This window comes from Aotus nancymaae, unplaced genomic scaffold (assembly GCF_030222135.1).
Source record: "Aotus nancymaae isolate 86718 unplaced genomic scaffold, 86718_ANA_hifiasm-v0.15.2.pri h1tg000089l, whole genome shotgun sequence".
Lineage (NCBI taxonomy): Eukaryota > Metazoa > Chordata > Mammalia > Primates > Aotidae > Aotus > Aotus nancymaae.
Genome location: NW_026988504.1, coordinates 18,184,275 through 18,462,798, shown reverse-complemented (window position 1 = coordinate 18,462,798; position 278,524 = coordinate 18,184,275). Strand labels below are relative to the sequence as shown.

General features: G+C 49.8%; 14 protein-coding genes and 1 pseudogene across 29 annotated transcripts in view; 1 reads left to right on the top strand and 14 right to left on the bottom strand.

The window, feature by feature from the left end:
- The window catches only part of LOC135271704 (somatotropin-like), a 2,288-nt gene extending 97 nt beyond the window's left edge, over nt 1–2,191 (bottom strand). Inside the window, exons 1-5 of one of the 2 annotated variants that reach the window (XM_064369616.1) lie at nt 2,140–2,191; nt 986–1,146; nt 658–777; nt 401–565; nt 1–148 (exon numbers count right to left, since the gene is read on the bottom strand). The exon at nt 1–148 is cut by the window's left edge and continues 97 nt beyond it. In XM_064369616.1, coding sequence (XP_064225686.1) covers nt 1–148; nt 401–565; nt 658–777; nt 986–1,146; nt 2,140–2,191 — 646 coding nt within the window. Of the gene's footprint in view, nt 149–400; nt 566–657; nt 778–985; nt 1,147–1,398; nt 1,409–2,139 lie in introns of those variants that run through there. The other variant, XM_064369618.1, reaches the window with a different exon arrangement.
- A 2,693-nt stretch (nt 2,192–4,884) lies between these two features.
- On the bottom strand, nt 4,885–6,346 carry LOC135271674 (somatotropin-like). Its single transcript, XM_064369420.1, has 5 exons — nt 6,337–6,346; nt 5,926–6,086; nt 5,597–5,716; nt 5,341–5,505; nt 4,885–5,079 (listed from the first exon to the last, which is right to left on the bottom strand). Exons 1-5 carry the CDS (start codon nt 6,344–6,346, stop codon nt 4,885–4,887), a joined length of 651 nt encoding a protein of 216 aa, XP_064225490.1.
- Nucleotides 6,347–13,785: 7,439 nt separating this feature from the next.
- Nucleotides 13,786–16,073, bottom strand: LOC135271707 (somatotropin-like). Of its 2 annotated transcripts, none has more exons than XM_064369622.1 (5): nt 16,022–16,073; nt 14,868–15,028; nt 14,540–14,659; nt 14,283–14,447; nt 13,786–14,030 (listed from the first exon to the last, which is right to left on the bottom strand). In XM_064369622.1, exons 1-5 carry the CDS (start codon nt 16,071–16,073, stop codon nt 13,833–13,835), a joined length of 696 nt encoding a protein of 231 aa, XP_064225692.1. In that variant the 3' UTR covers nt 13,786–13,832. The 2 variants fall into 2 exon arrangements, with proteins under 2 accessions (XP_064225692.1, XP_064225693.1); XM_064369623.1 differs by lacking the exon at nt 16,022–16,073 and adding an exon at nt 15,281–15,290.
- Nucleotides 16,074–18,766: 2,693 nt separating this feature from the next.
- On the bottom strand, nt 18,767–20,228 carry LOC135271673 (somatotropin-like). Its single transcript, XM_064369419.1, has 5 exons — nt 20,219–20,228; nt 19,808–19,968; nt 19,479–19,598; nt 19,223–19,387; nt 18,767–18,961 (listed from the first exon to the last, which is right to left on the bottom strand). Exons 1-5 carry the CDS (start codon nt 20,226–20,228, stop codon nt 18,767–18,769), a joined length of 651 nt encoding a protein of 216 aa, XP_064225489.1.
- Nucleotides 20,229–27,665: 7,437 nt separating this feature from the next.
- LOC135271709 (somatotropin-like) lies at nt 27,666–29,953 on the bottom strand. Of its 2 annotated transcripts, none has more exons than XM_064369627.1 (5): nt 29,902–29,953; nt 28,748–28,908; nt 28,420–28,539; nt 28,163–28,327; nt 27,666–27,910 (listed from the first exon to the last, which is right to left on the bottom strand). In XM_064369627.1, the coding sequence occupies exons 1-5, from the start codon at nt 29,951–29,953 to the stop codon at nt 27,713–27,715; spliced, it is 696 nt and encodes a 231-aa protein (XP_064225697.1). In that variant the 3' UTR covers nt 27,666–27,712. The 2 variants fall into 2 exon arrangements, with proteins under 2 accessions (XP_064225697.1, XP_064225698.1); XM_064369628.1 differs by lacking the exon at nt 29,902–29,953 and adding an exon at nt 29,161–29,170.
- Nucleotides 29,954–32,646: 2,693 nt separating this feature from the next.
- LOC135271672 (somatotropin-like) lies at nt 32,647–34,108 on the bottom strand. The gene is made up of 5 exons (XM_064369418.1): nt 34,099–34,108; nt 33,688–33,848; nt 33,359–33,478; nt 33,103–33,267; nt 32,647–32,841 (listed from the first exon to the last, which is right to left on the bottom strand). Exons 1-5 carry the CDS (start codon nt 34,106–34,108, stop codon nt 32,647–32,649), a joined length of 651 nt encoding a protein of 216 aa, XP_064225488.1.
- A 7,439-nt stretch (nt 34,109–41,547) lies between these two features.
- On the bottom strand, nt 41,548–43,835 carry LOC135271708 (somatotropin-like). 2 transcript variants are annotated; one of them, XM_064369625.1, is made up of 5 exons: nt 43,784–43,835; nt 42,630–42,790; nt 42,302–42,421; nt 42,045–42,209; nt 41,548–41,792 (listed from the first exon to the last, which is right to left on the bottom strand). In XM_064369625.1, exons 1-5 carry the CDS (start codon nt 43,833–43,835, stop codon nt 41,595–41,597), a joined length of 696 nt encoding a protein of 231 aa, XP_064225695.1. In that variant the 3' UTR covers nt 41,548–41,594. The 2 variants fall into 2 exon arrangements, with proteins under 2 accessions (XP_064225695.1, XP_064225696.1); XM_064369626.1 differs by lacking the exon at nt 43,784–43,835 and adding an exon at nt 43,043–43,052.
- A 2,693-nt stretch (nt 43,836–46,528) lies between these two features.
- On the bottom strand, nt 46,529–47,990 carry LOC135271671 (somatotropin-like). Its single transcript, XM_064369417.1, has 5 exons — nt 47,981–47,990; nt 47,570–47,730; nt 47,241–47,360; nt 46,985–47,149; nt 46,529–46,723 (listed from the first exon to the last, which is right to left on the bottom strand). The coding sequence occupies exons 1-5, from the start codon at nt 47,988–47,990 to the stop codon at nt 46,529–46,531; spliced, it is 651 nt and encodes a 216-aa protein (XP_064225487.1).
- A 3,577-nt stretch (nt 47,991–51,567) lies between these two features.
- Nucleotides 51,568–56,790, bottom strand: LOC135271715 (somatotropin-like; annotated as a pseudogene).
- A 3,507-nt stretch (nt 56,791–60,297) lies between these two features.
- On the bottom strand, nt 60,298–62,071 carry GH1 (growth hormone 1). 2 transcript variants are annotated; one of them, XM_064369581.1, is made up of 5 exons: nt 61,839–62,071; nt 61,448–61,608; nt 61,120–61,239; nt 60,863–61,027; nt 60,298–60,601 (listed from the first exon to the last, which is right to left on the bottom strand). In XM_064369581.1, exons 1-5 carry the CDS (start codon nt 61,846–61,848, stop codon nt 60,404–60,406), a joined length of 654 nt encoding a protein of 217 aa, XP_064225651.1. In that variant the 5' UTR covers nt 61,849–62,071; the 3' UTR covers nt 60,298–60,403. The 2 variants fall into 2 exon arrangements, with proteins under 2 accessions (XP_064225651.1, XP_064225652.1); XM_064369582.1 differs by having other exon boundaries at nt 60,299–60,601; nt 61,120–61,194.
- Nucleotides 62,072–71,950: 9,879 nt separating this feature from the next.
- Nucleotides 71,951–75,540, bottom strand: CD79B (CD79b molecule). 3 transcript variants are annotated; one of them, XM_012453897.2, is made up of 6 exons: nt 75,375–75,540; nt 74,472–74,525; nt 73,238–73,549; nt 72,932–73,050; nt 72,627–72,668; nt 71,951–72,518 (listed from the first exon to the last, which is right to left on the bottom strand). In XM_012453897.2, exons 1-6 carry the CDS (start codon nt 75,439–75,441, stop codon nt 72,420–72,422), a joined length of 693 nt encoding a protein of 230 aa, XP_012309320.1. In that variant the 5' UTR covers nt 75,442–75,540; the 3' UTR covers nt 71,951–72,419. The 3 variants fall into 3 exon arrangements, with proteins under 3 accessions (XP_012309320.1, XP_012309321.1, XP_064225790.1); XM_012453898.2 differs by having other exon boundaries at nt 74,472–74,522; XM_064369720.1 differs by lacking the exon at nt 74,472–74,525.
- A 5,107-nt stretch (nt 75,541–80,647) lies between these two features.
- On the bottom strand, nt 80,648–132,965 carry SCN4A (sodium voltage-gated channel alpha subunit 4). The gene is made up of 25 exons (XM_064369669.1): nt 131,959–132,965; nt 114,863–115,529; nt 114,659–114,776; nt 114,442–114,532; nt 114,043–114,171; nt 113,488–113,579; nt 110,516–110,848; nt 109,023–109,086; nt 108,641–108,782; nt 107,136–107,345; nt 106,395–106,548; nt 103,623–103,861; nt 101,695–101,868; nt 99,602–99,958; nt 93,392–93,868; nt 91,395–91,527; nt 90,606–90,760; nt 89,855–90,028; nt 88,714–88,836; nt 87,042–87,320; nt 86,684–86,737; nt 86,441–86,578; nt 85,820–85,924; nt 84,875–85,145; nt 80,648–84,037 (listed from the first exon to the last, which is right to left on the bottom strand). Exons 2-25 carry the CDS (start codon nt 115,133–115,135, stop codon nt 82,815–82,817), a joined length of 5,508 nt encoding a protein of 1,835 aa, XP_064225739.1. The 5' UTR covers nt 115,136–115,529; nt 131,959–132,965; the 3' UTR covers nt 80,648–82,814.
- A 4,523-nt stretch (nt 132,966–137,488) lies between these two features.
- ICAM2 (intercellular adhesion molecule 2) lies at nt 137,489–167,385 on the bottom strand. Of its 7 annotated transcripts, none has more exons than XM_064369340.1 (9): nt 167,303–167,385; nt 164,734–166,765; nt 151,857–152,018; nt 149,367–149,483; nt 146,595–146,861; nt 145,141–145,461; nt 139,761–144,420; nt 139,391–139,553; nt 137,489–137,923 (listed from the first exon to the last, which is right to left on the bottom strand). In XM_064369340.1, the coding sequence occupies exons 4-7, from the start codon at nt 149,437–149,439 to the stop codon at nt 144,242–144,244; spliced, it is 840 nt and encodes a 279-aa protein (XP_064225410.1). In that variant the 5' UTR covers nt 149,440–149,483; nt 151,857–152,018; nt 164,734–166,765; nt 167,303–167,385; the 3' UTR covers nt 137,489–137,923; nt 139,391–139,553; nt 139,761–144,241. The 7 variants fall into 7 exon arrangements, with proteins under 7 accessions (XP_064225410.1, XP_064225413.1, XP_064225414.1 ...); XM_064369343.1 differs by having other exon boundaries at nt 139,913–144,420; XM_064369344.1 differs by having other exon boundaries at nt 139,391–139,945; nt 140,053–144,420.
- PRR29 (proline rich 29) lies at nt 140,692–143,176 on the top strand. The gene is made up of 5 exons (XM_012453895.3): nt 140,692–140,751; nt 141,058–141,133; nt 141,328–141,434; nt 142,666–142,892; nt 143,044–143,176. The coding sequence occupies exons 1-5, from the start codon at nt 140,692–140,694 to the stop codon at nt 143,156–143,158; spliced, it is 585 nt and encodes a 194-aa protein (XP_012309318.2). The 3' UTR covers nt 143,159–143,176.
- A 6,346-nt stretch (nt 167,386–173,731) lies between the features above and the next one.
- Nucleotides 173,732–267,648, bottom strand: ERN1 (endoplasmic reticulum to nucleus signaling 1). 3 transcript variants are annotated; one of them, XR_001107717.2, is made up of 23 exons: nt 267,579–267,648; nt 233,752–233,872; nt 214,591–214,624; nt 213,449–213,521; nt 209,182–209,254; nt 206,471–206,593; nt 202,576–202,677; nt 201,012–201,273; nt 200,200–200,278; nt 198,384–198,549; nt 194,544–194,662; nt 191,947–192,138; nt 190,156–190,423; nt 188,927–189,017; nt 188,439–188,628; nt 187,465–187,564; nt 186,972–187,171; nt 183,317–183,464; nt 182,146–182,273; nt 179,611–179,734; nt 179,114–179,181; nt 177,803–178,475; nt 173,732–177,211 (listed from the first exon to the last, which is right to left on the bottom strand). XR_001107717.2 is itself a non-coding variant. In XM_012453891.2 (22 exons), the coding sequence occupies exons 1-22, from the start codon at nt 267,639–267,641 to the stop codon at nt 178,263–178,265; spliced, it is 2,937 nt and encodes a 978-aa protein (XP_012309314.2). In that variant the 5' UTR covers nt 267,642–267,648; the 3' UTR covers nt 173,732–178,262. The 3 variants fall into 3 exon arrangements, 2 of the variants coding, with proteins under 2 accessions (XP_012309314.2, XP_012309315.2); XM_012453891.2 differs by having other exon boundaries at nt 173,732–178,475; XM_012453892.2 differs by lacking the exons at nt 213,449–213,521; nt 214,591–214,624; nt 267,579–267,648 and having other exon boundaries at nt 173,732–178,475; nt 233,752–233,796.
- Between the last annotated feature and the right edge of the window lie 10,876 nt (nt 267,649–278,524).

Here is a 278,524-nt window from a genome sequence, read left to right as displayed (position 1 = left end):
ACGTCTCGACCTTGTCCATGTCCTTCCGGAAGCAGAAGAGCAGCCAGTAGTTCTTGAGCAGTGCGTCATCGTTGTGCGAGTTTCTGTCAAACTTGCTGTAGGTCTGCCCGAAGAGCTCCCCAGTTTGGGGGCTGCCATCCTCCAGCCTCTGCAAAGTGAAGGAAGAGAAGGAGAGGCCAAGTGCTTGGACACTGTTCCCTCCCTCTCTCATTCATTCTTTCTCCTCCCTCCCTCTAAGGTGAAGAGAAAGGGCTGGTGGATTCACGAGTGGAAATGAAGAATAAGCTGAGTTCTCCTGGGTCAGGGCCTGACTGCTAAAAAGAGAGCAGCAGTGTTTCTTTCCCCCAGCTCTGGAAGCCAGTGGGGCCCCAGGATTGGAGACAGCTGGCGCCATCCTCACCCCCATCAGAGTTTGGATGCCTTCCTCTAGGTCCTTCAGGTACTCATAGACATCGGTGTGCAAGATGTTATGCAGCCGGCTGTTGGCAAAGACACTGCCGAGGAGCTGCACGGGCTCGAGCCAGGACTGGATGAGCAGCAGGGAGATGTGGAGCAGCTCTAGGTTCTGCAGGGGAAGGACTGGCAGTGGGTGTGCTGCCCGGGGGCTCTGACCACAGGCCTCCCCCATCCCTGCCTGGGGAGAGGGCGACCACTCACGGATTTTGTCAGCACTTCCTCCTTGTTGGCAGGTGTCGGGATAGACTCTGAGAAGCAGAGGAAGGTATTGGGGTTACGCAGGAAGAAATACTTCTGTTCCTTCGGGATATAATTTCCTTCCTAGCAGAAAGATCACACATCAAGGTCTATGCTGGTGACCAGCTCCCATTCTTACTTTTCTGGGACCTCATTCAGCATGTGCTCATCTGCCTGCATTTTCACTTCAGAAAACAACCATGAGCTCCTTCATCTCTCCCCATTACTTCCTAGCAGGGGAAAGTCACCCCTTCCTGCCACCCTGATGGGCACCTATTCCCCAAGAACTTACAAACTCCTGGTAGGTGTCAAAGGCCAGCTGATGCAGCTGATGGGCAAGGAGCATAGCGTCATCAAAAAGCCTGGATAAGGGAATTCTTGGAATGGCACCAGTCTCTTGAAGCCAGGGCAGGCAGAGCAGGGCAAGAGCCAGGAGCAGGGACATCCGGGAGCCTGGGGAGATGCCGTAGGGGAAGGGAGGGAGCCAGAGAGCAAGTGGCCAGCGCTCTTGCTCAAGGGCAGATTTTTTTTGGTCTCCCTTCAGGGACCAGGAACATTCTGAGATTGGCCGAATATCTGGGCTTAGATGGTGATGCTCACATCCAGAAGCCCCAAGCCTGAGGGTTAGAGCCCCCGTCCCATCTACAGGGCGCCGCCTCTGCTGTCCAGACACATCCTGCTCATAGGGGTTTTAGGGGCGCTTACTTGCAGTCATTGCAGCTAGCTGAGCTGTCCACAGGACTCTCCGTGGTTTGGGGAGTTTGGCCTTGGGATCCTGGAGCTGGTCTCTTGTGGGCCCTTTTATACCCTCGCCCCTTCTCTCTGCCTGCTGGCCCCCACCTGTTTCTATGCACGTTCATGCAAGGGGGGCCACTGACGTGCCTGTGCTAATGGATAATTTAGAAGCTTCTCCCACACATGCTGGTATCATGCCCCCTGGCTTGTCATCTTTCCCTTCCCACCGTCACCAGCGCTGTGAGGGTTGTGCACAGAGTGTCAGCCAGAGGCACCACCCATCCTGGCCTCTTTAAGGGGCAGGTGGGTGCCCTCTGGCAGCATGCCCTGGTGGCCAACCTGAAGGCAGGAAAGGATGTCAGGATAGCCAGTCCTTGAGACCCACACGGACCCCATCCCACTCTCTATCCTATCCCTTTCCTCCTCCCCGCATGGTTTCCGTCCTCCCACCAGAGAGAGAGTGTGTGCTGGGAAAAGGGGCCAACCACAGCCAATAGATTCTGGGGGTTTAGGGCATGATTCAGTCCTGAATTGCAGAGTCCTGGGCCCGCCTGAGGGAGCTGGATGCAGTGCTAACACTGACCACTAGAGGGAACCAACCCCATTCTTGGCCCTCCCCTCTCCCTGAGCTTTGGGGCTCCTCCAGGTCCCTGGGACAAACAGACTCAGGCTATTACCCCAGCTCCTTGGACCTGCAGCAGAGATAAAAACCAAGAAACAGAAATGCCGGCAACAGACATGAACCACAAGCGCTTCCTCCCATAGCCCTGAAACCATCAGAGAATCTCAAAGTTGGAAGAGCTCTTGAAGGTTTGAGTCTCCTCCCCAGCTTTGGAACTCAGAACGCATCCTGCTGAAATATGCCCTATGCAGCCATGGAAGCCCCTCCTCCTTTTTCTCCTCCTCCTTTCCAGATCTGTATGAAGCTTATCCAGTTGCAAAGGGCCTGCCTGTGCATTCTCACATCTGACCTGCCACTTGTCTTGTGAAGGACCTATTATGATCATCCCATTTCACAGATCATGAGACTGAGGCTCAGAGAGACTGACTTGCATGAGCTACCTCAGCCAGGGCAGCAGCTCTCCACAACCTTGTTCTTCCCACATTGTGTCATTCAAAGCCCTTTCTCCAGGCCGGGCATGGTGGTTAACACCTGTAATCCCAGCACTTTGGGAGGCTGAGGTGGGTGAATCATTTGAGATCAGTGATTCAAGAACTGCCTGGTCAACATGGCAAAACTCCATCTCTATTAAAAACAGCAAAATTAGCTATGCATGGTGGCACATGCCTATAATTCCAGTTACTTCTTGGGGGCAGGGGGGTGGGTGAGGTGGGAGAATCCCTTGAACACAGGAGGCAGAGGTTGCAGTGAGCCAAGATCCCACCTCTACACTCAGGCCTTGGTGACATAGCAGAACTCCAGCTTAAAGAAAAAAAAAAAGAAGAAGACAGAGCAGGTAGTGTGGTGCTACTAGTTACTTAGTTATTCTGGCTTCTTTTTTTTTTTTTTCCAGATGGAGTCTCATCCTGTCACACTGGAGTGCAGTGGCATGATCTTGGCTCACTGCAACCTCTGCCTCCTGGGTTCAAGTGATTCTCCCACCTCAGCCTCCTGAGTAGCTGGGATTACGGGCACCAACCACTATGCGGGGCTAGTTTTTGTACTTTTTTAGTAGAGACGGGGTTTCACCGTGTTGGCCAGGCTGGTCTCAAACTCCTGACTTCAGGTGATCCACATGCCTTGGCCTCCTAAGTACTGAGATTACAGGTGTGAGTCACCACTCCCAATACAGTTATTTCAGCTTCTAAATTTCTGTGAGTTCAGGGATTCTGCCCCCAACACAAGCGGCCCTTTGCCTCATTTTGTCCTTCCATAAGGGGCAGATTGTTCTCCCTCAATTCCCAGATGAGAATGGCCCAGTGGCATAGGGTGCCTTTTAGAAACCTCACGGCAGGACAAGGTGAAGGCAGAGAAGGCCAGGACTGAGCCTCCTGTCTCCTGGTGCCCAGGGCTGAGGCTATTTCAGTATAATCTGAAGGTCACAAGCATCAGATGCCCCCTAGAGATGAGAGCAGGAAAGAACACCCTCTCCTGCCCTGAAATCTTCCACCCCTGAGTTTAAGGGCATTGAGCACTCGACGCTGTAGAAACACAAGCAAGCAAACAAGCAAACGCTTCTAGAAGTGGTTGGCAGTGGTGTCGCCAACCAACATTGAAAACCCACACCCCTGTGGTCGAGGATGTGAATGCTGGGCCCTGCCACCTCCCCCTTTTCAGAGCAGAAGACAGAGCTCATTTTCTGCCGTCATTCCTGAAGCATAACCCGACCAGCACCCCAGGCTCATCATCTGCTGGGAGGGCACTGGGCTGTGGGCTGTTCTCCAGGCACGCCTGTGGGAGGATCCGACAGGGATGTCATCAACGATACCAGCTCTGAGAAACATGGGGTCACTGGGAGGGCGGAGACACCACTTACCCCTGCTCCTTCCAGCACCACCAAAGAGGAGGAGCCAGGTGGGAATGGAGGAGGGTCCCTGAGCTCCACGTAGCTTTCTGCGTCCCCCACCATCCTTCCTCCAGTGTCAACTGGGACATGGAGCCCCCATGACAGGGCCTTTTAGCCAGTGCAGGGGACTTAGATGTGGACTGTGAGTTCTGCAGGTGGTGCTGGTTCCCACCCCTCTCCATTGCATCTTCCTAAGGGAAGCGAGTATCAGCTGGGATTTATCCCTTCCCATCCAGTCCTCATTGTTTACGTTGTTATCTATCTGGCACCTGTCGGCACTTCATTTGCAACCCTAATGAAAATGTGTCTTCCACTTCCCTTGCCCTAATTTAGATCCTAAAAGCTCTGGTTCTCTATGTTTTAAACTCATTTTTGCATTGTTCTCATTTCCCAAGGGTCATTGGGCTTAAGGAATATTCATCTTAAAAGTCTTCTGTACACACGTTGTTCTGTGACATTGTTTTCTCACTTTTTGGGGACGTTTTGCCTCTGCCGTTAATAGCCTGTCTTGTTTCCATTTCTTCTCACTCCTGGTGGGCTAGGTTTGGTGTTTCTGGTGATGGTTGGAGAGGAAAAAATGCTTTCAAGTCATCACTGGGATGACTGATGAGCTGTGACCAGCGAGCTGGGAGCACTGACCTGGTGGAGTGGCCTCAGGAAGTAATAGACAGCAGTCATGTGCCAGCTTCCTTCTGGCCCAGGAAGGGGCAAGCCCTTTATGTTTCAGGGGCCTGGTTCCCAATAGACCCCACAGGCCCTGCAGGTTGTCTTCCCAACCTACCCCTTGCTCCATACCCCCACCCCCACCCCATAATATTAGAGAAGGACACCTAATCAGACAAAATGATGCAACGTAATTTTATTAGGATAGGGCTGGTGGACACTGGAGTGCCACTTTTCGGGGCCAGGAGAGGCACTGGGGAGGGGTCTCAGGGATGCCACCCGGCAGCTAGAAGCCACAGCTGCCCTCCACTGAGCGGCACTTCACAACGCGCAGGAATGTTGCAACCTTGTTCATGTCTCTCCGGAAGCAATAGAGCAGCCCGTAGTTCTTGAGCAGTGTGTCACCGTTTTCCAAGTTGATGTCAAAGTTGCTGTAGGTCTGCCCGATCTCCTCAGTCTGGGGGCTGCCATCTTCCAGCCTCTGCAAAGTGAAGGAAGAGAAGGAGAGGCCAAGCGCTTGGACACTGTTCCCTCCCTCTCTCAGTCATTCTTTTCCCTCCCTCCCCTCCAAGGCTCCAGGGTATAGAGAAAGGCCTGGAGGATTCACGAGTGGAAATGAAGAATAAGCTGAGTTCTCCTGGGTCAGGGCCTGACTGCTAAAAAGAGAGCAGCAGTGTTTCTTTCCCCCAGCTCTGGAAGCCAGTGGGGCCCCAGGATTGGGGACCCCTGGTGCCACCCTCACCGCAATCAGAGTTTGGATGACTTCCTCTAGGTCCTTCAGGTACTCATAGATGAAGCTGTTTGAGACACTAGGCAGTTGGCTGTTGGCAGAGACACTGCTGAGGTACTGCACGGGCTTGAGCCACATCTGGACGAGCAGCAGGGAGATGCGGAGCAGCTCTAGGTTCTGCAGGGGAAGGACCAGCAGTGGGTGTGCTGCCCGGGGGCTCTGACCACAGGCCTCCCCATCCCTGCCTGGGGAGTGGGTGGGCACTCACAGATTTCTCCAGAGTTTCATTTCTGTTAGTGGGTGTTGGGATAGACCCTGAGAAACAAAAGGGGGTCCTGGCGTTCTGTCGGAAGAAATCGCTCTGTTCCTTCAGGGTACGAGCTTCTTCCTAGGAGAAGGACCGCCCATCAATACCTATGCTGGTGACCAGCTCCCATTGTTCCTTTTCCGGGACCTCACTCAGTGTATGCTCATCTGCCTGCATCTTCGATTCAGAAAACAATCCTGAGCTCCTTCATCTCCTCCCATTACTTCCCAGCAAGGCAAAGTCACCCCTTCCTGCCAACCTTGACATGCATCCATTTGTCAAGAGCTTACAAACTTCTGGTAGATGTCAAAGGCCAGCTGGTTCAGGCGAGAGGCGCGGATCATAGCATAGTCATAAAGCGAGGATAAGGGAAATGCTGGGAAGGCACCAGCCTCTCGAAGCCAGGGCAGGCAGAGCAGGGTGAAAGTCAGGAGCAGGGATGCCTGGGAGACTAGGGAGAAACCAGAGGGCGTGGGAGGGAGTCGGAGAGCAAGAGGGCAGTGCTCTTGCTCAGGGGCTGTTTCTTTTCTGTCTCTCCCTCCAGGGACCAGGAACATTCTGGTCCAAATATCTGGGCTTAGATGGCGATACCCACATTCAGAAGCCCGAAACCTGAGGGTTAGTGTTCCCCGTCCCATCTACAGGGCGCCACCTCTCCCCTCAGGACATATAATGCAGAAAGTGATTTTAGGGGCACTTACCTACAGCCATTGCAGCTAGGTGAGCGGTCCACAGGACTCTCCGTGGTTTGGGGAGTTGGGCCTTGGGATCCTGGAGCTGGTCTCTTGTGTGCCCTTTTATACCCTGTCCCCTTCTCTCACCCTGCTGGTCCCTACCTGTTTCTATGTATGTATGGGCAAGGGAGGGTCACGGACATGCCTGTGTAGTGGATAATTTAGAAGCTTCTCCCACACATGCTGGTATCATGCCCCCTGGCTTGTCATTTTTCCCTTTCCACCGTCACCAGCGCTGTGAGGGTTGTACACAGAGTGTCAGCCAGAGGCACCACCCATCCTGTCCTCTCTTTTAGGGGCAGGTGGGTGCCCTCTGGCAGCATGCCCTGGTGGCCAACCTGAAGGCAGGAAAGGATGTCAGGATAGCCAGTCCTTGAGACCCACACGGACCCCATCCCACTCTCTATCCTATCCCTTTCCTCCTCCCCGCATGGTTCCTGTCCTCCCACCAGAGAGAGAGTGTGTGCTGGGAAAAGGGGCCAACCACAGCCAATAGATTTTGGGGGTTCTGGGCAAGATTCAGTCCTGAATTCCACTTTGGCTGAGTCCTCCTGGGCCCGCCTGAGGGAGCTGGATGCAGTGCTAACACTGACCACTAGAGGGAATCAATCACATACTTTGCCCTCCACTTTCCCTGCGCCTTGGGGCTCCCACAGTTCTGCGGGGATGAAGAATCCAGACTCAAGCAGAGATAAAAACCAAGAAACAGAAATCCCGGCAACAGACATAAACCGCAAGCACTTCCTCCCATTGCCCTGAATCCATCAGAGAATCTGAAAGTTGGAAGAGCTCTTGAAGGTTTGAGTCTCCTCCCCAGCTTTGGGACTCAGAACACATCACACTGAAATATGCCCTATGCAGCCATGGAAGCCCATCCTCCTTTCCAGCTCTGTGTAGAGCTTATCCAGTTGCAAAGGGCCTGCCTGTGCATTCTCACATCTGACCTGTCCCTTGTCTTGTGAAGGAGCTATTATGATCATCCCATTTCACAGATCAAGAGACTGAGGCTCAGAGAGACTGACTTGCATGAGCTACCACAGCCAGGGCAGCAGATCTCCACAAGCTTGCTCTTCCCACAATGCATCATTCAAAGTCCTTTCTCCAGGCCAGGCATGGTGGTTAACACCTGTAATCCCAGCATTTTGGGAGCCTGAGGTGGGTGGATCATTTGAGGTCAGGAGTTCAAGACCAGACTGGTCAACAGGCAAAACTCCATCTCTACTAAAAATACAAAAATTGGCTGTGCATGGTGGCCCATGCCTGTAATCCCAGCTACTCCGAAGGGTGAAATGGGAGAATCCCTTGAACCTATGAGGCAGAGTTTGCAGTGAACCAAGATTGTGCCACCGCACTCCAGCCTGGTGCCAGAGCAGAACTCCATCTCAAAAAAAAAAAGAAAAAAGAAAAAAGAAAGAAAGATAGAAAGATAAACGTTCTTTCTCGAGTGCAGTAGCATGGTGCTATTCCTTTAGTTATTTCTGCTGGCTCTTCTTCTTCCTCCTCTTCCTCCTCTTTCTCTTCTTCTCCTTCTCTTTCTTCTTCCTTCCCCTCATCCACCTTCTCCTTCTCTCCTTCTTCTTCAAAATGGAGTCTCATTCTGTCACCCAGGCTAGAGTGCAGTGGCATGATCTTGACTCACTGCAACCTCTGCCTCCTGGGTTCAAGGCATTCTCCCACCTCGGCCTCCTGAGTAGCTGGGATTACAAGTGCCCCCCACTATGCCAGGTGAATTTTTGTACTTTTTTAGTAAAGATGGGGTTTCACCATGTTGACCAGTCTGGTCTTGAACTCCTGACTTCAGGTGATCTGCCCGCCTTGGCCTCCCAAGGTACTGAGATCCAACCCAGTTATTTCAGCTTCTAAATTTCTCTGAGTTCAGGGATCCTGCCCCCAACACGAGCAGCCCTTTGCCTCATTTTGTCCTTCTATAAGGGGCAGATTGTTCTCCCTCAATTCCCAGGTGAGAATGGCCCAGTGGCACGGGTGCCTTGTGGAAACCTCACAGCAGGACAAGGTGAAGGCAGAGAAGACCAGGACTGAGCCTCCTGTCTCCTGGTGCCCAGGGTTGGGGTTATTTCAATATCACCTGAAGGTCACAAGCATCAGATGCCCCCAGAGATGAGAACAGGAAAGAACACCCTCTCCTGCCTGAAATCTTCCACCCCTGAGTTTAAGGGCATCGAGCACTCGATGCTGTAGAAACACAAGCAAGCAAACAAGCAAACGCTTCCGGAAGTGGTTGGCAGTGGTGTTGCCAACCAACATTGAAAACCCACACCCCTGTGGTCTAGGATGTGAATTCTGGGCTCTGCCACCTCCTCCTTTTCAGAGCAGAAGACAGAGCTCATTTTCTGCCGTCATTCCTGAAGCATAACCCGACCAGCACCCCAGACTCATCATCTGCTGGGAGGGCACTGTGCTGTGGGCTGTTCTCCAGGCACGCCTGTGGGAGGACCCGAGAGGGATGTCATCAACGATACCAGCTCTGAGAAACATGGGGTCACTGGGAGGCTGGAGACACCACTTACCCCTGCTCCTTCCAGCACCACCAAAGAGGAGGAGCCAGGTGGGAATGGAGGAGGGTCCCTGAGCTCCACGTAGCTTTCTGTGTCTCCTACCATCCTTCCTCCAATTGTCACCTGGGACATGGAGCCCCCATGACACGGCCTTTTAGCCAGTGCAGGGGACGTAGATGTGGACTGTGATTTCTGCAGGTGGTGCTGGTTCCCAGCCCTCTGTGTTGCATCCCCCTAAGGGAAGCGAGTATCAGCTGGGATTTATCCCTTCCCATCCAGTCCCCATTGTCTCCATTGTTATCTGAGTTTCCTTTTTGCTGGCAGGTGTCGGGATGGACTGTGAGAAGGAGAGGGAGGTCTGGGGGTTGTGGCACCTGCTGGCACTGCGTTTAGAAATCCAAATAAAATATCTCATCCACTTTCTTGCCCTAATTCAGACCCCAAATGCTCTGGTTCTGTACATCTCAAATTCATTTTTGCATTGCTCTCATTTCCCAAGGGTAGTTGGGCTTAAGGAATATTTATCTTAAAATTCTTCTGCACACAAGTAATTCCAAGACATTGTTTTCTCACTTTTTGGGGAACTTTTGCTTCTGCACTTAATAGCCTGTCTTGTTTTCATTTATTCCCACTCCTGGGGGACTAGGTTTGGTGTTGCTGGTGATGGTTGGGGAGGAAGAAGTGCCTTCAAATAATCACTGGGATGTTCAGTGAGCTGTGACCAGCGAGCTGGGAGCGCTGACCTGGTGGAGTGGCCTCAGGAAGTAATAGACAGCAGTGCTGTGCCTGCTTCCTTCTGGCCCAGGAAGAGGCAAGTCCTTTAGGTTTCAGGGGCCTGGTTCCCGATAGACCCCACAGGTCCTGCAGGTTGTCTTCCCAACCTGCCCCTTGCTCCATACCCCCACCCCCACCCCATAATATTAGAGAAGGACACTTAGTCAGACAAAATGATGCAACTTAATATTATTAGGCAGGGCTGGTGGACACTGGAGTGCGACCTTCCGGGGCCAGGAGAGGCAATAGGGAGGGGTCACAGGTATGCCACCCGGTAGCTAGAAGCCACAACTGCCCTCCACAGAGCGGCACTGCACAATGCACAGGAATGTCTGGACCTTATCCGTGTCCTTCCGGAAGCAGTAGAGCAGCCCGTAGTTCTTGAGCAGTGCGTCATTGTTCTGCGAGTTGATGTCAAACTTCCTGTAGGTCTGCCTGAAGATCTCCCCAGTCTGGGGGCTGCCATCTTCCAGCCTCTGCAAAGGTCTCCCTCAGGGACCAGGAATATTCTGAGATTGGCCGAATATCTGGGCTTAGATGGTGATGCTCACATCCAGAAGCCCCAAGCCTGAGGGTTAGAGCCCCCGTCCCATCTACAGGGCGCCGCCTCTGCTGTCCAGACACATCCTGCTCATAGGGGTTTTAGGGGCGCTTACTTGCAGTCATTGCAGCTAGCTGAGCTGTCCACAGGACTCTCCGTGGTTTGGGGAGTTTGGCCTTGGGATCCTGGAGCTGGTCTCTTGTGGGCCCTTTTATACCCTCGCCCCTTCTCTCTGCCTGCTGGCCCCCACCTGTTTCTATGCACGTTCATGCAAGGGGGGCCACTGACGTGCCTGTGCTAATGGATAATTTAGAAGCTTCTCCCACACATGCTGGTATCATGCCCCCTGGCTTGTCATCTTTCCCTTCCCACCGTCACCAGCGCTGTGAGGGTTGTGCACAGAGTGTCAGCCAGAGGCACCACCCATCCTGGCCTCTTTAAGGGGCAGGTGGGTGCCCTCTGGCAGCATGCCATGGTGGCCAACCTGAAGGCAGGAAAGGATGTCAGGATAGCCAGTCTTTGAGACCCACACGGACCCCATCCCACTCTCTATCCTATCCCTTTCCTCCTCCCCGCATGGTTCCCGTCCTCCCACCAGAGAGAGAGTGTGTGCTGGGAAAAGGGGCCAACCACAGCCAATAGATTTTGGGGGTTCTGGGCAAGATTCAGTCCTGAATTCCACTTTGGCTGAGTCCTCCTGGGCCCGCCTGAGGGAGCTGGATGCAGTGCTAACACTGACCACTAGAGGGAACCAACCCCATTCTTGGCCCTCCCCTCTCCCTGAGCTTTGGGGCTCCTCCAGGTCCCTGGGACAAACAGACTCAGGCTATTACCCCAGCTCCTTGGACCTGCAGCAGAGATAAAAACCAAGAAACAGAAATCCCGGCAACAGACATGAACCACAAGCGCTTCCTCCCATAGCCCTGAAACCATCAGAGAATCTCAAAGTTGGAAGAGCTCTTGAAGGTTTGAGTCTCCTCCCCAGCTTTGGAACTCAGAACGCATCCTGCTGAAAGATGCCCTATGCAGCCATGGAAGCCCCTCCTCCTTTTTCACCTCCTCCTTTCCAGCTCTGTATGGAGCTTATCCAGTTGCAAAGGGCCTCCCTGTACATTCTCACATCTGACCTGTCACTTGTCTTGTGAAGGAGCTATTATGCCATCCCATTTCACAGATCAAGAGACTGAGGCTCAGAGAGACTGACTTGCATGTGCTACCTCAGCCAGGGCAGCAGAACTCCACAAGCTTGCTCTTCCCACATTGTGTCATTCAAAGTCCTTTCTCCAGGCCGGGCATGGTGGTTAACACATATAATTCCAGCATTTTGGGAGGCTGAGGTGGGTGGATCATTTGAGATCAGCAGTGCAAGACCAGCCCAGTCAACATGGCCAAACCCCATCTCTATTCAAAATACAAAAATTAGCTGGGCATGCTGGCGAATGCCTATAATCCCAGCTACTCGGGAGGGTGATGTGGGAGAATCGCTTGAACACAGGAGGCAGAGGTTGATGAAAGCCAACATCACACCTCTGCACTCCAGCCTTGGTGATATAGCAGAAGGCCCACTCAAAAAAAAAAAAAAAAAAAAAAAAAAAAAAAAGTCCTTTCTCCAGAACAGGTAGTGTGGTGCTACTCAGTTATATAGTTATTCTACCTGCTGCTGCTGCTGCTGCTTTTTTTTTTTTTTCAGACGGAGTCTCATTCTGTCACCCAGGCTGGAGTGCAATGGCATGATCCTGGCTCACTGCAACCTCTGCCTCCTGGGTTCAAGTGATTCTCCCGCTTCAGCCTCCTGAGTAGCTGGGATTACAGGCATCCACCACTATGCCGGGCTAATTTTTGTACTTTTTAAGTAGAGACGAGGCTTCACCACGTTGGCCAGGCTGGTCTGAAACTCCTCCTGACTTCAGGTGATCTGCCTGCCTTGGCCTCCCAAATTACTGAGATTACAGGGATGAGTCACTGCTCCCAACCCAGTTATATCAGCTTCTAAATTTCTCTGAGTTTAGGGATCCTGCCCCCAACGCAAGCGGTCCTTTGCCTCATTTTGTCCTTCCACAAGGGGCAGATATTCTCCCTCAATTCCCAGGTGAGAATGGCCCGGTGGCACGGGGTGCCTTTTAGAAACCTCACAGCAGGACAAGGCGAAGGCAGAGAAGGCCAGGACTGAGCCTACTGTCTCCTGGTGCCCAGGGTTGGGGCTGTTGCAATATCATCTGGAGGTCACAAGCAACAGATGCCCCCCAAAGATGAGAGCAGGAATGAACACCCACTCCTGCCCTGAAATCTTCCACCCCTGAGTTTAAGGGCCTCGAGCACTCGATGCTGTAGAAACACAAGCAAGCAAACAAGCAAACGCTTCCAGAAGTGGTTGGCAGTGGTGTTGCCAATCAACATTGAAAACCCACAACCCTGTGGTCGAGGATGTGAATGCTGGGCCCTGCCACCTCCCCCTTTTCAGAGCAGAAGACAGAGCTCATCTGCCACCACTCCTGAAGCATTACCCAACTAGCACCCCAGACTTCTCATCTGCTGGGAGGGCACTGGGCTGTGGGCTGTTCTCCAGGAGGGCTATGGGAAGATTCCAGGGAAATGTCATCAACGATACCAGCTCTGAGAAACATGGGATCCCTGGGAGGGTGGAGACACCACTTACCCCTGCTCCTTCCAGCACCACCAAAGAGGAGGAGCCAGGTGGGAATGGAGGAGGGTCCCTGAGCTCCACGTAGCTTTCTGCGTCCCCCACCATCCTTCCTCCAGTGTCAACTGGGACATGGAGCCCCCATGACAGGGCCTTTTAGCCAGTGCAGGGGACTTAGATGTGGACTGTGAGTTCTGCAGGTGGTGCTGGTTCCCACCCCTCTCCATTGCATCTTCCTAAGGGAAGCGAGTATCAGCTGGGATTTATCCCTTCCCATCCAGTCCTCATTGCTTACGTTGTTATCTATCTGGCACCTGTCGGCACTTCATTTGCAATCCCAATGAAAATGTGTCTTCCACTTCCCTTGCCCTAATTCAAATGCCAAATGGTCTGGTTCTGTACATCTCAAATTTATTTCTGCATTGTTCTCATTTCCCAAGGGTCATTGGGCTTAAGGAATATTCATCTTAAAATTCTTCTGCACACAAGTAATTCCATGACATTGTTTTCTCACCTGTTGGGGAAGTTTTGCCTTTGCACTTAATAGCTGGTCTTGTTTTCATTTATTCCCACTTCTAGGGGGTAGGTTTGGTGTTTCTGGTGACGGTCGTGGAGGAAGAAATGCCTTCAAATCATCTCTGGGTTGACCAGTGAGCTGTGACCAGCAAGCTGGGAGCACTGACCTGGTGGAGTGGCCTCAGTGAGTAATAGACAGCAGTGCTGTGCCGGCTTCCTTCTGGCCCAGGAAGAGCCAAGTCCATTATGTTTCAGGAGCCTGGTTCCCAACAAACCCCTCTGGCTCTGTGGGTTGTCTTCCCAACCTGCCCCTTGCTCCATACCGCCACCCTCCACCCCATAATATTAGAGGACACCTAGTCAGACAAAATAATGCGACTTAGTTTTATTAGGACAGAGCTGGTGGGCACTGGAGTGCCACCTTCCAGGCCCAGGAGAGGCACTCAGGAAGGGCCACAGGAATGCCACCCGGCAGCTAGAAGCCACAGCTGCCCGGCACAGAGTGGCACTGCACAATGCGCAGGAACGTCTCGACCTTGTCCATGTCCTTCCGGAAGCAGAAGAGCAGCCAGTAGTTCTTGAGCAGTGCGTCATCGTTGTGCGAGTTTCTGTCAAACTTGCTGTAGGTCTGCCCGAAGAGCTCCCCAGTTTGGGGGCTGCCATCCTCCAGCCTCTGCAAAGTGAAGGAAGAGAAGGAGAGGCCAAGTGCTTGGACACTGTTCCCTCCCTCTCTCATTCATTCTTTCTCCTCCCTCCCTCTAAGGTGAAGAGAAAGGGCTGGTGGATTCACGAGTGGAAATGAAGAATAAGCTGAGTTCTCCTGGGTCAGGGCCTGACTGCTAAAAAGAGAGCAGCAGTGTTTCTTTCCCCCAGCTCTGGAAGCCAGTGGGGCCCCAGGATTGGAGACAGCTGGCGCCATCCTCACCCCCATCAGAGTTTGGATGCCTTCCTCTAGGTCCTTCAGGTACTCATAGACATCGGTGTGCAAGATGTTATGCAGTCGGCTGTTGGCAAAGACACTGCCGAGGAGCTGCACGGGCTCGAGCCAGGACTGGATGAGCAGCAGGGAGATGTGGAGCAGCTCTAGGTTCTGCAGGGGAAGGACTGGCAGTGGGTGTGCTGCCCGGGGGCTCTGACCACAGGCCTCCCCCATCCCTGCCTGGGGAGAGGGCGACCACTCACGGATTTTGTCAGCACTTCCTCCTTGTTGGCAGGTGTCGGGATAGACTCTGAGAAGCAGAGGAAGGTATTGGGGTTACGCAGGAAGAAATACTTCTGTTCCTTCGGGATATAATTTCCTTCCTAGCAGAAAGATCACACATCAAGGTCTATGCTGGTGACCAGCTCCCATTCTTACTTTTCTGGGACCTCATTCAGCATGTGCTCATCTGCCTGCATTTTCACTTCAGAAAACAACCATGAGCTCCTTCATCTCTCCCCATTACTTCCTAGCAGGGGAAAGTCACCCCTTCCTGCCACCCTGATGGGCACCTATTCCCCAAGAACTTACAAACTCCTGGTAGGTGTCAAAGGCCAGCTGATGCAGCTGATGGGCAAGGAGCATAGCGTCATCAAAAAGCCTGGATAAGGGAATTCTTGGAATGGCACCAGTCTCTTGAAGCCAGGGCAGGCAGAGCAGGGCAAGAGCCAGGAGCAGGGACATCCGGGAGCCTGGGGAGATGCCGTAGGGGAAGGGAGGGAGCCAGAGAGCAAGTGGCCAGCGCTCTTGCTCAAGGGCAGATTTTTTTTGGTCTCCCTTCAGGGACCAGGAACATTCTGAGATTGGCCGAATATCTGGGCTTAGATGGTGATGCTCACATCCAGAAGCCCCAAGCCTGAGGGTTAGAGCCCCCGTCCCATCTACAGGGCGCCGCCTCTGCTGTCCAGACACATCCTGCTCATAGGGGTTTTAGGGGCGCTTACTTGCAGTCATTGCAGCTAGCTGAGCTGTCCACAGGACTCTCCGTGGTTTGGGGAGTTTGGCCTTGGGATCCTGGAGCTGGTCTCTTGTGGGCCCTTTTATACCCTCGCCCCTTCTCTCTGCCTGCTGGCCCCCACCTGTTTCTATGCACGTTCATGCAAGGGGGGCCACTGACGTGCCTGTGCTAATGGATAATTTAGAAGCTTCTCCTACACATGCTGGTATCATGCCCCATGGCTTGTCATCTTTCCCTTCCCACCGTCACCAGTGCTGTGAGGGTTGTGCACAGAGTGTCAGCCAGAGGCACCACCCATCCTGGCCTCTTTAAGGGGCAGGTGGGTGCCCTCTGGCAGCATGCCATGGTGGCCAACCTGAAGGCAGGAAAGGATGTCAGGATAGCCAGTCCTTGAGACCCACACGGACCCCATCCCACTCTCTCTCCTATCCTTTTCCTCCTCCCCGCATGGTTTCCGTCCTCCCACCAGAGGGAGAGTGTGTGCTGGGAAAAGGGGCCAACCACAGCCAATAGATTCTGGGGGTTTAGGGCATGATTCAGTCCTGAATTGCAGAGTCCTGGGCCCGCCTGAGGGAGCTGGATGCAGTGCTAACACTGACCACTAGAGGGAACCAACCCCATTCTTGGCCCTCCCCTCTCCCTGAGCTTTGGGGCTCCTCCAGGTCCCTGGGACAAACAGACTCAGGCTATTACCCCAGCTCCTTGGACCTGCAGCAGAGGTAAAAACCAAGAAACAGAAATCCAGGCAACAGACATGAACCACAAGCGCTTCCTCCCATAGTCCTGAAACCATCAGAGAATCTCAAAGTTGGAAGAGCTCTTGAAGGTTTGAGTCTCCTCCCCAGCTTTGGAACTCAGAAGGCATCCTGCTGAAATATGCCCTATGCAGCCATGGAAGCCCCTCCTCCTTTTTCTCCTCCTCCTTTCCAGATCTGTATGGAGCTTATCCAGTTGCAAAGGGCCTGCCTGTGCATTCTCACATCTGACCTGCCACTTGTCTTGTGAAGGACCTATTATGATCATCCCATTTCACAGATCATGAGACTGAGGCTCAGAGAGACTGACTTGCATGAGCTACCTCAGCCAGGGCAGCAGCTCTCCACAACCTTGTTCTTCCCACATTGTGTCATTCAAAGCCCTTTCTCCAGGCCGGGCATGGTGGTTAACACCTGTAATCCCAGCACTTTGGGAGGCTGAGGTGGGTGAATCATTTGAGATCAGTGATTCAAGAACTGCCTGGTCAACATGGCAAAACTCCATCTCTATTAAAAACAGCAAAATTAGCTATGCATGGTGGCACATGCCTATAATTCCAGTTACTTCTTGGGGGCAGGGGGGTGGGTGAGGTGGGAGAATCCCTTGAACACAGGAGGCAGAGGTTGCAGTGAGCCAAGATCCCACCTCTACACTCAGGCCTTGGTGACATAGCAGAACTCCAGCTTAAAGAAAAAAAAAAAGAAGAAGACAGAGCAGGTAGTGTGGTGCTACTAGTTACTTAGTTATTCTGGCTTCTTTTTTTTTTTTTTCCAGATGGAGTCTCATCCTGTCACACTGGAGTGCAGTGGCATGATCTTGGCTCACTGCAACCTCTGCCTCCTGGGTTCAAGTGATTCTCCCACCTCAGCCTCCTGAGTAGCTGGGATTACGGGCACCAACCACTATGCGGGGCTAGTTTTTGTACTTTTTTAGTAGAGACGGGGTTTCACCGTGTTGGCCAGGCTGGTCTCAAACTCCTGACTTCAGGTGATCCACATGCCTTGGCCTCCTAAGTACTGAGATTACAGGTGTGAGTCACCACTCCCAATACAGTTATTTCAGCTTCTAAATTTCTGTGAGTTCAGGGATTCTGCCCCCAACACAAGCGGCCCTTTGCCTCATTTTGTCCTTCCATAAGGGGCAGATTGTTCTCCCTCAATTCCCAGATGAGAATGGCCCAGTGGCATAGGGTGCCTTTTAGAAACCTCACGGCAGGACAAGGTGAAGGCAGAGAAGGCCAGGACTGAGCCTCCTGTCTCCTGGTGCCCAGGGCTGAGGCTATTTCAGTATAATCTGAAGGTCACAAGCATCAGATGCCCCCTAGAGATGAGAGCAGGAAAGAACACCCTCTCCTGCCCTGAAATCTTCCACCCCTGAGTTTAAGGGCATTGAGCACTCGACGCTGTAGAAACACAAGCAAGCAAACAAGCAAACGCTTCTAGAAGTGGTTGGCAGTGGTGTCGCCAACCAACATTGAAAACCCACACCCCTGTGGTCGAGGATGTGAATGCTGGGCCCTGCCACCTCCCCCTTTTCAGAGCAGAAGACAGAGCTCATTTTCTGCCGTCATTCCTGAAGCATAACCCGACCAGCACCCCAGGCTCATCATCTGCTGGGAGGGCACTGGGCTGTGGGCTGTTCTCCAGGCACGCCTGTGGGAGGATCCGACAGGGATGTCATCAACGATACCAGCTCTGAGAAACATGGGGTCACTGGGAGGGCGGAGACACCACTTACCCCTGCTCCTTCCAGCACCACCAAAGAGGAGGAGCCAGGTGGGAATGGAGGAGGGTCCCTGAGCTCCACGTAGCTTTCTGCGTCCCCCACCATCCTTCCTCCAGTGTCAACTGGGACATGGAGCCCCCATGACAGGGCCTTTTAGCCAGTGCAGGGGACTTAGATGTGGACTGTGAGTTCTGCAGGTGGTGCTGGTTCCCACCCCTCTCCATTGCATCTTCCTAAGGGAAGCGAGTATCAGCTGGGATTTATCCCTTCCCATCCAGTCCTCATTGTTTACGTTGTTATCTATCTGGCACCTGTCGGCACTTCATTTGCAACCCTAATGAAAATGTGTCTTCCACTTCCCTTGCCCTAATTTAGATCCTAAAAGCTCTGGTTCTCTATGTTTTAAACTCATTTTTGCATTGTTCTCATTTCCCAAGGGTCATTGGGCTTAAGGAATATTCATCTTAAAAGTCTTCTGTACACACGTTGTTCTGTGACATTGTTTTCTCACTTTTTGGGGACGTTTTGCCTCTGCCGTTAATAGCCTGTCTTGTTTCCATTTCTTCTCACTCCTGGTGGGCTAGGTTTGGTGTTTCTGGTGATGGTTGGAGAGGAAAAAATGCTTTCAAGTCATCACTGGGATGACTGATGAGCTGTGACCAGCGAGCTGGGAGCACTGACCTGGTGGAGTGGCCTCAGGAAGTAATAGACAGCAGTCATGTGCCAGCTTCCTTCTGGCCCAGGAAGGGGCAAGCCCTTTATGTTTCAGGGGCCTGGTTCCCAATAGACCCCACAGGCCCTGCAGGTTGTCTTCCCAACCTACCCCTTGCTCCATACCCCCACCCCCACCCCATAATATTAGAGAAGGACACCTAATCAGACAAAATGATGCAACGTAATTTTATTAGGATAGGGCTGGTGGACACTGGAGTGCCACTTTTCGGGGCCAGGAGAGGCACTGGGGAGGGGTCTCAGGGATGCCACCCGGCAGCTAGAAGCCACAGCTGCCCTCCACTGAGCGGCACTTCACAACGCGCAGGAATGTTGCAACCTTGTTCATGTCTCTCCGGAAGCAATAGAGCAGCCCGTAGTTCTTGAGCAGTGTGTCACCGTTTTCCAAGTTGATGTCAAAGTTGCTGTAGGTCTGCCCGATCTCCTCAGTCTGGGGGCTGCCATCTTCCAGCCTCTGCAAAGTGAAGGAAGAGAAGGAGAGGCCAAGCGCTTGGACACTGTTCCCTCCCTCTCTCAGTCATTCTTTTCCCTCCCTCCCCTCCAAGGCTCCAGGGTATAGAGAAAGGCCTGGAGGATTCACGAGTGGAAATGAAGAATAAGCTGAGTTCTCCTGGGTCAGGGCCTGACTGCTAAAAAGAGAGCAGCAGTGTTTCTTTCCCCCAGCTCTGGAAGCCAGTGGGGCCCCAGGATTGGGGACCCCTGGTGCCACCCTCACCGCAATCAGAGTTTGGATGACTTCCTCTAGGTCCTTCAGGTACTCATAGATGAAGCTGTTTGAGACACTAGGCAGTTGGCTGTTGGCAGAGACACTGCTGAGGTACTGCACGGGCTTGAGCCACATCTGGACGAGCAGCAGGGAGATGCGGAGCAGCTCTAGGTTCTGCAGGGGAAGGACCAGCAGTGGGTGTGCTGCCCGGGGGCTCTGACCACAGGCCTCCCCATCCCTGCCTGGGGAGTGGGTGGGCACTCACAGATTTCTCCAGAGTTTCATTTCTGTTAGTGGGTGTTGGGATAGACCCTGAGAAACAAAAGGGGGTCCTGGCGTTCTGTCGGAAGAAATCGCTCTGTTCCTTCAGGGTACGAGCTTCTTCCTAGGAGAAGGACCGCCCATCAATACCTATGCTGGTGACCAGCTCCCATTGTTCCTTTTCCGGGACCTCACTCAGTGTATGCTCATCTGCCTGCATCTTCGATTCAGAAAACAATCCTGAGCTCCTTCATCTCCTCCCATTACTTCCCAGCAAGGCAAAGTCACCCCTTCCTGCCAACCTTGACATGCATCCATTTGTCAAGAGCTTACAAACTTCTGGTAGATGTCAAAGGCCAGCTGGTTCAGGCGAGAGGCGCGGATCATAGCATAGTCATAAAGCGAGGATAAGGGAAATGCTGGGAAGGCACCAGCCTCTCGAAGCCAGGGCAGGCAGAGCAGGGTGAAAGTCAGGAGCAGGGATGCCTGGGAGACTAGGGAGAAACCAGAGGGCGTGGGAGGGAGTCGGAGAGCAAGAGGGCAGTGCTCTTGCTCAGGGGCTGTTTCTTTTCTGTCTCTCCCTCCAGGGACCAGGAACATTCTGGTCCAAATATCTGGGCTTAGATGGCGATACCCACATTCAGAAGCCCGAAACCTGAGGGTTAGTGTTCCCCGTCCCATCTACAGGGCGCCACCTCTCCCCTCAGGACATATAATGCAGAAAGTGATTTTAGGGGCACTTACCTACAGCCATTGCAGCTAGGTGAGCGGTCCACAGGACTCTCCGTGGTTTGGGGAGTTGGGCCTTGGGATCCTGGAGCTGGTCTCTTGTGTGCCCTTTTATACCCTGTCCCCTTCTCTCACCCTGCTGGTCCCTACCTGTTTCTATGTATGTATGGGCAAGGGAGGGTCACGGACATGCCTGTGTAGTGGATAATTTAGAAGCTTCTCCCACACATGCTGGTATCATGCCCCCTGGCTTGTCATTTTTCCCTTTCCACCGTCACCAGCGCTGTGAGGGTTGTACACAGAGTGTCAGCCAGAGGCACCACCCATCCTGTCCTCTCTTTTAGGGGCAGGTGGGTGCCCTCTGGCAGCATGCCCTGGTGGCCAACCTGAAGGCAGGAAAGGATGTCAGGATAGCCAGTCCTTGAGACCCACACGGACCCCATCCCACTCTCTATCCTATCCCTTTCCTCCTCCCCGCATGGTTCCTGTCCTCCCACCAGAGAGAGAGTGTGTGCTGGGAAAAGGGGCCAACCACAGCCAATAGATTTTGGGGGTTCTGGGCAAGATTCAGTCCTGAATTCCACTTTGGCTGAGTCCTCCTGGGCCCGCCTGAGGGAGCTGGATGCAGTGCTAACACTGACCACTAGAGGGAATCAATCACATACTTTGCCCTCCACTTTCCCTGCCTTGGGGCTCCCACAGTTCTGCGGGGATGAAGAATCCAGACTCAAGCAGAGATAAAAACCAAGAAACAGAAATCCCGGCAACAGACATAAACCGCAAGCACTTCCTCCCATTGCCCTGAATCCATCAGAGAATCTGAAAGTTGGAAGAGCTCTTGAAGGTTTGAGTCTCCTCCCCAGCTTTGGGACTCAGAACACATCACACTGAAATATGCCCTATGCAGCCATGGAAGCCCATCCTCCTTTCCAGCTCTGTGTAGAGCTTATCCAGTTGCAAAGGGCCTGCCTGTGCATTCTCACATCTGACCTGTCCCTTGTCTTGTGAAGGAGCTATTATGATCATCCCATTTCACAGATCAAGAGACTGAGGCTCAGAGAGACTGACTTGCATGAGCTACCACAGCCAGGGCAGCAGATCTCCACAAGCTTGCTCTTCCCACAATGCATCATTCAAAGTCCTTTCTCCAGGCCAGGCATGGTGGTTAACACCTGTAATCCCAGCATTTTGGGAGCCTGAGGTGGGTGGATCATTTGAGGTCAGGAGTTCAAGACCAGACTGGTCAACAGGCAAAACTCCATCTCTACTAAAAATACAAAAATTGGCTGTGCATGGTGGCCCATGCCTGTAATCCCAGCTACTCCGAAGGGTGAAATGGGAGAATCCCTTGAACCTATGAGGCAGAGTTTGCAGTGAACCAAGATTGTGCCACCGCACTCCAGCCTGGTGCCAGAGCAGAACTCCATCTCAAAAAAAAAAAGAAAAAAGAAAAAAGAAAGAAAGATAGAAAGATAAACGTTCTTTCTCGAGTGCAGTAGCATGGTGCTATTCCTTTAGTTATTTCTGCTGGCTCTTCTTCTTCCTCCTCTTCCTCCTCTTTCTCTTCTTCTCCTTCTCTTTCTTCTTCCTTCCCCTCATCCACCTTCTCCTTCTCTCCTTCTTCTTCAAAATGGAGTCTCATTCTGTCACCCAGGCTAGAGTGCAGTGGCATGATCTTGACTCACTGCAACCTCTGCCTCCTGGGTTCAAGGCATTCTCCCACCTCGGCCTCCTGAGTAGCTGGGATTACAAGTGCCCCCCACTATGCCAGGTGAATTTTTGTACTTTTTTAGTAAAGATGGGGTTTCACCATGTTGACCAGTCTGGTCTTGAACTCCTGACTTCAGGTGATCTGCCCGCCTTGGCCTCCCAAGGTACTGAGATCCAACCCAGTTATTTCAGCTTCTAAATTTCTCTGAGTTCAGGGATCCTGCCCCCAACACGAGCAGCCCTTTGCCTCATTTTGTCCTTCTATAAGGGGCAGATTGTTCTCCCTCAATTCCCAGGTGAGAATGGCCCAGTGGCACGGGTGCCTTGTGGAAACCTCACAGCAGGACAAGGTGAAGGCAGAGAAGACCAGGACTGAGCCTCCTGTCTCCTGGTGCCCAGGGTTGGGGTTATTTCAATATCACCTGAAGGTCACAAGCATCAGATGCCCCCAGAGATGAGAACAGGAAAGAACACCCTCTCCTGCCTGAAATCTTCCACCCCTGAGTTTAAGGGCATCGAGCACTCGATGCTGTAGAAACACAAGCAAGCAAACAAGCAAACGCTTCCGGAAGTGGTTGGCAGTGGTGTTGCCAACCAACATTGAAAACCCACACCCCTGTGGTCTAGGATGTGAATTCTGGGCTCTGCCACCTCCTCCTTTTCAGAGCAGAAGACAGAGCTCATTTTCTGCCGTCATTCCTGAAGCATAACCCGACCAGCACCCCAGACTCATCATCTGCTGGGAGGGCACTGTGCTGTGGGCTGTTCTCCAGGCACGCCTGTGGGAGGACCCGAGAGGGATGTCATCAACGATACCAGCTCTGAGAAACATGGGGTCACTGGGAGGCTGGAGACACCACTTACCCCTGCTCCTTCCAGCACCACCAAAGAGGAGGAGCCAGGTGGGAATGGAGGAGGGTCCCTGAGCTCCACGTAGCTTTCTGTGTCTCCTACCATCCTTCCTCCAATTGTCACCTGGGACATGGAGCCCCCATGACACGGCCTTTTAGCCAGTGCAGGGGACGTAGATGTGGACTGTGATTTCTGCAGGTGGTGCTGGTTCCCAGCCCTCTGTGTTGCATCCCCCTAAGGGAAGCGAGTATCAGCTGGGATTTATCCCTTCCCATCCAGTCCCCATTGTCTCCATTGTTATCTGAGTTTCCTTTTTGCTGGCAGGTGTCGGGATGGACTGTGAGAAGGAGAGGGAGGTCTGGGGGTTGTGGCACCTGCTGGCACTGCGTTTAGAAATCCAAATAAAATATCTCATCCACTTTCTTGCCCTAATTCAGACCCCAAATGCTCTGGTTCTGTACATCTCAAATTCATTTTTGCATTGCTCTCATTTCCCAAGGGTAGTTGGGCTTAAGGAATATTTATCTTAAAATTCTTCTGCACACAAGTAATTCCAAGACATTGTTTTCTCACTTTTTGGGGAACTTTTGCTTCTGCACTTAATAGCCTGTCTTGTTTTCATTTATTCCCACTCCTGGGGGACTAGGTTTGGTGTTGCTGGTGATGGTTGGGGAGGAAGAAGTGCCTTCAAATAATCACTGGGATGTTCAGTGAGCTGTGACCAGCGAGCTGGGAGCGCTGACCTGGTGGAGTGGCCTCAGGAAGTAATAGACAGCAGTGCTGTGCCTGCTTCCTTCTGGCCCAGGAAGAGGCAAGTCCTTTAGGTTTCAGGGGCCTGGTTCCCGATAGACCCCACAGGTCCTGCAGGTTGTCTTCCCAACCTGCCCCTTGCTCCATACCCCCACCCCCACCCCATAATATTAGAGAAGGACACTTAGTCAGACAAAATGATGCAACTTAATATTATTAGGCAGGGCTGGTGGACACTGGAGTGCGACCTTCCGGGGCCAGGAGAGGCAATAGGGAGGGGTCACAGGTATGCCACCCGGTAGCTAGAAGCCACAACTGCCCTCCACAGAGCGGCACTGCACAATGCACAGGAATGTCTGGACCTTATCCGTGTCCTTCCGGAAGCAGTAGAGCAGCCCGTAGTTCTTGAGCAGTGCGTCATTGTTCTGCGAGTTGATGTCAAACTTCCTGTAGGTCTGCCTGAAGATCTCCCCAGTCTGGGGGCTGCCATCTTCCAGCCTCTGCAAAGGTCTCCCTCAGGGACCAGGAATATTCTGAGATTGGCCGAATATCTGGGCTTAGATGGTGATGCTCACATCCAGAAGCCCCAAGCCTGAGGGTTAGAGCCCCCGTCCCATCTACAGGGCGCCGCCTCTGCTGTCCAGACACATCCTGCTCATAGGGGTTTTAGGGGCGCTTACTTGCAGTCATTGCAGCTAGCTGAGCTGTCCACAGGACTCTCCGTGGTTTGGGGAGTTTGGCCTTGGGATCCTGGAGCTGGTCTCTTGTGGGCCCTTTTATACCCTCGCCCCTTCTCTCTGCCTGCTGGCCCCCACCTGTTTCTATGCACGTTCATGCAAGGGGGGCCACTGACGTGCCTGTGCTAATGGATAATTTAGAAGCTTCTCCCACACATGCTGGTATCATGCCCCCTGGCTTGTCATCTTTCCCTTCCCACCGTCACCAGCGCTGTGAGGGTTGTGCACAGAGTGTCAGCCAGAGGCACCACCCATCCTGGCCTCTTTAAGGGGCAGGTGGGTGCCCTCTGGCAGCATGCCATGGTGGCCAACCTGAAGGCAGGAAAGGATGTCAGGATAGCCAGTCTTTGAGACCCACACGGACCCCATCCCACTCTCTATCCTATCCCTTTCCTCCTCCCCGCATGGTTCCCGTCCTCCCACCAGAGAGAGAGTGTGTGCTGGGAAAAGGGGCCAACCACAGCCAATAGATTTTGGGGGTTCTGGGCAAGATTCAGTCCTGAATTCCACTTTGGCTGAGTCCTCCTGGGCCCGCCTGAGGGAGCTGGATGCAGTGCTAACACTGACCACTAGAGGGAACCAACCCCATTCTTGGCCCTCCCCTCTCCCTGAGCTTTGGGGCTCCTCCAGGTCCCTGGGACAAACAGACTCAGGCTATTACCCCAGCTCCTTGGACCTGCAGCAGAGATAAAAACCAAGAAACAGAAATCCCGGCAACAGACATGAACCACAAGCGCTTCCTCCCATAGCCCTGAAACCATCAGAGAATCTCAAAGTTGGAAGAGCTCTTGAAGGTTTGAGTCTCCTCCCCAGCTTTGGAACTCAGAACGCATCCTGCTGAAAGATGCCCTATGCAGCCATGGAAGCCCCTCCTCCTTTTTCACCTCCTCCTTTCCAGCTCTGTATGGAGCTTATCCAGTTGCAAAGGGCCTCCCTGTACATTCTCACATCTGACCTGTCACTTGTCTTGTGAAGGAGCTATTATGCCATCCCATTTCACAGATCAAGAGACTGAGGCTCAGAGAGACTGACTTGCATGTGCTACCTCAGCCAGGGCAGCAGAACTCCACAAGCTTGCTCTTCCCACATTGTGTCATTCAAAGTCCTTTCTCCAGGCCGGGCATGGTGGTTAACACATATAATTCCAGCATTTTGGGAGGCTGAGGTGGGTGGATCATTTGAGATCAGCAGTGCAAGACCAGCCCAGTCAACATGGCCAAACCCCATCTCTATTCAAAATACAAAAATTAGCTGGGCATGCTGGCGAATGCCTATAATCCCAGCTACTCGGGAGGGTGATGTGGGAGAATCGCTTGAACACAGGAGGCAGAGGTTGATGAAAGCCAACATCACACCTCTGCACTCCAGCCTTGGTGATATAGCAGAAGGCCCACTCAAAAAAAAAAAAAAAAAAAAAAAAAAAAAAAAGTCCTTTCTCCAGAACAGGTAGTGTGGTGCTACTCAGTTATATAGTTATTCTACCTGCTGCTGCTGCTGCTGCTTTTTTTTTTTTTTCAGACGGAGTCTCATTCTGTCACCCAGGCTGGAGTGCAATGGCATGATCCTGGCTCACTGCAACCTCTGCCTCCTGGGTTCAAGTGATTCTCCCGCTTCAGCCTCCTGAGTAGCTGGGATTACAGGCATCCACCACTATGCCGGGCTAATTTTTGTACTTTTTAAGTAGAGACGAGGCTTCACCACGTTGGCCAGGCTGGTCTGAAACTCCTCCTGACTTCAGGTGATCTGCCTGCCTTGGCCTCCCAAATTACTGAGATTACAGGGATGAGTCACTGCTCCCAACCCAGTTATATCAGCTTCTAAATTTCTCTGAGTTTAGGGATCCTGCCCCCAACGCAAGCGGTCCTTTGCCTCATTTTGTCCTTCCACAAGGGGCAGATATTCTCCCTCAATTCCCAGGTGAGAATGGCCCGGTGGCACGGGGTGCCTTTTAGAAACCTCACAGCAGGACAAGGCGAAGGCAGAGAAGGCCAGGACTGAGCCTACTGTCTCCTGGTGCCCAGGGTTGGGGCTGTTGCAATATCATCTGGAGGTCACAAGCAACAGATGCCCCCCAAAGATGAGAGCAGGAATGAACACCCACTCCTGCCCTGAAATCTTCCACCCCTGAGTTTAAGGGCCTCGAGCACTCGATGCTGTAGAAACACAAGCAAGCAAACAAGCAAACGCTTCCAGAAGTGGTTGGCAGTGGTGTTGCCAATCAACATTGAAAACCCACAACCCTGTGGTCGAGGATGTGAATGCTGGGCCCTGCCACCTCCCCCTTTTCAGAGCAGAAGACAGAGCTCATCTGCCACCACTCCTGAAGCATTACCCAACTAGCACCCCAGACTTCTCATCTGCTGGGAGGGCACTGGGCTGTGGGCTGTTCTCCAGGAGGGCTATGGGAAGATTCCAGGGAAATGTCATCAACGATACCAGCTCTGAGAAACATGGGATCCCTGGGAGGGTGGAGACACCACTTACCCCTGCTCCTTCCAGCACCACCAAAGAGGAGGAGCCAGGTGGGAATGGAGGAGGGTCCCTGAGCTCCACGTAGCTTTCTGCGTCCCCCACCATCCTTCCTCCAGTGTCAACTGGGACATGGAGCCCCCATGACAGGGCCTTTTAGCCAGTGCAGGGGACTTAGATGTGGACTGTGAGTTCTGCAGGTGGTGCTGGTTCCCACCCCTCTCCATTGCATCTTCCTAAGGGAAGCGAGTATCAGCTGGGATTTATCCCTTCCCATCCAGTCCTCATTGCTTACGTTGTTATCTATCTGGCACCTGTCGGCACTTCATTTGCAATCCCAATGAAAATGTGTCTTCCACTTCCCTTGCCCTAATTCAAATGCCAAATGGTCTGGTTCTGTACATCTCAAATTTATTTCTGCATTGTTCTCATTTCCCAAGGGTCATTGGGCTTAAGGAATATTCATCTTAAAATTCTTCTGCACACAAGTAATTCCATGACATTGTTTTCTCACCTGTTGGGGAAGTTTTGCCTTTGCACTTAATAGCTGGTCTTGTTTTCATTTATTCCCACTTCTAGGGGGTAGGTTTGGTGTTTCTGGTGACGGTCGTGGAGGAAGAAATGCCTTCAAATCATCTCTGGGTTGACCAGTGAGCTGTGACCAGCAAGCTGGGAGCACTGACCTGGTGGAGTGGCCTCAGTGAGTAATAGACAGCAGTGCTGTGCCGGCTTCCTTCTGGCCCAGGAAGAGCCAAGTCCATTATGTTTCAGGAGCCTGGTTCCCAACAAACCCCTCTGGCTCTGTGGGTTGTCTTCCCAACCTGCCCCTTGCTCCATACCGCCACCCTCCACCCCATAATATTAGAGGACACCTAGTCAGACAAAATAATGCGACTTAGTTTTATTAGGACAGAGCTGGTGGGCACTGGAGTGCCACCTTCCAGGCCCAGGAGAGGCACTCAGGAAGGGCCACAGGAATGCCACCCGGCAGCTAGAAGCCACAGCTGCCCGGCACAGAGTGGCACTGCACAATGCGCAGGAACGTCTCGACCTTGTCCATGTCCTTCCGGAAGCAGAAGAGCAGCCAGTAGTTCTTGAGCAGTGCGTCATCGTTGTGCGAGTTTCTGTCAAACTTGCTGTAGGTCTGCCCGAAGAGCTCCCCAGTTTGGGGGCTGCCATCCTCCAGCCTCTGCAAAGTGAAGGAAGAGAAGGAGAGGCCAAGTGCTTGGACACTGTTCCCTCCCTCTCTCATTCATTCTTTCTCCTCCCTCCCTCTAAGGTGAAGAGAAAGGGCTGGTGGATTCACGAGTGGAAATGAAGAATAAGCTGAGTTCTCCTGGGTCAGGGCCTGACTGCTAAAAAGAGAGCAGCAGTGTTTCTTTCCCCCAGCTCTGGAAGCCAGTGGGGCCCCAGGATTGGAGACAGCTGGCGCCATCCTCACCCCCATCAGAGTTTGGATGCCTTCCTCTAGGTCCTTCAGGTACTCATAGACATCGGTGTGCAAGATGTTATGCAGTCGGCTGTTGGCAAAGACACTGCCGAGGAGCTGCACGGGCTCGAGCCAGGACTGGATGAGCAGCAGGGAGATGTGGAGCAGCTCTAGGTTCTGCAGGGGAAGGACTGGCAGTGGGTGTGCTGCCCGGGGGCTCTGACCACAGGCCTCCCCCATCCCTGCCTGGGGAGAGGGCGACCACTCACGGATTTTGTCAGCACTTCCTCCTTGTTGGCAGGTGTCGGGATAGACTCTGAGAAGCAGAGGAAGGTATTGGGGTTACGCAGGAAGAAATACTTCTGTTCCTTCGGGATATAATTTCCTTCCTAGCAGAAAGATCACACATCAAGGTCTATGCTGGTGACCAGCTCCCATTCTTACTTTTCTGGGACCTCATTCAGCATGTGCTCATCTGCCTGCATTTTCACTTCAGAAAACAACCATGAGCTCCTTCATCTCTCCCCATTACTTCCTAGCAGGGGAAAGTCACCCCTTCCTGCCACCCTGATGGGCACCTATTCCCCAAGAACTTACAAACTCCTGGTAGGTGTCAAAGGCCAGCTGATGCAGCTGATGGGCAAGGAGCATAGCGTCATCAAAAAGCCTGGATAAGGGAATTCTTGGAATGGCACCAGTCTCTTGAAGCCAGGGCAGGCAGAGCAGGGCAAGAGCCAGGAGCAGGGACATCCGGGAGCCTGGGGAGATGCCGTAGGGGAAGGGAGGGAGCCAGAGAGCAAGTGGCCAGCGCTCTTGCTCAAGGGCAGATTTTTTTTGGTCTCCCTTCAGGGACCAGGAACATTCTGAGATTGGCCGAATATCTGGGCTTAGATGGTGATGCTCACATCCAGAAGCCCCAAGCCTGAGGGTTAGAGCCCCCGTCCCATCTACAGGGCGCCGCCTCTGCTGTCCAGACACATCCTGCTCATAGGGGTTTTAGGGGCGCTTACTTGCAGTCATTGCAGCTAGCTGAGCTGTCCACAGGACTCTCCGTGGTTTGGGGAGTTTGGCCTTGGGATCCTGGAGCTGGTCTCTTGTGGGCCCTTTTATACCCTCGCCCCTTCTCTCTGCCTGCTGGCCCCCACCTGTTTCTATGCACGTTCATGCAAGGGGGGCCACTGACGTGCCTGTGCTAATGGATAATTTAGAAGCTTCTCCCACACATGCTGGTATCATGCCCCCTGGCTTGTCATCTTTCCCTTCCCACCGTCACCAGCGCTGTGAGGGTTGTGCACAGAGTGTCAGCCAGAGGCACCACCCATCCTGGCCTCTTTAAGGGGCAGGTGGGTGCCCTCTGGCAGCATGCCATGGTGGCCAACCTGAAGGCAGGAAAGGATGTCAGGATAGCCAGTCCTTGAGACCCACACGGACCCCATCCCACTCTCTATCCTATCCCTTTCCTCCTCCCCGCATGGTTTCCGTCCTCCCACCAGAGAGAGAGTGTGTGCTGGGAAAAGGGGCCAACCACAGCCAATAGATTCTGGGGGTTTAGGGCATGATTCAGTCCTGAATTGCAGAGTCCTGGGCCCGCCTGAGGGAGCTGGATGCAGTGCTAACACTGACCACTAGAGGGAACCAACCCCATTCTTGGCCCTCCCCTCTCCCTGAGCTTTGGGGCTCCTCCAGGTCCCTGGGACAAACAGACTCAGGCTATTACCCCAGCTCCTTGGACCTGCAGCAGAGATAAAAACCAAGAAACAGAAATGCCGGCAACAGACATGAACCACAAGCGCTTCCTCCCATAGCCCTGAAACCATCAGAGAATCTCAAAGTTGGAAGAGCTCTTGAAGGTTTGAGTCTCCTCCCCAGCTTTGGAACTCAGAACGCATCCTGCTGAAATATGCCCTATGCAGCCATGGAAGCCCCTCCTCCTTTTTCTCCTCCTCCTTTCCAGATCTGTATGAAGCTTATCCAGTTGCAAAGGGCCTGCCTGTGCATTCTCACATCTGACCTGCCACTTGTCTTGTGAAGGACCTATTATGATCATCCCATTTCACAGATCATGAGACTGAGGCTCAGAGAGACTGACTTGCATGAGCTACCTCAGCCAGGGCAGCAGCTCTCCACAACCTCGTTCTTCCCACATTGTGTCATTCAAAGCCCTTTCTCCAGGCCGGGCATGGTGGTTAACACCTGTAATCCCAGCACTTTGGGAGGCTGAGGTGGGTGAATCATTTGAGATCAGTGATTCAAGAACTGCCTGGTCAACATGGCAAAACTCCATCTCTATTAAAAACAGCAAAATTAGCTATGCATGGTGGCACATGCCTATAATTCCAGTTACTTCTTGGGGGCAGGGGGGTGGGTGAGGTGGGAGAATCCCTTGAACACAGGAGGCAGAGGTTGCAGTGAGCCAAGATCCCACCTCTACACTCAGGCCTTGGTGACATAGCAGAACTCCAGCTTAAAGAAAAAAAAAAAGAAGAAGACAGAGCAGGTAGTGTGGTGCTACTAGTTACTTAGTTATTCTGGCTTCTTTTTTTTTTTTTTCCAGATGGAGTCTCATCCTGTCACACTGGAGTGCAGTGGCATGATCTTGGCTCACTGCAACCTCTGCCTCCTGGGTTCAAGTGATTCTCCCACCTCAGCCTCCTGAGTAGCTGGGATTACGGGCACCAACCACTATGCGGGGCTAGTTTTTGTACTTTTTTAGTAGAGACGGGGTTTCACCGTGTTGGCCAGGCTGGTCTCAAACTCCTGACTTCAGGTGATCCACATGCCTTGGCCTCCTAAGTACTGAGATTACAGGTGTGAGTCACCACTCCCAATACAGTTATTTCAGCTTCTAAATTTCTGTGAGTTCAGGGATTCTGCCCCCAACACAAGCGGCCCTTTGCCTCATTTTGTCCTTCCATAAGGGGCAGATTGTTCTCCCTCAATTCCCAGATGAGAATGGCCCAGTGGCATAGGGTGCCTTTTAGAAACCTCACGGCAGGACAAGGTGAAGGCAGAGAAGGCCAGGACTGAGCCTCCTGTCTCCTGGTGCCCAGGGCTGAGGCTATTTCAGTATAATCTGAAGGTCACAAGCATCAGATGCCCCCTAGAGATGAGAGCAGGAAAGAACACCCTCTCCTGCCCTGAAATCTTCCACCCCTGAGTTTAAGGGCATTGAGCACTCGACGCTGTAGAAACACAAGCAAGCAAACAAGCAAACGCTTCTAGAAGTGGTTGGCAGTGGTGTCGCCAACCAACATTGAAAACCCACACCCCTGTGGTCGAGGATGTGAATGCTGGGCCCTGCCACCTCCCCCTTTTCAGAGCAGAAGACAGAGCTCATTTTCTGCCGTCATTCCTGAAGCATAACCCGACCAGCACCCCAGGCTCATCATCTGCTGGGAGGGCACTGGGCTGTGGGCTGTTCTCCAGGCACGCCTGTGGGAGGATCCGACAGGGATGTCATCAACGATACCAGCTCTGAGAAACATGGGGTCACTGGGAGGGTGGAGACACCACTTACCCCTGCTCCTTCCAGCACCACCAAAGAGGAGGAGCCAGGTGGGAATGGAGGAGGGTCCCTGAGCTCCACGTAGCTTTCTGCGTCCCCCACCATCCTTCCTCCAGTGTCAACTGGGACATGGAGCCCCCATGACAGGGCCTTTTAGCCAGTGCAGGGGACTTAGATGTGGACTGTGAGTTCTGCAGGTGGTGCTGGTTCCCACCCCTCTCCATTGCATCTTCCTAAGGGAAGCGAGTATCAGCTGGGATTTATCCCTTCCCATCCAGTCCTCATTGTTTACGTTGTTATCTATCTGGCACCTGTCGGCACTTCATTTGCAACCCTAATGAAAATGTGTCTTCCACTTCCCTTGCCCTAATTTAGATCCTAAAAGCTCTGGTTCTCTATGTTTTAAACTCATTTTTGCATTGTTCTCATTTCCCAAGGGTCATTGGGCTTAAGGAATATTCATCTTAAAAGTCTTCTGTACACACGTTGTTCTGTGACATTGTTTTCTCACTTTTTGGGGACGTTTTGCCTCTGCCGTTAATAGCCTGTCTTGTTTCCATTTCTTCTCACTCCTGGTGGGCTAGGTTTGGTGTTTCTGGTGATGGTTGGAGAGGAAAAAATGCTTTCAAGTCATCACTGGGATGACTGATGAGCTGTGACCAGCGAGCTGGGAGCACTGACCTGGTGGAGTGGCCTCAGGAAGTAATAGACAGCAGTCATGTGCCAGCTTCCTTCTGGCCCAGGAAGGGGCAAGTCCTTTATGTTTCAGGGGCCTGGTTCCCAATAGACCCCACAGGCCCTGCAGGTTGTCTTCCCAACCTACCCCTTGCTCCATACCCCCACCCCCACCCCATAATATTAGAGAAGGACACCTAATCAGACAAAATGATGCAACGTAATTTTATTAGGATAGGGCTGGTGGACACTGGAGTGCCACTTTTCGGGGCCAGGAGAGGCACTGGGGAGGGGTCTCAGGGATGCCACCCGGCAGCTAGAAGCCACAGCTGCCCTCCACTGAGCGGCACTTCACAACGCGCAGGAATGTTGCAACCTTGTTCATGTCTCTCCGGAAGCAATAGAGCAGCCCGTAGTTCTTGAGCAGTGTGTCACCGTTTTCCAAGTTGATGTCAAAGTTGCTGTAGGTCTGCCCGATCTCCTCAGTCTGGGGGCTGCCATCTTCCAGCCTCTGCAAAGTGAAGGAAGAGAAGGAGAGGCCAAGCGCTTGGACACTGTTCCCTCCCTCTCTCAGTCATTCTTTTCCCTCCCTCCCCTCCAAGGCTCCAGGGTATAGAGAAAGGCCTGGAGGATTCACGAGTGGAAATGAAGAATAAGCTGAGTTCTCCTGGGTCAGGGCCTGACTGCTAAAAAGAGAGCAGCAGTGTTTCTTTCCCCCAGCTCTGGAAGCCAGTGGGGCCCCAGGATTGGGGACCCCTGGTGCCACCCTCACCGCAATCAGAGTTTGGATGACTTCCTCTAGGTCCTTCAGGTACTCATAGATGAAGCTGTTTGAGACACTAGGCAGTTGGCTGTTGGCAGAGACACTGCTGAGGTACTGCACGGGCTTGAGCCACATCTGGACGAGCAGCAGGGAGATGCGGAGCAGCTCTAGGTTCTGCAGGGGAAGGACCAGCAGTGGGTGTGCTGCCCGGGGGCTCTGACCACAGGCCTCCCCATCCCTGCCTGGGGAGTGGGTGGGCACTCACAGATTTCTCCAGAGTTTCATTTCTGTTAGTGGGTGTTGGGATAGACCCTGAGAAACAAAAGGGGGTCCTGGCGTTCTGTCGGAAGAAATCGCTCTGTTCCTTCAGGGTACGAGCTTCTTCCTAGGAGAAGGACCGCCCATCAATACCTATGCTGGTGACCAGCTCCCATTGTTCCTTTTCCGGGACCTCACTCAGTGTATGCTCATCTGCCTGCATCTTCGATTCAGAAAACAATCCTGAGCTCCTTCATCTCCTCCCATTACTTCCCAGCAAGGCAAAGTCACCCCTTCCTGCCAACCTTGACATGCATCCATTTGTCAAGAGCTTACAAACTTCTGGTAGATGTCAAAGGCCAGCTGGTTCAGGCGAGAGGCGCGGATCATAGCATAGTCATAAAGCGAGGATAAGGGAAATGCTGGGAAGGCACCAGCCTCTCGAAGCCAGGGCAGGCAGAGCAGGGTGAAAGTCAGGAGCAGGGATGCCTGGGAGACTAGGGAGAAACCAGAGGGCGTGGGAGGGAGTCGGAGAGCAAGAGGGCAGTGCTCTTGCTCAGGGGCTGTTTCTTTTCTGTCTCTCCCTCCAGGGACCAGGAACATTCTGGTCCAAATATCTGGGCTTAGATGGCGATACCCACATTCAGAAGCCCGAAACCTGAGGGTTAGTGTTCCCCGTCCCATCTACAGGGCGCCACCTCTCCCCTCAGGACATATAATGCAGAAAGTGATTTTAGGGGCACTTACCTACAGCCATTGCAGCTAGGTGAGCGGTCCACAGGACTCTCCGTGGTTTGGGGAGTTGGGCCTTGGGATCCTGGAGCTGGTCTCTTGTGTGCCCTTTTATACCCTGTCCCCTTCTCTCACCCTGCTGGTCCCTACCTGTTTCTATGTATGTATGGGCAAGGGAGGGTCACGGACATGCCTGTGTAGTGGATAATTTAGAAGCTTCTCCCACACATGCTGGTATCATGCCCCCTGGCTTGTCATTTTTCCCTTTCCACCGTCACCAGCGCTGTGAGGGTTGTACACAGAGTGTCAGCCAGAGGCACCACCCATCCTGTCCTCTCTTTTAGGGGCAGGTGGGTGCCCTCTGGCAGCATGCCCTGGTGGCCAACCTGAAGGCAGGAAAGGATGTCAGGATAGCCAGTCCTTGAGACCCACACGGACCCCATCCCACTCTCTATCCTATCCCTTTCCTCCTCCCCGCATGGTTCCTGTCCTCCCACCAGAGAGAGAGTGTGTGCTGGGAAAAGGGGCCAACCACAGCCAATAGATTTTGGGGGTTCTGGGCAAGATTCAGTCCTGAATTCCACTTTGGCTGAGTCCTCCTGGGCCCGCCTGAGGGAGCTGGATGCAGTGCTAACACTGACCACTAGAGGGAATCAATCACATACTTTGCCCTCCACTTTCCCTGCGCCTTGGGGCTCCCACAGTTCTGCGGGGATGAAGAATCCAGACTCAAGCAGAGATAAAAACCAAGAAACAGAAATCCCGGCAACAGACATAAACCGCAAGCACTTCCTCCCATTGCCCTGAATCCATCAGAGAATCTGAAAGTTGGAAGAGCTCTTGAAGGTTTGAGTCTCCTCCCCAGCTTTGGGACTCAGAACACATCACACTGAAATATGCCCTATGCAGCCATGGAAGCCCATCCTCCTTTCCAGCTCTGTGTAGAGCTTATCCAGTTGCAAAGGGCCTGCCTGTGCATTCTCACATCTGACCTGTCCCTTGTCTTGTGAAGGAGCTATTATGATCATCCCATTTCACAGATCAAGAGACTGAGGCTCAGAGAGACTGACTTGCATGAGCTACCACAGCCAGGGCAGCAGATCTCCACAAGCTTGCTCTTCCCACAATGCATCATTCAAAGTCCTTTCTCCAGGCCAGGCATGGTGGTTAACACCTGTAATCCCAGCATTTTGGGAGCCTGAGGTGGGTGGATCATTTGAGGTCAGGAGTTCAAGACCAGACTGGTCAACAGGCAAAACTCCATCTCTACTAAAAATACAAAAATTGGCTGTGCATGGTGGCCCATGCCTGTAATCCCAGCTACTCCGAAGGGTGAAATGGGAGAATCCCTTGAACCTATGAGGCAGAGTTTGCAGTGAACCAAGATTGTGCCACCGCACTCCAGCCTGGTGCCAGAGCAGAACTCCATCTCAAAAAAAAAAAGAAAAAAGAAAAAAGAAAGAAAGATAGAAAGATAAACGTTCTTTCTCGAGTGCAGTAGCATGGTGCTATTCCTTTAGTTATTTCTGCTGGCTCTTCTTCTTCCTCCTCTTCCTCCTCTTTCTCTTCTTCTCCTTCTCTTTCTTCTTCCTTCCCCTCATCCACCTTCTCCTTCTCTCCTTCTTCTTCAAAATGGAGTCTCATTCTGTCACCCAGGCTAGAGTGCAGTGGCATGATCTTGACTCACTGCAACCTCTGCCTCCTGGGTTCAAGGCATTCTCCCACCTCGGCCTCCTGAGTAGCTGGGATTACAAGTGCCCCCCACTATGCCAGGTGAATTTTTGTACTTTTTTAGTAAAGATGGGGTTTCACCATGTTGACCAGTCTGGTCTTGAACTCCTGACTTCAGGTGATCTGCCCGCCTTGGCCTCCCAAGGTACTGAGATCCAACCCAGTTATTTCAGCTTCTAAATTTCTCTGAGTTCAGGGATCCTGCCCCCAACACGAGCAGCCCTTTGCCTCATTTTGTCCTTCTATAAGGGGCAGATTGTTCTCCCTCAATTCCCAGGTGAGAATGGCCCAGTGGCACGGGTGCCTTGTGGAAACCTCACAGCAGGACAAGGTGAAGGCAGAGAAGACCAGGACTGAGCCTCCTGTCTCCTGGTGCCCAGGGTTGGGGTTATTTCAATATCACCTGAAGGTCACAAGCATCAGATGCCCCCAGAGATGAGAACAGGAAAGAACACCCTCTCCTGCCTGAAATCTTCCACCCCTGAGTTTAAGGGCATCGAGCACTCGATGCTGTAGAAACACAAGCAAGCAAACAAGCAAACGCTTCCGGAAGTGGTTGGCAGTGGTGTTGCCAACCAACATTGAAAACCCACACCCCTGTGGTCTAGGATGTGAATTCTGGGCTCTGCCACCTCCTCCTTTTCAGAGCAGAAGACAGAGCTCATTTTCTGCCGTCATTCCTGAAGCATAACCCGACCAGCACCCCAGACTCATCATCTGCTGGGAGGGCACTGTGCTGTGGGCTGTTCTCCAGGCACGCCTGTGGGAGGACCCGAGAGGGATGTCATCAACGATACCAGCTCTGAGAAACATGGGGTCACTGGGAGGCTGGAGACACCACTTACCCCTGCTCCTTCCAGCACCACCAAAGAGGAGGAGCCAGGTGGGAATGGAGGAGGGTCCCTGAGCTCCACGTAGCTTTCTGTGTCTCCTACCATCCTTCCTCCAATTGTCACCTGGGACATGGAGCCCCCATGACACGGCCTTTTAGCCAGTGCAGGGGACGTAGATGTGGACTGTGATTTCTGCAGGTGGTGCTGGTTCCCAGCCCTCTGTGTTGCATCCCCCTAAGGGAAGCGAGTATCAGCTGGGATTTATCCCTTCCCATCCAGTCCCCATTGTCTCCATTGTTATCTGAGTTTCCTTTTTGCTGGCAGGTGTCGGGATGGACTGTGAGAAGGAGAGGGAGGTCTGGGGGTTGTGGCACCTGCTGGCACTGCGTTTAGAAATCCAAATAAAATATCTCATCCACTTTCTTGCCCTAATTCAGACCCCAAATGCTCTGGTTCTGTACATCTCAAATTCATTTTTGCATTGCTCTCATTTCCCAAGGGTAGTTGGGCTTAAGGAATATTTATCTTAAAATTCTTCTGCACACAAGTAATTCCAAGACATTGTTTTCTCACTTTTTGGGGAACTTTTGCTTCTGCACTTAATAGCCTGTCTTGTTTTCATTTATTCCCACTCCTGGGGGACTAGGTTTGGTGTTGCTGGTGATGGTTGGGGAGGAAGAAGTGCCTTCAAATAATCACTGGGATGTTCAGTGAGCTGTGACCAGCGAGCTGGGAGCGCTGACCTGGTGGAGTGGCCTCAGGAAGTAATAGACAGCAGTGCTGTGCCTGCTTCCTTCTGGCCCAGGAAGAGGCAAGTCCTTTAGGTTTCAGGGGCCTGGTTCCCGATAGACCCCACAGGTCCTGCAGGTTGTCTTCCCAACCTGCCCCTTGCTCCATACCCCCACCCCCACCCCATAATATTAGAGAAGGACACTTAGTCAGACAAAATGATGCAACTTAATATTATTAGGCAGGGCTGGTGGACACTGGAGTGCGACCTTCCGGGGCCAGGAGAGGCAATAGGGAGGGGTCACAGGTATGCCACCCGGTAGCTAGAAGCCACAACTGCCCTCCACAGAGCGGCACTGCACAATGCACAGGAATGTCTGGACCTTATCCGTGTCCTTCCGGAAGCAGTAGAGCAGCCCGTAGTTCTTGAGCAGTGCGTCATTGTTCTGCGAGTTGATGTCAAACTTCCTGTAGGTCTGCCTGAAGATCTCCCCAGTCTGGGGGCTGCCATCTTCCAGCCTCTGCAAAGGTCTCCCTCAGGGACCAGGAATATTCTGAGATTGGCCGAATATCTGGGCTTAGATGGTGATGCTCACATCCAGAAGCCCCAAGCCTGAGGGTTAGAGCCCCCGTCCCATCTACAGGGCGCCGCCTCTGCTGTCCAGACACATCCTGCTCATAGGGGTTTTAGGGGCGCTTACTTGCAGTCATTGCAGCTAGCTGAGCTGTCCACAGGACTCTCCGTGGTTTGGGGAGTTTGGCCTTGGGATCCTGGAGCTGGTCTCTTGTGGGCCCTTTTATACCCTCGCCCCTTCTCTCTGCCTGCTGGCCCCCACCTGTTTCTATGCACGTTCATGCAAGGGGGGCCACTGACGTGCCTGTGCTAATGGATAATTTAGAAGCTTCTCCCACACATGCTGGTATCATGCCCCCTGGCTTGTCATCTTTCCCTTCCCACCGTCACCAGCGCTGTGAGGGTTGTGCACAGAGTGTCAGCCAGAGGCACCACCCATCCTGGCCTCTTTAAGGGGCAGGTGGGTGCCCTCTGGCAGCATGCCATGGTGGCCAACCTGAAGGCAGGAAAGGATGTCAGGATAGCCAGTCTTTGAGACCCACACGGACCCCATCCCACTCTCTATCCTATCCCTTTCCTCCTCCCCGCATGGTTCCCGTCCTCCCACCAGAGAGAGAGTGTGTGCTGGGAAAAGGGGCCAACCACAGCCAATAGATTTTGGGGGTTCTGGGCAAGATTCAGTCCTGAATTCCACTTTGGCTGAGTCCTCCTGGGCCCGCCTGAGGGAGCTGGATGCAGTGCTAACACTGACCACTAGAGGGAACCAACCCCATTCTTGGCCCTCCCCTCTCCCTGAGCTTTGGGGCTCCTCCAGGTCCCTGGGACAAACAGACTCAGGCTATTACCCCAGCTCCTTGGACCTGCAGCAGAGATAAAAACCAAGAAACAGAAATCCCGGCAACAGACATGAACCACAAGCGCTTCCTCCCATAGCCCTGAAACCATCAGAGAATCTCAAAGTTGGAAGAGCTCTTGAAGGTTTGAGTCTCCTCCCCAGCTTTGGAACTCAGAACGCATCCTGCTGAAAGATGCCCTATGCAGCCATGGAAGCCCCTCCTCCTTTTTCACCTCCTCCTTTCCAGCTCTGTATGGAGCTTATCCAGTTGCAAAGGGCCTCCCTGTACATTCTCACATCTGACCTGTCACTTGTCTTGTGAAGGAGCTATTATGCCATCCCATTTCACAGATCAAGAGACTGAGGCTCAGAGAGACTGACTTGCATGTGCTACCTCAGCCAGGGCAGCAGAACTCCACAAGCTTGCTCTTCCCACATTGTGTCATTCAAAGTCCTTTCTCCAGGCCGGGCATGGTGGTTAACACATATAATTCCAGCATTTTGGGAGGCTGAGGTGGGTGGATCATTTGAGATCAGCAGTGCAAGACCAGCCCAGTCAACATGGCCAAACCCCATCTCTATTCAAAATACAAAAATTAGCTGGGCATGCTGGCGAATGCCTATAATCCCAGCTACTCGGGAGGGTGATGTGGGAGAATCGCTTGAACACAGGAGGCAGAGGTTGATGAAAGCCAACATCACACCTCTGCACTCCAGCCTTGGTGATATAGCAGAAGGCCCACTCAAAAAAAAAAAAAAAAAAAAAAAAAAAAAAAAGTCCTTTCTCCAGAACAGGTAGTGTGGTGCTACTCAGTTATATAGTTATTCTACCTGCTGCTGCTGCTGCTGCTTTTTTTTTTTTTTCAGACGGAGTCTCATTCTGTCACCCAGGCTGGAGTGCAATGGCATGATCCTGGCTCACTGCAACCTCTGCCTCCTGGGTTCAAGTGATTCTCCCGCTTCAGCCTCCTGAGTAGCTGGGATTACAGGCATCCACCACTATGCCGGGCTAATTTTTGTACTTTTTAAGTAGAGACGAGGCTTCACCACGTTGGCCAGGCTGGTCTGAAACTCCTCCTGACTTCAGGTGATCTGCCTGCCTTGGCCTCCCAAATTACTGAGATTACAGGGATGAGTCACTGCTCCCAACCCAGTTATATCAGCTTCTAAATTTCTCTGAGTTTAGGGATCCTGCCCCCAACGCAAGCGGTCCTTTGCCTCATTTTGTCCTTCCACAAGGGGCAGATATTCTCCCTCAATTCCCAGGTGAGAATGGCCCGGTGGCACGGGGTGCCTTTTAGAAACCTCACAGCAGGACAAGGCGAAGGCAGAGAAGGCCAGGACTGAGCCTACTGTCTCCTGGTGCCCAGGGTTGGGGCTGTTGCAATATCATCTGGAGGTCACAAGCAACAGATGCCCCCCAAAGATGAGAGCAGGAATGAACACCCACTCCTGCCCTGAAATCTTCCACCCCTGAGTTTAAGGGCCTCGAGCACTCGATGCTGTAGAAACACAAGCAAGCAAACAAGCAAACGCTTCCAGAAGTGGTTGGCAGTGGTGTTGCCAATCAACATTGAAAACCCACAACCCTGTGGTCGAGGATGTGAATGCTGGGCCCTGCCACCTCCCCCTTTTCAGAGCAGAAGACAGAGCTCATCTGCCACCACTCCTGAAGCATTACCCAACTAGCACCCCAGACTTCTCATCTGCTGGGAGGGCACTGGGCTGTGGGCTGTTCTCCAGGAGGGCTATGGGAAGATTCCAGGGAAATGTCATCAACGATACCAGCTCTGAGAAACATGGGATCCCTGGGAGGGTGGAGACACCACTTACCCCTGCTCCTTCCAGCACCACCAAAGAGGAGGAGCCAGGTGGGAATGGAGGAGGGTCCCTGAGCTCCACGTAGCTTTCTGCGTCCCCCACCATCCTTCCTCCAGTGTCAACTGGGACATGGAGCCCCCATGACAGGGCCTTTTAGCCAGTGCAGGGGACTTAGATGTGGACTGTGAGTTCTGCAGGTGGTGCTGGTTCCCACCCCTCTCCATTGCATCTTCCTAAGGGAAGCGAGTATCAGCTGGGATTTATCCCTTCCCATCCAGTCCTCATTGCTTACGTTGTTATCTATCTGGCACCTGTCGGCACTTCATTTGCAATCCCAATGAAAATGTGTCTTCCACTTCCCTTGCCCTAATTCAAATGCCAAATGGTCTGGTTCTGTACATCTCAAATTTATTTCTGCATTGTTCTCATTTCCCAAGGGTCATTGGGCTTAAGGAATATTCATCTTAAAATTCTTCTGCACACAAGTAATTCCATGACATTGTTTTCTCACCTGTTGGGGAAGTTTTGCCTTTGCACTTAATAGCTGGTCTTGTTTTCATTTATTCCCACTTCTAGGGGGTAGGTTTGGTGTTTCTGGTGACGGTCGTGGAGGAAGAAATGCCTTCAAATCATCTCTGGGTTGACCAGTGAGCTGTGACCAGCAAGCTGGGAGCACTGACCTGGTGGAGTGGCCTCAGTGAGTAATAGACAGCAGTGCTGTGCCGGCTTCCTTCTGGCCCAGGAAGAGCCAAGTCCATTATGTTTCAGGAGCCTGGTTCCCAACAAACCCCTCTGGCTCTGTGGGTTGTCTTCCCAACCTGCCCCTTGCTCCATACCGCCACCCTCCACCCCATAATATTAGAGGACACCTAGTCAGACAAAATAATGCGACTTAGTTTTATTAGGACAGAGCTGGTGGGCACTGGAGTGCCACCTTCCAGGCCCAGGAGAGGCACTCAGGAAGGGCCACAGGAATGCCACCCGGCAGCTAGAAGCCACAGCTGCCCGGCACAGAGTGGCACTGCACAATGCGCAGGAACGTCTCGACCTTGTCCATGTCCTTCCGGAAGCAGAAGAGCAGCCAGTAGTTCTTGAGCAGTGCGTCATCGTTGTGCGAGTTTCTGTCAAACTTGCTGTAGGTCTGCCCGAAGAGCTCCCCAGTTTGGGGGCTGCCATCCTCCAGCCTCTGCAAAGTGAAGGAAGAGAAGGAGAGGCCAAGTGCTTGGACACTGTTCCCTCCCTCTCTCATTCATTCTTTCTCCTCCCTCCCTCTAAGGTGAAGAGAAAGGGCTGGTGGATTCACGAGTGGAAATGAAGAATAAGCTGAGTTCTCCTGGGTCAGGGCCTGACTGCTAAAAAGAGAGCAGCAGTGTTTCTTTCCCCCAGCTCTGGAAGCCAGTGGGGCCCCAGGATTGGAGACAGCTGGCGCCATCCTCACCCCCATCAGAGTTTGGATGCCTTCCTCTAGGTCCTTCAGGTACTCATAGACATCGGTGTGCAAGATGTTATGCAGTCGGCTGTTGGCAAAGACACTGCCGAGGAGCTGCACGGGCTCGAGCCAGGACTGGATGAGCAGCAGGGAGATGTGGAGCAGCTCTAGGTTCTGCAGGGGAAGGACTGGCAGTGGGTGTGCTGCCCGGGGGCTCTGACCACAGGCCTCCCCCATCCCTGCCTGGGGAGAGGGCGACCACTCACGGATTTTGTCAGCACTTCCTCCTTGTTGGCAGGTGTCGGGATAGACTCTGAGAAGCAGAGGAAGGTATTGGGGTTACGCAGGAAGAAATACTTCTGTTCCTTCGGGATATAATTTCCTTCCTAGCAGAAAGATCACACATCAAGGTCTATGCTGGTGACCAGCTCCCATTCTTACTTTTCTGGGACCTCATTCAGCATGTGCTCATCTGCCTGCATTTTCACTTCAGAAAACAACCATGAGCTCCTTCATCTCTCCCCATTACTTCCTAGCAGGGGAAAGTCACCCCTTCCTGCCACCCTGATGGGCACCTATTCCCCAAGAACTTACAAACTCCTGGTAGGTGTCAAAGGCCAGCTGATGCAGCTGATGGGCAAGGAGCATAGCGTCATCAAAAAGCCTGGATAAGGGAATTCTTGGAATGGCACCAGTCTCTTGAAGCCAGGGCAGGCAGAGCAGGGCAAGAGCCAGGAGCAGGGACATCCGGGAGCCTGGGGAGATGCCGTAGGGGAAGGGAGGGAGCCAGAGAGCAAGTGGCCAGCGCTCTTGCTCAAGGGCAGATTTTTTTTGGTCTCCCTTCAGGGACCAGGAACATTCTGAGATTGGCCGAATATCTGGGCTTAGATGGTGATGCTCACATCCAGAAGCCCCAAGCCTGAGGGTTAGAGCCCCCGTCCCATCTACAGGGCGCCGCCTCTGCTGTCCAGACACATCCTGCTCATAGGGGTTTTAGGGGCGCTTACTTGCAGTCATTGCAGCTAGCTGAGCTGTCCACAGGACTCTCCGTGGTTTGGGGAGTTTGGCCTTGGGATCCTGGAGCTGGTCTCTTGTGGGCCCTTTTATACCCTCGCCCCTTCTCTCTGCCTGCTGGCCCCCACCTGTTTCTATGCACGTTCATGCAAGGGGGGCCACTGACGTGCCTGTGCTAATGGATAATTTAGAAGCTTCTCCTACACATGCTGGTATCATGCCCCATGGCTTGTCATCTTTCCCTTCCCACCGTCACCAGTGCTGTGAGGGTTGTGCACAGAGTGTCAGCCAGAGGCACCACCCATCCTGGCCTCTTTAAGGGGCAGGTGGGTGCCCTCTGGCAGCATGCCATGGTGGCCAACCTGAAGGCAGGAAAGGATGTCAGGATAGCCAGTCCTTGAGACCCACACGGACCCCATCCCACTCTCTATCCTATCCTTTTCCTCCTCCCCGCATGGTTTCCGTCCTCCCACCAGAGGGAGAGTGTGTGCTGGGAAAAGGGGCCAACCACAGCCAATAGATTCTGGGGGTTTAGGGCATGATTCAGTCCTGAATTGCAGAGTCCTGGGCCCGCCTGAGGGAGCTGGATGCAGTGCTAACACTGACCACTAGAGGGAACCAACCCCATTCTTGGCCCTCCCCTCTCCCTGAGCTTTGGGGCTCCTCCAGGTCCCTGGGACAAACAGACTCAGGCTATTACCCCAGCTCCTTGGACCTGCAGCAGAGGTAAAAACCAAGAAACAGAAATCCAGGCAACAGACATGAACCACAAGCGCTTCCTCCCATAGTCCTGAAACCATCAGAGAATCTCAAAGTTGGAAGAGCTCTTGAAGGTTTGAGTCTCCTCCCCAGCTTTGGAACTCAGAACGCATCCTGCTGAAATATGCCCTATGCAGCCATGGAAGCCCCTCCTCCTTTTTCTCCTCCTCCTTTCCAGATCTGTATGGAGCTTATCCAGTTGCAAAGGGCCTGCCTGTGCATTCTCACATCTGACCTGCCACTTGTCTTGTGAAGGACCTATTATGATCATCCCATTTCACAGATCATGAGACTGAGGCTCAGAGAGACTGACTTGCATGAGCTACCTCAGCCAGGGCAGCAGCTCTCCACAACCTTGTTCTTCCCACATTGTGTCATTCAAAGCCCTTTCTCCAGGCCGGGCATGGTGGTTAACACCTGTAATCCCAGCACTTTGGGAGGCTGAGGTGGGTGAATCATTTGAGATCAGTGATTCAAGAACTGCCTGGTCAACATGGCAAAACTCCATCTCTATTAAAAACAGCAAAATTAGCTATGCATGGTGGCACATGCCTATAATTCCAGTTACTTCTTGGGGGCAGGGGGGTGGGTGAGGTGGGAGAATCCCTTGAACACAGGAGGCAGAGGTTGCAGTGAGCCAAGATCCCACCTCTACACTCAGGCCTTGGTGACATAGCAGAACTCCAGCTTAAAGAAAAAAAAAAAGAAGAAGACAGAGCAGGTAGTGTGGTGCTACTAGTTACTTAGTTATTCTGGCTTCTTTTTTTTTTTTTTCCAGATGGAGTCTCATCCTGTCACACTGGAGTGCAGTGGCATGATCTTGGCTCACTGCAACCTCTGCCTCCTGGGTTCAAGTGATTCTCCCACCTCAGCCTCCTGAGTAGCTGGGATTACGGGCACCAACCACTATGCGGGGCTAGTTTTTGTACTTTTTTAGTAGAGACGGGGTTTCACCGTGTTGGCCAGGCTGGTCTCAAACTCCTGACTTCAGGTGATCCACATGCCTTGGCCTCCTAAGTACTGAGATTACAGGTGTGAGTCACCACTCCCAATACAGTTATTTCAGCTTCTAAATTTCTGTGAGTTCAGGGATTCTGCCCCCAACACAAGCGGCCCTTTGCCTCATTTTGTCCTTCCATAAGGGGCAGATTGTTCTCCCTCAATTCCCAGATGAGAATGGCCCAGTGGCATAGGGTGCCTTTTAGAAACCTCACGGCAGGACAAGGTGAAGGCAGAGAAGGCCAGGACTGAGCCTCCTGTCTCCTGGTGCCCAGGGCTGAGGCTATTTCAGTATAATCTGAAGGTCACAAGCATCAGATGCCCCCTAGAGATGAGAGCAGGAAAGAACACCCTCTCCTGCCCTGAAATCTTCCACCCCTGAGTTTAAGGGCATTGAGCACTCGACGCTGTAGAAACACAAGCAAGCAAACAAGCAAACGCTTCTAGAAGTGGTTGGCAGTGGTGTCGCCAACCAACATTGAAAACCCACACCCCTGTGGTCGAGGATGTGAATGCTGGGCCCTGCCACCTCCCCCTTTTCAGAGCAGAAGACAGAGCTCATTTTCTGCCGTCATTCCTGAAGCATAACCCGACCAGCACCCCAGGCTCATCATCTGCTGGGAGGGCACTGGGCTGTGGGCTGTTCTCCAGGCACGCCTGTGGGAGGATCCGACAGGGATGTCATCAACGATACCAGCTCTGAGAAACATGGGGTCACTGGGAGGGTGGAGACACCACTTACCCCTGCTCCTTCCAGCACCACCAAAGAGGAGGAGCCAGGTGGGAATGGAGGAGGGTCCCTGAGCTCCACGTAGCTTTCTGCGTCCCCCACCATCCTTCCTCCAGTGTCAACTGGGACATGGAGCCCCCATGACAGGGCCTTTTAGCCAGTGCAGGGGACTTAGATGTGGACTGTGAGTTCTGCAGGTGGTGCTGGTTCCCACCCCTCTCCATTGCATCTTCCTAAGGGAAGCGAGTATCAGCTGGGATTTATCCCTTCCCATCCAGTCCTCATTGTTTACGTTGTTATCTATCTGGCACCTGTCGGCACTTCATTTGCAACCCTAATGAAAATGTGTCTTCCACTTCCCTTGCCCTAATTTAGATCCTAAAAGCTCTGGTTCTCTATGTTTTAAACTCATTTTTGCATTGTTCTCATTTCCCAAGGGTCATTGGGCTTAAGGAATATTCATCTTAAAAGTCTTCTGTACACACGTTGTTCTGTGACATTGTTTTCTCACTTTTTGGGGACGTTTTGCCTCTGCCGTTAATAGCCTGTCTTGTTTCCATTTCTTCTCACTCCTGGTGGGCTAGGTTTGGTGTTTCTGGTGATGGTTGGAGAGGAAAAAATGCTTTCAAGTCATCACTGGGATGACTGATGAGCTGTGACCAGCGAGCTGGGAGCACTGACCTGGTGGAGTGGCCTCAGGAAGTAATAGACAGCAGTCATGTGCCAGCTTCCTTCTGGCCCAGGAAGGGGCAAGTCCTTTATGTTTCAGGGGCCTGGTTCCCAATAGACCCCACAGGCCCTGCAGGTTGTCTTCCCAACCTACCCCTTGCTCCATACCCCCACCCCCACCCCATAATATTAGAGAAGGACACCTAATCAGACAAAATGATGCAACGTAATTTTATTAGGATAGGGCTGGTGGACACTGGAGTGCCACTTTTCGGGGCCAGGAGAGGCACTGGGGAGGGGTCTCAGGGATGCCACCCGGCAGCTAGAAGCCACAGCTGCCCTCCACTGAGCGGCACTTCACAACGCGCAGGAATGTTGCAACCTTGTTCATGTCTCTCCGGAAGCAATAGAGCAGCCCGTAGTTCTTGAGCAGTGTGTCACCGTTTTCCAAGTTGATGTCAAAGTTGCTGTAGGTCTGCCCGATCTCCTCAGTCTGGGGGCTGCCATCTTCCAGCCTCTGCAAAGTGAAGGAAGAGAAGGAGAGGCCAAGCGCTTGGACACTGTTCCCTCCCTCTCTCAGTCATTCTTTTCCCTCCCTCCCCTCCAAGGCTCCAGGGTATAGAGAAAGGCCTGGAGGATTCACGAGTGGAAATGAAGAATAAGCTGAGTTCTCCTGGGTCAGGGCCTGACTGCTAAAAAGAGAGCAGCAGTGTTTCTTTCCCCCAGCTCTGGAAGCCAGTGGGGCCCCAGGATTGGGGACCCCTGGTGCCACCCTCACCGCAATCAGAGTTTGGATGACTTCCTCTAGGTCCTTCAGGTACTCATAGATGAAGCTGTTTGAGACACTAGGCAGTTGGCTGTTGGCAGAGACACTGCTGAGGTACTGCACGGGCTTGAGCCACATCTGGACGAGCAGCAGGGAGATGCGGAGCAGCTCTAGGTTCTGCAGGGGAAGGACCAGCAGTGGGTGTGCTGCCCGGGGGCTCTGACCACAGGCCTCCCCATCCCTGCCTGGGGAGTGGGTGGGCACTCACAGATTTCTCCAGAGTTTCATTTCTGTTAGTGGGTGTTGGGATAGACCCTGAGAAACAAAAGGGGGTCCTGGCGTTCTGTCGGAAGAAATCGCTCTGTTCCTTCAGGGTACGAGCTTCTTCCTAGGAGAAGGACCGCCCATCAATACCTATGCTGGTGACCAGCTCCCATTGTTCCTTTTCCGGGACCTCACTCAGTGTATGCTCATCTGCCTGCATCTTCGATTCAGAAAACAATCCTGAGCTCCTTCATCTCCTCCCATTACTTCCCAGCAAGGCAAAGTCACCCCTTCCTGCCAACCTTGACATGCATCCATTTGTCAAGAGCTTACAAACTTCTGGTAGATGTCAAAGGCCAGCTGGTTCAGGCGAGAGGCGCGGATCATAGCATAGTCATAAAGCGAGGATAAGGGAAATGCTGGGAAGGCACCAGCCTCTCGAAGCCAGGGCAGGCAGAGCAGGGTGAAAGTCAGGAGCAGGGATGCCTGGGAGACTAGGGAGAAACCAGAGGGCGTGGGAGGGAGTCGGAGAGCAAGAGGGCAGTGCTCTTGCTCAGGGGCTGTTTCTTTTCTGTCTCTCCCTCCAGGGACCAGGAACATTCTGGTCCAAATATCTGGGCTTAGATGGCGATACCCACATTCAGAAGCCCGAAACCTGAGGGTTAGTGTTCCCCGTCCCATCTACAGGGCGCCACCTCTCCCCTCAGGACATATAATGCAGAAAGTGATTTTAGGGGCACTTACCTACAGCCATTGCAGCTAGGTGAGCGGTCCACAGGACTCTCCGTGGTTTGGGGAGTTGGGCCTTGGGATCCTGGAGCTGGTCTCTTGTGTGCCCTTTTATACCCTGTCCCCTTCTCTCACCCTGCTGGTCCCTACCTGTTTCTATGTATGTATGGGCAAGGGAGGGTCACGGACATGCCTGTGTAGTGGATAATTTAGAAGCTTCTCCCACACATGCTGGTATCATGCCCCCTGGCTTGTCATTTTTCCCTTTCCACCGTCACCAGCGCTGTGAGGGTTGTACACAGAGTGTCAGCCAGAGGCACCACCCATCCTGTCCTCTCTTTTAGGGGCAGGTGGGTGCCCTCTGGCAGCATGCCCTGGTGGCCAACCTGAAGGCAGGAAAGGATGTCAGGATAGCCAGTCCTTGAGACCCACACGGACCCCATCCCACTCTCTATCCTATCCCTTTCCTCCTCCCCGCATGGTTCCTGTCCTCCCACCAGAGAGAGAGTGTGTGCTGGGAAAAGGGGCCAACCACAGCCAATAGATTTTGGGGGTTCTGGGCAAGATTCAGTCCTGAATTCCACTTTGGCTGAGTCCTCCTGGGCCCGCCTGAGGGAGCTGGATGCAGTGCTAACACTGACCACTAGAGGGAATCAAGCACATACTTTGCCCTCCACTTTCCCTGCGCCTTGGGGCTCCCACAGTTCTGCGGGGATGAAGAATCCAGACTCAAGCAGAGATAAAAACCAAGAAACAGAAATCCCGGCAACAGACATAAACCGCAAGCACTTCCTCCCATTGCCCTGAATCCATCAGAGAATCTGAAAGTTGGAAGAGCTCTTGAAGGTTTGAGTCTCCTCCCCAGCTTTGGGACTCAGAACACATCACACTGAAATATGCCCTATGCAGCCATGGAAGCCCATCCTCCTTTCCAGCTCTGTGTAGAGCTTATCCAGTTGCAAAGGGCCTGCCTGTGCATTCTCACATCTGACCTGTCCCTTGTCTTGTGAAGGAGCTATTATGATCATCCCATTTCACAGATCAAGAGACTGAGGCTCAGAGAGACTGACTTGCATGAGCTACCACAGCCAGGGCAGCAGATCTCCACAAGCTTGCTCTTCCCACAATGCATCATTCAAAGTCCTTTCTCCAGGCCAGGCATGGTGGTTAACACCTGTAATCCCAGCATTTTGGGAGCCTGAGGTGGGTGGATCATTTGAGGTCAGGAGTTCAAGACCAGACTGGTCAACAGGCAAAACTCCATCTCTACTAAAAATACAAAAATTGGCTGTGCATGGTGGCCCATGCCTGTAATCCCAGCTACTCCGAAGGGTGAAATGGGAGAATCCCTTGAACCTATGAGGCAGAGTTTGCAGTGAACCAAGATTGTGCCACCGCACTCCAGCCTGGTGCCAGAGCAGAACTCCATCTCAAAAAAAAAAAAAAAAAGAAAGAAAGATAGAAAGATAAACATTCTTTCTCGAGTGCAGTAGCATGGTGCTATTCCTTTAGTTATTTCTGCTGGCTCTTCTTCCTCCTCCTCTTCCTCCTCTTTCTCTTCTTCTCCTTCTCTTTCTTCTTCCTTCCCCTCATCCTCCTTCTCCTTCTCTCCTTCTTCTTCAAAATGGAGTCTCATTCTGTCACCCAGGCTAGAGTGCAGTGGCATGATCTTGACTCACTGCAACTTCTGCCTCCTGGGTTCAAGGCATTCTCCCACCTCGGCCTCCTGAGTAGCTGGGATTACAAGTGCCCCCCACTATGCCAGGTGAATTTTTGTACTTTTTTAGTAAAGATGGGGTTTCACCATGTTGACCAGTCTGGTCTTGAACTCCTGACTTCAGGTGATCTGCCCGTCTTGGCCTCCCAAGGTACTGAGATCCAACCCAGTTATTTCAGCTTCTAAATTTCTCTGAGTTCAGGGATCCTGCCCCCAACACGAGCAGCCCTTTGCCTCATTTTGTCCTTCTATAAGGGGCAGATTGTTCTCCCTCAATTCCCAGGTGAGAATGGTCCAATGGTGCCTTGTGGAAACCTCACAGCAGGACAAGGTGAAGGCAGAGAAGGCCAGGACTGAGCCTCCTGTCTCCTGGTGCCCAGGGTTGGGGCTATTTCAATATCACCTGAAGGTCACAAGCATCAGATGCCCCTAGAGATGAGAACAGGAAAGAACACCCTCTCCTGTCTGAAATCTTCCACCCCTGAGTTTAAGGGCATCGAGCACTCGATGCTGTAGAAACACAAGCAAGCAAACAAGCAAACGCTTCCAGAAGTGGTTGGCAGTGGTGTTGACAATCAACATTGAAAACCCACAACCCTGTGGTCTAGGATGTGAATTCTGGGCTCTGCCACCTCCTCCTTTTCAGAGCAGAAGACAGAGCTCATTTTCTGCCGTTATTCCTGAAGCATAACCCGACCAGCACCCCAGACTCATCATCTGCTGGGAGGGCACTGGGCTGTGGGCTGTTCTCCAGGCACGCCTGTGGGAGGATCCGACAGGGATGTCATCAACGATACCAGCTCTGAGAAACATGGGGTCACTGGGAGGCTGGAGACACCACTTACCCCTGCTCCTTCCAGCACCACCAAAGAGGAGGAGCCAGGTGGGAATGGAGGAGGGTCCCTGAGCTCCACGTAGCTTTCTGTGTCTCCTACCATCCTTCCTCCAATTGTCACCTGGGACATGGAGCCCCCATGACACGGCCTTTTAGCCAGTGCAGGGGACGTAGATGTGGTCTGTGAGTTCTGCAAGTGGTGCTGGTTCCCACCCCTCTGTGTTGCATCTCCCTAAGGGAAGCGAGTATCAGCTGGGATTTATCCCTTCCCATCCAGTCCCCATTGTCTCCATTGTTATCTGAGTTTCCTTTTTGCTGGCAGGTGTCGGGATAGACTGTGAGAAGGAGAGGGAGGTCTGGGGGTTGTGGCACCCGCTGGCACTGCGTTTCGAAATCTAAATAAAATATCTCATCCACTTTCTTGCCCTAATTCAGACCCCAAATGCTCTGGTTCTGTACATCTCAAATTCATTTTTGCATTGCTCTCATTTCCCAAGGGTAGTTGGGCTTAAGGAATATTTATCTTAAAATTCTTCTGCACACAAGTAATTCCAAGACATTGTTTTCTCACTTTTTGGGGAACTTTTGCTTCTGCACTTAATAGCCTGTCTTGTTTTCATTTATTCCCACTCCTGGGGGGCTAGGTTTGGTGTTGCTGGTGATGGTTGGGGAGGAAGAAGTGCCTTCAAATAATCACTGGGATGTTCAGTGAGCTGTGACCAGCGAGCTGGGAGCGCTGACCTGGTGGAGTGGCCTCAGGAAGTAATAGACAGCAGTGCTGTGCCTGCTTCCTTCTGGCCCAGGAAGAGGCAAGTCCTTTAGGTTTCAGGGGCCTGGTTCCCGATAGACCCCACAGGCCCTGCAGGTTGTCTTCCCAACCTGCCCCTTGCTCCATACCCCCACCCCCACCCCATAATATTAGAGAAGGACACTTAGTCAGACAAAATGATGCAACTTAATATTATTAGGCAGGGCTGGTGGACACTGGAGTGCGACCTTCCGGGGCCAGGAGAGGCAATAGGGAGGGGTCACAGGTATGCCACCCGGTAGCTAGAAGCCACAACTGCCCTCCACAGAGCGGCACTGCACAATGCACAGGAATGTCTGGACTTTGTCTATGTCCTTCCGGAAGCAGTAGAACAGCCCGTAGTTCTTGAGCAGTGCGTCATTGTTCTGCGAGTTGATGTCAAACTTCCTGTAGGTCTGCCTGAAGATCTCCCCAGTCTGGGGGCTGCCATCTTCCAGCCTCTGCAAAGGTCTCCCTCAGGGACCAGGAATATTCTGAGATTGGCCGAATATCTGGGCTTAGATGGTGATGCTCACATCCAGAAGCCCCAAGCCTGAGGGTTAGAGCCCCCGTCCCATCTACAGGGCGCCGCCTCTGCTGTCCAGACACATCCTGCTCATAGGGGTTTTAGGGGCGCTTACTTGCAGTCATTGCAGCTAGCTGAGCTGTCCACAGGACTCTCCGTGGTTTGGGGAGTTTGGCCTTGGGATCCTGGAGCTGGTCTCTTGTGGGCCCTTTTATACCCTCGCCCCTTCTCTCTGCCTGCTGGCCCCCACCTGTTTCTATGCACGTTCATGCAAGGGGGACCACTGACGTGCCTGTGCTAATGGATAATTTAGAAGCTTCTCCCACACATGCTGGTATCATGCCCCCTGGCTTGTCATCTTTCCCCAGCGCTGTGAGGGTTGTGCACAGAGTGTCAGCCAGAGGCACCACCCATCCTGGCCTCTTTAAGGGGCAGGTGGGTGCCCTCTGGCAGCATGCCATGGTGGCCAACCTGAAGGCAGGAAAGGATGTCAGGATAGCCAGTCCTTGAGACCCACACGGACCCCATCCCACTCTCTATCCTATCCCTTTCCTCCTCCCCGCATGGTTCCTGTCCTCCCACCAGAGAGAGAGTGTGTGCTGGGAAAAGGGGCCAACCACAGCCAATGGATTCTGGGGGTTCTGGGCAAGATTCAGTCCTGAATTCCACTTTGAGTCCTCCTGGGCCCGCCTGAGGGAGTTGGATGCAGTGCTAACACTGACCACTAGAGGGAACCAACCCCATTCTTGGCCTTCTGCTCTTCCTGAGCCTTGGGGCTCCCCCAGGTCTGTGGGGACGAAGAACCCAGACTCAGGCTATTACCCCAGCTCCTTGGACCTGCAGCAGAGGTAAAAACTAAGAAACAGAAATCCCGGCAACAGACATGAACCACAAGCGTTTCCTCCTATAGCCCTGAAACCATCAGAGAATCTCAAAGTTGGAAGAGCTCTTGAAGGTTTGAGTCTCCTCCCCAGCTTTGGAACTCAGAACGCATCCTGCTGAAAGATGCCCTATGCAGCCATGGAAGCCCCTCCTCCTTTTTCTCCTCCTCCTTTCCAGCTCTGTATGGAGCTTATCCAGTTGCAAAGGGCCTCCCTGTACATTCTCACATCTGACCTGTCACTTGTCTTGTGAAGGAGCTATTATGACATCCCATTTCACAGATCAAGAGACTGAGGCTCAGAGAGACTGACTTGCATGTGCTACCTCAGCCAGGGTAGCAGAACTCCACAAGCTTGCTCTTCCCACATTGTGTCATTCAAAATCCTTTCTCCAGGCCGGGCATGGTGGTTAACACATATAATTCCAGCACTTTGGGAGGCTGAGGTGGGTGGATCATTTGAGATCAGCAGTGCAAGACCAGCCCAGTCAACATGGCTAAACCCCATCTCTATTCAAAATACAAAAATTAGCTGGGCATGCTGGCGAATGCCTATAATCCCAGCTACTCGGGAGGGTGAGGTGGGAGAATCCCTTGAACACAGGAGGCAGAGGTTGCAGTGAGCCAAGATCCCACCTCTACACTCAGGCCTTGGTGACATAGCAGAACACCAGCTCAAAAAAAAAAAAAAAAAAAGTGTTGGGGGGTTCTTTCTCCAGAACAGGTAGTGTGGTGCTACTACTTAGTTATTCTGGCTTCTTTTTTTTTCCAGATGGAGTCTCATCCTGTCACACTGGAGTGCAGTAGCATGATCTTGGCTCACTGCAACTTCTGCCTCCTGGGTTCAAGTGATTCTCCCACCTCAGCCTCCTGAGTAGCTGGGATTACGGGCACCAACCACTATGCGGGGCTAGATTTTGTACTTTTTTAGTAGAGACGGGGTTTCACCGTGTTGGCCAGGCTGGTCTCAAACTCCTGACTTCAGGTGATCCACATGCCTTGGCCTCCTAAGTACTGAGATTACAGGTGTGAGTCACCGCTCCCAATACAGTTATTTTAGCTTCTAAATTTCTGTGAGTTCAGGGATCCTGCCCCCAACACAAGCGGCCCTTTGCCTCATTTTGTCCTTCCATAAGGGGCAGATTGTTCTCCCTCAATTCCCAGGTGAGAATGGCCCAGTGGCATAGGGTGCCTTTTAGAAACCTCACGGCAGGACAAGGCGAAGGCAGAGAAGGCCAGGACTGAGCTTTCTGTCTCCTGGTGCCCAGGGCTGAGGCTATTTCAGTATAGTCTGAAGGTCACAAGCATCAGATGCCCCTAGAGATGAGAGCAGGAAAGAACACCCTCTCCTGCCTGAAATCTTCCACCCCTGAGTTGAAGGGCATTGAGCACTCGATGCTGTAGAAACACAAGCAAGCAAACAAGCAAACGCCTCCGGAAGTGGTTGGCAGTGGTGTTGTCAACCAACATTGAAAACGCACACCCCTGTGGTCGAGGATGTGAATGCTGGGCCCTGCCACCTCCCCCTTTTCAGAGCAGAAGACAGAGCTCATTTTCTGCCATCATTCCTGAAGCATAACCCGACCAGCACCCCAGACTCATCATCTGCTGGGAGGGCACTGGGCTGTGGGCTGTTCTCCAGTCACGCCTGTGGGAGGATCCGACAGGGATGTCATCAACGATACCAGCTCTGAGAAACATGGGGTCACTGGGAGGGCGGAGACACCACTTACCCCTGCTCCTTCCAGCACCACCAAAGAGGAGGAGCCAGGTGGGAATGGAGGAGGGTCCCTGAGCTCCACGTAGCTTTCTGTGTCCCCCACCATCCTTCCTCCAGTGTCAACTGGGACATGGAGCCCCCATGACAGGCCCTTTAGGCCAGTGCAGGGGACTTAGATGTGGACTGTGAGTTCTGCAGGTGGTGCTGGTTCCCACCCCTCTCCATTGCATCTTCCTAAGGGAAGCGAGTATCAGCTGGGATTTATCCCTTCCCATCCAGTCCTCATTGCTTACGTTGTTATCTATCTGGCACCTGTCGGCACTTCATTTGCAACCCCAATGAAAATGTGTCTTCCACTTCCCTTGCCCTAATTCAAATGCCAAATGGTCTGGTTCTGTACATCTCAAACTTATTTCTGCATTGTTCTCATTTCCCAAGGGTCGTTGGGCTTAAGGAATATTCATCTTAAAATTCTTCTGCACACAAGTAATTCCATGACATTGTTTTCTCACCTGTTGGGGAAGTTTTGCCTCTGCACATAGTCGCTCTTGTTTTCATTTATTCCCACTCCTAAGGGGTAGGTTTGGTGTTTCTGGTGATGGTCGTGGAGGAAGAAATGCCTTCAAATCATCTCTGGGTTGACCAGTGAGCTGTGACCAGCAAGCTGGGAGCACTGACCTGGTGGAGTGGCCTCAGTGAGTAATAGACAGCAGTGCTGTGCCGGCTTCCTTCTGGCCCAGGAAGAGCCAAGTCCATTATGTTTCAGGAGCCTGGTTCCCAACAAACCCCTCTGGCTCTGTGGGTTGTCTCCCAACCTGCCCCTTGCTCCATACCCCCACCCCCCCCATAATATTAGAGAAGGACACCTAGTCAGACAAAATAATGCGACTTAGTTTTATTAGGACAGAGCTGGTGGGCACTGGAGTGCCACCTTCTGGCCCCAGGAGAGGCACTCAGGAGGGGCCACAGGGATGCCACCCGGCAGCTAGAAGCCACAGCTGCCTGCCACAGAGTGGCACTGCACAATGTGCAGGAACGTCTTCAACTTGTTCATGTCCTTCCAGAAGCAGAAGAGCAGCCCCTAGTTCTTGAGCAGTGCATCGTTGTGCGAGTTTCTGTCAAACTTCCTGTAGGTCTGCCTGAAGATCTCCCCAGTCCGGGGGCTGCTATCTTCCAGCCTCTGCAAAGTGAAGGAAGAGAAGGAGAGGCCAAGCACTTGGACACTGTTCCCTCCCTCTCTCGGTCATTCTTTTCCCTCCCTCCCCTCCAAGGCTCCAGGGTATAGAGAAAGGCCTGGAGGATTCACGAGTGGAAATGAAGAAGAAGCTGAGTTCTCCTGGGTCAGGGCCTGACTGCTAAAAAGAGAGCAGCAGTGTTTCTTTCCCCCAGCTCTGGAAGCCAGTGGGGCCCCAGGATTGGGGACCCCTGGTGCCACCCTCACCGCAATCAGTGTTAGGATGACTTCCTCTAGGTCCTTCAGGTACTCATAGATGAAGCTGTTTGAGACACTAGGCAGTTGGCTGTTGGCAGAGACACTGCTGAGGTACTGCACAGGCTTGAGCCACATCTGGACGAGCAGCAGGGAGTTGCGGAGCAGCTCTAGGTTCTGCAGGGGAAGGACCAGCAGTGGGTGTGCTGCCCGGGGGCTCTGATCACAGGCCTCCCCATCCCTGCCTGGGGAGTGGGTGGGCACTCACAGATTTCTGCAGAGTTTCCTTTCTGTTAGTGGGTGTTGGGACAGACACTGAGAAGCAAAGGGAGGTCATGGCGTTTATGTCGGAAGAAATCGCTCTGTTCCTTCAGGGTACGAGCTTCTTCCTAGGAGAAGGACTGCCCATCAATACCTATGCTGGTGACCAGCTCCCATTGTTCCTTTTCTGAGACCTCACTCAGTGTATGCTCATCTGCCTGCATCTTCGATTCAGAAAACAATCCTGAGCTCCTTCATCTCCTCCCATTACTTCCCAGCAAGGCAAAGTCACCCCTTCCTGCCAACCTTGACATGCATCCATTTGTCAAGAGCTTACAAACTTCTGGTAGATGTCAAAGGCCAGCTGGTCAGGCGATGGGCATGGAGCATAGCATTGTTGTAAAGCGATGATAAGGGAATTGCTGGGAAGGCACCAGCCTCTGGAAGCCAGGGCAGGCAGAGCAGGGTGAAAGTCAGGAGCGGGGGCGCCCCAGAGACTAGGGAGAAACCGGAGGGGAAGGGAGGGAGCCGGAGAGCAAGAGGGCAGTGCTCTTGCTCAGGGGCTGTTCTTTTGGTGTCTCTCCCTCCAGGGACCAGGAACATTCTGCGACTCGCCAAATATCTGGGCTTAGATGGTGATACTCCCATTCAGAAGCCCGAAACCTGAGGGTTAGTTCCCCCGTCCCATCTACAGGGCGCCGCCTCTCCCCTCAGGACATATAATGCCAGAAGGGATTTTAGGGACACTTACCTGCAGTCATTGCAGCTAGCTGAGCTGTCCACAGGACTCTCCGTGGTTTGGGGAGTTTGGCCTTGGGATCCTGGAGCTGGTCTCTTGTGGGCCCTTTTATACCCTCGCCCCTTCTCTCTGCCTGCTGGCCCCCACCTGTTTCTATGCACGTTCATGCAAGGGGGGCCACTGACGTGCCTGTGCTAATGGATAATTTAGAAGCTTCTCCCACACATGCTGGTATCATGCCCCCTGGCTTGTCATCTTTCCCTTCCCACTGTCACCAGCGCTGTGAGGGTTGTGCACAGAGTGTCAGCCGGAGGCACCACCCATCCTGGCCTCTCTTTAAGGGGCAGGTGGGTGCCCTCTGGCAGCATGCCCTGGTGACCAACCTGAAGGCAGGAAAAGGATGTCAAGATAGCCAGTCCTTGAGACCCACACGGACCCCGTCCCACTCTCTATCCTATCCCTTTCCTCCTCCCCGCATGGTTTCCGTCCTCCCACCAGAGAGAGAGTGTGTGCTGGGAAAAGGGGCCAACCACAGCCAATAGATTTTGGGGGTTCGGGCAAGATTCAGTCCTGAATTCCACTTTGAGTCCTCCTGGGCCCGCCTGAGGGAGCTGGATGCAGTGCTAACACTGACCACTAGAGGGAACCAACCCCATACTTTGCCCTCCACTTTCCCTGCGCATTGGGTCTCCTTCAGGTCCGTGAGGACGAAGAACCCAGACTCAGGGTATAACCCTAGCTCCTTCGACCTGCAGCAGAGATGCCAACCAAGAAACAGAAATCCCGGCAACAGACATGAACCACAAGCGCTTCCTCCCATAGCCCTGAAACCGTCAGAGAATCTCAAAGTTGGAAGAGCTTTTGAAGGTTTGAGTCTCCTCCCCAGCTTTGGGACTCAGAACACATCACACTGAAATATGCCCTATGCAGCCATGGAAGCCCCTCCTCCTTTTTCTCCTCCTCCTTTCCAGAGCTGTGTAGAGGTTTTCGAGTTGCAAACGGCCTGCCTGTGCATTCTCATATCTGACCTGTCACTTGTCTTGTGAAGGAGCTATTATGACATCCCATTTCACAGATCAAGAGACTGAGGCTCAGAGAGACTGACTTGCATGAGCTACCTCAGCCAGGGCAGCAGAACTCCACAAGCTTGCTCTTCCCACATTGTGTCATTCAAAGTCCTTTCTCCAGGCTGGGCATGGGGGTTCATGCCTGTAATCCCAGCACATTTGAGGTCAGGAGTTCAAGACGACTGGTCAACATGGCAAAACTCCATCTCTCCTAAAAATACTAAAATTAGCTGTGCATGGTGGCCCATGTCTGTAATCCCAGCTACTCAGGAGGGTGAAACGGGAGAATCCCTTGAACCTAGAAGGCAGAGTTTGCAGTGAACCAAGATTGTGCCTCTGCACTCCAGCCTTGGTGCCAGAGCAGAACTCTATCAAAAAAAAAAAGACAAAAAAAAGACCAAAAAAAGAGTCCTTTCTCCAGAGCATGTAGCATGCTGCTATTCATTTAGTTATTTTAGCTGGCTCTTTCTCCTCCTCCTCCTCCTTCTTTCTTTCTTCTTCTTCGTCATCCTTCCTCTCTTTCTTCCCGTTCTTCTCCTTATTCTTCTTCCAAATGGAGTCTCATTCTGTCACCCAGGCTAGAGTGCAGTGGCATGATCTTAACTCACTGCAACCTCTGCCTCCTGTGTTCAAGGCATTCTCCCACCTCAGCCTCCTGAGTAGCTTGGATTACAGGTGCCCCCCACTATGCCAGGTGAATTTTTGTACTTTTTTAGTAAAGATGGGGTTTCACCATGTTGACCAGTCTGGTCTTGAACTCCTGACTTCAGGTGATCTGCCCGCCTTGGCCTCCCAAGGTACTGAGATCCAACCCAGTTATTTCAGCTTCTAAATTTCTCTGAGTTCAGGGATCCTGCCCCCAACACAAGCAGCCGTTTGCCTCATTTTGTCCTTCTATAAGGGGCAGATTGTTCTCCCTCAATTCCCAGGTGAGAATGGCCCAGTGGCACGGGGTGCCTTGTGGAAACCTCACAGCAGGACAAGGTGAAGGCAGAGAAGGCCAGGACTGAGCCGCCTGGCCCCTGGTGCCCAGGGTTGGGGCTATTTCAATATCACCTGAAGGTCACAAGCATCAGATGCCCCCCAGAGATGAGAGCAGGATAGAACACCCTCTCCTGCCCTGAAATCTTCCACCCCTGATTTAAGGGCATCAAACACTTGATGCTGTAGAAACACAAGCAAGCAAACAAGCAAACGCTTCCAGAAGTGGTTGGCAGTGGGTGTTGCCAATCAACACTGAAAACCCACACCCCTGTGGTCGAGGATGTGAATTCTGGGCTCTGCCACCTCCCCCTTTTGAGAACAGAAGACAGAGCTCATTTTCTGCCACCACTCCTGAAGGATAACCCGACCAGGACCCCAGACTCATCATCTGCTGGGAGGGCACTGGGCTGTGGGCTGTTCTCCAGGCACGCCTGTGGGAGGACCCAACAGGGATGTCATCAATGACACCAGCTCTGAGAAACATGGGGTCACTGGGAGGCTGGAGACACCACTTACCCCTACTCCTTCCAGCACCACCAAAGAGGAGGAGCCAGGTGGGAATGGAGGAGGGTCCCTGAGCTCCACGTAGCTTTCTGCGTCCCCCACCATCCTTCCTCCAGTGTCAACTGGGACATGGAGCCCCCATGACAGGGCCTTTTAGCCAGTGCAGGGGACTTAGATGTGGACTGTGAGTTCTGCAGGTGGTGCTGGTTCCCACCCCTCTCCATTGCATCTTCCTAAGGGAAGCGAGTATCAGCTGGGATTTATCCCTTCCCATCCAGTCCTCATTGCTTACGTTGTTATCTATCTGGCACCTGCTGTCACTGCATTTGGAAACCCAAATAAAATGTCTCTTCTACTTCCCTTGCCCTAATTCGGACCACAAATGTCCTGCTTCTGTACATCTCAAACTTATTTTTCATTGTTCTCATTTCCCAAGTGTAGTTGCACTTAAGGAATATTCATCTTAAAATTCTTCTGCAGACTAGTAATTGTATGACATTGTTTTCTCACTCTTTGGGGAATTTTTGCTTCTACAATTAATAGCTGATCTTGTTTTCATTTATTTCCACTCCTGAGGGGCTAGGTTTGGTGTTTCTGGTGATGGTTGGGAAAGAAGAAATGCCTTCAAATCATCACTGGGATGACCAGTGGGCTGTGACCAGCGAACTGGGAGCACTGACCTGGTGGAGTGGCCTCAGTGAGTAATGGACAGCAGTCATGTGCCAGCTTCCTTCTGGCCCAGGGAGATCAAGTTCATTATGTTTCAGCGGCCTGGCTCCGAATAGACCCCACAGGCCCTGCAGGTTGTCTTCCCAACTGGCCCCTTGCTCCATACCCCCACCCCCACCCCATAATATTAGAGAAGGACACCTCGTCAGACAGAATGATGCAACTTAATTTTATTAGAACAGGGCTGATGGGCACTGGAGTGCCACCTTCCAGGGCCAAGAGAGGCACTGGGGAGGGGTCTCAGGGATGCCACCCGGCAGCTAGAGGCCACAGCTGCCCTCCACAGAGCGGCACTGCACAATGCGCAGGAACGTCTCGACCTTGTCCATGTCCTTCCGGAAGCAGTAGAGCAGCCCGTAGTTCTTGAGCAGTGCGTCATTGTTCTGTGAGTTTAGGTCAAATTTCCTGTAGGTCTGCCTGAAGATCTCCCCAGTCCGGGGGCTGCCATCTTCCAGCCTCTGCAAAGTGAAGGAAGAGAAGGAGAGGCCAAGCGCTTGGACACTGTTCCCTCTCTCTCTCGGTCATTCTTTTCCCTCCCTCCCCTCCAAGGCTCCAGGGTATAGAGAAAGGCCTGGAGGATTCACGAGTGGAAATGAAGAAGAAGCTGAGTTCTCCTGGGTCAGGGCCTGACTGCTAAAAAGAGAGCAGCAGTGTTTCTTTCCCCCAGTTCTGGAAGCCAGTGGGGCCCAAGGATTGGGGACTCCTGGTGCCACCCTCACCCCCATCAGAGTTTGGATGCCTTCCTCTAGGTCCTTCAGGTACTCATAGACATCGCTGTCTGAGACGCCATACAATAGGCTGTTGGCGAAGACACTCCTGAGGAACTGCACAGGCTCGAACCAGGACTGGATGAGCAGCAGGGAGATGCGGAGCAGCTCTAGGTTCTGCAGGGGAAGGACCAGCAGTGGGTGTGCTGCCCGGGTGCTCTGACCACAGGCCTCCCCCATCCCTGCCTGCGGAGAGGGCGGGTACTCACGGATTTCTGCTGAGTTTCCTTTTTGCTGGCGGGTGTCGGGATAGACTCTGAGAAGCAGAGGGAGGTCTGGGGGTTCTGCAGGAAGGAATACTTCTGTTCCTTCGGGATATAGGCTTCTTCCTAGAAGAAGGACCGCCCACCAAGCTCTATGCTGGTGACCAGCTCCCACTCTTCCTTTTCTGGGACCTCACTCAGTGTATGCTCATCTGCCTGCATCTTCACTTCTGAAACAACCCTGAGCTCCTTTGTCTCCTCCCATTACTTCCCAGCAGGGGAAAGTCACTCCTTCCTGCCACCCCTGACTGGCACCCATTCCCCAAGAGCTTACAAACTCCTGGTAGGTGTCAAAGGCCAGCTGGTGCAGGCGATGGGCGCGGAGCATAGCATTGTCGAAAAGCCTGGATAAGGGAATTGTTGGGAAGGCACCGGCCTCTTGAAGCTGGGGCAGGCAGAGCAGGGTGAAAGCCAGGAGCAGGGATGTCCGGGAGCCTGGGAAGAAACCGGAGGGGAAGGGAGGGAGCTGGAGAGCAAGAGGCCAGTGCTCTTGCTCAGGGTCTGGATTTAAAAAAAATTATTATCTCTCTGGGACCTGGAACATTCTGAGATTGGCTTAGATGGCAATACCCACATTCAGAAGCCCGAAACCCCGGTCCCATCCACAGGGCGCCGCCTCTCCCCTCAGGACATATAATGCCAGAAGGGATTTTAGGGGCGCTTACCTGCAGCCATTGCAGCTAGGTGAGCTGTCCACAGGACTCTCCGTGGTTTGGGGAGTTGTGCCTTGGGATCCTGGAGCTGGTCTCTTGTGGGCCCTTTTATACCCTGGACCCTTCTCTCTCCCTACTTGCCCCTGTTTCTTTGTACATTTATGCATGGGACCACTGACGTGCCTGTGCTAATGGATAATTTAGAAGCTTCTCCCACACATGCTGGTATCATGCCCCCTGGCTTGTCATCTTTCCCTTCCCACCGTCACCAGCGCTGTGAGGGTTGTGCACAGAGTGTCAGCCAGAGGCACCACCCATCCTGGCCTCTTTAAGGGGCAGGTGGGTGCCCTCTGGCAGCATGCCATGGTGGCCAACCCGAAGGCAGGAAAGGATGTCAGGATAGCCAGTCCTTGAGACCCACACGGACCCCATCCCACTCTCTATCCTATCCCTTTCCTCCTCCCCGCATGGTTCCCGTCCTCCCACCAGAGAGAGAGTGTGTGCTGGGAAAAGGGGCCAACCACAGCCAATAGATTCTGGGGGTTCTGGGCAAGATTCAGTCCTGAGCTCCACTTGCTGAGTCCTCCTGGGCCTGCCTCAGGCAGTTGGATGCAGTGCTAACACTGACCACTAGAGGGAATCAACCCCACACTTTGTCCTCCTCTTTTTCTGAGCTTTGGGGGTCCCAGGTCTGTGGGGACAAAGAACCCAGACTCAAGGTATTTCCCCAGCTCCTTGGACCTGCAGCAGAGATAAAAACCAAGAAACAGAAATCCCGGCAACAGACACGAACTTCCTCCGATAGCCCTGAAACCGTCAGAGAATCTCAAAGTTGGAAGAGCTCTTGAAGGTTTGAGTCTCCTCCCCAGCTTTGGGACTCAGAAGACATCCTGCTGAAAGATGCCCTATGCAGCCATGGAAGCCCCTCCTCCTTTTTCTCCTCCTCCTTTCCAGCTCTGTATGGAGCTTATCCAGTTGCAAAGGGCCTCCCTGTACATTCTCACATCTGACCTGTCACTTGTCTTGTGAAGGAGCTATTATGATCATCCCATTTCACAGATCAAGAGACTGAGGCTCAGAGAGACTGACTTGCATGAGCTACCTCAGCCAGGGCAGCAGAACTCCACAAGCTTGCTCTTCCCACAATGCATCATTCAAAGTCCTTTCTCCAGGCCAGGCATGGTGGTTAACACCTGTAATGCCAGCACTTTGGGAGGCTGAGGTGGGTGGATCGCTTGAGGTCAGGAGTTCAAGACGACTGGTCAACATGGCAAAACTCCATCTCTACTAAAAATACAAAAATTAGCTGGGCATGGTGGTGCATACTTGTAATCCCAGCTACTTGGGGGGCTGATGCAGGAGAATCCCTTGAACCGAGAAGGCAGAGGTTGCGGTGAGGCAAGATTGTGCCACTGCACCCCAGCCTGGGAGACATTCCAGAAGCCATCTCAAAAAAAAGAAAAGAAAAAGAAACAGAGTCCTTTTTCCAGGACAGGTAGTGTGGTGCTACTCAGTTTAGTTAGTTGAGCTGCTTCTGCTTCCTCCTCCTCCTCCTCCTCTTCTTTCTTCTTTCTTCTTCTGAGATGGGGTCTCATTCTGTCACCAAGGTTGGAGTGCAGTGGCATGATCTTGGCTCACTGCAACCTCTGCCTGCTGGGTTCAAATGATTCTCCTGCCTCAGCCTCCTGAGTAGCTGAGATTACAGGCACCCACCACTACGCTGGGCTAATTTTTGTACTTTTTTAGTAGAGACGGGGTTTCACCATGTTGGCCAGCCTGGTCTCAAATTCCCCCTGACTTCTGGTGATCTGTCCGCCTTGGCCTCCCAAAGTACTGAGATTACAGGTGCGATCCACCACTCCCAACCCAGCTATATTAGCTTCTAAATTTCTCTGAGTTCAGGGATCCTGCCCCCAACACAAGCAGCCCTTTGCCTCATTTTGTTCTTCTATAAGGGGCAGATTGTTCTCCCTCAATTCCCAGGTGAGAATGGCCCAGTGGCACGGGGTGCCTTGTGGAAACCTCACAGCAGGACAAGGCGAAGGCAGAGAAGGCCAGGACTGAGCCTCCTGTCTCCTGGTGCTCAGGGCTGAGTCTATTTCAGTATAATCTGAAGGTCACAAGCATCAGATGCCCCTAGAGATGAGAGCAGGAAAGAACACCCTCTCCTGCCCTGAAATCTTCCACCCCTGAGTTTAAGGGCATTGAGCACTCGATGCTGTAGAAACACAAGCAAGCAAACAAGCAAACGCTTCCAGAAGTGGTTGGCAGTGGTGTTGCCAACCAACATTGAAAACCCACAACCCTGTGGTCTAGGATGTGAATGCTGGGCCCTGCCACCTCCCCCTTTTCAGAGCAGAAGACAGAGCTCATTTTCTGCCGTCATTCCTGAAGCATAACCCGACCAGCACCCCAGACTCATCATCTGCTGGGAGGGCACTGGGCTGTGGGCTGTTCTCCAGGCACGCCTGTGGGAGGATCCGACAGGGATGTCATCAATGATACCAGCTCTGAGAAACATGGGGTCACTGGGAGGGCGGAGACACCACTTACCCCTGCTCCTTCCAGCACCACCAAAGAGGAGGAGCCAGGTGGGAATGGAGGAGGGTCCCTGAGCTCCACGTAGCTTTCTGCGTCCCCCACCATCCTTCCTCCAATGTCAACTGGGACATGGAGCCCCCATGACAGGGCCTTTTAGCCAGTGCTGGGGACTTAGATGTGGACTTTAGACCATGGAAGAAGCTGCCCTTGGAATGAGGGTGGCAGGGGCCTGAGCTGGGGACCACTCCATAACTCCACAGGTGGACACAGGGGTGGCGAGGCTCCCCAGACAAGTTACTGCCAGGAACACGTGGGACAAGCCAAGGGAGGGGAGTGTCTCCTCTCAACTTTCCATTTCTATAGCTCCCAGAATTATGGTGACTCAGAGGACTCTGGAGACCCCTGGGGAAACACCTTTACAAAGGGTTACCATCGCAACCACTGGACCAGAGGAATGAACTGAGGCCCATACATGTGGGTAGAAGTCAGTGACTTTTTTCTCTACTCTAGAATCTTCCCAGGGCCTTAAGCAAAGGAGACCACATCCATAATTCATTGCTAGTAAAAAGTAATCTTTGAATTAGACTTGGGATTTTCCTAACAGTACTGGGAAGTCGCCCACTGTTGGGAGATCACTTGGGGCCATATCCCTGGCTCCTGAAGGCTGAGAGAATACCCAGCAAGGGCCCCACATGGCCAGTGGGGCGAGGCTGGGCTTCGCACCTCCAACCTCAGTCTCAAAAGGCTCAGGATACATCTCACAATCATCTTGTTTTTTTTTTTAAGACTCTCTCTTTATAATTTTGGATTCATGAATTTCTCTGTGTGTTTGGAAGCCCTTCCTATGTCCAACCTCAACTCACTCTGGGGTTCTCTGTGCCTGCTGTGGAAAGTCACAGATCTGCTATTGATCCTGAAGTGGTGTCTTTCAGGCTTTGAGACCTCCTCTTAGGTTCAAGACTGTGGGGTTGAGGATGATCACATTTTTCGAAGCCATACTTACCCAGTCTTAGGGACAGCCTTCGAGGGACTGGTGGGTGCTCCTTCCATTCCCACTTTGGGTGATTTGAGGCCCAGCCTTCCCACCTGCAGCTCTGTTCTTTCTTCTTTCAGATCAGAGGCTGGTTATCGCATCCTGGACATACTCCACCTCCTTTTGGCTTCCAGTGTCCTTTCTGTGAGTCTTGGTACTGAGTCAATTACTCTGCTCATTGGATTAAGGTCTTCAGAGAATATTATGTGGGGATTCCCAAGGGCTTTCCTAGGGGAGGTGAGGAAGATGATCAATACTTCTGCGTGTCCACCATGTGCCTGGCACTCTACTGAGCCTTAGGGATGTGAGTCCCACTTCATAGCTGAGGATACTGAGGCTCAAAGAGATAAGGTGGCTTGCCCGGAGTTCTCCCAGTTCCTAAGTGACTACGTCTTTCCTTCCATGCCAAGATCTTTAGAAACCTCATACAGTAAAGATGGCAGCACTTCTAGGCATAGACAGGACTTGCCTCAGTGCAAAGCTAGCAGGACAGGGGTCAAGCCCCTGCACAGAGGACGTTCCACGAAGATGGGGGGAATTGAACACAAGGAACATCAGTTGCAGAATGAGGTGTCTGTAAGCATTAGGAAAACTGGTAGAAAACAACGACCCAGCGTAGCCTGGTTTAGTGAACCGAGGCACATCATGCTGCAAATTTGTATTGCACATTTCAGTGTACATTGCGTTTCACTTCCTGTATCGCATTGGACCCTTAAATTTGCCACATGATATGGCCAGGGGGTTCAGGCATGGAGGAAGGGCCTTGGAAGGCTTGTGGGAGGAGAGGGGCGGGCATGGTTCTGTTTTGACGGGGGTATTGTCTGCACTGGTTGATGATCTCTGAACAACCAAGAAGTATATAACCGTCTACCTAACTGGACATGCTAAGTAATTTCACTTTGGGGATTATTCTCCAGGGAGACAGTCCATTGAAGAGAAGTGAAAAGCATCAAGCTATGTCTAGTAGTTGTAGGAAGTCTGGGGTGCTTTCCTGATGGGGTGCCCTCACCCGGATATAGCCTCTCCTTCCTTTGACCTGTCCTGTGGCTATTTGTAGATGTTTTATTCCTCTTACCAGACTGTAAGCTCTTTGAGGCTGAATTTCTGCCTTGTGTCTTTTCATTCATTCATTCATTCGTTCATTCATTCATTCTTCTATATGTGTATTCACTGATTCAACAAGTAATTGTTGCCTATAACATGTGCCAGACATTGTACCAGGCAGATGGGCATACCTAGATAAACAAAATATATGATCCTTTCTCTTCTGGAGCTAACGATCTACTGGGGACAGAGAAGAGCAAACAAATAAATATATAACAGTAAAATAGAAATTTCTAATTGGAAACATTGCCATGAAGAAAATAGCTAAAATATGGAGGGAGAGAATAAGCCAGGAGGTGAAGGGATGAGGCAGCTGGCACAGCGTCAGGCCCAGAAATTCAATGAGCATCTACTAAGTGGACCCAATGCATGAGAGGACAGTGCCAAGCAAAGAACTCAAATGTCCAACCGTCTGGGCATGGTCAGGTAGCCCATGCTGTGTCTGGACATCCTCCTACTGGTATAATTATTTTAAAATAACAAGGACAGAGCAGGGGGCGGTGGCTCACGCCTGTAATCCCAGCACTTTGGGAGGCCCAGGTGGGCGGATCATCTGAGGTCAGGAGTTCAAGAGCAGCCTGGCCAACATGGTGAAACCCTGTCTCTTCTAAAAATACAAAAATTAGCCAGGCATGGTGGTGTGTGCCTGGAATCCCAGCTACTTGGGAGGCTGAGGCAGGAGAATCTCTTGAACCCAGGAGGTGGAGGTTGCAGTGAGCCAAGATCATGCCATTGCACTCCAGCCTGGGTAACAAAAGCGAAACTCCATCTCAAAAAATAAGTAAATAAATACATAAATAAATAAAAATACAAATAAAATAATGACAGGAACTTGAATGTATGACAATATGTACATGAGCAAAATTAAATGCACAAGGTGACAAGGCAGTGTGTTCAAGTTCCCAGGATTTTTTTTTTTCTTTTTGAGATGGAGTCTTGCTCTGTTGCCCAGCTAGAGTGCAGTGGCACTCTCTTGGCTCACTGCAGCCTCCGCCTCCCAGATTCAAGTGATCCTCCTGCCTCAGCCCCCTAGTAGCTGGGATTACAGGCACGCACCACCATGCCCGGCTAATTTTTGTATTTTTAGTAGAGATGAGGTTTCGCCATGTTGCCCAGGCTGGTCCTGAACTCCTAACCTCAGGTGATCCACCTGCCTTGGCCTCCCAAAGTGCTGTGATTACAGGCGTGAGCCACCATGCCCAGCCCCCAGGAATGTTCTATATGGACTCACAGCTTACAGAACTGGAACTCCCTACTTCCCCTCCTGCCATGTGGGGAAAATATTAGGTCTGGTGGGGGTGGGAATCCCTTTAAAAAAAAGTTGAAAATTGTCTTAGGATCAGCCTAGTGTGTTTTAACAAACTACACTCTGAATTAAGTCAGGAGATAATACTCATTAATTTTTGTTCTCTGCAGTCACCTGTTTCTAAGTAAAGGCTTTGCATGGGAGAGGCAGGTGTCCCAAAAGGAAGGTTTGTGATTGTTTGCAGCTGAGTCAATGGCAGGACCAGAGGATGACATGCCAGGAGCAGCTTGGAGACTTGGGACACACCCAGGAATGTCACAGATGTGGGCTCCGAATCCATTTCTTGAGGTCAACCAAAGAGAGCAGACAGGGATGGCAAATACCACGTTCTGGGATGGCATTTTTTTTTTTTTTTTTTTGAAACAGTCTCACTCTGTTGCCCACTCTGGAATGCAGTGGGATGATCTCAGCTCACTGCAACCTCCCCATCCTAGGTTTAAGCGATTCTCCTGCTTCAGCCTCCTGAGTAGCTGGGATTACAGGCATATGACACCACGCCTGGCTAATTTTCATTTTTGTTTTTGAGATAGTTTTGCTCTTGTTGCCCAGGCTGGAGTGAAATGGCGTGATCTCGGCTCATTGCAACTTCTGCCTCCCAGGTTCAACCAATTCTCCTGCCTCAGCCTCTTGAGTAGCTAGGATTATAGGTATTCGCCGTCAGGCCTGGCTAATTTTGTATTTTTAGTAGAGATGAGGTTTCTCTAGGCTGTCTTGAACTCCCAACCTCAGGTGATCTGCCTGCCTCAGCTTCCCAAAGTGTTGGGATTACAGGCGTAAGCCACTGTGCCCAGCCTAATTTTTGTATTTTTAGTAGAGACAGGGTTTCACCATGTTGGCAAGGCTGGTCTCGAACTCCTGACCTCATATGATCCACCTGCTTCGGCATCCCAAGGTGCTAGGATTACAGGCATGAGCCACAGCACCTGGCCCCGAGATGGCTTTAGAGGCCCCTCAGAGAAGCCTCAGCCAGGCCAGACACCTACTAAGGGATGAACACTACATGTTCTTGCCACCCCAACAGCACCCAAATAGCCACAGTTTTTTGTGTTTTGTTTTTCTCTCTGATTCTGCTGGAAAAATACCCAAAACCTCCGGTCAGATCACTCCAACCCTAGCAGCACCTGCAGCAAGAGAGCAGGAAGTCAAGCTAGAATGGAGGAGGAACCGCCCGTGATTCAACCGGGGTCCCCGGGGAGGAGCTGGATTCCCCCAGTGGGCAGCGGGGCATGTGCCCACCAGGGGCCTCAGAGCTGAGTTCTGGGGAGGGGGCTTGCAGGGGGCAGCTGCAGAGCTGGGCTCCTGGAAGGATGGCACAGTGGCTTCCTCTGGAGGGTGCTCGGAGGCCCCCTACCAGGCCCTGGTAAGAAGGGGTGGGGCCTTTGGGGCCTCGGACTTTGTGAACACAGGAAAAGCAAATCCCCCTTCAAATCACAAACATTTGAAGACAGCCAAAGTTGCCCCTGGATTCCCCCTCCTTTTCCTCCTCCTAAGGTTTGAGGTCTTACTGCTGCAAGGCCCTTCAAGAGAGGCGGCCGTGGTGCAGTGGGGAAAATGCTGGATTTGGAGTCAGAAGGTCTAGGTGTGATTTCGGCCAGTTAATGGTAACTTCCCTGGGCCTTGATTTCCTTGTTTGTAAAAAATCAGATAGTGCGACCCTCTTCCAGGGACATCAGGCAGAGTGTAAATGAAGATGGATATGTTCAATCCATTTTTCTTGCGTTTAAGAGGTGCTCAAAATGTATTTGTTGAACCCAATAAAAGCTTTCGGTTCATATTCTGTGTTCTGATTTTGTGGTGGTGATACAAATCTATACATTTGCTAAAATTCTGTATACCCAAAGGAAACAAACTCAATTTTTTTTCTTTTTTGAGACAGAGTTTTGCTCTTGTCGCCCAGGCTGGAGTGCAGTGGCATGATCTTGGCTCACTGCAACCTCCACCTCTTGGGTTCAAGCAATTCTCCTCCCTCAGCCTCCCAAGTAGCTGGGATTACAGGTGCCTGCTACCACGCCTGGCTAATTTTTGAGACAGGGTTTCACCATGTTGTCCAAGCTGGTCTCGAACTCCTGACCTCAGGTGATCTGCCTGCCTTGGCCTCCCAAAGTGCTGGGATTACAGGTGTAAGCCACCATGCCTGGCCCGCAATTTTATTGTGATGATTTTTTTTTACAGAACAATGTCTGGTCCAAAGTTTTTCCCTCGGATGGGCTTTAGGATTCCCATTTTGCAGATAAAGCAGCTGAGACCTGAGATGTCTCTTGTCCCCACCATCAGTACCCAGCTATGTTTCCATTGCCTATGAGAGTTTTGGGGGTGCACAAGACAGACATGAGGTCTCCCAGAGCATAAGCCCTTAAAACAGAAAAACAGACCAGGGAGGGCTCCTACATTAAACTCATGAAGTCAAGCCCTTTGTGGGTGTCTGGTGGAGGGGCCAAGACCTATGCTCAGATGATTTTCTGTTAATGAGAACTTCAGGCCGGGCGCGGTGGCTCATGCGTGTAATCCCAGCACTTTGGGAGGCTGAGGTGGGTGGATCACTTGAGGTCAGGAGTTCGAGACCAGCCTGGCCAATATGGTGAAACTCTGTCTCTACTAAAAATACACAAATTAGCCGAGCATGGCAGTGTGTGCCTGTAATCCCAGCTACTCAGGATTACAGCTACTTGGGAGGCTGAGGCAGAAGAATCGCTTAAACTTGGGTGACAGAGGTTGCAGTGAGCCGAGATCGCGACATTGCACTCCAGCCTGGGCGACAGAGACTCTGTCTCCAAAAAAAAAGAAGATAATAATAAAATAAGAACTTCAAAGTCTCAGGGAAACTGAGTTGTTCAAAGGTGTTAAAAAGTGTTTAGGTAAAGCCAAGGCCTCCCCCAACCCAGGGCTGCCTCAAGCAGGGGGAGACCCTGCCTGGGGGAGAAATGAAGCCTCCTCCCACCTTCTACCCGGCTGCCTAGGTCCCAGGTGGAGGTCGGAGGACGTAATTAGTGCCACTATGCAAAGCAGCAGGAAAGGAAGGGCTTCGGCTCAGTAGAGGCTGATGCCAAAACAACCCGGCTCCCTGCAGCGGCCCAGAGACCGGAGAAAACACAAGGCCTGCCCGGCTTGGCCCAGCTTGACCCGGGGTGGTGGAGACACTGACCTCAAACCGCAGATGTGGGTGCCTGCCCCGCCGGCCCCACCTGGAATTCCAGAGGCAATCTGGTGAAAATTGGCACTTTTCTCACTAGTTTCCGTGTGCTAACCTTGATTCCCCAGTTAAACTGGCAGCTCCCCAAGCATAGGGGCTCCCTATGAATTCCACAGGGGAATTTAGAGCAGGAACAGCAGAGAGGCCTCGAAGGATTCCCTCCGGGGTCAACAGGAAGTGGAGCACAGCCTGTTGGGAGGGGGGTTTGCACACGCAGGTTGATTGCACTTGGCCTCCCAGGTGGGAGCTGTTCCTAGGACCTCCCACAGCTGGTGGGCTGGAGGGCCCTAGGAGCCATTGTTTGAGGACCCTGGGAACATAGGGGACCTCCGATGTGAAACTGGGAAAGTCTGAAGGGGTACCATGGCTAAGAACCCCAAGGCTTCACCATACAAAGTCCCACTCTTTAGATCTCACTCTTGATGGCTTCGCATCAAGCTTTCCTAGGCCCCTTGGGAGGTGGGGGTGGGGTGTTGTAGAGGCAGGGAAACCCCTACCCTCAGGGAGCTTCCAGTTTGACTGGAGAATCAAGGCCAGAGTGAGTAGCACAAGGCAGTAGCTAAGTCACCGCTGCCTAGGCTGGTCTGAATAGGGCTTGGACAGGGACTAGGTGCTTTGGGAGGGCTTCCAGTAGGTGGAGGCAGAGCGGGACACAGTTACTGCTTGTTGGCTGAATGGAGTGCAGGGTGAGGGCGTCCCTGCTGAGGGGAGTGACAGGCCCAGTCACTCGCCAGCTACTCTGGGTCCAGCTAGGGCCTGGCATGCAGCCCCCAGTTCAGGGGGAAGAAAAGGGGGTGTGACCACAGGCTCCAACTGGGTCTTCAGAGAGAAGGGGTGGCAGTCACCTCTCTCACACCCTCAAGGGCTCACAGGTGCCACATTCAAACAACAGAAGTGCCTACATAGACATTCCTATCCACCCCAAACCCATAAGATGTCACGAGCCTGTGTGTGGTTTCTCAGGACACATCGTTTATTCCATGGGGAAAGGGGCTTGAGGCTGGGGCGCCCCCTGGGGTGGGAGCAGTTGCAGGCCAGGAATAATGTTCCCATGGCTCTTCTGGGGCCCAGTTGGGTCCACGGCTCTTCCCAAGCTCTGCTGGGAGTCCCTTGGCTCCGAGTCCATTTTCGCGTTCTGGACCAGTCTCTGCCTCCCCATCCCACGCATGGGGATGGATCCCCTCATAGCACCCCAGGAGGCTGGGTCCCATCCGTCCCCAGAGAATCCCTCCAGGTCGCTGCCCTGTCGTCCTTCTGCTCCAGGCCCTTTGGCAAGAACTGGGGACCAGGGCTTGGAGATGAGTGGCAGGTCTGGTGGGCCAGCTTCAGAGGCTGGCTGGGGGTCTGGGAAGGGGGCTGGGCCACGAGCCAGGAAGCTCCAAGCAGTCACTGAGGCCAGGCAGCCTGCGTGCAGGACTCTCACTCCTGGCCTGGGTGCTCACCCACAGACCACTTCACTTCCCCGGTCCGCAGCGTCACTATGTCCTCGTAGGTGGCTGTCTGGTCAATGTTCAGACCCTGGAGACATGAGGTAGAGCTCAGGCTGGGGCCACACCCTGACCACACCAGCAGATCTCGGCCACTGACCCGAGGACTCAGAGCTGCGGGGCCTGCCCTGCTCCTTACCTCGTAGGTGTGATCTTCCTCCATGCCGGCCTTGCTGTCATCCTGGGGGCAGAAAGGGTTGGAGATCAGACTGTTAGTGTCCCCCGGCCCCATCCCCCACTGGGCCAGGAGTAAGGGCTCAGGAGTGAGGTGCATTCTGCAAGAACAGCTGAATGAATAAATGAAGGAAGGATTGATTGAGTAGGTGAGCCAGTGGGGAGGCTCTGGGAATGGGCTTGGCTGGGGAGGGGGAGACCCTGCCTATGTCTGGCCTGTGCGGTGGCCTCCTCTGTGGTCCCCCAAGGCTTCCCCTGTCCCCTGATCACCTTGTCCAGCAGCAGGAAGATGGGCACGATGATGAAGAGGATGATCAGCAGCGTCTGGATCATGATGATGCTGTCCTTCAGCGTGTTCCTACGCTTCAGCTGTTCCAAGGTGCTGAACCCTGTGGGGACAGGGTGGGGGGGTGTGAGCCTGGGTCAGAGTCCACCTTTTAGGCCTCCAAGGGCAGCTCCCCCAGGTCCCAGTGGCTTTCCTGGGTGCTCTAGGGCCATGGCCATTGCTGCAAGAAGCAGGCCGGGCTGGGGTGGGGGTGGACGGCTACAGGAGCGTCCCGGCCACCTGGCACATACCCATGACTCTCAGCTCCGTGCCGCAGCCCAGGTAGACTTCCAAGGAGTTTTTGCACTCCTGCTGGCAGAAGTAGATGCCGTTGTCCTCAAACTGGATGTCTTGGATGGTGAGGGTGGTGACAGAGCCGTTCTGGGTCTGATGCATGTGGCCCTGTTCCAGGTTCACCTGCTGGGGCTCCTCATCCATCTTCCGCTTCCGGAGCCAGCTCACAATGCTGGAGGTGCCGTCCGTGTGGCACTGTATTTTCACTGTGAAGCCCCGTTTCCTGGCTATGAAACGTGGGTGCTGCCAGATCTGAGAGCAAGGGCTACCTGTGGGCGTGAAGGCCAGGCTCAGAATTCCTCTTGGCATCTTCCTGACTGCCAGCCCCCACAGCAGGCCCCTGCCCTGGCTGGCACAGAACCCGGGGCTCAGTCCTTGCTTCTCAGGGCATGGGACAGGCAGGCTGCAGAGCCACGTGAGAGGCTGAGCCACGTGAGAAGCCACGGCCAAGCTCTCAGACTCCGCCCCTTCCCGACCGCCCCACCTACTCTTCGATTTTCCTTTAGAAGAAAGCTGGGACCTTGCCATTCCTTCCCATGCCCGTTACAACAGCCTGACCTGGGCCACATCCCCAGGACCTGGAGGCACACAGGCCTGGTGCTTCTGCCCCTCCCTTCCCTGGGCTTCCCTGCACTCGCCTGAAATCATCAGTCTCCTTGGTTTCTTCAGGGATACAGGCAAACTCCTAGCCTGGCAACTGAGCCCTTCCTCGGTCGACCCCCACCCCCCCACCTGACTTCCCTCCATCATCCCCTGCTTCCCTCCTGAAGGGACTGGGTCCACTTCTTGTTCCAGAACCCTCTTTCCAGCTTCGACTGCCTTGTTCTCAGCGAGCACTCCCCGGGAATCCCTGAGCTCCTCACACAGTGACCCTGCCCTGGAGGGCTCGCGAGGCTCAACCAGATCCCCAGCTAGACAGGCCAAAGCCTGAGCCCTAGAGAAACCCCCAAGCTCCCCTGCTGTGACCCAGAGTTTATCCCAGCCCCTCAGTGGCCACGGCTGGAGAGCCTGTGTCTAATGAGGATGACAGCGGGCCTGGGGTGGGGTTCGCAGGAGATCCTAAGGAGGCCTGGGGATGGGAGTCCTGGATGGGGAGATCAGACAAGGGTGGGAAGCGGGGCCACCCCCAGGACAGGACCATAGCCGAACACAGGCAAACTTGCCCTCAGAAGGGTGGGTGAGGCCACTGACCTTTGGGATTCCGGTACAGTTCCTTTGAACTGACTGCTGGCACCGGCTCAGCTGCTGGGAGGGAGGAAGTGGGTGGGGCCAGGTCAGGGCCTGCTCTGGCCCGGGCTGCCCCATCCCTGCATGCCCTCTAGGTTCCAGAACTACTTCCTCCTTCCATGACAGCAGCTTCAAGACCCTGCAGTCCTCCCTGCCCCCTGTACTTGAAAGACAGGAGTGGGGTGGGGGTACTGGAAACCTCGCCCCAAGCCCCCAGCCCCCAGCCCCCTTTCTGCCTTTGACCCTCAGGGTGGCTTTGAGCGGGCATCTGAATGAGACAGGAAGGACAGGAAATGTCAGCATTTTGAGAGGCCAAGACAGGAGGATTGCTTGAGGCCGGGAGTTTGAGACCAGCCTGGGCAAAATAGGAGGCCGTGTCTCTATTTTTTGTTTTTGTTTTTTTTTTAAAGAGAAACAGGAAGAAAGTCACAGTCCGGAGGCTCTTCCATCTCCCAGAAGAGGGGGCCTCATTTGGATCACGCATCTTCCAGGGTCCAGCTGGGACGGCCCCTCCCCTGCTGGCCCCCAGGCAGTGCCCTCAGCCTCTTCCTCCTGAGCCCAGTTCTTCTACGGTCCTGGCTGCTAACTCTGGCTTGCTTCTCATGCCCAGCTCAGCCCGACGCCCTCCAGGCAGGAGAGGGGCTGGGGCCACAGACTCCTGACCCCCTCCCCATGTGCAGCTGACACCCACAGACCCAGGCCCCAGGGCCATGAGAGAGAGAGAGAGAGAGAGAGACAGGCGGCAGAAAGAGTGAGAGACAGAGGAGGAGGGTGGAGTGAGCGGGGCGGGGGGGCGGGGGGGGGGCTGGGCCGCAGGGCCCGGAGAGCTGGAGACAGAGCGAACCCCGCAGGCCTCGTCCTGGGTACCTGAGAGCAGCAGCAGCAGCACCACCAGCCAGGGGCTGGGCACAGGAGACAACGCCAGCCTAACCATGGTCACCGCTCCGTCCCCAACCCCAAGCCCGTGACAACGTCGGAGGCCGCTTGGGGGAAAGCGTGTAACTGCACCGGCTGCAGCCTATCCCCTCCTCGCCTCTTCCTCACCAGGCCCCTTCCTGCCATGCAAATCGGGACCCAGGGGAGGCACCAGCTCTCCCGGGACCCTGGGGGAGGGCAGGCTCTTGTCAGCTGGGTCGCTGAGGCTTGGCAGTCGCCCAGCTTGAGCAGCACAGCTGGGGTCCTCAGTGGATGCCTCGGGGGACCAGCCTTCTGGAGGCAGCCTGTGCTCCCGCCTCTCTGTGCCTACCCCACAGGTGGTCATCCTCTGGGACAGCCAGCCTCCTCTCTGCCATCTGAGCCTGGCAGGTCTTTATTCCTGGGCCCTGAGCAAAATAGGCACCTGTCCTATGGATGAACTTGAACTTAGCTCCTCTGCCCCTAACTTTCCTTCACCCTGTGGGAAGAGGAGCACTGAGGAAGGACAGTGCAGGGGGCCGGGGGCAGCCACAGACCCAGGCCAGGCACCTGGAGGGGCCCAGAGCAGAGCCTCGTGGCTGGAGTGCAGGCAGCCATGCTGGAAGTTGACCCTGTGGAGGATGGGAGCTATAGAGGTTCTTGAGCAAGAGCAGGCCAAGTGTGGCAGCCACCGGGAGAAGATTCAGTCCAGGCCCGGGTGAGAGGCCTCCCTTCCTTATGCTGTGAAAGCGTTTGTAGGGGCTGCCCAAAAGGGTGGGTGTAGGTGGAGACAGCTGTGAGAAAACCCACCATGTAGCCATCGGGGCTTCTTCAGGGGTTCTCAACTGTGGGATTCTGAGTGCATGGAATTGTTGTCTGCAGGTCCAGGGGGTCTTAGGCAGGGAACAGGGGCTGGTGTGGGAGAGCCCTCAGGTCCTCCAGCTGTAGCCTGCCTGTCTGCAGGGTGCTGGATGGAGCCACAGTGCTCAGGAACTCATCTAAGCTAATCTTTGGGGCTGCCCTTGGGTCCAATATAGCCCCTTCCGAGACGGTCTTGTGCAGGCCCCAACCTGCACAACCGTCCACAGCAGGCTTGTGGACCGCAGCCCCGCAGCTAAGCCCTCTGTGAGTTTTATATCTCCTGGCAGCTTCTTTTTTGTCTCATCCCCAACCCCTGGGAGAGGAAGGGATGCTAAATTGTCGGTGCCTTCTGTCCCCATCTCTCTTCCCCACGATCCTCCATTCTCCAGCCTGTGCTGGGTAGGTCTGACTGGATTTAGGGAGAAGCAGACCCACCTCCCATGCCACGGCTGGAAGGCAGAGGGTCTAGGCGGTCCCTCTTTGGATCTGGGGCTGGGCCTCACACCTTACAAGGCGGGAACCACTCTCAAGGGGTGCAGGCCAGGATCTGAGCCACAGAAATTGAGGACAGGAGGATTAAGGTTTCATCTGAGGAACAGCTCGTTCCGGGCAGTCCCAGATGTTCTTGCTTATCTCCAGATGTTCCAAATGAAAAAAAAACATTTCTCTGAAAAGGTGTCAGATGTTCAGTTCATGGAATAAACAGCCCAGAGATGTAAACATCACCTGAGGTCAGCATGGGGCCCACAGCCCCAATGCTGGTGAGGGCGGTTGGAGAGAGACTGACGGGGGAGGCGGGGGGCAAAATCTGGGGGTCTCTTGGTTTGGGAAATACTCTTCCTGAGCCCCTAATGACAGAGCCCTTGGTTAGCTTTGAGGCTGGAATCTCCCCTAAGTCGGGGTGTATGACGGGGAAAAGCTTGGGGTACACATATTTGTGGTGTGTGTGTGTGTTCGTGCATGCTCACACAAGTGTGTGGCCTGGGCCCTTGGTGTGGGGCCTACTTGGGAGCTGGTCCTGGGGCCCAGCGGGCTGTAGGGGGCACAGAGGTTGGGGGGGCAGTTGGCGTCCTCCAGACTCACACACCTCAACACCCCCCTGGACAGGGATGCAGATGTGGCCTTTGGGCTTCATTCCCATTCATGCCGGGCAGGGATCTGTTTTCAGGAGCGGGGGAGGCAGCGGGGGCCCAACCGCCTGCAGGGTTATTTGTCACAGTTTGGACCAGGCTGTTCCCTCGCTGGTAACAACACCCCTGAGCCCCATCCTGGGCTCATGATGCCCTTTCCTTCCCAGAACAGGAGGCCTCGCAAGCCCACCCTTGCCTCTGCCCTCTGCTGCCCCGGGCCTCACATTCTGACGTCTGACAACACCCCACTTTCCAGGAAGACAACAGCAAAATAAGGGATGGGGGGATCGGGGGAAGGGACGAGGGGCTCAGAGGGTGGGGAAGCAAGAAGGCAGCTGTCCCCAGTCACCCTAGGAGGCTGGGAGCGGAAGAACCTCAGGGAGAGAAGAGCTCAGACATCTACCTCCTTCCCCAGACCAGATGTCCTGGGTCTGCTTGGCTGTTGAGGCCGGGAAGAGACTTGCTAAAAAGGACGTGGGTTTGAGTGCTGACCCAGCAGTGAAACCTCCCAGGTTACCAGTGGTTCTCAACTAGGGGTGGCTCTGCCCCCATCGGGGGAGTGTCTGGACACACATCAGGGCAGTCGCTCCGGTCACAATGATGGGTGGGTACCCAGAGGTGGGAGGGCATTGGCTGGCAAAGCAGAGTTCCCTGCCCCACATACCAACAGCACCCCATTCTTAACTCTCAGTGACCAAGTTTCCTTATTTTCTGGTGTTTTTCTGAGGCAAGGTCTCGCTCTGTCGCCCAAGCTGGAGTGCAATCTCCATTCACTGCAACCTCCACCTCCCTGGCTCAAGTGGCCCACCCACCTCAGCCTCCCGAGTAGCTGGGACTACAGGTCACGCCACCACACCTGGCTAATCTTTGTATTTGTTGTAGAGACAGATTTCACCATGTTGCCCAGGCTGGTCTCGAACTCCTGAGCTTGAGCAATCCACCTGCCTCAGCCTCCCAAAATGCTGGGATTACAGGTGTGAGCTACCATGCCCTGCCAGTTCTTTTGTTTTTTAAATTTCATTATTATTGTACTTTAAGTTCTGAAGTACGTGTGCAGAATGTGCAGGTTTGTTCCATAGGTATACACGTGCCATGGTGGTTTGCTGCACCCATCAACCCCTCATCTACCTTAGGTATTTCCCCTAATGCTACCCCTCCCCCAGGCCCCCACCTCCTGACAGGCCCCAGTGTGTGATGTTCCCCTCTCTGTGTCCATGTGTTCTCCTTGTTCAATTCCCACTTATGAGTGAGAACATGTGGTGTTTGGTTTTCTGTTCTTGTGTTAGTTTGCTGAGAATGATGGTTTCCAGCTTCATCCATGTCCCTGCAAAAGACAGGAACTCACCCGTTTTTTATGACTGCTAGAGTTTTTGATTTAATGCTATGAACTTTCTCGTAGCACCACTTTTGCTGTATCACAGAGGTTTTGGTAAGTTGTGTCATTATCATTCATTTCAAATAATTTTTTTAAATTTCCATCTTGATTTCACTGTTAACCCCCAAATCATTCAAGAACAGATTATTTCATTTCCATATATTTGTTTACTTTTGAGGGTTCCTTTTGGAATGGATTTTTAGTTTTATTCTGCTGTGGTTGGAGAAGATACTTGATACGATTTTGGTTTTCTAAAGACACACTTACATGCATGTTTATAGCAGCACAAGTCACAATTGCAAAGACATGGAAGCAACCTAAGAGCCTATCAGCCTATGAGTGGATAAAGAAAATGCAGTGTCTATACACCTCTTTACTGAATACTGCTCAGCCATAAAAAAAAAAAAGAAAGAAATAAAATCACATCTTGGAGCAACCTGGATGGAGCTGCAGGCCATTATTCTAAGTAAAGTAACTCAGGATTGGAAAACCAGATATCCTATGTTCTCACTTACAAGTGGGAGCTAATCAATGGGGATGCAAAGACATAAGAATGATGTGATGGACTTTGGGAACTCAGTGGGGAACATGGAGGGAGGGGGAGGGATAAAAGACTCCACACTGGGTACAGTGTACACTGCTCAGGTGACGGGTACACCAAAATCTCAGAAATCGCCACTAAAGAACTTATCCATGTAACAAAATAACTGTACCCCAAAGCGATTGGAAAAAAATGTAAAACCAGTGAGAAGCTCCCACTCCAGGGAGGGAAGACAGCACCCTGGGGGCGCTCAGACAACTCTTGAGATGCTGGACACCTCTGCTCCCCAAAGCACGCACAGAGTTGCAAGCTGGGAAGGGGCCGCAGAGGCAAGGAAGGACATCTCGGGGGCAGCCTGAGAGCCCCTCCCCATCCCCACGCCAATGCTACATAACCTCAGGACCCAGGAAGAGAGGGTGTAGACACCCCGAAAAGAATTAACTCCTTACTCGTCTGGAAGATTACAGTCCTGGGAGTCAGATGTTGTTACAGAAAAGAAATTTACAGGCTGGGTGCAGTGGCTCTTGCCTGTAATCCCAGCACCTTGGGAGACCGAGGCAGGAGGATCACCTGAGGCCAGGAGGCTGAGACAAGCCTGGGCAACCTAGCAAAACCCCATCTCTACAAAAAACTAGCCAGGTGTGGTGGTGTGCACCTGTAGTCTCAGCTACTCAGGAGGCTGAGGTGGGAGGATTGCTTGAGCTCAGGAGTTCGAAGCTGCAGTGAGCGATGATTGTACCACTGCATTCCAGTTTGGGTGACAGAATGAAACCCTATCTCAAAAAAAAAAAAAAGAAAAAGAGAAAATTACTTACAAGATTACATTTCACTCTCTGGGGCTGTGGGCTAAGCCTGCTGCATAAGAATACTCTTAGTCACAGGTCCATGTGACCATGGGCTAGCTGGGGTCAGAGGTCAGTCCTGGGGTCAGTGCCTCTGAGTTGAGAGAGAAGCTGTGCTATGTGCCCCACTGGCACCTTGCGGCCTCTGAGAGGGGCAGAAAAGTGAAGGGGCTTCTGCTGAGGAGAAGCTGGGGACACAGGGTACCAACAGGGACCACCCAGAAGAGAGGGAGTGTGGTGCTGCCTGTTGGGGGGCTGGGGCTTGAACCCTGATTGTGTCTGGTCTTTTGGATTCCAGCTAAGGGACTTTTGGAAGGAGGCAGGCCAGAGCTGGACTGAGCCAGCGGGTGGAGCTGGGGCTCCTTATCCTGCCTAGCCCCCTGAGAGGCTCCTGTGTCTTCCACATTTGGCTCCGATCCCCACTGGCCCGTCTTGCTTCTCACCGCCCTCAGCCCCATCCACATCCACACTGACATGCAGAAGGGAGAAGCCACACACCAGAGGCACCAGGGACACTTTATTGTAAGAACTGTACAAAGGAGCCCACCTGCTGGCCTGGTGTGGGACCCGTTCCCCCCGGAACCAGGCAGGAATGGGCATCGTCTGCAGGGGAGGGGCTGCAGGCAGGGAGGGACTGGACCTTGCTCATCTACTTTTCCTCTGCAGCCTGCACACAGTCCACAGAGAATACCCAACCAAACATTTTTGAGGCTCCAGGGTCCAGGAGGGCAAGGCAGAGGGGTAGGGTGCTGGGCAGGGGAGGCTGCCCCCATTAGACAAAGCTTCTGAAGGAAGAGATGGAAGGAGTGGAGGCCTCCTTCCATAGAGGAGACACAGGCAGGAGGCAGGGAGCAGGGCTCAGGCCATGAGAAACGGAGGGAAGGAGAGGAGCTCGCTGGGAGTGAGGGACAGGGCTGTTCAGGCAGTGCCAGGAGCAGGTGAGGGAGCACTGTGGACCATAAAGATGACTCTGGCCTGTAGGCGTGACAGGTAGATGTGCACACACAAAGCACACATACATGTCCTGAAGGTTTTGCTGCTTCCTGAATTTTAATCAAACTCTTCATGAGAAACAAGAAGAAAAAGAAGAGGAACTTAGGCCAACAGGATGCCCTGAGTGCACCTTACCAAGTGTGTTCACACTCATCCACACACTCACAGCACAGTTCACCCTCCCAGACACGGGAACATGCCCATGGACAGGCCTGCACAGCACGACACAGCAGCCATACTCCATGGACCTTGGAACACTCCAGGGCACACTGACACACACATACACAAAGATACCCAGACACATGTGCATAATGCAGGCACCAGTACACAGTGGTTCACACACACACATACAGTCACACACTTGAACACACACAGGCCTACAAGCAAACAAGCAGACACAGCCACAGGGACATACACAAGTGAATAAATCCAGTGACGCCCGAGCGGGTCTTTCACTGCTCCTCCTCCAGGCACAGCCTCTGTTCTCCAGGAGCCTGCAGAGGCCTGGCCCTGCCATGCCCAGAACAGCGGTGCAGCAGAGGTGCTTTTCCGGCCACAGGAGGTTGGAAGGTTGAGCCTGAGCCAGTCGGGCCTTCCCTGCTGCGTGCCCCAGGGTTGAAATCTCTAACCTGAGCTCAAGTGAATATTATTAGGATCACTTTGAGGAGAGAGGTGGGAAGGATGAGGGGAGAGAAAGAGATGGGCGTGGGAGATGAGAAGGGAGATCTCTGAGGCTGGAGGAGGACCCTGGAGCCCTGGTGGTGCTCACAGAGGAGTGAGGCAGGAGAGTGGGAAGGGGCGAGAATCTTCTTACTGAGCAGCAGGTCTCCGCCCCCCCGCTCAGGTCTGGATGCTCAGGCCATGTGTGGTGATCCAGCTGGCAGGACCCAGCCTGTTCCACCCACCTGTGCGTCCTAGAAAAGGACAATTCCCAAGTGACATCCTTCCTTCTGCTCTTCCCCTAGGGGCCAGCCAGGGGAGCTACGGACCTGGACGTGGCCTGGGAAAAGCTTTTCGGAGTCACCATCTCAGCCCGAAGCAGCAGGATCCAGTGGCCAATCAGGTTTTGAGGCTTTGAGGAGCTATTTCTGAACCAATCACATTTCGCTTTTCCAGGGAATTCCTGAGCCGGCCTGGTGGGCGAAGCTGCACCCCAGAGTCAGAGAGGGTGGGCTAGTAGTGCCCTGGGGTTGGATGTCTTCACTCCCTGAGGTTAAGACGTCTTTGGGCTGGAGCTGAGGGGTCTGAGCCACTTCCTGGGGAGAGGCCAGTGACCCTTAAGACTGGTGATGGGGGGAAACTGATCCCTCCACCGTAGGCCAGCTCCTTCCCAAGTGAGGGGCAGAGATTTGAATGTTCTGACTTCCCCCAGGCCAAAAGGAGGGGCAACAGGGCCCAGGAGGAGGTCAGAGCAACTTGAAGATGAAATCATGGAGGCAGGGGCCTCAGGCCCAGCATGGAGCCCCTGAGTGCAATTCCCATTTCCCATGGTCTGGGGAAACGGGTGCTTAGGCCTGGGTGTCAGCCCCAGTGTGGCCAAATCCTGTCCCCCAAGAGGGAGCCAGACACAGTCCCAGATTCAAAGCCCTGCTCCCTCACTCTGTGTGCAGGCACCACGGGGGAGCTTTGGGGACTGTGCCGAGACTCGGTAGGCCACCTCGATGCTGCCTGCTAGACAAGAGACTCCTTGACCCCTGGGCGCACCGTCTGCCCTGGCAGAGGGGCGGGAGGCCGGGCAGTGTCTGAGGGGCCGATGGGCGTCAGCCCCATGGCGGGTCCGGCGTCCCCTGCCTTGCCCTTCTCCTCTGGGCTCTGTGAGCTGCTGTTCCCGTTTTCGTGACCATACATCTTGCCCATGGTGTTGGCCAGCAGCCCCTCCTTCTCAGGGGCGTCGTCCCCGCTGCCGTCATGGCTGTGGCGGTACATGTAGGATGCCTGCTTCACGGAGCGCTGGAGCAGGTGCCGGCGGTAGGCCCTCTGGATCTTGATGGCACACACCTCCTCGTGCTTCCTCTTGAGGGTGGTGGTGATGGGCTCGTAGGACACCTTGGAGGGGTTGGCTGCCATGAACTTCTCCTCCATGGTCTGCTTGAGGGCGTCCATTTCCCCAGAGTCACCCAGGACCTCTTTGGTCAGGGCGAAGAGGATGTCCAGGCAGTGGATCTTGTCCCCCGGCACCATGGGCAGGTCCAGCGTGATGAGCTTGATCTTGTTGGGCTTGGCGATCCGCAGCGGCTCCTGCAGGGTGTCCACGAAGTCTGAGAGGCGGCTGTAGGCGATGAACTGGGTGGCGTCGGGGTCGAACTTCTCCCACGTCTCGTAGAACATCTCAAAGTCGTCCTCACCAAGGGGCTCGCTGCTCTCCTCCGTGGCCACGTTGAAGTTTTCCAGGATGATGGCGATGTACATGTTGACCACGATGAGGAAGGAGATGATGATGTAGCTGCAGAAGAAGCAGATACCGATGGAGGGGTTGCCGCAGTCGCCCTTGACGCTGGTGCCTGGGTTCTCCAGGCTGGGGTCGCAGTCCGGGGGCCCACTATTGAGGATGGGATTGAGGAGCCCATCCCAGCCAGCCGACGTGGTAATCTCGAACAGGCAGATGATGCTGTTGCCGAAGGTCTCGAAGTTGAACATGTCGTCAATGCCCGACTCCTTCTTGACGTAGGCGAAGTTGGACATGCCGAAGATGGAGTAGATGAACATGACCAGGAAGAGGAGGAGGCCGATGTTGAAGAGGGCAGGCAGCGACATCATGAGGGCGAACAGCAGCGTCCGGATGCCCTTGGCCCCGCGGATCAGCCGCAGGACGCGCCCGATCCGCGCCAGGCGGATCACACGGAACAGCGTGGGTGACACGAAGTATTTCTGGATCAGGTCGGAGAGTGCCAGGCCTATGGGGAGGAGTTAGTGAGGATGCCACCGTTGGGGTGGGGCGCTGGCACAGGGTGTGGGGGGCATGTGGGGCTCAGGGGGCCCGGCCTGGTGCGCTCTGCTCAAGTCTCAGAGCACAGCCCAGATGACTGATAGGTGATGCTGGGTTCTCCCAGGGGTCTTGGGGCCAGGGGCTGCAGCTTTGCCCTGATGGAACTGGAGGTGGGATACGATGAAGCAAGGGAGGTTAAGGCCCATTCTTAATGCTGTTCGCAAATGTCATTGGGGTGTGTATGTGTGTGTGTGTGTGTGTGTGTGCATGTATTATATATATATATATAGAGAGAGAGAGAGAGAGAGAGAGAGGGGACAGCTGTGTGACTCTGGGCATACCACTTCACTTGTTTGTGCCTCAATTTCCTTACCTGTAAAATGGGAACAAGAGTTCCTGCACGTGACGTTGTTATGAACAAGGGGTGAGATGACGCCTGTCAAGCACACAGCACAGCTGATAATAAACGGCAGCTGGTTACTATCGTAACCGCGTGACTGTGCACTTCTCAGTGTGCACAGACACTGGAGCCATCTTTTACACTTTTCGCTCAGGACGTGGGCACCTGAGCGTGTGTCTTCTGGTCAGCTGTGTGTCCTGAGGGGCACCCATGTGTGTGCAGGTGACAACCTGCCTGTGTGCACGCCCATGTGCCTTTATATGTTGAGAGTGAGAGGCAGGCACGTACAGGTGTGTGTCTAGGTGAGCGTGTGGGGGTGCAGGGGCAGGTGTGTGTGCACGAGCATGGGTCTTCCCGAGGGCCTCATCTCAGGGCTGCCCTGCCGGCCAGGCCCTCCCCGCTCACCCACGATGGACAGGATGACGACCACGAAGTCGAAGATGTTCCAGCCGACGGTGAAGTAGTACTGGCGCAGGGCAAGCATCTTGAGCACGCACTCCCCTGTGAAGATGATGATGAAGATCATGTTGATGTTGTACAGGATGTCCACCTTGAGCTGGCTCTGGTCATCTGTCTCCACCATCATGGTGACCATGTTGAGGCAGATGAGGATCATGATGGTGATGTCAAAGACCTGCTTCGTCACAAGGTCATACACCATGCCCTGGATCTTGTTCTGCAGTGTGGGCGGGAAGGGACAGACGCGGGGGAGTCGGTGGTCAGGCCCAGGCAGGGTGTGAACAGGCAGGAGACACAGGCAGGATGGCACACAGCATAGTGAGGGGGGAGGGGAAGAGCCAGAGAGAGACAGAGAGAGAGAGAAAGAGGGGCTTGTAGTGGAGTCAGCCAGGGGAGGAAGAGTGACCCATCAGATCATGACAGGTCTGGGACCAGGTCATTTTATAGGGTTCATGGTCCTCCCTCCTCCCCTGGGAACCCTTCTTCCCTTCAAGGTCCCTAGATGCTCCTCCCCTTTCTCCCCAAGTCATTGCTCCTGGGGAGGGTATCTGGATATCCTCTTCTTACCCGCCTTGTGGGGGCCCTTGCCCCAGAGGCCACTGAGGCCCCAGGTGGGAGGTGGATGGGCACTGAGGGGCTGTTCAGGGCTGGGTGAGGGTGAAGCAGCCACTGGAGTTTCGTGGATAGCCTCTGTGCACATGGTGTCTCTGTGGCACTATAAAGAGGCAGCCCTCCCTACAGGTAGACCAAGTCCCCTGCCCCTGGGGTGGACCCAACCTCACCCAGGGACACAGCCTGGTGGGTGGAGGGCAGGCAACCTTTTACCCCCATTTGTCCCCTAGGCAGGAGCCTGGTACTGCACACAGGACCGGGGACCCAGAAGGGTGGTACCTGGGGCCGGGGAATTGGCTTCTGAGGCTTCTTGGAGCCGAGCTTCTTCATGGCATTATAGTATTTCTTCTGTTCCTCTGTCATAAAGATGTCTTTCCCTCCAAAGTATAGTGAGATAGGGCTTGTTAGGTTGGAGTGAGGTCCCTCTTCCTGCCTCCAGGACCCCCCTACCTCAGGCACCACCTTTGAGGCACTCCCAGCCCCTGTGGATCAGCCTGGAGGAAGGTGGGGATCTGGAAGGGTCAGAGATGGAGGGACAAGGGAGAATGGGGGACCGAGAGGGATTGCAGGTCCAGAGAAGGGTGGGACGGGGAGTGGGGATCAATGCTGTCCTTCAGCTTGTTTCTGGCCACTTTTCATCAATATCTGGCTGAGACCTAGAGTAACCCACAAGGCAGGTTGTAGCAGCCTCATTTTACAGATCAGGAAACTGAGGTTCACAGAGGCCAAGTCACTTGTTCAAGGTCCCCTGGCGGGACTGGGACACAAGCTAGCTGCGTGAACCAACAGCCTGGTGGGTGCTCAGGCAGCGTTTGTGGGTTTGCACAGGAGAGAGTGGACAAGGGAGGCAGGAGGGAGTTCCGGTGTGGGGAGGGCCTGGGGGGCTGGGCTGATACTCATCTTCTTCTTCTGCTGGTTGAAGTTGTCAATGATGACGCCGATGAAGAGGTTGAGGGTGAAGAAGGAGCCGAAGATGATGAAGATGACGAAGTAGAGGTACATGTAGAGGTTCACCTCGTACTGCGGCTGCTCCTCCTTCTGCGGGGGCGCAGGGGGGATGGCGTGGGTGCACATGCTGGCTTCTCCCTGCCCCCCACGGCCCGGAGGGCAGGACCCATCTACCCCCAGCCTGCCAGGACTCACCTCCCGGGAGTCCACGGCTGCATACATGATGTCCATCCAACCCTTGAAGGTGGCCTGAGAAAGTGTGGTGAGAGAGTGAGCGGGGCGGGGTGGGGGCTCCTCATGAGTTTCCCTCCCCCACCCCACCTGGTCCTCCCCTGCCAGAGGCCGCCTGTGTGAGCCCCTGTGGGCAAGCATTAAATAAAGACCAGAGACCCAGACACTGCCTGGGGGTCCCACAGCATTGGAAGCAGGGTAGGTGGTCCCCTAACAAGGAGTGACATTGGGCTCAGGTATCACGAGAGGGACTGGGGTGGGAGGGACCGGGGAGGGGGGACCTCCATCCAGGTTCCTGGCTGGGGCAGTGGGTCACACTCACCACCTGCAAGAGGGAGAGGTAGCCCAGACCCACGTTGTCGTAATTGACCTTGACGTTGAGCCAGCGGACCTGGCCCGTGTGCATGAGGCTCTCGCACTCAGACTTGTTGTTGACCTCGGAGATGTCGAACCTCTCGGAGGTAGTGGTGTTGATGCAGTAGTAGAACTTGCCCGCAAACAGGTTGACGCCCATGATACTGAAGATCAGCCAGAAGATGAGGCAGACGAGCAGCACGTTCATGATGGAGGGGATGGCGCCCAGGAGGGCGTTCACCACCACCTGGGGGCCGGGGGCAGGGTTCATTGCCAGTGCCTCGCCCAGCCTCTGAGAGAGGGCTCCCCATCTCCATGCCACCCAGGGGAACAGGCAGAGCTGGGCATTGTCAATCAGGGAGGGCTTCCTAGAGGAGGGCCAATCTGCTGGGCTGTGTGTGTGCAGGTAGGGGGCAGTGAGGGGGTAGGGTAGGGAGCGTCAGGCCTGGTGCTCAGGAGGGCTCTCTGCTTGGCTGGAGCTATCAGTCCGGAGTGGGGGTGCTGGGTTTCTCTGGAATCAGCCCAGTCACGGGTCACCAGGCAGGAGACAAACACTCTTTGCTCAGCCCCCATAGGAAACTCAGCCCATGTGACCCAGCCCCTGCTCATGGGTTCTCAGCCCCAGAGACTCAGACACAGGCACAGAAAAGAGAGCAGCAGGGTCTCTGTAGCAGCAGGAACCCTGGGACTGAAGCCTTGCCCCCACCAGCCCTGGTCATACAGCCCACCCAACCACTGCACACTGGGCTGGATCTGAGACCCTGCTCTTTTTAAGGAGGAGCCATTTCATGACCTCCAGAGCGGGTGACACAGCCTGGTGGTACCCAGGGGAGCTCTATTCCTGACTGGGGCACCGACCAGCTGTGTGGCCACAGGCAGCTTGTTTCCCCTCAGTGGGAGGGTTCACTGGCTCTGGGGGTCAGAGGGCCCAGCATTCAGCTGGCCCCTGGCAGGGACAGGAGGGGGCTGCTTGGGTGGGCTCGCCATGGCCTATGGATTTGCAGGCATCTGTCCTGCGGGAGCAGGTCTTGCTCCCGGCAGGCCTCCCTTCCCGGGGAAGTCCTATTTTTCTTGCTCCAACCCTGTGTTTACCTGCCACTTCCGCTCTCCAGGGCCTGAGCGGATCTTCCCCAAAGTCACCCCAAGCTCAAGGGCATGGCCCTGACCGAGACGCCAAGCTCATCGGTGAGGGGGGGGCGAGGGGGAGACTCAGAGCCAGGGTACAGGCACCTTGTTTCAGAGCCCTGGGTGACTCAGTCTGAGGCTGGGAGAGCCACCCATAAACCCACTTGTAAACCACCCATAAACACCACATAAACCTGCCTTCCTTTTCCTCTTCCCTGGCCATGGGGCCCTTCTGGGAGCTTCTGCAGTCTCTGCTGCCCCCAAGTAGTGGCAGAGGTAAGCTAAGGTTGGGCTGGATTGAGGGCTAGGGCGGCAATGGGGCAGAGAGAAGATGGGCTGCGGGAAGGACAGCTGGGGAGGTGGGGGCCAGACCTGGCCTCAGGCAGGGCCGTGGGTCTAAGCTCTCTGCCTCCCCCTGGTGGTGGCTGGAGTATAGACATGCACCCTCCACCCTGCCCTGAGAGTGGCCCGACTCCAAATCCCCAGCCCACCCCAGAGGCCCCTTCAGCACCCACCCTCATGCCCTCGAATCGGGACAGCGCCCTCAGGGGACGCAGGGCCCGAAGTGTCCGCAGGGATTTGATGGCTCCCAGCTCCGAATAGCCCAGCCAGTTGGCCACCAGGCTGATGATGGAGACCTGCAGGGGAGGAGTGGGGGGGTCAGTGCCTTCAAGGCCCCAGCCTCCCCTCAAGCCCAGGCAACGGGGTCTTCCTGGACTCACAGCTCCTGGCTGTCTCCCATAGATCCTCTCCCTAGTGGATGGTCCTGTCTGTTGGGAAGAGCAGCCCTGGGACCTGTCCCAGCACCTGTAGGAGCCCAGGCGCCACCTCAGTGATATCATCAACTAACTGGGGATGGCCGTGAGTGGGAGGGATGGTACCCAACTCCCTTGAGAGGCCCATGAGCCCATCTAAGAGGGTAAGAAAATCCTCCACTTGCCAGGTGCGGTGGCTCACACCTGTAATCCCAACACTTGTGGGAGGCTGCGATGGGTGGATCACCTGAGGTCAGGAGTTCCAGATCAGCCTGGCTAACATGGCGAAACCCTGTCTCTACTTAAAAACAAAACAAAACAAAACTTAGCTGGGCGTGGTGGTGGGCACCTGTAATCCCAGCTACTTGGGAGGCTGAGGCAGGAGAATCGCTTGAACCCAGGAGATGGAGATTGCAGTGAGGGGCGATATTGCCACTGTACTCCAGCCTGGGTGACAGAGCAAGACTCCATCTCCAAAAAAAAAAAACAAAATCCTCCACTCCTGACCAGTCGTGGTGCTCACGCCTGCAGCCCCAGCAGTTTGGGAGGCCGAGGTGGGAGGAAGATTGCTTGAGCCCAGGAGTTCAAGACCAGCCTGGGCAACAATCTTAACAGTAAATAAATAAAATGTATAAAGTAAGAAACTCCTCCACTCCTATTGGCAGCGATGGTAAGTAGCCCTCCTGCCCGCTGTCCTCCCCCAAGGCCTCCTTCCCCTGAGGAGAAGGGAAGGCCTCCCGGTCCCTATTCCCCTCCTGGGCAGCTGTGTCTGAGAACGGCAGCGCTGATCAAGAGTCTGCCTCAGGCAGGTCCTGCCCCTCAGGGCCTGGGATTCCTGAGGTCCTTGCCACATTGACAGCCTCTGGATGTGGCTACGGGGCTGATGTAGGGGGGGACTCACGTCCACGATGAGGAAGTCGAGCCAGCACCAGGCGTTGGTGAAGTACACCTTGAAGCCGTAGGCCACCCATTTGAGCAGCATCTCCATGATGAAGATGTAGGTGAAGACTTTGTCGGCATATTCGAGGATGGTGCGGATGACGCGCCGCTGCTCGATGTAGATGTCCTCGAAGGCCTGGGGGCACCAGCACCACCAGGGTGGCCGGGCGTCCAGCAGGCTGGGGTCCAGCAGGCTGGGGCGGCAGCCACATCCCCTGCCCTGCTCGTTGCTGCTGGTTCCCAGGGGTCTACCGCAGGGGCCAGCCCAGGGGACAGGCAGGCTGTCCACATCTCCTGGACTCCCACCATCCATCACAGGGATGAGCGCATTTCTTGTTGGGATGAAGTCCCTCAGCCCTCTTTCCCCAAGCCCAACAACAGCAAATTACAATCATCTGCTAGGCGGGTCCACAGTGACACATCTTCAGTCCTGCGCCCCACATGCACCCCTAGTTCCCAGGGCCCTCCCGCCTCCCCATCAGCAGGGCATGCACAAAAGTCAGCGCCCGTGGAACAAGGGAGGCACCTCTGCCATGTTAAGAGTCAGCACATTCTATAACATATTCTGGAAGCACAGTGAGTTCCTTTAGGGTTCTCAGGGTTTGGGACTGACCAGGGCATGGCCCTTCCTGTGTGTGGAGACGGGGAGCCCCCGGAAGGCCTGCTGCGGGCCTGGCCCCTGCCCCTGTCCCGTGCTCCCAGGTGGTGCCTACCAGAGCCCCGCTGCTGAGCAGGATCATGAAGACAATGAAGGTCTCGAACCAATTGTGCTCGACGATCTTGAAGCAGGCCCTGCGAAGAGTCCACCACTTCTTCCCTCGGCCCTGGGAGATGTCCACGTAGAGACAGGGCCAGCGCTGCACGCAGGCTGACGGGGGGCAGGGACAGGCACCACATCACGGGCCTGGGGCTGCCTTGGGGTGCACAGTCAGCACCCTCCCGCAGCGTCTCAGGATGCCCCTCTCCAGGGCCCCCACCTCCTCCCTCACCCAGCTTCATCTGGCTCACAGCAGGGCTCAGGGCCTCCCTCCACAGCCCCATCCACCATGCGACAACTGCTGCTGGAGGTGGGCATGCAGAGGAAAGGCGTCCTGGCCCCCAGCCCCGGTGCTGCCGTTCTCAGCCACCCCACCCCACCCCCACCTCGCCCAGGCCGTCTCCATCCTGCGCAGCCCAGCAGGCTCTATGGACAAGGACATTTCTCCAGGCCTGTGTTCTGAAGGCCTTGCTCCCTGAAGATCGAGGAAAGGATGAGGAGGAGGAGGATCTAGGCAGCTGACACCTGCACTCCTGCATGTTCGCTCCAAGCCAGGCCCACACCGAGGGCTCTGCATGGATGTGCCACAGCTCTGAGTGCACACTGCCACCAGCCCTAGGCCTGCAAGGCACGGGAGCCAGCCGGGCAGCCCCTGGTTCGTGTGTTTCTGGCCCTGGTGTAGCCTGCCCCTTGCAGGGGTGCAGGCCTGGGGGAAACACCCAGGTGAGGTGGGGGGTGCTCTTACCCTCGGTGAAGCACTCCTCAGGCTGCTCCTCGGGGTTCTCCTCCGCCTGTTCTTCAGGGTCCTCCTCAGGGGGCTTGTAGTCAGCCGTGCTGCAGACGGAGGAGTTCCCGTCGTAGAGGGGCTGTGGTGGCTTCTGCAGAGGCCACAGCGTCATGTGACCCCTGGGTCCCTGGAGATCCTCTCATCCTCCCACCAGATGGGGCAGGATGGGAGACCAGCAGGGAAGGGAAGCAGAGAGGGAGGAGCAAACTCATTCATTCATTCATTCACCCAGCCCTGGATGGTTGAGGAATCATGGAGACACAGGTGGCCCTCGTCATACCCACACGGCCCTTACATAAGGAGTGGGGCAGGACTGATGCCTGGGAAGGGACAGTGAGGGCATGAGTACACATGCGAAGCCCTTGGATAAGGAAGGAGGCGGGGACCCTGGCCCGAGTGGGGGTGTGGGAGGCGTGGGGAGCCTGAAGGGAGCCCTGAGGGGACAGGGGTATGAAAAGGGTTCAGGATGGAGCCAGGCTGTCACAGCGCAGAGCATGGGTGTGTGGTGCCCCTAGCGTCTGAGCCTTCCTACACCCAGGGTCTGTTTGGCTGAGGAATCCAGAAAGGGTGGAAAATGTTCCCCAGCCAAAGCCTCCATCCCGCGCCAAGGGAACCTGATCAGCGTTGGGGGCGGGAGTCGGGGAGGCTGAGCCAGGTCTCCTCCCACCTCCCCCTGCTGGGCCAGGCCAGCTTCCCAGCCCCAGCCTCCCCCCGCAGGGGACCCCTTCAAGGCTGAGGGTGAGGCCCCGAAGGGAAGGAAGAAGAGGGCAACTAAGGGGGCAGCTCTGTATCCAGAGTGGTGACCAGAAAACCACCACAAGTGGGTCCTTGTTTTCAGTTGATAAAAAGGGAAACTGAGGCACAGAATGTTAGGTCAGCCAGGGCATCCACCGAGTTGCCCTGAATGTGCATCAAACTCCCAAAATCGCCCTTGAAGCTGGGCTCGCCCTCCTTGAGCAAGTCCCCAGGCCCCAGCCCCGTGGAGCCTGAGATTTTGGTGCTCTCCAGCCCCCACCTCCCTGCCCCGCCACCCGAGTGCCTCATACCGAGGTCTTGCCCGGGTATTTATAGCTCACAGGCACTCAGCCTCTGGTAAGCCAGCGTGCCACATATTTAGGGGGAATAAGGAGTCAAAAGCTTTCAGGGCAAAGTTCATTAGGCTTAGGCTGATGGCGCAGGGGTGGGCAGGTGCCCCCATTCTAGCTTCTGTGTGAGTCCTTTCCCTCCCAGAGCTGGAGGTGGGGAAGGGGACTCAAGACCCAGAGAGGGTCCCAGCTCAGACCCAGCTTCTGGGGGTGACCACCACTGAGTTCCTGTCCCTTTCTTGCCCTCGAAGTGGAGGGGTGGGGAGGGGCATCTGAACCCAGCAACAGGCCTCCCATGGCTGAAGGGTCAGGGCTCTGCCTGAGGCTTCTGCTCTCCTTGTCCCCAACTCCCATTGGCCCCCTGGCTCCTCTCCTGAGTCCCCCGCCTGGATCTGGCACCTTGGCTCACACTGGGAGGTTGGGAGCAGCCCCAGGTGGGGTCTAAACATAGATAGAGGATAAATATGAGGACTGGGCAAGGGGCTTTAAGCCCAGAGGAGAATGTAAGAGAGGCCTCTGGGGTCCTGGTCCTGCAGTGGCGGTGCCCAGGTAAGAACAGCATGTCCAAGAGCACCACCTGCTGGTGAGAGGGGCCCAGGCGGCGTTCTGGGACAGGCATGAACAGAGGGTTTCAGGACAGGCAGGGCCAATCATCATAACCACATCAATAACGATAGTGACAGCCGTCACTCACGGGGCACTGACTGCATGCTTTACATACAGCGTCCCACATAACGCTTGCAACAATGCCACAGGGCACCACCCCCATTTTACAGGTGGAGAAACTGGGGCTCGGAGAGGACTCAGAACTTGCTCAAGGTCACAGGAGAATGAGAAGCCGGGTCTGTCTGAGCCCTGGCCCTGGCTCACCTTGCCATCCTCAGGCTCCGAGAAAGTGTCGGTTTCCTCCTCGGTGGGCATCTCCAGGTCGGACTCCTCGGAGGCGATGGGCACCTGGATGGTCAGGTAGGGGTTGTTGATGAAGTTGAGGTGGTCCAGCTCGATGCTGGACGGGGGGCCGTCAGCCAGGCCCACGTGGTTCAGGATGTGATTGTCCTTCTTCAGGTCTTCCTCGGGCGGCTCCTTCTTCTCATCCTCGGGGGAAGTCTCCCCGGCCTCTCCAGCCTCCCCGGCCTCAATAGGCTCCCCGAGGCTGAGCATAATGTCCTTGGGGCTCAGGATCTTGCCATGCAGTAGCCCCAGGAGGAAGGCCTTGGCAAAGCCGATGCCCCACTTGATGCGCCCGATGGCAATCTGCAGGTTGTTCATCTCGCCGTCCTCATCCGAGGCTGCCAGGCTGTCGGCGCTGAAGGAGCTCAGCAGGAGAGCCAGGAACAAGTTCAGGACCTGGGACATGGGGTCAGGGGGAGCCTCACATCAGTCCCTGGGACCCAGAGAGTGCCACCTTCAGCCAGCACAGGGGTCCTTGGTCTACAGATCCGAACTACCACATGTTGAACATTTAAAAGAACGCCACCTAAGAGGTGTTCACAACTGCTCGTGGAGGTGATAGCTATTATCCCTTCTGCAGCTGGGGAAACTGAGGCTTGGGCTTCTGAGAGGACTCTGCTACCCAGGTCAGAGGCAGGGTTTAGGAAGGCCTGCTGGGGGACAGGGACTCTCTCCATAACTTTCTTTTTTTTTTTTTTGAGATGGAGTCTTGCTCTGTTGCTCAGGCTGGAGTGCAGTGGCGTGATCTCTGCTCACTGCAACCTCCACCTCCAAGTTCCAGTGATCCTCCTACCTCAGCCTCCCAAGTAGCTGGGATTACAGGCCTGAACCACCATGCCAAGGTAATCTTTGTATTTTTTGTAGAGACAGGGTTTCAACATGTTGCCCAGGCTGGTCTCGAACTCCTGACCTCAGGTGATCTGCCCACCTCGGCCTCCCAAAGTGCTGGGATTAGAGGCATGAGCCACCACGCCCTGCCCATGACTGTCCTTTATCACCACTCCTGGAAGATGCAGAACAAAGAACTGGGCTCAAGTCACCAAGCTTCCAGGACTTACTGAGAACCTTAATCTTTTGTGCCTTCTTTTCTTCCTCTGTTAAGTGGGACTTTAATAGACCCTGTGCTCCTGGTGTGCAGAAACCTGGCCCCTCCTGCTCTGGAAGGGCCATCTGACCTACTATTTACCCTCTTTTCTCCTCTGGGGTTTTCCAACTCCATCTATTCTGGTTCTCATCCCACATTCCTATGAAAAGAGACTTAAGAGGCTACTGCTCTTGCCCCAGCATCCCCACCCATTTTATTTTCCAGTGGACAGACATTTCCTGAGCCCCTGACACTACATGAATGGCCTCAGGGAGCTCACAGCCCAGTAGACACAGAGAGCGGATCAGACACACGCAGTACTGTGGGTTTGGGTGCACAGCTTTTGAAACTGTATTGCAGAGCTCTGAACCCCAGTTTATTAGCTGTGTGCTCTGAGGCAATTCGCTTCACTGCACTGTGCCTCAGTTTCCTCATCTATAAAATGGAGATGATGCCAGTGCTCCTCCCATTGTTGTGAGGATTAAAAGATCAATACAAGACCAGGCATGGCGGCTCACGCCTGTAATCCCAGCACTTTGGGAGGCCGAGGCAGGTGGATCACAAGGTTAAGAGATCGAGACCATCCTGGCTAACACAGAGAAACCCCGTCTCTACTAAAAATACAAAAAATTAGCCAGGCGTGGTGGCGGGTTCCTGTAGTCCCAGCTACTTGGGAGGCAGGAGAATCACTTGAACCAGAGGCAGAGGTTGCAGTGAGCTGAGATGGGGCCACTGCACTCCAGCCTGGGTGACAGAGTAAGACTCTGTCTCAAAAAAAAAAATAAATAAAAAATAAAAAATCAGTACAAGTAGAGCATGCAGTAGGAACTCAACACACGTTGGCTGTTAATTATGTTTGAAATAACAGAAAGCTATACAAGGTGCTCCAGGAGTGACATGTCCTGGATAGATATCCTCTATCTGTTTAGACCCCACCTGGGGCTGCTCCCAACCTCCCAGTGTGAGCCAAGGTGCCAGATCCAGGCGGGGGACTCAGGAGAGGAGCCAGGGGGCCAATGGGAGTTGGGGACAAGGAGAGCAGAAAGCTATACAAGGTGCTCCAGGCAGTGCCCAAGGAGCTGACATGGTGAAACTCCATCTCTACTAAAGATACAAAAGTTAGCTGTGCATGGTGGTGCGCACCTATAATCCCAGCTACTTGGGAGGCTGAGGCAGGAGAATCACTTGAACACGGGAGGCGGAGGTTGCAGTGAGCCCAGATTGTGCCACTGCACTCCAGCCTGGGTGACAGAGCAAGACCCTGCCCCTGCCCCCTGCCTCCCCCCCCCAAAAAAAAGAGAAAGGAAGGAAGGAAGGAAGGCTGGCTATGCAAGGCGTAAGGAAGAGTGTGATTAACTCTGAGGGCAGTTCAGCATTTTATAGGTGAGGAAACAGTTCCAGAGAGGTGGCGTGGCTTGCCCTAGGACACATGGCTTAGCCAGAACTAGAACCAGGCTCCTAGTCATTGTACAGCTTTAGAAGGCATCATTCACTTAGACTACAAGGTGAATGGCAGCCCTGAAGGTCTGCAATGTGGTCGCCCTTCCTTCTACCAGTCCATCTGGCCCTGGGCAGTGGGAGGAAGGGGAATCCTGTCTGGGGTGAGGGTCCTGGCTCCTGTCAGCCAGAAGCACAGCCGGGGCTCCTGGGGGAGTGGAGTACGTCGGGCGTGGGGAGCCTGCACTTGAGGATCCGCCGCCCTTGGCCGTCTCCTCGGCGGGGCTCACTGCTGGCTTTCTCCAGCCCCCTCCAAGGTCTTCTCGTCATTGTCTTCACTACATTCTGTTGATTATATTCCGTTAATCATGTTCATATACTCTCTTTACAAAATATCTTAAAGCCCCCTTTGAGAGAACGTGCTGGGAGAATTTCCGCGGCTCCCCTCCTCCCCGCCACGTCCCCTGGCGGCTTTGCTGCCTTTGCCCCCAACCAAAACACATTAGTCTTTCTTCTCCCTCTCTTGGGGGGAGGCATCCAGTTGCCAGAAACACATCTGAGATGGGAATTAGCTGCTCTCTGGGTCAGCAGGGTTTGCACACGGCTCCTGCCCAAGACAGAAATAGCCGCCCTAGGCAGGGGGAGGGCGGGGAGGGGAGGGGGCCAACATCAATTTCCCTGGGGGTTCTGTGCTTTGGGTTACTGGCGACCTAGTCACTTCCTTTTCTTCATAGTTACCCACAGGAAGTGACCAAGTGCCATGGGTGCAGGGGACGCGGGTCTTCACACTCTCTGGCAGGGTGCCCTGGTGGCCTCTGGCAGACACCTGCTTCTCTGAAGCCTGGGGAGGCGGTGGGAGGGGCAGTGCCCAAGGAGCTGACACTGCTGCCTCCCTGGGCTGCTCCACTCCCTCTGAGCAAACTGGGAGAGCCACAGAGCTGGGCTGGGAAAGGATGCCGTGGTGTGTGTGTGCGTGTGTCTGTGTGATGGGGGTGACAGGCACATGGAGGCAGGACCTGCGCTGTTTCCAGATTCTGCAGCCAGACCGCAGGGACTCCCATCCCACACATGGGACAGATTCACCTCCCTGAGCCTCTGCTTCCTCATCTATAAAACAGATGAACCGGTGAACCCTCACAGGTGGGTGTGAGGAGGAGGCGAAATGAATACACACAAAGCACCCGGAATGCTAGGTAAATGCTAAATAAACGTCAGCTGTCAGCACCCTTCTGCTGGTGCTGATGTTACCGTTATTACGATACTCTTATCATTGATGTTAGTGTTACTGGAGTTATACAGACCCAGTTCCAGTACCAGCTCTGTTTCTCACTAGTTGTGCGGCTCTGGACAGGCCTCCCCGAGAGCGTGGAAATAACATTACTTGTCTCATGCAGTGGCTGAGGGGATTAGGGACCATGACCGTATAGCCCTTTGTGCAGGGACTGACACACAGTAGGGGCCCACTGCCAGTACAGGAGCGTCACCCTGGTGGTGGGAACCTAAACCAGCACTGCCCCGCCGCACGCCCGCGACACCTGCATCCCCAGCCACGTGGCCAGGCACTTTGGCAAGCACTTGTAAGCGCATGCATCATATAATCCTCTCGACCACCCAGTGGAAGAGTCATCCTCACTATCATCCCCATTTTCCAGATGGAAAAACTGAGGCCCAACGGAGTTAAATAATGGGCTCAAGGTTTTCCAGTCAGTGAGTGGCAAAGTGGGGGCTTGGAACATTTTTGAGTTTCTGCAGAGAGACAGCAACCCCCTGTAGACTCAGTCACTCCCAAGTCCTTAGACTCACATCCACAAACTCCTACTCAGGATCTGCCTGTCCCCAGGCCCTAAAGTTAGGCCTGGGCACCTTTCCTCTCTCTCCCCACTCCCCAAGACCCTCCTTTCAGGGACAGCAGGCCTGGGTTTTCCTCTGTAGCTGCAGCACGGTCTTCTCTAGCAGCCAAGGTGACACCCCTTTCCCCCTCTGGATGCTGCCCCCAGCCGGAGACCAGTGATATCTGAGAAGCGCTGTACTCGCAGCTCAGGGATTCCATAGGCCTTTGGGGAACATGGGGACAGGCATCTTCCCAGTCCCTGTTGCCCAGGGCAGTGCCAGGCACCGTAGGGGGCAGGTGGGCACAGCACTGCAGGGCTCTGGCAGCGGTGACCTCCACTGCCATCCCAAGAAGGGGAGGAGTCAGGGTCACCTCCAGCGGCCCTAGCCACAGAAATGCTGGCCAGCTGGACCACAGCCCTACACCCTGGCTCTCACCTCCTGGCCCCTTCCCCTGCACCAGCCCCACACGCCAAGTCCTGAGCCACGGCAAGCAGCAGAAGAAATACAGTTTATACCATCTCTGCATTTTCCCAATACCTGCACCTGTTTCTTTTTTTGTTTTCTAGAGATGTGGGTCTCGCTCTGCCCCCCAGGCTAGAGAACAGTGGCGGGATCATAGCTCACTACAGCCTCAAAGACCAGGGCTCAAACCAGCTTCCTGCCTCAGCCTTCCAAGTAGCTGGGTTTGGTGTGTGTCACCATGCCTAGGTACTTTTTCATTTTTCCATGTTTTATAGGTGTGTTGGGGGGGTCTTGCTATGTTGCCCAGGCTGGTCTTGAACTCCTGACCTTGGCCTCCCAAAGTGTTGGGACTACGGGCACAAGCCACCACATCCAGCCTGATTCTCTTTTTTGCAGCCTGGACCATAGGCTCTAGAGCAGAGGAGATCAAGAGGCTGGGAGAAAGCCAAGAGGCCCAGGTTCCCCCACAACACTGTGGCTTTGGACATACTACGGCATCATCTTTGCAGTAACCCCAGGAGGTCCCTGTTGTTTGTCTTCTATGTGAAGAATCCAGCCCGACTAGAGAGCAGCAATTAGCTCAAGGTCACACAAACGATGGCAAAGGAGCTGGGACTGGAATGTGGGTCTGTCTGACTCATTATCAGGTTGCTTTACTCAAAACGTTAGGTTCCAACAGCGCTACTCACAGCGTGGTCCCAGAGCCAGCACCAGCATCCACTGATCTGTCAGAAATGCAGATCCCCAGGCCTAGGCCCAGAGCTGCTGAACCAGACACTCTGGGGGTGGCGCCAGGATCTATGGTTAAAGTAACTCCTAGCTGATTCTTACACAGTTTAAAATTTGAGAACTACTGGGTTCAACCACATAAAATTGCCATTTTGGAGAGGATGTGCTGGGGAGATAGAAAACAGTCAAACATGCTGGGCGCAGTGGCTCGCACCTGTAATCCCAGCACTTTGGGAGGCCGAGGTGGGTGGATCACCTGAGGTCGGGAGTTTGAGACCAGCCTGACCAACATGGAGAAACCCCATCTCTACCAAAAATACGAAATTAGCCAAGCACTGTGGCACATGCCTATAATCCCATCTACTTGGGAGGCTGAGGCAGGAGAATCACTTGAACCCAGGAGGTGGAGGTTGCGGTGAGCCGAGATCACACCATTGCACTCCAGCCTGGGTCACAAGAGTGAAACTCTATCTCAAAAAAAAAAAAAAAAAAAGAAAGAAAGAAAAAAGAAAACAGTCAAACATCAGGCACGTCTTGTACACTTCTCAGGTGAGGGCAGGGGCCACCCAGCCAGCCTCACTCACCACGAGGTTGCCGATGACCATGACCATGAGGAAGACGGTGAGGCACATGGCTTGGCCGGCCACCTCCATGCAGTCCCACATGGTCTCGATCCACTCCCCGCACAGGATGCGGAAGACGATGAGGAAGGAGTGGAAGAAATCGTGCATGTGCCAGCGCGGCAGGCTGCAGTCCGAGGCGATCTTGCACACGCACTCTTTGTAACTCTTGCCGAAAAGCTGCATCCCCACCACGGCGAAGATGAACACGATGATGGCCAGCACCAGCGTCAGGTTGCCCAGCGCCCCCACGGAGTTGCCGATGATCTTGATGAGCATGTTCAGCGTCGGCCACGACTTGGCCAGCTTGAAGACCCGCAGCTGCCAGACAGGGGAGGGCAAGGGCGAATGAGGTCCAGGGACCACCACCCAAGGCAGCCCCAGACTTAGAAGAAAGAACAGTGTCGAGCAGCTTGGATCCCCAGCTCCCTGCACAATCTGAGTCCTCAGTTTGCCCTTCTGTTAAACAGGAACACTCATCCTACCACCTCAGGCCATTCATGCGTTAAAAAGAAAACAAGTCCAGGCGGGGCGTGGTGGCTCACGCCTGTAATCCCAGCACTTTGGGAAGCCGAGGCGAGTGGATCACTTGAGCTCAGGAGTTGGAGACCAGCTTGGCCGATATGGTGAAATCCTGTCTCTACTAAAAATACAAAAAATTAGCTGGACGTGGTGGTAGGTGCCTGTAATCCTAGTTTCTCAGGAGGCTGAGGCAGGAGAATCGCTTCAACCTGGTAGATGGAGGTTGCAGTGAGTGGAGATCGCACCACTGTACACCAGCCTGGGCTACAGAGCCAGACTCCATCTCAAAAAAAAAAAAAAAACGGAAAAGAAAAGTCCTTATCTGTTAAAGATACAGACTATGGCCGGAGCCCTGGCTCACACCTGTAATCCCAACACTTTGGGAGGCTGAAGCAGGTGCATCACTTGAGCCTAGGAGTTGGAGCCCAGCCTGGGCAACATGGCGAAACCCTGACCTACAAAAAATACAAAAATTAGCTAGGCGTGGTGCTGTGTGCCTGTGGTCCCAGCTATGCAGGAGGCTGAGATGGGAGAGTCACTTGAGCCTGGGGAGGTCGAGGCTGCAGCGAGAGCAGTGATTGTGCCACCGCGCTCCAGCCTGGGTGAAAGAGAGACCCCGTCTTAAAAAAAAAATACAGACTAAAGTATTTACAAGTGAAATTATATGTTGGAATTTGCTTTCACAATAAAAATTCGGGGACAGATGCAACAGGAAATGTAGAATGTTGTTGATGGTTGTTGAACCTGGGTGATGGGTACCGGAGGTTCATTATACTTTCTCTATACTTTTGTGCATGCATGAAAGGTCCCTTGATAAAGTTTATTGTTGTTTTAAGATGAAGTCTCACTCTGTCACCCAGGCTGGAATGCAGTGGCGCCATCTCAGCTCACTGCAACCTCCACTTCCTGGGTTCAAGCAATTCTCCTGCCTCAGCCTCCCAAGTAACTGAGACTACAGTTATAGCTGCGCTCGTCACATGCACAGCTAATTTTTGTATTTTTAGTAGAGACGGGGTTTCACCATGTTGGCCAAGCTGGTCTTGAACTCCTGACCTCAGGTAATCCACTTGCCTCAGCCTCCCAAAGTATTGGGATTACAGGCATGAGCCACTGTGCCCAGCCGATAAAGTTTTTAAAAGAATAACAGTGCTCCTTATGGGTTGGTGGAAAGACACAAGTTCCGAGGTCCCACTCCTACTCCTAATGAACTTGCAGAGCCTCCGTTTCCAGGTCTGCAGAATGGGGCTGGAGTTCCTGCTCCACTGCTTCCCAAGGTCATTAAAGAATCAAACCCAGTGTTGGCTTCTGTCGACTCGGTCCCCCCCAGCAGCCCTGTAAAAGGAGAGAGGGCACTCCTTTTCCCTGTTTTACAGGTTAGAAAGGTTCTGAGAGGTAACAGGTGTGCACAGGCAGAGGGGGCCTCGTTTTTCAGCCCTCCAGCTTCCTGGAGTTTCTCCTCCCATCCCTATGCCCACCCTCCTTAGTCTGCTCAGCCCACCCCCATCCCAGCCCCTGGCCCCAGGGTTTTCGAGTACCAGACGGAAGGAGCGGAGCACAGACAGCCCCTGTACGTTGGCCAGGCCTAGCTCTACCAGGCTGAGGGTGACGATGATGCTGTCGAAGATGTTCCAGCCCTGCTGGAAGTACTCATAGGGGTCCATGGCGATCAGCTTCAGAACCATCTCTGCTGTGAAGATGCCCGTGAAGACCTGGGGGCCGGTAAGGTGAGGCCCTGTCACAGAGCCTTGGGGAGCCCAGGGCCCTGGGAGCCTCCCACCCGACACTCACCTCCTGGCGGAGGCTGCAGGGGCAGAGGGGAAGGGGGTCCAGAGCCCTGAAAAGGGCAGGAGTGGCACACATGGCCCGTGTGTGTGTGAGTGATGGAGGCAACGGTCGAGCCATAGGGCAGAGGTGGGTACAACTCTGAGACCCACTGCCATCCATTTCTGGCCTCATGACAGTGGGCAAGGCACTTCACTGCTTGGAGCCCCAACCCTGTCATAATATTCAACGTTTGCAGGGCGCTCTGTGGTTCACTTTGTGACCTCATTAGTATCCTGATCTCTACAATGTTGGAGGGATTCTCACATGCATTCCACGCATGAGCAGTTGAGGCTCAGCAAGCTAGACAGCTAGCTGGCATCACAGCACCCACATGGGAACGAGCCACATCTCAAGCCCAGTTCTCAGGGGCTCAGTTCAGCATCCTGCCTCTGTGCTCACACCCTCTCCACAGGGGCCAGTCCCAAGACCCTGCAAATCTTGGCGAACTCAAAGGTCTGCCAAGGCAGGGGCCAAAAGGAGCAAAATCAATGAGAAGGCGGCCAGAGCTGCCCCTGCCAACCCTGGACATGGGGTCTGAGGATTGCACAGTCCCTGAAAGCTCCCTGGGTACGGCCCCCCTCCTGCCGGGCACCAGCTGCCCTTGGTCCACAGCCTGCCCGGGCACATGCTGAGCCCCTCCCAGAGGCTGTCTCTGGACACAGCAGGTGCCAAGACAGCAGCATAGTGTGGGCAGGGGGTGGGCAGGCAGGCGGGCCCGGTCCATCACGCACATCCCAGCAGCTGTGCCACAAGTCCAGAGCACGCCCTTGCCCCTCCAGCCTGGCATGGCCACGGCTGCCTCGGCCGCTATATGGGACAGACGTGCCTGCTTCGAAGGCTGGGGAGCCCAGGGTTTGATTCTTGTGCCACCCACCCAGCCCTGGTCTTGTCCTAGGCCCCAAATCTTACTCTCCCTGGCTTCCCCTAACCTTCAGGGTTGGGAAGCATCTCGCCCATTTGCTGTCCTGGAAAAATTGCAAAGGGAATTGGGAAGGGTGGGGCAGGGCTGGAGGAGGAGGCGGCTTTTCCCTTTGTCAGGCTCCTCTGGGGCTGGTAACAAGGTGATAATGCTCCTAATGGGCCCGGATAAGCGGGTGGATCAGCAGCGTCAACAATAGTGGAGCAGAAAACGGCTGGAGATGGGAGGAGTCTGGCCATGCTGGAGAAATAGGTGAGGGCTGGGGGAGTAGCTCCTGGGGCCCACTGGGCCTCGGAAGCCAGGGCTATAGGTCCCACTGCCAGATCCCTTGGCTCCTTTCAGGCCCATGACAACTTCTGGAAGTGGACAGACTTGTTGCCTAGCCCCTTCACCCCTATCTCCATACCCCCATTTCCTTACCCCTGCTTCCAGGGCATGGTCTGGACCCCAGATCCCCAAGAGTCTGGACCTTAAGAAGCCCAGCACCTCACCTCACTCTCCCTGCCCCCAAATATCCTGAAGCCCCACTTCTATGTACCACAGATCATCCCAAGTACTCCCCCACATCAACTCATGCCCCCATATGCTGGGAAAATAACCCCAGCTGTCCGCATGCATCCCCCACCGTGCCCCATATTTGCACACAGACAGACAGCCACCCTGGGCCCCACCGCCTCCCATCCTGCCCATGAATGATCCCTCTCCCCCGCTCCCCCCTACCAGGTTGCCCACGGTGAGCACGTTGTCAAAGTGCTCCGTCATGGGGTAATGCTCCATGGCCATGAAGAGGGTGTTGAGCACAATGCAGATGGTGATGCCCAGGTCCACGAACGGGTCCATGACGATCAGGTGGATGATGTTCTTGAACTTCACCCACGGGGCACAGCAGTTCCATATGAGCACTTTGTGGGCGCACTTGTACCACCATGGCGGGCACTTCTGGTGGGCCTCTTCCAGTTCTGAGAGAGGAGTGGTAGCAGGCCCCTGGTGAGGATTCACACCTCACGTGCCCCCGGCTCCACCTAGAGCTTTGGTTCCACCTTCCAAGCCCAGCCCCTTAGCGTTCCACATCTCAACGCTTCAACACTCTAGCAAGGCCTGTTCCAAGTTCCACCACCTCTTGCGTCACCCTTACTGACACCTTCCCTGCAACCTCCGCCCCACATGGCTTTACCCCAAAGCCCCGCCTCCTGAGCGTGGCCAGCTCCAAGCTCCACCGCCTCAGTGAGCATCCTCCAGACCCCACTCTCTAACCCTCGACTACAGTCCCACCCCTGGAACCCCTCAACCTGCGTTCCCAGAGCCCCGCCCCCTATTCCAAACTTCACCACCACTCACTGCATCAACCTCTGGACCCACCTCTCTAAACTCCGCCCACAGCTTTGTTCCCCAAAGCCCCGCCTCCTCAAAGACCCACCCCCGGCGCCAAGCTCCGAGGATGCAGAGCGCATCCTCATGTCTGTCCCCTCTAAACACCACCCACATTCCCCGCCCCCAAAGAAGCCCCGCCCCTTAGTACAGTAACTCACAGGCCCACCTCCTCAGCAAACCTTTCCCCAAACCCTGCCTTTCAATGCCCTGCATCAAGTCTCTCCCTCTTGGCTCACCCCACAAAGCCCTACCCGCTCAGGGAACTGAACAGGACATCCACCCCCTGCCAGAGGCCTGGAACTGCGAGCCTGGCCTGTGAGATGCCCTAATCTGTCTGGGTCCGAGTTCCCAGGAAGAGGCAGGAGGCCACTGCAGGGGCTTGGGTTTCAGCCACAGTGCCGCTGGCCGCCGCCACTCTGCAGATAGATCCCTCGGGGATGCACTGTCGGTAATACTGGCTCCTCCGAAGTGTCCCCAGCTGATCCATCCTTTCCCACCAGAGTCGCCTTCTGGAAACACTCCCTGTTCTTGCCACCCCAAAGCCATGAGTGCTGTGCAAGGGCCATGGGATGAAGCTGCTCCTCCTCCTCCTGGCCTTGGTGTCCTACAGGAGTGTCCTTGGCCAGGCATAATCTCACTTACTCATCACGGCAGGTTTACCTGGTAAATGCAATCAGTGCCTCCCATTTCAGAGGAAGAAAAGGGATTGGAGTGGGTGGGTGGGTGGCAGTCCATTGGAGACCCTGGGTTCATGCCAGGGGTGTGGGTGGCTTAACCCCCTACACCCAGCAATTAGCACACTGAGCCTCAATCAAAACCTCCCCAGTCTGCACCTCCACCCCTACCCCGTGCTTCTGCAGGTGCCCAAACAGGGTCTGAGGCCCAAAACTTCTCACAGTGGTCCCAGCAACGGCAGGGTGGAGAGGCCTCCTCCACCAGCATTCCCTGGATACTCTCTGGCAGGGCATATGGGCACCTGGATGCCTGTCATACAAGGTCAGGTGACATGGTGCCCTCTAGAAATCTGCAAAGTCCTGCAGGGTCACCAACCCCCTGGTACAAGGCAGGCTGACGTGGGGATGGAGCCAGATCTCTCTGCGTCAGAATTCCTTTATCCTATCATCCTTCTTTCCCGTGTTTCCTCCTTCCCTCCTGCTTCCACACTTTCCTCCCTCTCATCCATCTGTCTGTCCATCCATCTGTCCATCCATCCATCCATTCATCTATCCATTTATTCATCCATCCATCCATCTTCCATCTATCCATCCATCCATCCATCCATCTATCTATCAGTCCATCGGTCCATCTGTCTGTCCATCTATCTGTCCAGCCATCTGTCTGTCCATCTGTCCGTCCATCCATTCATCCATCCATCCACCCATCCATCCATCCATTCACTGATCCATTGGTCCATCTGTCTATCCATCCATCTATCTGTCTATCCATCTGTCTGTCCATCTATCTATCCATCCATCTGTCTGTCCATCCATCCATCCATCCATCCATCCATCCATCCATCCATCCATCCGTCCATCCGTCTGTCCATCCGTCTGTCCATCCATCCATTCATCCATCCATCTGTTCATTCAGCTGGCTGGCTGTCCATCCATCTATTACCCATCCATCCATCATGTTGTGTCTATTCACACTCTCTCATCACATCCTTATTCTTCTGAGATTTAGTGGGTGGCACAGGGATTGGGGATTCTGGTTGGGCAGAATCTGACTTTTGACCATTAACTTTTACCCAGAGAACACTTGAGGAGCAGGATGTCCAGTTTCCGGAACATTGGGCCTTATGGTTAGTATTATTAGCCTATGCTTCCCATTGGGCAGCCCCCAAGGCCCTCCCGGAAGCCCCCAGTTCCCACAGCAGCCTGGCCTTGCAGCTAGAATTGGGCCAGGTTAAGGCAGGACTATATTTATCACAGCCATTTCTTCTGTGCCAATATTAAGTTACTGTCCTGAAGTCAGTCCAGCCAGGCTCCACCCTGACCTCAGGAGCCTGAATGGGTAGAGGGGGCACAGGGCACTCACCTTCCATGGCATCCCTGTCCTCCTGAATCCAGGCCAGCCAGGCCCCACACTACCTAAGTGGGCACAGGGACGCAAGGCACTCACCTTCCATGGCGTCAGAGATGCCGCTGTCTCCGCTGCCACTCTGCCTCGGGGCTCCCTTCTCTCCTGGTGATGTGTCCAGGCTGCCATTGCAGTCTTTGCCATGGGCTGGGTCCCCATCTGCCTCTCCACCTTCCAGAGCTTGGGCAGCCTTGGCCTGTAGACCAGCAAGAGTGACAGGCAGGAAGTCCAGCTCTGAGCCAGGGGGATAGACTAATTGACCCTCAGGGTCCTTCAGGGTGTATCAAACTTACTGCAGGTGGGGAAGGGACAGGCTAATGTGGTGGTGGGGGTGACAGGGTAGGGACCAAAGTGTCTGAAGATCCTCTTCCCTGAAGACCCTTGACTCTTATGCCCCAACAAACCCTCCACTTGGTGAGAGAATGAGAAAATGGTCAGCTGCTCACTGGGGCTTCATCAGGACCAGCCCCTCCCTCAGTGTGGACCCATCCGCTGCCCAGAAAGAATCTCGAAACCAGAAATGTCTGAACTGGAAAAATACTTTGGGATTAGCTGCTCCAGATTCCTTGTTACAGACAGGGAAACTGAGGCACAGAGCAGATAAATGCTTTTTCTACTGCTTGGATGTCCCCTCCCCCACCAGCAAAGCTCCCAGCTGGGGCTTTCTGCTCCTTTTGCCTCAAAACCCCTACCCCCATGCCCTCCCTCACCCTCAGCCCCCCAGGGAGAAGCCAGTGGCCAGGCAGCCCCAGCTGAGGGCAGGGAGAGCCCTGGGGTCCAGACCTTCTCCAACTCCTCCTGGTGCTTTTTGAACTTCTCAAGCATCTGCTGAAACTCCTCCTCTTTCTCCTTATCCTCAGCCAGGGTGGCCTCGTTCTGCTCGGCATACGCCATGGCCACCACGGCCAGGATCAGATTGATGAGGTAGAAAGAGCCCAGGAAGATGATGACCACGAAGAAGATCATGTAGGTCTTGCCAGCTGCTCGAAGGGTCTGAGAGTGGGGGGAGAGGGAGTGGAGGGGTCCCATGGCATTCGCCTCCTTTGACCCATTGCCCCTCTCCATACATCCATTGCCTGGATGGGTAAGCAAAGCCCCTCCCTCACTGAGCCTGGGGAATTGATGGCCATCATTGACACACTGAGCCATGTTCTGGGGAACTTCAAAATATCTACTTGGGACTCAAGCGTTTCTGGTCTCCTGGCCCAGAGGAGCACCGAAACCAGGCACACTGATATCAGAGAGCCAGGACAGAAAGTTGGTGAACATGGGTTTGGGGTCAGCTTGAATTCTAGCTTTGCCACAGTGCCTGGCACCTAGTAAGAACTCAACAAATAGTAGATATTATTATTATTTAATCAATATTTTTTTTGAGATGGAGTCTTGCTCTTTTGCCCAGGCTGGAGTGCAGTGGCGTGATCTTGGCTCACTGCAACCTCCACCTCCCAGATTGAAGTGATTCTCCTGCCTCAGCCTCCTGAGTAGCTGGGATTACAGGTGTTCACCACCATACCTGGCTAATTTTTGTATTTTTTATTTTTTTGAGATGGAGTCTTGCTCTGTCGCCCCCAGGCTGGAGTGCAGTGGCGCAATCTCGGTTCCCTGCAACCTCCATCTCCTAGGTTCAAGCAATTCTCCTGCCTTAGCCTCCCAAGTAGCTGGGATTACAGGCACATGTTACCACGCCCACCTAATTTTTGCATTTGTTTCAGTAGAGACGGGGTTTCATCATGTTGTTCAGGCTGGTCTCAAGCTTCTGACCGACCTCAGGTGACCCACCTGCCTTGGCCTCCCAGAGTGCTGGGATTACAGGCGTGAGTCACTGCGCCCAGCTAGTAGCTATTATTATTGTTGTTATTATTTTTGTTATTGTTATCAACATCAGTGTTGGAAACGTCGCCAGGCATCAGAAGGCACTATCACTCCAGACTCAGCTGCCTTCCCTGCAAACAGCAGAAGGCAAATGAAGTGTGCCGAGCACTGAATTTCTAAGCTGCCCTACTGGTTATCGCGAGGCCTGGGGGTTTCTGGGTGTGTGACTATGCTGGGCCCGGACCTCGGCTCTGAAAGCAAAGTGTGGAAAGAATTAAAGCCATGGCTTGGCTCGGGGCAGGTGCCCAGTTTCAGAGGGCACCCAGCTCCTATAAGGGCAGTGTGGGAGCCCATGAGGAGTTGGCCCAGCTGGGGGGTTGGCCATCCTGCGGTAGGCCCCATCAGGCCTTGAAGAGGCTGCAGGGATGGAGGTGGGGTGGCTGTAGGGTTGGGGGGCAGGATGGGGGCAGCTGTACCAGCTGGAAGAGGTTCTCCCAATAGTCCTGTGTCATGAGGCGGAAGAGAGCCAGGAAGGCCCAGCTGAAGGTGTCATAGCTGGTGTAGCCATAGTTGGGGTTCCGCCCGGCCTTGATGCACTCATAACCCTCGGGGCAGTGCCTAGGGTTAGGACAAGGGGCTGGGTTTAGGGTGGGAGGAGCATCCAGCTGGGGATAGATGGGGACCCCAAGGGAAAAAAAGAATCCCTCAGTTCTGCCTGTGTCCCCCAAACAGAAAAGTATTCCATCCATGCCCACAGACTTCCCCGCACTCCTGTCCACCCCAGGCCCTTGGCTTGAATCAATTCCCACCTTCCAAGACCCCTAGGGTGCCTTTTCCCCATCCCTTAGCCCCACTCACCCAGCATCACTGCTGTTCCCACAGAGCAGGGCATCGTTGGAGCCCTCCAGGAAGTAGAAGTTCCCTTTGGGAGTCAGAGGCCACAAAGGAGGCAAGTCACCCACATGGACACAGTGTGAGCACCTGCACTCATTGCACACCTGTGAACAGGTCTGTGTGTACCGCATAAACAAAATGGATGTTCCTTGGCTGCCTCTTCCCCTTCTTTTAAGGACAGTACCAAGTTACAAGGTCTCTGGCAGGGACTTGGCAGGGAGTTCAGCTGCAAGCACTGTCAGCTCAGTGCCCGGTGTGGACGTAAAGTCGGGACACAGCAGTGGCACAAAGAGGGGACGTGTCCATGTGTGCATAGGGCTACTGTGAACCTGTGCAGGGCCCCTGAGTGAAGGGCGAGTGGGGGCCGGAATCCAAGTGCCAGGTTGAGAAGGGTCACCTTTTCCTAATTGGCAGGAAGGCTCTGTGTGGACTAACAGTGGCTGTGTGAGAATGTGTGTGTTTCTGGCGTACCTGTGCAGATGCATATGTAAACAAGATGTGGGTATGTTGTGGGGTGGTTGTGACCCTGCCAGGGTGTGAGCACGTGGTGTGATGAAGGAGGACAGGGGGTACACAGGTTAGGGAGTAGAAACTATAGACTCTTGCTTTGTATAGTGAGAACTTTAGGATTTTTTTCTTTTTGAGACCGAGTTTCACTCTTGTTGCCCAGGCTGGAGTGTAATGGCGCAGTATTGGCTCACTGCAACCTCCACCTCCTGGGTTCAAGCGATTCTCCTGCCTCATCCTCCCAAGTAGCTGGGATTACAGGCATGTACCATGACACCCGGCTAATTTTTGTATTTTTAGTAGAGATGGGGTTTCAACATGTTGGTCAGGCTGGTCTCGAACTCCTGACTTCAGGTGATCCACCCGCCTCAGCCTCCCAAAGTGCTGGGATTACAGGCATGAGCCACTGTGCTCAGCACTTTGGGGTTTTAAAAACAGTTTGCCATTTGTTGTTGCACTAACCCTTGAGGAAGATAGTTATCTTGATTTTATAGGTGAGGATTCAGAGGGCTGGGGAGATCAAGTGACTTGTCAGAAGTGACACAGGCTACCAAGTGCTGGATTTAAGCTCAGGTCCTCGCCGGCCTATTTGTCTCATAAGAAGTGGAGGCAGGGCTGGGCGCAGTGGCTCACACCTGTAATCCCAGCACTTTGGAAGGCTGAGGTGGGTGGATCACCTGAGGTCAGGAGTTTGAGACCAGCCTGGGCAACATGGTGAAAACCTGTCTCTACTGAAAATACAAAAATCGGCTGGGCCTGGTGGCACATGTCTGTAATCCCAGCTACTCAGCAAGCTGAGGCAGAAGGTTGCAGTCAGCTGAGTTGGCGCCACTGCACTCCAGCCTGGGCAACAGAGTAAGACTCGAACTCAAAAAAAAAAAAAAGAAGAAGAAGAAGTAGGGGCAGAGGCTGCACTAGGTCCCCCTTGCCTGTTCACCCTCTATTCTTACCTTCGTCATTGATGTAGGCGTCCCAATCAAAGGTATCATTGGTGGCCCAGCTTGCACGGCTGTTCCACGTGTCATTGGCATACCATGAGTCATTGCCGTGCCACATCGCATCGCCATACCACGTGTCGTTACCATACCACGAGTCATTGCTGTACCATGTGGCGTTGGTGGCGTTGAACGGCGGGGGCCAGCGCACACACTTCTGCCTCAGGTTTCCCATGAAGAGCTGCAGTCCCACCAGCGCAAAGACGCTCAGGCAGAAGACAGTGAGGATCATCACATCCGACAGCTTTTTCACAGACTGGATCAGGGCCCCTACGATTGTCTTCAGCCCTGAGCGTGGAGAGGGCAAGCATATTGGCAGGGGGCAGCGCAGGGTGAAAACAGAACCCCTCCCTGCCGGCTCCCACCACCAAGCTTTTTCCTGCTCCATCTCCAAGGCCTGACTCACTGAGCACCACTACTTCCCCGAAGCCTTCTGAAATTAACCCCACCCTTCTCTGATCACATCCTCAATCTGGAGCCTGCAAATGGCCACAGGTGCTCAGCCACTAGGAGAATGGACTGCAAAGACCTGATGCGCTGTTGTCTGACCTCTAGAGCAAACCAAGGCATACAGAGGAGCTTACTACATGTCACTAGGTTAGCACTCTCAAAGTGTGTTCGATAGAACACTAATCTCCTATGCTGTGCCCTTAAAAAGGGGGGTTGATAACATTTGGGAAAAGCTGTGCCCTAGATTCTGCTCTTGGAGAGTCATTATGTAGATTATCCTATCAATGGCTCTGAAAAGCCCTGCAGAAATAAACAAAAACTTTATTTAAACAAAAACTAAAATAAATAAAAACTTATTTATTTTATTTGTTTATTTAAAGACAGAGTCTCACTCTGTCACCCAGGCTGGAGTGCGGTGGTGCGATCTTGGCTCACTGCAACCTCCGCCTCCCAGGTTCAAGTGATTCTCTTGCCTCAGTCTCCTGAGTAGCTGGGATTACAGGTGCGTGCCACCACGCCCAACTAATTTTTTTGTATTTTTGTAGGGACAAAGTTTTGCTATGTTGGCCAGGCTAGTCTCAAACTCCTGGTCTCAAGTAATCGGCCTGCCTCAGCCACCCCAAGTGCTGGGATTACAGGCATGACCCACCTTGCCCGGCCTATTAAACAAAAACTTTAATTCCACGTTTCCTTAACGTATTTGACTACAGAACCCTTTTCCTTAAAATACCTAGTAACCCCTGAGGAAACAGCAGGGCTCACTCTGAGAAGAGCTAGACTGACCCTGAAACATCATTATATTCTTTGGACAAAGGCATAAACGATGCTGAAAGAATCCCAGGGGCAGATTCCCATCACCTGTGCAAGAGCCGTAACTTCTTCTTGGGCCTCATCATAGTGCCTCTTGCTTTAATATGAATTCATTTCCTTTTCTTATCTTGATATGGAAAACAAATGCTTGGCAGACTCCTTATAAAAGCCCTCTTGCGCCCCCAGGATGCCAGCAGCTGACACAGGAAAGGCAATGGCATCTTGGCTCAGTGGCCAACATGCAGTATGGAATTTGGGAAGCGCTTCCTCTCCCGGGCCTCACCTTCCTTGGCTGTAGTCAGAGGGCTTTATTTAGACTAGAAGAGAGCTCAGGTACTTTCTTTCATTTTTTTTTTACTTTGAGGTGGAGTCTCGCTTTGTTGCCCAGGCTGGAGTGCAGTGGTGTGATCTCGGCTCACTGCAACCTCTGCCTCCTGGGTTCAAACGATTCTCCTGCCTCAGCCTCCCAAGTAGCTGGGATTACAGGCAGGTGCCACCACACTCAGCTAATTTTTGTATTTTTAGTAGAGATGGATTTTCATCATATTGGCCAGGATGGTCTCAAACTTCTGACCTCAAGTGATCCGCCCGTCTTGGCCTCCCAAAGTTCTGGGATTATAGATGTGAGCCACTGTGCCTGGCCTCAGGTACTTTCTTGAATTAGGATTTAACAATTTGCCCTCTTTCCAGAGCCTGATCTCGATCCTTTTTCTTTCTCTCCTTTACTGGGCCATCTCCAGTTTCTCCACATGCTCTTTTGTGGGTCTGAATGATCGGATTCTATTAATTTCAAGTTTCTTGATGCATTACTTTGGAATTGCCCTGGCCTTATTGTCAGCAGGTGCGTGGTGTGTTTCTAACTGCGCTCTCAGGGCTGGGACTTTCCCTCACGGAGTCCTTTTGTGTCTCTCTCTGCTCTGCTTGGTCTGCTTATTTTATTGAGCACACACATATATATCACAAGCCGTGGGGAAAGGGCTGTGAGGGCCTTACAGACATTAAGGCATTTAATCCTTACAACAAATCAAGGAGTGGTATTATTAGTCTCCATATTCTACAGATAAGGAAACTGAGACACAGACGGGGTGAGGCATTTGCCCAAAGGCAAAGTTAGGAAGTGGTAGAGGTGAGAATTGAACCCAGGCAGTCAAGGCTCCAGAATCTGTGCTTTTTTTTTTTTGGACAGGATCTCATTCTTTTTCCCAGGCTGGAGTGCAGTGTCATGATCTCAGCTCACTGCAACCTCTGTCTCCTGGGTTCAAGTGATTCTCTTGCCTCAGCCTCCTGAGTAGCTGGGACTACAGGCACCCGCCTCCACACCAGCCTAACTTTTGTATTTTTAGCAGAGACAGCGTTTTGCCATGTTGGCCAGGCTGGTTTCAAACTTAGTTGATCCACCTCCCAAAGTGCTGGGATTACAGGTGTGAGCCACGGTACCCAGCTGAGTCTGTGCTCTTAACCACCTTGCTATGCTGCCTCTCAAATGCCATTCTTCTATGTAGAACCCCTTCTGCCCCCTGGTCACATGGGCCCCTCTGTGTCCAGGCTTTGCTGTGAGTTCTCAGCCGGGGAGTGTTGTGACCGAGTCAGGTTCCCGGCAGGCGCATGGTGTGGGGGGTGGTGGCAACTCTCAGCTCAGGCAGAGGGTCCCCGCACCTCCCCAGTACCTGGAATGACCGTGATGGTTTTGAGGGCCCGCAGCACCCGGAAGGTCCTCAGGGCTGAGATGTTGCCCAAGTCCACAAACTCTGTCAGGTACCTGGGAGGGGGGTGGAGGGGGGTGGGGACTGTCAGAGCCTGGGGTGGGTGGTAGGGCAGAAATCAGGGCTTCTCCAGGCCTGGAATGAGGATTCCCAAGAAGTTGGGGGTTCCACAGGGTCTGGGGGCAGGTAAGACACCCTCAAAGCTCCTCTGGGAGCCCAGGAGTTGGGAAGGACAGTGCATGAGCTCTGCTGTTGGGGAGTGGGGATGGCAAAGACAGCCAGGCTCTCCTAGCGGGTGAGGGCCTGCGGGTCAGGGCTGATTCATGGGATGATCGGGAGGCCATCAGGAGAGCTCTGAGCCAGACCCTGAGAATGGCAGCTTCTAGAATTGTGCAGCTCCCTATCTGCACAACTGACCAATGTCCTCTGCAGCCCTCAGCGCAGGCAGCTGCCCTCTTTGAGGCCTGGCCCCTCCCCTCACCCACCCCAGGCTCGGGATGTCCTCGGGCCCCTGCTCACGCCATCATGATGACGCTGAAGTCCAGCCAGTTCCAGGGGTCCCTGAGGAATGTGAAGTCATCGACACAGAAGCCTCGGGCCAGTATCTTGATGAGGGACTCAAAGGTATAGATCCCTGTGAATGTGTACCTGGGAGGGAGAGGGCCGGCCGGAGCAGGCATGTCACACTGGCAGGGGTGACTATGGCAACGACAGACTCCCAGAAATAAAATATGCCACCCAAGCGGCTAAGGACACTATTGAGTGATAGTGTGGCCACCCCGGGGGTTCAAGGTGTGGATGAGGGTCACGGTGACAGTGTGTCTCCCTAAAAGACAAGAGCAGTGTCACGCAGAGGTGCAGACACCTGAGACAGGCTGTATCCCAGGGCCGGGGAGCTCAGGGACGGGGGAGACTCACTCCACGTTCTTGGACCAGGAAGGCGGGTCACTCATGGTCATGAACACGCAGTTGGCCAAGATGGTGATCATGATGAACATGCTGAACAGCGTGGGGCAGGGTCAAGGAGAGTCACGAAGCAGCTAGGAGGGGAGGTGATGGCGGGTCTCCTGGCCCAGAGCACCCCATCTCGCCCATCCCTAACCCCTCCCGCCTCTCCCTTCTCGGGCAGGATATGCATGGATGAGCACCTTGATGGCCCCTCGCCTGACCACGCTGAAGGGGCTCAGCATGTAGAGAGCGGGTGTGGCGGAGAAGCGGAAGATGGCCTTGCCCTTGTTAAGAACGATGAAGGTCTAAGGTGGGGAGAGAGGCTGTGAGGCCTGGGGACAGACAGACAGATGGATGGCAGACAGACAGAGGGAGCTTCCCAGGCCTGAACCTTCTTGTCACAGTAGTAGGGATCCAGGTCCTCCAGGGGGATGCCGATGGCCTCTGGCGGGGGGTCTCCATAGATCATGGGCAGGTTCTTGCCAGCCTCCAAGTCACTTCGAGGCTTCCGTTCGGGCTCCTCAATCTCCATCTGCTTGTTCCGCTGCAGCCGGGCCTCCTCCTCCACCACCCGCTGCTCTATGGCTGCCAGGGACTCCCGGGTGAAGGGGCGCAGGCACTCAGGGCCCAGAGGCACCAGGGTGGCAAGAGACGGTCTGGCCATCCTTGCATCCTGGGCTCAGAGACCAGGAGGGTGGCGGGTAGCCGGGGCAGCTGCAGTGGGCAGCCCCGGGGTGCTGGGCAGTTGCCCCTCCCTGGGCCGTCCGTCCGTTCCTCACCTCCTGCCTGCCCAGCGGCCGAGCCAGGGAGGTGGGCGTGCAGGCTCTGTTGGGACTGGGAGATGTGCCTGCAAAGCCCAGGTACTGCTGCTGCACAGGTGCCGGGCACAGAGCATCACCCCTGGCCCCACACCACGCTCTCCCTAGCAGTGGCAGGGGCCGCCCCCAGGACCGACGGCAAACCAACCAGATTCTCTGTGGCCTTGGGACGTGGGGCCAACGCCCCAGTGCCTTCAGCTGCCTTCTGGGCCCGAGCTCCTGGAACTGTGTGACTTCAGCCTAAGAGGACAGAGAGAGAACCACAGCTGGCTGTGCTCAGGCGACTTCTGAATGGGCCAGGATGAGGGGCCTGGTGGAGAGTGGGGCTCAGACTACAGTGGGACTAGCACAGGGACTTCATCGTGAGGGCCGACATGGATCCTGATACTGGCCACCTGGAGATGCAGGTGGAGGCCATGAAGGGGCAGCCAGGCTCTGTGCAAAAAGGTTGCTGTGATTGATTAGTGATGTCTGCCTGTGTGCCATCCCTGACCTGGAGAGAAGGGAAAAGGAAGGTGGGGGTGGGGTGGATTCCTCTTTCCTGACCTTTGGGGTACTTGGTGTTGGTCTGGGAGAGGGAAGAAGGAAGGGCCCTGGGCCCAGCGGAGGGCTCCCGGCAGTTGCCTCCCACAGCCCTGGGGGACGGAGTCCCCCGGGCAGGCAGGGTGAGCTGGGAGAGGAACATTGCGTCTGGAGAACTGCAGGTGCTAACATGGAAGAGAAGGACGTACAGGAAAGGTCACAGGGACAAGGAAATGGATGACTCCAATGGTGGGGGCAGGGCTAGAGCTCCTGGGGACTGCTTTTGGCTGGTGGTCCCAGCACGAGCTGGATGGGGGGAAGGGGCACCCACCAGGAGCCTTTGATGCCTGTGAGTACTGTATGGACTGGGCCCCTCCTGGCCCCTCTCCCCTTCTGCCCAGCCCTCCAGAGACTGTTCCCTGTGGAAGGGAAGGGGGATCACTTATTGCAAATGACCCTGGGGAAAGATCACATCAGCAGGCAGTTGCAGAGACCCTCGCAGCCCAGCCACGCACTGCCACGGCGAGATCCACATGGACAGACCTGGAGCCACTCCTGCACCACAGGGACCTGGACAGACCCCCAGACACCCCCAAAGCCACACCTGAGGACGGCCCTCTCCCAGTGGGCCTTGGCGCCCGCAGCAGAGACCCCACCCTGGTCAGCACAGGCACTTCTCAGGCTTGCTTAACAGGTGGGGAGGGCGGCCAGGAAGAGACCAGAGCCACTGGGCAAAGCTGGACACGCCCCCATGCCTGGCTCTCCAGCTGCTCCCTATGGCACCCAGGGAGTCGTGTTTCCACACGGATGACTCTGCTCATTCCTGCCGACCCTGCCCTCAGCTGCTCATTGGTCCCCATCGTGAACGAGGGCGTGCACGTGCACACACATTTGCACACACAGGCACACGCACGCACACCCGGCCTGGAGCCACCCCTCATGCTGACCTTCCCAGTTGCACCTCACAGCCCTGTCATGTACCTTGCCACCTTCCTCCCCATCACTTGCCCCACATACACCCCTACACGCTGCTTGGCACTACACAGAAGGTGCCAACCAGCCAGATGGCCTTGGAGGGACCCCAGGGCTGCTGTGCACCCACCCAGTCCACAGTCCCTGCTGCGACCATCCTCCTGTCCTGATACTGCTCACTCTTTTCATTACAGAAACCCAAGTGGGGCCACAAAAGCCCACAGACACATAGTCTGGCTCCCAGCCCCAGCACTCAAGGAAACAACTCTCACCTGAGTCGCCGGAGCGCCCCAGGGGCCAGATCCAGTGTTTTCTTCCTCGCCGGCCTTCCTGAGTGCCCCACACTGCTTACCACCTTTCTTCTTGGGAGCAGGACATCACCTGCCCCTCCGGCCACTCTGCCCAGCTCTGCTCTGGGACCTGCCCCTTCCCTGCCCCTGGAAGATGCTTCTTCTCTGGGGCCTGTTCTGCAGCCTGTTTTCTTTGCACAGCGCACACTTCTCCCTTCAAAAATCTTCACTTCCTCCTAATTTCCTCTTCTCCTACCCCTCCATTAGCCCTGAGGTCTGGCCGTTTGTTTGGTAATGCAAGGGGAAGAAAGTCCTCACTGGTTCTGCTTGTCGAAGCTGGCTTTGGTTGGTGGCTGCCCGAAGCATCTTGGTGGTAGATCTGGCCAGTTCCATGCCCTACGGATGCTCCCTCCCCAATGTCACTGCCCTCTCCACCCTCCACCCCTCATCTGCTCTGTTCAAATAACCTCCCCAAGTGGTGACATGTTCCTGCAGTCCCAGCTATGGAGGCAGGAGGATCCCTTAAGCCCAGGAGTTTGAGGCTGCAGGGAGCCATGATGGTGCCATTGTACTCCATGGGTGACAGAGTGAAACCCTGTCTCAAAAACCAAAAAAAAAAAAACACCTCCCACCAGGTTCTCCCCTAGACTATCATAAATATTTGTAAAATAACAAGTTTTGCTCCCTGCTTAAATCTTCAATGGCTTCCCACTGCTTAAGAGTAAGTCCTAAACCCTCCCTAGGGCTCCCAAGACCCTCCATGATCAGATCCCTACCTCATCGCCTACGCTTCCCCCAACCTCTGGCCATGCTACCTCCATTTTCACAATGGGCCAAGCTGTTTCCCACCCCGTTGCTCTAACCCCCATGCCTTTGCTTGTGGTTTGCTCTCCTCCCAGAGCACCCATCCTCTTTGTCTCCCTGGAGAGCTTCCCTTCATCTTTCTCGACTCAACCCACACAAGAACCACCTCCTCCAGGAAGCCCTCCCTGGGTACCCTGGCCGGTGGGAACTCTCCCCTTGTTTGTGTCACCAGCTCAATTAAAGTTTATCAAATGAATAAGTGAGTGAATGAATTGCAGGGACACTCCACCTTAGCTCTTTTCTCCTTTAAGCACACCCTGAACCTAAATCATAGCCAGAAACCATATCTTCTCTGATATCACCACTTCAAGCTCTCCCCTTGCCCCCACTACCTTCTCAGCTCCTGGCTCAGGGGCCTAGTTGCCATAATCTTTGGGTACCGCAGTCCTTTGACCCTGCCCTTTCTCCCGCGCCATCAGACTGCTTCTGACTTCACATCCCTCCTCGTCTAGCCTCACTTAGAAGGTGGCAGTTCTAGTCCCTCCTCCACAGCTCCCAGGGTGCGTTCTCTCTCCTATCACACTCTCCTGGGGAACCCCTAACCTGCATGTCCCCGGCTCTGCTTTTCCAGAGTCAGCCCCCGAGCTGGAGAAACGTGGCTGGAGGAGTGATATGACCAGGCTGGGCTCACCTTAAAGTCATGGTCACATACTCTGGGTTTGTCCTCAAGTATGCCAGCCCTGTAAGTGTGGATTTTTCTGGTAGGCTCACTTTGTCACTTTTTGAAAACAACTATTTCATGCCTTCTTCTCTTCCCTCAAACTTCCACACTCCTCCCCATGAGCCTCCCAGCAGATGGTCTTCCCCAAGGAAGGAAAAGCCACCACACACTGTCAAATCCACAGAACCATCTCCCCATCCCACCCCTTCTTCCTGCATCCTGTGAGAATAATAATAGTAAGCAAGGGTCCGGCTTTCCTGGGGCTTAGGACCCCAGCCCCTCTTGCTTCCCAAAGACCTCTCGAGGTGTCCTCTCTCTACTGCCCATCAACCTCTCCCCATCTGTGAACAGGCTCTAGTGTCCCTGACTTTAAAAACAACAGCAGTGGTGACAAACTGCCCTCCTGGCCCCACACCTCCCTGCATCGATTGCCCTATTTTTCTGTTCCTCTTTACAGTAAAACTTCTTGGAAAGTGTCTACACCAGCTGTCTTGACTTCCTTATCTTTCATTCTCTCTCCAATCCATTCCAACCCGGCTTCCCTTTCCCTCTCAACTGAAACTACTTTTGTCAAGTCACTCACACCCTCCCTGCTGCCAAGTCCAGTGAACACGCTTCTGTCCTCAGCTCCCAGAGCCTTAGAAGCATGCAGCCCAGTTGGCCCAGCCCCCTTCTGGAAGCACCTGATTCTCTCAGCCTCTGTGGAAGCCGCTCACTGTTTCCCTTCCCCATCCCTGGCTGCTCCCTGTCACTTTCCTCTGCTTGTCCTGGTTTCTCTCCTCAATCTCTAAGGTTTTTCAGGGTTCAGGCTGGTTCAGGGTGGCATCATCCCTATGACTGTAAATAATGTCTTGGGCCGGGCACAGTGGCTCACGCCTGTTATCCCAGCGCTTTGGGAGGCCAAGGTGGGAGGATTGTTTGAGCCTAGAAATTGGAGACCAGCCTGGGCAACATAGTGAGACCCTGTCTCCACAAAAAATAATTGGCCAGGCACAGTGGCTCACGCCTGTAATCCCAGCACTTTGGGAGGTCAAGGAGGGCAGATCATGCGGTCAGGAGTCCGAGACCAGCCTGGCCAACATGGTGAAACCCCGTCTCTACTAAAAATACAAAAATTAGCTGAGCATGGTGGAGGGTGCCTGTAAACCCAGCTACTCGGGAGGCTGTGGCAGGAGAATCGCTTGTACCCGGGAGTCGGAGGTTGCAGTAAGCTGAGACTGAGCCAGCCTGGGCAACAGAGCAAGACTCTGTCTCAAAAAAAATAAAATATAATATAAAAATTAACTGGGTGCAGTGGTGTGTGCCTATAGTCCCAGCTATTCGGGAGGCTGAGGCGGGAGGATCACTTGAACCCAAGGAAGTGAAGTCTGCAATGAGCCGTGGTTGTGCTACTGCACTCCAGCCTGGGTGACAGAGCAAGATTCTGTCTGTAAAAATAAATTAAATAAAATAATAAAAATAAAATAATAAGTTCATGAATAAAATAATAGTAATGTCATGGGAATGTGATAAATGTCTCCCTTGAAGTCCAGGCTGAATATTCCCTGCCCCTGGATGGCTCCACCGGGATGGGCCACACCCTCCCAACTGCAATCAGACGTTTTGCATTTTCCACCGTTCCACCCTTCAACCCAGGAAATGGCATCGCTGCCACTGGTTACTCAAATGAAAAATTAGGGTGTCTCTCTGAATTCTCCTTTTCCTTCACATTCCACACCCAACCTGTCCAAAGTTCTATTAATACCATCTTCAACATACACCTGTACCTGACATTTCCCCATTTCCCCGGGTTCATGCCACAATAGTCTCTTACAATAACCTGTCTCCTGCTACCTGCTTTTACCCCCGCACCCTCCGAATCAGTCCCCTAAAATAGTCATTGATCTTTGAAAAATGAAAACTAGTCATGTTATTTCTTCTTTTAAAATTCTTCAGGCCCTGTGTGGTGGCTCACGTGTGTAATCCCAGCACTTTGGGAGGCTGAGGTGGGTGGATCGCCTGAGGTCAGGAGTTTGAGACCAGCCTGACCAACATGGTGAAACCCCGTCTCTAATAAAAATACAAAAATTAGCCAGGGGGAATGGCATGCCCCTGTGATCCCAGCTACTTGGGAGGCTAAGGCAGGAGAATTGCTTGAACCCAGGAGGTGGAGGTTGCAGTGAGCCAACTGCACTCCAGCCTGGGTGACAGAGTGAGACTCTGTCTCAAAAAAATAAAATATAACACAAAATGAAAAATAAAATAAAATCCTCCAGTAATTTCTCATCGCACTTAGAGTAAAACCTAAACTTACCATAGTGGCCTCCCTGGCCTGGTGATCGAACCTCTCACCTTTGCCTCCTGATCTGTCCCACTTGTCTCTCTACTCCAGTCCCACTGGCCTCCTTCCAGCTCCTTAACCACTGAGCTGGCTCCTGCTCTCGGCCTCCACCAAGCTCCTGCTCCCCCTAGGGCCCTCTTCCCTCTCCCTGTACAAGTGGTTTTTCCTTCTCATCCCTCTGTGCTAAGCTCAAATGTCCCCTCTTCTGAGGGGATTTCCCTCTCCTTTACTCCCCTTCACAGACCCCTGTATCTTCCTTGACATCATTTGTCATAATTTGTAATCACTTGCTTATTTGCCTTACATATTTGTCTGTCACCCTCACTAGATTGAAACACCAAGAGAGCAGTGACTATGTCTGTCTGTGTCACCCCGGCCAGTCCTAACACTGTGCACACAGTAGGCACTTAATAAGTGTCTGTTGAATGAATAAGCAAATGGGGCCTTGTGTACAGACATTTCCAGGGACACAGTGGATTCTGATGTGTTTCGCTGATTCATTCATTCATCCATCCACCCATTTGCTCATTCTGTTTGTGGGCTGGAAGCTGAGCTGCGCATGAGTAGGACAGAAAGGGGCCACAGCTGACAGTCGGGGTCGAGGTGGGCATGGCACACGTGACTGTGACAAGAGAAGGTAAGGGAGGGGAGTTGACTGTGCTTTGGGAGTTTGGGTGGATGAGGGGGAGGAAAGTAGGGGGAGGAAAGACATGGCTTTTCAGCTGGGCCTCGAATGATGAGTGAGTTAGGAACACAGGGAAATGGAGGAGAAGGAATCCCGCAGAGGGCGGGAACAGCCGGAACAAAGAGAGGCAGGACGCAGGGAGCTTACTCACGTGTAGCACAGAAGCTGTTTAGGGGCTTCGGGGCAGGGAAGATGGCAGCTGGGCCAGGGCTTGCTGCAGGCCTGAGGGTCTGGACTTCAACCTGCAGCCTAGGAGAGCCCCTCGCAGGGCAGGTGGGCTGGGGTGGTGCCATCACTGGCAGCATGTGTGGTCCTCTGGCCCACCCTTTCCAGAATAGAGGAAAGAGCTAGAATAGAGGGCACGAGTTACGTTGTTTCAACAGGCAGCAGTGGAGGAATGGAGGGGCGTCTGGGATGTATGGATGGTGGCTTCCTGGCAGGGACAAAGCACCGACAAAGCTCCAGGAGATAAGGCAGGCGATGTGCTGGCCAATCTCATGTGGCTCCCTGGGCCACAGGCAGGAGTATCATGGGCCAAGATGATGGCTCCGGCTCTCCTTCCACTCACCTCTGCCCCTGGATATCCCCTGAGATGTGGCAGCTGAGGGTCTGGAGGGCTCCAGGTAACCTCCTCCCAGTGAATTTAAGAATGTTAAATTGACATAAGTAATCCAACCACTTTGGAAAGCCGAGGCAGGAGGACTGCTTGAGTTCAGGAGTTCAAGACCAGCCTGGGCAACATAGCGAGACCCATCTCTACTGAAAAATGAAACAAACTAGCTAGGCATGGTAGTATGTGCCTGTGGTCCCAGCTACTTGGGAGGCTGGGGTGGGAGGACTGCTTGAGCTGCAGTGGGCTATGACTGTGCCACTGCACACCAGCCTGAGTGACAGAGTAAGACCCTGTCTCAAAATAAAATAAAAATATAAAAATTAGCCTGGTATGGTGGCACGTGCCTGTAGTTCCAGCTACTCAGGAGGCTGAAGCAGGAGAATCGCTTGAACCCAGGAGGCGGAGGTTGCAGTGAGCTGAGATCATGCCACTGCACTCCAGCCTAGGGGATAGAGCGAGACTCCATCTCAAAAAAAAAAAAAAAAAAAAAAAAAAGAATGTTGGAGTCATAAGGACTTGAGAGCAATGAGCCCAACTCCCTCATTCTGCAGATGGGGAAACCAAGGCCCAAAGAGGAGCAGAACCCACCCAGAGCTCACATATTGATTCATTCAACAAACATTTTCTGAGCACCTGCTACAACGTGCGGGGCTGTGATCTGGGTGCCAGGGCAGACCGCAGCAGTGGCACAGTCCCTGTCCTCACTGAGCTTGCATTCCAGAGGGAGGGGGCAGGCAGTAAATAGGAAAGCAAATAAGATAATTTTAGAGAGTGATAAATGAGAGGCTCAGCCAAGACTCAAACCCAGTTCCTCAGGAGCCAGGGCTGGAGTCTGTTTCACAAGTGAAAAGTCCCATGGAACCTCCGTCAGAATGGAAGTTGAGGAGGAAGTGGTGGGCAAATTCAGGCCATCCTGGGGGCCTGAAGGTGGTGACAGACAGGGATGGAGTGGGGGAGGAGGGGTCATGAGTCAGAGAGCCAGGCTGGGGCCAGCTGTCTGTGGGCAGAGAGCCGAGGCTGAGGACGCTGGAGGGCGAGGCAGCTCTTCTCTGGAGTGGGTCCAGCCCGGCATTGTCTCTCTGTGGAGCAGCCAGATCGGAACACCCAATTCCAGATATAGTCTGACCACAGAGGCCTTTTCTCCCTGGCCTGGACAGCCTTTATGTTCGTTCATTCCAGGATGGCATCACTTCTTCCACAGCCCAAACACAAGGTGGGGTTTGCAGTCACCCCTAGGTCTTTCCTCATCAGCTGTGGTCTCATTAGGTCTTCCCCTTCTCACGCACTGTGCAATTGATTTTTCTCTTTTAAACCCATGTGCATCTCACAAAATATTAGCAACCTGAATCCAACAATGTATGAAAAGAATTATACACCACGACCAAGTGAAATTCATCTCAGGTATGCGAGGCAGTTTCAAAATTTGAAAATCAGTTTGGATGCGTGGTTTATGCCTGTAATCCCAGCACTTTGGGAGCCTGAGGCGGGCAGATTGCTTGAGCACATTTCAAGAACAACCTGGACCACATGGTGAAACCTCATCTCTACAAAAAGCACAAAAAGTTAGCTGGGTGTGCCTGGTAGTGCCTACTTATAGTCCCAGCTAACCGGGAAGCTGAGGTGGGTGGATCACCTTAGCCCAAGAGGTCAAGGCTGCAGTGAGCCATGATCACACCACAGCACTCCAGCCTGAGTGACAGAGTGAGACCTTGTCACACACACACACAAAACATCAATTAATGTAATCCATCATATCAACAGGCTAAAGAAGAAAGATCACATAATCCTATCAATAGATGCAGCAAACGCGTTTGACAAAATGCAACTGCTATTCATGATGAAAACTTACAGCAAACTAGAAATAGAGGGAAACCTTCTAAAGTTAACAAAGAGTGTTTACCAGGAAACCGACAGCAAACATTGTTTTATTTAGAGTGCAATGGCACAATCGTGGTTGCAATCTCTGCCTCCTGGGTTCAAGTGATTCTCCTGCCTCAGCCTCCCAAGCATCTGGGATTATAGGCATGCATCACCATGCCCAGCTAATTTTGTATTTATTTATTTTTTAGCAGAGATGGGTTTCACCATGTTGGTCAGGCTGGTCCCAAACTCCTGACCTCAGATGATCTACCCACCTCAGCCTCCCAAAGTGCTGGGATTACAGGTGAGAGCTACCGCATCTGGCCTAACATTGCTCTTAATGGTGAGAAACTCAAAGCTTTTCCACTAAGATCACAAAGAAGGCAAGTCTGTCCCCTCTTACCACAGCTTTCCAGCATCGACCTGGAAGTCCTAACTAACGCAATAAGACAAGAAAAGGAAATAAAAGGTATTCTGACTGGGAAGGAAGAAATAAAACTATCTTTGTTCACAAATGATCTGATTGTCTAAGTACGAAATCAGAATCAACATGAACATTTCTAGACCTAATCATGATTACAGCAGGGTTGTAGGATACAAGGTTAATATAAAGCCAGGTGCAGGATTTTACATCTTCCTCTACTTAAGTTCCCTTTGCTCATTGCGCCTCTTCACCTCTGGTCCTCCGAAGGTCGGCTGGATCTTGATTTTCCTCCAGCTCAATGCCATCCCTCACAGCTGAGTGTCTCTGATCCTGATTGTCCCAAATTATTGACCAGGCAAAGCTCAGGACAGACCTCCCTCCCTATCCCCATTATACCCTTCTAGAACCTTCCCTGTTGAGACAACTACGCTTTTGACGAGGGTTCTTCAAACATCCAGAAATCCACCCAGCTGAAGGGCATCAGCCTGAAATCCCCCAAGTGGTCTCAGCCATGCTCCTGCCAGCAGGATATAAAAGCCACTGTAAGGTACTGATATGATCTGGCTCTGTGGCCCCACCCAAATCTCATCTCATAGCTCCCATAATTCCCCGGTGGGAGATAATTGAATCACAGAGGTGGGTCTTTCCTGTGCTGTTCTCATGATAGTGAATAAGTCTCATGAAATCTGATGGTTTAAAAAATGGGGAGTTTCCCTGCACAAAGTGTCCCTCTCTCTTTGCTTGTTGCCATCCCCATAAGATGTGACTTGCTCCTTCTTGCCTTCTGCCGTGATGGTGAGACCTCCCCAACCACATGGAACTGTAAGTCCAACAAACTTCTTTCTTTTGTAAATTGCCAAGTCTGGGTATGTCTTTAATGGACTAATGCAAGCACTCTCTTGGGAGATTGAGAATGAACGTGATCTGCCCCTCACTGCCTTCCCCATTAACTCCAGGGCACATCCTTCCAGATGCAGAGGTGGCAGGTTGCTTGCTGGCCTTGCTCAGGCACCAGCCACCTCCCCTCTTGCCAACTAAGCATGCTCTTCATCTCCAACAAAGCTGCTAGCCACCCACAAGGATCTAGCTGTTTTGTTTCTCTATGGATTTGGAGCAAAATGACCCAGTGCCATCTGAGGCCAGTGGAGACCTGCCACCCTCAAGCTTCACCTGCAGTAGGGGGTCAGACTTGGAACTTCCTGGGAGTCTGAAACAGACCAGATTGCTTTGTCCTGGCCAAAGACAGCACCGGGCATCCGGGTGGCCTACTTCCCAAATTCCTATGTTCCTGCTATGGCCCAGCTCCAGGAGTGAAAAATCCATCCCTATGTTCCCCGGATTGGAAGTCTCAAGTCACAACTTTTTCTCAGCTAGAGCAGGCCAGGGGTGGGGACGGGAAGGGGGTAGCTGTAACGTTTCTCTGCCAACACTTAGGGCCTGGAGAGGAGGAAAAGTGGCTTGTCCCTTGGCAAGCAGGGGCCTAGAGGAAGTCACCCCAGCTGGCCCTCCCCTCCTGGCCTGACACTCTGCAGAGGAAATCTGCTCTGAGAGACCTTGGAGGGAGGCCTGGAGCCAGGAGCCTTGGGCGGAAACCTCCAGACACTCAGGGGCCCAGAGAGTTCCGGAAACCAACGGGGGTGATACGGGGGTGGGCCCCTGGGTGAGGAGTGGGCTGAAGTTGATTGCATTTTCCATGGCGACTCACTAGGTCAGAACAAGCCTCCCTGTTTTAAGCTCCTGATTCATCCAGCCTGATAACTTGTTCTACCCAACAGAGGTGGCCATGTTTATTTCACACCTACTGTATGCCATGGTTGGTTTCCTGTTCAGGATGTATAGGCATTCCTTCCTTTCACGATCAGCCCTGTTCCCTGTCAATCTCCAGGGTTCTCCAAGAACACTGGTTAGTTTTTTGTGTGTTTTGTTTTTGTGCAGTGGCACAATCTCGGTTCACTGTAACTTCCGCCTCCCAGGTTCAAGCAATTCTCTTTGCCTCAGCCTCCCAAGTAGCTGGGATTACAGGCACTCGCCACCACGCCTGGCTAATTTTTATTGGCCAGGTTGGTCTTGAACTCCCGCACTCATGTGATCCACCCGACTGGGCCTCCCAGAGTGCTGGGATTACAGGTATGAGCCACCACGCCTGGCTAACTTGTTAGTTTTCCCCCAACTTTCTTCCTCCTCTCCCAAATCTGACCCTTTTCCTCTACCCAGAGTGCTTCTGGCTGGCTCAGTTCTGATGAAATAAAAACCCACGAACAGGCTGTTTGGGTCTCATGCACCGTGGCCCTTCCCACTCACTTCTCCCAGCTCATCTGTCGGCCCCGGAAGCCTTTTCTCCCTAGACACGAGGTCCCAGAGTGGGTTTCTCTTCCCAAGTCTGAGCCGTAAGTTAAAAGAATGTGTTGTAAGACGTGGAATTCTGAGCTTCAGTTAGCCCAGGAAAGATTTTCCTTAGCATGGGAGGGGCTGGTTTCTCTGGCCCCCAAATTTCCATGCAATCACCTGTCATGCTGACGTGCACAGGCCCACGAGGTGGAGGCTTAAGAAATATTTCTAGATGAAAAGTTAGCACGGACATCATTTGGAGCTTATCACGTCCCAAGGACTTCACTTTTGTCATCCTAGCTAACCGGCGGTGGAGCCAGGACTTGAACGCAGCTCTCTCTCATACCGAGCCAGCCCCTGAGCTGCTACAGACTTGGCCTCCCTCCAGCCCTTTGGGGAACTGGGCTTGGCATAGCTGCCCTCCCTCAGCATGGGGCCTGCCCAGGTTGAGGTTCCACTCAGTTTTCTCCCTGGGCCGGCCCGACCCTCGACCATCTATCCCCATGGAAGGGCAGGCCAGATCCTCTGGGTGAGCCCCTGAGAGGTGTGGGCTGGGGTTGGCATCTGGCAGGCCCTGGCAGGGTCATGCTCAGGCCTCCTGGGCTTTTGTGCTGGGAGCTGTGTGTGGGAGGGGTCGGTGGGGGGAAGAGAACCACAGGTCAATTTGCACCAGTTGACCCTCATATATCCCCTGACCCCCACATGGCCTACTTATAGGCATGCTCATGCCCTCACCAGCACACACACACATACACACACACCACACACACTCATTGCCTCTATGAGTCATTTCCCAGCTGCTCAAAAGGGTGGGGAGGCTAATTTGTTCCACTCAGGCGCAGGGCTTCCTGCCCTCTGTTGGCTCCGATCTTTCTTTTAAAATCTTTTCTAGAGTTAGGGTCTCACTATATTGCCCAGGGTGGACTCAAACTCCTGGGCTCAGTTGATCCTCCTGCCTCAGCCTCTCAAGTAGCTGGGACCTCAGGTGTGTACCACCATGCCTGGCATCAGACCTTTCTAAGCAGCCCCTAAGCAGATGCCCCCCCAACAAACTGGTGTTTGGCCCTGCTGCTCACTCTGGGAACGTCCTCCACCCCAGAAACTACTCTGGGGATGCTTCCTCCCCAGCTACTCTTTGGAGATCCTTCTCCAAAGCTAGACTGATCAACTGGTGTTTGGGGGGCAGGGCATTTGCTTAGGGGCTTCTTAAAAAGGTCTGATCCTCTTCTACACTCACATCTAAGCCCACCTCACCTGCCCTTGGACACATCGCCCCTGCACACAGAGCTGCCTCTCTTCCCCTGCCTGCTCCTTGAAGCAGTGCGTCCACAGAGAGGCTGCCAAGAGGCCTGCTCACACCTAATCCTGAGCCTGCAGAACTCCAGGCAACCTGGCTATCTATTCCCTCCATCTGCCCCCAGCCATCTGGGGACGGTGGGCTTCAAGCCCTTCTGACTTAAGACAGGGGCGCTGGGGCACGGTCCAGCACTAGAGGAGAGGCTTTTCAGCAACAATCTGAAACCTGGAGGAAAGAAAGGCTGACACATGGCTCCCCTGCTCCCATGACCCCAGGCACGACCCCTTCAGCACCTGGGCCCTGCCGGTCACTCTGGGAAAGTCCTACCCTAGAGACTACTCTGGGGATGCTTCCTCTCCAGCTACTCTTTGGAGATCCTTCTCCAAAGCAAGACTGATCAAGAACTTGCCAATCTCAAAAAAGCTAAGCGTTGACAGCAGAACTCACTGAAAGGTGGGCCGGAGGGACCCTGCTCTGCCGCTCTGGCGTCACAGCCATCATGGCCACATCTGCAAACCACAGTCCCTCATGGAAAGGTCTCTGCAGTCCACTTTATAGAAGGACCCTACCCGGCCAGGCTCGGTGGCTCAAGCCTGTAATCCCAGCACCTTGGGCGGCTGAGGTGGGTGGATCACTGGAGGTCAGGAGTTAAGAGACCAGCCTGGCCAACATGGTGAAACCCCGTCTCTACTAAAAATACAAAAATTAGCCGGGCGTGATGGCACATGCCTGTAATCTCAGCTACTCAGGAGGCTGAGGCAGGAGAATTGCTTGAACACGGGAAGCAGAGATTGCAGTGAGCGAAGGTCACGCCACTGCATTCCAGCCTGGGAGACAGAACGAGACTCCGTCCCAAAACAAAACAAAACAAAACAAAAACGCTGGGCGTGGTGGTGGACACCTGTAATCCCAGCTACTTGGGAGGCTGAGACAGGACAATCGCTTGAACTCAGGAAGCAGAGGTTGCACCACTTTACTCCAGTCTGGGTGACAGAGTGAGATTCCATCTCAAAATAAATAAATAAATAAAAAGGGAGACCAGATAGGGGAAAAAAGCCCCCCTCGAACTGCAGCTCCGAAGGGTGCCCAGAGCTGGAAAAGCCATCCTCCTTGTAACTCTCTCCTTTTTGTATCCCCAGGGTGAGACATTTTATGTCGGGGTCACAGATTGGCAATAGCCACAATAATACTGGTGAACATGTTTGTGGAGCCAATGACATGCCAAGCACTGTTCGAGGTACCTCACATGTCCATGAGCACATTAACTTCTCACCCCGATCCTGTGATCGCCCCCATTTGACAGATGAGGAAATTGAGGCACAGGGAAGACAAGTAACTCACTAGCTGGTATTTATACAGTAAACTGGGATCAGAAGCCTGGCCCTCAGCGTTTGAAAGAAACCCTGGCTCTTAATCAGGAGGTGAACCGTGACCTTCAAGCACCTATGGGGTAGGTGGGGGTGCCTGGTTTCACAATCCAGTTCAAAAATAGGATGGGGGTCAGCAACTATAGGGGTTTCACTCTTTCCTTTTACAAGAGGGCTCCTGGCAGAGGACCCTTCCGGGACTCTGTGGCTTCTCCGCCACCCCTACTGTCCCTGGCCTCCTTGAGCCCCTCTCTCTCCTCCAGCAGCCCCATCCCCCCAACAAGGGCTGTTGACTGAAAACTGCAGGGAATAAAAATAGCTGCTGCTGATGAGGCAGAATGGGGGCCAGCACGCATGAAAGGCCGGGGCGGGGGCGCTGCAGGGAGCCTGGGATCCCCCACCCCAAGGAGCACTTTCCAATGGAGCCATGGGAGACCTGGCCCGTCCCTTCCACAGCAGAGCTGGAGACCCCTGCGGAAGTCACCAGAACTGCTCAGAACCCCACACCTGCCCTAGACATAGGACTGCCCATGAGATCCATTGCTCTCTGCCCCCACCCCGCCCTGCACCAGCCAGCTCCCTCCCCAGGGAGTGGGGGCCTTGGCCTCTGTGGACAGAGCCAATGGCTACTCACACAAGCTTCGCGCCCCAGGGAAGTGACAGGAGTCAAGGGCCTGACCCTTCCTGGTCCTTGACACCCTCCTCCAGCATCCCCTCCCTTCTCCTAAGCTGTTCTCTGGGGACTCCGGGCCAGATTTTCCCTTTGGAGAGAGCCTTTCCACCCTCCCTGTAGGTTCCAACCCTTCTTGCCTCTCTGGTTTTGCCTCCTGGGGGGAGCCTTCTCTGAACCCCGCCCCTGCCCTGAAGCTGTACTGTCCCCACCCCCACCCCCATCAGATCTGTCCCCCTTCCTGATGGCCAGAGTTGCCCCCCAAAGGCAGACACCTTGTCAGAAGCACCCCAACACCTGACGAGGAGTTCCCTGCCTGCAGATCAAACTTGGGGCTCCCCTGGCCTGGCCTGGGGTTGCGGCAGAGACCCTGGCGACCAAAGCAGCAAAGCAGGTCTCCACCGACACTCAGGTCAGCCTTGAGCTGAGGAGGAGACCCCAGAGGCTGAGCTTGCATCCCAGGCCACTTTCCAATCAGAAATGACGAGCAGGACCAGGCTGGGATGGGAGCCACCTAGGAAGGACCCTCCGTGGCCTTCCCCAAGCCCCCCAGAATCCCAGCACAATCCCTTGAGAGATGCCAGGGATGGAGAGGGGGAGGGCTGCTGAGGAGCCCAGGGACAGGGTACGTGTGGCCAGGGGGCTGTTCAGGCCCTTATCAGGCTCACCTTTGCTCAGTTGCCCTGCCTGACACAGCTTCCAAGGCCCTTGCATCTATTTACGTGGTCCCGCACAGGTGACATGGCTCCAAATGCTAGCACAGCGACCATAGCTGTCCACACCACTGCCACACAGAGTGAGGCCACTGGCCACGGGTAGGGCACTTGGGGGTTACCCGGAAGAATCTAGAGGGTCTTGGTAGAACCAGCCCTCCCTGCCTCCAAACTACGTCCCCCCAGCTCCGCTCAGGCCACTCTGCCTTCTCCACCAGCCATGGCCCACCCCAGCAGGAAGGGAGGGCGGGAGGGGGATGTGTCTGTCCCAGCCCTGACCCCCGGACCCCATTCTCTGGCCCTGCGTCTCCTAAGACCCCCCCAGACTCCTTCAGAGTCCCCTTTGTGCTGTGGTCCCATATTCTTCCCCCGAAGCTGGGCTTTCTGCTCCTGTCCCCATGTCCCCCTCGCCTTCCCAGCAGGGCTCAGAGCTCTCGACTTCTCTAGGAAAACAGTCCAGCCATGCTGGGTGGGCTGGGGGAGGGGCAGGGACGTGGGCAGAGCCTGGGATGTGTCCTCTGCTGGCATCTCACAGATTCCTGTTCTCAGCAGAGCAAAGGAGCCGCCAGCCGGCACCCCCCACCCCAGCCTCCTGCACTCTCCTCCCCTCCACCCCCGAAACCCGGCCTCTGAGCCACGCAAACAGGCCAAGCAAAGTCACTGTTTCGGCTCCTCACTCCCCTCTCCTAAAGAAACTGTAGCCCTGTTCTGTGTCCCTTGGGTCACCCCTGCTCCTCCAGAGCCAAGCGTTAGCCCATGGGCTGTTTGTGACCAGAACAAGGAACTTTGCTGAGGACAGGGACAGCTCACCGGGCAGGGGCAGAGGGAACAGATGACAGGACAGAGAGAGGCAAGTCTGGGGCCAGAGAGAGGGTCCAGGCACCAGAAGATTCGGCAAGGGCCGGGGGACAGAGCCGGCTTGGGCCACAGAGCCCCGTGTGGGCAGGCGGTCAGCAGTACCCAGAACAAACTGGTGACTTTCTTGGAGCCAGGCTGGGGTTGGGGCCAGAGAGGCCAGCCCCTTGGGGTGGCCTGCCCCTCGGGGTACCCGACCCGGGGCGGGTGTGGGGGCGCAGTACTCACTATTGGACAGGAGCAGAGCGGTTGCTGACAAGCCCAGAGCGCCGTGCCCACCTCGGGCTGGGGCTGGAACTCTGGGGGACTTGGCTGGGGGGCCGGGCCGGCGAGGACAGCTGCTGCCGCTGATGTCACAGGGTCATGAGTGAAACCTGAGGACTGGGCCGATCTTCAGGTGGGAGCCTCGGCTGCACTTCCCTCGCTGGGTGTGCTCTGGGCTCAGCCGGCGACCGCCTGGGTTCCGGGCCTCGCTTCCCTAGGAGTGACAGACTCCCAGGCACACGCACCCATCCACACGGGCACACGCACACTCACTCACGGGTGCACACGTATGAGCCGCATAGGCAGTTCCCCTCCCAACCTTGACAGTTTACACAGGCTCAACTCACACTCGAATATCCATTCACACTGACTTCCAGAAGCACTCCCGAGGCATGCACTGGCTCACACTCACACAGACACGAGTGCACACTCACAGACGCACCCACACAAAAGCTGTGTTCCTGCAGGCTCAGCCACGTGCAAATCACCCTTCATATGTTCACGGATGCCTCCTCTGCTGTTATGCCCATTACCACACACACTCCAGCTCACACGCACAAACACCCTCGAACCAGCACAGCAGGCTTCTGCACATACACATGGCTTCTATATGTGCCCACAGGCACACTCGTGTTCTGAGCAGCACAAATGCCACATCGCAGAAACACAAGACTCTTACTGAGTGCCTATCTGTGTGTACACACACCACAGCACACGCACACACACACATACCCACAACTACAACCACACCACACCCATGGTCACAGCCACACACACACCCACAGCCACAGCCACACACATACAAACACACCCACAGCCACACACACACACACACATACCCATAAACACCCCCACAGCCACAGCCATACACACACACATACACACACACCCACAGCCACACACACACCCCCATAAACACCCCCATAGCCACAGCCACACACACACACACACACACACCCCATAGCCATACACACACACACACACCCAGCCACAGCCACAGCCACACACATACACACCCACAGTCACACAGCCACAGCCACACACACACACACACACACACACCCATAAACACCCCCACAGCCATGGCCATACACACACACACACCCACAGCCACACACACACACACACACACACACACATTCAGCCACAGCCACACACATCCACAGCCGTGCCTGTGCGTTTATGGATTTTCACAATGTAACTTATGCTCCTGTTCACATGGACTTAGTGCCATCTACACGATCACTAGATGTGCACCAAGCGTATGCCCATCTGTACACTCAACCCTCACATCACACACCAAACACACACGTGCACGCACACCCCCTCCTCCGGCTGTTTAGCTGAACAACACAGGCGTCTCGAGGTCCCTTCTCCACCCCCACCCCCCACCCACTGGCTGGACATCTGTCCCTGGCTGTGGGAGGGCTATGCTGGGGGCCAGGTTGATAGACCCCCCTCGCCCCTCCACTCTGGAGCTCTGGTGACCCCTGGTGGAGCCGCTGTGAAGTGCCCCCTGGCTGCAGGCTGGAGAAGTCCCAGGGGAGCCCTGTCCCTGAGTCCTGGTTCTCCCAAATCCATCACCCTTGGCAGTCCTGTGCCACCATCTTTCCTGGCAGCCCAGAGCTCTGGCGGCTGCCCCGTGCCCCAAGTGAGCTGAGCCCGGGTCAGAGTGGTCTTTGACGGAAGCATAGGGAGGCCTGGGGAAGGGCTGCCCTTCCTTGTCCCCACAGCAGCTCCGCCCAGACCTGTGGACACAGCTTTAGTCCTAGCCAAGCCCCTCCTGGGGTCCAGGCTGCTCATGGTTCCAGAAGTTTCTGCCAGGCCTCACGCCCGTCTCGGTCCTACTCTGGCTGTGGCCTGTGGTCCCTGCGGACTCGCCTCACACCCTAGGGCTGTTTCCTAAACCAGGTGTGACACTGGTGTTCTCCATGCAGAGAATCCTGACTTCCATTTAGAATTTTTTCTTTTCTTTTTATTTTATTTTTTGTTTGTTTTTGAGCAGAGTTTCGCTCTTTTTGCCCAGGCTAGAGTGCAATGGTGAAATCTTGGCTCACTGCAACCTCCACCTCCCGGGTTCAAGTGATTCTCCTGCCTCGGCCTCCCAAGTAGCTAGTATTACAGGCATGTACCACCATGTCCGGCTAATTTTGTATTTATAGTAGAGATGGGATTTCACCACACTGGCCAGGCTAGTCTTAAACTCCTGACTTATGTGTTCTGCCCACCTCGGCCTCCCAAAGTGCTGGGATTACAGGTGTGAGCCACGGCACCCGGCCCATTCAGGATTTTTTCAACTTCACGATGGGTTTATTGGGACAAAGCCCATGGTAAGTGGAGGGGCACCTGCACGTGGTTCTTCCTCCAGCTCACTGGAGAGACACGCGCACACACACTCGCACCCACACAGCAGGCTCGTGCACATACATATGGCTCCTATATGCGCCCATAGGCACACTTGTGCCCTGAGCAGCACAAATGCCACATCGCACAGATACAAGGCTCTTACTGAGTGCCCTCTGTGTGTACACACACCACAGCACAAGCACACACACACCCCCACAACTACAGCCACACACACCTGCTCCCTCTTGCTGAAGTTTCATTGCTGATGTCATCCAAGCGCCTGCCCAGCCCCTCCTCTTCTTGGCAAGCGTCTGCTTCTTCCAGCGTTTGGAAGAAAAGCAGTTTTTCCCATTTCCTTCCCATGCTGTCTCCCCGAAGCTGCTCCTCAGGGTCCCTCTCATCACTCCCAGCCCTGCTGTGGCTTCAGTCCACTTTGCTGCTGGTCACCACCCTGATGATCACCTGGCCACTGCTCCTGTCTATGGGCACGTGAGAAGAGGGGGTGGAAGCTGCCGTTATTCCCATTTATGGCTCTACCCCTTGGTTTCTACCTCACCACTGCCCAAAGCTCTACAGGGCAAGACCTTTTTATAAGAGGGATTGGAATAATTGAAGGGAAATTACCACATACGAGCAGGCAGGGCTGCTACATTCAGTTGCATGGGTCGCGCACTACACAATTCTGGGCCCCAGGCACACTGCAAGCATTGTAGAGTAGTATGCTTAAGATGATGATGTTCTGAAAGATGGCAGCAAAATGCCTAGGGTAAGGGGATAATTTTTCTAATTTGCACAAAGTGTCTTTGGACTAGGGATGGGCATGATTGGATAACAAACGCTGTATGTGAAATATGGCTTTTTCTCCACAGCCTAAGAGGAATGAATGCTTCCCTCTCTTGGCTCCTTCCTTTGGGGAACGGCTCCTCCCCTACTCCATCCAAATATGTGATTCTTACGACTTGCTGCTTAAAGGATGACCTCCTCCCCTAACACAGGAAGGGGAATGTCACCCACCTCTGGCAATCCTGTGGACCATAGTGGCACATCCAAAACCTGGGGACATGACTCAAGCTGGACCAATCATAGTCCTTCCCTGGGAGTTACATGTACTGAGACAAAAGAAAGACAATCTCTCTGGTCTTGGGAATTTCTAAATGTGTCTGAAGGAGCCGGGGTGTGTCTCCCACCTGTGGAGGAAGCTTGTCTGTAGGAGGAGGGGACAGGAACATCAAACAGAGAAGGAGAGATGCAGGAGGGGAAGGAAGGAAGGGAGGGAGGGAGGGAGGAAAGAGAAGAGGGAGGGAGGAAGGAAGGGGAAGGGAGGTAGGGAAGGAAGGAAAGAAGGAAGGAGGGAGGGGGAGAGAGAATGAAGGAGGGAGGGAAGGGAAGAAGGGAAGGGAAAGAGGAAGAAAGGGAGGGGAAGGGAGGGAAGAAAGGAGGGAAGGAGGGAAGGCGGGAGGAGAGAGGGACCTGAAGACACTGTTTGAGTCTCTGAACCAGTTAAACTACAGACCAGCTCCATTACTATCCTGTCACATGAGCCAAAAAAGCCCAACCTTTCTTCTTAATCTAGTTTCAACTGAGTTTCAGTTACCCGCAAACAAAATAATTCTGCGAAACAGAACCATCTCTCAGAACCTGACCCACAGGAATTGGCCCAGTCACACCCCACTTCACACCCCACTCCACCCCTGATCCCGGCCTGCCCCGTCAGCTTCTTCCCTGAGCAGTTTTGTTGGGGTGATTTCCTGGGAACTACAGCAGCATGCTCCCCCATGGGTGGGGGCGCCCTGACTCCAGGGGCCAGGAGGGGAGGCTCTGGAACTCTGCCCCACAGTGCAGTTCCAATGGAGTGGGACCTCGAAGCCAGATCCCCATCACGGGGTGTCCCGCCTGTGCGATGCGCTCACTTCTAAGCCCTCAGAGCACCAGCAGGGGTCTGCTGGACAAAGCCACACCGAGCAGCTCACCAGGATAAGCATGATTTGCAGAAACAGTGTAGCTAGAACCTCTAAGCCGAAATTGGAGTTTCTTCACTGTTGAATTCTCAAGGTTCCCTCTCTCCCGGATATCCGGTCAATCACATAATTCTGCAGAGCAATATTTACTTCCTCTCCTTCAACCTTCACATCGCAGCTCCTTCTAATCCGTGTCTCTTTAGAAACTGGGCCCAAGGAAAGGGCTGATTTCCTGGGGTCACTCTCTGAACAACGCTTCCTCAAATGTACCAAAAGTAGCTTTAACATTTCCACTTGGATTCTTAGAAAGGGCCCTTTTCTCTCCATTTTCATCTGAGGAAAGGAGGAGGTAGCTTATTTTCGCAGTTCCGTGATTTCTAGTAAGGTCACAATATTCCTTTGAGTGAACTGCCTTCATTCACTCAACTATCCGTCTATTACTGGACATTGGGTAACGTTCAATTTTTTTTTTTTTTTCTGAGATGGAGTCGCACTCTGTCGCCCAGGCTGTAGTGCAATGGCACCACCTCGGCTCACTGCAACCTCTACCTCCCAGGTTCAAGCAATTCTCCTGCCTCAACCTCCCTAGTAGCTAGGATTACAGGCACGTGCCACCATGCCTGGCTAATTTTTTGTATTTTTAATAGAGATGGGGGTTCACCATGTTGGCCAGGCTGGTCTTGAACTCCTGACCTTAAGTGATCCGCCTGCCTCAGCCTCCCAAAGTGCTGTGATTACAGGTGTGAGCCACCAGGCCCAGCCAAACATTCAATTTTTAACCTTTAAAAATAACACTATGATGAACACATTTGAGTATAAATATTTTCCTAGGCTTAGTTTCTTCCCAAAAATAGATTTACCAAGGCAATGGGGAGGAATTTTAGTACATACTGTCTTGGGATAGAAAAAAAAAAAAAATCTGAAAAACAAAATAATCCAAAGATGACAACAAGAATTCCTATTGAAAAGAAAATAAAAAGGAAATACGTGGAGTGTTCAGTGTCTCAAAGAAAATAATAGTAGGCCAGGCAAAGAGCAGGGAAGTGAGCCACCCGCTACTCTGCTGCGCTGACGTGAGATCTTCTATAAGCAAAATAGCTCAGGCAGATAAGTGTGTGGCTTTCCTTTCTTCATGGCAAATGCTTCCGTTTGTTTTGACAAAGAAATTGAATTGAATACCACGAGCCAGACAGCTTTTCTCTCAGCCTTGTTTTTCAAAATACAAGTTTCGTATGCAGTTAACATGTGCTTTTACCTCTGAGGCTCTGGAATGATCACCTCTTCCTGTTTCCTACAGTACCTCTAGCCTGCTGCAGGCTTCCTTAGAGGGACAAGGATGGCGGCCTCTTTGCTGGGCTCCCTGCCTCCAGCCTACCCTCAGTTGAATCTATGGACCATTGTGCACCCAAACCCATTCTCTTCAACGTCTATTTCAGTGTTTCACATCTCTGAATACAAACGTATCACAGAGCTACTTAAGGCCCTTTTCCAGGAGTTTTCAGTAGCCGGGAGGCAGATGCGGAGTGAGTAGGAGGCTGATGTCTTCGTTGGGATTCCTCCGAAAGCCGACCGTGACGCAAACCTTGAGGAGCAGTCGTTTCTTTGGAAGGAGATCCCACGGAGCACTATGAGAAAGTGGAGAAGGGGCAGAGAGAGGAGAAAAGGCAGTGAAGTGTGCGTTTCTGAGCAGGTCACTGTGGGCCACTCGGGCACAAGCCCACGGGCATCACTGAGAGGCTCGGTGGGAGGCACCTCGGAGTTGCTGTACTGAGTCGGGAGGCTGCGCGTTTAGCTGTTAAGTCCCATCCATTATTGCTTGTGGGCTGCTCCCCATTATTGCTTGAGACTGGCCACCTTCTGGCCTGTCTCACCTGTGGCCAGGTGTTCTCAGGTGGAGGGGCTACAGGTGAGTGCAGGAACCCTCTACAGAAGACCCTGGAGAGGCTGGGGGATACAGACCAGCTCTGACGGCTGCTCCACAGTTGGATGTGTGTGTGTGTGTATGTGTGTGTGTGTATTCACGCACACATGCACATATATATACACACATGTATATGCATATGAATTTTTTTTTTAGATGGAGTCTCTGTTGCACAGGCTGAAGTGCAGTGGCACGATCTTGGCTCACTGCAACCTCTATCTCCCAGGTTCAAGTGATTCTCGTGCCTCAGTTTCCTGAGTAGCTGGGATTACAGCCACCTGCCACCACACCCAGTTAATTTTTGTATTTTTAGTAGAGACAGGGTTTTACCATGTTAGCCAGGCTGGTCTCCAACGCTTGACCTCAAGTGCTCTGCCTGCCTCAGCCTCCCAAACTGCTGAGATTACAGGCATGAGACACCGTGCCTGGCCTTATGCATATGATTTTTAAAACAAAAATAAGATCTTACTCTGCTGACTGATATTTTTGACTCAACTCTGTTGGACAACTTTCCACATCAACAGAGATATTCTATTCCCACATTATCCATGGCTGAACAGTATTCTATTGGGAGGATGCATCCCCATCAGACATATGTTTGTTTGTTTTAGAGACTAGGTCTCACTCTGTTGCCCAGGCTGGAGTGCAGTGATGCGATCATAGCTCATGGCATCTCAAACTGCTGGGCTCAAGGGATCCTCCTGCCTCAGCCTCCTGAGTAGCTGGGACTATAGGCACAAACCACCGCACCTAACCCCCGTCAGATATTTGTCGTTTCTAACCTTGGTTGACATGACAAAGGTGGACAAGAAGCGTCTCCCTGAAACACGGCTGGCCACATCGCTCGGCATTTCCCTCCTGCTTGAAACCCACCGATAGCTCTCCATTACCCACAGGGCCAAGCTTCAATTTCAAACCTTGGCATTCAAGTGTGACCTGTCCCTGGGCCTCTGCTCCCTGCCCAGCTCCTCTTCCACAGTCAGTTTGACCCACTGGGTTGTCTCAGGTCCTATCCATTCATACAGCTGGGTCTTGGCTTGGGCTGGGGACACAGCCTGACAGCGCCTGTCTTCCCATGCTGCTTGGCCCCATCAAGGACTGTCTTCCTTGGAACCCCATCCCTCCACGATCAAGTCCTCTCTTTTTCATGATCCCTGACTCGTAGTCTTACCTTTCTGCTCTCTTTTCATGGATACACTTTCACTTCCCGACAATGCTGGGACCAGTGACCACACTGCTTATGTCTCCAGCGTTCGGATGGCACCCTGCACATGCAGATGCTTCCTTGGTCAAGATTGGGTGATGATGAGCAAAGTCGGTGGTTCTCTTTCTACCTGGATTGAGAGTGGAGGCGGAGAGAGGCACCTCTGTGTTCCACTCATTGGGGGGCTGTGACCCCAGTGCCTGGATCTCAGCCTGTTGATGGCTATTGAAGACATAAGACCCATGGGGACAGGAAAGCACTGCTCAAGCCCCCCCTCCCCTAGAGACAGGGGCCAGGGAGCAAAGGGGGAGGCAGGAACCGCCTTCCTGGTTCTTACTCCAGGACTGCCAGGAAGGGGAGCCGACATGGAGAGTGGGGGAAAATTGACTCAGGGTGCTAATCCCAGCTTCCTGTCTGGATTTTCCTTGACTGCTGCCGGGGCCCTATCTTAGAATGGTCACAGCTGCAGAAATAGATCTCCCCTTTCACCTGTTCGTAAGCAAGGAAGACCTTGCTAACTTCCTGTGAAAAGAATGAGTGCTTTGGTAACTTTTCCAGTATGGGAGACAGTACAGGGACACGGCGCTGAAGTCATCACGAGTTTCCTCGTCTGAGGAGCAGTGGCTCACCTTGGCCAGGAAACAGGGGGCAAACAGCTGCAAGGAGAGAGGCGAGAAGCCGCCCACGTGTTTCCAGCCAGAGCCCCCAGCCAATTCCGTGAATTCTGGCCATGTTTCCTTCCTTGGTTTGCTCCAAAAACCACTCTTTCCTGCCAGGAAGCCCCTCTCTCTCTGATAGAGTGACAGGGAGCAGATCCTCTGCCCTCCTCACTGGCCTGCCCTGGCCCCCAGCCTCCTCCTACAAAAGTCTCTTTTCTCCTGAACTCATCAGCTGAGTAAATCCGGCTCTGGGACCCGAAAACCAAGCCTCCCCAGCCACTCGCTTATTCACTCAACAAACATGGCACGCCTCCCTCCCCCGCACCAACCCAGCCCCAGTTCTGGGGACTGGCAAGATTCAGGGAGTGGAGCCCGGAGTAGCTCGGGGAGGTGGACATCCCTGGGAGGAGACGGGCCTCCTAGTGGCGGGGGAGGGCTCCTGGGGACTCCAGGTCCGTGAAGGAGGTGAGAAGAGGGAATAGGGAGGAGCACCCAGGAGCACAGGGAGGAGCACCCAGGAGCACGGGGCGGGGGTGGGGGGGAGGCCCCACGCATGCGTGGGAAGAAACCTTGGCGTCCTCGGCGTCGCTAAGGCAACTGACGCCAGCCATGGCCTCTGGGGCGGGCAGGAGCTGGGGTCGCTCCCCACCACAGAGCGCAGCCCCGACGGTGAGGGTTGAGCCCGGGAGCAGATCCTGCCTTAGCTTGGGGGACGACAGAGTGGGGAGCGGTCCCTGGAGGGGCCAGACCCTGGAAGGGGAGAGCGTGGGCGAGGGCGCGGGGGACGGGGCGAGGAGAGAAACTCCCAAACCAAGAGGAAGAGGCGTGGCAGGGAGCGGGCAGGCCACGGGGCGGGAGGGGAGAACTCGGCCCCTGCGGGGTTAGGGAGGCCACTGGCCGGGAGGAGTTGGGGCTCGCAACGTGTCCCCATCCATTCTCCCCACCCTGCCTGGCTGACTCCGTGCACGCCCGCAGCCCTGGGTCACCGTCCTGCAGCCCCTCTCATGGGCCGTCCCACCTGCGCCCCTGCAGCCAGGCCGTGTGAAGGAAGGTGAGACTCCCGGGTCCCCCTCCCCGCCCCCCTTCTACACCACCACCATCACCACTCACCCCCTTCTGCCTCACACATCCTCTGAGAGTCTCTGCAGCACAACCCGCCCCCCCATTCTGCGCTCCTGGGGACAGGGGTGTCAGGGGGCGGGGGACCCCGAGGCCCAACATGGGCTTGCTGAACTCGCTTCCTAGACCTGCTGGAGCTGATGATGCTGCAGAACGCGCAGATGCACCAGCTGCTGCTGAGTCGCCTGGTGGCTGGGGCGCTGCAGCCCGGGCCCGCCTCACCCTGCCCTCAGGTGTGTGTGGGTGGGCCACCGGGGTCACTCACCTGCGGGTCCAGGGATAGGGATCCAGCTGGGGTTCCTGTTCAGGGGGAAAAAGAACTGGGAGACAGAGGAGCAGGAAGCCAGCCTGTCTCTCTGGCTGGGGCTGCTTGGCATCTGTTATGTATCAGGCCTGTTTCAGCGTCCATGAAAGGTGGGTGGTGGGGGGAAGAGACCCCCCAAAGTCCAGACCACCCAGGTCTTGTTTTCAAGGAGGTTTCCCTGGAGTGCCCCCCGCCCCCCGACACTGGACTTCAGGCTCCAGGAGGGCAGGCACCCTGGTAACCCTGCCCGCATGCATCATGAGCACCTGGCCTGGTGCCTGCCACTGTGGAGGGGCTTAGCTGATATTTGTTGAACAAGTGAATGAATAAGTGAATGGTTAGGAATACAAGGCCAGGTTGGCTGTGATGGCACATGGACAGGTACAAAGCACAAGTGCACACCGGATTGGGGGACAGGCTCCTTGGAGGAGCAGGGGACCTTAGAACTAGCCCTTGAAAGCCAGGTAGGATTTTGACCCTTGGAGGAGGCAAGGGGTGTGTACCCCATCCAGGCTGGCAGGGGCAGAGTCAGGAGACAGAATGGGGGAAACCGTGTGTGCAAGTGTGTGTGTGTGCAAGCGGGTGTGTGCATGCATGTGTGTGCAAATGGGTGTGCGTGCCTGTGCATATAGCTCTAAGGCTGAGCCTTACTCAGCCAACAATGGGCATCCTGAAGTCAGGAGAAGCAGGGACTGGGTGGAGAGAGGACGCTAGTCAGCTCGGAGGAGGCGGAGAGGGGTTCAAGGAGTCCAGGCAGAGGGAGACCCTGAGGAGCTACAGCCATCCCTCACCCCTGGGCTCTCAGTGATGACACATACATAGGTGGGTCCAGAGGCTGGGCGTGAGGCCGGGGACAGCTCAGTGGACTCCTGGCCCGAGCTCTGTGTTCGCACCTGGAATATTCCAGTCCCTGCTATGCCTTAGGAGCTGGGTGGCCTTAGACAAGTTGCTCAACCTCTTTGAGCTTCAGATTTCCCACCTACATCGTAAGGAGTAAGTGTCTCCAAAATGCCTTGCTTGCATGTAGTAAATGCTCAGTAAACACAAGCCATTCTTACAAAGCCTGTCTGGAGGGAATAACTTAGGGGAATAGAGGAGTGAGGGTAGGGAGAGCCTGATCCTGGATTCTTGTTTCCCCTCCCTGTTTGCACAATCCCCAGGTCTACCTGGAGGTTCTGCAGGAAGAGCCTGAGGAGGAGGAGGAGATGGACATGCAGGAAAAAGGGCCTTTGGTGTTTCACCACCACTACCTGTCCTACCCAACGCCCTCTCCAAGTGCCCTGCTGCCCTGGCCGGCCCCCTTCTTCCCCACTCCCGCCTGTCAGCCCCACATGCAGGATGTGTCCAGGATTCAGCACTGGCCTCCTGCCTCCAGGGAAAGGGAGGCGTAAGTGAGGCTGGGTGCTGCCAGGCTTCTGCTCTGGGGCCAGGCTGGAAGAGCTGTGCAGGGGCTGCTGGTCGGTGGAGATAACTTGTGGGTGAAACCCCAGAGGCCACCCCAGGCCTCTGATGGGGACTTTTTCTCTCCCCCATCTCAGGAGGGCTGTGCCCCCACCCCCACCCCCCAGTGCCACAGGGACTGTGGGTGCCGATGTACCCCCGGCTTCAGGTAGGGCTGGGGTGGTGGGCAGCGGGGCTCAGGACTGGGAGTGAATCAGGAGGCCAGGAGGGCCCAGGTGCCCTCTGGGGGGGGTTGGGGGTTTCCTACCATCACTGCTGCAGGCAACTGGCCTGTCCCCCTCCCTTTTCCTCTTTGGGGTCCACTGAGGCAGGAAGGAGTCAAGATGAGGCTGTTGTTTCCCCAGACTACTATGATGCCGAGAGCCTCCTGTGAGGACAGATGCTGGCCCCAAGACCTGCACCAGCTTCACGCTCCGGATACAGCCGTGGGCCCCTCCTGCACCTCTCTCTCCTCCTCTGTGCCCATGGCTGGCGGTCCTTCTCACTCCCTCAACCTCAGCCAGGCCCTCTTCTCCTGGGGAATCAGTCCCTGCTCCATCCCCAGGAGTCGCTGAACGGGCCTGATCTGTGCCATGGTGTAAGAGCTCAGGCAGCACCCAGGCCCTTGAAGCCACAGCAGCCGCCTCTGCCTCACCACTTCCCGCCTGGAGCAGGGGGAGGCCTGGGAACACAGCCCCCACCCTCTCTCCCTTACCCCTCTCTGGGATGATGAAGTCTCCTTCCAGCCTAATAATAGAGCCAGAGGGGAGTGGGGGTTGCTTCTGTTTTCCACAGCTTTGAAGGCCCCTTGGAGGTGGCTGGAGGGGCCCAGAGTGGTGGGGGAGATCTGGGCCCCCACCCCTCGCCCCAGGAAGCAGTTCTGTTGGCAGAAAGGAGAGGTCAGAGCTTTGTCCTGCTGTGGCCAGGAGTGGCCTGAGGTCTCCTGGGGCCAGGTGGGAACACAGTGTCCTCTGCCCGCCAGGCCAGGGTGTTTTCCCCACCCTCCCTCAGTAGGAATGAGCTACTTAGGCCAGATGGGGGCCTAGGTGGGAAGGGAGGCATCTGGGGAAAGGGGTCCCCCCTTTGTGGCTCCCCTCCCTGGCTGTTGTCATCCCTGGAGGAGACACTGTGGGCACAGGGCTAAGTCCAGGTGTGTGTATTCAGGCTAGAAAAGGCAATGTCCCTAGAGTCCTCTGCTGCCTGTCACAGTCCTTCGCCCAGAGCTGGACCTCAACTATGAGGAGCCACACTGAGTTCCAGTGGCCACCATGGCAGTGGCCACGCCACTCATGCCTGCTACGCCCAGAAGGCCTGGGGCAGCCTCCTCCAAGCCGCTCGCACCCTGTAGGTGCCTGTCCGCCGCTGGCGCCAGTGCTGGCTGAAGACGAAGCAGAGCAGGACGGATGTCACGAACAGGAACAGCAGCACTGACACCACCGTGGCGATGATGACCATCTGGTTGTCCGGGACGGGCTCTGGGGATGGAAGGGCAAGGGTCTTAGACGTCCCGTGATCCCAGGTACCAGGGACCAAAAGAGAGTAGAAGTCGACCCCCTACCTGGCCCCTAGCCCCTGCCGCCCGCTCATCCATCCTGCAGTCACCCCAGGTTGTAGAGATGAGTGGCGAATAGTGTCTGCATTAAAATTATTATCTGGAAGAAAGGTGGCCCTGGGCTCAGGCTACCAGCGGACTTCTGTGAGACTGCAATGGCAGATGTCCCCTTGTCAGCAGCCCTGGGACCAGTGTATAGCTGCTGGACACCATGGCCTGGAGGGTGGCATGGTCCCAGCCAAGCCCCTTCTCAGGCAGAGCCGAGTGCGTTCATGCCAAGCTCCCTGAGGACAGGGAATGTGCCGGCCATCCAGAGTCACCGAACAGCAGAGCTCCGGGGACCTCGGGGGTCAGTCAGGCCAAACTTCTCATTGTAGAGAGAAGCCAAGTCCAGGAAGAGCCGTCAAGGTCATGGGCTCCATGGTGGCCGAGGAACAAGTTGAGCTCTCCTGATCTCTGGAACAGTTGGGGCCCAAACTAGGAATGCGGAGGAAACTTCAGGGAAGAGGGAGAGTAAGAGGGAAGCCTCGGGGCAAAGGGTGGGGTCCTGGGTGTTTGTTTCCCAAGTCGGGTCGAGGTTTTTCTTCCCCCAAGGGGCTGAGAGTGCCTTCTCACTCCCCCTCCAACCGTGGAGCCCCCTCACCATAGATCTTCAGCATCCGCGGTTCCGAGTGTTTGTGAAAGATGTCGCCACCGCGAGACAGCAAGTCCAGCACGGCCAGGCAGGAGAAGTTTCGGTGACGGTCCTCTCTGTGAGCCGTGCTGTTGAATGTAGCTGTGGCCTCCTGCAGGGCAGGGGCTCCCTTCCCGAAGGTCTGACTGTGTAGAGTCTCATTGCCACGGAACAGGAAGAGGGTGAGGCTGTCCAGGGGCTCCACGGCGGGCACCCTGCACTCGATGGTGAAGGACTTGCCCACGGCCACCCACGTGGGCTGCAGCGTCAGAATGACCTGCGTTGGCGGCTCTGCAGGGGACAAAGGAGGGAGGTCCGGTCAGGATGGGAGTGCTGTCCCAGCAGCCTCCCCCCGGCCAGGGCCATCTCCTGTCACTGTGGTATGCCACGGTGCGGGAGGAGGTGGCCTGGGCCTCTCCAGTGCAGAGGAAGAGGGCGGCAGGTGAGGATGAAGGCTGGACTGGGTGGTAGTTTCACAGACATGATGGTTTCGGGTGACCAGGCATTCACAAGGACAAGGTTCAGAAATTGGACAGCCAGCTGGAAGGACATAAAAGTTTGGGGCTGTCTCCCTCTCCTTCAGAAACGAAATACAAATTTCAAAAATTAAACAGTTAGGTGATGACGTTGAGAGACACTTAGATGGGAGTGCTCATTGGAACTGGGCACTCAAGGAACTGAGCTGTGACATGAGGTTCCGTTCCTTACTTAGGGGCTGGGGCCAGAGCCAGACCTGCCAGGTTCTCCAGGGTCAAGGTCATGGTCACCATGATTTCTCACCTGTGAAACCACCTGAGGGGCTACCCTGGATTCCCTTTTGAACTAGAATACCTCACCCCCACTCACCCCACCTCCCACCCCGGGAGAATTATGTTGGATTTAAGACATCTTTCTCTTCATTGATCCACTGAAGCTGATGATGGAATGGACCCAGGTGACACCCTTAGAGCCTAGACATCCTATCCCGGCCCATCTGAAAGGTTTTCATGGCTCATGTGCAGGTGTGTGATAGCTACACATTTGCCGTGGGTCCTAAGGGGAAGATAAAAACCCTGGGTGACACCTCAACCTTCTCATCATGAGGTGGATGGGCCCAGCATTCTGGATGGTGACCCCACTACTTGGCATAGGACATGGGTGCTCGGGTGACTCAGCTATGTTGGGAAATGACTTCTGGATTTGGCTAAGCCTTGGTTAGATTGTCCTCCCCTAAACAAGACTCAAAACTTGGGTTGTCTGCTTCTGAGATGCCACTGGGCTCAAGGCATCCAACCAAGGATCTTGTTCCTTGTCACCCCAGGAGCTCAGGGAGGTGGGGCCCACGATGACAGTGCCCAGGAGTGGGCACAGAGGGGCTCCATGTGCATTCAGTAGACACAGGCTCTGCCCCAGGGGAGGGGAGGGCCCCAGGCACAGCCACTCACGGTACACGCTGACGTTGAAACTCACTGACACCTGCTCCCCGGAGCAGGTGAAGTGGCAGTGGAAGACCGTGTCCTCGGAGATGTCTGAGATCAAGTAATGTTTCCACTGAGTCTGCTCGGCCAGCACAGTCTTATTTAGAGGGGTCTCCAGACCACCCATTTCAGGCTGGTTACAGGTGGTGCTGCAGTTGACCTCGAGGGACCCCTTAGGCTTAACTGTCAGCTTCTTTGGCCTCACATGTACCGTGAATGCCTTCTCACCAGACCCTGGAAGACCAGAAACACTGGGCAGTGGTTGTCCCCCCGCTTCCTCCAGTGGAGCTGTCCACCAAGGCAGTCTGGCTCCTGAGTCAGGGGCTCAAGAGGAAAGGCCGTGGAGGGCTTGGCTGCTACTCACACCTCGTCAGGTGTCATGACCCCAGCTAGACCAGGAGGCCGCCCCCTAGCTGACACCCCGTCTCTGGCTCTCCTTCCTCCAGCCCCCAGCTGATACCTGCCTCTGGCTCTCCTTCCTCCAGCCCCCTAGCTGATATCTGCCTCTGGCTCTCCTTCCTCCAGCCCCCTAGCTGATATCTGCCTCTGGATCTCCTTTCTCCAGCCCCCAGCTGATACCTGCCTCTGGCTCTCCTTCCTCCAGCCCCCTAGCTGATATCTGCCTCTGGATCTCCTTCCTCCAGCCCCCAGCTGATACCTGCCTCTGGATCTCCTTCCTCCAGCCCCCTAGCTGATATCTGCCTCTGGATCTCCTTCCTCCAGCCCCCTAGCTGATATCTGCCTCTGGATCTCCTTTCTCCAGCCCCCAGCTGATACCTGCCTCTAGCTCTCCTTCCTCCAGCCCCCTAGCTGATATCTGCCTCTGGATCTCCTTCCTCCAGCCCCCAGCTGATACCTGCCTCTGGCTCTCCTTCCTCCAGCCCCCTAGCTGATATCTGCCTCTGGATCTCCTTCCTCCAGCCCCCTAGCTGATATCTGCCTCTGGATCTCCTTTCTCCAGCCCCCAGCTGATACCTGCCTCTGGCTCTCCTTCCTCCAGCCCCCTAGCTGATATCTGCCTCTGGATCTCCTTCCTCCAGCCCCCAGCTGATACCTGCCTCTGGATCTCCTTCCTCCAGCCCCCTAGCTGATATCTGCCTCTGGATCTCCTTCCTCCAGCCCCCAGCTGATACCTGCCTCTGGCTCTCCTTCCTCCAGCCCCCTAGCTGATATCTGCCTCTGGATCTCCTTCCTCCAGCCCCCAGCTGATACCTGCCTCTGGCTCTCCTTCCTCCAGCCCCCTAGCTGATATCTGCCTCTGGATCTCCTTCCTCCAGCCCCCAGCTGATACCTGCCTCTGGCTCTCCTTCCTCCAGCCCCCTAGCTGATATCTGCCTCTGGATCTCCTTCCTCCAGCCCCCAGCTGATACCTGCCTCTGGCTCTCCTTCCTCCAGCCCCCTAGCTGATATCTGCCTCTGGATCTCCTTCCTCCAGCCTCCAGCTGATACCTGCCTCTGGCTCTCCTTCCTCCAGCCCCCTAGCTGATATCTGCCTCTGGATCTCCTTCCTCCAGCCCCCTAGCTGATATCTGCCTCTGGCTCTCCTTCCTCCAGCCCCCTAGCTGATATCTGCCTCTGGATCTCCTTCCTCCAGCCCCCAGCTGATACCTGCCTCTGGCTCTCCTTCCTCCAGCCCCCTAGCTGATATCTGCCTCTGGCTCTCCTTCCTCCAGCCCCCTAGCTGATATCTGCCTCTGGCTCTCCTTCCTCCAGCCCCCCAGTTGACACCTGCCTCTGGCTCTCTTTCCTCCAGTCCATCTGCCCATCAGCTCCAGATGAGTCTTCTTCAGGCTGCGCTCCATCTCCGTGGAGCAGGGTCCCACTGATCTTTTAGGTCAGCCCGAATGTCCCCTGCACCATGAAGCCCTCCCTGTTTCCTCTGTGGCCCTCCCTCCTTTTCTTTCTTCCACAAACGGTTTTTGAACACCTGCTTTGTTCAAAGCAGCAGGCTCTGGGGATACAGCAATGATCAAAGCAGACCCAATGCTGCCCAGGCGGGGCTCCAGCAAACAGTGACAGGCAGAGCACACAGCCGGTCAGATGGTGGGAAAGCTCTGAGAAAGGGAGCAGGGAGTGGGGGTGGGGCCACTTTAAATAGTGTGTGCCAAGAAGGCCTCACCCAGACGGTGACACATGGGCAAAGGCATGGAGGGGCGTGGCACACCCTGCAGTGATTCTGGGGAAGGGAGGCTGCAGTGCAGAGGCAGGGCAGGAATATCACTGGAGCCCAGGAGTTGGAAGCTGCAGCAAGCTATGATCACAGCCTGCACTCCAGCCTAGAAAACAGAGCAGGAACCTGTCTATAATCAAAATAAAAAATAATTTAAAAAGCCTCCGCAGGCTGGGTGTGGTGGCTCATGCCTGTAATCCCTGCAATTTGGGAGACCAAGGTGGGTGGATCACTTTAGGAGTTCGAAACCAGACCCCCCATCTCTATAAAAAAAAATACAAAAGTTTGCTGGGCATGGTGGCTCTCACCTGTGACCCCAGCTACTCAGGAGGCTGAGGTGGGAGAATCACTTGAGCCCAGGGAGGTGCAGTGAGCCATAATCATACCACTGTACTCCAGCCTGGGTGAGAGATAGATGGAGACCCTGTCTTAAAAAAAAAAAAAAAAAAAAAAACCAACAACCTCAACAACTTTTGGGCCATCTCTTCTACCTGAAGCCACAGGGAATGGGGCACCCCACCCTCTCAGCTGGCATGTGCCAAATCAGGAACCGCAGGAAACTGGCTTACCTGGACAGCAGACCAGGGCAAAGAGGGCCAGGGTCAGGTTCAGGGTCAGGGTCCCGCAAATGAAAGAGAACATTTCTGGTGGTGTCCGCGGGCTCACAGGGACCAGCCAAGGGCTGCCTGGAGGGAGACGGAGGGCGCAGGTCAGAGTGCAGGTTTGAGCCACGGCTCTAAATCCCCAGCCTTCTGCAAACTGGTGACTGCATTTCCTCTCATTATCTGAGAGGTCTTTGGGAAGCCACGTGCACCGGCTGGTTCTAGGACCCCGGGCCTCTAAGAATCCAGGCAGAGGAAGCTGGGAAGCTGCTGATAAGCAGGGCAGAACCCAGTCCTCCCTGCTGGCTCCCTGTGCAAGGGGTGGGGCAGGCCACGGGTGCACACATGCCTGTGAGACACGTGCACACAGGACTCTGGTGTACTGTGTGTGCACAGGGGAGAGTCAGGCCTCTGAACCCCAAATCCCATGCAATCCATTGCTGGAGTCACCCCTGGGAGGTGACCATCCAAAGGCAGGACCTGTCCAGGACATGCAGTCACCATAGCTAAAGGGGACAGTGACTTGGGCTTTTCTAAGGAACCCTGGACAGGAATTGGAGCTTCTCCTGCTAAATGCCCAGTGTAAGTCTGCATAAACCTTAACATTCCACTCAGTTTTCAACCTAAACTTGACCTTGACTCAGCTGATTCAGGGCCAGCTTGAGGCCCAGAGCCTCAGAAAATGCATCCCATAATAGTCCCCAGCAATCCAGGCAAAGACACAGAATGGGGGTCAGTCTAGTTACAGCCACACCCCCAAACCATGGCCTCCATTTTCTGACCTGCCTGATGTCCTCCATCCTCTCCCTCCCTCCAGGAGGGAGCCTTGGGCTGGGGGGGTTGGGGCCTGAGATGTTTCAGTGTATTCCTAGGGAGGAAGCCCCCGAAGCAGTGAGCAGTTAAGGTACGGATTTCAATGGACAAGAGGACTTTTCTGGGGGATTGCCACACATTCTCATCCCCCAGTTCTGCCTCAGACCCCTTGCAATCAGGAAGGGGAAGAGCATGTCTTCTTGCTTTCTCAGGGGAACCCGAGATGGAGCCTTTCCAAAGGGATGCCCCAGAATCCTCAAGACTTTGGCCAAGCTCTGTTCCCAGATTGGGAGGGCAGGGTGAGGTCCTGCCCTTCCCTCACTGCTGAGGCAAAAGGCGGTTACTCCTGTGCACAGCCATCAAGCGCTGCCATTGTCAGCCTGGACCCAGGAATGTCCCTGGACAGGGCACTAGACTTGGGAATGATGCAGGCAGGAAGGGGCGGGACCTGGGGCCAGTAGAGAAAAGGAGAACAGGGTGGAGCTGCACCCCCAGCCTGGAGGAATCTGATCCCATGCCAGCAAAGTACTGAGAGCAGGAAACCTCCCTGAAAATCAAGCCAGGGGCTGTGGAGGTGATTCCAGGGGCTGCGACAGCAGGGTGGGAGTGGGGGCATTGCTGTAGTGGAGACTCTGTGTCCTCCACTGAGTCAGAATAATAATAATAACAACAACGGCAACAACAGCAATAACAACATTCACTTACTACAGGTGGGGCAGTGTCATAAGCACTCTATAAATATTAGCCAATTAACGCCTAACTCTGCGAGGCAGGTACTGTTAATGTCCCAATCTTACAGATGGGGAATCCGAGGCACGGCAAGGTTAAATGACTTTGTTCAAGGTCACATACCCAGGAAAAAGTGAAGTCACCATGAATGATGGCTTGCCATGGTGACCGTCAAAGCCCACCTGAGCAGGCGCAAGAGGAGTGGTGGGAGCTGGACTCCCAGGAGACCCTCAAGAGAGAAAAGCAACACAGTGGAGGAAGGTTCTGGGGCCTTCCTCGCTGTGAGGGGCTGGGGGGAGGGAGGTGATCTACCCCTGGAGTGCTCCAAACAGCTTCTGGGAGGCACAGTGCTTGGGAATCCCACCTGCACACACGGTGGGGTTGGCATGATTCCCTCTCCAAGCAAGGCCTCTGCAGCCCAGCGTCCTCCCTTGAACCCACAGGCCCCAGTTCCCACCCCCACCTCCTCCTGTAATGTCTCCCATCCTTCCTGGGCAGGCCCTGCTTGGCTGGGACATACCGGGCATGTGACCATCTATTTGTTAGAAATATTTACTGCATTCTAACCGTTGACACATCAACCTCCCTGTCCCCCACACTGGCCTGTCAACCATGAGGGCAAAAACTGAAACTCATGGACTGGTAAATCCATCTAGTGTAGGACACTGCCTGGCACACAGTAGCTGCTTCATCACTGTTGAATTGGGGGGTGGATGGATGCATGGACTGGTGAACGAATGAGAAAGTCTGTCCTAAACAAGCTGGGGTTGTTTAGGGCAAAGGCTGTGTTTATTTTTAGGTCCTAAGCACCTTTTGGTTTCGTTTGCCCAGCACCTTCTTCCTGCTACTGCTAAAGTCTCTGCTCCCCAAGGCCACAGGCTGACCTGATAATGGAAACAAGACCAATCATGGTACCTTACTCCTCGAGGATGGGCACGTTGAGTTAGGTGTGAGCAGACGTTTTCCTAGGACTTTCTGAACCAGAGCCGGTAGGAACAAGCCCTTCCCTTTCTGGTCCTAATGCTAGACGCACACGAGCCAGCAGCTGTGAGTGCTCGTGCCACACAAGTGAAGAAGCTGAAAGGAAGAAAAGTGAACTCAGTGCGGGAGATACCCTTAATCCAAGATGGAAGGTGATCCAGAATTGCTGCGGGGAAAGTACTGGCTATGAGGCAAGGGGCGGACTCTGGTGGGTGGCGGTCTGGGTTAGGTGGCCGGCAATGACTCTGTGTCCACTCAGGACTCATGTTGCAGAAGTGAAAGAACCTGGCAGGCAGAGATCACAGCGAGCTAAGATCACGCCACTGCACTCCAGTCTGGGTGACAGAGTGAGACTCCATCTCAAAAGAAAAAAAAAGAAGAAAAGAAAAAAGAAGTCTGAAACCAATATCCAACTTCAACTAAGCAGTACGAAAGTTAGACAGAACTAAACCCAAAAGTGACATGTAAGGAACTAAAGATAAAAGCAATCGATCAATCAATCCAACAAAATAAACAAAACAAAGTAAACCCCAAAGTAAAAACAAAAGGTACAAACAAAGATAAGAACAGAAGCCAATCAAACAGAAAACAAAGCCACGGTAGAGAAAAGCTTAAAACCAAGTTAGTTTTGTGAAACAACAGCAACGACAAGAAAACCTAATCAAGTGTGGGCGTGGTGGCTCACGCCAGTGATCCTAGCGCTTTGGGAGGTCGAGGCAGAAGGATCACGTGAGCTCAGGGATTCAAGGCCAGCCTGGGCAACATAGTGAGACGTTGTCTCTCTATGAAAATAAAAAATATTTTCAAAAAAACCCTTCCCCACAAAACTCAATAGAATAGGCAAGTCTCCAGTGAAATTAATACACAAAGAAAAAGAAGGCCTGTGTAAGCATGATTAGGAATGTAAACGGAAACATCAACATGAGATTAGGAAGACAATTACACAAAATCACAGAAACAGAAGATAGAGCAGTAGTTGCCAGGGGGTGCGGGGGAGGGGAAATGAGAGTCCTGTCGATGGGTTATTTTCGGTTTTGCAAGATGACGGAGTTCTGGAGAGGGGTTGGGAAACAGTGAAAACATACGTAACATTAATTACGGAGGTGTACACTTAGAAGTGGTTAATTCGGTACACTTTATGTTATGTGTATTTTACCACAGTGAAAAATAAAGAAGATATAAATAAGTTACGTCACAACATAGGAATCAAAGTAGATCAAGTTTCAGAAAAATATAACTTAACAAACTTATTTAAGAAGAAATAAAAAGCCTAAATGGTTCTATAACTATTAAAGAAATTGAATCAGGCCGGGCATAATGGGTCATACCCGTAATCCCAGCACTTTGAAAGGTGAGGTGGGAGGATCCCTTGAGCCCAAGAGTTCAAGACCAGCCTGGGCAACATGACAAAACCTCGTCTCTGCAAAAAATACAAAAATTAGCCAGGTGTGGTGGCACGCACCTGTGGGCACAACTACTTGGGAGGCTGAGTTAGGAGGATGGATTGAGCCTGGGAGGTTGATGTTGCAGTAAGCTAAGATTATGCCACTGAACTCCAGCCTGGGTAACAAAGTGACATCCTGTCTTCTAGAGAAGAGAAAAGAAAAAAAAAGTAAAGAAGTTGACTCAGCAATGTAAAGATCTTCCCTTGAAGAAAATACCAGGTCCAGATGGTTTTTGCAGAAGTTCAAGTGAGGGTAACTCTTTTTTTAAAAAAAATGTATATATTATTATTAATTTTTGTTTTAGAAATGGAGTTTTGCTATATTGCCCAGGCTAGTCTCGAACTCTTGGGCTCAAGAGATCCTCCTGCCTCAGTCTCTTGAGTAACTGGGACTATAAGAGCACAACACTGTGCCTGGTTAGTAATTCTAATTTTATAAAAGCTCTTTCTGAGAATGGAGAAAATAAAAACATTCATTCTTTCCATGAGGCCAGTGTAAACTTAGTATCTAAACAAGACAAGTACAGGCAGAGAAAGCAACATCAGCGCCAGTTTTACCCATGACTATAAATGCAACAGTTATAAGAAAAATACTAGTAAACCAAATCTGGCAGTGTAAAAAAAAAAAAAAAAAATCACATCCTAGTTGGTGTCATCTCAGGTATGCAAAGATGGTTTAACAAGAGAAGAAATGTTTTAAACATTGTTTATTATGTTGGCAGTAGTAGACTTTGGTGCTCTGTGTCACATCACTTCTTCTCTCTGCCGATTTCAGCTGTCCCTACAGTAGATAATTTTGTGCAAGCCTAGACTCCCTTGAAGCTGCTAGTGCCCCTCCACCTACCCCCAAACTTAGACCAGACTTCTTTTGCTTTTTGCCTCAGGGTCTTCTTCAATGCTTTAGGAACAATTTACTTGCCAGCTAGTGATTCCCAGAAGTGTAGGAGAGTTAAGGTCCCTAGAATGCGATCCTCACCCAAAGGGGGAACAGGAGCCAGTGGATGTACTTTCCAGACTCCTCCTTGCCAGTAGGCAATTCTGGGAGACCGCCTGTAGTTTTATCAGAGGTCTCAGAACAAGCTTCTGATGCCTACTCCTTTAATTGGGCTTTTCCTTCCTTCCTGTCTCGTTTTCCCTGCTCCTTCACTCCTGCTTCCTGGAATCAGCTCTCAAATAACCTATCTGAACCTAAGTCCTTGCTCCAGCCTCTGCTTTGGAACAAAGAATTCTGCTTTAGAGCAAAAGGAGTCCAAACTAAAACTTACGTTAACAGATTTAAAAAGAAAAAACATATGATAAACTCAACAGATTAAAAAAATTGACAACATTCAACACCCTTTTATGATACAAGCACTTAGCGAATTAGAAGAAAATGTCCTTAGCCTGATAAAGAAAACTTACATAAAACTTAGATATTGTTTTCAGTAAGTAAATCTTAGGAGAATTTCCTTTAAAATTAGGAACAGACAAAAATGCCCGTGATTTCTGCCTCTGTTTGACGTTGTACCAAAGGTCTTATACATTGCAGTGAAAGGAAAGGGAAAAGGGAAGGGAAGGAAAAAGGGAAGGGGAGGGGAGGGAAGGAGAAGGGAGGGGAGGGGAGAGGGGAAGGGGGAGGGGAGGGGAAGGGAGGGCAGGGCAGGGCAGGGCAGGGCAGGGCAGGGTGGAAGGAGGGAGGGAGGTAGGGAGGGAGTGAGGGAAGGATGAACAAAACTATCAGTATTTGTATAGGGTATGACTACCTAGGTAGAAAATCCAAAAAGAATCATCAGGTAAGTGATTCAAAGTAATAAGATATTTTAGCAAGGCAACTAGCTAAAAGATCAATTTTCAAAAATCGGTTGCTTTTGTGTATATCAGTAACATACAAAAAAACAATTTTAAAAATACATCATTTACAACAGTCAAAAAGGAACAGCAACAAAGCTAACAAAACCTAGAACTATAAGACCTACAGTAAGAAAATTATAATACTTTATTAAAAAGTATTAAAGACAATTAAATAAATGGAGAGATAACACATGTTCATGGATAGGAAATTCAGTATTATAAAGATGTAAATTCTCTAACTGATCTACAGAGTCAATGAAATTCCAACTAACCTCAATAGAGTTTTTCATGGAAACTGAAAGCTGATGCTAAAGTTTTTATGGAAGAACAAAAGAACAAAGACACCCCTAAAGAAATTGAATAAGGTGAGGGATTTGCTCTGCTAGATATTAAGACTTTCTGTAAAAGTGGTATAGGTATTGGCAAAGTAACTGACAGAACAGAATAAAGAGCCCAGAAATACACTGATGCTTGTATGAAACTTTGATGCATGACAAAGGTGACATAGATCACTAGGTAGAAGAAGGGTCTATTAAATGACACTGGATCAATTGATTAACCATATGGAGAAAAAGGAGAAAAAGGTATCCCTATCTCATATCAAATATAGAAATCAATTCCATTTAGATTAAGGATTTATATGTGAAAGAAAATCTTTATAAGAAAGTATAGGAGAGTATTTCCATGTTCTTAGGGCCAGACCTCAAAATTGCCAATCATAAAATAAACAATTGGTAACTTTGACTAAGACACAAAGAAACATTTCAAAGAAAAGGAAACATGTCTAAAGGAAACGATTCTTTAACTCAAGGGTAGCCAGGGAAATTAAAATTAAAATTACAATGAGACAGATACTATTTTATGTGTATCAGATTGGCAAAAGTTACATCTGGCAAGACCAATTGTTGGAGAGGCCATAGGTCAATAGGCATCAGGAGTTACTAGGTAACTCCTGATGAGAGTGTATATTGGTCTTCTCGGAGATAATTAGGCATTATCTTGTAAACTTAATATTCTCTTTTTTTTTAGATGGAATTTCACTCTTGTTACCCAGGCTGGAGTGCAATGGCGCAATCTCAGCTCACAGCTACCTCTGCCTCCCAGGTTCAAGCGATTCTCCTGCCTCAGCCTCCTGAGTAGCTGAGATTACAGGCATACACTACCATGCCTACCTAATTTTATCTTTTTAGTAGAGAAGAGTTTCTTTATGTTGGTCAGGCTGGTCTCGAACTCTCTACCTTAGGTGATCTGCCTGCCTCGGCCTCCCAAAGTGCTGGGATTACAGGTGTGAGCCACCGCACTGGCCTAATTTTTGTATTTTTAGTAGAGACGGGGTTTCACCATGTTGACAAGGTTAGCCTCGAATTCCTGACCTCATGTGATCCACCCACCTCAGCTCCGCAGGGTGTTGGGATAACAGGCGTGAGCCACTGCACCCGGCCACTGAGTATTCTTAAACCCTGAAATTCACAATTCCATTCTTAGATGTATGCCCTAGAAACACTGTCACACTAAGAACCAGACATGTCCTTGTGTTACTTCTTACTACCTGTGTGGGCAAAACATTTAATCTTAGTACACTATAGCCTCGAACTCCCAGCCTCCCAATTAGTTGAGACTACACTGCCGCTGCCCCCGGCTATGCCTATTTACTTTTATTTTATGAAACAGTTTTATAGCAATAATGTGTGCTAGGCACTGTTATAAATGCTTTAAAATATTAACTTACTTATTTAATCCGCACAAAAACCCTAAGATACTATTATTGATCCCATTTTGCAGATGAGGAAATTGAGGCACAGAAAGATTGTTTTGCTGTTATTATTTTTGTAAAATTTACTAGGTAACACATAAAAAAGCTTATGTAGCTGGGCACAGTGACTCACGCCTATAATCCCAGAACTTTGGGAAGATGAGGCGGGCAGATCACCTGAGGTCAGGAGTTCAAGACCAGCCTGACCAACATGGAAAAACCCCATCTCTACTAAAAATACAAAATTAGCCAGGCATGGTGGTGCATGCTTGTAATCCCAGCTACTCAGGAGGCTGAGGCAGGAGAATCACTTGAACCTGGGAGGCAGAGGTTGCGGTGAGCCAAGATCGCACCACTGTACTCCAGCCTGGACCACAAGAGCAAGACTCCGCCTCAAAGGAAAAAAGAAAGCGTATGTAACATACATATACATCATACTGCACAGTAATATACCAAACACCCCTGCAGCTGCCACTCAACACAAGGATGGAATACCACCAAATTACAAATACCTCTTATCTACTTTTATGCTACTTGCCTCCCACCCACAGCCACTCTCTGGAATTTTGTGTTTATTGTTCTCTTGATTATTTTAAAGTGTTTTATTACATATGCATATCTATTTATTTATTTACTAAGATGGGGTCACAATATATCTTTTTGTATTTTTAGTAGAGACAGGGTTTCTCCATGTCGGTCAGGCTGGTCTCGAACTCCCAAGAGTTATTTTACAAAAATAATAACAGGGAAAAAGGACCTCTCTACATGCCTAGAAAGAGGAGACTATATGGGAATGTGAGCCATGGGTTAGGAAAGACCCCCTCGAACCGAGGTAGGTGGGACGTGACTGGCTGGGGAGAATGGGGACTGTCGCTTCCCCTGTGCCTCAGCTCAGACGGCCCAGATCATCGCCCACGTGGGCCCCTAAATCAGCAGGCAGCCCCACATTTCTACATCGGCCACCCAGATGGCAGAGCAGGAGAGGAAGGAGCGAAGGGAGACAAAACAGGAGAGGCGCACCAGGGCACCTGTGTGAGCTCAGAGACTCACCAGCGCAGGAGCTTCACGGAGCTCGGGACGTGGAGCCAGAGGAGCACTGGGGATCCCCAGCCCCTACCCTTACCAGGGGAAGACTGAGGCCCAGAGAGGGGAACGGACTGGAACTCAGACCTTGACACTGCCAAAATTCTTCCCATACCTCCAAGCTTCTTTGGAGGGAAAGTGAGAAGCTCGACCTTACCCCTGTGGGCTCCAATGAGAGCAGCTCCGGAATCCCGGGCAGGAAATTAGTGACAAAGTAACAAGGTGCACGTTTCACGGCTGCCCAGTTCAGGGCTTGTTATTCAGGCTTCTCCTCCCCCCACCAGAAGTGACGTGCTTCCTGTGCCCAGGCTCCCCCCTAAACTAGCCTCATTTAGCTCCACTCCTGCCCCACCTTTTTCTTTTTTAATTGTGGTAAAATTTACACAACATTTACCATTTTAACTTTTTTTTTTAAGACTGAGTCTCAGTCACCCAGGCTGGAGTGCAGTGGTGCGATCTCAGCTCACTGAACCTCCAAGGTTCATGTGGTTCTCATGCCTCAGCCCACTGAGTAACTGGGACTACAGGTGCCTGCCACCACGCCTGGCTAGTTTTTGTATTTTTAGTAGAGACGGGGTTTTCCCATGTTGGCCAGGCTGGTCTCAAACTCTTGACCTCAAGTGATCTGCCTGCCTTGGCCTCCCAAAGTGCTGGGATTACAGGTGAGAGCCACCGGGCTTGGCCAATCCTTTGTTGTTTTTAAGACAGAGTCTTGCTTTTGTCACCCAGGCTGGAGTGTAGTGCCACTATCACAGTTCACTGCAGGCTCCAACTTCTGAGGAGGGAGCTCAAGTGACCCTCCCTCTTCAGCTTCCCAAGTGACTGGGACCATAAGTGTGCAGCCACCAGGCTCAGCCAATTTCTGTAGTTCTTGCAGAGCCAGTCTTGCTTATGTTACCCAGCCTGGTCTCAAACTCTTGAGTTCAAGCAATGCTTCCACCTCAGCCTCCCAAATGCTGGGAATGAGCCACCATGCTCAGTCCATTTTAATTATTTTTAAGTGTACAGTCTGGGGCACTAAGTACATTCAAACTGTTCTGCAATCATCACCACCATCCATCTCTGGAGTGTTTTCTTTTTCTTTTCTTTTTTTTTGAGACTGAGTTTCACTTTGTTGCCCAGGCTGGAGTGCAGTGGCGTAATCTTGGCTCACTGCAACCTCTGCCTCCCTCATTCAAGTGATTCTCCTGCCTCAGCTTCCTGAGTAGCTGGGATTATAGGCACACACCACCTGGCTAATTTTTTATTTTTAGTAGAGAGAGGGTTTCCCCATGTTGGCCAGGCTGGTCTCGAACTCCTGACCTCAAGTGATCTGCCCTCCTCGGCCTCCCAAAATGCTGGGATTACAGGCATGAACCACCGCACTTGGCCAGAACTGCCTTCCTTTTGAAGGCTGAGTAATACCCTATTGTGCGTGTGTGCCGCATTCTGATCATCCATTCACATGTTGACGGGCACCTGCATTGCTTCCACCTCTGCCTATTGTGAATAGTGCTTCTATCAACAGGGTTGTACAAATACCTGTTTGAGAACCTGCCTTCAATTCTCTGGGGTATGTACCCAGAAGTGGAAATGCTGGATCATAATGGTAAAATATACAAAACAAAATTTACCATTTTAATCTATTTTCTTTTGTTTATTATTATTTTTGGGCTTGGTAGATCACACTTGTAAATCCAGTACTTTAGGAGGCTGAGGTGGGAGGATTGCTTGAGCCTAGAACTTCAAGACCAGCCTGGGAAACAAAGTGAGACTCCATCTCTACAATAAATAAATAAATAAAAAGGTAATTTTGTTTAATTTTTGAGGACTCGCCATCCTGTTTTCCTTACTCCTTCCTTTGATGTGCCATTTCTATATTCACTGGGGCCTTCTGTGAATGAGGCAGTTCCAGGACAAGCTGCCTTCTGGTTCCCAATGTGAGACAGGCTGAGATCACAGAGGTGAGCCTTCCCTGGCTGTGACTGTCACTCCACAAAAGCCTCTTATTAGAGACTAAGAGCCATCACTTCCTCAAATCTTATCAGACCTACCACGTCGCCTAGCAATTTTAGAAAAATTGCTCTAAAAGAGTGACTTTGTACAAGCAAGCAGAAAGTATGAACGCTGGCCATCTATGCAACTTTTGGCAATCCAGGTGCTAGATCCACCCAGAACTTGCAGATTACCCCGTGTACCCACTTTGAGAGCTGCACACACAGTCCTGCTGTTGAGACCACTTCCCATACTTCCTCAGGCATCATTCGGGCCAAACCCCACTCTGCAAACCTCCTCCCTCAACTTCGTGGCTTCTGAGCAGATCACTTTCCATTTATTTATTTTTCTTCATTGCTTGGTTTCTGGCACATTCCTCTTGGAACTGCCAAGATCATGCTAAGTAAATACTTTTTAATGTAAGCCAGCGGCTTGGTCTTATAAGACACATATTTTATAGCAAGGGTTCTCAAACTTGAACGTGTGTGAGGATCACTGGGGGGCTTGCTGCAACAGCCCACTGGGCCCCATCCCTAGAGTTTCTGAATAGTAGGTCTGGAGGAAGGCCTGAGAATTTTCTGCATTTCTAATAAGTTCCCAAGTAATGCTGCTGCTGGTGGTACCAGCATCACCTGGGAACTTCATAGAAAGGAGGACCACACTGTTTTAGCAAAATGAGAAAGTGTTCTCAATTTACATAGTATCCAGCTAATCAAAATCACAAGTAGAAATCAGAGGCATCACCGGCCTATAGACTAACAGATTGTGAGCTCTGTCTGGCAGCGTGGAATGATAAAGATCTGTGTCTGGATCTCTGTTGAGCCCCCTGCTGGCTGTGTGACCTTAGGCAAGTTGGGTAACCTCTCTGAGCTTCAGTTTGTTTATCTGCAAAATGAGGTAATAATAGCCAACGTTCGTGACATGCTTACTACGTATGCCACACACTGATCTAAGCACTTTACAGGTATCATCACGTTTCATCCTCATAACAAGCCTCTGAGTAGATACTGCTGTTATTCCTCTTGCAGATGAAGAAACTGAGACATGGTAGATTCGCTGGCGAGCAGTAACTGGCACACAGCCAGCAATCCGGGCAGTTGGGACTACATGTCTAAGCTTTCATCCCAGAAAGCCCCTCTCGCCCCCTTCAGATCCCCCATTGAAGGGCTTCTGAGAGGAAAGCATGATGATTTGTAAAACACTGGCCGATAGCGTGGTACACAGAAGCCCTCAAAAAAGTTCGTGGTTATTGTGAGTTGGTGCCTGGACATCCACCTATCTGTGTCCTTGTACTCGTGCCCAAGGACACCCCAGCACATGTGTTGACTACTGCACAGACCCACAGAATATCAGACCCCAAGATCATGCCGGGAGGGGGCTGTCCATATTATATGTTCATTCTTGGATCCTTGGATGGGACCAGGTTGTGAATACGCATCACAGAAAATTTATCGGCGAGTGAGGAATTGAGTTGTTTACAAAATCAAGCCCTTGCCTTCTTCCTAGACCTCAGCCTCATCTCATCAGCGCCCCCTGCGGAGTAGGAGGCCGTGGACATGCAGAATGCTGAGGCTCGAGAGGATCAGAGACTGCACCGTGCACCACCTAGTGGCCAAAGTGAGCAGGTACCCTAAAAGGCACGATGCCCTGTAATCTGCGGTAAATCATATTCCTTGCAATTCCGCAATCGCAAGTAGATTTGGAATGGGCTGGGATCCTGCGACACTATTTATAAGGAGGGCGGTCTATGTAGATGCACTAATTTGAGGGAGGGAGAGGCTGGGACGGTCTCTGTGGAGAAGAGATGTCTTCTCTCTGGAAATCTTGGACTCGAAGGTACCTGCCAGCTGCCATTTTTCTTGCTCTAAGCTTTACTGCAAAGGAGAGAATAAAACTGAGATGCCTTACTAGGAACTCAGGTGGGAAAATAAATGGTTTCCTTAGGAAAGATGCCAGAGGCAGCGAGCTGAGGCAAAGTCCAAGAGAGTTGAGGTGTGTGTGTTTTTTTGTTTGTTTGTGGACAGAGTTTTGCTCTTGTCACCCAGGCTGGAGTGCATTGGCACAATCTTGGCTCACTGCAACCTCTGCCTCCTGGATTCAAGTGATTCTCCTGCCTCAGCCTCCTGAGTAACTGGAACTACAGGAGCCTACCACCACGCCCAGCTAATTTTTGTATTTCTGGTAGAGATGGGGTTTCACCATGTTGACCAGGCTGGTCTCGAACTCCTGACCTCAGGTGATCCACCCACCTCAGCCTCCCAAAGTGCTGGGATTACAGGCATGAGCCACTGTGCCCAGCTTAAATGAGGTGTTGTTTTTGTTTTTTTAAATCAATTTGCTACTACCAGGCATTTGTTTTTTAAAATGGCTGTAGGTATATATCTTTCTGCAAATATTGCCATGTGGCATTCTGGGCAACCTGGCGTCTGACCCCCTCCTTAGGAAGTGTGTTAGGGGTGTGACCACATTCTGCTATGGAAGTGCACAGGGCCAGACACCCACTCTCCCAGCCTCCTTTTCCCGTCCCTGATTACCCATGCTTGACTGGGAATCAGGGAAGGACTACACAAAGCAGCAGAGACCAGGATGGCCTTTGCAGCTGTGTCCAGAGGTGATGGTTGGCTGTGGCATCTGGACCCAGCAGGGCCTTTAGTTCTGGGATGTGATCCAGCCTCCCTTTGACTCCACTGCTATGCAGACTCTCCTCTCTGCTGGCCTGAGCACTTGAGTGCCAAGGACTGCCGAACTTCTGTTGGTGTTTAAAACAGTGGCAGCAGCTGATAAGGTCAAGGCCTCAGCCACCTCCTGGGACCAGTTACCCCTGATGAGGGAGCGGCTTCCCCCCCATCAACATCCCCATCAGAATCCAGAGGCGAGTTAGCCCACTCATATGAATAGCCCTGGGTCTCCTCAGCCTGACTTCAGCCCCTGAGCTCTCTCTCATCCACATTCAGCTCAGCATTTCCCTTTGTTCCCAACACTCCCCATTTGTCCTCTGCAGCCTGTTTTCCTGGAGAGTTTACCCTCATTCCTCACCTCTTCACAGACCCTGCCTCCATGTCCTTACCCCAGTGCAGCCTGGTCCTTCTCTGAGGATACCTCTCTCTCCTCGTTCATTCCTCCTGAGCAGGGGCTTCCTGTTTCTTGCTTGGGAGGACCAGAGTAGGCCCTGGGTACAGGCTGGCTCCCTATGGCTTCAGTGTTCCAGAAGGAAGCCCACCACTCTTGTGGGCTGCTCCTCAGGTGGGTGGATCACCTGAGGTCAGGAGTTTGAGACCAGCCTGGCCAACATGACGAAACCCCGTCTCTAATAAAAATACAAAAATTAGCTGGGTGTGGTGGTGTGCACCTATAGTCCCAGCTACTCAGGAGGCTGAGGCAAAAGAATCGCTTGAACCCGGGAGGTGGAGGTTGCAGTGAGCCAAGATCGCGCCACTGCACTCCAGTCTGGGTGACAGAGCAAGTCTCTGTCTAAAATAATAATAATCATAAAAGAAAACCTACCTGCAACTTGGAAAAGAGAGATCAAGAAAAACAAAAATGACCCCCGAGGATACAGAGATAATACAGGGAATGGAAGAACACTTAAAACAAGACAAGTCTACCTAGGATTCTCCAATACTACTTTCCGTATAAGAAAGAGACAGGGATCAAGAACCCTTGAAAATTAAACCTGATTGCAGAGAACAAAAAAAATGTCTTAGAAAGTTTGGAAAACAAAACCAGGAAAATTTCCCAGAAGGAACAAACATCGGAGAATGGAGTATAAGAAACAAAAGGTAAGTGACCTGGAAGATCAATTCCAGACTTCCAATACTCTCCTGTTAAAGCTTCCAGAAAATAAACATACAGGGGACGCAATTATCAAAAAATTACACAAGCACATTTTTCATAGCAAAGGACCCAAGACTTTGGATTAAAAGGGCTCACCTAGTGTCCAGTACAAAGACCCATGCCTAGACAAGTCACTGCAAACAAGCACGATGAAATAGTCCCCAAGGCTCCCATGGAACACACTGATTTACTGACTCGCCTGGGGGTGGGGATGGGTGCTAGTGGTCCCCACCTGAGGACTTGGCCACATTCCCTCGGGGAGCCAGTCACTAAGGAAACCAAGAGCTCTCAGATGAACTCCGATGCCGTAACTCCACCCTGCTGTGAAGTTAGCTTTTTTTTTTTTTTTTTTTTAATTTTACTTTAAGTTCCGTGATACATGTGCAGAACGGGCAGGTTACATAGGTATCCATGTGCCATGGTCGTTTGCTACACCTATCAACCTGTCATCTAGGTTTTAAGCCCTATATGCATTAGGTATTTGTCCTAATGCTCTCCCTCCCCTTGCCCCCTACCCCGCAGTGTGTGATGTTCCCCTCCCTGTGTCCATATGTTCTCATTGTTTGACTCCCACTTATGAGTGAGAACATGCAGTGTTTGGTTTTCTTCTCCTGTGTTAGTTTGCTGAGGATGATGGCTTCCAGCTTCATCCATGTCCCTGCAAAGGACAGGATCTCATTCTCTTTTATGGCTGTATAGTATTCCATGGTCCATATATGCCACATTTTCTTTATCCAGTCTAGAATATCAGCTCTTTCTTAGTCCCAGGAACTGGCTTGTGGAAACCAGGGTTTTGAAAAAGCATATATCATATCATTCAAATTTGGATTCAGAAAATGATGTACGTTCATTTTCATGGGTCAAAGACATAGCAAAACATGAACCATGACTACCTTGTGAACTTCTTTTCTGGAAGATGCACTGTGGCCTCCATCAGTGGTTCTCCAACTTGGGCTGTCAGAGCAAGACTCCAGCTAAAAAAATAATAATAATATTAAAAGAAAACCTGCAACTTGGAAAAGAGAGATCAAGATAAACAAAAATGAACTCTGAGGATACAGAGATAATACAGGGAATGGAAGAACACTTAAAACAAGACAAGTCTTGTCAGGATCTCCTGGAGGCGAAGGAAGGCAGAGGCCTGTTTAGCAACTTCCAAAAGTGATTCTGACATGCCCAAAGTTTGAAAACCACTGGTGTGGCTAAAAGCACTAAAAAATAGACACAAACAAAAAGCCCTGGGCTTCGCTATTCTGGTTACAGCGACTCTCATAAGAGGCTTCCTTTTCAACCAGCATTTTCCCCACTCTGCCACATCGAGAGGCCAACATGCGTCACCCATGGCAGGGGAGGAGCAGGTGTGCTAAGCAGTAGCTGTGGTTTTAAAATGTTTTTCTTTTCACCATCAACCTTCTTTATCCCTCAGTTTCTTTCCTCTGCAGCCCCGGAGGTAGGAAGTGGGCCGTTCTTACATTGCTGTAAAGGAATATCTCAGACTGAGTAATTTATAAGAAAGAGGTTTCATTGGCTCACGGTCCTACAGGCTGTACAGGAAGCGCATTAGCATCTGCTTCTGGGGAGGCCTCAGGAAGCTCCCGATCATGGCAGAAGGCGAATGGGGAGCAGATGCATCAAACGGTGAAAGCAGGAGGAAGAGGAGCAGGAGGTGTCACACACTTTTTTTTCTTGAGGCGGAGTCCTGCTCTGTCACCCAAACTGGAGTGCAGTGGCACGATCTTGGCTCACTGTAAGTCTGCCACCGTTTTGAAAATGCAAAAAGGAGATTCTACTCACTGGCATCCACTACCCTACAACAAACTTAGGGGCAGCAAAGGGGGCGTGTCTGAGGGTCAAGAGGTGGATCATTTACACCAGGCCCTGTGAAACATGGAGCTGGGGATCTTCCCCTCAATTCTGTGAGGCTTGAGAGCCGATGTGGTTTGGATTGGCATCCTGCCGAAACCTCATGGTGAAGTGGAATCCCAGTGTTGGAGGTAGGGCCTGGTGGGAGGTGACTGGGTCATGGGGATGGGTTTCTCATGAATGATTTAGTACCACTCCCCGTTACGGTCCTCAAGATAGTGGGTGAGTTCTTACGAGAGCCAGTTTAAAAGTGTGTGGCACCGGCTGGCACAGTGGCTCATGCCTGTAATCCCAGCACTTTGGGAGGCCGAGGCAGGCAGATCACCTGAGGTTAGGAGGCCAAGACCAGCCTGGCCAATATGGTGAAACCCTGTCTCTACTAAAAATACAAAAATTAGCTGGGCCTGGTGGTGGGTACCTGTAATCCCAGCTACTCGGGAGGCTGAAGCAGGAGAATCGCTTGAGCCCAGGAGGCAGAGGTTGCAGTAAGCCAAGATTGAGCCACTGTACTCCAGCCTGAGCGATAGAACAAGACTCCGTCTCAAAAAAAAAAAAACATAAGGACAGCTGGTGGGCACTCTCTTCTCTGCCTCCTTGGAACATGTGAAATCCCCCCTTTTAGCTCACCAGTGGGACAAACAGTTCCATGATGCCCGTTCCCAAGAACCTCTCTGCAGTGACAGGCGCTTCCCTTCACACTGTCTACTAATGTGTTAGTCAAATGGCTCAGTTGTGCTGTGGAGTCAACCCAGGCATCTCAGGCTTAACAAGGGGATTTTTAACCCGTGGGAAGTCCCTTCTGAGTCGAGTGACTTCCCCGGTCAGCTGCCTTCTATGTGGTGTCCCCGTGATTCAGGCTGCTTTCTTTCTGTACCATCTCAGTAAATGGCCTCCACAGTCGGCAATCACTGAATCCAAGGGAGAAGGTGCTGGAGGATCGTGTTCTGCTTCTCCAGGCTTTGGCTCAGAAACAACACATGTCGCTTCCACTCCCATTGGCCAGAATTAGTCCCATGGCCCCAACCTAACCGCAATGGCGGCTGGGAGTGCTGTCAGGAATTCCTGAGTACCGAGAAAGAGGAAAATGCAAAAAGGTCTGGTGAAATATAGCATTATCTTTGCCATAACAAACATCTTTCTTTGTTGATTTTTTAAAATCAAAGGCAATACGTGTAGATAAAAGTGTTATCTCCTCTTGGAGAATATTTTGCTGGCATGTTAAAGGCCTCTGAAAAGTCTGGCAGTAAAAACTTTTATTTAATCTGGCATTTCCCAGATTGGTGTTTGAGCCCTTTTAAACAATTTAATAGCTCTTGGAACCAATATTCTGAGGCATAAACTTTCGGAAATTGCCCTAAATGAGTCAACTGGTGAGTCCAAATCTTTGGGGGAAATAATGATGATCAAAGAGATGAGTAATTTGTTCTACAACAGTAGGGGATGGCCGGGCACAGCAGCTCATGTCTGTAATCTCAACACTTTGGGAGTCTGAGGTGGGCGGATCACCTGAAGTCAAGAGTTCAAGACCAGCCTGGCCAACATGGTGAAACCCCATCTCTACTAAATATACACAAATTAGCTAGGCATGGTGGTGGGTACCTGTAATCCCAGCTACTAGGGAGGCTGAGGCAGGAGAATCTCAAGAACCCGGGAGGTGGAAGTTGCAGTGAGCAGAGATCGTGCCATCACACTCCAGCCTAGGCAACAGAGCAAGACTCCACCTCAAAAACAAACAAACAAACAACAAAAGTAGGGGATGAATGAGACCTGGGGCTGAGAGAGGGAGAGGATAACACTGGGGGAAATTTTCCCGAGATGGGAAATGCCTGGGAAGCAATGACTGGCCCAGAGCGGAAGGTGATTCAGCCCAGGCCACAAACAGTAGGGCCCTGGGGCAGATGCAGCTATAAACCGGGAGAGTTGGAGCACCCGATGTCAAGAGTTGGGAGGTTCTTTCAGTGCCAACTCATAGGCCTGCGTAGCTAGAGGAATCTTAGGACTCAAACTGCCTTCTTCATTTTATAGACAAGAGTAGGGGCTTAGAAAAATGTAGTGTTTTTTTTCTTCAAGTAATTCATATTCATGAAAGACAATCTGGACTAAGTACAAAGTTTAAAAAAAAAACAACCCACCATATTCCGGCCAGGTGCCATGGTTCATGCCTCTAATTCCAGCACTTCAGGAGGCCGACACAGGTAGATCGCTTGGGCCAGAAGTTTGAGACCAGCCTGGTCAACAGAATGAGACTCCATCTCTAAAAGAGAATTTAAAAATTAGCTGGGCTTGGTGGCACATGCCTATAGTCCCAGCTACTCAGGAGGCTGAGGTGGGAGGATCATCTGAACCCGGGAAATTGAGGATGTAGTAAGCTGCGATCCCACCACTGCAGTCCACCCTAGGAGGGCAACTGAGCAAGATCTTGTCTCAAAAAATATATAAACAAAAACATATTCCATCTTGTAAAGTGATTTATTCTGGAGTAGACAACTGCCACCAGGTGGCACCAAACCTAGCTGGCCTGGGCTGATGGAGCATCCCAGCTGTGCAGGCTCTCCAAAGCCACTTTAACCTCAAAATAAGGCAGGTCCGCACATCATACGGTTGTATTTCTGGACCCCACTTACAGGTTATGAAAAGATTTTACCATTTATTTGATCGGTCTTGCTAATTGTGCTGTACAAATCTTCCATATCTTAAATTTTGAGGGGTCTATTTGATTAGTGAGAAAGATGGTTAAAATACCATCGTTGACAATTTTTCCTTGTAGTTCAGTTTTGGGCTTATATATTTTGAAGCTATGTTGTTAGGTGTTTAAGGGTTCACTCCTGATAGTCAATTATTCTTTTGATCAAAATGAAATATACTTTTCTGTCCCATTTGATCCTTTTCTCTTTAAATTATATAGAATCTGTCTACAGCCATAGCACTCTGAATGTGCCTGATCTTGTCTGAATTCTACAGAATCTGATTGGTATTGCTAAACCAGCATTTTGTTAACATTTGTTTAATGTATCTTTTTCTATGTCTTTATGTTTTTTAAAAAAATTTTGAGACAGGGTCTCACTCTGTTGCCCAGGCTGGAATGCAGTGGCACAGTCATGGCTCACAGCAGCCTGGGCCTCCCCGGGCTCATGTGATCCTCTCATCTCAACCTCACAAGCAGCTAGGACTACAGGTGCACACCACCACACCCCTAATTGTATTTTTTTGTAGAGACGACGTCTCCCCATGTTGCCCAGGCTGGTCTTGAACTCCTGGGCTCAAGCAATCCACCCACCTTGGCCTCCCAAAGTGCTGGGATTACAAATGTGAACCACTGTGTCTGGCCCATGCTGTCTTAATTATAATATTATAGCATTTGGAAGGATAATGCCCTAATAATATTATTCTTCAGAGCTCTCCCAGTCATTGGTCATTGTTCTTTATGCAGTTCCACAAGAAACCTATTTAGATTTTTACTGAAGTCACGTATGACATCTTTACAGTGTTGAGCTTTCCTGTCCCTGTTTTTTTTGTTTTTTTTTGTGTGTGTTTTTTTTTAAGCAGGATCTCACTCTGTCACTCATGCTGGAGTGCAGTGGCCTGATCACAGCTCACTGCAGCCTTCACCTCTTGGCTTACACAATCCTCCCACCTTGGCCGCCAGAATAGCGGGGACTACAGGCGCACACCACCACGCCCAGCTAATTTTTGTATTTTTTTTTTTAGATGGAGCTTCATTCTTGTTGCCCAGGTTGGAGTGCGGTGGCATGATCTTGGCTCACTGCAACCTCTGCCTTTGGGTTTCAAGTGATGTTCCTGCCTCAGCCTCCCGAGTAGCTGGGATTACAGGCACGCAACACCATGCCTGGCCAATTTTTGTATTTTTAGTAGAGACGGGGTTTCACCATGTTGGCCAGGCTGGTATCCAACTCCTGACCTTGTGATCCACCCACCTTGGCCTTCCAAAGTGCTGGGATTACAGGCGTGAGCCACGTGCCTGGCCTAATTTTTATATTTTGTTTTAGAGATGGGAGTCTTGCCATGTTGCCCAGGTTGATCTTGAACTCCTGGGCTCAAGCACTCTGCCTGCCTCGGCCTCCCAAAGTGTTAGGATTACAGGCATGAGCCACTGGACCCAGCCTATTGACCCATCATTTGTAATATCTAAAGACTGAGAACCTAAACCTCTATTACTAAGGGATGGGTGAGTAAATTATATATTCATACAAAGAGATACTAGACAATGTGAAAAAATATTAGCACCTATGTGCTGATACGGAAAGATGCTTCAAGATATATTGCTAAGGTACACAATAAAAAGATATATACAGCCAGGCACAGTGGCTCACACCTATAATCCCAGCATTTTGGGAGGCCGAGGCATGTGGATCATGAGGTCAGGAGGTTGAGATCATCCTGGCTAACATGGTGAAACTATCTCTACTAAAAATACAAAAAATTAGCCAGGTATGGTGGTGGGCGCCTGTAATCCCAGCTACTCAGGAGGCTGAGGCAGGAGAATTGATTGAACCCAGGAGGCAGAGGTTGCAGTCAGCTGAGATCATGCCACCGCACTCCAGCCTGGGTGACAGAGCTGACTCAGTCTCATGTTCACAATCATCTTACTGATAATAGCTACAACTGATCATTCAAATGTCCACCAACATGTAAAGTATGGTGTATTCATATAATGAAATGCTACACAACAAAGAACAAATAACTAATATACCCAATTACATGGATGATCTCAAACAATATTGAGTCAAAGAAGTCAGACACAAAGAGAACACAGTGCATGGTTCCATTTCTATGAAGAGTAAGAGGAGGTAGATTGAATCTATGGTGATGGTAGCCAGAGGGGTGTTACCTCCTGGGGAATGGGGAGATGTGTCTGGACTGAAAGGGGCAAAAGAGGACCTCCTGGGGAGGTGGAAATGCTCCATGTCTAGATCTGGAAGGTGGTTATACTGGCTCTTATAATGTACGTAAAAAATTGCCTAATTGCATTTTTGGCGATTTAAGATCTATGCATTTTACTGTATGCAAATTATATCTTAATTTTTCTTTCCTTTTTTTTTTTTTTTTTGGAGACAGGGTCTGGCTTTGTTACCCAGGCTCAAGTGATCCTCCCACCTCACTCTCCCAAGTAGTTGGGCCTACAGGTGCGCGCCACCACGCTCAGCTAATTTTTGTATTTTTAGTAGAGACAGGTTTCACCATGTTGGCCAGGATGCTGCTCTCGATCTCTCGTCTTCATGATCCTCCCACCTTGGCCTCCCAAAGTGCTGGGATTACAGGGGTGAGCCACCTCACCCAGCTCCCAATTTTTCATTTTTTCCAAGAGACAGGCTTTCACTATGTTGCCCAGGCTGGCCTTGAACTTCTGGGCTCAAGTGACCCTCTTGCCTCATCCTCTAGAGTACCTGGGACTACAGGTGTGTGCCACCATACCCGGCTTTATACCTTAACTTTGAAAAAGGCATATTGCTAAAAAGAGAGAAAAACAAACAAGATTCAGACTAGTGTGCTAGTAAGTGCATTAAAAAATGGGAGAAAGACTATAAAATCAAATATCTTACCAATAAGTGCAGAGTAGTAAAAAATAAAAAAGAAAGAAAGAATATAAAGTCATGTTCGCTTAAACGACGACCGTAAGGTTACCCTCGAGTCTAAAGGACTGACCAGAAGGGTCCAGGGAGGGGAGAGAGAGGCTTTTCACCTTTTTATCGTTTTGGACTTTTGAATCCTAAGCAAAAATTACTCATTCAAACAATTTTAGAAGTTTAAATTGAGAAAGAATCCAGCCTGAGAACTGCTGTACTTGAAAAGGTGAGTTCATGCCATTTACTTCTGTCATTTGAAATTTTCCTCAATCCTATATTTGTACTTCTCATTTACCAGGTTTTTCCCCCTTTCATATGCTTAGTGGATTGAATTTTGTTATTCCATTCCCCACCTGGGCCCAGTAATTTGAAAGGTTCTGTCTGTCCTGCGGTCACCCCCACTTAACCCGCCTACTTAAGCTCATTGTTTCACCATGTCTAGAGTTGGCCATTATCTATAACTTCCCATCAAGAAGGTCAAGAGCCCTTGCAGACATCTGCCTTCTACTCTTTCCTTCAGCATCCCTCTCCCTATATATTTTGGAATTTTAGACTCAAATTTGGCAGGGAGAAGGTTTTAAAGAGAAATTAATGGAAATACTTAATTTTAAATAATTTTACTAGGCGAGGTGGCTCCCGCCTCTAATCTCAGAGATTTAGGAGACCAAGGTGGGAGGATCACTTGAGCCCAGGAGTTTGAGACCCTATTTCTACAAAAAAAAAAAAAAAAAAAATTAGCCAGGTGTGGTACCATACATCTGTAATCCAAGCTACTTGGGAGGCTGAGGCAGGAGGATCATTTGAGCCCAGGAGTTCGAGGCTGCAGTGAGCTATAACTGGGCCACTGTACTCTAGACTGGGTGACACAGCAAGATTGTCTCTAAAATAAACAAACTTTTATACTTACCATCGTGGGTCTTAGTACCCCATTACCTTCTCCTGAATTCCTTTTTATTATATATCTACCAGTAATTCCTTTGTTGTAGGTTTGTGGGTGGTAATCTTTTTAAATTATTTTATACTGTATTTGAAAATGTCGGCCAAGCATGGTGGCTTATGCCTCTAATTCCAGCACTTTGGGAGGCCAAGGTTGGAGGATCGCTTGTGCTCAGGAGTTTGAGACCAGCCTGGGCAACATAAGTGAGACCCCTGTCTCTACAAAAAAAAATTTTTAAAAATTAGCTGGGCATGGTGGCACTCACCTGTAGTCCCAGTTACTCAGGAGGCTGAAACAGGAGGATCGCTTAAGCCCAGGGTCTTGGAAAGAGTCCACATCCTGGCCTTTTCAGCTCCATGGCCTCATCCTCTTCCTTTCTGCAACCAATCAGACGTTTTGCACAGGACTGTGACCTTTGTAACTTCCCTTAAGCCTCTGGTTGGCTGCTGTCTGCAACCAACTGATTGCAGGCTACCACTTCATTTACATGAGGTGGGCATGAAGTAGCCAGTGGGAAACTTCCAGCGGGAATTTGGACCCAAGATTCTGTATCTGGGCCTTGAGCCGCTGCTCAGTCCGCTCCCACACTGTGGAGTGTACTTTTGTTTTCAATAAATCCCTTTTATTCTTTTGTTGCTTCATTCTTTCTTTGCTTTTCTGGGCGTTTTGTCCAATTATTTGTTCAAAACACCAAGAACCTGGGCAACTTGCAGTCACAACCCTCTACGGGTGACACAATGACACCTCGCCGCTCATTTTTTTGCCCTTGGAGTTGGCTGTGTCCAAGACTCTGCACCTCAGAGGTGTGTGTCCAGCGGTCACTCCTGGGGCCCTGTGAGGCGTGAGGGGAGCAGGATGGGATGGTAGTGAGTGGAGCCTGCAGAGGGCAGGAGCCAGCCTGGATGCAGCCCCTGCTAAGCTGTCCTGGGGCAGGGGGGGCCCTTGGGGTCCTCCCTTGTAAGCTGCCCCTGGCCTGGTGCTGCAAAAGCAAGTGGACCCTCATCTGACTTCTCCATAGAGAGAGCACAGGGGAAGGAGCAGGCGTGTTGGGAGGATCGCAAAGTCCAAGTAGACATCAGCTGAGCTCATTCCACACGCCGCTGAGCCGCTCTCTGGGGCACTCCCAGCCCTCTGTTGGCCTCAATAGCATTTCTACCCTCCTGGGTTTCCTGGTCCAGTATCCCACCCACTATACACGTGTCCCGAACTCTGCTTTGGAGCCCAATTCTCACCATGTGGCATGTCTGTCCCAGCTGGCCATCTTCCTGGAATTCAGCCCAAATCAAATACTTCTGGGAACTTCCCGCAAGGTTTCAAAGAAGCTTTTCTGACACACAGCCACCATGGAGGGTGTTCCAGTCCCGGACCCTGCTGTGGACTTGAGGACACCCATCCCCAACTGGCTGAGCCAGCTGCAAAGGCCTCACAGTCCAGCCCTGGCCAGCCAGGAGGACAGTGAGCACAGCCTGAGAATGGTATTTGGATCTTTAAGAAAATGAGACTAACTCCAAAATCTAAAACTACCTTTATTGTGGTTGGCTCGACATGAGATGCCACCATCACTCAGCAAAATTATAAAACTGTACAGGAGGTACAAAAATAGGCCGTTTAACTTAGATAATGACCCTCATGTCTTCAAGCTTTAAAAATACACATAAAAGTTGTACAGTCTGGCAGTTTATAAAATATAAAGCTAAAAAGAGGATTTCAGGTTCCACAAAGAGGACTGTATCATACAATTAACACATACTAATTAAACAATTAACCATCCACATAGAAGACACAATGGCACAGAATTCTTAAAAATCACCTAAAAATAAACATTTTACCCGGACCAAATTAATCACCCTTTAGTAATAAGACTACCTTAAGCATCCATCCCATGGAAGGCTACCGTATCACTTTTCGTTTTCCAGTTTTAAAATGGTCAGGGGTGTTGTCCAAAACAAATCTGATGTGTTTTAAGCAGGTACAATTGTAACTGGATACATTTCAGAGTAAAAATTAAATAAATATAAATAGGTTAAATAAATAGGTCATTGCAAAAAGAACACTACACAAGGTTTGCATCTGAGAATGCAGCGTAGGTAACTGGTAATGCTTTCTAGGTAAGTGGGGACCCCCCATCACAGCTTCAGGGACACTGAAAAGGAATACTACATCCGCCAAACACACACAGAGTACACGGGGAGGTGGGGGGCTTTGGCTAAAGTGCCGGTTAAGGCTGTTCCAGTGGGAGGCTCATTGCAGACATGTTCTTTGTGGTTTTCCAATGTTGACAGAAAAGATTTAGGTGCCAGTACAAAAAATGAGAACCAGGGAAATCACTGTTTCGTAAAGTAAACAAAGTAGAGGAGGGGAGCAGACACTCGGGTTTAAAGGATGATGTCTAACCCGGGAAGGTGGAATTTCGGCTTGCCTGGAGAGGACGACTGATGACTTCCTGCCAGGAGAAGCCAAGGCCAGGACACAGTCAACTAAAATGACTCCAGGATGGTGAAGGAAGGGGCAAGGAAAAGAAATGCTGGGAAATACAAAGAAAGGCAATTTCAGACACAAAAAGCAGAGAGAAAGTGAAATGGGGAACTTAAAGAGGCTCCTTCCAGGGCGCTGGGCTTTCTTTTCCAGCACAGAAGGCTGCGAAAGTGCAACTGTCCCCCTTCCCAGAGGATTGCAAGGCCGAGGATCCAATGGGCACACCACAAGGATCCAAGGAAAGGACCGAGAATGGAACTGCTCCGGGAAAGCCAAACCTGGCCAAAGTCCAACTTCCTGAAAAGAAAGTGGCCAGAGGAGAAAGCTGTACAATCCAAAGCCCCTCATCTGCATGAGTGGTTTTATCAGCAACCAATTAATCTCTCTCACTGCAGGGAGAAAGAATTGCCAAAGATAACTGAATTGCATGCACACAAAACCTTACAAAGGCTCAGGGTCAACTCTGATATGGCCCTTTCTTCTAGAGTTGGTGGGAAGAAACTGCCGGATCTGCCGGATCCACTCACCTGCAGATCTTCCAGAACATCTATCTGTAACTGATCAGCGTGATGTCTCCTTGGAAAGACCTCTGACCACCACTGGACTGAGAACACGGCAGAAGGGGAGAACACCTATGCACCCAGGATTTCATACTTCAGCCGCTAGTTTGCTTTACGGCTAATCAAGGAATACCAATGCTCCTGAAGTGAAAATGCTTTGGTGCTTAATGACTTGTGGAGCACTTCAAAACTGAAATTAAAAAGACTCAAGAAGCAACAAGAGAAATTCTGGCACACGTGCCCAAGAGAGGTTCAATACAAGGTTCAAGACAAGATTTAAATAAATCATAGTGTCTTCTGGATTCCTAACAGATGCGACCAAGTTCCGTCTTAAAGATGAAGATAGTGTACAATACTTCTGAAAATTTCAACAGCGTTCCAGGATTGGAGAAGTCCCATAACCTGAACTACAGATCAAACAGCTCAGCTGCAACATGATACGCAATGCTACAGAGCTGTTCTGGCCTGAAGAAAAGAACTTTCCACTTGCTGAGCACAGTGGGAAACCAGAATTCTCAAGACTAGAACTGGATACACCAGATGATGCCCAAGGTGTTTTCTTGACAAGTACCCACAAGAGATCTCTTCAAACAATGCCTCCCCCGCCTTAGAAGACTGACGGGAACCTGGGCTCCTAAAGGTGATGAAGAGGAGGGACCAGAGGTGACTGGACCAGATCCCACTGATTCTGGGACAGAAGAGATGCAAACTGCAAACACGCTCCTTTTCCCACACACGTAGGTTTCTTAGTGGCAGGAACACTTTTTTATTGTTGTCTCTCACCACAAGTTTTAGGAAAGCAGAAGTTTTACCTGTCTTGTTCATCGCTGTATCCCCAGCACGCTATATTCTGCCTAGCTCAATACAGTAAGTCGTCAAATAAAATACACTGAATAAATGATTTCGAGAAATCTGGGTGGTTAGAAACTCATGATAAGCAGAAAAGGCATTTGAAACGGTCGTCTCTAGACAAGTGGGGCTAAAACAGGGAGATGACACAAAATTCGGCCACTAGAAATCACCTGGGTACTCCCAAAGAAAAAACCCTGGGCTGAGAGTGAGGTGAGCAGCAGTCCCTGTGGCAGTCCTGTTCAATCACTCGTGGCACCTTCTGATGCTGTCTCGAGTTACCGCCAAAGCCCACAGGTGAAGCGCCTTGCAGCCGTGTGGGGAGCTCTGTCTCAGGCCACCTGGCATGCGGCATCTGAGCAGCAAGAAACGCAGTCTGGCCACGTTTCTGAAAAATGCATAGCCTTGCTTAGAAGACGCCAAGGACACCGACCGAGGGCCAAGGTTCCAAGGCCTAAGTGGGGTAATCAATGAGATTTAAGGATGTAGGATCATGTTAATTAATAGTAAGGGAAAAGGTCACTTTAGCTATGATGAAAGGAAGGGAGCTGAATTCTACAAAAGCAGAATAAGAGCTTTTGCTGAGTAACCATGATACAAACACACAATCAGAAAACATCTTACAACATGAAGAAACAGTGATTTTTCTGTGAGTGAGTAAAATTCAACAATCCCATTCTTAATACTGAATGGAGTCTCTGAGTTCACCAGGCCTGAGCTGCAATGATCCCCCCACTGGCTGGAGAAAGTAAACGGACAGTATCTTACATGGTGTGCTGATTGCATTTTAACCTCTAAGGCTCTCAGGAGAGAAAAAACAAAGTTTTGACTGAAATGAAAGCTAAAAATTATGTGAATTTTAGAAAAAAAAAAACATGGTACAAACAGTTTAGAGACTATTACTTTGATACTGTTTAATACATTTACATAGTGTTGCTATAACGTTTTACTCTTCAGCATTAGAGAATGTTCTATATATGAACACTCCTCCTTGAGGGCATGGTGATTTTTGGTACCACAAAAAATAGAAGATGTATTCTCTCTTGCATTTATTCTTCATGAGTAAGCTTCACATTTAGCTTACTTACGCTGATGCAGCATTCTACAGTATAATCAAAATAGAGTTATTAAAATTTGCCAAGAAAAACAAAGAAGCAGGCCCATGAAGTGCACAGTGACCCTGGCCTTGGCCACCCACCCTGGCCCTGACTCACCACGAGCCTCTTGTTCCATAAGCCTTGGGGACGGAGGAGGTTGACTGCCTACTTACTGGCCCAGGGCTTTCTTCCGGTGACCAGGAGGGTCCCATTCAGCAGCCTCCCTCTGGTCCTGAAGACTAGCCCCTGTCTGCTCTCCTTGAAGACCAGGGAACTCTTTAGCTCTTATCCCAAGCACTCCTGAACAACACCCCTAGATGGCCCCCAGGACACATCCACCAAAGGCCACTGTTCTAGCCACGGGCACTGGGCCACCACTGCCTCCAGAACAGAGCAGCCTCTTCATTTCTGAGACCTGCAGACATGACCCCATCTGCCAGCATGCATAGCTGACCAGTCCCTAATGCCTCATGCTCATGGCTCCTGCTGCCTCTGCAGAAACACTAGTTAACAGTGACCTGGGCTACTATAAGGCATCTCCTACCCCGGGACAACACCCTCTGAACTCTGTCCTCCCCCTCTTCAGCATCCCTCACCTCACAAGTCCGGTCTCCAGTGAAGGCTGCACTTGGTGCGTCTCAGCCTAGCTGTCCCAGCATGCAAGCAAAATGCAGGACTCCCTCCTCTTCCTTCCTGAAAGGCCCATAGACTAACATTAAGCAGGAATTTTTAAAAAATGAAAGTCTGAAGCAAGTTTATCCAGTAGAAGGTTGGCAGGTGCTACTTGCACTGTCTCTGAGACCCTCCTTTGCAGACATCCCTGACTGTAAGGCTTTGGGGCCAGCATCTTCTCAGCTCCCTGCAGGCCATGAGGGGCCACTTCTCCCACTTCCTGGGGTCAGCACTGTCCTCTGTGGGCTGCGGAGAAGGCAGCTCAAGGCACTTGGTTTGGGAAGCCTGGTCTCCCTGCAAAGCCAGGAGACATCAAGCTCTGGACTGTGGTGACCAGACCCGTAGTCACAGCTGGGGCCACCAGAACAGAGGGGCCGCCCTGGCTCAGAGGGCACCTGGAGTCACTGGGGGCTGGGGCTGCAGGGGCTCGTGGAAGTAGTAGGGCTGGAAGAGTCTCTCGTGGCTGCACAGCTCCATGGCCCGGTAGGTGTGTGCGAGGAGGTGGGGGAAGCGAGATGTGAAGTAGCACACGAAGTCATCGGGGAGGGAGCCCAGCGTCTCCCGCACCTCCGGAGGCAGCTCCCTGTAGTGGTGCTTCTGTAAAGGAAGGTTTAGGGTTAGAAAGCTCGGGAAATGTTGGCAAAACACTCTTTCATCACGCAAGGAAGAGACAGAATGCTAGCATTGGTTCGTTTTTGGTAAAGAAAAGGAAAAAAGGCTTATGTATCCAACAACCCAGCCCTGTCATCTCTCCTGCTTCCCTCACTCAGGAGGAGGCCTCGAAGTGAGCAAGGCCTGGTTGGTTCAGGGGGGCTCAGGCCTTCTGTGACGGTCAGGACCTAGAGACACTCCTGGCCACCTCAGGAGGAGTAAATGCCTGAGACTGGAGTGTCTGTCCCAGCGGGGTCCCCACATTCGAGGCATATTTATACATGTTTATACACAGTGGCTGCATCAGGCAGGGAGAGGGACCCACAAAAGTCAGCAACCAGAGACCACGAGGGACACGGGCTGCAGAGCACTGCTTCCCAGAGCTTCACCGGCACCTACGTCCCTGTAGAGAAAACCAGCGCAAGGGAAGCAACAGCCTGCTGTTCATCAAGTCCAGCTGAAGCCACCTAGCCCGTGAGAGATCAGTCAGTACAGATAAAGGATTTATAAAGAATGGATGAAAGGAGGAAGGCGTCCATGTCACAGCCACTGGGTCTCCTCTCCAGTGTTTACAAACCGCTTACCTTATTCCTCATGGCTCGGAGGAGATCTCTGACAGAACCACCTTTATAGGTCCTGAATTTACGCAGGTCTAGAAAAACATTGAGGGATGCAATGGGTAATCAAATTTTAAACTAATACATTTTAAAAGAAAACAATTCCTGGGGTCCTGGGGATTAGGCAGATGGACTGAAAGGTGAGGTAACCCCACACCCAGTCACGGGAGCAGATTCTCCCATCCAACCCAAGGGTGGTGTCCCCCTGAACCCCACCTGGTGATTGCACCCAGATCAGAAATGACCACCTAGAGTACAACACCATCACTCACCTGTCGCTCTAGGGAACAAAAATGAAATACACATCAGTGTAACCAAACCACAGAGGACACACCCAAGAAGTCCCAAACCCGACAGGTGGGATCTGGAGCCTGAACAGCCTGGAGCGATAATTTCCATGTTTACTTCTTGGAAATGGCGGCAGCTTTCACAACGTGCCCTGTCACAGGCTGCAGTGTGATTACCTGTCTGGAGGGGGACGGTGATGTTCTCCCGCCAATCCATCTTCACCACGGCTCTCCCACCTCTCTCTAACTGCTTCACGATCGGGCCATCCAGGGATTCCTTTTCTATTCTGTCGCTCACGTCCTGTGAGAGAAACAAGGGCAGCAGATGATGGTCAGGGATGGAGACGCTGAGAGCTGCTTGATTGGCGCTCTGAGGAACAGACGGTCACTGGCATAGGAGGCATCAAGGGACAACGGCCCCTAGGCTCAGACTGGAGCCTGCCCCAGAGCGGGGCAGCAGGCACTATGCCCCTACCTCCCTCATCTATGACATTCCCTGTGAGCAGCCCTGTCTGTTCCTCACTGAGGACAGGCCCACTGAGACCTTCTTCATGACAGAGAGTTGTCACAGACACACACCTGCACATAGACTATGAATGCATCCCCCGAATCGCACATGTGCACACGCATGACACATGTACGGAGCCACAAGTGCAATCCATATCCAATGAACCAAAATGAAAAAGAAAAGGAAAGCTCAGATGTGATGTGCATCCTGTGCTCTGCCTACTCACTGAAACAGGGTATGCTCAAGCCCATCACTGTAGAGTGCACTTCTCCTCCCTCCAACAGTACAAAAGACCAGCCCTTCTTCTCAAAAAGGAAATTTGGTGACAAGAATATGGGCTCCAGAGGCTCCTGTTGGGATTAAACTTTGCTCTACATTTGACTTTGGTAATAAGGAGAGGGTCAGGAAGCACCCCAAGTACTGGCCCCTTGAAGTCCCACCAGAGGACACAGGGAGTGAAGCCCTGCCTACGTCAATGTTAAGTAGCCTTAGGAGACCCTTTGCTCTGGCAGCCTTTTCTGTGATTAACATGAAGCCAGACTGACTGAACTCCTAACTTACAATTGTTAGAGAAAGCTGCGGAGAGGTTAGGTTGTCAACTTGGGTGCACTGGGAACACACATGTCTGAGCTGCAAAGCTGTTAAGGCTGAATGACCCGGGTGGAGGCCAGGTGTGTTTGAGAGACATAAGACCTGGAGAGACTAAGCATTTAAATCCTGTCCCATAGTGGGTGAAGGTCCCTTTGTGTGGGTTTTATTCCTGTTCTATATTTTGTGATTGAAATGACTTGGCTAGTTTTCACAAGTCCCTTGAAGACATACGGACTTCAGAATTTTCACATTACATCTGTGGATAGTGACCAATCCTCATGCTACGACAGGAAGATAGCATCAAACCCTCCCCCTCCCAATCTACCTGAATGGTTACTAAGCCTCCACCTCAGGCCAGGCGTCGTCCTCCCTAGGAGGCAGGGACACAGTAGTGAATGCAGCAGTCAAACACCCTGTCCTCGAGAAGTTTACATTCTGGGGGTTTCCCTCTGGCCAAGGCCCCAGTCAGACTCCAGGAGAGTGTGATGGTCACTTCTGAGTCTGGTGCTTACCAAGGTGCACTCTGCCTGGACCCAAGGGGAAAAGCACAGTCCCACAAGCCTGCTCTTCAGAGCCATGCGCTGGGCAGGAGGTGTTTGGGTGAGTTGTGTTCAATTCATACCATGGAAGACTTTGAAAAACACATCACCTCTCCAAAAGCCAACTGACATTGGCACAAAGCTTTAAAACAGTCAAATCACCAAAGGAGTTCTAACTTTGCAGAACCTATTTTAAGCAAAATGAGATCTGGGCAAAGACTATGTAAAAGATGACCGAAAGAAATACAATATAAGAAAGCACTTAAATTTATGACACTTGGGCTGGGTGTGGTGGCTCACGCCTGTAATCCCAGCACTTTGGGAGGCTGAGGCGGGCAGATCACTTGAGGTCGGGAGTTCAAGACCAGTCGGGCCAACATGGAAACCCCGTCTCTACTAAAAATACAAAAAAAGTTAGCCAGGCATGGTGGTACATGTTTGTAATCCCAGCTACTCAGAAAGCTGAGGCAGGAGAATCACTTGAACCCAGGAGGCGGAGGATGCAATGAGCCAAGATCGCACCACTGTACTCCAGCCTGGGTGACAGAGTGAGACACTGTCTCAAAAAAAAAAAAAAAAAAAAAAAATTAAAAATAAATAAACTTATGACACTTGAATGAAATTATATGATGCCTGAGATTTGCTTTGAAATAACCTGGGGTGGGGACAGGGTGAATGTTAATACTTGTGGAACTTGGGGGACGAATAAAGGAGTGCTTGCTGTTAGTGTTTAAACTTTTATGTATTACATATTTGGAAATTCCATAATATAAAGCTTAACAATTATGACACATCCATATGATTAGAATACTTTAGTCAATAGCTTTAGAACTTTAACATGAAAGATACTTAGAATACCATGTACAGCTAAAAAAAAGTGGGTTCTGAAACTGTATAAACGGTTAGATCCCAATTATACTTTTATATATGAAGAAAACATTAAAACATCAGCCATAATTATCTCTCAGTTATAAAGTAATAGGCAATTTGTTTTATTCTTTGTCCTTTTCTACATTTTCAAAGTCTGAAAAACATTAAATGAAGACTTTGGATAAAGAAAACAGACGTCTCTACCTGAAAGAACTGGAGTTGCTTCTCTAGGCTCCAGAAGAACGGATGTTTGAGCACATGCTTTGCTGAGGGGCGTTTCTGAGGATCCATTGCAATCATCTTCTCTATCAATTCACGTGCAATGACGTCTTCTATAAAGGAGGAAAATAAACAAGTAACTCATGATTACCGGCCCAAAGCCACAGTGAAATACCAAAAACTTACAAAGCTGCATATCCTCTCATTTATGATTCTACTTACAGGAATTTATTCCAATAAAATAATTAGGAACAGACACAAAACCTCAGCCAATGGGGAGAGCCCTCACTGCGTGCTTTGTGAAGGAAGTGATTGAAAAGATCCAATATCAGTGGCCCGGGTGATATACTACTGTGCCTCCCTACCCTGGGCCATGAGCTGTTAAAATGAGGCTGTGGTAATACAGACTGACGTGGAGAGAGATTCAAGGTGACATTGAAAAAACATGCATGTTGCAAAACGGTATGCAGGATTTCACCATATTTGTATAAAATATGCATACACGTCTAGATAAATGACTGAAATAACACAAATCCAAAGGCATTAATAACCATTATTCATCCATGAATAATGGGAATATACGGGCCTTTATGTTAATCTACATTTTCTACAATTAGGAAAATTAAGCATAAACAATGATTTATTTTTTTCAAAAGGCAGCACTGGAGTGTCATGAGCCAATTACCACCCAGGAAAACCTGAAGTCTGGAAGAAGGACTTGTTGCACCCACCGCGGAAGACCAGGAGGGTGAGGATAAAGCTTGTCTGCCCCAGCCCAGCACAGACTGCTCCTGCTGACCAATGGCCCTCACACAAGAGAAGACAATTTGCATTCCCAAATGCCAGTTCAGGAAGGGACCTCAGATTAACCCTCATGTCACCAGGTAGAAAAAGAAGGTCTCCAAAGGGGGCTTTGCCCAGGTTACATGAGTAGTTGGAGGAATCTTGGAGTGCCTCAGCTTTAGAAGGTGATGCCCCAGGGATAATCCTACCAGCTGTCCACCAGATGCAGCACGAATCTGTAGGCTCCTGAGGCCTGCAGGGTGAGTAGCTCGGCACCAGGGCCTCTGTGAGTGCAGAAGTGACACCAGCCCAGCTCTATGGGGGCCACCTTAGCTGAGGAGCTGTTCCCAACCCCGACCCATGGACCACTCACTGTGCTTCTCTGGGTGCAAGGAGTCGAGGCTGCAGGCACCCAGGAGGATGTTGGCCTGCCGCTGTAGGGACTTGCCAAATGGGTGGCTGCCCTCAGAGATCACGTAGTAAAAGACGCAGCCTGCAGAAAAGATGTCCACCGTGTAGGTCTGAAAAGAGACATGAGGTGTGAAAGGTCTGGGAGCAGAGCTTTCATCCTCACTCACAGCCAGGGAGGGAGGGGCGTTGCTGTTGCTGCTGCCACCTGGAAGATGTCCTGGGAGAATCAGCTGACATACGTGAAGTGCACAGAGCAGCGAGGGGTAACCTGCAGCACTGCATGGGCATCAGAGGTCACAGTGGAGGACCTGGGCTTGGAGCCACCTGGAATCCCCTGGCTCCCTCTCATGTGCGATGAGGACACTGACAGCATGCTCCTCGTGTTGTTGTTGTCAAGAGAGATGCATTAATACACGAAAATGGTTGCTTATGACAGTGCTTGGCCCATCAAAAGCTCTCCTGGATGTTATATATTCCTGACCCCCAACATGAACGTGCTCACAGGCAGGGTCTCTGTGTCTTTGCTTCCCTGCTATACCCCCAGGGCCCAGAATGGTATCTGCACACAGTAGGTATCAAAACTGCTAATAAGTGAATAAAACAGCTTATGATTCAAAAACAGTCCCAGAAAGAAACTATCTGACAAGTTGTCAATGAGGTCATTTTTGACATTAATCCAAGAAAGTCTTTCACTTATCCTATGAAACCATTCTGTGTCCACAGATGAGCTTCCTTTTAGGGAAATGTACATTTGTGATTTCTAGCTATGCTATCTGGGTGGAACACCAGGGTGGCTCCTGAGCACAGCTTGGGTCCCCATCACTAGGCCCCGCCTCTGAGATTCTCCACCAGGCGAAGTGAGGGTCTAGTGAGAGGAACCAGGGGCTCGCTGCCTCCCATACTGGAGAATACACCTTGAACAACACAGCACTCTCATTCAGCCTCACAACAACCCTGTGAGGCAGGCAGAGCAAATGCTTTCATCCCCAGACGAGAACGTGGACAGAAAGGTTGCATGACGAGCTCAGGGTCACTGCTGGATGTGACAAACCAGGACTAGACTCAGGTCTTCCAATTCCCAGACTAGCATGCTTTATTCCATCTCGCTAGATTTTCCCTCAGGAAGCTGATGGATTCAGGACAGAAGGAACACGGCCACCACAGGAGCTCTCTGGGTCTCCCACATCCCCCACACTTTGTGCAGCCTGTGCTGTCCCCAGCATAGTCAACGCTAAGGTGAAGAGGCATCTTTCCTACCTGCCTGGTCTGAATTATGTTCTTTCCCAAACTTATTATTGCCACTTGTCCTTGTCATTTGGATATTCCATAAGCTGTGAAACATGAGTGCCACAAAGGCTGAGGTAAACTGAATCTTTAGAAAGGCTCGACAAAGGAAAGGGAATGGCTACAAAAGCTGTGGTAGCATTCGGTGGGTGGATTCCACTGAAAGGGACTGGGTCATGAAGAGTTAAAAACCAGGCTTCTGCTCTCAAATCACTTAGGAAGGGTTTGAAATGTCGAAGGCTCCATCCAGAAGTCACGGAAGTGGTACAGGAGTGTGCTTAATGTAAGGGAGAAAATGATGACTCCTGTCAGTCAGACCCAAATCTGAGAAGACCCTGACCTATGGCACAAGATTGCTATGACTTCAGGGCTTATATGACTTGCTTTAAGTTAAAATTAAGTGTTACAGTGTATGTGCATGTTTTTATGATTCTTCGCTGTAACGAACTTCTTTGATGAACTGACCAGCTGCTGGTCCCCAGTGAGCTGGATAAGAGGGGACCATATCTAATCCACTCAAGATGGCTGACCCATCCAGGTCTCAATCAGGGAGAGTCCAAGGTAAGCCTCGGCGACTTGTGCTAGAAAATGAGTGTGCTCCTAGCAAATGGATGCAGAATCCACCTTGAAGGGGTTCTAGGTTGGCCAAATTTGGAACAATTTGTGTATCAAAAGAAGTAAATAACAAAAAAAGGACTACAATGGATTATAACATTAGTTTCAAAATCCTTGAGCCCACAGTGATTAAGAACAAAAGAGAGAGAGAGAAGAAAGTGAAAAGAAAGCTCTGCTTTACAGAAAAATGTCAGCTAATAATGTAGAAGAATTTCCACTGAACTGAGAACTTCAGGCAAGGATGATCAACAGATGCTAAATCACTAGGTGACTGACTGTCAGTAAACAGGATATTCACACTGTGCTAAAGTATTACCCCAAATACTAACAACAGAGGAGGAAATGAACCCTTATGGTGGAGAGATCAGCTGTAGCATCACTAAGTGGTGGTGGGGTGGGGGGAAGGGGGTAATAATAATCTTACAGATACAATCTGCTATCATGTTTTCTGATTATCTATTGGTGCTAAAAACATTTAACTTGAACCTAATCAAGCCTCTAACCTAACTTCTGGTTTCCAGGAAATACGAGGAATAGAGAGAAACGTTCAACACTGTTCCCCAACAAATCAGAATGAGGCATTCTATAACCCACTGCTTGGACTCTTCAAAATGGCAGTAACATGGAACAAAATAGGTGGAAAGATTTGTAAATTCCAAGAGATAGAATCAAATGTAATGCAAGACACCTGATTGCATCCTGGTATACAAAACTTAGTAGGCAGCAAAACCCAGTAGGTAGGAAAATACCCAGCTCTATAAAAGACATCTGGGGACTGACTGGGGAAATTTGAATATGGATTGAATATGAGAAGATGGATAGAAACAGTATTAACTGTTGAGGTGGCATAATGGTATCATAGTGGAAAACACAATGTATTCCTTAGGAGACATGTGTGGAAGTATTTAGGGGTGAAGGGCCAGGACGCCTGCTACTTATATTCAAATAGTTCAGTAATAGGCAAAGATAAAGTAAATGTGGCAAAAGTGTTAACAAATGTTGAATCTAGGTAGAGATACAGAGGTTTTCATGATAACATTCTTTCAGCAACACACTATGGCTCTTGTCTGTAATCCCAGCACTTTGGGAGGCTAAGGTGGGAGGACTGCCTGAGCCCAGGAGTTGAAGACCAGTCTGGGAAAAATAGCAAGATCCCACCTCTAAAAAAAAAAATTCTTTATATTTTCTCTATGTCTAAAAATTATCAAAATAAGTTGAGAAAACAAAAAATTTTAAAAATAATGAAAACTTGAAGTTTGTTCACCCTATAAAAGTCCTGACTTCCCAGTTTGCCAAAATTAAAAAGGGGTTAAAAAGTGATTGATTTAGCCAGGTGTGGTGGCAGACACTTGTAATCTCAGCTACTCAGGAGGCTGAAGTGGGAGAATCACTTGAATCTGGGAGGCAGAGGTTGCAGTGAGCTGATATCACGCCACTATACTCCAGCCTGGGCAACAGAGTGAGACTCTGACTCAAAAAAAAAAAAAAAGTGATTGAAAGAATAGGGAAAAAAAAAATAGGTAATGGCCCATATTTGCCCCTTTAATCATCTGAACATAAGCTGACATAGAAAGTTCACACAGAAGATCTTGGTGAAAGGAATGCCGTTCTCTAGCTATGTGGGCGCCAGCCCCCAAACCTGGAATTTAAAGGTTCTCACTCCTGAAGATACAATGAGCTGGTTCTGTGGTTTTCAAAGGGCCATGCCTATTACTCACAGGGTTCTCCTTACAGTCTTCGCTCAGCATCTCCGGAGCGATCCAGCCTTCTGTGCCAGGCACCCCAGATCGGCGGCTGAAGCTGTGCCTGCCCACTGCCAGCTTCTTGCAGAGGCCAAAGTCGGAGATCATGGCCTTGATCTTGCCGTGTGCATTGGGCATGGATATGAGAATGTTGTGGGGCTTTAGGTCTCTGTGAACTAATAGGGAACTCCAGATTAGTCCAATGCTTACCAGGAGCAACCCCAGGTCTCCTCCTCCAATAGGGAGTGTCCTTGTCAGACTCTCAATATGCCTGCTGCCACCTCCAAAGGTTCTGGTTTTCAACTATGCAGGATTCCTCCTCAAATTCTTACACCACTCATCTTTGCTACTGGTGATGTAGCCAAGAGCCTGAACAGAAGCAAGGTCCACCCAAGCTACTGGTTAGCCCCACCTGGGCCACTGATTACCCCAACCCGGGCCACTGGCCTGGTAAAGGGTGGCCTCTCACCGATGTTGAGGGAGTGGAGGTGGGCCAGGCCCGAGGTGGTCTGCTGCAGCAAGGTGATGGGCTCCAGGCCGAGATGAGCAAAGTCCTTCTGCTCCACATACTGCAAAAGACACAACAGCAAGGTCACGGCACACAGGCCTCAGGACTTGGCCCCTCAGCTCATTTTCTTTGATATCATTTTAGGAAAGAAATGGGAAGTTTTACTGGCAACATTCTCTGTCTAAATCTGTATTTTCCACCATGGAGCAAAGCTCCAATCTACTAACTTAGAATGAGAAAGAAAAGAAGGCAAGAAACTCAAGTTCACTGCCTCATATAGGTAAAGCTACAAAGGAATCCAAATGACACTGAAATGGTCCCAAGGTGAGCCTGGAAACAGCAAAAGGAGTTTGCTGGATGATCTTAAAGCCTGGAGTTACCAACCAGCATCCTCCAAGCCCACACCAGCCATGCCTGAAGGTGGGAAGAACAACTGACCAGGTTTCCTGGAGGCCAAGAGGGAGAGACATGCCAACTGCAAGCAATAACTGCCCAGGCATGCTGAGGGGCCACCCTGTTACAACTAGGGGGTAAAAACACTCTACATTTTGATTGCATATGTGGTTAAATGAGTACAGACATTTGTCAAAATTCATCGAGCTGTACATTTAAAATGAGTACAATTCACTGTAACTTTTTTTTTTTTGACAGGGTCTCACTCTGTTGTTCAGGCTGGATTGCAGCGGCACAATCACTGCTTACTGTAGCCTCGATTTCCTGGGCTCAAGCAGTCCTCCCGCCTCAGCCTCACAAGTAGCTGAGACCACAGGAGCACATCGTTATGTCTGGCTAATTTTTGGTTTCTTTGTAGAGATGGGGTTTCACCACGTTGTCCAGGCTGGTTTCAAACTCCTGAGTTCAAGTGATCTGCTCACCTTGGCCTCCCAAAGTGCTATAACTTTAATGAAGTTAACAAAATAAAAAAATAAATCCACCTCTTGCAGGGTGGCTGCACACAGCTCGATGGCAATGTACTGGAATTGCCGGTCCTTCTCCGTGCAGAAGTAGCGGATCACGTTCGGGTGCTCATCTGATTCTCGCAACAGCTGGACCTCACGGTCTGCGAAGCTAAAACACTCAGGAAGGATCCTCTTTACAGCCACGTCGCGGTTGTCAAACATGCCCCTGTGGGATGAGGAGCAGGAGTTGTGTCTGGTAAGCACGAGTCAGGCTGTATACATGAGGTGAGAACCTGGGCCCACAGCAGCCACCCACTGCCTCCCAGCCTAGAGAGCCCCGACTGACTGCCTGGTGGTCCTGGAATCATCACTTCTCTCCATTTATAAGCTCCCTGGAGGTGGGACTCCAAGTGCTTAGGTTACGGCTCTGACCCTGCTGTGCTCTGAGCCTGGCACCAGGCTCACCACCTGACAGGCACTTAGACACTAAGCGGTGAGGGCAGGGGGCTGACTAACCCACTCACCGGTACACAATTGTGCCCTCAGCTCCATGGCCCAGGACATCCTTGGGACAGAAGGAAATTTTCCCAACCATCACCATGCTGGTTTCCTCATCTGGGACAAAATAGGAAAAAGAGAGATTGTTTCAAATAGTTATCACCTAAAGAACCTTGAGGGTAACACGATCGCAGGCTTCCTGACCTCAGATTAAAAGATTGGATTGAAGAGGCACTACACCCAGACTCCTGCTCAGCAAGAGCCTGCTGGGCCTGCTCCCCATTTACACCTAGGGCTGCCTCTCCCTCCCCACCCATGTTCTGTTTGCAACTTTACCTTATTGTGCAATTGCATGTCTTAAAACCTTCTGGAAGGCAGGGATTCTCCATAGCATTTCATACACTTATACATATTTATCGTGATATAGTTAGAACGGTTTAATGGTTAACCACCACCACAAAAATCCACTGTAGGCCAGGCATGGTGGCTCATGCCTGTAATCCTAGCACTTTGGGAGGCCGAGGTGGGTGGATCACGAGGTCAGGAGATCGAGACCATACTGGCTAACATGGTAAAACTCCATCTCTACTAAACATACAAAAAAAATTAGCCAGGTGTGGTGGCACAAGCCTGTAGTCCCAGCTACTTGAGAAGCTGAGGCAGGAGAATAACTTGAACCTGGGAGGCAGAAGCTGCGGTGAGCTGAGATTGTACCGCACTGCACTCCAGCCTGGGCGACAGAGACTCTGTCTCCAAAAAAAAAAAAAAAAAAAAATACATCATAAAGATCCACACTGAAACATTCAGGTGGCAGCCGACTGCCTGGGATGGAGGGCTCTGAGGTTCCTGCACCAGCTCTGTGCCAATTCCCTCAGAACTGGGGCCCTGACAACTGGCCTGAGCCAACTCCCAGAGAGGAAAGCAGATCAACCGTGGGACTTTCACACTTAGCCACCAGCTGGCCCTGGGAACTCTCTCCAGCCCAATGGACAGATCACCTCTGGTCAGCCGGGACAGCCAGCCCTTGTGGAGAAAGACTGAGGGATAGCTAGCGTGGTCCCCAGAAGGCCCTCTGAGGGAGCGATGCCAAGGGATGGGGCAGAAGCCTTCCCACAGAGACCCCCAGAGTGGAAATTAGGGGAGAACATGGTGAACCCCCGAGAATGGCACTTTATAATCTTATGGAGATTCCTTAGACTTCTCAGGAGGTGCTCGAATAAAAGATAAAATAGCACCAAGATGGCAACTGGCTTACCTCCGTCGTCCTGTTCCAGGGTGGGGCTGCTGCCAGCCTTGGAGACAGAGCTGCCGGAGCAGAGCGAGTGGTTGGAGGCCTTGGGGGACGTGCTGGGGCTGCTGGTGCCTGAGCTCTCTGAGTATGGGCCGGACGTGTCCAGGAGCTCGCCATCCTGAGCCGCGTCTCCAGGTGGGTGGAAGGGCAGCTGCTGCTGCTGCAGGAGCTGGATCTTCTCCAGTTCCTTCTGGAACTGCTGATGCTGGAGCTGCTGCTGCTGATGCATGCTCTGGGAAGAGAAACCCACATCTAGACAAGGGCAGCTGTTCGCGCAGGGAAGCAAGCAGCTGGAAAGGGACAGGTCCCCGTGGCGGAGGCAGCATGTGTACTTTATGTGACCACACAGGCCACAAGGAGACCAGTGAGAAGGCACCTGGAGGTGCCTTCTGGAGGTCTTTGCGCCAACTAGTTAGATCCTTGCTCGTACGGCCCACTCCTCAACCCAAGGAGGGGCTGAATGGCCACCAGGGGAGGGACTGTGTCCTAGGTGGAAGGCTGAGCCAGATGGAGGAGGTTTCATTCAGTTCTAAAATTCTGTGATTTTTTATCAAAGTCTGAGAGTTGCTGCAAAGGTGAAACCAAACAGGAAGCACAGGTAGCATGGCTGAGCCAGTGGTGGGTTGGAGCAAGCCCCAGGTTTGCCATCCTCCATGTCTGTATATTGGCTAGAAGCTAGCGCACAGATGCTCAGCAGTCCAGTGGGCCAGGTGAGGAAGCTGTGGTTCAGGACCTTGCAGCCCCCTGCGCACACACAGCCAGGAAGTTTCAGTGGGGCCGACACACAGGGAGCCTGGCTGAGAGCCTGATCCCCACTTTCATCCCACTGCCTTCCCCACAGCCACATGCCTCTCAAATACTCTGAAGGATTCATTTTGTAATTATCTGAAGTAGTAGCGATCTGTGATTATCACTACCGCCGTGCGGGAGGTTGACTGAAGGATTTCCGTGAGCCCCCAACCCACCAAGGAGTCATCTCTCCTTCTCGTCACCATGGAGTGAAGTCCTGGAAATGCTGTCTACTAGCTGGGTGCCAGTGGGGAAAGTTACTTAGCTTCTCAGGGTCTACTTTATTCTTTTGTGGACAAGGGATCAATAATGATAATGACCTCACAGGACTGGGTTAGGTAAAGAGTGAAACCATTGGGTGCAGACGTTGTGCCAATGGGGAGTGCTGTAAAGGGTCTGTCATTCCCATTCCTGAGTGGGTCATTAGCTTCCTGAGCTCCTAGGTAACTGCGTCTCAGTGCTCTGAGCAACCTGCTGAAGGACCACTCCCCTCGAATATTTCATCCCACGATGGTCTGCTCCGATCCGGAGCTTGCTCATTTCCAACTAGGAAATAAAGGAATAGCCACTCAGCCTCTCTCACACAAGCTGATCTCACCAGCAGCTTCTTTTGTCTTTTTTTGGTTCTTCTCCCCAGCACAAGCTCTAACAGCAGTTTTTGAGGAAGGAAAGGTCTTCATCTATTATCCTTATTTTTTAAAAATACAGGTAACGATTCAAAATCATCTTTGAGCAAGGCTTATAAATCAGTTCTTACTTGAAAAACACCAAGATTTAGGTACCAACTTGTCCTTTTCTGGGAGGCTAGTGTCTCTTTAATTAGGTTTTTGAAGATATACAAATACTGACTTTTAAATGGGGAAAGAAATGTGCTGGTTGTTTCTGTCTGGATCTCACTGACATGAGGTGACAGGCAGAGAAGCCCCAGAAACAGGCAGAGGGCAAAGGGGAAGTGTTGAGCTTTACCAGGGGGTAGGTGATGATGAAGGCCACCCAGCCGATCAGCAGGAAGGTGCTCAGGATGATGGTGGCCATGTCCTTGAGCATGGAATCCACGGGGGCCTCGGGCCGGGCAGGGGCGTGGGCTGGCTTCTCCTCCACATCCCGAGACACGGTGGTAGGTGCATTTTCTGAAGTCTGGTCAACCAGGTTAATAACCTTGCATGGAAGAGAATTGCACCATCACTGTAAAACTTCTAGCCAGATACAGATGAGGCCAGCAATCAAGAGAAGCAATCATTGTTTACAAGGATATGACTGCACTGCAGGGTGCTGTATTTGATTTAAGCTCACCAAAGATCATGTAGCCAGATAATTGTTGCCTCTTTCAAAGCAATTGCTTTGAGAGGTCATGCATCTTTGCTGTGATGTTATCATCATTCAAAAACAGTTTTTGGGGCAGCATTTTTGGCAAGTGTCTTCAGACCCTATATATATTTTTAAAAATCCTCCAAAACGCAAAAACTTCCTCCTTTGATGGTAGTTTCAGTACCTGGGAAAACTGTGAAGTCATCTGTAACAAAGTCTGGTGAAAAATTGGTATTCAATATAATAATACCATTTCACCTTAAAAGGAAATCCCAATGTATACAGAGGCACACAGATAGAAGGTAATAAAGCAGTTTTCTTATGTTGCCTGTAAACTGTCAGTGCAATCCCAAAAATGTAATTTATTCCAGTAGTCCACTATTTCTTCAAAGTTTTTAAAAAGCATCAGAAGCATTTGTTAAGGAAAATTTTACTTAAAAGCCCAAAATTAAATCAGATAAAAATGCAGCTTCCCTAGAGTTCCTCAGAATCTCTAGGACTTCATGGAACATGCATTTAGAAAAATGCATTCATTCTCAGATAGCTAGTATTCTAGGTGTGCAGTTATCATTTGTCCAACAAAATTAACACAGCCTCCCTGGCATGTGCTGAATTTCCCGCATGCTCACACCATTTCACCCCTGCCCCCAGATGGCTGCCTATAATGTTCTTCTCTCCCCTTCCAGGTGTATCCCTCTTGTTTGCGTCTCTCCCATAGTACCTCCCACATTTTTGGGGTTTTTGGCCCACAGAGTGTACAGGAAGCAGCAGAGCATGTGGCCAGGGACATCTGTATATTTCATCATCATATAGACACACCTCAGAGTATTTTAATACATACTTTTTAAAAGACAGTTATCCAAGATTGGATGGTTAAATATAAAAATCTGACCTGTGGCTACCTCTGGGTGTTAAATTAAGGGCATTGTCTTATTTTCTTCTATATGTGTTTATTTTCTAAGTGCTCAATAATGAATATGCAGGACTTTAATAAGATTACAGGACAATGCTGTTTGAGATTGCTGTTGCAGGAATCAATGTATTTCTCCAACCCGGCTGCCTCTGGAGATGATATTAAACAGACACTGTGCCCTGGAATCTTGGAAGTCCACAATTTTGCTTTGTCTCTGGATACAATCTAAATCTCTCAACTGAATTTGTTGTGCTTTTGGTCTCCGCACCAGCCAGCCATTCTCATCTTCTTCTGGCCCTGCTCATGTGGCCCAGTGTACCTCTGTCCCTGGGCCCTCCACAGCAGGGCTGCTGAAGCTGCTGAGCCTGAATGGCTCACTAAGCTTCAGATGCCCCCTGTTCCCCTTCCCTGGCTATGTTGGGCTCCCTCCGGTACAGCCACCCTCCTACCTCCCCCACCGGCTCTGTGCCCCAGAAGGCTGACCTGTATGGGCCAAAGCAATGGCTTCCCCAACCCCCTGGGGTTTCTGAGGTGGTGAAGCTAATAGGGGGCACCAGCAGATAAGAGAGAGGTAGGAGAGTGAGGGTAAGTTCTGCAGCTGCTGAATTCCTCAACTGATGCTTTCAGCTCCTGGTCTGGAGTCCTTTCTACTCCCTTTCCTCTGGCTTCAGGTCAAGGTGTGCTAAGAGAACCCCTGGAACTGCCCACATCTGTGCAAATAGTCCCAGGCCACTCTCTGCCTACTTCAGAAAACTTCAGATCTCCTCACTTCTTCAACAAATTTTTTTTTTAAGCGGCAGGGTCTTGCTATGTTGCCCAGGCTGGTCTTGAACTGCCTTGGCCTCCCAAAGCACTATTACAGCCTTCAACAACTCTTAACTTGTCCACAGGGCTTGTTCCAGGCCCCGTAACATGGTTCCTTTCTACCCATGTGAGCCCATTTCTGACCACTCCCTGCCTGGTAGCCTCAGGTCTGGCCAGGCCTTTCTCCTCGCAACCTGGGAGCTGGGCACGGCAGCATTCTTCCCACTCCTGACCTTTGCCCTTGCTGTTCCCTTCCCTCCTGTGCCCCCTTGCTCCCTCTACCAGGCCAAATCCTACCCATTCATCCAGGTCCAAGCCTAGCTTGGTCCTGCAGCCTTTCCTGCCCTTTCCTTCACAAGTTGCTTCCTACTCCTCTCCACCAGCCCTTAACCGTTCATGTTGTTTGCTTTGGATTCTGGTGTATTCCTCTTCCCTCTCAGACTAGGCTACAAGCTCTGAAGGCAAAGCCAAAGTCTAACGCCTCACCCTCCCAACACTTAACACCAACAGCCCCCTGACTGGTCACGTCTTCACTCACTTCCTCAAAGCTCTTTTTCTCTGAATCAGCAGGAATCACATTTTCCCGATGTTTGGGCAGATTGTTGGGAAATCTCTCCAGCATCTTGGTAGATGCAGACAGTGGGGTTTCATGGTGTCCTGTGAGAGGAAACAAAACCTTTAGTGAGAACAGTTTCCTGAGCTGTGGTTGGCACTGAATGCTAAACTTAGGCAACAGGTGCTACCCACTAAGAGGTCCACAATGCAAACTCTCAGCAGGACTGAAAGAGGACTGTGAGTTAGAGAAAATGAGAGGCAGTTACCAGAAAATTCCATCAAAGCAGGACCTTTACGACTAGATGGCAGAATACAGTATTCCGAGTCTCCTACTGAGGAACAAAGAAGTGTCCTTGTCATGACAGGGATCGGGATATTTGGGATGCACCAGAGGCAAGACTTGTGGGGCTGCCTGTGTCTGATCCACAGGTGAAGTATTATGAAGCTTCATTAAAAGTTCAAGTTCCCCTTTCAATGCCTTCCCCTGTAACGTCACTCTTCTAAGGCCGCTGAATTCCCATCTTGGTATTTAAACTGCTCAGGTGGAGTTCTAGTCCTACTACTATCTAAATGTATGCTTCCATCCAGGAAAGTGAGACGTTACTTGCCAGAGAGCAGTAGGATACACCTACTTAGATGGATGGGGCCACAGCTCACTCCACATTAATTCACTGTTCACTACACAACTATTGCATGGCTTCCGAGTGCGCATTCATTACACATTTATTGAGCATCTATTATGTGCAAATTAAGAGATACAAAGCTGACTACAATATGGAACTGGGATTTAATAGGGCTTGATAATCCATTCAGCTCTAAAATGAAATGAGTCCACATACTGCCCCAAAGAGCCAGGTCACTTTTTCACATGAGGCTGGCTGACTTTCCTTTCTGTTCTCTCACTGTGAGCAGATCTTACTCTGACTCAGGTCTCTTTCACCTTATAATCTTTCCACTGTTCCCCTGAACCTATCAAATTTCATAACATACATGCCAAGATGACAACAAACAGGAACTAGTCCAAGCCATGTACATTTCTTGATCTGGAAAATTCCTCTTTAATTCCCCATTTTTAGGTCAGTTCTCTATCTATGACATAGTATCGTTCTTTATGGGAAACCTACTTTTGATTTGAGCCATCACTAGTTTTTTTTGTGTACCAAGGAGCTCTGAGACATGCTTTGCTTGGAGTAGGATTTGCCCATGTGTGGTCTGCCCACTTCAGACCTCTGAACCGATTTGCTGGTGGGGCCCAGGAATCTGAATGTGATTATCTGTGGGTATCTGTGGGTAACTCTGAGGCTCACTAACAAGAGACCTACAGTCTAAGAAGTGAGGTGTCCTTCCACATGCCACGCTGTGTGGCAGTGTCCTGCCCTTCTCCCCACAACACCCACTTGGTCCTCAGTCCTACCTGTCTGGTAGGGCACCTGCCGAGACTGCTATGGAAGGCATTAGCCTGAATCCCACTAGTCCTCCTGTCAACCTTCTTGTAAACAGGCTTCTCCTGGAGCTGGGCCTTCACTAATATCACACTGCACACACTGAACCAACTGCTGTACAACCTTACTCATGAGATCGCTAAACATTTTTGTACAGATAGTACTTGGTCTTCTTGATGTACTCATCTATCATTATCTCTTAGGTCCAGACCCCAGAGCAAAAAGCAGATGGCTAGGCCCTGCCCCAGACTTACTGAATCAGGCTCTCCTGGGTTATACATGCCTATTTAACTAAGCTCTAGTGCTGAAAGCACCCTAGGTCAGGGCCATGACTCTGGGAAACCCACAGACCAGGCCACTCAGGCTAACTGAATCCTTATATGTATTTTCAAGATTAATGACAACCTGGAATATCTTGAACATTTTCCACAAAGAGAAAATGAAAGGACACATTTGGACATAGAAGGGCACATCCTTTTACTTGTGGCCCTGGTCAGCAGAAGACACTGCTATAATCTCAGTGCCATATTTTAAGATGACAAGCTTTCGAGCTCCTCAAAAGAGACTTTGGAATTGTAGGATCTTTATACTTAATCATTGCCTAATACTTTGCTGTTTTTGTAGTTTTCTTACTCAGACAACCTTTTTAAAGGGATCTCATTTTACAAGTTAACCATGAAGACCCCCTGCCCCCGTACTTTCGGTATTCTCATATATACATATTTCCTTAATTCCACTTCTTAATCACTGGCGGGCAGTCTGTGAGCCCCTTAACTGGCACATAATGCTGAGCCGCCTTATAACTGGAATGGTCTCTGCTCACTAGCTATTTTTTTCTCACCATGGGCCTATTCATGCATACTTCTACTACTACTTCTGTTAATAAAAAAGTATTATTATTTTGTCATCTCCTTTACCCATTATTTGGTAAAAATAATAAAATTAAAATGGCTATAAGGAATCAGGATGAAAAAAGAAATGAACCCTATAGAAAAATCTGTAAAGAAAGCAATCAGGGCTGAGGGACACCTGGTTTCCCTGGTAACACCTGTTTACACACATCCCCACCTACACCCCACTGCCTGGCAGACCCTGCTGCTTCCTGGTCCCCAAACGCTCCCAGCCACCCCACATCTCTCTTCTAGAGCCCCAGCCCTGACCTCTTTCTCCCCTAGGTCCTGTCTTCAGCAAGCACGAGAGGAAGAGAACACAGAGAAGAAACCACATCGGCCCCTGGGTGCTCTAGCACCTGACTGACCTCCCGCCCCACCCCCTGCCCCTACTGGGGCTGGGAGGTGGCAAAATAGTGAGAAGTGGGGCACAGGAAGAGCAGATGGGGTTCAAGAAAACTCCCTCTTACTCTAATGACTTGGCACACTCGCCAGGAACACAGCTCTTCTCACCTCTGCCTTCGTTTGTCACTCTCACTGCCTTTGAGTGTCATCTTAACTTCTTATCTCTCTTGGGACAGGGCCTCCAGTTCAACCCCTGGCCATTAGTGATGGCAACAAAAACAAGAGAGAAAGGAAAAAAGGGACCTTCCCAAACACCTGGAACAGTACTGTCCTAGACCTATGACCAGCCCCTGACTCTGATGCTCTCTACACGTCCTGGGATGTAATTCCTCCTGGGTCTTCAGCTCTCACCACCACAATGCCCATCCCCACCCCCACCCCCATGCCCACCCTGACTCCAAGTGAATAATTCCACAGAAACAGCCTCAGTTTTCTTAACTATAAAATGGAAATGAGAAGAGTACCCACCTCACACAGGGTCACTGTGAGGAATAAGGAAATGCATTTTCTTCTTTTGAGATGGAGCCTTGCTCTGTCTCCAGGCTGGAGTGCAGTGGCTCAATCTTGGCTCACTGCAACCTCCGCCTCCCAAGTTCAAGTGATTCTCCTGCCTGAGCCTCCTGAGTAGCTGGGACTACAGGTGCACACCACCACACCCAGCTAATATTTTGTATTTTAGTAGAGACAGGGTTTCAGTATGTTGGCCAAGATGGTCTGGATCTCCTGATCTTGTGATCTGTCCGCCTTGCCCTCTCAAATTGCTGGGATTACAGGCGTAAGCCACCATGCCAGGCCAAGGAAATGTATTCTAAAGGGCTTAATGTCAGATAATCACTCAAGGTTTATATAATTTAGCACTTGAGTTTTGAAACATTAAACAGTTTTCAAAAACTGACTCAGAAACACAGCTATGCTACCTTGTTGGCTTTCCTTGGGGGCAAAAATGTCCCAAGGTCTCAGTGGCCAGCCCAGAAAGGCTCTGAGCACAAGGTCTTCATGGTGTAACCACCAAGGCCGATGGTCGCCCATCAGGAGGCAGAGGCAGCATGCCGTCACCTCAGGCTGCCATGGGAGACCCGCTCTTACCTATCAGAAGCCAGTAATTCCTCAAGTAGTTGAGCTTGTTCTTGTCTTTGAGTCCGGGGTCAAACTTGAGGTCCGTGCTGGGCGTGATCACACACTCCCCCTTGTCCCCAATGGTGACGCCATCAGTCTGGGGGCCTTCCAGCAAAGGAAGTGTGCTGCCGCGGGGCTGTGAAGAGGGTGCAGTGAGGGCTGGGAGCCCTGGAGGGACAGTGGGTCCTAAGGCACACCTTTCCAGCCACTGTCCTGCAAGATGAGTGTTTTCTAGTGCAGGGCAAGTCCAAGACAGAGCAAGACACAAAGGCCCAAGGACTGGGCAAAGAAGCTCCTCCTTCGAGACATGACATGCTGCACTGATGTCTTTAACATGGACATCTTTTTAGATTCTTATGTCTGGATACTGAGGAACAAGAAGAACTCCAAGAAGCTTTTTTGTTGTTGTTGAGATGCAGTCTCGCTCTGTCGCCCAGGCTGGAGTGCAATGGCGCGATCTTGGCTCACTGCAACCTCTGCCTCTTGGGTTCAAGCGATTTTCCTGCCTCAGCCTCCCGAGTAGCTGGGATTACAGGCCCCTGCCACCACACCCAGCTAACTTTTTTACTTTTAGTAGAGAAGGGGTTTCACCATGTTGGTCAGGCTGGTCTCAAACTCCGGACTTCATGATCCGCCCGCCTTGGCCTCCCAAAGTGCTGGGATTACAGGTGTGAGCCACCACACCCAGCCTCCAAGAAGTTATTATGAGAAGCAGACATAAGTGAAGGAGAACGAATGGATATCTCTGTTAGTCACAATAAATGCAATCAGCAGAGCGGAATAAAGTCCAGCCACATTCCTGGTGCTGGCTTGGGTGCTGCTGGAACTATGACAGAGGCAGGCACTGTCTGCTCACAGGAGAAGCCACCCAACTCACCGGGACAACAAGAGAGCCAACCACACAGCCCAACATTGTAGGGATCCAGACAAACAGCTAGGATTATGACACCTTGGACTTTCAGAGACAGAATGCTTGAGGCAGGCTGGTGAGGCCCAAGGAGGCTTGGAGAGATTGGAAAAGCATGCAAAGGGTTATAGTAGGGAAAAGGAAGAAGAAAGGGCATTTGAAGTATGAGGAGCAGGCTGAACAAAAGCCCAGGGGAAAGATGAACAGGGAGCTTGTGGAAGTGAGGGAGAAGATGTGCTTGGTTGGACTGTGCAACTCACACAGAGAAACTAACAAGGTGATGGAAGGGAATCATGGGACTGGATTAAGGAGGGCCATGAACACCAGCCTGGGGAGTTTAAATTTGACCACAAAAGCAAAGGGAAATAACCAGGGATTCCTCAGCTTTAAGAAGCTGTTTTCGTCACGCATTTTTCTTTCAAAGTAGAATGTGTCACGTGCAGAAACTGTTTTTGAGAATTTAAGATTTGTGTTTTGCATTCTTTTTTTTTTTTTTTTTTGAGATGGGGTAACTTGCTCTGTTACCCAGGCTGGAGTGCAATGGCACAATCTTGGCTCACTGCAACCTCTGCCTCCTGAGTTTAAACCATTCTCCTACCTCAGCATCCCAGCTAGCCCTTCACCACGCCAAGCTAATTTTTTTGTATTTTTAGTAGAGATGGGGTTTCACCATGCTGGCCAGGCTGGTCTTGAACTCTTGACCTCAAGTGATCTACCCGCCTCAGCCTCCCAAAACGCTGGGATTACAGACATGAGCCACCGTGCCCGGCTGTGTTTTGGATTCTTAACCTGCAGGATGCTCATGCGTAGCAAAGTCATTCTTTGCTAAAATGGAACAGAAGCGGTTAGGTAGCCGCGAGCCCTCCATAGTGGACTTACCACGACAGCAACCCCCTCGTGTACCATTGAAGGGGAGGCATAGAGGCTGGTAGAATATTTCCCAACATACAGAGTGGGCCTAGGAGAAAAACAGATACATGCATTTTAGAGTCATTTAATTTCCAGATCCCACAGAAGGGAGGAATCATAGCCCCAAATACCACCCACAGTAATGGTCACTCTATAAAGTAGGAAACTGAGACTTGGCAAGTTTAAGTGACTCAGTGATAGGCTATTAACAGGTGGATGGAGAACAGAGGCCTGCTGAGTCTTGGACACACACACACACTGTAACTTTTTTTCCTGATTTTTAAAATGAATATAACATAAAAATTTAGAAAATATAGAAAGTTAAAAAAAAAAATCTCTTGCATTCCTATCACCTAAGATAGATCCAAACTATACTTAACAGTGGCAGTCTCTTTCCTATCCCCACCTTTATTTGTGTTGGTGGAGGCGGGGGGCGGGGTCTTGCTATGTTACCCAGGTTGGCCTCAAACTCCTGTGCTCAAACAATCCTCCCACCTCAGCCTCTCAGCCTCCCCAGTAGCTGGAATTACAGATGTGTGCCACGGTGCCTGGCATCTCCCACCCATGATTTTTATGTAATATTTAAGAACTGTGAAGAGTCAAGGGGTGCCTCTCAGCTCTAGTATTCTGAGGTTTCCGAATGAAGCAGTTTTGGCTCTGGATTCCTCGTAGCTTCGGAGACTGCCCTGCCTTTGGCCTATCGTGCAGGGCCTGCTACACTGCGACAGCACCAGAACACAAAGGCCACAGCCACCCTCTCCCTCCCTGAGCTCCCAACTCACGTCAGCTTGCTCTTGGCCTCTGTTTCCTTGGGGAACGGGTACTTCCACTTGGTGATGCGCCCCACCTCCCCAGACATGAAGGTCAGATAGCGCAGGGTCTCCACAGCGACATTGATGTGCATCACCTTCCTCAGACCCTCCCGCTGCCAGACATAGAAGGCCACCACAGGGGAGGCGTAGTTTTGGATCCACAAGACGTCCCCAGATTCACTGTCCACGGTCACCACCAGCCCATCACCATTGGACACAAAGTGGGACATCTCTGTACAGATCAAACAAACAAAGCACTTTGAGTCTCACCCCATCCTGCAACCACATCCTCTTCTCTTGTGGCAGGCTACAGTCACTCAGCCAGAGGAAACAAGACTTCTGGAATATTCTCAGATCTCCTCTGAACAATTTCACTTGTTTCTAATGAACTTGCTTAGGCTCTATAATACCAAGACGCTGAGAGCTGGCTGGCTTGTAAACACAAGTTAGGATCACTCTCCCAAAGGCAATTTATTTGGTGATGTTCTTTACCATTCTATTCAATAAATGAGAGTAAATATTGAGAAGAAAGGAGCCAATAGAGATATCTATTAATCTGGCGTTTCATAGCAATAACCTGAAACTCATCAATCAAACTGAAAGTCAGGGACAGCTTTGGTAGCTCATGGTTGTAAGCCCAAGACTTTGAGAGGCTGAGGTGGGAAGATCATTTGAGTCCAGGAGTTCAAGACCAACCTGGGCAACACATAGTGAGACCCCCATCTCTACAAAACAAACAAACAAACAAACAAAACAAACAAACAAACAAACAAAAAATTAGCCAGGAAGGTGGGGAGTGGTGGTACAAGCCTGTGTTCCCAGCTACTCAGGAGGCTGAGTGGGAGGATCGCTTGAGGCTAGGAGTCTGAGACTGCAGTGAGCCATGATTGCACCCCTGCACTCATCCTGGGCAAGTGAGACCTTGTCTCAAAAAAAAAAAAAAAAAAAAAAACCCAAAAAAACAAAAAAACGCCCTGAAAGTCAGACCTGAACCACTGACACTGATCCATCTGATTCACAAAGGAGTCCTCAGAGAAAAACAAAAATATTCTAGGTCCTTGACCAGAAAAGGCAGAGTCCAACTGTGATACTAATGTTAAGGTGGTGAAATCGGTTTTTAGCTTTCATGTGAGCTGGGTGACTGTTAACTAGAGAAACAACATTCTCTAGGGATGGGCCACATTTGGAGAGTGGTCTTCTTGACGGGGTTGTTAATGTCCTATGGTGGTTTTACTTTTTTCCATGGGCTTGCAGTCAATTCCTTCTGTGACAGAGAGAGACTCCACAAGGTGTGTCCTCCTTCCTCTCTGGCTAAGCTTGTCACCATTTTACTTTGGTTTCCTTTCAGACTTCACCTAGGTCCCTGCATATTGACGGTGGGAAGTATTTACGATAAGCTCATGGAAAGTCCATGGAAAGAAAGAACCTGGTGACAAAGAGTATCTTAAAAAGAAAATCCTACTTTCTGGAGCAACTGTTTCCACATAGGTCAAAAGTACTGGTCCAACCTTGTGAAATCCAGCCGAGCACTTACTGTAGTCCACGTCGTCCTCGGGCAGCGAGGCTGCATAGTCAAAGTAGGTGGCATTCCATCGGAGCTCTCGGGTTTTGGTGTCGTACATAGTGATGGTGTATTCTAAAGAACACAGACCAGCCAGCCCATTACCACGGAGGGGCCACAGTACCTACTGAGATGTGGTCCTTCTCTAATTACAACAAACAGATCCTCTGTAAACTGTATGCTAAAGTCAGGACTATCCATGTCGACAGAGAAAGGCAATGTGAGGAGAACTGAAGTCCCAGACACATGAGTGAACCCAGCTGATAGCATGTGGAAGCAGAGATGAGCCACCCCCACTATGCCCTTGGACTCATGGCTCACAGAATCATGAGCGATAGAATGGCTGTTGTTGTTAGCTATTAAGCTTTGGGGTGGCTTATTACATAGCAATGATTGCTGATATTAGAATCTGGCACCTAGAAGCAGGATAGCGCCATAACAAACACCTAAAACGTGGCATTGACTTTGGGACCAGCTGGCATATGGAGGCTGGGAGGTTGACAAGAAGGTTAGTGGAGACTTGATAGCACAGAGAGGGACACTGCTATTCAAAGTGGAAAAGGGGTGACCCAGCTTGTGGAGGGTGCCATGATGAGCATGACTATTGCTTGCAGTAACTTGGAAGACAGAAAAAGTACCTAATCAACTCAGGGATCCAGCTAAGGAGATTTCCAGACAGAAGGCAGAAAATGTCGAATGGTTTCTCTTAACTGTATATGATATATTGTGAGATAAATGAGCTGAGGAAGAAATCATTCAGTTTTCAAGCAGAATAAGAGGAAATATAAAGGAGCCAGGACCGACTATCACCGGAAAAGATTCTCAATATAAAAAATAACTTCAGGGCAAAGACCAAATCCAGGGTACTGTCAGCAAAAAAAAAAAAAAAAAAAAATGGGCTCAGGGTCAAGATCAATCAAATCAAGTGTGAAGCTGCAAGATCCTTCTTTGAGATCTCAGAAAGATTTTAAGGTGGCCCATCATAGACTGTCTACATCAAGGGAGTTCTAAGAACCGTGTGTTGTCCAATAGCACTCACATTCCAAAGTCTAGAAACTTGTGGGTATGGCTTTTATCTAATGAAATAGACTATTATTCGACAATGGGAAGCCCACATAGACTATTATTGACACATGGGAAGCCCACATAGTTTTTAAAGGAGTGGTATCAGCATAGACTAAAAGGATCAGAGACAGTCAACCTGAAAAAAAGGACTTCTAGATCCCCAAATTTCAATGAACAAGGAACAGATTGAGAAAAATACAAAACTGGCCATTTGTTATGGAAAAGAAAGGACTTCTCAGAGAGCAGAACCAAGAGCCATTGAGAGCACTAGATTAGGGACCCAATCACAGAGGGCAAAACTGGGCCCTAATGAAGAACTGTTCCTTTTCCCTGGAGGAGGGGAACCTGAAAACATGTGCCTGGCTGGATTTCAGAATGACTGACACCCAGTATGTGATATGTGTCTCTCTTTCCTGTCCCTTTTTGAATGGACATCTTTACTGCAGCTATCCTGTCTCTGTCTCACCACTGTATATTGGTTGGGGGATGGGAAGGGGAGAAAGACTCTGTCTCTTTAATTCACAGGTCTCCGATCAAGAGGAGCTATACTCGAGGAGCATCATCCACTTCTAGACCTGATGCAGATCACAAGACGTGAGATTTTGGGACTGATGCTGAGACTGAACTTTGCAGGTCTTGGGAGGGAGTGGAAGGGTTGTAAACTACTGCAGCCCAAGGGACGACTACAATAGAAAATCTCTAAAGGTCACCACCACCAATTCTTCCCTTTCCTGTAATGTGCACATTACTCATCCTATCAAGAGGTCAAGTCTATATCTCCACCCTTGATTCTCAGCTGGCCTTGCAACTTGCTTGGACCAACAGACTGCAGTGGAAGGAAGGTTCTGGAATTTCTGAGCCCAGACCTAAGGAGGTACTATAACACCCATTTTTACTCAAGAGGGAGCCCAGCTGCCATGTCAAGAGTCCAGGCTAACTGTATGGAGAAAGGTCACGTGGAAGTGAACTGAAGTCTCAGATACATGAGTGAGGCCAGCCAAGCATGTGGAGTAAAAATGATGGGCCCTTGTTGAGTCCTTCCTGAATTCCCTGTAGAATTATTAACAATAAAATACTTGTTTTAAGGCACTAAGTTGGGGTGGTTTGTCATGCAGCAATAGATAATGGAGACAATGGACTTACACACCTACGCACACACTTTCCACCTAATGCATATCTCCCATCTCCTTTGAACACCACCCTTTTATCTGAGAACGACACAATTTTTCTATCTGGATGAAGTTGGAACCACTGTAAAGGCTTTACTTGATGGAAAAGGTAAACATATAAATCCTAAGCAGTCACCATAGTTAGAAGCTGGAATATCTGATTTTCACATGGGGAGGGTGGACAGTCCTATAGTCTAGACCTTCCACTCAGTTTCAGGAGAGCCCAGCTAGCTTCTGCAGGGCCCAAGATTAGTCTCACTGAGTTTTAGAAATGCAGTGCTTTCCACAACACTTTCAGGAAGGTTCTCTTTTTTCAAATCCTTGGTTGCCTGACAGTTTAGACCTAAATGTAGTACTCAATTGTAATGAATTCATCCTAGGTTTTTAGCATAATGTTTTCCTTCTAAATTTTTTTTGTGTTTTTCCTTTTAGCTTTTATTACCATTCAACAATTTTCATGGCATCCCCAACATATGTGAGGTGCTGCATGTATGATAATGAGTAAGGCAGATCTCTGCAGTAATGGGGCCCACCCATTCATACATTCAAACATTGAGCCCCTGCTACATATCAGGCAATATGCCTGGTGTAGAGAGATAGTAGGTGAGCAAAACAAAGTCGTACCCTCAGGGAACTGATACTCTAGTGAGGGAGGCAGGAAGCAGGCACATAATTTATAAATATGCAGTGTCAAGTGTTAAGAAGAAAGAGGCTAAAGAGAGAGGAAACAGAAAATGGTGCAGTGAAGAGGGTGGAGTCATGCCTGTAAAGGGACAATGACAAGGGGTGAGATGGCTGCCCAACAGGCCTGTTAACTGCTACGTGTACCCTTAGAAAGGGACAGCTGGGTGTGACTGAGCAGGGTTGGGGCTGTGGGGCTAGAGAAGAGGCTTCACAGAGAAGGTGACTTTTGAGTAGAGCTGTGCAAGAAGAGAGGATATTTGCCAGATAGGTAAAAACAGGCATACCTGATGGAGAGGGCCACACCACTACAAGTCTTTAAAAATAGCACTGCTATTCTGGGAACTGCAGGTAGTTCGTGCTAATTGGGAAACTTTCTTTTTTTTTGAGATGGAGTTTCACCCCTGTTGCCCAGGTTGGAGTGCATAGCACAATCTTGGCTCACTGCTATCTACCTCCGCCTCCTGGGATCAGGCGACTCTCCTGCCTCAGCCTCCTGAGTACCTGGGATTACAGGCGCATGCCAACACACCCAGCTAGTTTTGTATTTTTTTTTTAGTAGAGACAGGTTTTCGCCATGTTGGTCAGGCTGGTCTCGAACTCCTGACCTCAGGTGATCCACCTGCCTCAGCCTCCCAAAGCGCTGGGATTACAGGTGTGAGCCACCACACCTGGCTGGAAAACTTTTAAATGAGAGAAATGCAGGGAGAAATGAGGTGAAAGAGGTGGCAGCTGCATCATAGGAGTTTTTCTGGGCCGTGGTGCAGTTTGGACTGTATCCCTTGGGCAGTAGGGGAGACACTGAAGGGTCTTATGAAGGGAAATGACATGATCAGACCTGTGTTTGGAAAAAGGCAGCTCTGGCCACCTTCTGGGGAAGGAGGCTGGGGGGAGCTTCTTCAAATCCCTTCTGAAAAGAGGCAGGTTGTAGAAGACAAAGGTTCATTTCTTACCTGTTCGCCCAAGATACAGAAGAGAGGTTGATGGGCAAAGACTATCTGCAAAGGCCGATGACAAAGTCTGCTGCTTCTCCCCGGTCAGGAGATCAATAACATACCAGATGTCCTGCTTTTTACCTGAAAGGACACAAAAACACACTGTTGCTCACACCATATGGAAAAAGGTATCACTGCCAAACTAGCAGCCCAAATGTTCTCTATATTAAGAGAGACAGACCTGAAATTCTTAGGATGTTGAAGACATTTCTAAAGTGATGATGTAAATGACAATGCAGAGATTATAAAACTTCTTAGGACCATGGGTCTTATACTAATAACCTAATCATGGCATACACATTCCTCTAAACCTAATAACATAATTATAGCTTCAAAAAGTTCCCCAAACTTTCAAGTTAGATTTTATTGCTTTGATGAATGGTTTTAAATATGAAAAGTCTTGACTGTGAAGGGCAATCCTTCTCCCATGAACTGGGATCTACAGAAATACAGAAATGTGCCCAGGGGTTCATCGCCCTAATAACCATCACTCACATTTCTCAACAGCCCTACTAACTAGCCCCCATGTGAAAAGGATCTACAGTTACTGTTTATGACTATAATTAGCTAGTACCTGGGACTGGTCAGTGGAGTTGGTTGCAACCTGATGCTAAGGAGGCCAAAGTTGTCTTGGTCTCTGTTCCCAGCCAGTAAGTTATTCCCTGGCCTTGAGCAATACCCTTTATCTTGGTCAGCTGATTAGGAACAGGCAGACAGCACAGTAAACAACATTATTAAGAAAACCCAAAGCATATGTATCAATGGTATATACCCAACAGCATCCTAGCAATGCAGAGTCTGTAACACAGGCCTCCAATCTGAAGGTCAGCACAGTCACTGTGACACGTATATTTCTGTTTTGTAAAGCATGATCTCTGGTGGTCATTTGTATCTTCATAACTTACTGGAAAAGTATCCTATTTTTTGGAGACTCTTATAAGCAGAATATTGAGATGCTGGGGAAGGTCACAGAGACTTTGATTTTTTTTTTTTTTTTTTTTTTTTTTTGAGACATGGTCTTGCTCTGTTGCCCAGGCTAGAGTGGAGTGTCACAATCTTGGCTCACTGCAACCTCTGCCTCCAGGGTTCAAGCGATTCTCCTGCCTCAGCCTCCTGAGTAGCTGGGACTACAGGTGTGTACTACCACGCCCAGCTAATTTTTGTATTTTTAGTAGAGATAGGGTTTCGCCATGTTAGCCCAGATGGTCTGGATCTCCTGACTTCGGGATCTGCCAGACCAGCCTTCCAAACTGCTAGGATTACAGGCGTGAGCCACTGCGCCCTGCCGCCTGGCTAATTAAAATTTTTTTTTTTTTTTTTTTTACAGAGACAGGGTCTCACTATGCTGAACAAGCTGGTTTCAAACTCCTGGCCTTATGCAGACCTCCTGCCTCAGCCTCCCAAAGTACTGGGATTACAGTTGTGAGCCACTGCGCCCAGCCTAGAATTTGCTAAAGCTATACTTCTAAAGTTCTAACAGATGTTGCGTACACGCCTGCTCCACATGTGTGCAACTTCCCATGGACTGCAACTCTGTTCTCAATGACAAAACCATAATAGAAATACGATCTGAAGGTAGAAGGGAACAGAGCTAGGACCACGAACCTTTTCCATCTGGCATGACATAGCTGGTTCCTTCAAGGACCGCTAGAGTTTACATAACTCAGCTATTACTTTAACGGATAGACTGGGGAACTATCATGCTCTTAAATATGTTTAATGAACTCGCTTAAGAGAGCACAACGCAAAGATGATGAGAAGACAATAGTCTAAGCAGACTATAAGTGATGAATCGCTGGCAAAAGCTGGAAGACCAGATAGGACTCAGTGACATGGATGGTCAGAAGATTGTCAGATGTTCCAAGGGCATGGCCCAGAGAGAGAAAAATCTGTGCTGATCGTCTCCTCCAAATTCCTAGGCTGGGAGTTCCTCATTCTGAAGGTGTGGAAGGAAGCAAGAGTACCAGTGTCCTGAGACCCTTAAAAGTCTGGCCTGCACTTCAGATCCAGAAATATACATAAAGCTCCTCGAGGCACGAATAGGCAATAAGCACTTTCAGTTCCTCAAAAAGAAAGCTGCTGTATAAATACGGGCTATTGTTACTACTACAATTTCAAGATAAATACAGCTCTCCTTTGTGTTGCAAATGCTTTTTTATTGACATTTTGGCAGCAACATGGTAAAAGAAAAGCAGGTGATCTGATTGAAAGCTGTGACCCCATAGGTATGAAGGCCGTTTATCTAGGCAAGCTATTAAGTGCTGTTTTATCAAATATTCTGATAGCAGAAAACACTAAGAAAGCCCTATAATTAACAGGCAGAGCCTGGCTTTCCTTTCTTGGCTTAATTATTGTATTCACTTTAAATTTCATCCAACTGCCACTGAGTATGTTGCAATCTTGAAATCTCAGGACTAAGTCAACACAGCAGCTAAAAGCTTGTTAAATGAGTAACCATATTAATGATGTCAACTCTTCTCCCAAGTTGGGGGAACCCTTTCTTAATTGGTCAGCTGATCCTGGGGAGAACAGCACCTGAAGCACAACCCAGGAAAGAAAGGGTTGGCAAGGTGGTAACTGCACCCTCTCTCTCCACACGTCACTTTCCCAGATTTCGGGACTTACGTCAAAGAGATACAAGTTTCAGGGTTGGAGACGGGAACTCTTACCCATGTAGAGGATTCCATCTGAACTTCGGCATGGGGATGCCTGCACCAATTCTGGGATGGTAAAAGGAAGTTTCTTTAAAAAAAAAAAAAGGAAAAAAGTTAACCAAGTCTTGTGCAATTATTATAATTTTACCAGGCGGTCTGTTTCTGTTACTTAATTCTGCTAAAAAGAGAGAAGCACTTTGCAGATGGGAGTTTTCCTAACTGAATACCAAGGAAAAGGGGCCACCCTATGCTTCCACATCTAGTTTTTATACTTATTTTTTTTGAGACAGGGTCTCACTCTGTCACCGAGGCTGGAGTGCAGTGGTGTGATCTTGGCTCACTGCAACCTCTACCTCCTGGGTTCAAGCGATTCCTCAGCCTCCCGAGTAGCTGGGATTCAGGCATGTGCCACTACGCCTGGCTAATTTTCCATGTCTATTTTGAAAAGCCTGGGGCTCCCAGGTCCCTGAGCTCCATAAACACCCACTTCTCTACTTGACCCCACGTGTGGAGGGCCCCCAAGGTCTACGGTCCAGGGTGCTTCCCAGGGGTGACACAAACCATTTCTGAAAAGATTTACACAAATATGGAGAGTTACTTATTCTTTGAAGTTCTAAGGGTGGGAGAAAGAATTGTCCTGGCTTGAAATACAGAGCCAGAGCTGGCTAGACTGAGTAGAATGACAGTGCTTTGTAGAGTCCCATGGAGGGAGCCATGACATTCATGCTGAAGGGATGCAACCCTGGTGCCAAGCTCAAGCTTCAAGGAAAAGAAGTCAGCATTACATGGGCAACACAAGAGTTTGAGGTAGAAAAGAATTCTGATGTTTTCTTCAGTAAATAACTCACTATTGAAAAACAAGAAAAATTGAGGCTGTTGGTTTTAAAGAGGAAGTTAAGGTAGGTGCCAGGAAAAGAAACTCGAAGGAATCCAAATGTTTCAACTGCATTTCATCATAAAACTGATTCTTCTGAGTCTACAGCTGACATCTGATGAGTTCTTTTGGTTAATGTTCGTTTCAGTATACTTTATTTTTAGAACATTCTGTGTTCTTGAAATTGTTCTATAGATACCTGCTTTTATAGAAATGCCAGGCTTCTACTACATGGCAACCTTTTTCTCCAAGAAAGAAAAGACTTCTCTCTAGCTTTAATAAGCAGAGCTTTGAATACTAAAATAACTTGGCTTTTCCCATCATCCCAACATTCAAACCAAGCTTCAAAGGAGGAAAAATGCTGCAGAGAGGCTGCAATGACTGGGTTTTGCCACATGTTTCTGAGAATCAGAAAGGTGCTGCAGATCTTCTTCCAGTCTTCTGGAGTCCTGTGGTTTCTGCTGAGCACTGCCACAGGTCTCCTGATTCAAGGCCCAAGCTTGGTAAACACTGTTTCTGGAGCTGCTAAACCACAACCCAGGAAGGAGCACAAGGGAGTGATGAAGGGCACCCTCTTTAAGAACCAACTCCAACACTGGAAGATTCAGCCTTGGGCATATTCCTTCACTTCTCCAGGCTGAGTTTCCACATCTCTAAAATGGGGCTGACACCCACAGGGCTGCTGACAGATTCAAATGAGATAACTTATACAACTCACTCAGTCCAGTTTCTGGCAAACAAATTGCTTAAGAAATGGGGACTACAGCCGGGTGTGGTGGCTCACGCCTGTAATCCCAGCACTTTGGGAGGCTGAGGAGGGTGGATCACGACACAAGGTCAAGAGAACGAGACCATCCTGATCAACATGGTGAAACCTCGTCTCTACTAAAAATACAAAAATTAGCTGGGCATGGTGGCATGCACCTGTAGTCCCAGCTGATCGTGCCATTGCACTCCAGCCTGGGCAACAAGAGCGAAACTCTGTCTCAAAAAAAAAAAAAAAAAAAGAAAAGAAAAGAAATGGGGACTACAGAGATGTGGAGAGAAACCAGTGGAGAGCAGCATTGAAGGTGAAATACACACAGCTCTACACAAGCTTGCCTCCCCCACTCTGTTTTGGTCACAGGCATTCATAAAATAATTTAAAAATACTCAAGTTAAAGCCCACGATCCACTTGTAGTCTAGACCAGTGGTTCTCATCCTTGGTTGCACATGAGAATTACTTAGAAGCTTTAAAAACTTTCTACTGATGCATAATTTGTAAACAGAAAAGCACGCATCATCATGCAGTTCACTGAATTTTCACAAAGTGAACATACTCACGTAACCAGCATTCAGGTGAAGAAACAGAAGCCCCCCTCTCCCTCTTGCCCCCTTTTCTAGTCATAACTCTCCAAGGTAACTATTATCCTAACTTCAAAACAGCAGAGACTCGTTTTTCCTGTTTTTGGCTTTATATAAATGAATGGCAGTGTGTGGCCTTTTGTGTCTGTCATGTTCTGCTCAGCATCGCACTTGCAAGTCATCCATGGTGTGTCGTCACAGACTGTTGGTCCTCATCACTGTGCACGTCTCTTCTAGAGTTTACTTTTCCACTCCACTGTTTATGTTATTTGGCTACCTTCTGCTTCTTATAAATGGTCCTGCTGTACATTTGGGCACACGTCTATTGGTGAACAAACATGTATTTCTGTTGGGTCTGTAGCCTAGGAGGGCATGACAGGGTCCTGAGGACTTTAGTACTTACTGCCAGTTTTCCAAACCACTTGTATCAACCTGCACTTCCACCAGCAGCAGGTGAGAGTCCTGGTTGCTCCATAGCACCAACACGTTTTCTTTTTCTACTTTCCTTGTTTTGGCCATTCTGGTGAGTAGCAGGATGGCACCGTGGCTTTAATTTGCATTTCCTAATGACTAATAAAATGGAACATCTTTTCATATGTTTATGACCATTTGGATATTCTCTTTTGCTATTCTTTCATTGGGCTGTCTTTTTTAATGTTCTATAGGATTTCTTCATATATTCTGAATACAAATCTTTTGTTGGATGTGTATACTACAAACACTTTGTGGCCTCTTCTCTTAATGAGGAAAAGTTCTTAATTTTAATATAATCAATGTATTAATTTTTTCCTAAATTTATAATTAGTGTTTTTTAAAATATCCTATTTAAGAAATCTCTACTTACTCAAGGTCATGAAGATGTTCCACTACTTTTTTTCTTAAAGCTTTATTGTTTTGCATTTCACATTTAGATGTGTGATCTATCTGGAACTGACTGTATATATGTTGTTGGGGGTAGGAGTTAAGACTTTTATTCCTATTGGATATCCCAATTTTTTTTTGCACCATTTATTGAAAAAACACTGTAAGCTGGGTGGTGGTGGCTCACGCCTGTAATCCCAGAACTTTGGGAGGCTGAGGCCGGTGGATCGCTTGAGCCCAGAAGTTGGAGACCAGCCTGGGCAACATGATGGAACCCCATTTCTATCAAAAATACAAAACATTAACTGGGCAAGGTGATGTGCACCTCCCAGCTACTCAGGAAGCTGAGGTGGGAGGCTCAGTTGAGCCTGGGAGGTGGAAGTTGCAGTGAGCCAAGATCATGCCACTGCACTCTAGCCTGGGTGACAAAGTGAGACCCCATCTCTAAGAAAAATAAAATAAAGAAGAAAGAAGGAAGGAAGGAAGGAAGGAAAGAAGGAAGGAAGGCAGGAAGGCAGGAAGGCAGGCAAGACATTGCAGTGTCATCTTTGTCATAAATCAGGTGACCACATGTGTGGGCCTGTTTGTATTATCTGGGGAGCTTTTAAAAAGTCCTGACGAAGAATAAAACAAAAACAAAAACAAAACAAACAAACAAAAGTCCTGATGACTTAAATCTATTAAATAGAGACCTTCTGGGATTGGGCCCTGTGTTCAAGGTCCCAATACTATGTTTTAGAATTCTAGGTTATTACAATGAAAACTAAGGCTGAAAACCACTGGTTTAGATTCTCAAATGGAGATGAGGGTGGAATATCACATGACTCTCCTAAGGAGTCCTCAGAAGGTGGGGCAGGTGGAGACAGCATTTCAAACTATATGCCTCCCTCCTAAGGTGAGAGTCACCATTTAGAGCAAACCCTGTTCCTAACATTAGATCCTCCAGTGCGTGGGCTGGGCCATGAGAACCTGCTAGTCTGCATCCATGTTTCTGAACTCTGGCACCACATTTAAAAGCTCATTTAGGAATCTCTCTGAAAAGACTGATGCCCAGGCTCCACTCTAGACCACCTGAATCAGAATCCCCAGAGATTGTTTTTAAAAGCTCCTAGGCAGGAGACACGGTAAGACACTGTGCAGACACACTTACAGACTGCTGGTCTAGAACCCCTGGAGTACAAAAAGAAGCTAAATTTACTCACTGTCAGGCCTTCATTATTCTTGCCTCCAAGTGTATACAGGCTGCCATCATTAGGATCTGGGAGAAAGGCAGGCCTAGAGATTAAATAATAAATATCAAAGATAAATTACAGCCCAGGGCATAGAGCAACATATCAAAGCCATGCAAAGCCATGATGGGGGAATAGAGAGTGGGGGATGGTTGTGTGTGGGTGTATAAGTGAGTATATAAGACAATTCCACTCATTACCCTCTCTTACTTCAGCCATAGATAAATAAAATACCCCTATGCTATTTTATATACCATATATGGTATTTTATATACTATTCTCAAGTGGAGAAAAGTGGCCTGAAAGGAAAAATCATGCAAAACCATAGAAGACAATTCATAATTTGGTCAAAGCACTCTGGATGAAGGCAAAATACATGAAAAGAACCTAGCAAGTCCACTTTTCAATTTCTACATCAACTGTATATAGAACTTCAGCCATTAATATTTAATAGCATGGCACGGTATGTAAACAGGTAGAACAAATCTGCTTTTAGTTTTCTAGAGACATTTTTTGTTTAACTGGAGGCAATAAAAGCAGACTCTAATAGGCTGACATCAGAGAGAACCCGCCGAGGGGACAGATCAAGATCCCTCTGTCAGTAGCTTCCCTTGAAGCAGATGTGAAATGGTCTTTTGTCAAGTTAATCTGTTAAAGACTGAACTATAACTACAGTCCCTCAGAACCCTCTGGCTGAATTGTTCCTTTACTTAGGATGTGCCATCATTTAAGGCTCTGACAGGTGCTATCCAACTTTTACTCTAATACACGCTCTCTGGCAGCAGGTCACATTCACCTTTTTTCTCTACGATATGACACAGTGAAGAGGAAGAGGTCCAGTCCCTGAGGACTTTGGAAGTTTAAGTTCAAAGCTCAACTTAAGTTTCATCTCAAATAAGCCTTTTTAAAACCACTGCCCTTCTCCCCCAGGAAACTGACCACCTCCTCCCCAACACAGGCTTTCATCATAGCACCTGTAAGACTTTATATGTCACTCACTCTTGTTATTCCTTAAACTCATACATATATGGACTCCCAGCAATTGGCCTCATAAATATTGATTGAATGAAGAAGACTGAATTAAAGGGAAGTGCTGAGCAAATCAGAAAACTTACTCTTCCACATGTGTTGGGACCTGCAGGACTGGATCTGTGCAAAAGAACAACAAAGGCATCATCAGACACACCCCAAAATGTCCCGATTCCCAGAGGCTTCCCAGGACCAGGTCAAGTTGTACTGGTAATAACTTTTTCCCCCTTGTTAACCTACATGGGATAGTGTACGTGAAGGTTATATGCACATCTGCATAATGGTGCATATCTTTTAGAAAATATATGCAACATGATGCAAATATAAGCACTTGGATAGTCACTGAGACTGGATAGAGAACTGAGACCAGAACAGAACTGCTTTCAAGAAACTTGCATATAACTTGGAGGATGGATGCAGAAGGAAGAATCAGTCACCACCCACAGTAGACAAAGGGTCAGAGCATCACTATCTGACACCTCAAGGACTTCTAAAACCTAAATCATTACCTTGTCAGATGCCTGGAATAGCTCTACATATTCCCATTAGGAAAAGTAAACCTGGTTTAAGAACTGACTTTGATTAGATAGTAAATGGACACACCTCTTTGGAGCAGCATAATCCTGGAGGCTTCAATTGTTCATTCCCTTTGTCCCACTCATTGCATTTCTATAAAATCTAATTTAAAGATAATATAAAGTATAAAAAATGCTTTTTGTACATAGATGCTCGTAGCAGCACTACAAATGATCTAACCAATACTATGGTTAAGTTATAGAATGTCCACCTCGCAAAAAATTAAGGCTTCTAAGAGGGATAATAAAGTTTAAGACATATACAAACCTATGCTATTATGTTCAGGAGAAAAGATAACATTGTACAAAGAGTATTAATGCAACTATGGGGAAAGGCTTCAATGCACCTAACTAGATGGAAAGATCAGAAATGCTAATTGTAAGTTATCCTTGCTGGAAATGCACCTTTCCCCCCAACCTTTTCTATATCTTAAAATTTCTGCAAGAGCAGGCATTACTTTTTAAATTGAGAACATGTTTTTTTCCCTCAAAGTCAATTTTATATTTGCAGCAATTAATGGCAGAATTCCTCCCTCCCTAGATTCTCCCGGACACAAAGCAAGAGAAAGCTCCTGATTCCAGGGGCAGATGGTGGTGGCAGGGAGAGGGCATGAATGCTGGCACAGCAGCACTGTGTAGTGACAGATCTAAAAGTCCGGAGGCAGGAGACTCACAGCGATGAGGTATTTCTAGCAAACAAAACCCCACAGCCTTGCCGTACACAACTTAAGCTCTGGGGGCAAGAACAGCAAGTATTCTCATATGATTTTGTATGCAGAATTCCAGACTCTGTAGGCTCCGCTTATGACGGGCAGCTGCCCAATCCATCCAATTATCGGATGAAGGAAAGTCTTTCAAGCCTTATCATATGTTGACTTTGCTTAAAAGCCCAGCTCCTATACAAAGCCATATGGTATTCACAACAACAGAGGTACACATACCATATGTGGTCTGTGGGCAGCAAACAAACAATTCACTAAACCAAAAACACTTTAGGAAACAGGAAGAACTTTCAGTCAGTAAGCATATGTTTATCTTTCCCATTAATCACCTCTCGGTACACTCTCACAAACAGACTGATGCAAGAGACAGGAAATAAAGGCACACCACACTCATCCTACTGAAACAAACTGGTCAAGGTGCAATTATAACCCAGCTACTTCAACGCAGGCCTGAAGCCATGCAAGCCAAGAAGAGCAAGAATATCATATTCCTAAGACAACATGGCAGTAAAATGGCACCTTTTTTGATGGTTTCAGCCACTTAAAGGAATCACAGACAAATGCAGACTAAGAAGACACAGCCAAATTCCAGCAATTCACCAGAAACAAGACATGAAGACCAACATGATTTAAATTCCTGTTCATAACCTGATCTTTGCTGTACAGTGTTTGCTCAGTTTCACAGACTCATCTTCAGATGCAGATGTTCCTGGTTTTCCATAACTTATCCACTGGTCACCTGACACTGAGGCCTCACGTCCCAAGATGTGCCCTGTACCAGGTTCCAATGAAGATTCAGCACATCGGCAGGAGACAGGGGAAGATTCCTGGGACAACTATATCAGTGTTTAAGAACTGTGATTTTTTTCTAGGCTTAGGAGAAGGCAAACTCCAGTAGGAGGACCTTATGGTTGTCTTAGCATTTCCCATCCACTTGGTAACATAAGCACCTGGAATAAGCCTCTTCAAAGCTGCAGGCCAGGGAAAAACACAATTATTAAGACAGTTCTGACAGAGGCAGGCAATCTGCTGCTTGGCTTCTGAAATGTAAAAATGACCTAATTCTGTAAATGTTTTTAGGAATCATCTGAATTCAAGATTTGCTTTAAAATACTACAGAAAATAATTATATGGTTGCAGGGGGGACAGATAAAATAAAAAGTGGCAGGCTATTGATAACAGTTACAGATGAGAAATGAGAACACTAGGGAGTCATTTTACTACTCTCTGTATATATGCTTAAATTTTTTCATATTAAAAAAGGTTAAACAGAAAAATATTTGGAAAGTCAGCAAAAATAAAAACAAAAAGCATTATCTGAAAATGTGCAATGAAAGAGCAACATGAAAAAGTCATTTTGATTTAATAATGAGAACTGTTATCAGGAAGATTCTTGTTTAAAAAAAAAAGTTTTCAGCCACGTGAAAAGAAACACGGTCCTACCTGTAGGGATGTAAACAAATACTGCTGTAAAATAAGCCACTATCTATATGGGGCCTGATAAGAATAAAAGCCAATCTCACCAAGTTGTTTTACTTTCAGAAAAAAAAAAGTTGGGGGGGAGTTACCTCCTAAGTATAAAAAGTGGCTGTTACATAAGGTAAAGGTAAGGTTATCTGGTAAAGGTAGAGATATGAGAAAATATAGCTGAAATCAAGGTTTGATCTTCAGGGATTAACACAGGGAAGAAACAAACCTGCTCACTGATCCCCTGGGAGCAGCCACTGGCCTCGACTCCACTCCCTGGCCCCCATCATGTGTCCAGCTGAGCCCTGGGATGGCACAAGCTTTACACCTGCAGAAACTGACATCCTGGGTGCTCATTGCTAGGATATTGTGCAAATGTAAATCTCCTCTTCAAGCTCAGACAAATGACAAAACAGATGTACATATCTTTCCTTTGTCCAAGTTCATAAGGCTAAAGTTTTAAAGATTTATGTCCCCCAAAGCAGTAAATTTTTGTCCCCACTCCTTCCTCCACACAGGGAGGAACATTGCCAGGTTCTCCCTTCAGCCTTTCTTCTCACTCAGAGAGCACATGGATCTCTGTAACTTCCACCCTAACCACAGTGGGGTTCTAGGCTCCCCTCTCCTGCATCCTCTCTCTGGATCAACTGGACACGTCCACTAGTTCCCACCAGTGCCTCAGTCTCTGCTTGCCCAAGTCATGCCCTCTGTCTTTTGCCCCAGACTGGCTTCTACTCCTCACTACCCTATTTTGTTGACGGTAGCACCATTCTCCTAGAAGACAGCCATGACTCAAACAACACTGTTGACCTATTTCTCCCTAACATACGCCATCGGTTGCCAAACTCTGTGGTCCATTTCTTTTCTTTTTCTTTTTTTTTTTTTTTTTGAGACACAGTCTCACTCTGTTGCCCAGGCTGGAGTGCAATGGCACCATCTCAGCTCACTGCAAACCTCTGCCACCCAGGTTCAAGTAATTCTCCTGCCTCAGCCTCCTGAGTAGCTGGGATCACAGGTGCCTGCCACTGCACCCAGCTAATTTTTGTATTTTTAGTAGAGATGGGGTTTCACCGTCTTGGCCAGGCTGGTCTTGAACTCTTGACCTCGTGATCCACCTGCCTCAGCCTCCCAAAGTGTTGGAATTACAGGCGTGAGCCACCACACCCAGCCAATCTATTTTGATGCCAATCGTAGTTCTGTGTCCTGTTCCCATTTCCCTTCAACACCATTGGAACCCTTAGTCTCTCAAGCCTTCCCTCCTCTCCTAATCTGTGTGGCCTTTGGAATCAGACAAACCAAGGCATAAATCCTAGCTCTACCAATCACCAGCTGAGTAACCTTGGCAAAGTTACTTAAGCTCGCAGAGCCTCAATTTCCTCATCGGTAAGGAAAAAAAAATAGAGGTAACATCAGCCTCATGAGGCATCTCTATGTGGATTAAATGTTTGTCGAGACTTTAAGTCAGTGCCTTGACATTGAGAAGAGTGATCCTTTGAAACGCATAAATCAGATTAAGCTTCTCTGTCACTCAAAATCCTTTGGTGGTTCCCCATCACACTCAGTGAAGGCCAGTGTTTACACAGTGGCTCATAAATCCCAAGCAGTCCCTCCCTTTCAACCTGCCACCCTCTAACAGTCTCTCACTATTTCCCACATACTCCATTTCAGCCATGCCGGCCTCCAAGTATTCAACAAGCACTGCTAAGCCTGCCCCTGCCTCAGGACCTTTGCACTGGCTGTTCCTCTGCCTAGGTCTTTGATCAACTGTTGCCATCTCAGAGAGTTCTTCCATGATCACTCCCTACTGCCTAGGATTTCTGACCCCTCTTCCCTGCTTAATTTTTCTCCATGTCACTTACGACCTCTGTAGTTCTGTATATTTTATTGCTTACTTAATGCCTGACTCTGGCCACTGAGGGTTGGGATTTATTTTTTTGTTGTCTGTATCTTCCCAGGGATCTAAAACAATACCTGACACACAGGTGGTAACCAATATATTGTTGAATGGAGCAATTAAGTGTCATCGCCTGTCTTAATCTGTTTGTGTTCCTATAAAGGAATACCTGAGGCTGGGTAATTTATAAAGAAAAGAGGTTTATTTGGCTCATGGTTCTGAAGGCTGTACAAGAAGCATGACACCAGCATCTGCCCCTGATGAGGGCTTCTGGTTGCTTCCACTAGTGGCAGAAAGCAAAGGGGAGCTGGCGTGTACAGAGATCACAGGGCAAGAGAAGCAGCAAGAGAGAGGGGAAAAGGTGCCAGGCTCTTTTTAAAAACCAGCTCTCACAGGAACTAACAGGGTGAGGACTCACTCACTACAGCAAGGAAAGTGCCAAGCCATTCATGAGGGATTCACCCCCAGGACCCAAACACCTCCCATTAGGCCTCACCTCCATCACTGGGAATCAAATTTCAACATGAGGTTTGGAGGGTCAAATATTCAAACTAGACCAGTTTCCTTCCTACTTCCGCTCTTGCCCAGCCTGGAAATCCATTGTTGATCGCTTCTAATAATCCAGCAGGTACACTCTACTCACCCTGAATCCAGGATCTACATAGCACTCCCTGTTCCTCCACCCGGGCTTCTGAGCAGTGCTGTGGAACACACTGCGATCATTTGTGGAGATGCCATCATACATGGTATCTCCATGGTGTGGCCAGCTAGACACCTGCCACTAGGAGATTGATTTATCTACTTCCTGGCTGACTTCTGTTCTCACCCCTGTAGCTGGCATTTCAAACCACCCAAAATGCAACCATTTCAAATTTACCCATTGCCTCAAGCTCCTTTTCTCTCCACAAATGACTCTGTCTTCTGCGTCACAGAGGAAATTAAGGGAGACTGAGTGAGCTCTCTGAAACTTCCTACCCTTCACCTTCTACATTTACCCGGCTCTGCCCTTCCCTTCACATCTCTATAAAGGGACAATGCTTTCGCCTTCACACTCATAGATTTTTCACACTCATATCTAGATCCTGTCTCCAGGGATCTTCAACTCCTCCTTTGCCTATAAACATAAAAAGCTCTTGGCTCTGCCTGCTCTTCTGTACAGACTCTCCTTTTTCTCCAAAATGCATCCATTTCAAATTTACAGTTCAATGAATCTAGAAAAACACACACCCATGTAACTATCTTCACCATCAAGATATAAAACATTTCTATCACCCTAAAACATTTTTTCATATCCCTTTGGATTCAATATTTGCAAATTCTGCTCCAGATAAGCACCAGTTCATTTTGTTTGTTCTAAAATTTCACAAATAACCATATTGTAGGTACTCTTTTGTGCCTGGCCTCTTTCTTTCACATAATGCCTTGGAAATCCATCCACATTGTTGTGTATATCATAGTTTGCTCTTTTTTTTTTTTTTTTAATCACTGAACAGTATTGCATTGTAATAATTTACTATAGTGTGTTTACCAGTTACCTGCTAATGGATATTTGAGTTGCTTCTATTTTTTTGGCTAGTGTGAATAAAGCTGCTATGAACATTTGTGTACGAGTCTTTATTTGGACCTATTTTCATTTTTTTTCTTTTGACACAGATTCTTGCTCTGTTGCCCAGGCTGAAGTACAGTGGTGTGATCTCAGCTCACTGCAACCTCTGCCTCCTGGGTTCAAGTGATTCTCCTGCCTCAGCCTCCCAAGTAGCTGGGACCATAGGTGCGTGCCACCATGCCGGGCTAATTTTTTATCTTTAGTAGAGACAGGGTTTCACCATATTGGTCAGACTGGTCTTGAAATCCAGACCTTGTGATTCGCCTGCCTTAGCTTCCCCAAGTGCTGGGATTATAGGCGTGAGCCACCGCACCTGGACCTATTTTCATTTCTTAAAACACTTAAGGGGGATTGGCTGCATCATATTGTTTACATTTGACAAGAAACTAACAAACAATCTGCAAAACGGGTGGTACTGTTTTATATTTCCACCAGCAATGTATTAGAGATTCTTATGGAATTTTTAGAATGTTGATTCCTAGGTTCTTCCCCCAAGAAGCTGGCTTTGTAGGTAGAGACAGGGAATTTGCTTTTTTAACCAAGCTGGGTGACTGGGCCATGCAGGGAAACTACACTGCTCCACCTTCCTGCCTTCTTATCTTCCTCTATCATTGCCCTCTGGCCACTACCCTCAGAATAAGATCAGAACAACCACTGCCACATTCCCGTGACCAAAACCAACACTTAAAAATCCTCCGCATGGCATCTGACAATGTTCTCCCTTGTACTACCTGACCCAGTCCCACTTGCAACTGCTATGGGTGTCACAGCCCAAGGCCACACCCCCAGGACCCACTCCTCATTTCACATTCCCCAGAGTGGCTGGTGGGTCACTTCCACCCAGCCACACAATCTAGAAACTCAGGGCTGTCCTTGCTGCTGCCCTTTTCTTAATTCTCCCTCCCATTCGATTAGTTGAAAATTCTGTTTTCTAGGATTCAATCTACTAAACACTTCTTAAAATATATGTCCTCCTTTTCATCTCCTTTATCACTGCCAAAATTAGGGAGTCACCACTTCTCACTGGTCTGCACCACAGTCTCCTAACCAGCTCCATGCCTTGGATTCTCTGCCTCTCAGATACACACTCCATCCACTGCCTAAGACAGCCTGGCAAAGGCAAATTTATTCCCCCACATGAAATCTGACAGTGACACCCCTCTGCCAACTGAATACCTTTCATTTCTGTGGCTCAAGTCAGAGTTTCTCAAACTTTCTAGGCTCATAGCACCCTTAGTGTCTCAGTAATTTCTTCAATCTTAGGCCAGAAGAAATACCTAATGGTTCCATTTATTAAGTAGTCAGGAGCAAACAAATCATAAGTACTTAGGGCCTAGTAACTTAGAAGCCATGTTGGGGAAAAATACATATAGATTGGAAGAAAACATTTTATTTTGTTCTTAACCATGATTACACTAATGGGATGGGTTATACCTGTTGGGTGCTGCACAGTTTCCAAACCCTGTAAGAAGATTGGACGCTGCTGTCTTGTTACCATTCCACAGTGATTTTCGTGTGTTCTTTGAATTTTATCACAGCAATCGCCCAAAACTCAGCTTTACAATGATGGAACATCAATGAAAGGAAGGCAGCACAACTTAATGTTGAAACTATAAACTCCCTCAAGCATGGTGTTTGACACATATCGATGATCACTGTTTCAAAACCCTGTCCCAAGCTGCAGTGCCCCAGAGAGTTCACTACAGCACCCCAGAACACCTTAGCAAATGATTTGGGAACCACAGACCTAAGCGTTCATGGCCCTCCAAAACCAGGGCCCAATTCTTCTCCATAATTCTCTCTTGATGACACCTCTTCCCCAAACTCACCCCACACCTTCTGATGTTCATCTCTGTGTTTGCCATCATCTGTTCCATCTCTATCAACTTAAGTCTGCTTGGCCCTTAGGGTCTGTTCAAATGCACCTTTCTCTGGGAAGTCAGAAACCGACTGTCCACTGCACTTAGTATACACTTATAATGCACTTATAATGTTCTCAAGGACAGGTAATCGCATGTGGCTTCTCTGGTTCTCAAATATCTGGAGGTTGGACTGAATTTTAAGCCCTTTGAGGGGCAGGGATCGTGTATTTTGTTTATTGTGAAATATACACAAAGTGCAGAAAGCTTACTGCAGAGTTCAATGAATAATCAGAGTGCAGACTCCTGGGTCACTGCTGCCTGGGTCTTTGCTCCCCTCATATGTAGGAGGCAATACTGTCTGTAGAATGAAAGGAAATCAATAATTTAAGATATTCAATATTGCATATACAATTATTCAAATAAGTTTTTCCTAGTGAAAACAATTTTTCCACACAGAAACCTACATTATAAAAGCTAAAAACAGCCAGGGCATAGTACTGTTTCTTCACTCACATTTAAAGATTATTTAAATTTATGGGTGGAATGATATAGCATTTGCTTCAGAATAACGGAAAGGAGGGGACCGGGGATTACCAGGTGTTGATCATTATTGAAGCTGGGTGCTGGGTACATGGTTTCATGCTACTACCCTCCTTACTTTGGGGTATGGATAAAGTTTTTATAAAATGAAAAGTTAAAAGAAAAAAAAGACGCTAAAAACAGAAGCTATTTAAGGCAAACGTCTGCAACAGGTTGGAGAGAATGGGCTGTTCCTCCTGCTATCACCTGTGGCGTAACTCTGGCGAGCCTGCTCTTCCAGTTGCACAGGGCACAGAGGGACTGAAGGGAAACCCACATTAAGAGCATGAAGGACCCTGTCAGGACCATCCCAGGCTTCCCTAAATGCTGGCTTGGCAGAATTGGTGAGGCCATGAGAAAAACATGGGGTGATAAGTCAGCTAAACAGAAAAATGTCTTTGACTAAATCAACGAAAATTTAAATAATTGTTTCAAACCAGACTTCGGGATTGACGGCCTCTCCCTGGAGGTAGCTCTGGGCAGACTTCCTTCCATGTAGGAAGAAATAAGATCCCTTTGATTACAGAAGCCACAAGAACAGGTTGCTCACTTGACTGGAGCTCAAGGAGCCTCGCAAGATCATTCTCTTCTCTTTCTCAGATGAGCACGGGTATTTCTGGAACATACTGCTTTACTGGTGGAATCTAGATGACCCCTGGCTTTACTGCCCTTCTCCACCTTGTTCTTTCTGACCCCATCTGACCACCTTTCTGACCCCCCCGCCCAATGCAGCATTGAAAATCAATGCTGTACAACTCTCTCTCCTACACAACTAAGATATGACCAGCACTTTGGGAGGCTGATGAGGGTGGATCACAAGGTCAGGAGTTCAAGACCAAAGTCTGGCCAAGACAGTGAAACCCTGTCTTTACTAAAAATACAAAAAATTAGCTAGGTGTGGTGGTAGGCGCCTATAATCCCAGCTATTCAGGAGGCTGAGACAGGAGAAATGTGTGAACCTGGGAGGCGGAGGTCGCAGTGAACTGAGATGATGCCATTGCACCCCAGCCCAGACAACAGTGCGAGACTCCATCTCAAAAAAAAAAAAAAACTGCCACACAGTTAGAAAGTCTCCAAACCAGTCCCTTCTAAGTGTACATCTAGCAGTGATTTTAAATATTCTGGGTTGGCCCTTTTGAAAGGTATTTAAGGACCAACAAGCAGGGATGAAGTCTCAAGTGCTGTATAGTCTGTGTAATCCTCTACATGCACGCTCCCTCATTACTCCGCCAGGAGGAAGAGGACTTTATCAGTAAAGTAGTCCAACTACTAGTAATTTTCTGTTGAGATGTACCAAGCACATCTCAGAAACAACTGTCACACATCTACTCCAGCTGGATTCTCTGTTAAGTGCCATGCAGGATAAAGAAAGGAGCTTATGACTTGAATTACGAAGCTAATATATATGAACAATACATAATGAACTGCTAGAACGAGGGGTATGCACCACAGGCTTTCCTAGGTGGAGCCAGAATACTCGAGCAGAAAACCCCCATAAAAGCAGCCGGCCCCGAGCACGGGGATGACAAGACAACATGAGTGAAAAACCATCACTGTGTTCGCAGGACGGAGGACGCAGGCTTAGGAAGTGTAACGTGTTCCTCCTGAGAAACAACACAAATGAGGCTGCATGGGGAAGAAAGCCTTGAAAACTGTGATATGGAATGTTGGGCACTATGGTCCAATTGGAAGCTTCTGAGAAAAAGAGAAATGTGATACAGGGTGAGCATCCCAAACCTGAAAATCCAAAATCTCAAATGTTCCAAAATTTGAACACTGAACACCAACGTGATGCACAAAGGAAATCCTCACTGGAACATTTTAGATTTCAGATTTTCCAATTTGAAATGTTCAACTGGTAAATCTAATGCAAATATTCCAAACCTGAAAAAAATCCAAAATCAGAAACACTTCAGGTCCCAAGCATTTCAGGTAAAGGGATATTCAACCTGTACGAGTCCTCTGAAGGCAAGTTAGACAGGTGGGCATTGGGGCACAAAATGAAGGAAAATAGGGAGAAGGAATCACAAAGGTGCTGCAGCAGCCCCAGACAGACCTGAGCTCGGGAGGAGGGAGGACAGGGGAGAGGAGTCAGAACCGTTTCAGCTGGGTTCTCTGTTAAGGCTGCTGAATTCTACTGTGTTCTCGTTTATCTCCACCTTGGCAGGCAGGAGGGAAGAGTGTCAGCAAAACCTGAGCCCTGTCCAGATAAACACAGTGAGAGAAAGGAATGAGTTAAAGATGATAAGGAGATTTTAACCCTGGCTGACAGGTAACAGTGAAACTAGAAAGGCATAGCCTGAATGAGGTAAACAACTGCTATTTTCTCAAGAATGTGCTTAAGGTTCTGTTTTCTTATTTAAAAAAAAAAAAAATTACCGGCAGAAACAAAGTCATTCACCCTCCCTTAACTCAAACCTTCAGTTTCCCAAATATGTTTCATTCATTCGAGTGACCCAATTAGGGACTACTTCTCCTCAATGGCAGCCCATTCCTTCCCTCCAGAGAAAAAGCACTTCATTAACCTAAGCCATAAACTCCCATTAAAGCTGTTAGGTCCAAATTGTAAGAGAGAAAGTCTCAGACATTCTTTACAGTTCAGCTTTCATGAGGAAAGCATTTTTTTTAAAGGCATCTAATCAAAGGCTCCTCAAATTCTAATCCATCAGAACTGGAAAAGGATGTAACAAGTTTTCTTCAGAGGTAACCTCTGTAAGTCATGAAATATTACATTTGACAAAGACGATCATGTAGAAATGACCAAGTAATCCAGAAAACTGCCCGTACTAAAGGCAGCTGAATTTTACTGTGTTCTCATTTATCTCCATCTTGGCAGAAGTAACTCAGGCCGAAAAACACACACTGAACATTATAATCAATCATGAAGGCACTGAAGACAATTCAACACTACAGCCTATGTCCAAGTGCCTCTCAGGATGCCAGAACTTCACAGAATTCATTCCTGAGTGAGGAGGTGCCATCAAACCAGACACTCAAAGGTGAACCAAGGGATAGGGACTAAGTCACAGCCAAAATAATGCACTTTATCCCTGTACTTCAACAATCACAACCACATTCAAACACACGCCAACCAATGCTGCAAAGACAACCCATTGGAGCTGAGATCTACACTACATGTGTGGCAGCTGCTAAGAGGAGCCATCCGAAATGAGAGATGCATTACTCTGAAGTGAGCCCCAAAAATAAGGGAGGAAAGTGAGTGGGGGCACAGGTGAACAAGGCTAGATAGAGCCGGTCCCTGTCAAAGTTGAGTGATGGGTATATGGGGGTTCTTTATATAATATTTCTACATTTGGGTATGTTTTAAACCTTCTATGTTTAAAAGTAAAATACAAAAAAAAGAAAGAACCAACACATTTTCAAGATGCTCGAAAGCAAAAACAGGCTTCTCTCATAAAACTTAATTTTCAATCCTTCACAACAGAGAGGAAAGAAACAACTTTCTTATACTTAAGCAATGAGGTAGAAAGGTAGATGATGCATATTGTAAGCCTAGAAAAGTCTTTGAGAGAAAACAGGTTAGACCTATGAGCAAAACATCATCACTTTTCACAATTTCCCCTCCAACTGTTTCCATTGCACTTTTAAAGACAGATGTCCAACTCTTCCAGAGTAACATACACACTGCCTAAAGCACAGGACAGAAAAACTGCCAAAAGCCATGCAAAACCCAAGATCAGAAACTAGAACTGGAAACTGTCATGACTATGATACAAGCAACAAATGATTCATCCTGAGAAGGCAGGCAAGCCCCATCTGTTTCTCAGGACTCCCAGAAGACGTCCAGGCAGAAGAGTTCTGGGACCCAAGTCAGCATCAGGTGCCTCAGACACTTACTGAGCATCCTGGCTGCCCAGAGCCCCAGCAAGGAGGTAGAAATCCACTAGGAAGCAAATGAGAACAAAAATTTACAACACAAGCCAGAAGTGCCACAACAGAGGGTGCAGCAAAGCACCTCCCGAACCCAAAGAAGGGGCCCACCCTGCTTGAGAAGCCAGGGAGGTAGCCTGCGAAGGGGTCTTCACAGATGAACGTGAGTTTGTCCAACACTGTAGGCTGCTGGTGGAAAGGAAGCATGAGCAAAGGCCAAAGGTCTCTAAGGCCTGGTAAGGAGTTACATGGCTGCCAGTAGGGCACCTGCTGGGGAGGGGAGGGAGCCCAGGGAGTTGGGGGGGTGGGTGAGAGACCACAAATAGCCTCGCACATGCACTAAGAAGCTTAGACCTGACCCTGTGGAGCAGCACGTCTCAAACTAGCAGTGGTGAAGGGCCAGTTGTTGAAATGGCCAACCCATCATGGATGATGCTCATGCTCCCTATTTTCCTTTCCCCATCACTCACGGGTAACACACCACACACACTGGCGCAGGTGGGATGTCACCACTAAAGACAACACCAAGAGTATTTCAGTGGGTAGGGTCACAGCTGGGTCCAACTGGTCTTTTTGGAGGGGGTGTCTGAGGGCAGTGTGATGAGTGAACGAGAGGGCTAAGGTGGGGGGCATGGATGGTGCTCAGCAGACCGTTGCATTCATCTAGGAAATGAATGCCAAGAGCCTGGCTAAGGCACCAGCAAGGGGGCCAGAGAGGAGCAGTCAGATTTGCAGGGTCCTTCCTAGTCTACATGACAGGGCTCGGTGACCACCTGTGCATCAAGGGGGAAGTAGCAGAGCATCATTCTATTTTCTCTATTTTCTAGACTGCTTGGCCATGATTCTGTCGGCTCAAGGAGGAACTGTGGCAAGAGGCATATGTTTAGAAAGAGACATTCATGTGAGAATAAAATTGTCTTCAAATTTCAAATAACTTTGTTCTGACTCTTCCCTCCTAAGAAATCTCCAGTATTATGTCCTGTTTTGTTCACCTGCTGTCCCTCAGGACCTAGAGTAATATCTGGAGAGTTTTATCATTTATCTGAACATCCACTCGAGGGACATCTCAGGAGTCTGGGGCCAGTTGGCAAAGAGAGTAGTCATATTGCATATTTTTATGATTAGTAAAGAATGGTTCTAATTTGACCCTACCCTTTATTCCTACTATTGGAAAGGATACAGGAGAAAATGGAGCAGGGTTGCTAAAGAATAATCTGTAATTTGATGGGGATTCAAGTGTCAAAAATCAGCATTAACTAGTATTTCAGGGTGAGCTCAAGAAGCCCTAAACCAGTCCCAGAAATACTAAAGGAAGTCCTCTAAACTCCATCAGACAAAAGCAAGCTAATCTAAAACAAAAAGTGATAGCAACATTCTCAGTTTGCATTTGGTCTAAAAGTGCAGAGATGAAATGTATTCAACCCTATTCACTGTTGAAATTTTAGAGAAAGACAGACTGTGATGTTGCTACAGTTACAAAATCACTGCTAAGAAGGACGGCCCCTAAAGTAAAATGTCACAACCCAAATTAGTTCCAGAAAACAAAACTCATTTTCTCTATTAGGTATAATTTGCCACTATGGTGTAAGAAACCTACATTTCTGGAAACTACAATACATTTGGCTGAAGAACAAAAGCACCTGCCAAACCACCACAAAAAGCAAAAGCAAAAAAAAAAAGCCCAATTTGTTGGCTCCTGAAAAAAGTAAACAGCTAAATGGAGTCGCAGGCCTCTATTCTGAAGAACCCCAGTTTGATGAATTAAAGGTATCTGTTTGCATCAGCAAGTTTATTCCATTCAACTCTGAATCCCTCTTTGAGACTCAGACCCAAGCTAGTATCCTCCCTTGCCTGGACTAGTGCAGTACACCCCTGCCTGGTCTCCCAGCTTCTTCCTGGTCCATCTGTCCAATCTCAACACAGCACCTGCTGATCTTGCAAAGTGGAGGCCATGTGTCTTACTCTGCTCAGATTACTATAACAAAATACCACAGACTAGAGGGCTTGAACAACAGAAATTTATTTCTTATGGTTCTGGAAGTCTGAAATTGGGTTCTCGTGAGGGCTCTCTTCTTGGCTTGCAGATGGCCACCTTCTCACCATGTCCTCACATGGTGGAGAGAGAATGAGTGAGCTCTGGTCTCTCTTTCCCTTCTCATAAGGACACTCATCCATCCTAAGGGTTCCACCTTCATAATTATCTCCCAAAGGCCCCATCTTCAAGTACCAGCACACTGAGGGTTAGGGCTTCAGCTTATGAATAGCTCTGGAAGCATGACACAAATTCTCAGTCCAGAACACCAGGGCATGTTGCTCCTTGCTTCAGGTTCCTCCAACGGCTGAGAAAAAGCCAATGTCCTCACAGCAGCCACCAGGCCCTACACCAGTGGTACCCTTAGAGGGGCACAGATCCCTAGGGAATGCTTGGGAAATTGACAAAGGTATTTTCTGGTGGTCACAGAGACTAGGGGACTTTACAGGCACTAAAGTGTGGGGGACCAGGGATGCTAGTAGTCCTGTACAACCAGGGATTGCCTTGCACCTGCATGCCACTCTGATGTCCTACCAGACACTCTCACAGGCCAAAACCCTTTACTAATTATCTGAGCCTACAGTCTGTTTTATACATAAGCACAAATGTCCTTTTTCATAATATACTAAATTTTCTCAGAATGTAACTACTATGTAAGGCAGGTAAGACTGTACTTCTTTTGTTGGAAACACTACCAAGAACAGTTCACCATCTTGGAAATCCAGTCGCCATGGCTACAGTGGTAAACTATCCTGTGCTTGTCTCCATCTGCATCAACGGGCATAGCATTTGCTCATGGGGGGAGTGTCAGTGTGTGTCTGAGCATTTACATGTTATGTCTATGTGATTAAAAATTACTTTCCTATTATTCATTTTAGATTACCAGTTCAGTAATATATTTATTTCTTTTTGAAACTGTGTATATGTAGGTTACTGACCACAAATTTTATTTCAGTAAGCATCTTTACAGTAAATATTAAGTAATGGAAGTGCTGGGTCCCTCCTGCCCTATATGACTGGCCCATCTCTGAGCTTATCTCCTCCCCTACTGTCTCCTCCAGCCACATCAACTCTGTGCTCTTCCACCGTGCCAGGGACACTTCCACCTTTTTTTTTTTTTAAGAACACTCCACCTTTGACCCGCTATGCCAGCTGCCTACAAGACTTCCTTAACTCCTTGGGCTCTTGCTCAAATGACACCTTCTCAATGGTGACCTCCCTGTTTAAAATTGCAGACTCCCATCCCAACCTGGCACTGAACATTCCATGTCCCCACTTCATTTTTTCTCCAAGCCTCTCATCACTACTAAGTAATTCACTTCCCATCTGTTTTCCCAATAGAATGAAAGCTCTCTGAAAAAAGGCTTTGCCTGTTTTGTTCACTTGCTATACATTTTTCGACAATTTAGAAAAATTTTGAAATCTTTAGTTATAAACACAAGATTAAAATTAAACTGAAAACTCAGGGTATCTACACATTACCATCTTTGATCTTTGTACAGAAATACAAATAAAGGCCACTGGTATCTGGGGGCTGAACTAAAACACTCCAGTTTATTCTTAGAAAAACAGACTTAAATCACCATGAATACTACTGGAAATTATTAGGCTGGGCAAGGTGGCTCACACCTGTAATCCCAGCACTTTGAGAGGCCAAGGCGGGCAGATTATATGAGGTCAGGAGTTTGAGACCAGCCTGGCCAACATGGTGAAACTCCATCTCTACTGAAAATACAAAAATTAGCCAGGCATGGTGGCATATGCTTGTAGTCCACAACTATTCGGGAGGCTGAGGCACAAGAATCACTTCAGCCTGAGGGGCAGAGGTTGCAGTGAGCTGAGATCACACCATTGCATTCCAGCCTGGGCAACAGAGGGAAACTGTCTAAAAAAAAAAAAGAAAGAAAGAAAGAAAAAAGAAAAAGAAAAGAAATTATTAGACCTTAATTGGATTTCTCTAATTCTTCCTTTAAGTGTCTTGTAACTCCTCCTCCCAAATCAGTCACTGGATTCTACTGATTCTATTTCTGGTTGCCTCTCACTCTTCCAATCCCTCCCCACTTTTCAGGTCGGCTTCCTGTCTAGTCATCCCACACGCAGCTGTTGGATTCATCTAAAAGTGAGCACCTGTTGAGTCACTCACCTGTTCAATCACGTTAATAGCTCCCAATTTCCTGTTCAATCAGATACGAATGCCTAAGTGCTCCAGTAAGACTCAACATCCCCTTGTAATCCTCTCTCCCTCTACCTGGAAACGCTGCTAACCTCCTGCTAAACGGGATCAGCTCCTGTACCCTAGACCTGCTGCCTCCTTTGCTTTTTTCCAGGCCTCATTCCCAACTGAACTCAATTCACCTACCAGGGCTCACCCCCGACACCCCGCTTCACAGAGCCTCTTGCCCTCCAAATGGATGTGGGCTCACAGCACATCACTGGTCCCTCTCGTGAGTGGTTACAGGACTTGGCTATGTTGAAGTCCTATGTTCTTATATTTTCACCATGGGTTTAGACTATGGACTTCTTGAGGACAAGATCTGCCTTTTTCATTTTGGTGTCCTATACAACAGGGGTCCCCAGCCCCCAGGCCGTGGACCCATACTGCTCTGTGGACTGGTCTGTGACATGTTAGGAACCAGGTCACAGAGCAAGAGCAAGAGGTGAGCAGTGGGTGAGCAAGCGAAGCTTCATCTGTATTTACAGCCATTCCTCATCACTCACATTACTGCCTAAGCTCCACCTCCTGTCAGATCAGTGGTGGCATTAGATTTTCACAGGAGTATGAACCCTGTTGTATACCGCGCAGGCAAGTGATCTATGTGGCATGTTTCTTATAAGAATCTAATGCCTGATGATCTGTCAGTGTTTCCCATCACCCCCAGATGGGACCATCTAGTTGCAGGAAAACAAGCTCAGGGCTCCCACTGATTCTACATTATGGTGAGTTGTACAATTAGTTCATTCTACATTACAATGTAATAATAATAATAGAAATAAAGTGTACAATAAATGTAATGCACTTGAATCATCCCAAAACCATTCCTTGCCCCCACTCCCCCAGTCCATGGAAAAACTGCCTTCCATGAAACTGGTCCCTGGTGCCTAAAAGGTTGAGGACAGCTGCTATATAGGATCTCTTACATTCTAGGTTCTCTAAATACACATTAAACTGAGTAAAAAAGAGGCAAATTCTTTCAGCTCTCAGTTACAGGAGAAAACAGGTTAATTCCTATGTTTGTCTAAGTAACAGACAGATAGGACACGGTTTTGTTGGATACAGACAACGTTAGTTGCAGAAACGAAGAACTGGAAAAAAATCAACTTAAAGCATTACATGCAGGGGAAAGCAAAGCAGCATAAAGTGGCTCAGGGTGAAGATGCCCCGCTTGGGAACACTGAAGCTGAAAGACATGCCCTAACATTCAACAGCCAAAGTGTTATTCTCAATTCCCGTGTGACTTGTTGATTTTCATCTTTGGACAAAATAGAAAATCCTGAAGTTTAAAAGACTCTGTTTTCATTTTAAAAACATTAAAAGGCTTAAATATGATGGAGAGACAGTACAGATGATGTTCTTGGAGGCTGTAATATAATACTCTACAGTCTTCCTGTGGCCACACACTCCTGAGAGCTGGTCTTCAGGCTGCTTTAAGTTCCTGCTGATCCAGGCAGGGCCCAGGCAGGTGGGGCAGGAAGGCCTGTGGTACCCCAGCTGTCATCATCCGTGGATGGTAATGAGCTTTATTGCTGAATTCACAAGACAATGTGTGATCTTCTGACATATGCCAATATTTTTCCATCTAGAATACTGTTTTGGAACAACTTTATTAAGGAAGGAAAAACATTGGCTGGGCTCATGAAAGTAATGACTCACAGAGTAGTGACAAAAGAGAACAATGCTGCTCAGACCCAAACCTCAGGCCAAATGAGAATTATTACCAGACAGATTAAATAATATAGATGACTCTGAAAGTCCCAAATCCTGGGATTTGCATGGCTTTATCTAGGAAGATTACTTTGGAAATCAAATACAATTTCCCAGCTGTAGGGCTTAACTCTGCTAGTTACCACTAGGAAGATCAGACCATAACATGGACACATGGCAGGTTAAGTAAGAAACAAGCTCAGTCTTTATTCCCCTCACCATAACAACCCAATAAAGTGGTTAACTTGGATGAATGTCAAATCTTACAGCCCTCAATTATTTCAGCCTCTATAAAAACAAATGAGTAATTTGAAGTGTTGAGAAGATACCTTCTTGTAATTATGATTACAAGATTCTAATCATGAGAACAAATTTAGTGCAGCATGTCTTCATAAAGACCAACCAGCCAGAGCTATTAATAGAAAAGCCTAGAGCCATTTAAACATGAAGTCTAAATAGAAGCAAAAAAGAAAAGAAGGTAAAACGTGCTTCTTTAACTGATGAACTTAGTGGATAACCACAGCAAAGCTATAAACATATCCTTTTAGCAGAATACCTTTTCCTCTCTTTGATCCCATTCTTCATTTCTTATTTATTTCATTAGATAATGAATAATGTTTTCTCCTTCTCCAGAATATGTTTATGTGGAACCAGATAAGCAAATGTCCATGTCGCCCAAGGACCAAATCCAAATTACCTTCTTTTAAAGTCCATTTGATTGAGCCTGTCCTCTTGCTGACAGCATGCAAACTTCCATCCAGCGTGGACACAAACAACAAGGTTTCAGGAAGCGTCACTGTGCTAGTACTTCCCAAAATCTGCAATGAGATGTAGAAGAATCTTCATGTTGATATGATTCTTCACCTTGGGCATGTACAATCACAGACCCCCACTCCCAAGATTATCCTGCTAAAACCCTCCATTTTACAGATGAAGAAATGGAAGGTGGAGAGCCTAAATTCCCACTCAGTCAGGACTACAACCTAGGTCACTTCATTCTAAGCAGTGATCCTGCCTGCAGACAGGCAGGCTCATGACCTAACATTACAAGGACAAGAATTCTGAAATAATCCATGGGCAGCCTTAACTGAAACAAAGGGGCAAAGTATGTTCAGCTTTCTGACTTCCTTCTCTTGGGTCTATTTTTTTTTTTTTTTTTTTTTTTTGAGATGGAGCCTTGCTCTGTCGCCCAGGCTGGAGTACAGTGGTATGATCTCGGCTCATTGCAACCTCTGCCTCCTGGGTACAAGTGATTCTCGTGCCTCAGCCTCCCTAGTAGCTGGGACTACAGGCACATGCCACCATGCCTTACTAATTTTTTGTATTTTTAGTAGGGACAGGGTTTCATTGTGTTAGCCAGGATGGTCTCGACCTCCTGACCTCGTGATCTGCCTGCCTCAGCCTCCCTAAGTGATGGGATGACAGGCATAAGCCACAGCGCCCAGCCCTCTTGGGTCTATTCTATTATCTAAAACCTGGTCATCTCATAAGACTTTATGATAAAAAAAAAAAAAAAATGCCAACACCCACGTGTGCACGCACATGCACACACACACACATACACTCATGAAATTTTAAAAAGCAAAGAATTAGGGGAAATGCTTAAAGCAAATTAGGAAAAACAGCTTTCAGTATATAAAGAATTTATAAAATAGAACACCAAGATTCCAATGTTATAAAAGTTATTCATGTTATAAAAGTAAACGAATAAAAAGCACAGCCCCAACTGGTCCTCACTTAGAATAAAAATAAAATTTAAACTAAAATGTACCTTTTTTCTCAACAAATTTAAAACAAAAAAACATTTTAAAGGAAATCACCAAAGGCTGTGAAATTAAATTTCTCATCCATTGCTAGTAGCACTGAAAATTACTAGTACCATCTTTCTGGAAAACATAAAAGTGCTCATAGTTTTTGATCCTGTAATTCCACTTCTATGCTCTAAAGATATAACTCCAGAAATGGGTAAAGTTCTGTGCACAGTGATACTCATTACATCCCATTTATAAACATGAAAACTGGAAAGAACCAAATTTCAAATAATATCTAAATGGCTAAAACATATGCTCAGTGAAATATCATTAAAATAATACTTGGGGCCGGGCGTGGTGGCTCAAGCCTGTAATCCCAGCACTTTGGGAGGCCGAGACGGGTGGATCACGAGGTCAAGAGATCGAGACCGTCCTGGTCAACATGGTGAAACCCCGTCTCTACTAATACAAAAAATTAGCTGGGCATGGTGGCGCGTGCCTGTAATCCCAGCTACTCAGGAGGCTGAGGCAGGAGAATTGCCTGAACCCAGGAGGCCGAGGTTGCGGTGAGCCGTGATCGCGCCATTGCACTCCAGCCTGGGTAACGAGCGAAACTCCGCCTCAAAAAAAAAAAAAAAAAAATAATAATAATAATAATAATAATACTTGGAAAAAATCTACAATATAGAAAAATGCTTATATACATTATCAAGTAAATACATAATCCAAGATTTGATATCCACTGTGGTTACAATTATACTGGACAGATTTTTTTTTTTTTTTTGCCTGCCAGTCCTCTGGCTTTGCTAGGAATTTACCCTTATCTGGTTTCCATGGGAGCAGGTGTGTGCCTGCATGTACACACATGTATGCATATTGCAGGTAACAGCTGGTAAGGTTTCCTGGGTAAGGTTTCCCTTTTGAGGCAGGGGTCCCTTCAGCAACGCCATCCTTGTAATGAGATTTTCTCTTCCTTTGTCACTATAGTATCCTGCAAATTAGCTTTTCCCCCGGGTCTTCGATTAAAAAAATAGGCCAACACAACTTGCTTATACTGCAACCATCTGCATTCTGGCACAAATACTATTTTTTTGAAATACAGAAGTATGGAGCCTTAAATGTAAAAGGATTGGGGTTATTTGTGCATAGGAGCCTGATCCCAGAAGGCCTGGCTACTCTTGTTAAGAGCCAGGATGCCTAGTTAATCCTTCAACGGGAAGCTCCCACAGGATCTCTCCAGGGCAGCCTGAGGTGGCAGGACAAATACTCCAGGGTCCCATATTCCTTTTCCACGGTGGAGACCCACCAGCAGAGGGAGTGAAACAGCTGCCAGAACTTTTCCCATCCCACGTCTTCTCTTTGCCCAGGAGGCCCACTCCCTGGAATGGGAGAAATGACAGCAAGCTGTGTTGCCACCTGCCCAATCTGCTCTGTGCAAAGCCTCAAGTCTGAGGAAGAAGAGTACTTTTAATTCTACCTTTGGAACTAGGAAATTAATCTCACAGTATGAATCAGCCAGGAAAACAGAAACCTCAAGGGTGGTGTCTGCCCTAGTCTGGGATCCAAAGGTCATTGTTTGGGAATGATTAGAATTATCTCAGCCCAGAGTGTCCAGATGGTGACAAGCCACCTGAAACAGAGGCACCTGGGCCTGGAGAACTGTGGCCCTATGACAAGGCCATTGGGAGTTCATGAGTAAACAGGGCCTAAACGAATTGGGGCTGTCTCCCACTGAGGAGGGAAAATAGGTGTGCAGCTTGGTATGGGATGGCTAGATTACGTTACATGTGGCAGCTTGGAGGATGAATAAATGAAAGGGCAGATTATGCACACCTGGGGCCAAGAAGTGGAAAACCCTGTGGACCCTCCTCCATACCTCAAAGTTACCACAGGAATAACCACTCTGTACAACAGGTCTTGGTGGGGGGCCACACAAGAAGTGAGTTAAACTCTGAGTGGCTAAAGTGGAAATAAGGTCGGGCGTGGTGGCTCACGCCTGTAATCTCAGCATTTTGGGAGGCCAGTGTGGGTGGATCACTTGAGGTCATGCATTTGAGACCAGCCTGGCCAACATAGTGAAAACCCATCTCTACTAAAAATACAAAAATTAGCCAGGCGTAGTGGCACGTGCCTGTAATCCCAGCTACTCAGGAGGCTAAGGCAGGAGAATCGCTTGAACCTGAGAGGTAGAGGTTGCAGTGAGCCAAGATCACGTCACTGCACTCCAGCCTAAGTGACAGAGTAAGGCTCTATCTCAAAATATAAATAAATAAATAAATAAAGTAGAAATAAAACTTGAGAGAGTTCTGTGAATATGTTTTCTGCCCCATGAAAAAAGCTGAATGAGAAAAGAGTAAGACACAGAAACAGAAAGCAGCCTGAAAAGAAACACAGCTGAAAGACTGGAGGGCCCACCCTGGCTTCCACAGCTCCTCAGGCCTAGCCAAGTTCTTGCCATTAGGCTCAGAGACACTCCACTCCTTTCGATAAATTCCCCTCTTTGCTTCACCCTGTTGGAATTAGATTTCTATCACTTGCAACCCAAATAGTCCCCACCACACACCCAATTAAGAAAAATACCAATAGGTCGGCCATGGTGGTGCACACCTGCAATCCCAGCACTTTGGGAGGTCAAGGCGGGCAAATCAGGAGGTCAAGAGATCAAGACCATCCTGGCCAACATGGTGAAACCCCATCTCTACTGAAAATACAAAAATTAGCTGGGTGTGGTGGTACGCACCTGTAGTCTCAGCTACTCGGGAGGCTGTGGCAGGAGAATCTCTTGAACCCGGGAGGCAGAGGTTGCAGTGAGCAGAGATCAGGTCACTGCACTCCAGCCTGGTGACAGAGTGAGACTCTGTCTCAAAAAAAAAAAAACAAAGAAAAATATGAATAGAAAAAGGGAAGAAAGGGCCAGGTGAGGAGACTCATGCCTGTAATCCCAGCACTTTGGGAGGCCAAGTCAGTTGGATTACAAGGTCAGAAGTTCAAGATCAGCCTGGCCAATATGGCGAAACCCCATGTCTACTAAAAATAAAAAAATTAGCTGGGCATGGTGGCAGGTGCCTGTAATCCCAGCTACTTGGGAGGCTGAGGCAGAACTGCTTGAACCCCGGAGGTGGAGGTTGCAGTGAGCCGAGATCATGCCACTGCAATCCAGCCTAAGGGATAGAGTGAAACTCTCTTAAAAAAAAAAAACAAAAAAACAAAAGAAAAAGGGAATAAAATACTGTAAAATGATAACAATAGTTTCTTAAATTATAGCAATAGTTTCTTCTCTCATTTTCTAAACTTCTGTTATATGTAAATTTTTGGTGCTGCAAAAGAAATATCACTTGAATATAAATTTTCTCAGCAAGGCAATTTACTTCTAAAGAAGTAAATTGGATGGAGCAATGGCAAGCACACACCTGAATAGGGGAGGGGAAGGGGTTCTTATCCCTGATGCAGGTAGCCTCTACTGCTGTGTCGTTCCTCTACTGGCTAGGGCTGGACTTCACAGTCTAAGCTAATTCTGATTGGCTATTTTAAAGGGAGCAGGGATATGAGCCAGAGTGGCAGGGTGAGCAGTTTGGCGGAGGATGGTTACGGAACAGGTAACTAAAGGTGACTCAGGTCAGAGCAGGTGCCTAGGGGAATAGATGTGAACTACTGATTAGAAATCGCAGGAAAGTTGTTTACTGAAACTAGAGGCAAGCGGGGCAAAGAGAACCAAGAAGTTAAACTTTAAAATGGAGAACAAAGAAGAAGAGAGCTGAACATACTGACATACTGATTCTTTGAAGAGAAACTTGGAGCTCACTATATTTAACACTTCCAATAATATGATTTGCTAATCTGTAGTGAATTTTTCACAAAGTAAAAAGGAGATGGGCAAGTCAACAGGTAGGAGAGAAGCTTGAATTTAAAGGAGCTTCGGCAAGCACCTAAGTTCTAGGTGAAGCACTTTCCACCTCAGGACAGTAGGCAACTCAACCACCTTTGATCATTAATCTCCACCAAACAAGGGACCAGAGTTTAAAAACACAGGGATCTCCCAATAAGATTGTATGCATCCAACAATAAGAAGCGTTTGTTGTTACTAAACCCTACGGTACAACCATAATGAACTCAATGCCTCCAAGTATATCTTATCACAGTATTAATATTTAAAAGGGTCAATATTCATTAAAACATATCAGTGCTCCTTTGCTACTAGTGGAAGCACTAGTGGAAACAAAAGCCACCTGCCTTGTCTGAGCATCTTGGAAGCCACTGGAAGAGCAACTGTCTATGGTTGGTTCATGGATCGAAATAAAACATTAATCATGGCCAGGCACAGCAGCTCATGCCTGCTATCTCAGCACTTTGGGAGGCCAAGGTGGGTGGATCACCTAAGGTCAGGAGTTCGAGACCAGCCTTGTCAACATGGTGAAACCCCGTCTGTACTAAAAAAATTCGAAAAAATTAGCCAGGCATGGTGGCGGATGCCTGTAATCCCAGCTACTCAGGAGGCTCACACAGGAGACTCTTTTGAACCTGGGAGGCAAAGATCATGCTGTTGCACTCCAGCCTGAGCAACAGAGCAAGATTCTATCTCAAAAACAACAGCAACAATACTAATCACATGACTAAAATTTAGTCTTGGAAAAAATCTAAAAAATACAAGGTTTAGAGAGAAGCTGATTTTGGCAACTGAGAATTCTGTTAATCACAATGTCTACAGAAACATGGCAAACTATCACAACTGGCAGGTTCCTCTCTTAAGACTCTCAACTATATCAAATCAAAACTCCTAGGAGCCACTCAGAACAGTGTTATTCTCTCATAAGGCAAATAAAAATTACAAATTTTCTGTCTTTTTCCCCTCTGGCATTTTTAAAAGCATGAACATGCCTGACTTCAAATATAGTTGCTATAGCTAACATGAATTAAACATGTTTCCAGATGCTTTGTGCGATACTGAGCACAGCTGAGAACTATTTGTACCTGAACACTGAAAAACGCTGCTTCACAAAGAGGAACTTGTGCCTTGCTTTGCCCAGCCTTTTCAGTCCTCAGTGATCACTTTTCTCTACAAGCAACATACCCTATGGCCCACATGCTGGTTTCCAGAGAGCCTGGAAATGGAAAGAAAATGTCGAGTCTGCAGATCTGTTTCAAGTTAACTGTTTGGAATTTGACTCAGTTTTAAAACTAGTAGATGGGAGCTTAAAAAAAAAAAAAAGTAGAATAAGGCTGGGCATGGTGGCTCACGCCTGTAATCCCAGCATTTTGGGAGGCTGAGGCGAGTGGATCACTTGAGGTCAGAAGTTCAAGACCAGCCTGACCAACATGGTGAAACCCCATCTCTTAAAAAAAAAAAAAAAAAAAAGTAGAATATATTCTCCTGGTTTTGATGGTGACTTGTAGGAAGTAACCAACAGTAACTGTAAAGGGTGGGAAGTGTAGTGGCAGGCATCTAGTCTAACCTAAAACTAAACATCCAGTAGCTAATTGGTTCCCACAGGCATCAGACTCTGTCCCACATGTGTCACTTAGCGGGCTTCAGCAGTATAAGGGTCTTCACTGCAGCCCTACTCAGCTAGGACTGCAACAAGAGTCTCTATCCCATGAAAACCAACAAAAGACCAGCGCTGGATCCTGATGTTCAATGTTCTGATTATAAAGCAATGTTACAGCTGGGTGTGGTGACTCACGCCTGTAATCCCAGCACTTTGGGAGACAGAGGTGGGCAGATCACTTGAGGTCAGGAGTTAGAGACCAGCATGGCCAACATGGTGAAACCCCATCTCTACTAAAAATACAAAAATTTAGCTGGGTGTGGTGGCTGGCGCCTGCAATCCCAGGTACAAGGGAGGCTGAGGCAGGAGAATCACTTGAACCTGGTAGGCAGAGGCTGCAGTGAGCCAAGATCACGCCACCGTACTCCAGGCTGGACAACAGAGCGAGATTCCATCTCCAAAATAACAAAAACAAAAACAAAAACAAAAAAACCAAGGTTACACAAAGTCCAGCAGCTTCCCCATTCATAAAGTCTACTACTTACAAAGATGTGGAAATGGCTATCAACTGCTTATGCAGAGATGATTGAAAGGCCTGTTGAATTTAAAGGCGCTTCAGCAAGTGTCTAAGTTCCAGGTGAAGCATGTTCCACCTCAGGACAGTAGGCAAATGATTAATCAATGTAATCATTCCCTAATATTGTGAATTCAGCTCACTGTTAGTGCTCTTGCATTAATTAACTACTTATATTTTAGGTAAGAAAAAAATATTTTCTAAAATGCCTTCTGAAATAATTTTGTTTAGAAAAGCCTTCAGTAAAGATAATCATGGACATAGGGGGAGGTAGATGTTTAAACAGCACAAAAACAAATGAAATGACCTGTAACAAAAAAAACCACCAGTTTCTAAACCAGCATTTGGGACTGACTGATCAGGCTGGGAGGCAAGCTCACCAGTGGCTGGAGAACAACCAACAAAAAACCCACAGCTTGCTGGGCATGGTGGCTCATGCCTGTAATCCCAATACTTTGGGAGGCCCAGGCAGGAGGATTGCTTGAGTCCAGGAGTTTCAGACCAGACTGTACAATATAGGGAGACCCCATCTTGACAAAAAAATATTGTCTTTAAATATGCCAGATGTGGTGGTTTATGTATGTAGTCCCAGCTACTCAGGAGGCCAAGGAGGAAGGATTGCTTGAGCCTGGGAAGAAAAGCCTGCAGTCAGCCAAGACAGTGCTACTGCACTCTAGCCTGAATAATAGAGCCAGACTCTGTCTCAAAACAAAACAAACAAACAAAAAACACCAGGGCTTGATTCCAGCAGCCTTATAACCGAAGCTGTGGCTGTTTCTACTCACCACCACCCCATCACCCGCCACAACATTAAGTACAGCAGGGAAGACCCTGTAAGCTCCTCTGAGATTCAGAACATATGAAAGCCAAATGTTCCTTATTAGGAATTAGAGAAATGCTGTGTTTGCCAAAGAAATGCAGCTTGTCAATTTCAGACATACATTTCAAGAACTGATTCCCAGGTTAACTGACTACCTAAATAACAAGGTTCAGGGCCCGGCGTGGTGGTTCATGCGTGTAATCCCAACACTTTGGGAGGCCAAGGCAGGTGGATCACCTGAGGTCAGGAGTTCGAGACCAGCCTGGCTAACATGCATGGTGAAACCCTCTCTCTGCTAAAAATACAAAAATTAGCCAGGCATGGTGGTAGATGCCTGTAATCCTAGCTACTGAGGAGGCTGAGGTGGGAGAATCACTGGAACCCAGGAGGCGGAAGTTGCAGTGAGCTGAGATCACGTCACTTCACACCAGCTGGGGTGACAGAGAGGGACTCCATCCCCCGCCCCAAAAAAAGGGTCAGAAATAAGATCATTAAAATGGCACAGACTTTTCACCTCTAAGTCAATGGGAAGATACAGTGTCATGTACATGTGTTCCATACCCACAGTTTTCCAGTGATCTACACTTAATGAGGTTTATAATCTCTATTCCATTTACAAAACTAGAGCATCTTACCCCTGCAAAAAAAAATGGATCAAGTCCAGCCCAACTGTACATCTCTCTCTCTCTTTTTTCTTCTGTTTCATGTGACGAGGACTTGCTTTATCACCCAGGCAAGAGTGCAGAAGAGCGATCAGAGCTCACTGCAGCCTTGACCTTCCAGGCTCAAGCAATCCTCTCCCCTCAGCCTCCCAGCTAATTGAGACTGCAGGTGTATGACACCAGCCTGGCCAATTTTTTTATTTTTTGTAGAGATGGATTGGGGGAGGGGGTCTCACTACATTGCCTGGTCTTGAACTCCTGGCCTCAAACGATCCTCCCACCTCAGCCTCCTGAGTTGCTGAGAGTACAGGCATGAGCTTAAAAAAAAGAACTGGGCACAGTAGCTCATGCCTGTAATCCCAGCACTTTCAGAGGCTGAGGCAGGTGGATCAACTGAGTTCAGGAGTTCGAGACCAGCCTGACCAACATGGAGAAACCCCATCTCTACTAAAAATACAAAAGTTCACCAGACATGGTGGCACATCTGTTGCATGCCTGTAGTCCCAGCTACTCAGGAGGCTGAGGCAGGAGAATCGCTTGAACCCTGGGCAACAAGAATCACTTAAACCATGGGCAATTAAGTCTTAAAAAAAAAAGACTTATCTGGTTGACTCATCTGTTAATTAAAAAAGACTTAAAATAAAAATATTTTCTATGAATCTTCTCCCCATCCAATCTCCACTCCAGCAGGCCATAGAATTTATACAATAATCTGGTTAGTAACAATTTTTTTTTTTTTTTTGGAATATCACACCAATGTCTAGTATTTGTTCAGAGACTGGTTTTTCTGTGTGTGTGTGTGTGTGTATATGTGTGTGTTTTTCTTTGTTTTGCTAATAGTCCTCTATGTTCATTGGATTACTGTTACACTGCATAATCCTAACTTTATTTAAGAGATACCAGTAAGATACTTTCTGGCATGCCATAACAGGACACCAGTTCTACAGGGTTTCTTATACACACACACACACACACACACACTCGCTTGCTCGCTCTCTCATTCACGCAACCTGTGCAGTGACATCAATACAGCAGGAACAAATGCCTCAAAATGATATTCTATAACATAGACCCTAAACAAGGACATCTGTGTCTACAGTTCTTCTACTTGCAGCAGTATTATCTATCTCAGGCTATAAACTCAAAGCCTGGCCATTTGTGATTCTCTGCTTTATAAAGGCAGCCAGCAGAGTACCGCTTTCTAACACCATTTCATCACATGGTAGAGACTGTCTGATCATGGCTAAAAAACCATCAAAAATTCACCAAAGCAGTAGAACACCGAAATCAGTGCCCAGTACATGCAAAGGCCCATGACATAAAGCTCTCTCAATGATAAAGCAAGCCCTCAGAGTAAAAGCCCCACAACGATCAGGAGGGCTCAACCAGCTCCCAAAGGACTATCTTGAAAGTTATGATAAGTAAAGGCCTAATTAAGACAGATAGAAAAAAATTTGGTGTTTTGTTTTTCTTTGAGACAGGGTGTTGCTCTGTCACCCAGGCTGGAGTGCAGCAGCACGAATCATGGCTCACTGCAGCCTCAACCTCCTGGGCTCAAGCGATTCTCCCACCTCAGCCTCTCGAGTAGCTGGGACTACAAGCATGCAACACCATGCCTGGCTTTTTATTTCATTTTTTCTAGAGATGGGGGTCCTGCTATGTTGCCCAGGCTGGTCTTGAACTCCTGGGCTCAAGCAATCTTCCCACCTCACCTCCCAAAGTGCTGGGATTACAGGCTTGAGTGGCCACCTACAAAAAAGATTTTTATTCAAATCAAACCCTGTTCCCTGACCCACATCTCATATACACATACAGCAGCAAATTACTTATCTCAAATATGCAGATTTCTATACAGCCACCTATTAACAGTGAGTAACAGAAATTTCACTACTTTTAGTCTCCTGTCTATGGAAGAATATTCAGAACAGAATTAAAAGATGGGACATAGACACTAACAAAAGTCTTACTGTTCTAAAGATTTCAGTCCACTACTAAATCATTCCAAATTCTGTTGTACTTCATTTACCTGCGTATAGGTCAGCAATAACCCATCAACCATACAGTTCCTTCTAACCAGTCTATCGGCTGTTATGTTTCCTGATATTAAGTCAATAAAGGCAACCATGACATTTGCTTTGGATGGGAGTCAAGTGTCTAGCTGGGATGCAGTAAAGGCCAAGGCCTAACTGAACTGCTCTGTGTGGTTTCCAAACAAAGCAGCTGAGAGAGTTAAACTTTCAGTATTTGTGGCAAGTCTGGTGTGTGGTGTAATTAACCACCACCCAAGACAGTTAGGATTCTTCTTCAGTTTAGGCTACAGCTCTCCTTTAATAGATCTGATAAAAAGTACCTCCTAAATCCATTGTATTCCTGAATGCAAAAGTATGCTAATTTCATAACAGGTGAATACAGTTCTCTCCAAACTGGTTTTGGGGCCCTGGGCTGTGTCTAAGTTCAATCATTTGCAGTTCTGTTTATGCTCATGGTCCCTCTGCCATCAACTTATATTGCCATCCTTGGAAGAAGAAATGTATCTGGGCATGAAAGGTGCTACATGAAATCCTTTCCCATGCCATGGTCAGGAAAACAAGCCCTTTTTCTTAGGGTGGTACAAATCCCTCAGGTCCCTGAGGATCCCTGGGGAACTAAGCCAAATCCCACATTTTACAGATATGAAAACTGAAACCCAAGGTTACATGATTGTTTAGTGGCTGAGCTTTAGAATGCAGGTGTCACTACTCTATTTTGTTGTCTCTGCTAAAGGGAAACAGTGCCAACTGACATCTAGTAACAATTGAGAAACCTATCAGGCTAATTTATTTTAATGGAGAAACATCCTAAACAAACTAAATTAATAAAGGCCTGACAGACTGTAAGTTTGTATGTGCACCATCAGCCTTACAAAAAGTCAAAGTTTATCCATTTGAGTATGTCTAGCCATGCATAGTTAAACCTGTTATTAAGAAGTCCTGGCCGGGCACGGCAGCTCATGCCTGTTAATCCCGGCACTTTGGGAGGCTGAGGCAGGTGGATCACCTGAGGTCAGGAGTTTGTGACCAGCCTGCCCCACATGGTGAAACCCCATCTCTACTAAAAACACAAAAAATTAGCTGGGTGTAGTAGTGGGCGCCTGTAAAGCTCAACTACTCAGGAGGCTGAGGCAGAATCGCTTGAACCCAAGAGGCAGAGGTTGCAGTGAGCCAAGATCGTGCCATTGCACTCCAGCCTGGGTAAAACTCCATCTCAAAAAAAAAAAAAAAAAAAAAAAAAAAAAAGTCCTCATGTAGAAACTCCAAGTTAAAAAAAAAAGATTTAATTACATACCAAGTTTTTCAGTCCTGGTAACAGCAACCAACCTGAAACTGTCAATTTTGCTCATCACATTTAGTTACAGGGGACAGGAGAGTCAAGTAGAAAGTGGAAAAATACTCTAGTTAAATAAAATTACCTACAAACAACTGTATTTATGACATAATTGCCACCTACACTGGCCAGATGTTACCACACTTAAGGATAGAAGAGAAGTACTATGAAATACGCCCCAAGTTGAGATGCCTGACTGACTTCCAACGCCAGGATCCTCACTGTTTGAAGTTGGTTTGAGGATCACACACTTCTCTACTGGCCCAAGCCACCATACCACCTTCTTCTCTCCAATTAGCTGGATAATTGTTCAAGTCCATGCAGCTCCACACAAGGCAGATCAACCAGTGGGGACTGTTTACTGCTTCTGGGATGTGTAATCTTTGAGATGAAAAGGGCCAAAAAGATTACCTTACCCAACCCTCTCATTTTACAGGAAAGGAAATCAAGGCTCAAAGAGGTGAAGTGACTTGCCCAGGGCACTACAGACAGTTAACCATAGACACAGGACTGGAACCAAGGTCTCCGCCTCCCTGTCTGGTCTTTTGCCCACTATGCCACACTATAATTTCACTACTTTAAATCATGGTTCACTGAGAGCTAAAGCCTAAATTACTTCAGGCCTGAAGCTCCCGCTTTGAAGCCTGCTGGGGTAGATGAAGATCAGCACTCCACTCTGATATGAGGGTTGGATCTTTTGGATGAGATCAAAATGTAATTTTTGGAGTCTCTATAGAAAACCAATATACCAAATGGCACTGCAAATTATACAGGGAGGGGTCTTTAAAAAATGCTCACCATGAAAATTCCCGAGATCCCACTGTAGATCTAAGTGGATAGGAATAACATGACAAAAAGTCAAAGGTCACAGCCTTCACCACCATAAAATAAATTCCTACAATACACATTTACCCAAACCAGTCTTTTCAAAAAAAAATGTTAATTTTCATTTTTTACATTGACATATAAAAATTATATCTACTTATGGTGTACAGCATGATGTTCTGATATATGTACACACTGTGGAATGGCTACATCAAGCTAATTAACATATCATTACCTCACATACTTACCATTTTTTTGTGGTGAGAACATTTAAAATCTATTCTGTTGGCAATTTTCAAGTATATAATATGTTGTTATTAACTATAGTCACCATGTTATATAATAGATCTCCTGAACAGCCCAGTTCTAATGGTTTTAAAAAATGTCCTTTGATGAAGACGATGATAATGTAGCCACTGACAATTCCTTTGATGAAGCCAACATTCTTTTAATGTCAGTGCCAAGGAAACACGCATTACTGATCAGCACAGGACAACTCCTTTGAACTGTAAGGCCCATTTTAATGACCAACCATAAATTGATGGGCCTCACACAGTAAGCTATGACTGCTTCACTCAGTAGGAATAAAATGCTCACACAAAAGAAAGCATATTCTGACACTGACTTTTTCATGTCAATATTACATTAGATTTCTGTGATTTCAGCATAGGTTTTCTATTTTCTAGGCTTCTCTGAGAGGCCATCTTTATGTATCCTCACACATTTGAATAGAGATTGGAAAGCACAAGAAACTGCTGGGAAGTTGGTGTTGGCACAACCAAATCTTCCGAGTTGAGGCTTGAAAACAGGACTCAGAAATAGGGGCAAAGCAAGAGGAACTGGCCAAGAGCAAACAACGCTGCTTTCTTCAGCTTATCAAGTGGTCGGCAGGAAACAGAAGCAGGCAAGAATTACCAATGGGGAGATAGCAAACCTATGGGCTCAAACAAGAGGACTTTCCAGACATCAAAGGAAGAACTCCCTTGTGAAAAGGGAAAAATGGCTGTCCCAGGCAGGCATGGGCAAGGAGCCATATTTTATAGGACATTCTCTGCTGTCATTCTCAGTTTTCCTAGGAATCTCTCTTTCTAAAGTCACAGTCACCATCCTGGTCAGGCTTCTGCCTAGCCTGGAGGTCATCCAATCTTTTTTTCTTTTTTCAAGACGGAGTTTCGCTTTTGTTGCCCAAGCTGGTGTGCAAGGGCGCAATCTCGGCTCACTGCAACCTCCGCCTCCCAGGTTCAAGGGATTCTCCTGCCCCAGCCTCCCGAGTACCTGGGATTACAGGCACGCGCCACCACACCCGGCTAATTTTTTGTATTTTTAGTAGAAACGGGTTTTCACCATGTTAGCCAGGCTGGTCTCAAACTCCTGACCTCAGGTGATCTGCCCACCTCAGCCTCCCAAAGTGCTGGCATTACAGGTGTGAGCCACAGCGCCCGGACGGGTCATCCAGTCTTACTGCCAACTTCTGTAGGTCCCAGAAGTGGAAATGGGCATCTGGATTGTGGGTTGAGGTGGCTAAGCTTCCACATTTGTTTTTTCTTTAAAAAACTGAGGAATAGCAACATCTCTTTAAACACTAAGAAAGCAAAATAAATACTGAGAATTTCAAAAGTTATATAAATATTAAGGCAGATTATTTAACAAAAAAAAATTGGTGGCAGCCAAACAAATCAGGAAGTAAACAAAACTCAAAAACCTGATTATCTACTCTGTCTCAAACCTCCACTGCTCATTTTTTTTTTTTTTTTGACATGGAGTCTCACTCTGTTTACCAGGCTGGAGTGCAGTGACATGATATCAGCTCACTGCAACCTCTGCCTCCTGGTTCAAGCGATTCTCATGCCTCTGCCTCCCAAGTAGCTGGGACTACAGGTGCTCACCACTATGCCCAGCTAATTTTTTTGTATTTTTAGTAGAGACAGGGTTTCACCGTGTTGGCCAGGATGGTCTCAATCTCTTGACCTCGGGATCCGCTGCCTTGGCCTCCCAAAGTGCTGGGATTACAGGCATGAGCCACCGCGCCTGGCCTGCTCCTCATCTCTTACCCTCATGAGCAGACAGCAATAATGTGACAACTGGTGCGAAGAGACAATCTGGAATAATTAAGGAAGAGTTAAAATATGTTTGGCTTGTGGTGTTTAAAAAGGAAGCAGTGGCCTGGCCGGGCACATTTGCTCACATCTATAATCCCAGCACACCAGGAGGCCAAGGTGGGCGGATCACTTGAGGTCAGGAGTTCAAGACCAGCCTGGCCAACATGGTGAAACCCCATCTCTACTAGAAATAGAAAAAAATTAGCCAGGTGTGGTGGCACATGCTTGTAAGCCCAGCTCCTTGGGAGGCTGACGCAGGAGAATCACTTGAACCCGGGAGGTGAAGAGGCAGTGAGCTGAGATCACGCCATTGCACTACAGCCTGGGTGACAGAACGAGACTCTGTCTCAAAAAAGAAAAAAAAAAAAAAAAAAAGAAGAAGAAGGAAGCAGAGTATAACTGCTGAGGAGATTGTCAGTAAACTTTACTACATTTATTTTAAGTTATGGGATTGTATTTCAATCATTTGGAAACTCACCTATGCTGCTGCTGCTGAGTGAGTCAACAGATATTTGTTAAGCTCAACATAGTGCCTGAGTAGTTTAATGTGGTTGTTAAAAGGGTAGACTCTGGAGCCAGAGCACCTCAGGCAGTCACTTACCTCTCTGTGCCTTGAGTTTCTCAACCATAAAATGGGGATAATGCTAACTAACTTTAAAGAGTTGTTGGGAAAAGCTTCTGGATAGCTGAATACATGGAGCTTCCTGATGGGTGGCACACCCCAAGGGCATGAAATCTCCAGGCCCCTTCCCACATGCCTTGCCCTACACATCTCTCCATCTGTATCCTTTATAATAAACCAGTAAATACAAAAGTCACCAACTCTAGCCTAACTGGTGTGGGCTACATGCAGACTCTGAGGCCTGGTGTGAGGCTCACACTGTCTGCTCTGGTAGACAAGAAATTATCAATGCTGGAGGCTTAATCTAGCTGAAAGAAACCTCTGGGAATGGATATCAGAATATCTGGCCTTAATGTATTTCCACTGTGACTAGTAGGCTTTTCTCCAAAGAAGGTGATCAAAACAAAGGATGTATTTTAAACACTTAAACAGTTACTGGTAGTTGGTTCCCTGGCTATCTAGTTTTCAGTGTGGCAGTCACGTAGTCACCTATATGTTTAAGCTGTTAAATGTGCTCCCCCCACCAATAATGAGATAGCCTTTCATGGAAACTGTGCAGTTGTGTGCACATTTGGTTTTATGTTCCCTTAACCATTGCATACTGCCATTGAATTAGGTGGATCAGTGGATATTTTAGGATGAGGTTAAAAAAAATTTTATTAAATTCAACCATCATTAGAATTACTTTTGCTATCCTAGAACATTACAAATTATGAATAAAACAAGTATACATAATTAGTGGCTCCAAGTGTTCAAGTATGTGCAGAGTTAAACATTTCTAGCTACAGCCAAATCTCCCTGGTATCTAATATTTTATTTTTCCAGTCATATTTTGCCCTTTACCTAAATCTTTTTTTTTTCTTTTGAGATGGAGTCTCACTCTGTTGTCCAGGCTGGAGTGCAATGGCATGATCTTGGCTCACTGCAACCTCTGCCTCCCAGGTTCCAGCAATTCTCCTGCATCAGCCTCTGGAGTAGCTGGGATTAGAGGCACGTGCCCCAACGCCCGGCTAATTTTTTATTATTAGTAGAGACAGGGTTTCACCATGTTGGCCAGGCTGGTCTCGAACTTCTGACCTCAGATGATCCACCCACCTCAGCCTCCCAAAGTGCTGGAATTAAAAGTGTGAGCCACTTCGCCCAGTGACCTTTACCTAAACCTATGCCACAAAGTCCTCTGTGTCCCTAGAATAATTCCATGAGCTTTTAAAGACTGTAATAAGAAGGTAAATGAAAAAAAAAAAAAAAGCTGTTGCAAGGAGAGTTAAGTCAACATAAGTAAAGCTCTTAGAACAGGGCCTAATATACAGAGAGCATCATGTAAGTGTCATTACTATTCATCAAGAACTGTCTGAGACACTAGGATCTAATCACAAGAGATCTGATTCCTGCCTTCATGGAACTTATAGTCCAATAGGAGACCACATTAATCAATAAAAAGTGCCATGAAAGGGACATACTGGAAACCGTGACAGCATATCAGGAGAGGATCTGGTCTTGTGATGGTGGGGGAAGCATAGTGTTAAAGGAGATTTTCCTGATGAAATGACATTTGAGTTAAGATCTATAGGAAGGGGAGAAGGAAAGGAGAATTTCCTGGGCAGATGGAATACCCCTGCAAAATTCTGAGACTGCAGGGAATTGGTTGTGTTTGAGGACCTAACGAACCAGTGTAGCTGGACAGAGAAAGCGACGGGATATGGGACACGATGGGGTTGGCAGAGAAGCCCCAGCATGCACTCATATGGAGTAGGCCACAAGAGTCAGAATTATTTTTACATGTCTTATTTGTTATCTATGCAGCTGAAGGAAAGATTGCTGTTCATATTGTTCTAAAGTCAATCTGGAAGGAAAAAAGCACTCCGCCTAAGGTGAAGCGTGCAATGCACCAACCACAATCTGTGTTCACACTTTCGGTGAGTCTCCTCCAGTGGTTTAATTTATACTAACCTTAGACTGCTGTTCCCTAGTGGGTTTACAGCTGAATATAAGCAGAACACATCAGAACTTTGCAGGAGACTGTAGTAAATATGGCTGTTTCTGCGATGAAATGTGGCCTTCAGGACAATCCCCAGTGCAGATTTTCTTGCTTTCTGAGACCCCTCATTTGAAGGCTTTCTCTGGCCAGCGATCACACATGAAATCAGAAAGCTCCCTCAGAACGGCTGAGGAGTTAAACCTGCAACCTCCTGTCTTTTTAATCATCCAGGCGCCCCATCTCCACAGTAGCTGCAGTCAGGTACAGTGCCAGGGCTATTTTCATGACAAGAGGCAGAAATCTCGGGGGTACTAAGCTTACAGGACAAGGTAAGTTGTTGGCTCATGGTCTCACGTTACTCAAGCAGCTTGGCAAGGACTTCAGGATTTGCCAATCTCTTCCAGGCACTCCCTGCCGCATACTTATTCCTGTTGGCTGACTCTTCTATTTCAACTCCTGTGTGCTAGTTCACTTACTCCAACCCTGCCCCTAGGCTGGACTCTCATCCTACATATATACAGAAAGAAGGGTCCTATTACACACAAGGCAATGCTGCCCCAAGGCCTATAAAACTCCTGCCTTCAAGGAGTTTATCATCTAGCAGAGGAACCATGTAAATCAGGGAAAAGACGGCAAGCTCCATTCCCTTGCTTCCCGAAAGCTGACTTGGCAGCCTCCCCAGGTCCTGCCCAGAGCAGTTCCAAGATTCTGAGCCCATATACCCTGCTCGGCTGTCTTCTCACTCCTTGGCCTAGCCTGTGTCCATACAGCTCTAAAATCTGTTATTTTATCCTCCCAAAACTCCAATTAAAAAAAAAAAGTTCCTCAGGTATCCTCATGAGTCTGGAACATATAGATGCTTTTGGGGTGAATGAAGCTGACAGAAGATGAGGTGGGCACAGAGATGCATGTTCTGGTTTGAGCTCTGGGCAAGTCATTAGATTTCTCCAGGCATGGGTTTCCAATTCTATAAAGTGAGAAGCCTGAGTTGGATGGTGGCTGCAGCTCTGAAGCATGCCAATCCATGACTTACCAGACCCTCATCTCTCCTCAGGCTTTGCTGTAGCTTCTTCTAGCCCCAACCAATCAAAACATGCCCAAAATCCACATAAAAATTTGAGAGAGTTTAGAAGTCCTGATGCCTTTGAACATAGTCATTTCCAATCCTGGTCTTGCGACATCTAAGTATCTCTACTTATCTCAAAATACTGCAACATTAGAAATTAGTAATAATCTAAGTCACTTTAAGGTTCAGGGTCAGGAAAAGAAACACCACGAAAATCAACTAATGTTATGTGGGACCAGGTAGCTGACTCCCAGGCACACATACCTACTACAGACTCTAAAACCAACCATCTCCTAAACGGAAAGGGCGATGCCTTTTCTTCTCTCAACCACAAATCAGATAAGTGACTGAACTTTTACCAGGCACTGAAAGCCCCAGAGATTTCCAAGCACTGAACCATCAAGATCAAGATGACTTAGGGTCAGTTTTACAAGCAACTGTGGCTTGGTTCCCAGTTAGTTGAGCATCAAAACTACAGATAAACTTGTTCTTAATCTCTACATGTAAAGGAAACCGTTTTCTTTTTTGTAAAACCAGCTCATGGCAAGTGGAAAATGAACTCTATCAGAATTCTAGGATAAGGTCACTGGATTGCTCATGAGGTAGTACCTTTAAAGGTCAGAGATTCCCTAAATTTATTCTTACAACTTTCTTACAGCATTTGAATTAATCTGGAGATGTTACAAATACTTCTGCAGTGGAAAAAACAAATTAATCTTATCGAATGTAAAAAAAAAAAAAATACACAAACACCCCCACACATACCCATTTGTGTGAGAGCAGAGCCATCACAAAAATCAAAGAATGGCTGGTTCTGACCCCTCTGTGGGGGCTTTATGAGGTTTCCCTGACAGGATTTAATGTCTTATCATGTTATCCTTAAAAATCAACAATGTGGCCAGGCATGGTAGCTCATGCCTGTAATCCCAGCACTTTGGGAGGCCAAAGTGGGAGGATCACTGGAGGCCAGGAGTTTGAGACCCACCTGGGCAACAAGGCAAAACCCCGTCTCTATTAAAAATATAAAAATTAGCTGAGCATGTTGGCACATGGCTGTAATCCCAGATACTCGGGAGGCTGAAGCACGACAATCGCCTGACCTGGGAGGCAGAAGTGACAGAGTGAGACCCTATCTCAAAACAAAGACAAAGAAAGTAAAGAAAAATCAACAATAGTCACACTTAGTCCCTCATATTTGCTCAGCATTTTCAGACATACCTGAGGACTGTCAACACCAGTCCTCCAGAAGATTAGACAAGAAACAAACGGGAAGCTGGGCACGGTGGCTCACGCCTGTAATCCAAACACTTTGGGAGGCTGAGGAGGGCAGATCACCTGAGGTCGGGAGTTCAAGACCAACCTGACCAACGTGGAGAAACCCGTCCATACTAAAAATGCAAAATTAGCCAGGTGTGGTGGTGCATGCCTGTAATCCCAGCTACTTGGGAGGCTGAGGCAGGAGAATCACTTGAACCCAGAAGGCAGAGATTTCAGTGAGTCAAGATCATGTCATTGCACTCCAGCCTGGGCAACAACAGCAAAACTTTGTCTCAAAAAAAAAAAAAAAAAAGAGAAAGAAACAAATGGGAGTACCAACCTGTACACTAACCCCAACACTCAGTGAGGTGGTGCCATTCAGAGTGCTGGAAGGGATCTAGTCTAGGAGAATACAGTGGTCAGGGAAGGCCCTACACCCTATACAGGACAAATGATCAATATCCGATGAAACCACACCATGGCGTGTGGCAACTTACAAGGCCTCCATCTCCCTTGCTCTGCTCTATGTTTCTTCCCCACAACCCCTGAAGAATTTTATCACCTTGTCACATTCTATATAATGTATTTACCATGCTATTGTCCCTCCCAACCAACTAGGTAGGAGTTACATAAGGGCAGGGGTCTTTGCTTTGTTCATATGTCCCAAGCATCTCAAATAGTACTTGGCATAAAATATGTACTCAAAAAGGTGGTAAATAAATGAACAGATAAACAGATGGAATTCACTACATTCAAGAGCTAGGAAGCTGGGAGGCTCAAAGCAAAAGAGCCCTCCCATCTTCTACCCTCCCCAGGTGAAAGTGTGAGGCTGCACCAGAAAAAGAGACAGCTGGGGGACTAGTCACTTTCACCTAAATGGTGATCCTAATTTGGGAAGACATTTGGAAACAGGCCCGCCAAAGAGATTTTCTAGTTCCATTGCTTTGTTTTACAGATGAGGAAGCAGAGGGGGAAATAACTCATTTGCCCAAAGTCACACAGCTAGCTAGTACAGAACTTCCTGACTCTCACTTGCTGAAAGAATACATACAATTTCATCACACGGGGCAAAAACACATATAGAAACAAGATACTGAGCCTATAACTACATTTAAGGACAGTTAAAATGATAAACTATGCCCATCTGCTCAAGGAATGCAGAACTGGTCTGCCACTTGGGATTTCCTTTAAGCATTAAGGTAAATCAGGAAACAGCCCTGGTGCTGGAGTCTACACAGCTCTTTCAGGCCAGGTGCCAAGCCCCACTCCGAGGTTGTCTTCAAAGAGTGGGCTCCCAATTCTACTGACATTTGTCAACCTGGTTCCAGCAGAGCTTTGGATTTGGTCCAGCCCACTCAATGTGATGCTTTGAAGCGAGCATCCTCTTGTTTCTAAATCAGCTATTAAGGATCCTCCAAGTAACAACTGAGATGGGTCCAGGGGCTGAGACAACTGACTGGTCCTCTCCTGTGTTCCACAGTTGGGCTTGTCAACTCGGCACCTGCTATAAAAACCCTTCAAGGGAACTCTGCCCGACTCAGGCAATGAGGCTAATAGCCAGCTCTCACATGAAAAGGGGAAGGGAGTGTCACAGCCTGCACCCTCCCACCATTTGCTTCCAAAACATACGTTCCCACCCTGATAGGAAAGTTCCTGTTTGCTCACAAGCTTCTTCTTGTGCTTTAACTAACTCACTCCTTCTACAAAGTCCTTCTCCTCACTCCTACTGGCTACTACACTCTTGTTATAGAAAGCTGTTTTAAAACCATAAAGATGATTTTACCCATCAGGGTACTGTGAAGTATCCTCAAAAACAGTATTGTTTTGATTTCTTAAGCCTCTTAATATATGGAAAAGGCAATAAACAAATGAAGCATAAGTTGGGTAACTTCAAAGAAACATTTAAACATCTTACAATTTAGTAACTAAATATGTTTTAATATAAGGCCCGTTAGTTAAAGCTGATAAAAGCAATTTCAACAGTTTGTAATTGAAGAAAAAAAATCCATTAGTCTTGAATTACCTGCTCTCTAGAAGTTGAATGACATAGTATAGCAGAGAAAACATAATACTGGGTTCTTTATTTCTAGTTCTAACTCTAACTAGCAGACTCTATCAATGCCATCCTCTCTGTAAAATGAGCCAAATTCGGTCTCTAGTCTGGTCCCGTGTTCTGTAACATTACTGGGCATGTGGAGATGCATTTGTTCTTTCCAGGATTCAGGTACAAAAATTACTTGAAGGCCTCATCCTGGTTGCACATCAGAGTCACTTGGGCCTTAAAACATTATTTGTTTGTTCCGTAGAGATGGGGTCTCTCATTGTTGCCCAGTCTGGTCTCAAACTCCTGACTTCAAGTGATCCTCCTGTCTTGGCCTCCCAAAGTGCTGGATTCCAAAGTGCTGGATTACAGGTGTGAGCCACTGCAACTAGCCTTAAACAAACTTCTTTTTTTTTTTTTGAGATGGAGTCTCACTCTGTCACCAGGCTGGAGTGCAGTAGCACGATCTCAACTCACTGTAACCTCTACCTCCCAGGTTCAAGCCATTATCCTGACTCAGCCTGAGTAGCTGGGATAACAGGCATGCGCCACCATGCCCAGCTAATTTTTGTATTTTTAGTAGAGACAGGGTTTCATCATGTTGGCTAGGATAGTCTCAATCTCTTGACCTCGTGATCCACCTACCTTGGCCTCCCAAAGTATTGGGATTACAGGCGTGAGCCACTGCGCCCAACGGCCTTAAACATTTTTTTTTTTTTTTTAAAAGAAAAGATACTGGCCCCCACTCCGAGATTCCAGTTTCATTCACCTAGGATGGGGCCTCAGCACAGGGTTTTTAAAAAGCTCCCCAGGTGACTGAGTCATGGCCGGGAAGCACTGCCTCAAGTAACACATTCCTAGCCACAGCTGTGGCCCCCTGTACAGGTGTTTCTCTCACTCCTAGTGGCTCCTCAGGAGTCATGGGCCATTTGCTTTAAGAGAAGAGAGGTCTGATTTACCTTGGTCAACAAACTCCTCTGACTCAACTGGAGATGTCAGGTTCAAGGGACATGACAGCACTGTTTGTTCAGTGAATGTACAGAAAAATTCGGTTTCCATGACAGACACTCCTGCAGCCCAGACAAACAATTATTTCCTCATCTGAAATAGAGGGGGGAAATAATCCACTGGAGAATGAGATGGTTTTGAATTATAATTATAAATTAGTCTACTAACAAAGGAAGTCATGTTTAATACATGAGAGGACAACTCTGGGCCAAGGTTCATTTTTTTAACAGTTGAAACATCATGCTGAGTGAAAAATGAAACTGACATGGAATAATCACCAAACCATTTATCTCATGGGGTTTGGCAATGGAAAAATTAATCTTATTGCTGATAAGACGAGCCCACCAAAAGGATACCACACACTATGGGTCATACGCACCCAAGCATATATCCGAAAGCTCCTCTAATTCTGTAGAAAGACACACAACTGGTGTGATCCCATTAAAGAGATATAAAATATAGCTGAAGCAACCTCCCACCTCCATCCACAACCCACTTGCTTGGTGATAAAACAGCCCCTCATTTTATTGGTCTTATTGAGTCAAAAAGAGGACTTCAATAAATATCTGCTGTGTGCCCACTACAGTGGGTATAATCAGCATGCCATGTTAATGCTAAAGAGAATGCAACGATCAGCAAGCCAGGGTCGCTGCCTTCTAGGATGAACCAGCCAGGGAAGTGAGACACACCCCCAGGGGCATCTTCCTGGCCCTCTCACTCCTTCCTTCCCTCATTAGTCTCTTCTGAGAGCTACCTAAGCTAACTTGAATCCCTCCACTGTGGTTTAAGAGCCAGAGTCATGGCCACTCTCTCTCTCATCACAGATCTGCTCCCTGGTGCCAGAACTGCTTAGCAGGTGGGAACTCTGCAAAGGCAAACACTCAGAACCAACATGGTAATGAGAGTTCTATCTTTTCAGGATTTCTTGGTGAAGGCTGTGACTGAGCTAGTGCAGAGTGGCTTCGGTTAAAGGCCTCTAAGGAAAGAACTTTCAGTTTTGTTCTTTCAGACATATGACTAGGTGAGATGTTACCGAAAACATGCACCTGCTTGGATATTATTAGAAATCTCAAGCAAAGAAATGAGCTAAAACTGTGTATTAGGCTTAGCACGATTTTTTTTTTTTTTTTTTTAAGATGGAGTCTCGCTGTGTTGCCCGGGGTTGGAGTGCAATGGCATGATCTCGGCTCACTGCAACCTCCACCTCCCGGATTCAAGCGATTCTTCTGCTTCAGCCTCAGGAGTAGCTGGGATTACAAGCACCCGCCACCATGCCTGGCTTATTTTTGTATCTTTGTAGAGATGAGGTTTCACCATGTTGGCCAGACTGGTCTTGAACTCCTGACCTTGTGATCCTCCCATCTTGGCCTCCCAAAGTGCTGGGATTACAGGCGTGAGCCACCGTGCCCAGCCTAGCAGGCTCTTAATTCCTACTCTCTCCATGATTGCTGGATTTGACTCTATAGTCAAAAACGGAGGAAAAAGAGCATTACCTGGGTATTTTCCTGAAGCTTACAAGAAAGTCTACTGGCCTAGACCTCTAGATCCTTCTCTCAGGGCTACATAGCTTGGTCAGCTCCTCAGGGTATGACTGAAGGTAGCCAGATTGGTTTATCCTAACATACGCACCAGAACATAAGCACTGCAGGAGCTGCTCTTCAAAGGGAGGGAGGAGGATCAGGTTTAAGGTTTGGTTCTGCCACTCACACATGACTTTGGACACCAGCCCTCGCTGGGCTTGGCTTTTCCCATCTGTCTGCTCTGGAAGACAGAGCAGGGTAATAATTTTCTTCAACTTTGGAGAGGAGGCTAATGCCTGAGAGAGGGTGCCCCAAACACCACCCTCCTAGGTTCTGATGTGTTTATATTGTCACTGAGGGATGTGCATCATATTTCTTGTGTGCAGCTGAAGGGGGAAAAATTTCGACTCATTTGACTACATGGTCAAGAACCCTCAAGCAGTTTAATGCACTATGATTCCAGTTATCTTCGGAGGCTACACCTCTATTCAGACATGCTTGTATAGCTCAAAATACTTCTGTAATTCTTTGGAAATTCCCTTCAAAGGATATACTTTTGAATCCCCTAAATGGTAAAAATCCTGCTCACTTTAGGAGAGATTTCATTTTAATAAACGGCTGAAAATCAAATCCAAGTGTCCTCAATAAATTGTGTGATCAAATTGAGTAATAACAATTTTGATCAAAAGTGCAGTGTGAATCATGTAAAAGTCCTATTAAGCAAAGACTGGAAGGAATTGGGGACTGTTTTAACTTGTATAAGGACAATTGGCTTAAGAGTAAATATTTGTTTTTAAAGGTTCCTTTTTGTTTTAAAGTTGAATTATTAAATGGGTTAGATCAGTTATTAAATTTAACTGGAATTTTTTTTTAAGACTGATTTCAATAACATGTAAACTGATGCCAAAGGGTGATTATTTTGAAAGGGACATATTTTTTTGGAAGAATAAATTCAGGTATATGTAGGAAAAGCAAAAAAAAAAAAAAAAAAAAAAAAAAGCCGCAAATACTACATTTTCTTTTTTCTTTTTTGTTCCTTTTCTTTTCCAAGTAGATAATCCCCGAAAAAGCTATTACTTTATCATCAAGTGGTACTTTAATGTTCCTAAGAAAAACAGCCACGTTTTAAGAACTGCAGCCTCCAAAAGGTACAATCAATGTACCAACTCTTGATTTATGAACAGTCTTGAGGCAAAATTTTAAATGGCTCACAACTGACCATACAAAGAATCTTATCTGTAGGAGGCAGGCCACCTTCAAAACCAGAGAATTATCCCAAGGTATCTGAGGATGCTCATGGGAGCCACTTCTCCTAGAAAGTTGATCTGGAACTACTGCAAACCAAACGACCCTGCAAATGAGTTATTTAACAAATCCAAATAAAACATTTTCTTAATAGCTTTTATGTATAAAAGGTGTCATCCAGAGACTGCCCTGGTTTATTTACATCTTCAAAATATAAAAAAAATCAGCCAGGCCACGGTGGCTCACGCCTGTAATCCCAGCACTTTGGGAGGCCAAGGCGGGCAGATGACCTGAAGTCAGGAGTTCGAGACCAGCCTGGCCAACACGGAGAAACCCTGTCTCTACTAAAAATACAAAAAAATTAGCCAGGCATTGTAGTGGTCGCCTGTAATCCTAGCCACTCCAGGAGGCTGATTCAAGAGAATCACTTGAACCCAGGAGTCAGAGGTTGCAGTGAGCCGAGATCGTGCCATTGCACTCCAGCCTGGGTGACAGAGCGGGACTCCATTTCAAACAAACAAACAAACAAACAAAATGTAAACATTCTATTTTCATCCAACTTAAAGTCCACACTACTAAAAGAAAGTGGCCACTGATATAAGAAAATGGCAGGCCAGGCGCGGTGGCTCATGCCTGTAATCCCAGCACTTTGGGAGGCTGAGGCAGGCGGATCACAAGGTCAGGAGTTCAAGACCAGCCTAGCCAATATAATGAAATCCCGTCTCTACTAAAAATACAAAAATTAGCTGGGCATGATGGCGTGTGCCTATAGTCACAGCTACTCAGGAGGCTGAGGCAGAAGAACCACTTGAACCCGGGAGGTGGAGGTTGCAGTGAGCTGAGATCACACCACGGCACTACAGTCTGAGAGACAGGGCAATACTCTGTCTCAAAAAAAAAAAAAAAGAAAGAAAGAAAGAAAAGAAAATGGCATACTTTAAAGTGGCTATCATAAAAACAATTTAAGGTTGGTTTTGTGTTTTTTAAAAGATTCAACATTGCTTAGGGGCTGGGGGAGAGGGCCGTAAAAGACTACATACAATCAGCAAATTTCAATTTTACGAATCTATCCCAAGGAAATAACTAAGCAGTTCAGACTCATTCAAGAGTTTAGCAACAAGAAAGTTAATTATATTGTTTATACTAATGAAAATAAAAACAGCCGGGCATGGTGGCCCGTGCCTGTAGTCCCAGCTACTCGGGAGGCTGAGGTGGGAGGATTGCTTGAGCCCAGGAGTTCTGGGCTGTAGTGTGCTATGCCAACTGGGTGTCCGCACTAAGTTCAGCATCAATATGGTGACCTCCCAGGAGCGGGGGACCACCAGGTTGCCTAAGGAGGGATGAACTGGCCCAGGTCGGAAATGGAGCAGGTCAAAATTCCCATGCTGATCAGTAGTGGGATTGTACCTGTGAATAGCCACTGCACTCCAGCCCGAGCAACATAGTGAGACCCTGTCTCTTAAAAAAGAAAGAAAAGAAAAACATATCTGTGTAGTGAAAAAACCTAAAAAAAAAACAAAACAGCCTCCATATCTAAAAACTTGAGTGGTCAAATTATGGCACATCCACTCCATTCAGAGGAATACTATGCAGCCAATAAGAATAATGTTGCAGAACTAAGTTTATTGACATAGATCTCTATGTTCCAGGTAGGGAAGAAAAATATTATCTTTACATATATGCACACAGAAAAAGCATCTGGAAGACTATATGTCAAGATATCAGTAGATTAGTCATTAGAGAAATGCAAATCAAAAGTATAATGAGTTACCACATCCACCAGGATGGCTAAAGTTAAAAAGATAAATAATAACAAGTATTGGTGAAGGCATAGAGACACTGTAACCCTCCAACATTGCAGGTAGAAATATAAAATAGTGCAGCTGCCTTGAAAAACAGGCAGTTCCTTGAAAGGTTAAACAAAGAGTTACCATATAACCGAGAAATCTCATTTCTAGATATATGCTCAAGAAGAGTGAAAATAAATGTCAATTCAAAAATTTGTATACAAATGTTCATAGCAGAATTATTAATAGCCCCAAAGCAGAAACAATCCAAATGTCCCTCAAAGGATGGATGATATGGCTTGGCTCTGTGTCCCCACCCAAATCTCATCTTGTAGCTCCCATAATTCCCATGTGTTGTGGGAGGGACACAGTGGGAGATAACTGAATCATGGGGGTGGGTCTTTCCTGTGCTGTTCTCATGATAGTGAGTAAGTCTCATGAGATCTGATGGTTTTAAAAATGGGAGGCTCCCTGCACAGGCTCTCTTTGCCTACTGCTATCCATGTAAGTAAGATGTGACTTGCTACTCCTTGCCTGCTGTCATGATTGTGAGGCCTCCCCAGCCACGTGGAACTTTAAGTCTATTAAACCTATTTCTTTTGTAAATTGCCCAGTCTTGGGTATGCCATTATCAGCAGTGTGAAAATGGACTAATTCAATGGATAAATAGAATGTGATATATTCATATAATGGATTATTCAGCAAGAAAATGGAGCAAAGTACTGACACATGCTATTATACAACATGGATGAACCTTGAGAACATGATGCGAAGCTAAAAAAGCCAGTTACAAAAGACCATATGATGTCTGATTCCATTTATATAAGATGTCCAGAATAGGCAGATTTATAGAGACAGAAAGTAGATTTGTGGTTGCCAAGGTCTAGGAAGTTTGGGGGGGAATGGTGAGTAACAGTTAATAGGTATGAAGTTTCTTTCTGGGATGATGAAAGTGTTCTAAAATGGACTGTGGTGATGACTGCAGAATTCTGTGACTATACTAAAACCTGCTGAATTGTACACTTTAAATGGCTGAATTGTGATGCTAGTTGAAATATATCTCAATAAAATTGTTTAAAATGTTCATAGAGGTAATGTTTGGAAAATAAGATAATAGAAGGCTTGTTTTTTGTTTTTTAAATTTAGGCTTATCTATCCTTTCTAACTTTTCTACAATGAATATGATTACTTTGAGGTAATCCCTCAAAAAAATATCTTCCCCTGTTATCATACAGAAAGCACTAAACACAAAAATTAATTGAAAAAATGGAAATATGCCTTTCCTTATAATCCCTATGGCCCCAGCAAGGTGACTGGCAGGCAAAGCACAGCTTATTGCCACATCAACCCTGATCATTTATAACCCCAGTCCCCATCCAAAGGCTGGGCACAGAAGCTCAATGTTTTATGTTTTTTGTGTGTTTTTTTTTTTGAGATGGAGTCTCGTTCTGTTGCCCAAGTTGCAGTGCAGTGGTGTGATCTTGGCTCACTGCAACCTCCACCTCCCAGGTTCAAGTGATTCTCCTGCCTCAGCCTCCTGAGTAGAGGGGATTACAGGCGCATGCCACTGTACCTGGCTAATTTTTGTATTTTTAGTAGAGATGGGGCTTTGCCATGTTAGCCAGGCTGGTCTCAAGAACCTGACCTCAAGTGATCTGCCCACCTTGGCCTCCTAAAGTGTTGGGATTACAGGTGTGAGCCACTGCACCCGGCCGAGAATTTCAATGTGTTTTGAATGGACGATGGTTCACTAAGATGCTACTAAAGCAACAAATGTAATGGTGTACTCAGAACATTTCCTATTGGGTTATAGGAGACATTCTGCGGGGAAAAAAGTGAAAAAATAGAGAACGTTGTATTTTTATACTGTTGTATTTGCTGTATGTTTGTACATGAGCAAGGATCATAATCAAAAGTGATATACAGACTGTCTAAAACCAGTTGTGTTGCTCTAACACAGGGAAGTTTGAAATCAAACATGGGATACAGGTAAAGATAGGAGAAAAAAAACAGTTTCTGGGAAATATTTCCAACCAGTATGTTTATAATTCACAAACTATGATTCACCAGTCCTATTTTTTAAGCCAGCATCACACTCTAATCATATTCCTAGGTTACAAGCCCAGAGTTATTTGTGCATAATAAAAACTGAATCCATTAAGATGATACATTAGGCTTTTCTTCCCCATACATCTCTTTTGGGAGAACATTTGATTATAAAACCTACACGATATTGAACCTACATATTACTTTGGATCCCGAAACCAAAGAGGTTTCCTATGAAAGTGAAACAGTTATCCAAGGATTCTTTCAACTGAAAAATGGAATCCAAATCTGGGGCAGGCAAATAATGAAACCCTCAGACCCATGCAAGTGGTACTATTCCATCCAGACATGAAGAAAATTTTAAGTAGCTCACTGGATTTATGTTCAGAAATATGGTCTATTGTTGAACTCTCTCTCGAATAACTCTCTGATACATTTTTATCCTGTGCTCTAAGAAGCTACATTACTGCAGAAGGCTGAGTAGGCAGGCAAGTTAATGAAACAATACACATGTGCACAACTACAGTTTAATTTCATGATTGGCAGCCCTGATAACAGACTCAATGAAACATTCTACTTATGGCCTCAGTATAAATAGCTTGATATCGCCTATTAGGATAATTAATGCAGGTGATCACCGTCAGAATAAATGATAAGCAAAGACATTTCTAGTTAAGACTCATCTATCAGATTACAGTGTTCTGTACACCTATGATCCTCAGTTCTCTGACTTTTTAAAAACCTCCCTCTAAAACCAAAATATTGGCTAAATGAAAGAAATTTGATATATCATAGCTTTAAAAAAAAAAAAAAGGTACTTTGCCTCACATTGTACTGATTTCTTTGATAACTGAGAGATGTGGCACCTAAACACCCTAAAATGAGGACTGCTGACAGTGATTATGTAACACTAACCAACTCTCTGAGCAAGAAAGAGGTCTAGGAAGAAAGGAGAAACTCACCGACTAAATAAGCACATTCTGGATTAACAAAAGACAGCCTCAAGTGCTTAATAATACCAATGTTATTACGTTTTGGATCTGGTAGCCTAAAGTCTCAACTCATAATGAGTCAATGTCTGGTTCCATAAGACAAACACTGAAAGAAAATCACAGTATTGCCTCCAATGCAATAGTTACTCCATCAATCAAAAAGAAATATCATCAAAAACTATTTCTTGCAGAAGCATAGTATAACATTCAAAACATGATGACTTCAAGTAAAAAGCATCTTTGGAGGGTAAAGAGAATTTACATTTTTTTTTTTTTTTTTTTTTGAGACAGAGTTTCGCTCTTGTTACCCAGGCTGGAGTGCAAGGGCGCGATCTCGGCTCACCGCAGCCTCCGCCTCCTGGGTTCAGGCAATTCTCCTGCCTCAGCCTCCTGAGTAGCTGGGATTACAGGCATGCGCCACTATGCCCAGCTAATTTTTTGTATTTTTTTAGTAGAGACGGGGTTTCACCATGTTTGACCAGGATGGTCTGGATCTCTTGACCTCGTGATCCACCCGCCTGGGCCTCCCAAAGTGCTGGGATTACAGGCTTGAGCCACCGCGCCCGGCCGAGAATTTACATTTATTATCTATTATACACATTCGAAGAAGGTGCCTTCTTTCACAGGTTAGCTGTCCCCATTTCATCTATCAGGAAGGAGTCTCTAAGAAGTAAAATAACAGCTGGGTACAGTGGCTCACCCCCATGATCCCAGCACTTTGGGAGGCTGACACGGGGTATTACCTGAGGTCAGGAGTTTGAAACCAGCCTGGCCAACGTGGTGAAACCCGTCTCTACTAAAAATACAAAAATTAGGACGGGCACGGTGGCTCACGCCTGTAATCCCAGCACTTCGGGAGGCTGAGGTGGGCAGATCACCTGAGGTCGGGAGTTTGAGACCAGCCTGATCAACGTGGAGAAACCCCATCTCTAAAAAATAAGTAAATAAATAAATAAAATAAAACTAAAAATACAAAAATTAGCCAGCTGTGGTGGCGGGCGCCCGTCATCCCAGCTACTCAGGAGGCCGAGGCAGGAGAATCACTTGACCCCAGGAGGTAGAGGTTGCAGTGAGCCAAGACTGTACCATTGCACTCCAGCCTGGGCAACAACAGTGAAGAAACTCCATCTCAAAAAAAAAAAAAAAAAAAAAAAAAAATGTAAAATAACATGCGTAAGGCACAGCTAGCAAGTGACCAGTTAGAACTCAGATTTGTCTGATTTTATATCCATTGCATTCTGCACAACATCACTGTTGCCTGGTTTAACTGCAAACTTTGCTATGAGTTTCATTTACAATTTAAAAATAATAAGTCTTACTATGTTTGGGGGTGAAAACTCTTAGGAGAAAATTCTAGGAGTGAAATTCTGACCTTTCTTTCTTTCTTTTTTTTTTTTTGTTTTTTGAAATGGAGTCTCGCTCGCTCTGTCACCCAGGCTGGAGCGCAGAAGCTCCATCTCTGCTCACTGCAACCTCCGCCTCCCGGGTTCAGGTGATTGTCCTGCCTCAGCCTCCTCAGTAGCTGGGATTACAGGCCTACGCTAACAAGTCTGGCTACTGGTTTTTTTGTTTTGTTTTGTTTTGTTTTTTTAGTAGAAACCAGGTTTCACCACTTTGGTCAGGCTGCTGTCGAACTCCTGACCTCAAGTGATCCACCTGCCTCAGACTCCCAAAGTGCTAGGATTACAGGCGTGAGCCACAGTTCCTGGCCTAACCTTTCACCTAAATAGTAGTTACACTAAACTATAACCTTTTGATAAGGGTCTAGACTATTTTACCCTGAACTCTGAGAAGTTTGGATTTCTAAATACGAATTGGAAATATTTACACGAACTGAAACTATATAGTTTCAACTAAAGCTAAATCATTGGTTTTGGCTCTTTAGCCTAAGTTATTCAATAATCAGACACTAGAATCCAGTGAAAAAGTAGCAAAAGGAAATATGTGGCAAAGGAAACACCTATCCCCGGATGATATGAAATGATCGAATTCCATGTCAAACATTTGGTCATTCTGCTTATACCCTCACTATGAACAGATGCCAGGCAGTAGATAACCAATCCAAGGTGAGGTGCTCAAGTTCAAAACCTGATCTTAGTTGTAAAAGTGGGGTTTTTATTTGAAAGAAAAACTTAACTTCCACAAGTTCTATTATAAATCAAGTGTCTACAAATGTTCCTTTATTAAAAATAAAAACAACTGAATTTGAAAAAGGCGACCTTATTTATTTACTTCGTCTGTTTCCAAATTCTTCAGTTACTCCAAGAGTACAGACGGTTATTTACCTAAAATCCAAAACCTCCAAAGTGTTCACGCGGTGGCTGGCACGCAGGCACACACATATCAATGCTCTACTGGGACACCTGGTACATGATATCCCTATTAAAGAGTACACAGTACCTTTAAAGAGGTCATTAAACAGAACACGGACAAGTTTGCCATGCCCACATCCTGAACAATACATTTTGTAAAAACACTCGCTAATTTAGGTTCTTCCAACTAGAAGAAAAAAAAAAAAGCCAAGTCTCCCACAAAATGTCCTCCTCAAATACACAGCTGAGTGAAGGTCATAAATAGTTAAATGAGCGTAAACCAGGCCCTATCACTCATCTCCTCCAGAAAAAGATGAAAAGACATTTCTGACGGCCCCAGGTGATCTCCCACGAGGAGACAGTCATTCATTTGAGACTGTGAAGCGGCCTCACCTCGAACCCATGCGTGATCTTGCAACAGTGCAATTCCCACGGCTCCACTTGCTCAAGGAAGTCTCGGTGCACAGAAAAAAGCCTGCAGCCTCCTAATACCAAGAAACCAGCAGGGCAAGTGGCAGAAGCCAGCCCTCGGGTGAGAGTCCTTACCCCCTGTTGCATACGTTCCCCAAAGTTTTCGAATTTTTAAAAAGTTCCAACAAGGATTCGCAGCTCAGGACAGACCCCTCCCTGGATCCCAGAGCCCTTTCCGCTCCTCTGGCGGCCCCCGCCAGGCAGCGCCGGCGCCCACCCTCGAGGAGGAGGGTCCCCCGCAGGTGGGCGGCCTCCCCAGGCCGGGGACTTCCCGGACCACCAGGTGCCGTCCAGGGCGACACAAAGTTGCGCCCGAGCCCGCGGGGTCCCGGGAGCCGCTGCCCGTGACAGCTGCGCTGGCCCGGGAGGCTCCTCGGGCGGCGGACGCCTCGGTGGGGCCGAGACTCCCGTCAGGGAAGCGCTCACGGCCCGGCGCCTCCTCCTACGCCCGGCCCAAGCCTCCCCCGGCGGGGCGCACGGGGCCTCTGGCCACCGCCGCGTTCCCGGCTCGGACTCCAGCCCCGGCGGCCGGCGCGACGCTGCCCCGGCCCCGACCTGGCCGGCGCGAGCTGTCCTCCACCCCACGCTCCCCGGTCACTCACCCCGAGGCCGGACAGCAGGAGTGTCAGCAGCAGCAGCAGCAGCCGCCGCCGCCGGACCGGCATGGCGGGGACTCGGCCCTGGCTCCGGGGGCGGTACGGACGGAGGACGGGGCGGGGGCGCCGCGACGAAAGCGCGGCGGTGACCGAGCCCCAGCGGACGCAGAGCTGACTAGGCGGCGGCAGCACCCCCATTCCCGGCCCTATAAGCGCCGGGTGCCACCGCTTCTTCCGGTCGGGGCGGGGCCGGGGGCGGGGAATAGGCGGGGCCAACATAGGGGGCGTGTCAGGGGATGAGAGGAGGGCGTGTCCGGGGCGGGGATGTGGGAGGGACTGGTTCGGGGCGGGGCCGAAGGCGGTGCTGGCATCTGGCTGGCTAAGCTCCTGAAGGCGGCAGCGGGTGTAAAGGTCCAGGCCTTGGCGTCCAGCGTCTGGGTGACTGGGTGATCGAGGCGCGAAGCTTGTATGTGGCTGGGAGAGACCGGCAATGCCCCCACCAGGCGGTCCCATTAACTCGGCCGAGGGACCTGCGGGGTCAGACTTCATCGGTGAAAAGGGCAGGATGAGGGCGGTCCCGGGTGCCCAGAAGCCCCCTTTTCGTCTTTCCGCCGTGGTGGAATCATCCGCGAGGTTTACTGAGGCGACCTTCGGGGCGAGGGTTTCAGCAGCTGCCGGGGACTTGCAGCCAACACGGCGCAGCTGCCCGGCGTGGCAGTCGCAGGGTTCACAGCCCTAGGGTCCTCCAGCTGTGCCTCCTCTTCTCCAGGGCCCCTTTCTTCCTTTTGCTTGCCTTCAGGAATTCCCCTCAAGTCATGTCCAACAGCCATCAGTTCCCTTTGGAATGAACCACAGCCAAGTCACTCACCAAAAATTATAAGGAGGCAACCATTTCGGCCACTTGTGTCACATGTGTTGACGTCACACGCGTGGATGTGAAGCTGGAGATAGCCTGGGTCACAACTCGCTGGGGGGAGTGTGTGGGTTGAGGCCTCCTGCAGGGTCTGTGTGAGGGTGTAGACTACTAATTAAAGAGCTCTGCAGCTGTTTGGTCACTGGCAGTGGCCTCCACTGAGAGGAACATGGAGAGGGAGGACGTGTCTTTTGCAAGGAAAGAGAGTAAATTGAGATTTGGAGCCCAAGGAAAGGTATCGAACTTATCCTAGGAGAAAAAGAAAACAGGGATACGAAATTCTCTAATTTTTTCTGACTTGCTCATTTCAGAGTCTAAGATTTGTGATAATTCGAAAGAGAAGAATAAGCAACTCTAGACAAAACAACAAAGTAGTAGTGGGGGACTGGCCGAATGTCCTGTCCGTGTGCATTGTGGTCCATCCTAGCCAACTGAAACAGACAAAAATGAGAGTAAGCCCAAATCCTGCAAATAGAGCTCCCCACTCCTAACCCCCTAAGCCTGGATTACAATTAAGGGACTAATCCTACCGCATGCTGGAGACCCCAACACACCTCTGTAAGAGTGGGAAGAATCTTGGCAACTGTGAAAACAGTAGAGACATTTTGAAAAGTGTCGCCTGCATGTCTAAATGCAAACAGAGGTTTGGGATGGGCAGAGAGATGTACTGAGAGGCCCAGCACTTCTGAGCAGTATAGCCGGCATCCAGGGAGGAGCCTACAACCCTGAAACTTGGAGGAGCTCTTTATTTCTAGACCTTGTATCTTTTCTTTTTAGAGATGAGGTCTCACTGTGTTGCCCAGGCTGCACTTGAACTCTTGGGCTGAAGAGATCCTCCCCAGTAACTGGGACTACAGGTGTACCCCATAACACCTGGCTTGGGAGGAGCCCTTTAATGATTACCTGTTCAGTTTGCCAGCTGTCAACAACATCTGTTAGACCCTGTACACTTGGATTACAAGAGAAGCTTGACTGAAAAACGTCAGTTTCACATCACCCCCCCACCCCCCAGTGCTTTTTCTCAAATAGAGTAAGTCTAGGAGGGAAAACTCGCTGTACTGGAACTCTGGCAGCCCTTTTACAATTCAGAATGTCACTGTGACCCTGGAACATCAGCAGATGAAACACAAAGGGGAATGCTGACCTCAATTTGACTCGTAAATCAGTTTTAAAGATCCTGGAAAGAAAAAAAGAAAACAATCTGACCCAAGGAGGCTGGCCAGGTAGGTATATTTATCTTACACTCAGTTGGACCAAAGCCCCAGGGCTTAATTGCACTGTTACCTGTTCTCTGGATTTCTTATGCATCAGTTAGGTTATAACCAGTCCACATGCTTCATGCACTTCTCCACTTGATTGGCAATCCAGACTGATAAGCACTGGTTTTATTTATGGTGGGACTGCCCATAATCTTGTTCCACAGTGAAGTACTTCTGTAGGCAGCTTTTTGCTTATGATAAAGTAAAAGCTGGCAGCACCGATACACACCAACAGAAATGGAATATTTTGTAGGGTGCCTTTGAAGTGGACCTGCCCATATAAAAGACCTGAAAATGGGTAGTAAATGACCTTCCTGCAAGTCACATTAAATAACATCCACTGAATAAAGCAAAGGTCATGGTTTTCGTGTAAAGACAAGCCTTCTTTTCCACCAGTTTAAAAAACATATATACATCAGATTCAACAAAGAACTGTACCAGGCCCTGATTATGGGGAGGTGGGAGAAAATCTTATTTTCACTTCTCTTTAAATCACTGGTTCCCGAAGTTGGAGAGGGGAAAAAAAAAAAATAGATTTCCAGGCTCATGCCTGTAAGCCCAGCATTTTAGGAGGCCGAGGCGGAAGGATTGCTTGAGATCAAGACTGGCTTGGGGAACATAGTGATACCCTGTTTCTGTTAAAAAAAAAAAAAAAAATTAGACAGGCATAGTGGTGCACACCTGTAGTTCCAGTGACTTGGGAAGCTGAGGTGGGAGGATGGCTTGAGCCCGGGAGGTCAAGGCTGCAGTGCGCTATGATCATGCCATGGCGCTCCAGCCTGGATGACAGAACAAGACTCCGTCTCAAAAAAATAAAAATGAAAAACCTATTTCCAATAACTTCTTGTACCCCTTTCCCTGACTGATTCACAATGTCCAGGGGCAGAGCCAGAGACCTGTGCGTTTTACAGTTTCCACTGTTACACTGAAGGCAGTCAAGATCAGGGCTCCAGCTCAATCATGATGTCCAGCCTTAATCCCTCCAGTCACAAATCCGTTTTAGTTTAGCAAATGTCGCCCTCTAGTGGAATAAATTATGTCCCAAAAAAGGAGTTTGCCTGTCTGATTTGTGTTTAAAACCCTTCAAAATCTTATTTAAAAATGCTTGTGAGGTTGATTTGCAGATAGCTATTTAGTGAGAAGATAGATACCTTTGAAGGAGGAGACTTGAAAGAAAAATCTAGTGAAACCAGAAAGGTCATGGTTGAGAGCTCCAGTAACATTTCAAAGGAACAGTATCTTCAGCAGAATAAATCAAGTCAGATTTTTTTTTCAGTGATCTCATTGTTGCTGCTGCTTCCAGAACTGAACTTACAGAATGTGCGGAGTAGTTCTGGGATAAATATTAATACAACAATACTGGGGCCAGGCGCTGTGACTCACACCTGTAATCCCAGCACTTTGGGAGGCTGAGGCAGTGGATATCTTGAGCCTAAGAGTTTGAAACCAGTCTGGGCAACATAGTGACACCTTGACCCTACAAAAAAAAAAAAATAATTAGCCAGGTGCGGTGGTGCACACCTGTAGTCCCAGCTACTCTGCAAGCTGAGTTGGGAAGATCACTTGAGCCTGAGAGGTGGAGGCTGCAGGGAGCTGAGATCGCACCACCGCACTCCAGCCTGGGCAGCAGAGCGAGACCCTGTCTCAAAACAAACAAACAAACAAAAAACAGTGAAGCAAGAGTCTCTGATAGCAAGCTAAATTCTCATCTCCTTCCTGCTCTTATGTTTAAGGGACGTTTTAAAAGCTGTTCTCATTGTTGAGCACTTTGGTTATTAGGTAACTAGAACTTTGGCTTTTCCTGTTCTAGGATGACTGGATTTGAAAAGATTGTGACACTCATTCTAAAAACTTCCCTTTACCACAGAATCCCATCCACTACACACTTTCTTATTTCTTTTTTTTTTTTTTTAACATTATACCATAAGGAGTAAAAAGTGATTATTTCTTATTATTTTTTTATTGACTGTTTGCTGTTTGGAAATGTGCAACTACATGCTTTATGGCATTCTCTTGTCTTATCTTTACTCTAATACCATGACCTTTGCCTTATGTAGTGGATGTCACTTAATTTTTTTTAAGAGACAAGACCCTTCCCCCACTACCCGGCACCTGTCACTCACCACCCCACTCCCAGATTCTACCCTGTGGGGTAACTTAGGCTAATCCTGACTTGTTATTTGTTCACTTGTCTCTGGGTGTTGTCTTCCACACCCACTTGTGCCAAGTCTATACGCCGCCACAGAAAGCATCCAGTGTTCCCAGTCTACAGAACATTAATATTCTCAAAGGGCCAAGGCAGCACTGAGATGGAAATGGCCATCTTTCAAAGTGCCTCCACTTCCTTGCTGGCTAGCCCTCCTAATCCCCTGAGGTCTGGCTTAATTCCACAGAACTCTCTGGAAACTTCTTTCAAGCAGCTCATAAACATGCTTCCTCTTGAAAAATCCCCTTGGACCTGATTCCTGGGTTATTTCTTTTCCCCACCACCGGACCTCTTCTTGATTCAGATATATTATGGGTTCTTTCCTCTTGAACTTTTTCTCCTTGGACATTACCATTTTCTGGCTTTCCTCCTATGTCTCTGCTTTTTTTCCCCCTCCAGATTCTGTGTGTTTTTTTTGCAGGAGGTGGGGGTGGGGTTTGAGTCAGGTTTTAGGTCTATTGCCCAGGCTAGAGTGCAGTGGCACCATCTCAACTCACTGCAACCTCTGCCTCCCAGGCTGAAACCCCCAGAAGCATACCATCCTCTTATCTCAGCCTCCAGAGTAGCTGGGATCACAGATACACATCACCACACCTGGCTAATTTTTGCATTTTTTGTAGAGGCCGGGGGAGTGGGTCTCCCTTTGTTGCCCAGGCTGGTCTCAAAGTTATGAGCTCAAGCAATCGGCCCACCTCAGCCTCCCAAAGTGCTGGGATTCGGCCCGGCACAGTGGCTCACGCCTATAATCCTAGCACTTTGGGAGGCCAAGGCGGGTGGCTGGTCAACATGGTCAACATGGTGAAACCCCGTCTGTGCCAAAAATACAAAAACTAGTCGGGCGTGGTAGCAGACACCTTTAGTCCCAGCTACTTGGGAGACTGAGGCAGGAGAATCACTTGAACCCCGAGAGGCAGAGGTTGCAGTGAGCCGAGATCGTGCCATTGCATTCCAGCCTGGGCAGCAAGAGTGAAACTCCGTCTCAAAAAACAAAACAAAACAAAAACAAAGGAAACTTCGTAATTAAAAAGTAAATATTTCCCCAAGAGAAAGGAAACATATACCCACACAAAAACTTGTACACAAATGTTCATGGCAGCATTGTTCATAATAGTCAAAAAGTGGAATCAACCCAAGTGTCCATCAACTGAAATGGATAAACAAAATATGGTATTATCTATTTAATGGGATATTAGGTAATTGACAAGCATTGAAATATTGATACATGCTCCAATAGGGATGAACTTTGAGGACGTTTTGCTTAGTGAAAGAAGCCAGTCACAAAAGACCATATATTGTACTATTCTGTTTCTATAACATGTCCAAATCTAGAAAAACAGAAAGTAGATAAGTGGTTGTTTAGGGCAGGGGAAGCAGATGGGGAAGACTGGAGATCGATGATAAGGGGTGTGGATTTCTTTTCAGGTTAATGAAAATATTTTGAAGTTGATTGTAGTGATGGATGCACAACTCTGTTAATACACCAAAGCCATTGAATTTGTACTTCATTTATTTTCTTTGAGATGAAGTTTCAGTTTGTTGCCCAGGCTAGAGTGCAGTAGTGTGATCATGGCTTATTGCAGCCTCAACCTTCTGGGCTCAAGCAACTCTCCCACTTCAGCCTTCCGAGTAGCTGGGACTACAGGTGCCCCGCCACCATGCCTGGCTAAATTTTTTAAATTATTTGTAGAGATGAGGTCTCACTATGTTGCCCAGGTTGGTTTCAAACTCCTGGGCCCAAGCGAGCCTCCCACTTTGGCCTCCCAAAGTGCTGAAATTACAGGCATGAGCCATGGTGCCCAGCCTGAATTTGTACTTAAATGAATGCACTGCATGGTATGTAAATTATTCTTCAATAAATATATTATAAAAATGTAAATAGTCTACATGCCAGGTAAAAGGCTGAAATGACCGAGCTGAAAAAAATCAAGACAATTATACGATGTCTGCCAAAATTAAACTTCAAATACAAAGTCATATGTAGGCTAAAAGTGAAAAGATGGAGAAAAATAAGATAGACCTTGTGAAACCAATCGTAAGAAAGTTGGAAACGTTATACTGACATTGGACAAATTGACTTCAACACAACGAATGTTACCAGAGATAAAACGGGACATTTCACAACGATAAAACAGTCTCTTCAGGAACAAAACATACCAATCCTAAACACCTAGATATAAACACCTAAAAACAGTTTGAAAATACATGAAGCAAAAATTGAAACAACTGATGGGTGAAAAAAATAAACTCACAATTAGATTAGATTTCAACACTCATTTGCTGATAGAATAAGCAGGCAGAAACTAAATGATAAGACAAGATTTTCAGCCTCTGTGTTACTGACATTTTTGACCAGATAATTTTTCTAAGATTTATTTATTTATTTATTTGAAATGGAGTCTCACTCTGTCCCTCAGGCTGGTGTGCAGTGGAGCGATCTCGGCTCACTGCAACCTCCACCTCCTGGGTTCCAGTGATTCTCCTGCCTCAGCCTCCTGAGTAGCTGGGACTATAGGTGTGCCACCATACCTGGCTAATTTTTGTATTTTTAGTAGAGACAGGGTTTGCCATGTGGACCAGGCTGTTTTTAAACTCCTGACCTCAGGTGATTCACCCACCTCAGCTTCCTGAAGTGCTGGGATTACAGGCATGAACCACCACACCTGGCCAAGTTTTATTTTAGTTTTAATTGACCAGCTCAGTCTTTGTTGTGGGGGGCTGTCTTGTGCATTGCAGAATGTTTAGCAGCAAGCCGGGTGCAGTGGCTCACACCTGTAATCCCAATACTTTGGGAGGCCGAGGTGGGTGAATTGCTTGAGTCCAAGAGTTTGAGATCAGTCTAGGCAACATGGCGAAACCCCATCTCTACAAAAATAAATAAATAAATATACATATATATGAATGTTTAGCAGTATCCCTAGTCTGTATCTGTATGAGTTACCTAGGGCTGCCATATCCATGTACTGCAACCTGGGTGGCTCAAAACAACAGAAATCTATTCTATCAGCACTCTGGGGCTAGAAGTCTGAGAGTAAAATGTTGGGGGGCCACACTTTCTCTGAATCCTCTAGGGAAGGGTCCTTCTATGCATGTTCCAGCTTCTGGGAGCCCCAGGTATTCCTTGGCTTGTGACAGTCTAACTCCGATCTCTACCTCTGTCCTCCAATGGCTGTTTTCTCCTTGTGTGTGTCTGTGTCCAAATTTCCTGCTTCTTCTAAGGACACCAGTCAAACTGGATTAGGGCCCATTCTATGAACTCACCTTGATTATATCTGCAAAGACCCTGTTTCCAAATAAGGTCACATTCACAGGTGATGGGGGTTAGGGTAACAACATTTTTTTTTTTGACACAGAGTCTCACTGTGTTGCCCAGGCTAGAGTGCAGTGGCACAATCATGGCTCACTGCAGCGTCTAACTCCTGGGCTCAAGTCATCCTATTGCCTCAGCCTCCCAAGTAGCTGGGACTACAGGCACATGTCACTGTGGCTGGCTTTTTATTTTTTCCTCCTTTTTTGAGAAGGAGTCTTGCTCTGTCACCCAGGCTGGAGCTTGGCCAACATGGTGAAATCCTGTCTCTACTAAAAATACCAAAACAAAAAAAAAATTAGCTGGGCATGGTGGCATGTGCCTGTAATCCCAGGTACTTAGGAAGCTGTGGCATGAGAATTGCTTGAACCTGAGAGGCAGAGGTTGCAGTGAGCCGAGATTGCCCCATTGCACTCCAGCCTGGGCAATGGAGTGAGACTCTGTCCTAAATAAATAAATATTTAAAAATATGGATTCGGGGGCCGGGCGCGGTGGCTCATGCCTGTAATCCCAGCACTTTGGGAGGCCGAGGCGGGTGGATCACGAGGTCAAGAGATCGAGACCATCCTGGTCAACGTGGTGAAACCCCGTCTCTACTAAAAATACAAAAAATTAGCCGGGCATGGTGGCGCATGCCTGTAATCCCAGCTACTCAGGAGGCTGAGGTAGGAGAATTGCCTGAACCCAGGAGGCGGAGGTTGCGGTGAGCCCAGATGGCGCCATTGCACTCCAGCCTGGGTAACAAGAGCGAAACTCCGTCTCAAAAAAAAAAAAAAAAATCAAAAAAAAAATATGGATTCGTTTCAAGTGCAAGATAGACATCATATGCTGGGCAATAAAAGAAGTCTCAATATGATAGCCAACCTCTAAGATGGCTCCCCCAAATCCCTAATTCCTGGTATTCACGCCCTTGTGTAATTCTTGCCCATATGGTACCAGGGTTGGTCTAAGTGACCAACAGAATGTGGGAAGTGATGGTGCCCCTTCCACGACTGGATTATAAAAGACATCACAGCTCGTGTTCCCCGCATCTTCCCCACCTCTCAGGAGCACTTACTCTTCAGAATGCTGGCCAACTGCCATGTCACAAGTGGTGTGAAGGCGAGGCCCACAGCATATGAATGAGGCCGGAAGTGGATGCTCCAGTCAAGCCTACAGACCTGGGTGACATCCTGATTGCAGCCTCATAAGAGACCCTACGCCAGAATCACTGCACTAAGGTGTTCCCCAGTTTCTGACTCACAGGACCCGTGAGATAATAAATGCCTGTTGTTTTAAACTACCAGGCTCCAGGGTAATTAATTTGTTATGCAGTAATAAATAAGTTAATACACAAAATAATTAAAAGGATTGAAATTATGCAGAGCATATTCTCTGACCACCAACAGAATTAAACTAGATATTAGTAAAATAAGGTATCTGGAAAATTGCTTTTTTTTTTTTTTTTTGAGATAGAGTCTCGCTCTGCTGCCTAGGCTGGAGTGCAGTGGCGCCATCTTGGCTCACTTCAGCCTTCTGGGTTCAAGCGATTCTCCTGACTTAGCCTCCCTAGTAGCTGGTATTATAGGCACCCGCCACCATGCCTGGCTAATTTTTTGTATTTTTAGTAGAGACAGGGTTTCTCCATGTTGGCCAGGCTGGCCTCAAACTCCTGACCTCAGGTGATCCACCTCCTTGGCCTCCCAAAGTGCTGGGATAACAGGCGTGGGCCACCCCGCCCGGCCTCTATTTGGATATTAAACATCATTATTCTAAATAACCCATGGGCCTTTTCTGCCTCTACTACTTCCAGGGCACCTGTGAAAAAGCTTGTGATGAGGTGGGGTAAAAAACAGAAGCCAGTTCTCACGTTCACCTTTGATTGTACCCACCCCATAGAAGATGGAATCAATTTACAAAAATTAAAAAAATTAATTAAAATAATTTTAGTAAAATTAAATTTAAATTAATGAAAATTGCATTTCTATATACCAGCAATGAACTCTTGGAAACTGAAATTTAACAACACTCTCATCTTAGAAGCTTGACTAAAAAATAAAATAAAAACAGTATCATTCATGATAGTATTGTAAATGAAATCCTGAGGGATAAATTTCACATAATATATGCCAGATTGTACTATGAAAACTATGACATTGCTGTGGGAAATGAATAAGACTTTTTTTTTTTTTTGAGACAGAGTCTCGCTCTGTCACCTAGGCTGGAGTACAGTGGCCTGATCTCAGCTCACTGCAACCTCCACCTCCCAGGTTCAAGCAATTCTCCTACTTCAGCCTCCAGAGTAGCTGGGACTACAGGCATGCCCCACCACTTCCAGCTAATTTTTGTATTTTTAGTAGAGACAGGTTTTCACCATGTTGGCCAGGATGGTCTTGATTTCTTGACCTCATGATCCGCCTGCCTCAGCTTCTCAAAGTGCTGGGATTACAGGCGTGAGCCACCACACCCGGCTATGAATAAGACTTAAATAAATGAAAAAATAGACTGTGTTCATGGGATGAAAGACTGAGTGTTGTTAAGATGTCAATTATTCCCAAATTGATCTACAGATTCAACACAATTTCAGGCAAAATTCCAACAGGTCTTTTGTAGAAATTGACAAGCTGATTCTAAAATGTGTCTGGAAATACAAACAACCTAAAATAGCCAAAAGAATTCGAGAAAGGACAAAGTTAGAGATCTTCTATATCTGATTTTAAGATGTACTATAAAGCAACAGTAATCAAGGGTATAGTATTGGCATAAGGATAAATAAGAGTGCCAAAGAAGATACTGTTCAGAAACAAACCCACTCATATATGGTCAATTGCTTTGACAAACATGACCAGATAATTTAAGTAAAAGGATATTCTCTTCAACAAATGGTGCTGGAACAAGTGAATATCCATATACAAACAAATGAACCTAACTCTTGTCTCACACTGGACACAAAAATTAACTTGAAAAAGATAATAGACCTGAATGTGAGAACAAACACTATCAAACTTCTAGAAGAAGCCATAAAAGAAAAATCTGTATTAGGCAAAGATTTCTTAGATATGAAACCACAAGCACTATCTATAAAATAAAATTGATAAATTAGATTTTAATCAAAACTAAAAACATCTCCTTTTTGAAAGACATTGTCAAGAAAATAAAAAAGCAGGACTGGGCACAGTGGCTCACGCCTATAATCCCAGCACTTTGGGAGGCTGAGGCAGATGGATCACTTGAGGTGAGGAGTTTGAGACCAGCTTGGCCAACATGGTGAAACCCCGTCTCTACTAAAAT

Bases quoted from the DNA above. Each gene is read 5' to 3' on its own strand.
- ICAM2 (XM_064369339.1), bottom strand. From the start codon at position 149,439: ATGTTCTCTTTCATTTGCGGGACCCTGACCCTGAACCTGACCCTGGCC. The intron at 145,462-146,594 runs GTGAGTGGCTGT...TGTCCCCTGCAG, and splicing joins TTTCAACGTCAGCGTGTACC to AGCCGCCAACGCAGGTCATT. The intron at 144,421-145,140 runs GTGAGGGGGCTC...TTCCATCCCCAG, and splicing joins GCGGATGCTGAAGATCTATG to AGCCCGTCCCGGACAACCAG.
- PRR29 (XM_012453895.3), top strand. From the start codon at position 140,692: ATGGCCTCTGGGGCGGGCAGGAGCTGGGGTCGCTCCCCACCACAGAGC. The intron at 141,134-141,327 runs GTGAGACTCCCG...CTCGCTTCCTAG, and splicing joins GCCAGGCCGTGTGAAGGAAG to ACCTGCTGGAGCTGATGATG. The intron at 141,435-142,665 runs GTGTGTGTGGGT...CACAATCCCCAG, and splicing joins CCGCCTCACCCTGCCCTCAG to GTCTACCTGGAGGTTCTGCA.
- LOC135271673 (XM_064369419.1), bottom strand. The intron at 19,599-19,807 runs GTAAGCTCTTGA...TCCTTCTCCTAG, and splicing joins TTGACATCTACCAGAAGTTT to GAAGAAGCTCGTACCCTGAA. The intron at 18,962-19,222 runs GTGAGGGTGGCA...TTCACTTTGCAG, and splicing joins TCATCCAAACTCTGATTGCG to AGGCTGGAAGATGGCAGCCC.
- LOC135271709 (XM_064369627.1), bottom strand. From the start codon at position 29,953: ATGGGAGGAAGCGCTTGTGGTTCATGTCTGTTGCCGGCATTTCTGTTT. The intron at 28,909-29,901 runs GTTTTTATCTCT...GCATCTCCCCAG, and splicing joins GCCGGCATTTCTGTTTCTTG to GCTCCCGGATGTCCCTGCTC. The intron at 28,540-28,747 runs GTAAGTTCTTGG...TCTTTCTGCTAG, and splicing joins TTGACACCTACCAGGAGTTT to GAAGGAAATTATATCCCGAA.
- LOC135271707 (XM_064369622.1), bottom strand. From the start codon at position 16,073: ATGGGAGGAAGCGCTTGTGGTTCATGTCTGTTGCCTGGATTTCTGTTT. The intron at 15,029-16,021 runs GTTTTTACCTCT...GCATCTCCCCAG, and splicing joins GCCTGGATTTCTGTTTCTTG to GCTCCCGGATGTCCCTGCTC. The intron at 14,660-14,867 runs GTAAGTTCTTGG...TCTTTCTGCTAG, and splicing joins TTGACACCTACCAGGAGTTT to GAAGGAAATTATATCCCGAA.
- ERN1 (XM_012453891.2), bottom strand. From the start codon at position 267,641: ATGCCGGTCCGGCGGCGGCGGCTGCTGCTGCTGCTGCTGACACTCCTG. The intron at 200,279-201,011 runs GTGAGTTGGGAG...TTTTTCTCCTAG, and splicing joins GAGGCCAAGAGCAAGCTGAC to GCCCACTCTGTATGTTGGGA. The intron at 183,465-186,971 runs GTGAGTAATAGG...GTCTCTTTTCAG, and splicing joins AAGACTGTAAGGAGAACCCT to ACCTACACGGTGGACATCTT.
- LOC135271672 (XM_064369418.1), bottom strand. The intron at 33,479-33,687 runs GTAAGCTCTTGA...TCCTTCTCCTAG, and splicing joins TTGACATCTACCAGAAGTTT to GAAGAAGCTCGTACCCTGAA. The intron at 32,842-33,102 runs GTGAGGGTGGCA...TTCACTTTGCAG, and splicing joins TCATCCAAACTCTGATTGCG to AGGCTGGAAGATGGCAGCCC.
- SCN4A (XM_064369669.1), bottom strand. From the start codon at position 115,135: ATGGCCAGACCGTCTCTTGCCACCCTGGTGCCTCTGGGCCCTGAGTGC. The intron at 114,533-114,658 runs CATATCCTGCCC...GACCCTGCCCCA, and splicing joins CATCAAGGTGCTCATCCATG to CGCTGTTCAGCATGTTCATC. The intron at 99,959-101,694 runs GTACTCGAAAAC...CCTGTCTGGCAG, and splicing joins TGCTCCGCTCCTTCCGTCTG to CTGCGGGTCTTCAAGCTGGC.
- CD79B (XM_012453897.2), bottom strand. From the start codon at position 75,441: ATGGTTAGGCTGGCGTTGTCTCCTGTGCCCAGCCCCTGGCTGGTGGTG. The intron at 74,526-75,374 runs GTACCCAGGACG...CCTCCCTCCCAG, and splicing joins GCTGCTGCTGCTGCTCTCAG to CAGCTGAGCCGGTGCCAGCA. The intron at 73,051-73,237 runs GTATGTGCCAGG...CTGTCCCCACAG, and splicing joins CACGGAGCTGAGAGTCATGG to GGTTCAGCACCTTGGAACAG.
- LOC135271708 (XM_064369625.1), bottom strand. From the start codon at position 43,835: ATGGGAGGAAGCGCTTGTGGTTCATGTCTGTTGCCTGGATTTCTGTTT. The intron at 42,791-43,783 runs GTTTTTACCTCT...GCATCTCCCCAG, and splicing joins GCCTGGATTTCTGTTTCTTG to GCTCCCGGATGTCCCTGCTC. The intron at 41,793-42,044 runs GTGAGGATGGCG...TTCACTTTGCAG, and splicing joins GCATCCAAACTCTGATGGGG to AGGCTGGAGGATGGCAGCCC.
- GH1 (XM_064369581.1), bottom strand. The intron at 61,028-61,119 runs GTGAGTACCCGC...CTTCCCCTGCAG, and splicing joins AGGAAACTCAGCAGAAATCC to AACCTAGAGCTGCTCCGCAT. The intron at 60,602-60,862 runs GTGAGGGTGGCA...TTCACTTTGCAG, and splicing joins GCATCCAAACTCTGATGGGG to AGGCTGGAAGATGGCAGCCC.
- LOC135271671 (XM_064369417.1), bottom strand. The intron at 47,150-47,240 runs GTGAGTGCCCAC...CTTCCCCTGCAG, and splicing joins ATGAAACTCTGGAGAAATCT to AACCTAGAGCTGCTCCGCAT. The intron at 46,724-46,984 runs GTGAGGGTGGCA...TTCACTTTGCAG, and splicing joins TCATCCAAACTCTGATTGCG to AGGCTGGAAGATGGCAGCCC.
- LOC135271674 (XM_064369420.1), bottom strand. The intron at 5,717-5,925 runs GTAAGCTCTTGA...TCCTTCTCCTAG, and splicing joins TTGACATCTACCAGAAGTTT to GAAGAAGCTCGTACCCTGAA. The intron at 5,080-5,340 runs GTGAGGGTGGCA...TTCACTTTGCAG, and splicing joins TCATCCAAACTCTGATTGCG to AGGCTGGAAGATGGCAGCCC.